General features: G+C 42.9%; 1 protein-coding gene and 1 long non-coding RNA gene across 7 annotated transcripts; both read right to left on the bottom strand.

Moving 5' to 3' along the window:
• Nucleotides 1-79,783: 79,783 nt before the first annotated feature.
• Nucleotides 79,784-280,906, bottom strand: BCL11A (BAF chromatin remodeling complex subunit BCL11A). 6 transcript variants are annotated; one of them, XM_048517951.1, is made up of 5 exons: nucleotides 272,606-273,090; nucleotides 265,561-265,890; nucleotides 98,137-99,864; nucleotides 84,769-84,869; nucleotides 79,784-82,472 (listed from the first exon to the last, which is right to left on the bottom strand). In XM_048517951.1, exons 1-4 carry the CDS (start codon nucleotides 272,658-272,660, stop codon nucleotides 84,796-84,798), a joined length of 2,187 nt encoding a protein of 728 aa, XP_048373908.1. In that variant the 5' UTR covers nucleotides 272,661-273,090; the 3' UTR covers nucleotides 79,784-82,472; nucleotides 84,769-84,795. The 6 variants fall into 6 exon arrangements, with proteins under 6 accessions (XP_048373908.1, XP_048373899.1, XP_048373874.1 ...); XM_048517942.1 differs by having other exon boundaries at nucleotides 79,784-84,869; XM_048517917.1 differs by lacking the exons at nucleotides 79,784-82,472; nucleotides 84,769-84,869 and adding an exon at nucleotides 280,815-280,906 and having other exon boundaries at nucleotides 93,332-99,864; nucleotides 272,606-272,896.
• On the bottom strand, nucleotides 171,724-193,524 carry LOC125445107. The gene is made up of 3 exons (XR_007246266.1): nucleotides 193,395-193,524; nucleotides 178,978-178,984; nucleotides 171,724-171,776 (listed from the first exon to the last, which is right to left on the bottom strand). It is a non-coding gene; the product is annotated as an uncharacterized LOC125445107 (long non-coding RNA).
• Nucleotides 280,907-288,358: the final 7,452 nt, after the last annotated feature.

Below are 288,358 nucleotides of genomic sequence, written 5' to 3'. Positions count from 1 at the left end.
AGCAGATAGCTCTGTCTCCAGGCCAAATTCTGTCTAACTAGTTGAAGAAAGTTAGGTATCTAGCTACCTGCACTACAAACAGCAGATCCTCAAGTCTTTTAGCAATCCCTTCCCCCTCCCTCTCAAAAAACTGCAAAACTGCACCTAACCTAATCTGGTTTGGTGTCTTTTAAAGAACTGGTAGCTTTCTATTGTAAAACCTAAAATTCCTTTTCAAGAATTAAGGAATTTGCTTCTGAAAAATGGAACTGCAATTGATTTGAGAGGCTCCTTTTCCCCTCCCTACTGTAACCCAGGCCAAAAACCCCTCCACAGAAAAACTAGTAATAATGTTTTAAATCAAATTCCACTGTGAGTAAACCAGTCCTGTACAGGCACTGAAGGCAATTGGGTATTTAGAGGGGACAGAGAGGTGCTGACACCCCAGGTGCCACTTGCATGTGTCACGTGGGAAGCACATTCACCATGCCATCACCTCCTCCAGCACCTCCACCCACCAACCTAAGCCTCTGCCAGGTGCCTTAGGCTGCAGCTGCCTGGACCTCTCGGTATTGTCACTGAAGGCCACACCTCAGCATCTTCAACCCTCCCTTCCCACCTGAGGGAGCACCTCCTCAGACCTTCCCACTTTCTCCTCACCATCTGTGAGGTGTGGCCAAAGCCACAGCAGGCAGCAAGGAGAAGGGGATGCAGTAATCCACCTGGAAGGCCTCCAGAAGCAGCAGAGTGACGGTGGCAGCAACAAGGACAAGGAGGGCAGTGGTGGCCAGGCCTTGGTCTCCTGGTGCCGACTGTGAAACTCCACACTGTGGCAGGGGAGAGGCAGCCCCAGAGAAGCCTAGCAGGCTTGGTGCCTCTCACACACTCAGTGGCCCTGGATGTGGTGAGAACACCTTGCTGGCCTGCCATTGGCCAGCCAAGCAGCAGCGCCCTGAAGGGAAAGAAAATCTGTGTGGCAGAAGTGGCCTCATGTGAGCTTTTACAGGCCAGCTGGATGCCTCTGTGCTTGCAGGAGGGGTAGACTGGGGTGCAATATCACTGTTTGCTTTTAGTGTAGATACGGCCCTGATTGAAGGTCTTCCCAGGTGGCAGCAACAGAAAGTGAAAAACGAGAAAAGTGCCAGAGCAGCAGCAGCAGCAAGCAGCAGCACTCCAGAAAATCTCGCTCTGAAGCAAGAGTCAAGCTGCAGGCCCCGTTTCGTCCTTTTTGCCTGCTCTCAAAGAACCATGAAGGACTGTGAGAGAATTGTCATGATTGGGCAGAAAGTTCCAGGGCTGCCCCTAACATCTCATTCTACTACCTGAGAGAATCTGCCTTCTTACCTCCTCTTGCCCAGGAAGCATTTAAAATGGAAGAAAAAAAAACATTGTAGTGCAGGTAGCTAGGTACCTAACTTCCTTCAACTTAAAATGCCATCCCCAAATATTCCAAAATAATTCAAGATCCAATTACCAGTATTCTTGGCAATCCAAATATCACCTTGGATACCTGAATATATAATTTAAAAACCAATGAGGTATTTTTGGATATATATTTGACCAGAAATATCCAAATGTACATCCCTAAACCTGAGTAAAAATAAATTCCTTCGCCTGGCAGTGAGCCACGGCACAGCAGATGTTAAAACCATCCATGATGACAAGGAAAAAACAAAATTCAAAACAAAAAAGCATTCTGAAAATCAAAAGAGATGGCACCAGGCAAGCAGTTACAGGGACAGAGTTCCACAGAAAAGAAGCTACAGCCGGATGGCCCTATGTCTAGCAGACTGATATTCTCAGGCCCTTGGAAGGCCGCAATCACAGGCTGAGCATATATCTTCTCAAATGTGCAATAAGGGTTGCATAAAACCACTCCTTCACAAAATGCTCAAATCCTAGCTGGATTGCTTGGTATTCCACACACTGGTTGTGAACAGGGAATCAATTTTTGACAGACTGTTTGGCTGTTTGCAAGTTGAGCGTTGAGTTACATTGTCCATATATAAATGTGTGCATTGTGCCAACAAGCCACTTTTGACTTATGGCATCTTATGAGTTAATGGCCTCCCAAACATGTTATCATAAACTGCTTTGAACAGGTCTTGCAAACTGAACGCCATGGCTTGCTTTATTGAGTCAATTCGTATCATATTTGGTCTTCCTCTTTTCCTTTGCCTTCAACTTTTCCTGACGTTATTGTCTTTTCCAGTCAGTCTTGCTTTTCCATATTAGTACAGTACAATACAGAGCAATCCGTAGTTTTCACACAATCCATACTATTTCACACATCCATAGTATTTCACATATGTTCTTACACTGCCATTTTTCATACTACCCAACACATATACATGCAATTTCATTATCTGGCCTGACCATCCATGATTTTGCAGGAGAATCAATTTTACCCTCAGTGCAAATGCAACTGTGGCTTACAAGGAAAGAAAACTGAAACACCATAGCCACTATGCAGCTGCCCAGATGTTCAGCAGCTGCACAGGGCAAACATTGTCAAGGCAAAGACCAAGGCTGAGCTCACAAGTGATCCAGATGTTTAACGTGGTAAGATCACCTGCTGAACTTGTTTGGCACAAAGTCATGGCATTGTTACCTCAAGAAGGAGAATAATTGGTTTTTATACTCTGCTTTTTGACTACCTTTAAGGGGTCTCAAAACAGTTTATAATCACTTTCCCTTTCCCTCCCCACAACTGGCACCTTGTGAGCAGTGGTGGGATTCAGCAGGTTCGCACCACTTCGGCAGAACCAGTTGTTAAAACGGTGCTTGTAAATAAACACTTGTTAAATTATTTAAATCCCACCACCGGAACCAGTTGTTAAATTATTTGAATCCCACCACTGCTTGTGAGGTAGGTGGGGCTGAGAGAGTCCTGGGAGATTAGCCCAAGGTCAACTAACAGGTTTCATGTGTAGGCCTGGAGAAACAAATCCAGTTCTCTAGATTAAATTCCACCACTCTTAACCACTACACCACTCTGGCTTCCAGCTGGGTGTATGTTAAGCAGCTGATAGACTAATGATAACATGGCATTTGACTGAAGGGTCAGCAGTTGAAACAATATGACTTTTGTAATCAGGTTTTATAACCAGGTTTACACGAAGCTTTATTTCTGAGAGTCTTTTGCTTAGACTCTCAAGATTGTGCCTTTTCTCATTTGCCATTTTCCCCCCTGACCACAATTCTTGGGTTATTTGAAATTTAAGACCTTCCAGCTGCTCTGCCTTCCTTTCCTGGAGTCTGGATCGCCACAGGGAAGAGAGGCCTGCTTCACCATTTCTGGTGGGAACAGCAGTCTCTTTCTTAACTTAAGGTGTACAAATAGAAGCTTACAAACACAGCATCCTAGCCTGAGGGCCCTGGGGAAATTGCTAATGTAGTATGAATCTTGCCAATAGTGTTATCATAGGTGATTGCAAAGAACCTTTAGCATGTACCAGGCAGCTCTAAATAAAAGTGAAGAAATGTTGCATATTCAACATTTTAACTCCTATCTTTGGTCTTCCATTTAGACTTATACTTTGGCACTCTCTGCTTTAGTATACAAGTTCAACAATGTTATTTAACCCTGACAGCCACCTCCTGGGAGCAATTAAACTCCTTAAGATCTTACCTACATTCCACAAGACGTCTTCTCATTAAACAGTTACTCAGATGTTCCCGAGGCCTAAAGCATTAAGATTTAAAGGAAACAATTGACTGGTGTATATTTTTCCTTCTTTCCGAAATCAGTTATTTGTTTTACATGGATAGAGCTACCACTCTAATTCTCTCTGATGTGAAAGGAGAAGAAAAAAATGAAGTGTATATTGCATTCCATAAATAAGTAGTACTAATGTAATAGTTCCAAAAACCAGGACATCCTTATGATGTTTGGAACTATAAAATTAATACTACTTATTTATGGAATACAATATGCAATCCACAGGATCTCGGCTCTTCTTTCTCGCACGGCTTGAAAGATTCCTAAGGTTATCTGGGTGGCCATTTTTGGAGATAGAGATCCCAATTCTATTTGAGATGTTCCACGTGCACACAGGAGGGTTTCAGAACTTTCTTTTGATGGAAGCTCTCTTTGCTGCCAGGAAAGCAGCCCTTGATGAGCACAGCTCATAAGGTACAAGAATTTCTCACCAGAAAAAGACAAAGGCAAGATGGCCCCCGCATCCCATTCACAAACATTTTGCACATGAGCCTGGACCTCTCTGGACCCCCAGTTGTACTTTTCATGTGATCTATCATAAATTGATTTTATGTTCTTGATTTGACATACACAGCTGTGGCTTTCATGCTGCAATGGGGCCCTTGGAAATATGGAATGAATGAAGATGCTGTCCCATGAACAATTGTCACTTCACAAAAGATTCCCCAGTGATGAGCTTCACCACCTCAGGTGTCCACCTACACCCAAGCATCAAAACCTGGTCTTATTTCCAGAAATGACATGCACAATTATTGAAATGGTTGAAATTTCAAAACGACCAGGAGAGTGGAGGCTGTGAGGGACTTGAGCAAACATTGAACATGGTCAAATTAGTAGCTTCTGAATAAATTGTAAAATCACTACAACCTTTGCTAGAGGGACGCCAGCCCTTAGTATTAGGAAAAAATAATGTTGCTAAGCAGGCTCTCTGCTTTACCCTCAAGCACCTTCTTTAATTGTCTTTGAGTAAGAGCAAATCTTCTTGCCTCTTAATATCATGTTTCATTAACTTAATCGTGATGTGATATCATGAAATAATATTTACTGCTCTCCAATAATTTATGTAAATAATTTCCCCTTTCACCCTAGCTCTTCAGGATGACAGGTGGCTCAATGTGGCTATATTTTGGGTAGTTGTCTTTTTTTACACACAATTTGGCGACCAACCTACAAGAACTCATCTTGTCCCACTAGTTTAAGTGGAATCAAAAAGCCAAATTAATTAGCTGGCATCATGATAGAGAAAGTGACATTAGAACTGAAACAAACACAGGGAAGAAAATTCTCATACAAGTTCTCCTAACACGAAATCGCACTTTCCAACTTCAAATTTGGTAGGGGTCTAGAGCAGGGGTAGGGAACCTGCGGCTCTCCAGATGTTCAGGAACTGCAATTCCCATCAGTCTCTGTCAGCATGGCCAATTGGCCATGCTGGTAGGGGCTGATGGGAATTGCAGTTCCTGAACATCTGGAGAGCCGCAGGTTCCCTACCCCTGGTCTAGAGTATAATGACGGGTAGTAGTACTGAATTTGGCAACATGATAACATCATTGCCTTCAATCACAATGTAGGACATGAACTATCTTCTTGGGTATAGCTGTACACCCCCACATGCTGAAAAATCTGTGTGGATCATAGCCCTGTAACATAGCCCTGTGTGGATCATAGCCCTGCAATGCTGTGTGGATCATAGCCCTGTAACAGAATATATATATTTGGATGCAGAAGATCAGTTCCAGGTATCTTCTCCAATTAAATGGTTTCAGATAACCGGCATCAGGGAACTAATTTCTCTGTGTAAGACTCTGGAGAGCTGCTGCCAGTCAGATTAGACAATGTTGACACAGTAGACAATACTGAGATACATGGAGCACTTGCCTGATTCAGTAGTAGCCATCTTTATAAGCACATGGGAATATGTTCCCCTGGGTGGGTGACAGTATTGTCCTGTCTTTTTCTGACCCATGCTGACAAATCCAGATGATTTTCAGCATTGGCAGTTCTGGCAGATTAACTAGTTATCTTTTGTTCCTCACTAGTGACCAAGGAGTCTGCTCCAAATGGTGGTGGTAAAAATTGACATCAAGTTACAGGTGACTTACAGCAACTCCCACAGGGTTTTCAAGCCAAGAGATAAACTGAGGTAGTTTACCATTGCCTGCTTCTATGTAGCAACCCTTGATGGGCTCCCATCCAAGTACCAACTAGGGATCACCCTGCTTACCTTCCAATCTGACAAGATCAAACTAGCCTGGGCCATCCCAGCCTGGGCCTACTCTAGATGGAAATATGTGATTTGGAGCAAGGCTTGGGTATCAGTAATTATAGCCCTTGTCATCTCCATTCATAGACGGCAGCCATTGCTCTATTTTACCACTTCTCTGGCCCCTGCATTGTATTCCTACTATCTATAAAATTGGGAGTCACTTTCAAAGTTGAGAAGATAAGACCTAAACTAAGGAATCAAAACAAAAGGATATCAGTTAGATTAGGTAAAAGAATGTTAGGTCTAGTTATCACTAAAGTGGTAAACCTGACTAATCTAAAGGGTTTGATTCAATCTAAAGGCTCACACAATTTAATTGTTTCCCCATTCCAAAATTCCTTCTGCATAAAAAAAACTGGTGTATCAAGGAGAAGACTAGATTAGAATCTTCCTCTTTGACATGCTAGTGCTCTATTACCAGATTATTGTTATTTTTTACACAGAAGGATTTAGAAGAGTTGGTTTTTATATCCTGCTTTTCTTTCCTTTAAAGAGTCTCGAAGCGACTTACAACTGCCTTTCCCTTCCCATAACAGGAACTTTGTGAGGTAGATGAGGCTGAGAGAGTTCAAAGAGAACTGTGACTTGCCTAAAGTCATCCAGCAGACTTTTTGAGGAAGAGCAAGGAAAACACACACAATGTATTGTCGAAGGCTTTCACGGCTGGATTCAACTGGTTCTGGTGGGTTTTCTGGGCTGTGTGTCCGTGGTCTGGTGGATTTTGTTCCTAACGTTTCGCCTGCATCTGTGGCTGGCATCTTCAGAGGTGCATCACAGAGAAAAGTCTGTTTCACACTGTGTCTAAGTGAGAATTTCCCAGACACAGCCCAGAAAACCCACCAGAACCAAAACACACACAGTTAACCAGGTAAGAGTCCACCACTCATATGGAGAAGTAGGGAATCAAACATGGTTCTTCACTGCTCTTAACCATTAGATGGCTGGTTAGTCATTATCTCCCATGAGCAGTCTGAACCAATCCACCCCAGTGAGTCCATACTCCAATATCTGGATTTGTTGTCTAGCCTGAACTGGAAACCCAAAGTGACACAATCACGTGTGTGTCAGTTGTTCTGCTCCTTTTTGAATGCTTTTTGAAAGAGTACTGTTACATAAGAGTTGTGGGAATTCTGTTTCCACTGTGGTGTTTTGCTTTGTCAGTCTGGAGACATCAACAAATAAAGTTCTAACCTGTGGTTCTTTTCTGAGTTGCTACATTGTGGCAAGGATTAATCCATCTAACAGGGCCTTGCATTGGCCAGTTCTGTTTTAATTTACACCCTCTTTCACAATCAGAATTCAAAGATGTCAGCTTTGTTTCTTACTTCTGAAGGATTTTTCCTTCACATTAAGATTGCTTGATGGACAGGGGAAAAAACTGAGGTTACATCATTTCCTAACTTTGCCTTCGGCAACTTTGGAATATCAAGTTTCTTCTGTATTGGGTAATCCATTAGTTCTTATGCAAAAAGGTCAGTCAGAAACATACCTGCCAAGATCTGGAAAGTCCAAAACAAAAGAATTCTCTTGAAGGCCCCATTGTTTTGCCCTGCATGCAAAGCTTTATGGTACTTCATACTCTGATTTAACTGTTTGTACAAACTCATACTGCTATTTACATTTTTATCATATATGTTTATTACTCTGTTCTTATGTCCCCGGGTCAAAGGTTTTGTGTAGTCTCATTCCGCACAGCACAAATAAAACATTTTCAAAGTGGAAAAAAAGGCATTTTGAGATGGAATTCTGCACAGTGTTTCCCCCAAAATGTTTTGAAAACATTTTATTTGTGCTCAAAAGAAGTTATTTTGAAAATGCTAAACTGGCAATGTTTTTTTTCTCAAAATGTTTTGAAAATGTTTCCTGCTTGCTATGTGGATTGTGGAAGGTAGGAAATGTTTTATTTTTTTCTGTCTGACTTAAAAGTTCTCAGTTTTGTTTTCTCCACTGCTCACATGGATCTGTAAATAAATCAGAATTTAGCCTATGTAGTTCTTACAGGTGCTAATGAATGTCCCAAAGAGGTTGTGTATTATCGGAGTCTCCACAGCTTCTAAAATAACTCACAGAAAACCAAAAAAGGGAAAAAAGGAAAAATAACACATTCCTGTAGTCAGCAGGCAAAACTGAGTTTATTCATGTACTTTAATCACTGAAATGGTGGCCAACCACAATGCTAGCTGAGGAAATATCCATGGGAAAGATTCAGCAAATGGCAGAAGTTACAGGGAATCACTGAAGTTGCCGAAAATGGTGGGAAAAATAACCGTTTTACCCTGAAACGTTTCATGTTTCCATGATATGTGGACAAAAAAGGCCAGTACGGTTCTTTTTTAAACATTTGCAAAATGCTTTAAATCATCTGTTAGGAAAAAGTCAATGTCTGTTTAGCAAAACTTCAAATTTGAGCAGCCCAGCCCTACCAGTTTAGCAGGCAGCTTGTTTCTTGCAAATTTTGCTTACAGAGCCTTCAACTCCCTGCTCTGCACCAGCTAGCAGACTGTGAAAGTAATCCTAAACTCAGAATCCTATTCAGTAATCCTAAACAGAGAATCCTACTCAGAATCCTATTCATGTCCTATCCAATGGGGCTTACTTAAAGGAAAATGTAAGACTGTGCTGTCTGTTATACAGATTTACAGAAGAGTTCCTTTGCAAGGTGTATGCTGTAAAGAAGCAAGCTCATAAAACAAACTTTCCTACTCAACAACATTGTTTAGGAAATGTCAGTGAATGCAAAACTGTTGAGAAGAAAGCTCAAAACAAGAGGGAGCTACAGTCTAAAATCTTTCCTAATTCCTAAACATTTGAGAATTGGAAGATGTCCAGCAGATACTTTCTCACCATGCTAACATTAGTTAAGAAAAGAGCTAGCTGGTTCTCATCTTCTATCCTCAGCACTTCGGTTGCTTTGGATTGTAACAATTTGAACCAGAAAAAGTAATCATTTCACATTGTACATAGCCGTCACATGTCCAAAACCAGAGCTGCATGTATGCTATGCAGAGAAGTTCCTGAAATTTCTCCCTGGATTGTGGAGATCCAAGTTACCTCTTAGTCATAAGTGGAGCATTATACTAGAAAACCTCATTTCTTACATTTCCTGATTTTGTAGAGAGCATTGCGCATAACTGACTTCTTGAGCATGTGTCTCGCACTCCTGTATATTAACAATGTGCGTGTATGCTTTCACAAAATGTGTCCCCCCCCCCCAAAAAAAAAACACCTTCACATAAATAATTGCTTCAGAATTCTATTGGTGCAGCATTGGCGTGTATTGTCAACAGCACAGCAAAAAAAAAAAAAAACCTTGATGATCATATCCCTTGTAGGGGAATGTTTGTTTTTGCAGTTTTCCCAATAATGTGTACACATGCTAGTCAAGTGGAAAATGATCGCAATGAATTGAGAGAACTGAAAACTGCAGCAAACAATTGCAGAATTTTGAAATCCGCCTAGTTAAACTGGAATCAAAGAGCAACAGAATGCCAGACAAATTAATTTTTTTGAAATTAAAAAAACCTGAGGCAAGAAAAAGCACTCATCCCCAATGTCATGATTCTGCTGAAGCTCAAGAAACCCATTTAAAGAATGATTAGAGCTATCAGAGCTATCATAATGATTAGAAGTTTGGATTGCTATCAAAGCTGCAAAGTATACAAATACAAGAAAGGAACTCTTGGCAGAAGGCAGAGGAGCCCTGCCTCATATGCTACTTATACCATTCTACAACACAGCACCTGCAGAAAAGTGGACCAGGCCTTATCTCTCCACCATAAAAGTTGGCTATGTGCTAGATAGCCAGAAGCTGCTTAGCAACATATTTATTACCCCCTCAAGCAAGGACTATGACGTCTCCTAGAGGAGACTCTTAGTCATAATGGCTCCCGGCACTGCTGGCACATTGGAGTTTGTTCACACCACTCCTTTCCCAGGGCTTTGCCTTCAGTCACAACCTTGAACTTGGTCCGTAATTACAGGCAAGCATCAGAAACCTAACTATAAAAAAAAGTTTTGTTCTTCAGTGTAGAGTGCTACCAAAGCACAAAATATACACCCATTAGCTGTTAAGGGTCAACACAAGTCCAAATAGCGCTGTGTCCCTTTGAAACATCCACAGAAAGCAGTGATAAAGAAAGGACAGAGGGCCCAATGGACCTTTTCGCTTATCTAATCTTAAGATGAGGGGGATTTCCTGTCATTTGCCCTATCTGTATCTCTTCTGCTCATGTTACTTTTTATAATATGTTGAAAGAAAGAAAGAAAGAAAGAAAGAAAGAAAGAAAGAAAGAAAGAAAGAAAGAAAGAAAGAAAGAAAGAAAGAAAGAAAGAAAGAAAGAAAGAAAGAAAGAAAGAAAGAAAGAAAGAAAGAAAGATTTGTTCTTCAGAGGCATAGAATGTGTACATTCAGGGGGTACGATTGATGCAGCAGGTCTACCCCTGGGTTATGCTTGGTCATTGAAATATGTGCATACAGTCTGTGTTATCTAAACATCTGCTTCAATGCCGTTCTCTCCACATGATTAACTCCACTTATGTCCCAATGAACAACTCTAACAGAGGCACAATAAGCCACCATGGTCCTCTTTTCCCCCACCCTGCACACACAAATTGATTCAGTCACATTCTCTCAGTCTAACCTACCATGCAGGGTTACTGTAAGGATAAAATGGAGAAGAGGAGAACAATGCAAGCCGCTTTGGATCCCCATGGGCAGGGTACAAAAGAATCAAATAAATACATAATATATCATATCCCTTGGAATGTTTGAGAAGGAAAACAGTCAGAAACACTTCTCACCCCACACCCTTTGTTCTTATATATGACTGCAGAGATATCCCAAGAAAGTTAAGCCACATCACTTGTCTGCTTAACTCCCTCCCCAGAGATTGTCCCCAGACTAACAAGAACCTCCCAAACTGAAGCTGGTAACCTCCATCCCTGTTTTAAGAAATACATATCTTTTGAAAGATCTTGTATTTTCTATAGTGTGGTTCAGGTAAATATTTTCTGGTTCCTATCACAGCCACTCCCATCTCTGCCACACAGTTATCTTCGACTTATTTATTTATGATATTTATATCCTGCCTCATATTAGTGTCTCTTGGCGGCTTACAAAGGTTAAAAAACAACAATAAAAACCATTCTAGTTTCCAGAACTGATATTTCATGGTTCATTTCTTATTAGACTGTGGTAAAAACTTTTGACATGTGAAAGTCTCATATAACCTACTATTCTCCCCTCCCCAATATATTGTTGTATTGCATTCTCAACCTGTTGTTGTTTTTATTGGTTATCACTGGCAAGATGAAAATCTAAAGGAAATGCCCGGACACCTCTCAGAACTGGCTGAGCTAAAAATTTTAGCAAATGAGGGCTTTAGTACATTGCAAAGCCTTTTCCCTCTCCCAGCACCAAGCCAAAGAATAATTCATGTATTAAAAACAGGTAAATACACACAAATGTGGTCATTCATGTAAGCAGCAGAGCTCAGACTATGGACTTCCTTGGTGTAGAATTTCAACTAACTGGTGAACAGTTAGATTTTGAAGCCAGAGCAGCCGTTCTTCAGCTGGAGGGGTCCTCTGAAGGGAATGCATTCCACTAGAGCCTTTTCTCCTGCTATCACCTGGTAGGTGTGCCAGCTCCACGGCTCCCAGAACAGTGAAGTCACACCTAATAAAACCCTCTCTCCTATTATTTCAAAATTGCAGATCAGCAATTCCCTGCTCTCAAAGTTTTTGTTGTGTGTGTGTTTTAATTTTCCTTTGCTACCTTAAACAACAATGATGTGAAAATGCAAAACTTGATGAGTCTCCCAGAAGCCTTAGGGCTTCTCTACCACCTACGCAGATAATTACCCCTAGATTGGGTGTTTGGGATCCAAGCCTTCCTGTGGCTAGTAGAGACTTGACAAAGACCAACTGGCAGCAGCCCGAACATCAAACAGAATAAACAAGGTGTGGCTCAAATAGCCTGTGTTCTGGTATCAGGAACTGTGGGAGAAACAAATGGAGTTTTATGGATCAGGTACTCATAAGAGATAACAATCTTGATTTGACATGTCTCATCCAGGTGAATTCCAAAGTGATGGTATGTAATAGCATTCTCCTGTTTCTCCATCCCCCACTCCTCCACCCACTCTGCTGATACAGCTGTCTAATATCTAAGACAATAATAGCTGAAATCAGGCCCGCATGACTTATCATCCACCACACTGACCACCAATCAGAAATGGCCACCTACCCAAGGGTTCAGTGAACATCCAGTTTTTGTAGTTTTCCTGAAGGGGCTGATTCACACATTACAAATTCACAAGTCTGCTCAGTAAATTATGGAATATGGTGGTTAGGTCTGGGATCCCCACCCTGTGTCACAAACAGGTTACAGTTGCCAGCAGCAAATGCTTCACAGAAGGAACATACATTTTTGAAATTAAGAAAAGGATAAATGCATATTATTGATAGATTTCTTTAAAGGCTTACAACCTTCATTATTTTTGCTTTATCAGTGTGGTGGAAGGAAGGTCTTTTCGTGTTTCTGAGAAAGAAATCTCACCGATGTCAATGAGAGAAGCACTAAACACAGGCCTAAATGCCTCTTGACTTTGGTTGTCAGGTAACTGGGATGCAGTCAACAGGTGAGGACCTGTCTGTGGGTCCTGTTTAGGGTTACCACAGCTGGGCTGGGAAAGTCCTAGAGATGTTCAAAGTGGAGCCTGGGAAGGGAGCTCACAGCATCATTTTGCAACAATTAGTGCTGGGGTGTTTTTTTTTTCAATGTCATGCCACCATCTATCTCGCCACTCTGCACCTCATGATTTAAATCAGATCTGGGCTTTGTAAAACTACGGACAAAAACTACTGACTGTCTCACTGTGCTTTGTTCAGACACAGGCTGCATTCACCCTAACTCTTGCAGGGTACCTGTCCAGTTTGGCCTAGCCAGCCTGCACTCTGGTATACCAATGGGAATGAGATTTAAACCTGGCCTGGGTGATCTTAGCCCTTAAAAATGAAGCCAGCTCCAACCTGCATAAGACATCCCTGCCCCTTCTTCTGAATAAAAATAAAATTCAGGGTTCTGGTTCTTGGTCACAATACGTATTAGAATGGGGCAGAACTTGAGAACCTTTTTATTATTACACAGAAAATATTTTATCTTTATTGTACAGCTGAATTATAAAATCTCATGTTTTGCTCACCACTGACACGTGCTCTTTTGCTTTTTTTCTTGCAGACTTGCTACATTTCAAAGGCAGCATGAAAACCACCTAGAAGAAATTTGGAGACAAACCAAAAATACACAATTGTACAACAATAATTTTAGATTTTTTAATAACCTGATTTCCCTTGACATAGTAACTCCTATTTGATAGTCTCCTGAATTTTTTTCAGCACCGTGTTTTAAGCCCTCAAAAACTAGCAGTGTTACTTTGATTTTCTTTGAAGAAGCCCATTGATCAGATAGAACAGGGGTCTGCAACCCGCAGCTCCAGAGTCACATGCGGCTCTTTCAGCCTTATACTGCGGCTCCACGTGGCCACATGTAAATATACGTGGCCTGGAGGTCGGAGGGTAGCGTGGGCATGGGCATGTCCCTCCAGCCCTTCAGGGCAGCACTGGAAGGAAAGGTGAGTGGAGCAGCGCTGGAAGGAAAGGTGAGTGGAGGGGCCAAACCGGAGGCGGCTCCATGCTTTTCATGTCCCCTCCACTCACTTCTCCTTCCAGCGCTGCTCTGGAGGGTTGGAGGGACACGCCTATACTGCCCTCTGACCCCTGGAGGTCAGAGGGTAGCGTGGGCATGTCCCTCCAGAGCAGCCGCCATCCCCTCTTTGCCATCTCCACAGCCGCCATCCCCCCTCTGGCCCACGGAGCAGGCGGCTGCCTGCTCCATCGGGCAGAGGGGTTTTCCCTGACTGGTGCCTCCACCTCCCAGCGCTAAAAGGAAAGGTGAGTGGAGGGGCCAAAACAGAGGCGGCTCTGTGCGGAGCCGCCTCTCCGGCTCAGTAGATCTTCAGGGCCATGGAAAATGGGTCCAAATGGCTCTTTGGGTGGTAAAGGTTGCCGACCCCTGAGATAGAAGATGCCTGTGCAATCCTAATACTTTCCTGGAAGTCAGTAAGCCCCATTGAATAAATCTGAGTAGACCTGGTAGACTGCTCTAGAAGTATATTTACATGAGTATCACCAAACAAAACAAAATCAGTGCCAATAGGAACAAAAATATTCTCTGAATTATTGATTAATTGTTAAGTACTTGTATCACATTTCTATTGATATTCCCTTCTTAAGTTTGATTCATGTAAAATGGGATATGACGAAATCTTTCACAGATTAGCAGTTTAGGGAAGCATTCACAATACTGTCTGGCATTTAGTTTATTTCTTTAACATATTTTAAAGCCCATCTTTCTTCTCAGCATAGCTGGAAACCAAGGCAGGAAACAGCATCTACAACTACAACAAAATAATAATCATATAACTATGCACCATTTAAAAATAACAAAATAAAAGTCACCGCAATTGCCCTCTCAGGGCAATTAATGCAAGCCCATGTGCCCAACGGCCAAGAAAGATTGCTTTGTCTGCCCTCAAACACCTTGTAAATGTTATAGCCCTTCACGGGTGTCAGAAAGACTGGAGCTTTCCTAACCTTTTCTAGAGTAAACTGGCAGAGATGGGACAACCCCATGCTTGGGTGGAAGCCAATTGGACCTTAGTCACAGACTGTTTGTTGCTGCTTTACAAAAATTTAGATGGCATGAGGTTCTGTTGAGAAGAAGACAGTTGGCCCGTGACTGCGTCCTTAGCAGTTCAACTATGCAGATCACATATCATGAAGAGCTTTTAAAGTAAGCACCAGCACCATGACCTAGACCAGAAAACAAGATGACAGGAAGTAAACAGATTTTCGGATGGGTGTAATATATAACCTCTTTGGGACATTCATTAGCTCCTGTAAAAATTACATGGGCTGAATTGTGGTCTATTCACAGATCTCCCAAATGTGCTCAAACCACCCACTATTCCCATCATCACCTTCCTCATACCTTCACCCTAAGGTACCCCAGAATTTGGGAAATTCCTGGAGATTTCAAGGGTGGAGTTGGAGAAGATGTGGTTTATGGCATGGAGGGTCCTGAGTGGGATATAACACCATGAACTCTACCTTTTAAAGCATTCATTTACTCCAGGGCAACTGATCTTTATATCCAGGAGACCAGTCATATTTCTTGGAAGATCTGCAGTTACCCCCTGGAGATGGGCAACCTTACTCCAACCTCACGCCATCTGATTTTTTTTTAAAGCAGCAAGAATGGTAGTAGAGGCAGGAGACCTTCCCAGCTGATACAAAAACAGTGAACAGAAGATGCTGTAGTAGGCATCAAGCCCCAGATCCAGGAGATCTCCTGGCATCTCCAAATTTCAGATCTCCAGCTCCCCTGGAGAAAATGGCTGCTGTGGATGATGGACTCTGTGTAGGGTTGCTAGACTCAAAGTGGTAGCTGGAGATCTCCTGGAATTACAACTGGCCTCCAGCTGCCAGAGATCAGTTTCTCTGGAGAAAATGAGTACTCTGGAAATTGGCCTCTATGGCATTATACCTGGCCAAACATCCCTGCCCAAACCCCACCCTCTCTAGGATCCACCCCCCAATTTTCCACAAATTTGCCAACTCAGAGCTGGCATCCCTAACTCTATGGCGGTATACTTTCCCCTTCCTAAACTCCACTTTCTCCAGGCTACACTCCCAAATCTCCAGGAATTGTGCAGCTTGCAGTTAGCAACTCTTAGCCTCCACATTAAAAAAAAGCCCCCTCCAAATGGTTAGTTCTGTACAGTCAAACACAGGCCTGGACAATCAGTCATACACAGAAAAGCAGCCGACAGCCCATTAGAGCTGCTGTCCACCTCCTGGTTTAGCTATCTGTTGGAGAATGCAACACTAGCAGGCCATGCAATACATTGCCAGTGCCTTCAGCTTGGGGGATCAACTGTTGTTAGGGTTGCCAGCACTAGACTAGCAAATACTTGGAGATGGGGGGAGGGGGGGCCTGGGGAGGGGGGGTTAGGGAGGGAATTCGATGGGTATAATGCCAGAGTCCACCTTCCGAAGTGGCCATTTTGTGTAGGTGAACAGATCCCTTTTCCATGGAGGTCAGCTGTAACTCGAGATCTCCACCCACTTCCTGGAGGTTGGCAGCCCTAACAGTTAATGCACAGCCACAACAGTTAACTGCCTTGCAGCTTACTTCCTCCAGCGTGCCAGATTTGCTTCACTGCTGCTCCCACCGTGCATTAAAATGCAGAAGGCCACAACGCTTTTTCAGATCTTTTCACTCCAGTCTTGCTATCACTTTACAGCCCACATAAATCAAGCCAGCCTCCTCCCGCCCCCACCACCATCAACATTTTTACAAAACTGCAGAGAAAAGTTAGGGATATCACGGGCCAAACAGCTTCGCATACCGGATAACAAATGCGTGCCTCTAATGTTGCCTCATTTTGTCAACGTTGCTTGACTTCTTAATGAGATCTTTAAGCTTCCGGGCTAACGAAATGTATTAACTGTCATCGTCGGTATTTATTTTTGCAATGAGAAACAATGATATTCTATTAGAGCCAGGACTGAGTAGCAGAGAGGTCAGAGCCGGTCTCTTAATTGAAAAAACACACCGGCTGGCTGGACACCCAATCCCTCCGCTCCGACAAATTCCACTGCAGGCCTTTTCAATGCATCACTGCCAAGGGCAGATCCTTCTGCTGCCTCATGGTTCAGCTGGGACTGTAAACACCCAAAAAGAGGGACACACACACCCAAGTTTGCTAATTTGAGGCTGCTATTTTTTAACTGGTAGATTAATCTGCCTCTAGATCTGTCACTTAAAACCAGTTGATTGATACGCACAGAACAGTTTAAAGTGAACCAGCATGGTGTAGTGGTTAAGAAAGGCGGACCAGGTTTGATTCCCTACATGCAGCCTTGGGCTAGTCACAGTTCTCTCAGAACTCTCAGCCCCGCCTACCACACTAGGAGTCTGTTGTGGGGAGAGGAAGGGAAAGGAGTTTGTAAGCCCCTTTGAGATTCCTTATGATTAAAAAAATGGGTATAAAAGTCAACTCTTCTTCTAATCAGCCAGACTTTGCAAGGTTGCAGCAGGATTGAAAATAGGTACTTGTCTGCTTGCTTTAGGTGACTTACCAGTACTCCTCAGGACCCAAAACAATTTTTACAACTACAAATTGCAAATATAGGCAAGTGAACATTTTAGGGGCTAGAAAACTTTATGGATTAATTTGCAAGGCTGAGCTAAAGACTGGTCACTGGTGTGTTACTGATGTCATTATCAACCTTGAGGTGGGTCTAAAATTCTCCCACAACTCAAGTGATCTTCAGACTACAACGATCAGTTCTCTTGCAGCGAAAGGGCAGCTTTGGAGGTAAGGTTGCCAACCTCCAGGTGAGCCTCAGAATTAGTGATCTTCACGCAAGTACGTTACCCTGGAGAAAGTGGCGTTATATCCTGGCTTTCTGGGCTCCTCCCCAAATCTCAACTTCTCAACCTGGGGCCTTTCCCCATTTACCTTAAGCCCCGCACTACTCTCCTCAAGTAGCACGGGTCCCGGGACACTCCCCACGACAGGGGCGGCGACAACGCAGCCACCCTGACGCTGCTGCTGTTGCGCCCCCTCAGCGCGCGGCATTCCAGGCCCACTTGTAAACGGCGCCTTTTGATGACCCCGCGCAGAGCAGCGCGCGGCATAGGGGGGATCGGGGTGAGTGGGGAAACGCCCCTGGATCTGGCAACCCTATTTGGAATGTAGGCTGTATGGAATACCATAGAACAGGGGTATTCAATGTGGTAACTGGGGGCTCTACTGCACTGGCTGATGCCTTTCCAGGCACCCACCAAATGTTTTAAAGGGAGAGGCATGTCCGGCTATTGCCCATCAGGGCTTCAGATTGACCAAGGGAGATGTGATTAACTGTGCAAAGTAAAATAACATTGATTCAGTGGTAGCTGTTTTTGTTCTCTCTCACTCCTCTTTTCCAGTGTATTTTTTAAATTGCCCCTCTTCTCTCCTGCACTTGGGGGCTCTTATCTATTTGTGGCTCCCCCTCAGCTAGTTACTTTGTTCTTGGCTCCACTTCCTGCAGGAGACTTTTTGTGGTTGGACTCACCACTTTGTGTCAGAATTCCATAGATGTCACAGGCTCAAAAAGACCCCTGTAGTGAGGAAATACATTTGCCCAATTCATGTAGGAGAGAATTGGAGCAAAGGACTGTTGAAACTATTTGGGCCTGAGGAGGTCCTTCATTTTTGAGGCTGATGGTGTGGCTCAAAGAACCAGGCCCCAGCCCAGCCACAGAAAGACCACAATTTAAAGTAAGTGAAAATGAGAGAGCTGCAGGCACCAAGGGCAGCAATAGAAAATGGTCCAGGAAAGTTTCAAAACTGGAATATCTGCAAAGCATCTCACTTTCCTATTTTAAGCTAGTTTGCAGCCGTGAGCCCATATGGTCCTCCTACCTGGGGCAGAGGCCCTCCAAGGAAACAATGGCTCACGTTATTTTGTAGCACATTTATGTATAAATCAGGAAAGATGGGGTGGAACTGGACAACTCAGGAGAGTGGACAGTTGGCTTGCCTTCAGGAAACGCCTGCTTGTATGCAACAGCTGCGGAGTGAGTAGTACAACACTCCACTTAGTGAATGACAACGGCTTTATTGGCAAGCCAATTCAATTAAAGGCAGTGCGACCCAACACAGTAGCAGGCAGCACACTCTGCATAAAGAATATGGAATCATGCCTACATTTCCTGAGTGCCCTCAGCCCTAGCTGTCCCTCTGCATGAGAGAGAAAGGAATGAATGAATTAGACTCGGATGATAGTAATTAATGGCTGGCTGTCAGAGAGTCGTTCTGGAAGGCCTGCGATTGCAGGGAGAGGGAAATGCCTTTATGTTTGTAAAATGAAACAGAACACTGGCCAGGCCAAGCAAGCCCAACCTGGCTCTCATAACACTAGGGAGTATAAAGAATCTCCTCGCCGCTCTTTGCATTGATCAGCGCTCGGCACTATATCGATACATGAAATAATTCATTCATTTTTCATTTTTACAGAAGGTACCCTGCAGGCCATAGAGATGAGAAACCTACTTTGAGTTTTGATGCTGTGTAATTAGAAACAAACAAACATAAAAACAAACCCTATCTTTTATTATTGGGCTGGAAGCAACTAAATATGCTTATGAAATATACATATAAGAAATGTGGTTTTTTCCTTTTGGTAGCAAAGATGAAACCTTCAAATTATGGAGAAGAATTGGAACTTGGCCTAACTTGAAACATAGTTTTTTGGAATGAGGAAGAATGTACAAAGAAGAAATATTTAGTTTAAATAGTTATTTAATATTTAGTTTAAAAGTTTAAATCATCCCCCCTCCCAGAATCACAGGAATCATAGTTTGTTGACAGAGTTTATGCATACAAGCCAACACACTACAAAATGTTCCAGAATTCTTTGAGAAAGTAACAGTGAAAAGTAGACATATTAAACATTGAAAGGGATGCTGTTTCAGGGTGGGGGAGAATCCACCCTAAAATAGCATCACTTTCAATGTTGTTTAAACTGGGGATCCCAGATTCTCCCTTTAAGGTGGATTTAAAAGGAGAATCTGGGCTCCTTTAAACACCATTGAAAATGATGCTGTTTGGGGGTGGATTCCAGCATCACTTGTTTAAAGTAGGAACCCCAGATTCTCCTTTTAAATCCACCTTAAACTAGGGACCCAAGTTTAAATAACATTGAAAGTGATGCTGATTCCCCCAATTGGGGGGACTGGATACAACACCATAAAATGTTTTCATAGTAGTAATAAAACATTTTGAAAGCATTTTGAAATTGTTTTCAAAAATATTTCTGCTGTGTGGCATGGCCCATAGTTGTGTTCAGATTTGTGAGTTGGGGCATGTTCTATAATGTGATGGTGACTTTGAAACGACCTGGTGGGGAAAAAAAGCATTGTTTGGTCATGGTGGGGGAGGGTGGCTGCCTATGGGGGGCATCAAACTCAGGTTTGCCCAGGGCTCCAGTTTGCCTAGTTATGCCACTGCATTCATCTCCTAGGTTGTCTTGCCCACTTAGGAAAATCCAGAAGTGAATGATCATTGCGAAGTCATGTTAGTGCAATATTCAACAATTTGTGTATCCACCATCAGACTAGCACCAGAGGCCAGGTGTTCGTCAGCTTAGCAGAAGTGGAAAGTATGAAGCTTTTTCCACCAACCTGCCAGAACCAACCACCACCCCATCTGTGGTCAGACGCTATCTCTGCATCAGAGGGAAAGGCAGATAATGAGGTCTCTTGAACTCACCTGCTTTCATGCATCGGTATTTCACATTTCTTTGGTTAGCCAATGTGAGCCTTTCTTTTGAAGAAGTAAGACAAGATATAAAGGCAGTAAATAAATGACTTTTTTTTTGGCAGTTGAATTTGTGCTCAGAATAATTCCACTGCTTGGCCAATGTCTGTCTTCACTTGCTGAGAATTCGAATCAGGGTTTCCACAGGTGTGTACCTACCCTGTAGAAATCACAGCCCTTCAAGGCACACATCAGACATCAACAGCCATTCCCTTCCAGCACCAGGTGAAAGTGTCTAAGCTCTTTTTAGTGAGTTGCCAAGGATGGTCTCAGCTTCTTTTTAATCAGATTTTGCTGCTGATGGCTTTCTTTTAAGGCGTTTGGGCACAGCTTTTCTTTTAAAACTTGGAAATGCTGTCATATTTGTGTGTGCTTCAGACCTTTTGAATACAGAAGTGGAAAATGAGTTTGATCCCTTACAGCAAAAATTATAGTGCCCCCCAGCAGGGTTGTTGTAAGAGTGACTGTGACAAAATGTACAAAGCACCTAACAAACTAGAATGCTGTGAGGATAAGGAGTAGCAGTAGTAGTATGGTACTGCTCCCCTTCCATCTGTGTAGAACATTCCCAAATGTGGGCTATGCACATAGCTGGCCTTTGAATGCCGGGGCCATGTTGTCCAACTGACTGAACTTAAGGCAGGCCACTCTTGACTGTTCATTCCTATATCTTGCCATTTCCCCTGAGGCCAGCTGTCTCCTTTAACGGGGGGGGGGGGGACAGAGAGGGGACAGTAGTAGGAGGTGGGGGAGGTTCAGTTGCCTGGAGGAGATAGTTCTGCAGCGTGACCATGTTCCCCCAATAAGGCTGCTGCTAGGAGGGGGGAGGTGGTTCATGCTGTAGTGTGCATGGCCTGTAGTGTTAGGAGGAGCAGAGGTGGTTCATTCTGTAGTGCGCATGGCCTGCTGCCCCAATTAGGCTGCTACTAGGAAGCGGTAAAAGGTAGACCCTGAGCCTCTGAGAGGAGTTGCAGCCCTTAGTAAGGTAGAAGATGCAGTGGTTAGTTAGGTGAGACTATTTCGTGAGCAAAGAGTAGGGGGAGCTAAAAATCCCTGAGGAGATGTTCAAAGATAGTAAGTTCTATGTAGTGGGAGACATAGGTTCCCAGGTAACCTTCCTTGGCTTTGCTAATCTCCCTCCTTCCCCTGACTGAGGCACTCTCTGTTCCTTCACCTGCAGAAACTTCCAGTTCCTTGTCTTCTCACAGGCCCCTTTCAAACAGTTGCTGTGCTGCGCCCCAAGGATATGCCATTGGGGTCACACGGAGGTGGAAAATCACTCCCCCACACACATACACACACCCTTCACCCTTCCTCCCTTGCCCCGCCCCAGCAGACCCGGCAGCCCGCATCAGTCTGCTGGTGCGGAAGGAGCAGAAACCACAAAGGCCCCCTTCCTACCCACCCCAGGGAGTCCTCTGCACATAAGAGCTTGTGCGTATGTGCAGGGAGAGAGAGAGAGAGTTTGTGCGTGTGTGCAGGGTGGCTGGGCAAGCACCCTGATCAGAAGCCCATAGAACTAGAGCTCTTGATCCAAATCAATTGAAATGTGGAAGCATTTTGTGGATAGACAAAACACTTTTATTGAATTAACCCCTGTGTGTGTGCAATAGCACATATTTCGTCCTAAAATATCAATTATAACTATAATCAATTATAGACCCTAACTCCTCCCTTGGGTCTATCTAAACCAAAGTACTTGCTTGTCTTGAGCAGATTTGAAGCTGCAGACTGTGTCTTCTCTTGGTTGCTTTCAAGAAAGTCCACTGTGTCTTGCTTCCTTTTAGTTCTTTCAGTCTTTGTCTGGTTCTAATTGCTGTTAACCTTAACTTGTGCTCTATAGATCACCATAGACTACTATGGACCACCATATATGTCACGAATATTACAGTCTCCAGCTACCCTTGGCACCTTGCTCTGACTGACTGGCTAGAGCTAAAACAGGGAATTGCTGGGTAAAGAAAGAAGACTGCCTCTTGGGAAATGTCTTAAAGGGACAGGAGCTAACTGAAATTCCCTCCCTTAGAAGACTTTACTAAACCCATGCTAACTATGGGGAAACTGAAGCTTAATGGGGAAATAACAAAAGCCTCTGTGGGGGCATGACATAGCCAATGATTCAGTTACAAGAGGTATCTGCAGCTTTGATCACTGAGAGGTAATGCATCTCCTGAATCTCTTGGAGAAAGCAAGGGTCAATTAGCCCATTTTACCATCCTTTGCCATCTCCTATATGTAGCAAAATCTAATACTAGGACAGCAAGTGAGGACAGAACAATCCCTGTCATTCTACATTTTGTAACAAAAACTATATCATTTTATTGACAAAAGGTCTATTTCATGCATATTTTTGGCTTGCTTTTCTCACTGTAACATTCTAAACCAGGGGTAGGGAACCTGCGGCTCTCCAGATGTTCAGGAACTACAATTCCCATCAGCCCCTACCAGCATGGCCAATTGGCCATGCTGACAGAGGCTGATGGGAATTGTAGTTCCTGAATATCTGGAGAGCCGCAGGTTCCCTACCCCTGTTCTAAACTGTGATGGTTTATCAGCCCTAGTCCTAATTCCACTGATTTGGAAGAGACTTACTTCCAGTTAAGTGAGCCACAGCCTATAATCAATATCTATAGAATTTTCAGTTTTCTAAGCTCTTTATGAGTTTTTGTGAAGGTCACCAGCAATTCCCATTTTCACTCTTTAAAAAGGATCCCTGGAAATTGTTTTCAATACCAGGTCTCAGTCCTGGATCATATGAAATAGTGACAGAGTGTTCATGTGCAGAGTCCTAAGTATATTTCTTGTAAATCACAGCAGAACTTAGATTATAGCTTTCACTATTTTTAAAAAGTTCATCGTGTTCATGCATTTCTTTTATTGATCAGTTATGTTCAGGCTGCCATATCCTTAAGGCAACAGTTTATAAAACACCAGCAAAGTGCCCCAGGCAAAAACTGGAGCAAATGTGCCACTGGGCAGTGAGCAGTGGGTTGGGCCATTCCTGCCTTGATCCAATGCATGAGCAAGAGGAAGGCTCTGGACATGTTGCCACCATCATCGGAGAAGCAGAGGCTGGCCTAGCCTGAACCTTTGCCTCATTCGGCCTGTGGCATCTGCAGAAACATAGACAAGTGGGATTTTGTTGGGGTGAAGGAGCCAATGCATCTCGTTGCTGCCCTTAATCTTTCACCACACTGTGCCTGTTAGTGTACTTTAGGGGTTGTCAACTTTTTGAACCTATAAGTACCTTTCATAGCTGCAGGAGGTGGAGCCAATCACAAAATGGCTGCCAAAGGAGGTGGAGTCACATACACAGAAAAAGTCTAAGGGGCGGGGAGAAGAGGGATAATTTTAAAATACACTGGGAAATAGAGAACAAGAAAATAAAGCCAGCAACTTATTTTAATCGGCTCAGCCAATCAGAACTCCAGTGGGCAATCTGGACAAGAGCCCCTCATTGCCTCATACATTTAAAAAAATGTGGTGAGCTCTAAGAAAGGTGTCAACAGGTGCCATGGCATCCATGGCACCATCTTGGGGACTCCTGGTATACAGCCCCTCTAGAGGACAGAAGAATGAGAAGCATGTTTACTGCATGGGTAATGCATTTCTGGGTAATTTCAGGGTAATGCTGTATGTGAACAAGATCTAAGGGTATGCCGCAGCCGCCATCCCCCCTCTGCCCCACGGAGCAGGTGGTTGCCTGCTCCACCGGGCAGAGGGGTTTCCCCTGCCCAGCACCTCTGTCTCCCGCAGTGCCTGGGACAAGCCGCCCCGGATGTCCCCATTGGTGCTATGCCTCTGGTTCAACCCTCATAAGAGCACCAGACCAGCCAGCCAGCAAAGAGGGAGAACTCCCTGGCCTACTGAGGCTGCCAAGAAAAGGCACCATGTAAGCCCCAACCTTTGCAATTCACCATCCTCTTCCAATAGCAAAGCTGATTCCTTGGGCGAGGGGTTTTTCCTTTCCCAAGATGTGGTGGAAGAGGAAATGCAGGTGACTGACTAATCACTCAGGTTCTTCAAACGGGAAGATTTTGAGTATCTGCTGAGCAAGTCCTGAAAATCAAAAGCATCTCAGGGGAATCAGAGCCCTCAGCAGACTCTGACCTCAGATCCACCCACATTGGAGACGCAGAATTTTCCCCTTAGATCTCCCCCACAGAAAAGTATTCCCATTTCCTAAGTTTTTCCAAACTCAGGTGAAGGCAGAATGGGCCAAACCCATGGCTAACAAACAGGTCCTGGGGGTCCTAAAAAAGATGTATTCTGCACCCTCATATACCAACCACCTCATGCAGATCCCCCTCATAGATGCCCCCATAGTGGCCCTACAATCCACAGGCCTCATCTCCGAGGATGGTGAGGGCTCTATTAAGCTTATACCACAGGGTGGATCAATTGCTCAGAAAGGCTCATGAGGCCATGTCCATGATCTTGGCTATCAAAGCATCCTCTACAGCTTCCATTGTGTCCAGGGCCACAATTGTATGGGCAAGAAAGCTAATAGAACTCCTCCCTGAGGACAAGAGATTTCATGAGGAGGCCTCTAGGATTCTCAAGGCGACCTCCTTATCTGCTGATGCCACACTGGATGCCATCTCCTTCTCAGCCAGGGCAATTCTGTTCTTCTGCTCAGGGGAGAACTGGGAAAATAAACTAGTAGAATATGCAACAATGGCAAAATTCAACGCATTTGTGAATAAGTGACTAATCAACAAACTTCAACATAAATGGAAATTATTTATATTAATCCAAAAAAGCATATTATTTATATTATTCCAAGAAAATAAAGAATAGTGGGGAAAATAAAGAATATGTGTAAAAATTATTATTAATTTTGATGATATATCAGATTGAAAAGACATTTAAAGGGAAACAAACAAATGTAATAATTTTATGAAAAATGATATGTTAATACAATGTTATATTATGTGAGAAAATTCTTAGAAAGTTATAATAGAAGACATTTATCAGTGTTTTTAACATACTTTGGATTTTTAGAATTTGTGTTAATGGTCATCAATAGTAATTGGTAATTGTTTTTGATTTCTATGTAATATACATAGAATTTGGTTTCGTCCCTTTAGTCTTTGAAACGAAATGTAACCACGTTTTGATTCCATGTCTCTTTTCTGTTTTGTTAATTTCTACTGAAACAAATTTTTAAAGGACACTTTTTTTCCCCAAGACATTTCATGCAAGTGACTTTTATAAGAGACCAGAAAATGTTGCCTGGGGTGTAACTGCCTAAATTGGAGCCCAGGGCAAGCACAATGGTTCACCGGACTCTAGTTGCACTTGGCCAAGTTGCCAAGCCCCTCCCCCCACCCCCCGCAAATGTGACCTTGCCTGAACTTCATGTAGAGTTTGGGAGCAGGGATATAGTTGATTGCTGAGCTAGCCAGTGTGGGCTTGCCCTGCCCCGAACTCCAGGTGGAGTTTGGAGCAGGATGGGTCTGTTCAATGATGTGCTTGGCTTGGCCAGTTCAACCTTTAAATTGCAGGCTTCGAGTCTGCAGTTTAAAGCTCAATCCAAGCCATTCTGAGGCCAGGATCAAACTGAGCAGCTGGGCTGACTCGCTCCAGCATTATACTGTTGGCTCCACCCCTCTAGGCTCGAAGCCTGCAATTTAAAGCTGAACCCAGCCAAGCCGAGCATAGCATTGAAAAGGCCTGCTCCACTTCAAACTCCCACACTCAACTGCTCCCCTGCTCCCGAACTTGACACGGAATTTGGGCAGGGTGCAGTTGGTAAGGCATGGCTTGGTAACAGGGCCCCCACATATGACCTGCCCAAGGGGTACCTGGGGTTCTGAACACACACACACACCATTGGTTACACTACTGGATGTTGCTGACAACTTCTCATCAGCCAAGAGAAACTCTCCACTTGTAAGAATGAACAACTGTTTCATAGTTGATTTTTAGCGTTATATGTCTTAACGTGTGCAGAGGAGAGACTGGGGATTTCTGCGTTTTGTCTTGCTTCCCACGCTGCCTAAAATCCCTTTGAAGGCAGTGCTGCTACACTGTCCTAAGTTGCTGCAAAACTGCCCCTCTCTGCATAGATTGTACTATCTATACTCTTATCCACCAAAATATGAGAGTAGAATTATATATTAATCTGCCATTTCCTGGACCTTCTTTGTTCTAGAATGTTAGGTTTGGGTCCTTGTGTCCCCAAGGCACTAGGACCCAGTGGAGCACTCTAGAACAAAGAAGGTCCAGGAAATAGCCGATGAATATACATTTCTACTCTCATATTTTGGTAGAAAAGAGCAATAGCTGAAACATTTCTCTTCAACCAAGATTTTAACTGAGCTGTCGCCATCATTTTAGCTGCTTGATGATCTGCTCCCAGTCTGAGTCCTGCTTAATCAGTATAATTGTAAATCACTGTTTTATGTGCTTTTATTCCATAACTTGCATTTTATTAGCTTGGCTTGTTTTTATTGACCATTTTATTTAATTATTTTATTGATATTGGTTTATTGAGGTATTTTATTTGTTATTTTCCTTCTTTTTTGTCATCTTGGTTCGTTTTGTTTTATAGTTTCAGATGAGAGTAATCTTTAGCAAGTTTGGGGAGGCAGCATCCTATTTCTTTAAATGAATGAATGAATGAATATATGGTCATTGTGTGGCCCCACAGTGTGGATCAAAAAATCCTTATAGTGCCGTGGTGGCGATCCTTTGGCACTCCAGGGGCTGGCAGGGGCTGATGGGAATTGTAGTCCATAACATCTGGAGTGCCAAAGGTTGGCCACCACTGTTATAGTGGAACCACTTAGGGCTAGGGGAGATATTCTCAACCTTTATTCAGTCACGGAGCACTTTTCAAGAGAGAAGTTCATCATGGAACACTAATGTTGTGAATTCTTTACTGTTTTTATCTAACTATTTTTCAAGTCGTTAGTCTTTTATCAATGGTGTAGTGCCAACAGGGAAGGGGGCCCCGACGCCCTGGGCACGCACCTGTGCAGGGGCGTGGCGGACTACTCCAGACAGGTGGCTCTCTCTCTCCCTCTCTCTCTTGACTGGCACCAGGAAGGATGTCAGTGGGCACCATGTCACTCACAGCACCAAAGGTGTGTTTTCAAAAGCCAAAGCAGCCACAGAAAGGGGGCATCTGGTACTTGAAAAGGCACAGAGGGAACAACAGCTTTACTGGCTCGCAGCACTGCAGCCCCACAGCCTTTTCATTTGCTTTAAAATGTCAGTGCCCAAAGATTGGCCCCATGGTCTTGTCTCTTTTGGCCCTCAGCCTCCATGCTGCACTGGTTCTTACTCTAGAATGCAGCCACCCAAGAGGACAGTAGTTTACATAGCAGAAGCTGCATGGGGTTCCCTGACTCCTTTCTGAAGACTTTAATTCAAGAGTGGTTAGCTGTGTTAGTCTGTTATAGCAAAATAAAACAGAGGCCCCATGACAGGTTAAAGACCTAACACTTATTCCTGCACAAGCTTTTGTGATTCTAAACTCACTCCACGAAAAGCATAGATGGCTCCAGGTTGAGCAAACCAAGAGATTAAGGAGCAGTACCTGAGGAGGTCAATGTTTAGGAAAGGGAGGGAGCTCAGAACAGTAGTGTTGACATTCTAAGGCTTCTTTCACTCCCAGAGTTTGCCTTCCGAAGGTGCCGTTTCCTCCAGAGAAACTGATCAGGGTATTGTTGAGACCTGTCGTAATTCCAGGATAACTCCAGTCTCTACATGGAGATTGGTAACCCTGATAGTAGTGTTCATCTATAGCAACATAACAGCTATGAATGTACACATTCTGTGCATCTGATGACATGAGCTCTGACCCACAAAATATTATGTTGGAGTAAATTATGTGCTATGGATGAATGCTCCAACACATCAGCTTTATTTTGTCTGGATGTTAGTGTTGTCCCCCATAACCAAGAATAGAGAAGTTAAGGTTTCAGTATGTTTCCAAGCAATGGTGGCATATAGCAGCATTCAATGGAACATTTCTGTGCCAAAGCGCTAATGTAACAGATATCTTCTCTCTCTCGCACCACACACACCCCTTTCTAAACACAAACCCCTTTGCTTCCACTCTTGAAGTACAGAGAAATCTAAAAGTAGCCTCCAGTGCCACAAAAGGAACTACATCAAGAAAAAATAAATAAAAGGGGAAACCCTGGAATGCATGAGGAAGCAAATGTAAGTCTAAGAAATTCTTTGGATCCTGGCCATGATTTGAAAATTGCTATTGCTGAATCCTGAGCAAACAGGCTGGTTTACACAAGCACTTTCACTTTCCTACTCAGTATTTGAGGCCTTCAGGAATGAGAGAAGAAACTCTAGCTTTGCATGCCACCATTAAACTAACTGCATTCATTGATCTTACTGGTAGACCACTCAAGAGTGTTCCACTTTAACTTCACAACAGCCCTGAGAGATCGTGATTTGCCAAGGCCATCTGGAAGTTTTGTGGATAACAGGGTTATGAACTCAGAGCTTCACACCACACAGTTGAGCTCAAAGCAAATATTGCACTGGGGATTTTAACTATAAGAGATTGACCACAGCCGACACAATCTCCCACACCTCCCCTCAACCATCATAGTGTTGCCAGCTCTGGCCCAGGGAAATTCCTGGAGATCTGTGTGGTGGGACCTGAGGAGGGTGAGATTTGAGAAGGTGAGGGACCTCAGCAGAGTATAGTGCCATAGAGTCCATCCTCCAAAGCCGCCATTTTTTCTCCAGGACAACTGATTTCTATCATCTGGAGATCTATTGTAATTCCAAGAGATCTCCAGACCCCACCTGGAAGTTGGCAGCAGTAATCCTCATGCATGATTCCCCCTTGCCCACACTGCTGTAACCATGGTTGAGCAATATATAAAACCTCGGTGCTAATCAGCACTAACACTAAGAAGTAAGGTTGCCAGCTCCGGAGATTTGGGTGTGGGAAGGATCCTAGAGAAGCCAGAGTTTGGGGAGGGACTTCAGCAGGATATAACGCCATAGAATCCAGTCTCCAAAGTAGCCATTTTTTTCTGGGGAAACTGATCTGTCACCCGGAAATCAACTGTAATAGTGGGAGGTCTCCAGATATCACCTGGAAGTTGACAACCCTACAATTAAGGGTTCTATCTTCTGCAGGATCTGAAATTACAGTTTGAAGATAGCAAAAGAGAATCTATTAGCATTAACCGTGATTAATGCAGATGTCAAGGTTACACTAACGGAGCCTAAAGCTAGAGGGGTTGTAAGCTGGTAAACACCCTGCCCCTCCCCACTCGCAAACAGATTAACAGTACAAATCCTATGTAGAGTTACTCCAGTCTAAACTCATTAAAATTTGGATCCAAATCAGGGCCCTGAACTACTGTAATTCATCTTAAAACAACTTAAAACAACATAGTGAACATAATGATTTTGGTGATCTCTCTAACAATTAAGTAGGTGGTCTTTGCAACAGACATATCCCTGACCCCTACTTTTGTCCCGGTTTCATGGTTGTTTTATAAAAGAAAAGATTAAAGGGCTCTAATTACTTTCTAATGTACTTTGCATTTGAGCACAGTAGCTGTTGAAAAGAATTGCCCTGTTTTCTCAGCTGTGTTTTTAGGTCAGGGCTAAGAATCCTATAAACCTGTTGGAAGTTGGGGGGAGAAGAAAAAAGGGGGGAGGGAAGCCATTGGGGGAAAAAACCCTTTCAGATAAACAGAACTTTTTACCTGAGGCTGAAGTTTGATTTAGTAGAGTCCAGAATAACAGGTCAGACACCTGAGTGTCCTTTTTCTTTGCAGGATTACAGGCACAAAAGCATTGAAGAATTGCCAGAGCAGTTTGGCCTCGAGGTTTATCCCACTGCTAATATATAATTGTGCTGGGAAAGTATGATGCTTTAGAGCTTGAGTACGGTTGGGTTTTTTAAAAAAACAGCTTATGTTTGTTTTAGATTTGTGATCTAAGGCCATGCATGTCTTAATTTGCCAGAAGAAAAAAATGTGGATGAGAAGAAAAAAATAACAAGGCAGGATCAACTGTAACTTGGAGGCCCTTGTTTAGGACAGGTCAACACAGGCTGTAGAATGTATCAGGTGGCAGAACCCAGAGTTGATCAAGAGGGCTGTGCCGCTTTGGAATGAAGAAAAGTAGCATATCAGGAAGAAAGTTTGTCTACTGAACACTTCCGTTGTTCTGCTAGCTGGGTGGCACAGAGTGGTCACAACAGCAGTCGCTCACTGCACACTTTTAAAGACACAATTATCTATTCCTTATTGCTACTGAAACGAAGTTGCAAAATCAGCAAAATAACTCCTCCCCCAGCACAGTTTTCACCCAAGAAAACTGCTTGGGGGAAGCAGGAGCCCTTCTTCCCCCTATGGTGCCATTCAAAGCCTATTTGGGCTTTCCTTTTATTTTTAGAAGCAGTTCTCTGCAGCACTGTGTGGCAGTGGGGAACCCGGGACAACCAGCATGAACAACTGTAACATGTAGTTTGACCCAGTGGTGGGATTTTAATGATTTAACTACCAGTTCCCCCGCTCATCACCCACTTGCCTGGCTGCTGCGTCCCCCCACTTTCAATGTTGGGATGGGGGGAGGCAAGAAGGCGGCAGTTGTGTGGGGGGCAGCTGCGTGGCCCGGGGGCCTTTCTCCGGCATTGGCCAGGGAGGCAGCTGCTGCCAGAGGCCCCCACATTGGGGCAGCCAGCCAGCAATTGGACCGCACGCCTCTGGGCTGGTGGCACAGCCTTCTGTGAAGGCCTGCTCACACCTGGCTGCTCCAGGGCTCTGAAAGCCCCCTCACTCCTCCTCCCTTGGGTGGTGGGATTCATTCAGCCGGTTTGCCAAACTACACAAAAAAATAGCTACCGATTCTACTGAACCGGTGTGAATCGGCTGAATCCCACCATTGGTTTGACCCCTTGGTAGCTAGAGGAGAGGATAGCAGACTTGCTAGTGTTCAAGAAGTGGGACCTCTCAGAACTGTATATCTAATTATTCCAAACCCTTGTGCTGAAAAGGAGAAACATTATGCAAAATAATAAATTATTTGGATGTGAATTAAATTTTGTAAAATGTATTCAGGTAACAGGACTAACATTTGAGGCAAAATCTTGCAATTTTCACTGTATTTAATGAAACAGCAATTGTTGAAATGATTCACTGCGGAAATTTGCAAAAATAAAACAACTTTAATAAAATAATTAGTGAATTTTACTTTCCATATTAGGCAGAAGGCTAGACTGAATTCTTCTCCATTATATGAGAGCCTTCCTTAAGCAGGGAGGTTTCTCTTCCATGAAAGATCATTATTCCAAATGTAAACCTCTTCACTACACTCAGGCTAAAATGATAGTCTTAGGAGAAATTTTACTAATTGGTTCTGTTGATGGACAATTCAGTCCTCATCAGCTAGAGCCCTGTTAAATTAATCCAAATGTCCACCTAGTCAAGAATTCTATGGCCAATCAAATGCTTCAAGAAACATCACAAGGGGACCAGGAAGACGTCAGCTTTCCCTTGTTGTTTATAATATCTTGTATTGAAAGATTTCCTACCTCTGAACAAGGGGCTTCCATTTAGCCTCCATCCTCCATGAGATCTAGAAAGCTGCATTTAAAAATTCTTCTTTTTGATTGTTCTCAAGCTGCATACGGATTCCTCTGTACTGACTAGCCAGAATGCTAATCTAGAGGGCATGTGGAGCAAGTGGTTGTAGGTCCTTCACTAGGAAGGTGATTTTATTAATGGGGCTCTAAACTAGCAAAATGTAATATATCCTTTACTCTCCTCTACCTCTGTCCAAGATTGATTGTAGCCAGGATACTGAGCTTCACAGCCAGCCAAATTGCATCTTATTTAGCAGAACTCTTAAAAACATGATTGTGAAAAGACAGTAGCAACGTTTGCATCTGGGACCGCAGTTGGGCCTCTAGTAAGAGTTAGGTTTCCATGTCTTCCTCAGGGTGATGACATGATATATTAGCTGTAAAGGAGACATGTAGATGAAGAGATAGGGAGCAAGTTGCCTCATTAGTTTATATACAGCGGAAAAAGAGGGAGGTGGTGGTGACGGGATTGAGAAAGCATTTGTTCACAGAGTTACAACTCTGCAGGGAAAGGAAGGTGGGTTCTGTTTATTCACTTTGGGCAGCTTTCTGAGGATCTTTCCAGATGACTGAGAATGCAGAACAGGAAAGGCAGTGTAGCTCACGCCTGACATGTAAGAGGTCTCCAGTTCAGTTCCTGGCGTTTCCATTCTAGGTAGCAGGTTCTAGAAAAGGCTACCTGACACACAGGAGAGCTCTTGCCAGTCAGAATAGATAGCATTGGGTTACAGGAATGAATGTTCCACCTCACGCAAGACAGATTCGTTGGTTCATTCTTGTGCTAGGCTAAACCACATAAAACACTACAGCATTCCATTTCCAAGAGTCACCAGCCAGATGCTCGGAAGCACGCTGTGAAGCTCTCCCCTTTAATTTGCCTCCAACATTTGGTATGCCAAGCTGTACTGCCATTGAACATGGAGGGCCCATTTTAACTGTTGATAGAGCTGTTCTGTGTTATTTCCCTTTTATTCTAAAGCCATAAAAGCCAGGAATTATCACTTGCTAGGGTCACTAGCTCCAGACTGGGAAAGAACTGGAGATTTTAGGTGGACCTTGAGGTGGGTGGGGCTTGGGGAGGGGAGCGACTTCAATAAAATATAATACCATACAGTCCATCTTCCAAAGCAGCCATTTGCTCCAGGTGAACCGATCTCTCACTTGGAGATCAGTTGTAATAGCGGGAGATCTCCAGCCACCCCCCAGAAATCAGAAGCCTTCTTGTTCACTTTTATGGCAGTGTATTTGGTCAATTAACTAACCATTGTCGAATAACAGAGAAGTATTTGAGTAAAATCACTTCTCTCCAATATTTTAATCAACAGGACTGGAAATGATGTGAGTTACAAAAATAAGTCACCTGTTAGTGAAACTGACTTTTCAAAATTTGTAATGAATTATTATAACTTTTAGCCATGTTGGGCAAGTATTGTGTAAAAGTGAATGACTCACAGAATAGTTCTTCTCTTTTGCTATTTCCCTGGCATGCCAAGGATAGCCTACTGTTTGTTTGTTTTTAAGCAAAAGAACTTAAAATTATAGTAACTACAAGTATTAAAAATGAAAACACTTAAAAAGCATTAATGCAAAGCAGGCACAAACCAATTCTTTATCTCACAGCAGACACACAAAATTGTCCTCTCTCACACTCACTCACTCAAAAATACAGAAATAGCCAGGAATATGCAGCATGACAACACAAATGAATGCCGAGTTCCATGTTCAGAGCTCCCAGCAGTTTTAAAAACTTATTTTCAGGAATGCAGGAATATGGGATTTAAGCAGTGGTGGGATTCAGCAGGTTTGCACCACTTCGGCAGAACCGGTTGTTAAAACAGTTATTGTAAACAACCAGTTGTTAAATTATTTGAATCCCACCACTGGATTTAAGCCCCACCCCCCACTCCCATGCACCATTTTTCCTGAAACAGGTGGATTCCTCATAGGCCAAATAAAACGGATGTTGGACGGTATATAACAGTTTGGGGAGGGGGACTTCGCACAGGTCCCATTCCCAAAACCAATCTGCCCTGTTTCATTCCCCTCAACCGGGGATTTTCGAAGATTGCTAAACCAGCGATCCTTTTGCACAATCCTGGGTTGGAGATGCTCCCACGACAACACAGCAGGCAGGGGATGCTTTATTTCCCTCCCTTCCACCCATTCACTTTAAGGTCTGTTCCTTCCACTTTGTCAGGAAGAATCTGCATGATTGCCATTCTGTGCAGGTCGTTCAGCAGGTCGTGGGAACATACAAAGACCCCCAAGCACATTTTCTCCCCGGGGCAGTGAGTATGACCGGTCTACAGTAACACGTTCATTATTACCTGGCTGTTGCAGGAAGGTCCCTTTTTCTTTCTTTTCTTCTGTGTATTGTGCATGTGTAGCTAGGCAGGTGCAGCAGATCGTATTGTGGGATGATCTACATGGCTGTGGGGGTTCATTTTTGTATGCCTGCGCAGCTACACATGTGTGGCAGGAATTTTTTTTAAGAAGCATCTCCATGCAAAGGCTTTGAAAGCAACCTGGATTGTTTCCGTGGGCTCCAGTCGCTGCCTGAATGGGTGAAGGGCACATATATGAATGGGAAAAAGGAAAATGGTTTCCTTTATATGCAGCCCATTATACATCTGCTGTACAGAATCCACCAGATAGTGGCTCTGTAGGACTCATTTCGAATCAGGAAAACAGCAGAGGAAAGTATTAACTACTCCTTCTTCCACATAGCAATCTGATCTGAATTAGGCCCCCAAGCAAATTAATCTTTAAAAAATGACTGGGAGTTTCAAACGTGTAACTCCTCATGTACATCTGAGTAGGCCCACAGGGACAAGCAATGAACAGTCATTCTTCCTTAGATCTATGCAACCAGTAGAAATGTTGCTATGCTGCTATAACTGCCACGCAGCACGGGGGCAAGCAAACCTTCATTCCTGCCATTACTAACTATTAATACAAGAATGAAATTTTAAAAGGAAAGCTACTACTTTACCCGGTTGCATGCACAGACTGCTTAGCAATAGTTTGAATCCACCACAAAGGCAGTGCATAGGATTGCCAGCTCTGGGTTGGGAAATTCCTGCAGATTTGAGGGTAGTGTCTGGGAGGGTGGGATTTGGAGGGGATGGACCTCAATGGGGTATAAGACCATAGAGTTCAACCTCAAAGCAGCCATTTTCTCCAGTAAAACTGATCTCCGTAGCCTGGTAGATGTCCAGGCCTTACCTGGAGGTTAGCAAATATATTACATGAGGTCTACGGAAGGATCCTGGATTTTCCAACTTCCTCCCCCTGCCAAGAAGTCATCTCTGAGCTCACCCCAGAGGGGAAGATCACTTGAAAAAAGATCTCCAGTCCACCTTGTACCCACCTAAACAGTGGTGGGATCCAAAAATTTTAGTAACAGGTTCCCATGGTGGTGGGATTCAAACTGTAACGTAGCGCTGATGGGGCTGGGCGGGGCACGACGGGGGCGTGGTCAGGCATTCTGGGGCGGGGCATTCCTGGGCGGGGCTGTGGCAAGGACACAGCCGCTGCCCTGGTCCTTGGGCGGGAAATGAATGCACGCTGGCGCAGGCTGCCACGCACGCCGGTGCACCTCCTGCTAGACTGCTTCAAGTTCTGCGCGCTACTGCTGAGAGGAGGGCGTAACTAAGGCAAAAATCACATGGCAAAATCACCCATTAGTAATCCCCTCTCGGCACACACAAAGAATTAGTAACCTACTCTCGGGAACCTGTGAGAACCTGCTGGACCCCACCTCTGCACCTAAACAGATATGTAGAGATGTCCACAGAGCCACGTAATGTAGTGGTTAAGAATGGTGGACTCAATATGGAGAACCGGGTTTGATTCCCCACTCCTCCACATGGGCGGTGGACTCTTATCTGGTGAACAAGGTTTGTTTCCCTGCTCCTACACATGAAGCTTGCTGTGTGACCTTGGGCTAGTCACAGTTCTCTTAGCCCCACCTACATCACAAGGTGTCTGTTGTGGGGAGAGGAAGGGAAGGAGTTTGCAAGTCCCTTTGAGACTCCTTATGGCTGAGAAAAGGGATTTGAAATCCAAAGTCTTCATTGTCTCCCAGCCCTGCTCTTAACCAATAGGACACATCTAGCAGATTGGCCTGGCTTTTGCTTAATGCCAAGGAAAAAGATAGGAGTGAGTAAGTGAGACTTCTTCAGCCACCTGCAGATTTTCTAAAATTGTAATCCATGCTACAGGACCTTAACTACTATCACTAAGGGCCTACTACAGTGGTGGCGAACCTATGGCACAGGTACCAGATGTGGCACTCAGAGCCGTCTTTATGGGCACACATGCCATTGCTCCAGTTTGGGCACTCTGCAGTGGCATAGTGTCAAGGGGAAAAGGGGTGCGCAACGCACTGGGCGCATGCCCCTGTGGGGGCGTGGCAAGGGCATTCCAGGGGGTGTGACGGGGGTGTTTCGGGGCATTCCAGGACAGGGCGGGGACAGACAGGGGTGTGGCAGGGGCACAGGGCGCACACATGCCCTGGACGCAGTTTTCCCTTGCTCCGCCCCTGGCACTCAGTCTCTAAAAGGTTCACCATCACTGGCCTACTACCTCTTGGTATTCCCCCCACCCCACCTCATAAGAGTCTCAGGGCACACCCCAGTTTTGCTTGTCCCTGACCTGTGTGAGGCTTGGGAAAGATGCTGTTGTGTAGACATATGCCTTCTCAGGACCACAGGCAAGCACAATTCAAAATCTACATGGATCTAATCCTTTTGCCCAGAGGATGAGGTGTCAGGCTTGCGCTGGATCACTTGCTTAACTATAGTCTGTAGGTATAGATAGACAATTTATTACCCTTGAATGAACGATAGCTGTTGGAGCTTTGCCATAAAGGGGACATGACAAAGGTATAGGAACAGAACTGTGAAACCCTAGAATGTTTATTCTAACCTATAACATTTTTAAAAAAAGTTTAAAGAATGATGATCAGGTGTTAATCTTGGCTGGAAGCAGGGAAGGCAGGGATGATGATGGGCAAATCCCAACTCTAGATCCCAAGTGACCCAATTAGGATGGGGAAGAAGTGCTAGTGTAACCCCCATGCTCAGAATGGGTTGAGCCAGTAAGGGGTGGAGACTCAAAGCAGCAAGAGGCTGCAGCAGACCTCATGTAGTTGGAGGAGACAAGGCTACCAGACTTGGACCTTGGTTGTATAAGCCCTTAACACCTTGTTAAGGTAAACTGCAATATTGTTGGGAACTACTGGGAAGGTAGTTGTTTATTTTTTTGCTATGTTGTAAATGTTGGAGTTTATTGTTTCAGGATTTCTTTTTGTGGTTGTAATGGGTGAGAGTTCTCCTGGAAACCTTCATCATGTTGAATCCTGTTCATCAAGCCCTTGGAGTCTTCAGGAGCCAACCCAGTTGCAAAGAAGAATTGGACTTGGCAATATCAGTAGACTGTAAATATAAGGACTTGAAAATGCAACCTGAACAGGACTTTGAAATGTGATGTAAATGTTGATGTTTGATGTTATATGTTAAGAAAGTAAACCATTTTGTTTTTAAAATTTGTTGTTGCAAACTCATTCCAAGTTCTGCCCCACAGAACCCACAAGCTGAGGTTACACTAGCTGTGGTAGAAGTGGCTGGGATCCCCCAGAGATGCAGCTGTGGACCCAAAGCCAGGAGGGGAAGGGGAGGGGCAAGTCTGTCTGCCTCTGCCCACCTCCCCTCCATGCTGAGGTGGATGCCACTGTTTTCTCCAGCAAAGGAGAAGGTGGATGGATCAAAGGATGATGAAGAAGGAAAGGAGGAGCATGTGTGTGTGTATGTGACAGGAGGAGCGCGCGCGCATGTGTGTGTGTGACGTGATATGCACGTGTGCATGTATCCCTATATTAATGGCACAGGAGTAGGAATAAAGTCTCTCTTCCCAGTGGGGTGTGGGGAAACCAAGAGGAGGGTCAGCAATTGGCTGCAGCCACCACCACCTCCTTGTAGGCCACCAGGGACAGCTTCTCCCCTTCCCTCCCCCACATCCTGCCCTACCTTGCAGTGAAATACCCTCCCCAGAGACATTTGTTTGATTCCAAGCTTACCATCATTTAGGCACAAGTTAAAATAATCCAACCAAGTATTCCATGGCTATCTTCTCCCATTTGTAGAACAGCTGCTGCTGTTTTAATTGGTGCCATTCTATAATTAACAGTTGATTTTACTGGAGTTAATTATATTGATTTGTTTTTGTGTGTTTGTTGTTTTGTTTTTGTTATTATGTGCCTTAAAAGTTTCTGAACAGGAAAATGGGGGAAGGAAGGAAGGAAGGAAGGAAGGAAGGAAGGAAGGAAGGAAGGAAGGAAGGAAGGAAGGAAGGAAGGAAGGAAGGAAGGAAGGAAGGAGGGAGGGAGGGAGGGTGGGTTTGGGTGGGTGTGTTGGCTCAGGCAGACCTTGGGGGTCGAGTTTCAGTGTTTAGAGCTAAACCAGGAAACAATCACACGAGTCAAGCACTGTGTGCAGAAATCCTGTACCTGTCTGTAGTCAAGAAACCAACATTCTGTTACGCCATCCTCAATCAGGGAGCAAACCAAGATTTCCAGTCTGAAATTTCCAGTCTGAAATTCAGGTTATCCAGAAGATGAGGCAAAGAGGTGTCAGCACAGCCACCAGGAATTCACACGGTTGCTTGCTGACCTAGCCTCCTTTGTAGTTGGCTGGGCAGACTTTAGCTTTCATCCTGTGAGGACTCAGTGCTTTCAAGCAAGCAGTGTTTGTGCAGAAATCGAGCACTGCACCTGCAATTCAGCCCCCCAGTCAGCGTTGCTTTCCAGGTGAGTCTGGTGAATCTAGGGCCTGGATTTCTTCAGTTGGTGCTTGGCTGGGAGTTGGGAACGACCTGCAAGGCCAGAGAACTTTTGTCGAAACATCAGCCAATAATGCACAGGTCTCTGCCTCATGGCAAGGATGAATGTACATTGAGGCAAGATTTCTTGTGCAGACATATTTCCTTCAGCCCCGCTTTCACTTTGCATTTTCTTCACACCAAGTGACACCACTTTAAGTGCAAGTTTAATTATCTTTGCCACCAGAGTGATAGTGATTTGCCAATGAGCACAGCTTTGCCCTGGACATCTTCCCTCTACCCACTGCCAGTCTACCCAGCTTCAACGCTCCTGTTTCCTCACATTCCTATGCATGCCTCTTCCCCCCGCCCCCCGCACTGCCAACTGTTGCTGCCTCCTTTCTTCTCATTCTGCCTTGATCGCTTCCCCCTCCCCCTCCCCCCCCCCACACACATACACACTAACTGTTTTCTGACCCAGATGGGTAGCATTTAGACACAGGAAGATTATTGTTAGTGCTGTCTGTTTGGACAGACAGAAAACTCAACAGTTTATGTTAAACAGAACACATCACCAACATTGCAGCCTGTAGGGAAAAGGGAGGATTAGGAGAGTGTGCCAAAAGGTATATTAATGGGCAAACAGTGGGCAAAGAATCTTTTCAGATTTATTACTTGAATATTTGTTCATTATTATAGTGCAATATTGATATATAAACAGAGAATCATTACAAAATTGCTGTATTTTATTACATTTGAAAACAGGATGTTTGGCTGCAAATGGCAGATTGGTCATTTTCCTTGCCCCCTCACATCCTGCAGCCACTGCAATCATCAGCAGGCTGGGAGGGGATGGCTGTGGGATGAATTATGAATATCAGGCTTCAGTGGGAATGTTAGATTGTGGTGGCGTCCCCTCAGTGTTGTGACTAAGGTTTCCCCTCCCTCCAAAAAAGCACCAACATTATTGCAAGGGGATTTCTCCTGCCACGGTCAGACAAACACTTGCATTGGAGTCTACCACCAGCCCCCATTGGTGAAAAGAGCACTCCCCCCTGAAACCACAATAGCAAAATTGCAATATAAATTGTAATATACAAAAATATTTAAATTATTATAGCTACTGAAATACTAAGATGAGGTGAGGGGAAGGGGGAAAGAGGTGATATCTGATCACATTCAACAGGAACAAACATGTGGCTGGGCTGTAAAGCATGGAACTGTCAATCCAAGGAACATGATGCTGTTCAGCCCTGCAACAAGAAACAAAACAAACCCCAGTGTAAAGTGTAATGCCTGCCCCGTGGCAGGCAGGGCAAGAAGCACAGGGAAACAGGGCAATCTGCCTTGAAGCAAAGACTGTGCAGTGAATGCACCTTCTGGTCACAGCAAGCTCCCTGGGCATAATGGGCCCTCCTCTTGTTCTTGGGACTCATTGTCAGGGACGGAGGGAGAAGGAACTGCGCCCAGGGCACAACCTGCCCGCCCACCCTGCCCATGCCCCAATCCGCCCATGCCCTCCCAATCTGCCCATGCCTCGCCCCTGGGGAAGGGGGTTCTGGGGGAAATTTTCCACCCCCTTGTGACACCAATGGCATGCACACAGGGCGCGGTGCCCCCCCCCCCCCGCCGCACCCCGTTGCAGCTTTGCCACTACTCATTGTGCTGCATTTCTGGGTCTCTGTTAGTTTTCTACCTAAACAGCTCTGCTTCAGAGGTTTCTCCACTGGTCAAAGACTGACTCACAAGAGAAGCAAGAATAAGAAATCACATAATGATTTTTTAAAAAAATAAAAAATATAGTAATAAATAAAAGTTTTCTACAATCAACCTCTGAATGAAAGCTGCAGGATTGTTCAACAAAACTTGCCAGGGCTGAAAATCCTTGTGCTAAGTAATACCTAACCATTGATATATTTATGGGAGGAACTGCTGAATGTGAGTTCAATACAAATAAGGCCGAATTAAGTAAATTCTTGATTCCCTTGGCCCACATAGCTACATAATCAACAACTGATTATATGCTGTAAAAAAAAACCTAAAATGTTACAGCTGATACTGTACATCACTTTGGACATTTTAAAAAAGCAGCAAGGATCTAATGCTCCACCCAAATGAAATAGCTTGCAGTATGGGGATTTCATGAAAATGCTTCATTTTCACCTACATTTATGTATATTAATTGAATCAAGAACTCATCTCCCATGTACCAGATGATGCCTTGTTTCGCTATTCCTTTTGCTAGCTACATTGGTTCCTTAAATGGAAGAAAATTGACTGACGAGAGGAATAAATTTATCATCCAAGATATTTACAAAATAGGATTAAACTGAATGTAAATCCAGTATTCTAGAGGGACATAGTATATGCACCAAATCAAGGTACCTCACTAAAAGTTGGGGGGGGGGGGCACATCTTTGATTATCATTTTACTAGCGTCCCAGTTGCCATGATATTTAAACAAATGATAGCCTTGCTGTAGAATAAGGTCTCTGGTTTCCATGGACAGTGAAGCACCACGGACTCATAAAGAGGAGATATCTCTTTTGCATACTTCACTTATTTCTCTGAATTAGCAATTAAGGTGGAATCTGTAACAGGAGATTCAACAGTCCCTCATTTCTCCAGAATGTTGTAAGCCAGCTGAGAATGGTCAGCATTGTACTTGATTCTGTAGCTACCTTGAGCCTGATCCCAGTCAGGTAAGAGTGGGATAGAAATCAAATAAATAAATATAAACAAATAGCAACTTACTTCCTAAGCAGGTCACACACTAAAGTTAAATAATCATATAGCTTCTCTAGGTGCCACTAAAGTAGCTGTTCTGATGCCATAGAGGGGCGGAACATCCAGGCAGGTTACTATTTAGGTCTGGCCTGAACTTCCTGTGACCTGCTAAACTGAGCATAGCTCAGTATTGTGGCCTGTAAGGCATATTGTATTGTGGCCTGTAAGGCATATCATATTAAACAAGTGTGGTGTAGTGGTTAGAGCATCATACCTGCAGACCCAGGTTTAAATCTCTGTTCAACAATAAAGCTAACTGGCTGTCATGTAATTCTTTTTTTTAGCTTAACCTACCTTATAGGATTGTTGCAAGAACCAAATCTGGGCAGACGGAGTTTTCCATGGTAGAAGACAACTGGGATAAATAGATTCCAAAATCTTTGACCCAGCTTTCAGTAAATTCAAAATGTACAACTATGGCAGTACACCGTGGGTCTTAAAACAAATGGGATGGTTGAAGATTCCCCTTCCCCACCCCAATAGAGACCTGTAAAGATATGATTTGGCTTTGCTGTTATGAACATTGCAAACTAGCTAGTTGGTAGTCTTTGCAATGATGGGGGTAGGAAGAATGGGTAAATTTTCTTCTTTGCCTAGAATAGATGGGGAAAAAACTGTTGCCAACTTATCCCCCCCCCCACACACACACACACACACACACACGCACGCACATCCAGTGATATAAAATCCCGACAGCTCCTATAGCAGTCTTGGTGCGCTAACTGACTTCAAGGTTCCGTGTGATGTGGCGCCCAGTGGACTGTGCTCAGCCGAAGAGATCTTAATTATTATGATTATACAGGAGTCCAATTCCAAACTTCCAGGAAATCTGGAGCAGTGCAGTTATGTACATCTTTAATTTAATTACTATTTATTATTTATCATCTCTTCTCCTAAGCCTTGGAGCTTGCTGTCTTTAAAGAATTAGCCCAGAACTGCTAAAATATGCAATGCAGAAGCTGGCCAGCTTAATCATCTCTTTCTGATGGTATTTTTAAAACAAAAAAACAATTATTACAGCCTCTGTCTCTGCCATGCCACCACCCATTTTAGCACTTCTTCTCCTGGGTTAACCTGACATATTAATCCTCCATGTAGGATGGAAGAGAGGCGTGCAAAGATAAAATCGGTGACTCTGCCAAAATTTTAAACCTAATCCCGTGGCTAGTATTTGAGGTCATCTAAGCAAGACATTTGCTCCTGCCCCATGACTGACTGGCCAAGAACCCTCTGAACCAGCCATTCTCTACTTTATATCAGATGTGCAAGGAGGTCAAGAAGTCAATTACAGTGAAATTGTGAACAGAGTTGCTCTGGTCTAAACCCAGTGATTAGAATAGGCTCAGACTTGTTAACTCTGAATGAAACAGACTATACGTGGGATCTGCCCACCTATAATCCGTTCTCACGGATGGGGGTGGGGGATGACCGAAAGTTACCTGTATCCAGACCAAGCATTTCAGATGGCTTTTGTCTTTCCAGTTCTGCCTCCAGATCAGGGAGCACAGTCCCCGCCCCTTTGGCCAGCGTGGCTGCAATAAGTAAAACCATGCATTTGATGTGTGCTCATTTCTGAACATCACCCTCGCTGGGGATTCAAAGAGAGCAGCCGCAGAGCAGAGGGAACAGAGCACTCATTCTAAATCACTCAGATGGTGAACAAGGGAAGGGGGAGAAAGCACTCTCTTACAGCACTGCTAAATGCAAACGACAGGATGGCTTGCCGATCAAACTTCACTTCAGTGATTGCATCGGCAGTGGAGGGATTGTTCCACATATAACATTGCATTGGGAGGGGCCGGCGGCTCACATATACACCATCCAAGAGTGAAGGAAGAGGGCAATTTCCACATCAGCTGCTCTTCAGGCTGGCCTGTTCAACACCTAGGGCTACCTTACACCAAGTCTCACCCATCAGTCCATTCTAGGCCAATATTTTCATCTCAGGTTGCCCATAGCATCCAAGATTTCAGAATGTACAGCAGTAAATATTATAGAACATTTATTCATCTTCTGCAGATTGAAAGGGAAACTTGATCCTGACAAAACAAAGATGCTACTGGTGGGGGGAAGATTTTTGACCCAGGAATTAGGATATCTCATGTTCTGGAATGGGGTTGTACGCCCCCTGTTTATGGGCAAATACACTATAATACTCTATATGTGGGGCTGCTCTTGAAGACTAACCAGAAGCTCCAAATGGGGATCCTCCACTGTTATTGGGCCTTCTCCCTGGTTGTGTTGTTAAGAGTGTTTAAATATTTTATAAACATTTATATTTTAAATGTTGTTTTAATGTCTTGTTTTAATGTTGAAATGTTTTATTGCTTCAGTGATTGCCTCCTTGGGACCCTGTTTGGTAAGAAAAGCAGTATAGACATTTTAAAAATAATAAATAAATGTGTGCACCACTGCTACTGGGTTTGAGCACAGGTAATTTGGTGTGGTTTGTGGCTAAGGCATGCTATGCAGGAGCGAGATGCCTTCACAGAAATATAGCTCCCATTGTTTCTTATTTAATAACCATACCAATTAAACAGTGATAAAACTGATTCAAATGTTTATAGTATCATCATTTGTCAAAATGCCCATATAGGGCTGAATCCAGTCAGCTTTTCCATTAGCAAAAAGGGAGGAGAGAGTCACTTTTGTGCCCCAAAAGGGTATACTGAGAATCATGGGACCAGCATGTACAAAAGCCATGTAGGATGAAGGCTATACTAAGGAAGGGAATCTAGAAAAGATGGGATGTCTCTGCCTCCAAAGATGGGATACATGCAGAGGTGGGATCCAACCAGTTCTCACCACTTCCCTATAAGTGGCTGCTAATTTTTTCTGAGTGCCAAGAAGGGGTTACTAAAGCAACCTCCCTGCCCAATAGGGACTGGAGGTGCGTGTGTGCGGCGGCGCCACTGTTTGAATCCCACCACCATCGGAACCTGTTATTAAAATTTCTGGATCCCACCACTGGATACATGTTAGGGTTTAGAACTGGGAGAGGTCAGCCACAGAGTGTAGACTTTGCTCTCCCTCTCGGGTATTCATGCAAAATGCTCAACAGGTAGTGCTGAGTGCCTTCTCTGTGCTATTTCTGCCACCAAGGTACCTCAGCACTCGCTCTAAGTCTGCACAGCAGGGGCTGTCAGTCAGTGTCCCATGTCATGTGCCTCTCCTTGTGAGTTGTGGGGCATCCTAGCAAGGGGGTTTATAGGACTGGGGGCTCAGGAGGGGGCTTGGCCAGCTCAGGGGTGGGCTGCTTGGGCCTCATGGGTGTGGACACTGCAGTGCGATAATGCTTGTTTGTTACTTGGGGGGTGCTCAATGGGCTCCTATGGGCTGCACTGGGTTTTTTATTGGCACAATTTTGTGTCTCTGTTAGGGGATTTACTTAGAGTGAAAGTGCTTAGGGAGGGAACTAACTCTGGCCACACCTTGTGATCCACCCATGATGATGCTGGTGCAGACAGCTGCACTAGAACACAAGAGCGATGAAGCACTGGTGACCTGTGCCAGCACAACTGTCCCTTACACCAACATATCTCATTGATAAGAGTAAGTCGGCTCCCTGGATTTTGCTTTAAGTGACGGATTTTCTCAGGTTCAGTCATTATCAGCAGTGAGACTGGCTAACCTTATAAATGATAAATTATTTATAATATTTATACCTGCCATGTGTTTGTGGGGGGAGGTATTTAAACTTTTAAAACACATCAACAAAAGCAAGAACGTATTGTTTGCCAAATCCATGAAAGCCTTTGGTTAAATTACAGGACTGTAATATTTAGGTTAAATACTGTGTTCAACTTGCTAGCTGAAAGAGCCATACTATAATTAACCAATCTGCCTGAGGCTGTTTTCCTTGGGCTATTTGAAAGCAACAGCGTGAACAGTTTAGCTGACAAGTATAACTCATTCGTGTTCCTGACTCATTCTTTCAACCAACTAGCTCTTTAACAAGAACTTTCAATATATTGGTGTAGTTTGCCCCATGCTGTTAGTCTCTTTCAACTGACTGTTTGTGACAAGGGTGAATGTAGAGGTATTTAAATGCCCCCCCCCCCCCCCCCCGCCACTCCACCAGTGTTGCATCTCAAAGAGTTGATTTGGGAGACAGACAGTCCAATCCAGAGGGCGCCATGTCCAGGGACCAAGAGGGCTTTCAAGCGGTACAGGTGTACAGCCAAAAAAACAACCCCACCCCAACCTCCTGAAAGCTCTCCACTGCCCCAAGCTGTGGCACTCATATCCGTCAAGGCCGCATGAAAGCTGACTGAATGCCTCCAGGATACCCCTATGTTCAGACATCCCAGAGTGCCCTGGCAGCCACCCACATGAGCCCACCTCACATCTGAGAAGTGATTCTCCTTTCCCTGGATTGGGCTGTGAGTTCCCATCCCATCTGGGCATCATTGAAGCTTCCTGTATTCTAAGGGGGACTAAGTTCAAAACAGGAAGGGGGAATACTTTTAGTCAGTGTCTTAGCAGTGTATAGAAGTAAGCTGGCTTTTCATGACTTTAAGCCATCCACTTTGTGCCCAATTATGTCATGGAATTTCCAGCAAGGCTTCAAATATTCAAAAAAAAAAAAGTGTGAAGTGATGGCTCTCGCTCTAAAGGGAATCCAGTGGTGAAAAATTCCAGAGAAGTTCAAACAAGTTGAAGTTGATTTGGCATGGAGAGCACTAGAGACATGAGGCTTCTTTTTAATATTTGCTTTATCATTTTTGGGTATCTGAAAGGAATCCCAGAAGGAGAGGAAGAAATGGGTTCTTCCTCCCACGCCCAAATGCCCAACCTTCCAGAATATCGTATGCTCTTAGCAATGTCAGTAGATCAACTGCTCTGAACGCTCTGTGCTTCCTAAATTTTATTTAGGAGCAGCAGTGGCGTAGTGGCTAAGAGTAGTGGCTAAGAGCAGGTGCACTCTGATCTGGAGGAACTGGGTTTGATTCCTTGCTCTGCCGCTTGAGTTGTGGAGGCTTATCTGGGGAATTCAGATTAGCCTGTACCATGCACTCCACCTGCACTCCAAGTGACGCCTTGGAGCTGATCCACGAAGTTTTTCAGAGCTCTCTCAGCCCCACCTACCTCACAGGGTGTTTGTTGTGAGGAGGGAAGGGCAAGGAGATTGTAAGCCCCTTTGAGACTCCTACAGGAGAGAAAGGGGGGATATAAATCCAAACTCTTCTTCTTCTTCTTCTTCTTCTTCTTCTTCTTCTTCTTCTTCTTCTTCTTTATTTACAATAGTTATAACCCATCTTTCTGCCCTCATACGGATCACCAAGGTAGCTAACAAATTAAAACATACTTTAAAAACTAATTTTAAAACAATTAAAACCACACACACAAATATAATTAAAACAATTAAAAACAGAATGAGAATACATACAAAGATATAAAAACAACCATTAGAACATGTTCCATCCTTATCAGGCTGTTCCAAGTTTTCCCTTTTGAGTAATTTACAAAGTCATTTTTTCTGTATACCTAAGGGTCCCCTAAGTATGCAGAAATCCTTACCTTGTCTGTAGATGGCCTGGAATTGTTATTTTCATGATTGGCACAAGCCAGGCAGTTTATTGTTAGATGTAGTGATGATTTATGGATACAAAAGCCAACCACACTGAAAGAAATACCCATTGATCCTCAGCCTGTAATTTTTTAAACCCTCTGCCAAGGCTGTACCTTCAATTCTGGTAACTGCCAACCCATTTTTGCCTTCATAAATCCAGACTCCAACTAATTCTCACTTAAGGACACAAACCTGCAAAGGCCTGCTTTTGTACCCTTCTCCTTCAGCTAATTTAGGAAACCATTTACAAGAAAACATACTAATCAGGTTTTTGATCAGTCAGCCACAGTGCTGAAGCTGACCATAATCTCAGTATTGAACGCACTTGGTACATTTTTATGTAGAAACAGTGTATACATTTTAGAAACTATACATTTTAAAAATGGGGGAGGAAGAAATATTGTTTACCGCATTCACCCCGGTCTGTTCCACAAGATCCAAGAAATCAAAGGGAAATTTAAAGCACTGTTAGGTATAGTGAAATACATTATGGAAATACATTAACTGGAACAGGACAAACTAAAAAAAAGGTGGGAACAATGCACTATGGAAATACATTGTGGAAATACATTAACTGAACAGGACAAACTAAAGAAAAGGTGGGAACAATACACTAAAGAACTATACGAAAGAGATGGAGGGAAGATAGTTTCCAAGAAGAACATTATGAAGAACCTACAATTTAAGAAAGTGACATGAAAGCTGCACTGGGGGCAACTCAAATCACCAGGAGCAGATGGAGTATCAATAGAACTATTTCAAGCCACAGAAATGGAGTCCATCATAATCGTGACAAGAATATGAAAAACAAAACAATGGCCCACAGACTGGAAACAATCAATTTACATTCCAATTCCCAAAAAAGGAGATGTCGAAGATTTCAGCAACTATCAGACCATTGCATTAATTTCTCACACGAGTAAAGCAATGCTCAAAATCTTCCAACAAAGACTGTTACCACATATGGAACAAGAAACGCCCTGACGTTCAAGCTGGATTCAGAAAAGGAAGAGGCACTAGAGATCACATTCAAATTTACATTGGTTACAAGAGCATAGGAGAAGAAACTCAGTTTGTGTTTCATGGGTTATAGCAAAATTTTTGACTGTGTGGATTATGAAATGCTATGGCAGCCTTTAAAGAAAATGGGTGTGCCACAGCATCTGATTGTTTTGATGTACAATCTGTACTCTGGAATAGAGGCTATTGTTAGGACAAAATATGGAGAAACAGAATGGTTTCCAATTGGCAAAGGTGTTAGACAAGAATGTATTTTGTCTTCCTATCTCTCCAATCTATGCAGAGAACATAAGGAAAGCTGGTTTGGATTTGCACCAACCATCAGTAGCCTGGGCAGGTTCCTTGTCACCTCTCTGATGATGGGGGCACAAGTAGCACATGCAACTCACATGGCATTTTTTCATCTGAGCCAGGAAACACAGTTGGCCCCCTATTTGTCTGAAACTGACCTAGTGATCCATGCAAGGATCACCTCCAGGTTAGACTATTGCAATTTACTCTACATATCGCTATCCTTGGGCTTGCTCCAGAAGTTCCAGCTGGTCCAGAATGCAGCAGCAAGGGTCCTCACAGTGGCCAGAACATATTCCACTGGTGCTTCACCAGCTGCACTGGCTCCAGGTGAAGTACCAGATCAGGTTCAATGTTTTGGTTATCAGTCTCTGACCCATAAAGCCCTAAATGGTCTGGGACCAGTGTATCTGCGGTACCATCTTTCATCTGGGACCAGTGTACCTGTGGTATCATGTCCCCAAAGATCACAACATTCTGTGAATGGAAATCTATTGAAGGTTCCTGGCCCTAAAGAGATCTGGCGAGCCTCAACCAGAACTAAGGCCTTTTCGGCTCTGGCTCCAATATGATAGAACGCTCTGACAAAAGAGATCTGGGACCTGCAGGAAGTAGCACAGATCCACAAGGCCTGCAAGACAGATTTGTTCCACCAGGGTATGGTTGCGGCAACTGCAGTTATTCCATCTAGCCCTTCCTTTCCTTTCTTTACACTGTTTGGTTCAGCTTACTTCTTTATTGATGTTTTGAGACTTTTGGGGGAATATTTGGGATTTTACTGGTTGTGTTGGGTTTTCCAGGCTGGTGGATCTTGTTCCTAACGTTTGTGATACACCTCTGAAGATGCCCACCACAGATGCAGGTGAAACGTTAGGAACAAGATCCACCAGACCTCGGCCACACAGCCCAGAAAACCCACCAGAACCAGTTGGATCCGGCCGTGAAAGCCTTCGACAATACATTTGGGATTTAAAATTATTTTTAGCTAGATGGGATTTTAATCTGTTAAACTGAAATAGATTTATAAATGTTGAGAGCCAACCCAAGGCTACAGGTGAGACAGCATACAAAACTAATAAAATAAATAAACAAAATAAATGAAGGTGGAGCGAAAATTGCAGGGAGGAACATTAGCAATTTGAGATATGCCGATGATACTTCATTACTGGCAGAAAATAGTGAAGGCTTCAGATGACTACTGCGGAAAGTTAAAGGAGAAAGTGCCAAAGCAGGACTACAGCTGAATATCAAGAAGACAGAATGGAGAATGACTCAGCTTTAGGTTGGACCATGAGGAAATTGAAATTGTTAAAAACTTTCCATTCCTTGCCTCCACCATCAATCAAAAGGGAGGTTGCAGCAAAGAAATCAGAAAGAGATTGAGACTAGGGAAGACAGCCATAAAGGAGCTAGAAAAGATTCTTAAGTGTAAGGATGTTTTACTGGCAACCGAGATCAACTTAATTCATGCTGTAGTATTCTCTGTTACCGTGTATGGATGTGAAAGTTGGACAATGAAGTAAACTGACAGGAAGAAAGTAGATTCCTTTGAAATGTCGTGTTTTCCGCACAAATCAATTAAAACATTTGCAGAACGTTTTTGATCCCCTCCTACTTTACAGCAATGTTAGTCCGCACACCTCAAAATATTTCACAGTCAGCATTTTTGTTTGTTTTTTGAAATTTATAGCTTGCTTGTTGAAGTGAGGCTGGAACGGTATATTGCCTCATTGCTTTGTTGATCAAATAGTAAAAAGTTTTTTAAAAAAATTTAGAGAGGAAATGAGATGTGAGGGACACTAAGAAATGGCAGCCCAAGCTCGAGGGGGAAGCTGTAAGCAAAAAGGAAATGAGAAGTTGAATGGCCCAGGGGCATTTGGATTGGGTTGGTTTGTAAACAACAAAAGAGGAAATGAGGCGAGGGGAACATTGAGCTGGGGCTTAGGAAATGGGCCAGCTTTTGGGTGGAAAATTTAAAACGTTTCAAGATCATCACTCTGCAAGGGAGGCCTGCTCAAAAATATTTCAGAGAAAGAAATCATTGTAAAAGTAATTTCAGAAATAATGCATTAAAAGGTAAACAAAATGTTTCCAGCACAAATGGGGGGGAATAGAGAGCAGAACTCTGCTGAGGAAATGATTTATTAATGTGCTAGAAGCGTTTTAAATTGCTTGTGTGGAAAAGGCCAGTGTTATGGATACCATGGATTGCCAAAAAAACCAAAACAAATAAGTGGGTTCTAGATCAAATCAAGCCTGAAGTATCCCTAGAAAATAAAATGACTAATCTGAGGCTTTCGTACTTTGGTCACAAAATGAAAAGACAAGAGTCACTGGAAAAGACAATAATGTTAGGAGAGGTGGAAAAGAGTAAGACCCAACGTGATGAATTGAATCCATAAAGAAAGCCATGACCCTCAGTTTGCAAGATCTGAGCAAGGCTGTCAATGAGAGGACATTCTTGAGGACATTGATCCATAGGGTCGCCATGAGTTGGAAGCAAGTTGACAGCACTTAGCACAGAAACACACATCAGCTGGAGAAACTACTGAATACCATGTAAGACTTGGGAGGCTTTGAGCTCTTTCTGATAAGAAGGGGCTGTGATGTTTGGAAGCCATGATGGCTAGAAATTAACTATTGGGGGATTGTGGAGAGAGAAGATGGCTAAGGAGACAGCAATAGAAACAGAACAGTTGTCTTGGTGTAAGAAAAGAAAAGAAACTAATTCCTCCTTGGAAATTTCTCTGGGTCTTTCTTCTCTTGAAGACAACAATGTTGCCTTTTACAGGGAGACCAGACAATCATACATTTATTTTATTTGTGGATTACAGTAACTCTAGGCAATTTTCCTTTTACTTGTACATTAAAGTCCTTTTATTCCCTTCAAGACGAAGGATTTAAACCAATTATTTGCAGATTACAATAATTTTGAGGTGTATAGTATAATGTAACTTTCAGTAAATTTTAATTTACAGGAAGCCCAATCCAGAGGGAGGGCAAATTCCCCTCTGGAGCCAGTACAGCCCTGTGCCAGCATGGATGCCCATCCTGCAGGTGGAAATGGCAAATGTGCCGGAGTGGGAGGTACTTAACCCAATGAGTGGGTGCCACAGAACTGTGTGGCACTCGACCCAAAATCCCCTATTCCTATCCAGGCAAGGCTGGAGCAAGGGGAAACTGCCCCTGGGGCAAGTATGCACCCTGAGCCCTGCCACGCTCTCACCCACCCCTGCCATGCCCCTAGAATGTCACGCCATGCCTGGCACCAGCACGCGCCCGGTGCATTGCGCACCCCCATCCCCTTGGTGCTACGCTTCTGTATCCAGGCACGCTGGCACATAATGCTGCACTGGTGTGGCCAGGGGCATTCCAGGGGAGGCCAGTGGGTGGAGCCTACCTTAGTTACCTTCCACTTCCTGCCCAGCCCCCACGTTCTGGCAGGACTGGATCAGAGATGTGCCATGTTTTTCGTGACGTATCTCCGTTATTCCCTATGGGGGATTCCCAGCCACAGGTAGGTTTTTTGCTTTTGGGGGTTTCCTATGCCACAAGGAAACCCTTTGGAGAGGGTGGGGCAGTTTCCACCTGCCATCCACATCTGGATTGGGCTGTTAGTACATTAGACTTCTTTACATATGTTTATTTAATAAGGTAATTCTATATGAAACGAGAGTTTCATGTATTTATGTATAATTTGAAGTGGGGAAATGAAAGAAGACTTACACAGATCAGACCAGAGGTTCATATCAAAACTATATGTCTGAACATGGTCACTTGCTGCCTTATCCTTATTATTATTGTAGCTATTATTATTATTATTTGCAACATCTGGGTCACAATGGCATGAATGTCGTACTATTTTTCATAACCAACAGGGTGTGATGATTACAGTTTTGGCAGATTTGGTTTCAAATCCTCCTCTGCCATGAAGCTCAAAGGGTTATCCTCAGATACTCACCATTTCTCACCCCAGCCTACCTCACAAGATTGTTGTGAGTACAAAACAGAGAAGTCCTTGTAAGAACTCAAAAACTTAAATAAATTCTGTTGCCAGCTGGTATCAGTTACTGACTCCAATGACTGACCCCTATTCATATCCACCTGAGGATTCACCTAAATGACAGTACAGTGTTAATTTAAACCCAGCTCTGGCCCATATAAATTCAAACAAGAGGCCCAGTTTTAATGGGTGAGGTTTCCTTTCCCCATTCTTTCCAGCACTGGAACCCAGCTGGCGGGGATGAGGGACGGTGTGGTCAGCTCCCCTCAGCCATGGGCCTTATTTGCTTTCCAAACAAATCAAGCTGACCACACTATGTGCAGTTTAATTCTGAGAACCAGTATTTTACATGTTTCAATGCACATCCTGATTAGCACAAGGCTGTGAACCAAGGTGAACATTTTGAGGGGTTAAACGCCAACTAGGAGGGGAAAGTTTAGCATTGAGGGCATCAGGTTCCCCAACTGCCAAAACCCAGACAGTCTCTTTCTCTTTCTTTTTTTAAAACACAGCACTGTTTGACAAAGGCGTCATGTGATATTAAACATGATCCCAAACCTGTGAACAGTGACCTTTACCCCTCCTTTCAAATCTGAAATGTAGATTTGGCTGGGATACAAACTCCTGTCTACAAGCCAGCGCTGAAAGTTTGCATACCAGTTTGAATCGAAAATGGTACAATGCTGGGGTCAGCGTAACACAAAACACGCTGGCCCCTAGACATAACACAGACTCTCTCTTTCTAAACACCATTATAAGCTGTTAGCCGGCCCCATCCCCCAGCAGACAGCTCGAATGTACACCAACTCGCATTTCAGCTCTTCAGGCGATTGTACAGTCCCCTTACTGACTCCATTCACAGTTTGGCTTTCTTGATACGTTGCAATGGCTAGGAGCATTCACAGTAGCAGGGAGTGAGAAAAATCTTGAGAAGGGAAGGTCGAAACATGTAGCATTACCCTGCTTGCTGTAATGCTGAGCTGCAAGGAAGAATAACTTCCTTCCCCATCTTGCAGCTGAAAAATCAAGCCAACCACAACAACCTTCCTGTTTCAGAGATAGACTTAGCATGTGGCCTTTTTGCATACCACATTGCTTTAAGTGTATATCTAAGAGTGCAAAAGTGTCAAAATGGGATTGGGAACAAGCCTAAGACCTGAGTGCACATGTCACAGAGTGGGACTGGCCACAGCTCCTTCTTGAGCACTCATAGGCGGAGTCCACAAGGCCAAAAACAGCACCCCTGGAACGGTAAAAACACCTTTGTAGGGGTATTGTTCACACGGCTGCCACCTCGGCATCAAGACAGAGCCATGCTTTCCCCACCCCATCACCAGGGTAGGAACACTGTTTCCTCGCCTTGCTCAATGAGTGAGGCTTTTGAGAAACAGCATTTTCCAGCTGGCACCATGCAAATGGCACCAGGTTAGATGCCCCGAAAAGCAATGCCCCCAATCCGCTGCTGTTTGCATGGCGCCAGCTGGGAAACGCTGTTTTCCAAAAGTCTTCAACCCCTGGAGAGAAGGTAGGTGTGCGGAAAGAAAATGGAGGTGCCTCCATGGGCCGCAGCCACTCTGGGACGGCTCGCACCTTAGCGTTCGAATGGCCCTGGAGCTCCACCGGTGGGAAGCCGCTGTAGTGTCAAACCCAGTTCTTCTGTCTCCAAATGTGTTGCAGCCCCATTGGGATGACGTAATAACGGGAAATGACTGTCACCCTGACCATATGACAATTGCTGGATGTTAAGATAAAACCATAGAGTTTCACTAGTTACCGCAACAAAACAATACCTTTTCTCGGGTCACGCCACAAGTTACGCTATAAAATTGCAGGCCAAATCTGTGCAGCAGCATTGAAACATGATTCATCCAACCAACTCAAAAAAAAGGAGGGGGGGAGATCACTTAATGGCAGCCATGAATCACTGTGAGGGCTGAATGGACATATATCAAGTTACGGGGGGATTGAAAACATTCTCCAAATGTTTTCAGTGATTTGTGCAGAAAGGGTCTGTGTTTGTTTGATTATTAAATTTATGCCCCACCCTTTCCCAATGAGTCAGGCTCAGGGCGATTTCCAACAGACACACAACACATAATCTATCTATATATATATATATATAAAGCTAACCGTCCATTTATTGGTGACGGTCTAATGCGGAAACGGCTGGACAGATGGCCCCCAAATTTTCATGCGACGTCCCTTCCCGTGGCAAGCAGGTAATGCGCCCTTTGCCGGGGTCCCAGGTCACACCTGATCCCCGTAAACTGCCCATTTCCCAAGACCTCCACTGGGCCAATGAGGGCCCACCGTTTCGGGGTGTGTGTGTGGCTTCCCCCCCTTTGCCGCAGTGTGCGCATTGACACCGAGAAACCCCCTGCTGCCGGACCCTGGGAGACCACGGAGGAGCGTCCCCAGCCAAGCCACGGGAAAAACCTGGTACGGCTCTCCCCTTCCTCCTCCGTCCCAAACCCACCCACCCCTAAAGCCACAGCGAAGCGTGGCCGGGCCAGCTAGTTAAATCTATAATTGCATTAAAATCCCAATAGTAAAACTAAGTTTAAAAAATGGAAATCAAACACAAAGGGCCCAATCATAAAGAAAGAACAAGATAAATCAATAGGGATATTATAGTCAGAAGTGAATCTAGGGGAGAGGGTTGCAAGTCCCAGGCGCCACTTACGTGCTTCACATTTGGCTAACTGCCCCTTCCCACCCACCCACTCACCCCCAGGCCAGAAAGTTTGTGATGAGGAAGAAGGCGGCACAGGCCAGACTGAAGAGGGAGCTGAGGCTGTGGCACAACAGCAGCAGCAGCCCAACAGCTTCAGGCATCGCCTTGAGGGCTCCCAGCTGATTCACCCACTCCAACATGGGGAGGGCAGGCAGGGGCACAGCCAGCTCTACCTCCTCCTGTCACTGCTGACTCCAGCGCCTGGGGCCAGCTGGAGCCCATCCTCCCCTGCCTGGCTGCTGGCTTAGGGTTGTCCAGTGAGCTTCCATGGCAGACTAGGGATTTGAACCTGGGTCTACCAGATCCTTAGTCCAACAGTCTAATCACTAAACCATGCTGGGCGGGGGGGAAATATTGGAGGAGTGCCATTGCTTCTGTGCCTTGCTTGCAGGATTCCTAGAAACATCGGGATGACCCCAGCTACAAACAGAATGTTGGAGTATATGAACCCCTTATCTGAACCAGCAGGACTCTTGTTACATTCTTCACATATACTCCCACCCCCCACATCTGAAAAGTAGCTCAGAGGTCAAAAGAATAGCCAAGCCACAGTGGTGTACCTGGATAAAACAGCTCTGGGCGCCGCCATCACCACCACCCCACTGCACTCAGCCCTCAGGTGAACTTCTCCCACGCCTCATGCCACACTCCCATGCCCTCCTCCACAGCCAACACCATCCCATTGAAAAGCAATAGAATAAAATCCCCCCCCCCCAAAAAAAGAAGTTGAGAAGTTCAGTGGTTCACATGGACCAGGGGCATGGGCATCAGGAGGAATTTGGTCAGGAGGTAGGGGTGAGGGGAGAGATGGAGGAGGCAAATAAAATGGTATTGTCAAAACCTTGAGCTTCTTGCGTGCTCCAGGTGAGATCTGGCCTGCAATCTCATTAACCTCAACAGAGCACGTGGTTTCTTGTGCTGGGCCCCTTCCTTCTGATGCCTCTTGTGTCTCAGCGGGAAGAACCAGGCATGTTGTGAGAGAATAAAAAGGGAACACCCTGTGGCAGCCTCTCAGGCACCATGAAAAAGGCTGTGCTTGACCTTGGCACCATGTTTGCCGAACTCTTCAAGCCCACCACTCCTTCCTCTTCTCTCCCTTTCTCGCTGGCTGGTGCCTCGCCACCCAAGTTGCTGGTGCTTCTTCGTTGCCCTCCTTTGCCTAGCTGCACCACTGCCTTGGCACCCACAGGGGGCTCAGCTCGGACAGTTGCTGGCACAGGCACTGAGGTGAAACCTGCTAGGTGCTGTGGGCCACAATTCTCCGTATTTGGTGCGCCTGCTTTGCCCAGAGCACTGGAGCTTGGGTGGGGAAATGGTTGCTCTTCTTCACCTTGTCCCAACATTGATGAGGAGGGCACACCCAACGCCAATTCCCAGGAGGAAATCTTGGCACCCAGGCAGGCAGTGTGAGTTCAGTGAGGGGAGGGGGCAAGCTGAGGACTGGGCATGGGGGGGAAGAGAGGAAAGGGGTGGGGTCAAAATGTGCCCTCCACATGGCAAATGGAGTCTCGGTTGTATGCCCCTCTGCCCTCCCAAGATGTACCATTACCCAGCCATTATTTATCTGGTTAGTTTATGTCCTTGGTCCTCTCCTTAGTGTAATACAAGTATTTCTATTCACATCCGCTTTGTTCTGCTGGTTTAGGTTATCAACTATAAACTCATTCTGATCATTTTCAAGATTTTTAGGAAGGTGAGTGAAAAATCAGAAAAGATCCATCACTGGTGTCTGAGTTAGTGCATCTCTTTACTAAGAATTAGCTGTTAGGGAGCCCTCTAAACCCTGGGCCATAAATACTCCTGGCCTAATTAACCTTTACCCTCATTTAGCTGCCTAGCTCGTCTACTAACCCTGTTATATGTTATATTTATGGTTCTTCCTAAAACAGATAAAAGGATTATTAGATTTAATTTCTTTTCTTCTTTTTTTTTAATCCTTCGGGGTATGTAGCCAATGTGGTATCATGAGGGAAAGGACAATGGCCTGAAAGCCTCAGTTATAAATGGCACTTAATGATGGAGCCTCCCAACTTTGGAAGCAGTATGCATAAAGTTACTGGAAGCGCCTTTCGGTAGCCAGTTGCTAACAGATTTTTGTGTGTTGTTTCAGGTTCAACTGTTTTGTTTCCCAACTGCTAACAGATATTTTCTTTTTTTACCTTTTCATACAAAGCTGTTTTTGTCATGTTTGTAAAATGGGACTGAGCGATTTTTAAAACAAAAAAACACGCTTTCTTCTGTTTTCAGGTCTTCCTTATTCTTCTGAATTGTTGTAATGTGGTACTTGAAATGCCTGAGGCGCTTCTAAAAGAGCCACCTCTTTCCTCCCACCCTTTTTTGCAGTGAGGTATAGTGGTTAAGAGAGGCAGACTTTAATCTGCAGAACTGTGTTTGATTCCCCACTCCTCAATGTGAAGCCTGCTGGATGACCTGGAGTCAGTCACAGTTCTCTCAGTTTAGAAGTAAAACAAACATGATGGAGGGAATGGCATCAGCGGCAATAGAACTTTATGGGGTTGAGGTGATGACCTGCTACCCCACTCTTCTCAAAGTGTCCCTTGATTTTGCGGTTGAGCAGTAATACAGTCAACCTTTCCGTGGCCTAAGTTCTTCTACAAGGTCATTAAAAAATAAAATAAGAATAGCCCATGTAGTCTAACCTTGGAAATCCACAAGCGGAGGAGAATGAGAGAAATAACTTCCCCCCCCCCCCCCCAATCTGCTGCTTAACTTTGGCACCTGTCGCATAGCCATTCCAAACTGGTTGTCATCCATTGTTGGCCCAATTCCAAGTAAAACAACATTGGGATTAGGGTTTCATACAGTGTATTTAAATTTATTTATGAACCATGTCTGAAGGGCTCTGGCCATTTCAAACCATGTGGCTTTCCTCTCTTTTTTGCAGTGTGTTCTTTTTTGTGTGTTTTTTAAACATTCCCACTTCAGCGCTATCGTACTAGACTAATATAGTGATTCAATGCTATACTGCCAGCATTCAGCAAACATATAACTGCTGGCAACATAGCCCTGAATGGTTCTAGCACTACAGTGCAAAACTCAGAATATTAAAACAAGAAGCTGAAGGAGAGTTGTTTTTTATACCCCACTGTTCTCTGCCTTAAGGAGGTTCAAAGCACCTTACAATCACAATTTCTTCGTCTTCTCACAATAGGCATCTAGGTGGGGCTGAGAAACTTCTGAGAGAACTGTGACTGACTCCAGATCATCCAGCAGGTCTTCATTGATTGTGTCCATCCACCGTTTTTTTAGTCTGCCACATGGGCAGCATCCACCAGGTTCAAGGTGCAGGGCTGTCTTTGCTACGGATGTTTCCTCACGGAGTATGACGTGGCCATACCACCTTAGCCGTGCCTGCCTCATGTACTGGTCAATTGGTGTTATTGTAAGTCTTTGCCGTATGTCATCATTCAGCACATGATCGAACAGCATCAGGTTTAGCATCCATCGAAGCATCCTCATTCCCATGACATGAAGGGCTTGTTCATCTTGTTGCTGGCCAGCATTCGGCTCCGTACAGTGCTGCTGGGCGAACAACTGTTTTGTAGATTTTAGTGTATGAAATGTTAAGTAGTTTGTGTATCATACATTTGGGAGTGTCTTTGCATAGTTACCCTAGAAACACAATATCCCAGGATTGACTGTATGTCAGCATCACAGCTGATAACAAGATGAGCACCCCAAGGTCAGAATAGGGAAAGCTGGCATGGGGAGAAAGGAAGTGCAAGAACACAGAAGCAGAAAATGGATCGGTTCCATAGTGTGGGGTCAGGTGGCAACTAGCCACTGACTGTGACGAAGTCTCCTTACTAGATTTGCCTCGTAGAGAAGCACTGACTCACCACTGAGGCCTGATGAAAACATCATGCTGGCAAGGTGAAAAGAACTCACCTGTGCAACTTTGCACTCACGCAGCATCTCATTTGCTATCTCTGCAAAGCAGCTGTGTGTGTTTAATATGCCTGTCTGCTTTGCACAGTTTAAAGGACTATTGAAATGAGACAGTGTTCAAGTGCAAACTCTCATGGGTAAGTGCTTTTGCCTCACCAGCATCACATTGAAATCAGGCCTGAGTGCGGGATCTTCTGGTAATTTTGCCTAGGGAAAGCCTTTGTGTAGCACAGGACAGACTGTTCATAACTCTTTCAGAAGATGTGCTGTTGGCTCAGTAGATCAAAAGCCAAGCTGCTAGGAGACATGGATCAAAAGACCAAGGGTACCTTAGACAATACAAGAAGTATAAGTTATCAGCAGTCCTTCTGCATGCTTGCAAATTGGGTATTTATTAGATTTTTATCCCACATATGATCTGTCTCCAAATTTTATCCTCATTACAACTGAATCACCCAGTGAGCAATATGAGTAAAAGAGAATTCCCATTTCTATTCCAACATCATAACCTTTAAACTGTACTGATATTTGGACCACTTCAATATCTTGCCAGAGTTTATTTATCTTTTCCTTTCTTCATTTCCCCATATTGCATTTCTCCCCACTAACTTCACTAAAAACAACCCTGTAGATCTGGACAGAAGTCTGTATTTTACACATTACTCTGTAAATTATCATGTACATTGACAGTGGTCTATAAATAATTTTAAAATTTCAACATTTGCTAAGGGAGACTAGAAGAATCTCTTTTTAAAAAAATATTTGGTTTCTACCTTTCCTCAAAGAGTTTAGGGTATCTTGTAAACCTGAGGTGTACTTGAGGCTGGAGAGAGTGACGGGCCAAAGTGACTTGTGAGCTTTGTTTAGGGAATGTATTTGCCCACTATCAGTGATCAAAACCCTGCCCATTCTCTCCTGTTCCCTGCCAGCACTCACTGAAGTAGTAGAGGAAAAGGGCATGGGATCAGTGTCACTTGTTTTCTTGACAAATGTATTTTCTTTTATGTACACTGAGAGCATATGCACCGAAGACAAATTCCTTGTGTGTCCAATCACACTTGGCCAATAAAGATTCTATTCTATTCTATTCTATTCTATTCTATTCTATTCTATTCTATTCTAGACATCGGGGAAATTCCTAGAGGGTCATTTGACATGTTGAGCACTGCCAATTTCAATACTCTGCACACACACATACACATATACACACACACACACACACACACACCCAAACCTTCCTTCAGTTACCTGACATGGCCACCTGTCAGGAGTGCTTTGATTGTGTGTTCCTGGACTGCAGGAGGTTGGACTTGATGGGCCTTGGGGTCTCTTCCAACTCTATGATTCTACCAGAGCAAGATTGGTTACACTAGTTCCATTGCTGAACAGGATCTAAGCTTATAATTATTTGTTATACCAGCAGTTCTCAACCAGTGATACTTCTACAAGTGGTGGGGTGCACAGTCAGTGCTGGTGGAACACAGGGTTTTTATAACAAATATAACTAAGTCTCTTTTCCTCAGTCCCCATGTTCTCCTGCAAGTGTGACATGCTGTTTTTTATCAACTATCCATCTGTGATTTTGTGGCATGCTAATAGAAACCTTGGACATTTGGTGTTTCTCCTGCACATTCTCTTGTCCACCAGGAAGTACACCCAACAATGCTACTGCAATTTTTTGTATCCTGAAAACTTACTACAAATGATAAATATAACAACAGAATGCCTATAATCAAATATCCTTCTTGGGAATGCAGGGACCCAGTTCTTTGGCAGAGTGACTGGTGGGGCATAAAATACAAAAGGCTGAGAACCACTATGCTATGCCACATAAATTGGTAGCATCTCCAAATAACATGTGTACACAAAATGTATATGACTTGCTTTTAAATACCATTATCATTTTGAGACTTCCGAGGTCTCTCCGACCCCTGACCTGGATAGCCCCAGGCTGGCTTGATCTCATCAGATCTCAGAAGCTAAGCAGTGTTGACTGGTTAGTATTTGGATAGACAACCTTCAGGGTCATGACATGGAGCCAGGCGACGGCAAACCGCTTCCAAACGTCTTTTGCCTTGAAAACCCTATGGGATCACCATAAGTCAGCTGTGACACTGAAGGCACACACAAAAAGGAGCCTCACACAAAGGTCACTTTTATCATCTTGGGCCATGGTGGCGAACCTTTGGCACTCCAGATGTTATGGACTACAATTCCCATCAGCCCTTGCCAGCATGGCCAATTGGCCATGCTGGCAGGGGCTGATGGGAATTGTAGTTCATAACATCTGGAGTGCCAAAGGTTCGCCACCACGGATCTAGGGACAGCTCCATTTGCCACAGTCCCAAGACCAGTAAAGGGCCCAACAGTGACAATATATCCAAGAAAGTCAAAGGCAGGATGAGAGAATTCACATTCCGTGCTCTATCTCTTCTGTTATACGGGAGCCTCCTGAGGATGCCTTGCCTAAAAAGCTGAAACTCTATCTGTCATGGCAACTACCACCATATTGCTAAGGATTTGTGTGCAGCAGTTTGCTGGTGATTCTTGGCCCAAAAGCTATCTGTCTGGCCTCACCCAGAGCTAGGGCTTTTTCTGCCCTGGCCCAAGCCTGGCAGAACACTCTTTCAGGTAAGACCCAAGCCGTGAGAGACTTGGTACAGTTTCTCAGGGTCTGTTCCACCAGGCTTTACAGTTGAGGCAGAAATTGTATTCAACAGTACATCTCTCTCTTGCCCTCTCTTTCCCCCTTTTCTCCTCCCCTTCCACACTTAATTTGTTGCCTGTTCCCTCTAATACCTGGTATGAATGTTGATCAGGGGTAACTAAAATTGGACCCTATTCAAGATTTTCATGACATCTGAAATGAATTGTCATTGTTGTATTGTTTTTTGTATACGGGTTGTTTATTATTTTAGTTAATGTTAGAAGCCACCCTGAGCCTGCAAGGGGAAGGACAGGCTAAAAGTCTAAATAAATGAATAAAATAGATAGTTTTCTCCATTCAACCATGAGCAGCTGTTTTAAAAAATCTGTGGTGAAAAAGGGGAAAAAATGCCTCATCTACATGGAGAGCTTACTTCTGAGGCAACAGCCACCATGTGAAATGACTTAAACTGACTTCCATGTAGTAGCCATAACATATTCATCGGTAAATAAAGAAATCAAAAACCTAGAAGTAGGGATGCGCATCAGGTTTGGGGTTTTATCCACGGATCATGCCTTCAATACAAAAAAATAAACTAGCTAATTCCCAGTCAGAAACAGATTATGTAGCACTGTGTCCCTTTGTCTTTAAAGATATCTTTTGTTTTACAAGCAAAAAAAGGAACTTTGAAAGGAACTTTGATTTTTTTTCTTCAATTTCTGAGGCAGCTAGCCATTTGAATACCCCTTTTGTCTTGAAGTATGTGAACCAAGGAGTAGCAGGATCCCCCTCCCCTGCTTTTTTAGAACAATTCTTGACCTTTCAACTCTAAAGCTGGCTGAAGAGTAGACCAAACACTTAATCTCTCTCCCCGCCTCTCTTTTATCTCGGCACTCTACACCTTGCATTCTTCCTTCTTCAGACTTTGGCCTTCAGTGTTTGGCAAACAGCAAGGTCAAAAGCAAAGGGATTAGATTGTCATTCCATAATAGTTTCTTTTTAAAAAATATCAGAACTGCTGTGGTCAGCTGTAACCTTCTCCTTACTGGCCTTTCCTTTTCTATCTTCTTTCTCCAGTTTATTCAAAGGGTTTCTGATTTAAATTCCACTATGGCTTTCAAGAGTATCATTCCATATTGTCTCACTTCTCCTCCACTGTGTAAAACAGGGACCAGTCCTCAAAAATACTGGTTTTGGTAACCTTAACCAACTTTGGTTAGTTTGCCAGTTATGTCTCTTCCAAGAGGCCTCAGTTATCTGTGTTTTGGTCACATTCAGGTTAGACTGCCACAACACACTTTACTGGCCAGAAACATCAGTTAGGGGCAGATGATGCTGGTAGGTTGTTGACTGCTACACAGATTTCAAAAGCTACACTGCCTGCCAGTCTATTTTAAAGCACAATTCAAAGGGCCAATACTATCACAAGCAGCTCAGTCCTGAGGTGGGGAGCCGCACTGTGGCACTGGGGACAGTGCAGCAATGGCATAGCTGAGCCACCCCAACTCCTGTAAACTGGGAACACTGGCCTGAGCTGCAGAAGCATAACAAATGGGGAAAGCACCCAGTGCACCAGTGCGTCCTCCGCCCAGTCCCGCCCTGCCCCAGAACACCCCCCTCCCACCTCGGAATGCCCCTGCCATGCCCCCGGAATGCCCTCATCACACCCCCACAGGGGCGTGTGCCCAATGCGTCACTCCCCCCCCCCGCCCCCCTGGAACTAAGTCTCTGCTGAGCTGAGTAATGTTCACCAGAGTGATGTTGTGCCAGCAAATGTGGGTATTCCTGTGCTGAAGGGGCTCGGGGAACTAATGCCAGCCCTGCCTCCAGGCATGCCCCTTTGGCATCTGCCTTTGCCTCAGGGGGGTGCCAGCGTGCCTGGGTGGTGTAGCTGCACTGGCCTCCAGGAGTTGCGTTGCTGCACCTTGCTCTTGTGCTGGTATAAGTAGCAGTTATGACATCACTGCAGTCACATTGCCTCCAGAGTTGCCCTTGTGGATTGCGCTCTTGGCTGGAGCTGGGTTATCTTAAAGACAGCCTCCTTCCATACGTACCTGCCTGAATGTTGAGATCTTCACTGGAGGTCCTGTTATATGTGCCCTCATTTTCAGAGGAAAGGTGGGTGATGATGTCCAGGGCCTTTACAGTGGAGGCGCCTCATACTTAGAGCTCCCTCACCTTGATACCTGGCATACTCTCTTGCAAGTTTTAGATACCACATGAAGGCATTCTTATCCTCTCAGACATTTGGCAATTAGCAAGGATTTTAGTCCTCTTCCTTTTTGCTGGGGAGGGGGGCTAATTATTAATTTTGTTTATCCTGTTTTCATTCTCCTTAAACTCCTTTAATGTTTTAGGGTTGATCTTTTTTGTTTTTATTGCTACATTTTAATTGAGGTTTTTTTTCAATTGCTGTGATGTATTGGTATCCATGATGGTTTTAACTATGTTGAAAACTGTGTCAGGAGCAGTACATCTTATGAGGCAGCATAGAACTTTTTAAAGAAACTAATCCAACAAGAACTACAGGAAGGTGCCAGTAGTGAGAAATGCTCTCCAGGTTCAATCCCTCACTTCACTGAGTGGCAGCTTCTCCTATGTTTAATAATCTGGAAAACCTTCCTGGGGAATACCAATTTTACCAACCCCTCACTTACAATAAGAATATCATGCAAATTTGCTTATTTTATTAGTACAAAATGTGAGGTTACTGGGCACCTAATATAAATTGATTGATTGATTTGCAGCATGCGTATGGTCCTACTAGTACTTGCCAGGGCTAAACTGCCAGATACATCTAGACATTTTAGGGTACACATCGATCCATGTCATACCTTTTTGGAGTGGGAGAGAGGTGCCCTTCCTATTTTGTACAAAATTGCCAACCTAAGAATGCTTGCGGACCAGTAAAGATGTACCCTCTGCATATACAGCATGCACACACATACACACACACACATTTAAGAAAACCCTACCCAGGCCGACTTCAGTGTTATTCCCACAAGAAAAATTAAACACTCCTAATGCTTTTTTGAAGTGAATTGCACCCCCCCCCTTCATTTGCATCTTATAATAAGGATGTTATCATTCTAGTTTATAGCTCAGCTCTTTAGTTGCTATCTCTTGGGGGCTGAGATTGCCCCTCCTGAGTTCAATATATGTCTGTGAACTAAATGTAATCTTTTGAAAGCACTTTCATATTAACATTACAACCAAGACGAGTTAAAGGTGTTTCACTTTTCTGAAGCGTGCAAGGGCATTCTGCTGTTCCACAGTCAACTTGGGAGATAGTGGACTCCGTTGCAGTTATTCCTCTTCAAGCACACTGTCTTTGTGGAGATGCCTATGAGCTGGGAAACCTTTCTCACCTCTTTATGCTGAGCCATAATCTCCAGTGTGCTCAACCCCTTACATTTAGATTAATTATAAAACATTGTCACTAGAATATTAAAATGATGTTTAATACACAAAAGGGAATAAAGCTATCCTGGAAAAAAAAACCGAACGCATAATTTTACCCCATGACCTATCTCACCAGTTGCATGCAATATTGGATTCAGTTTTGTTTTGTTTTATTTCTCTGATTGCCCGCTGAAGAGCTAGCATTTCGACCTTCATAACTATTCTTTCACTAGCACTTTCAAAATAGTACACTTCGACCATCATAAACCAAGGCCGCCTAAATCTGAAGTGTTCTTCTGCGATGTACATTGTCTCCATACCAGCAAAAGTGATAGATTCAAGAATGAAAAGAAAGCAATTCAGGAAGGTTATTCCTGCCTCCACCACTCTTTTCTCAGAATAGGATTGCCTTGGTTGGTAGGGTGGGAAAAACACCTTTGAATATGCCCCTTTGAAGTACTCCCACAACCAATGGGATCCATACATGGTGGTTATAATTTTTTTAAAAAAATAGACCTTCAGCAGCTTGGGCTGAGCAATTCAAATCACATTATCAGAGGTTAACAGATATTCTGGAAATTTCACATCCACATTCCATTCCCAAGAGCTTTTATATCAAATGTTAAAAATCATTTATCATGAACTGTTAATCTTTCCTCACCCAGATCTAATATTGCTTTGTCTGATATTGCTTTGTAAAGAGTTTATCATGATTGTTAACCAAGAGGATCAGTTTCTGTGGTAAACAACAGAATGTTCCAATACTAAAATTTCCTTATTGCAGTCGAGAAGGCTTACGTTTGCCACATTCAAGAGAGATCTAGTGGGTAGTTGCTGGCCTGCAAGATTTATGTTTAAATCCCATCCCACCTTTATTTCTGAACACTCTTAGGATTTGACAGTTTCTGGAATAACAGTGACCTACCTTTCATGAAGATGCTAAGAAGGTATGCATCCAGAAAACTGTTGCCAACCTCCAGGTGGGGCCTGGAGATCTCCCAAAATTACACTTGATCTCCAGGTTACAAAGATAAATTTCCTTGGATCAGTTTCCTTGGCAGCTTTGGAGGGTGGACTTTATAACATTATACCCCACTGAGATCCCTAATACTGTCCCATTAGCTCCTTGCTGACTGAGACTACTAGCTCCTTGCTGACTGAGACTACTGTTATAATTATCAGGATAAGACAGACTTCATGTACCAAGTTTCAGAATATCCAGTTTTTATACTCATTTAGTACACAAGATGTTCTGAACTATATATGTACCAAATACATATGGGGTAAAAGTATTTGAACAATTTTGATCTAGTCTCAGTGGATAATGGATGAGGCCCACGTTTTGACAGAGAGCCGGGGGGGGGGGGGTACTGCTAAAAATGACTGATTAAAATGCATAAATGTAAAGTATGATAGATGAGAAAACTTCAGTTTTCCACTAGTTTGTTCCTGGCTGCCAAATCTCAACCAAAAATGTTGGCAAATCCCAAGAGGGGCATTGGAAGCCTTGGAGAAGATTTAAGAATATCTAATCTATGTGGAACTTGGAAGTAGGGTTGTTGGGAAATTCAGAGCCCGGGAAGTGCAGAGTTTGGGAAGTGCAGGGAGCTCAGCAGAGGCGTGATGCTGTGGAACCTACTCTCCAAAGTTGGCCTCCAGAGGAACTGTCAAACAGTAGGCATGTTGCCTGGTAAACTGTTGGCTTCCTCAAAGCCTGGTAAACTGATGGCTATGTTCTGTACCAATCTGAATTTCTGAGTAGAGTTACCAAACCAGGCTGCAGGATTGGGGGCAGGAAAATTGTGGGGGGGTGGGATAAAAATCAGATGCCTTTGCCATCTTGCTACTATAGTTTGGTGATCAAACTCCAGGTCCCGTTCAGATGAAGGCAACTAGGTCTGTCACTATGGTGAGAGGCCATAGCAGCAGGAGAACATTTTCACACGGCAGCAGGAGAACTTTTTTTAAAACAAAGCAAAGTCAGCAGCCTCACCATATCACTTCCAGGAGATAGCCCTAGGGATCTGAGGAAATTCCTTCAGTCCTGGCAATTCGTACAGCTACCCTATGTCACTTCTGGGTTTTCCTCAGAAGTGACGTGGTGATGTGTCCCTGTCCCCAACCGCCCTGTGAGATGGCAGGCTCAGCTTGACAACCCTGACAGCAACTCTACTCAGACATTTGTAGTGGTACAGAACATGGCTAGTTTATGACAATGAGTACCTGTATGGTTCTTGGTTCAATTCAGGGCCCTAGTTTTAATGTTTAAGGTCTTCCAGGTCTGAAGCCCACTTACAAGAAAGATTCAGATGGGCCTATTCACTATCTTAGATCAGAATAGGATCATTCTGCCACATGAGAACTGTAGCAATAAGGCTGTGGGAACTCTAGTTTTATAAAATGCCCTCCATCAATCAGGGGGAAAAAAGAGCTTCATTATCTTCTGCCTTTCCGGAAAGGCTATAGGATAACATCTGGCAAATGAATTTGCTTACTCCTACATTTTGTTCTAATGTCTCATATTTTAAGAGGTATATTTGTTGCTTTTAATGTATTTTAATACATTTTTTATTTTATTGTGATGCATTTTATTATGATAGCCTTTCTCAAATCACTTTGAACTCCAACCTCCCATCTGTACAATTTTTGCATTATGTCTCTATAAACACCCGTGCTATCAGGATATAAGATAATTTTTATTGCAATGAAGGGTCATGATTCTAAAAGAATTATGAAATGCCAGACATGTAAACTGGTGCTAAAAAAATCATTTGCAGGAGGAAATGAATCTTCGGCATGACACTGGGAGGGAAGGGGTGTTAGCTTGGAAGAAAAAAGTCTCAACAGGTACAAGGGGATTAAGGATGGAATTTCTGATAGGGGAAAGGGTGTTTTTTTTTTAAATTGCACCTCAGCACCCCCTTTTTCAGACACAATTAGATCTCAGGAGTTTTAGACATGGAACTCCAGCAACACATATACTTAGGAATAAAGGTACAATATTTTGAGGAAGAATTTTTTTTAATTTTTTCCACATATCAACTTTGCAAGTGAAAACCCTTTTCAAAATCCGCATTTGGACTTTCAAAATAGGGATTTTGTTAATATGTACTACAGTATTTCATTAATTGTGTTTAGAGTTTGCATTTTGCTAATGACTTGCCATTGCCACACTTAATAGATACTTTTTTAGCAACTGTATGGGGATTCAAAATAATTTCATATTAGAAACTTTATAAATATTGGATAATGCTAGTTTGTTTAAACTTGCATCATGGTTCTCAAGCAAAATCTTGTCTAAATAACTGGTGTCAGAGGTCAGGGACTCAAGAGTTGCTAGGTTCTTAATCCTTTAAGGGGTTCAGCCACTGGGCCATCAGCATTACCTGTTCGGTTCACTACACACAAGGCCTATCAGGTTTATGGTGGTGGTGTATGCAGCCTCCACCTTTGTCAAGCCATGCATAAAGCAAAAGCATTATTCCGCCTCCCGTGCGCTGGCACTAAGGAGCATATTATTAACTCATACATCCCATACTTCTCACCAAGATATGCGTTTGGCACCCCAATTCTGAGAGGGTTAAACCAAAGTTGCCCTTTCCCAATTTGAAGCCAACTATTCTTGTGCATGCACCACTGAAGTAAATGGGAACAGCACTAGAGCACTAATTTAATTGTGCGCATAAGAACTTCCTTGTGTATTGTGCTCAATTTTGCAAGTATTTTCTTTTAAAATCTTTTAATTTTTTAAAAAGAATGAGTCATTATTCATTTGATTAAGTAGAGGCGTTAGGACGATATGGTGAGCTGAAATATGTGAAATTAAAAAATCTTAATTACAGTATAGTCAAGCAAGCTCTGTGTCACCTTGTTCTTTTCAAACGCCATGTTCTCTAAAATGCCCCTTCCTGCCTGGACGAGTACCCTCCTTCTTGATGCTACATAACACAAAGTCTTGATGGAACCAGGTATTATATGTGAAATCATCCTCTTCAGGAAAAGAAACATAAACCTTCAAAAAGGCACTTGAAGAACAAAGAAGGCAACTTGCTGAAGTTCATCATAACCAACCTTGATTAATGATCATTAGAACAAGAACAGCCTTGCTGGATCAGCCCAAGGTCCATTGTCACCAGCATTCAAGCATTCCACTAGCAGGCCGGCCAGATATTGCTAGATGCTCACAAGCAGAGCATGGGTGGAATCACTTTTGTCCTGTGGTTTATCTCCACCTTTTGATGGTGGTGGAAAGCATTGTCAAATCACAGCCAATTTGTGGTGACCTCAAAGGGTTTTCAAGGTCTCTGGGTAGCAGCCCTGGATTTTCTTCATGGTCTCCCATCCAAATACTGAGGTTGACCTTTCTTAGCTCCTTAGATCTGATTAGATGGAGCTTGTCTGGGCCATCCATCTTTGAACACTTTGATAGTCAAGGATATTTGCCCTCTTTTGTTAATGTTTGAGAACCCTTAATCTAGAGTTTATCTGACACTGATTCATTTACTGAACCACTAAGGGACAATTAACATGTTATGTTTTACTCATATTCTCTTTCAGGTTTCCACTCGTCTTTCAGTCAGCCACAAATCCCCCTTAATACAAGGTGCCCAGTTCAGATTGGAACTATGGAACACAGGGGGAAGTGGCTTTAGCCCACGTCCCAGCATCATTTTTATGACCTTAAATAACCGCTGGGTGCACTTATTTACCCCCTTGGAGGCTGCACATGCCTGTGCATACCCTGCAGAAGTACAATTGAGTTTCCCCAGCACCGCAAATATTGTTAAGTTTGGGGAAAGAACACTGGGGAGGTTGGGGAGTAAATCCCTTTCTCCCTATGCACTGCAGTTCATACTCAATCTGAGCGTCATACATGCAGGAATTGTGGGGAGCTTGCAACTCACATCTCTGGGAGGGAGAGAATTTGGATTTCATACGCAATCTTTTTGAAACATAGCATATGAATTGGCCCTAAAATGCTGGTTGGCTAGCAAGACTAACAGGAAAGATATACTTCTACAGAATATGGAGGTACCGTTTAGGTGTAATAGCTAATAGCTAGCTCTGTCCCTCATGAAAAATATGTATATTTCAGGAGGAAAAGGGCACAGTTGTGGGGAATGAGAGAGCACAGAAAATGACAACAGTAATTGACATTCCTGTGTCAAACATTCCAGAATGAAAACAGATACATATCCTTGCTCACTCTATGTATTCCTACTCCACCATTCAGTTCCATCCTTTAGAGGTGGGACTGAAGTGGGGGGTACGGATGAAATAGAAAAAGAAGATTTAGAAACCGCTAGGCCAGACTTGGGTTAAAGTATGGAAACTGCCAAAAGAGCCTTCTCTAGGGAAGTCTAATCCTTTCAGAAGACATCTTAAAGAAACCTGTTCTTAACTGGGTAGGACTTAACTCTACCCAGAAAGCTCTTGGGAGGTAATTCTTTGAAAACGAGGAAGCCATGCAAACAAACTTCCTTCCTAATCACCAAGACAATTAACTGTAAGTATCCTCATTAAAGAGGTGTTATGTACCCACCCAGACTAGCATTCCCTCCAAGTCTGATATCATCAAGAAGAAGAGTTTGGAAGAAGAGTTTGGATTTATATTCCCCCTTTCTCTCCTGCAGGAGACTCAAAGGGGCTTACAATCTCCTTGCCCTTCCGCCCTCACAACAAACACCCTGTGAGGTAGGTGTTAACTTCTTTACTCTCCTGTACTGCAATCCTACATCAAAGTACCTGGATTTGAACAATCAGGACAAGATTCATATTGCCCTGTGTGGGGCGGGGGGGGGGGGTGTTTGTTAGTTAAAATTACAGAATTAATTTGAAGTTATATTGGATCATGATCAGGGTTCAGTGGTGAACAGGAAAGTAGTTGGGTGTTGTATATTCACACAGATACATGCACCTGTATGGCTGGCAGCAAGATGGAGGACAAATGAACCAGTGTTTAGGAAATTACTCTCAACCCAAATTTTACCTTCCCCAACCAGAATGGCACAACCTCTTAGAGGGGGTTGGGCAGGACATTCCCCCAATTCTCTCTGGTTTAGGGTGGTGAAGAGAGAGGAATTAGGAATGAGTTCAGATCACCACGTGGCCAGAAAGCTCACTGGATGATCCTGGGCTAGCCACACTAACCTGTATTCTAGGGTTCTTGAGAGATAAAATGGAGACTTGTGCCTTAAACTCCTGAGAGGAAAGTTGATTTAAAAATTGACAGATAAATAATTTCTACCTTTTAACTGCTGTCAACAGTCAGAGAGCAAGGCTTATCAGACTGCTAAGGACAGTGGAGGATGCTCAAATTGACAGACTAATCACACCAAAAGAAGCTATTGAGCATGCAGAGACCCAAATGTTGTCTACATTCATTTTTGTTGCTTTTATGAAAATATACTTAATTATGAAGTTTGCTGTTAGAGGGAACAAGTTAACAGCCAGCCTGGGACCCCTGGATTGAAGGGAATAAATGACTGGGGAATTTGTACAACCTCACCCCCAGTGTAAGCTTTCATTTGTTCCCCTGCTCTTAACTGATTCTTACTATTCTGTGCTTCTGGGTGTAGGCTTTGTTTTCATTAAACCATTTGGTGGGGGGGGGGGTCATTCTTTTGCTTGTCATTAATTTATAAATCCATATTTGTCTGCATACACACGGAGCCTTCTTAGTCTGTGGAAATGCTGGCTCTTTTCTCCGAGTAGCCGTGTTTGCTTTCATTTTTGGCACAAGCCTTGAACTTTACTATTAGATATAGTAACAAGTTGGGCCCCCTGCAAGGATTTGCTGGAGAGAGAAGAGTCTGTAAATTCTCCTGTCCAAAATATTTCCCCCTCAAGGTTTTTTGAGCAGGCCAATTTACCAGTCTCTCTCCCCCCACCCCCCAGCTGCCCCCGACCTCCTGCTGTCTTTCTTTGACTTTCAATTGTGTAAGGTTGCCAGTGCTGGCTAGGGAAATTTGTGGAAATCTGAGGACAGTATAGGAGAGGGCACCATTTCAGGAGAGAAGGGAACTCAGCAGGGCTATGATGCCATAGAGCAGAGGTGTCCAAGTCTGGCCCTCCAGACATTCATGGGCTATGATTCCCATTAGCGCCTGCCAGCATAATTCTGGCACTCCTGCCATGGAGTCTGCCCTCTGAAGCTGCCATTTTCTCCAGGAGAACTGATCTGTGGCATCTGAAGACTAGTTGTAATTCCAGAGGAACTCCAGACCCCACCTAGAGGCTACAACCCAATAGAAACTACACTGAAGAAAACTCGCAGCAAATGCTGTTTCAAATGAAGTCTTGTTAGATGTCTAGGATATTTTGTAGCAGCCGGAGTTTTCAGAGCAGGCTGCAGTCCCTGACAGTTTCAAATCATTGCTGTTCAAACAAACTTTCAAACTTTTGTACATTTTGGAAGCACAAACATTTGGAATTTATGTTCCACTGGCCTTGAAGCTTGTTTGAGACCAGCGCACATCCGGGTTCTAATTAGCTTAGTGGATGTTCTGCACTGCACAGGATTTTTATCTGTGTCATTGGGGTCTATTTTTCAGATACCTTGCAGTACTTTTGTAATATTTGTAGTCTTGGACACACATTATACTTGTAACAAGACTTCATCGGAAAGTAGGCAGCAATTGCTGCGAGCCTTCTTCACTGTAATTTCTATTGGGTTGTACTGTGTGTGCTGAACCCCACATAATGCAAATGGTGGACTCACCTAGAGGCCGGCAACATTACTTTCTGTGCCTTCTGCTACATGATCTCATCAGGAAGTTATTTGGAAGCGGGAAAGTCTTGTGGATAATTTTCAAAATCGTACTGAGGGAGTCCCCTAAGTTTTGAATGGATGGCCTCATTCTGCAGCTTTCATAGGTGATCAGAGGTGACCAGTTTACATTTAGATATAGTGATGATACAGACATCTGCTATAGTATGCGACTTACCATATTTCGTTCCAGACACCTTGAATTATTTTTCTGTGTTTGCACAATATTGTCTGTATCACCTAACTTCGTCTGTCAAGGTCTTATGAAAAGGTGGACATCCCTTGAAGGTTAGACCACCTACCTTTTTTACCTTTCTGGAAACAAAACGTGCCCTCATATTAGAACAAATGTTGAAAGAAACCTACAGGCACAAGGATCTTCTTTCCCAGGGTGTGGTGCTGCTTACCATAGGGTGGCATTACTTTCAGTTATTCTATGTGATAGCAGTATCATCCGTCGAGATACCACACCATAGAGATCAGAGGAGATGTACACAGCATTACTACCAAACCTGTTTCTGTTGCAAATTGTTTGTATTATGGAGAAAACACCCAGTCTATGAGATGAATAGCTCACCTCACAGAGACAGCTGCTTTGTCAAGCTATTTTGTGAAGGTGCTTGCTGTGCCATGCACCTGACTGCCATCTGAAAAAGAAAGGTGATGTATCGTTGGGTTGTATGTGAATGGAAACTTAACACTATAAAGTCCCTTGCTGTTGTGTGTGTAAGGAGTTACACAGGAGTTGAGAGTTTCCCTTCCCATTTGGCTTAATTGGATGCTACTTTTAAGCATAGGGAATCTTTCAACAAGATAATGTCATGTCCTGCATTTTGTAATAGAGGCAAGGATTACAACTTCCTAGGCCTCTGGGTGAGGCTCGAATTGTAATGAAGGCCAACAACCAGCTAAAGATCTGGCAGCTGCAAAATCTACCATAATAATAATAATTTGGGTGCTGTGTGGTTTCCGGGCTGTATGACCGTGTTCTAGCAGCATTCTCTCCTGACGTTTCTCCTGCATCTGTGGCTGGCATCTTCAGAGGATCTCCTCTGAAGATGCCAGCCACAGATGCAGGCGAAACGTCAGGAGAGAATGCTGCTAGAACACGGCCATACAGCCCGGAAACCACACAGTACCCAAGTGATTCCGGCCATGAAAGCCTTCGACAATACAATAATAATAATAATAATGATGATGATGGTGATGGTGATGATGATGATGATGGCTTTCATTATCCTGATCATGCAATAAATGTGTGTGTGTGTTTCTATTTTATTTATTTTGAAGCTAACAAATATGAGTGTATAGTCACCTTTTTTTCCTTGATCCTCTTCATGCAAAACTTTCATTCAGACACCGGTGTGATACTGACCACAGATTATTTGAATAGGTATGTCTTCCTTGATATGTGGCTGGTGGGGAGACAGGGTAAATGAGCCCTGTTATGTGTTTGGCACCATGGTATACATGGAACCTGGCTTTTCTCAACTTTCATCACTATCATTCTCTTTAAAGGGCTATAGCAAGCAGAAATTCAGCAGGTGATGTTTTTAAAGCCTGTTCAGCAATGGGGGAGCTTCACCTGCTAAATTTCTGCATCTTAAACAGAGCAGCCCTACCCCCCACCCCCAACCCTCCAAACTGGCCAAGCTGATTAAAGCTTAATAGGTCCCAAAAGTTGTATTGACTCAATTTTTTATTGTTATTTCAGCAGTACTGCTTTATTTGTAATGACTTCCTAGTTTTTAGAGGATGCTCATGTTTTGCATTAACATCATAGTACGAAAACTGGGAGTAACTAATGTATCATGTTGCCAAAATGAGTATTTCTTTCTCTTCAGCAGTAATTTCTGCACAGAAAGCATTTACCTGGAAAACTGATTTAAATTGTAATTCAAATATAATAGACAGGAAAATTGATATTTTAAAGAAGCAAGGAGGCCCAGGGGATATATGAAGGTTCTAACGGCAGGAACATCTGGTTGGAAGTCCCTGGAGCCAGACTTCGGGTGTTGAGGAACCAGAGACTGGAAGGTGTGTGTCAGGATTCACCAAGGGGAGAGAGAAATGAAGAACCCCAGTAGAAAGCAGCATGTTGAGGGATAGGGGGTGAAGCTCTGGTAAGCATGGCAAAAAAGCAGCCCTGCCTTAGAAACCTCTGCCTTGGAAGCATTTGCTCTTACTTAAAATGTACTTTTAAACTGAAGTACAGGCCTGTTGCACTGAACATTGGATGCATTTATGCCTTTTAAACATTTTACTTTCCTGCTTATATCAGGGTATTGTTCCAAATCTGACGTGCTTTCAGGCATTATGATTCTGGTGCTCCTATCTCATCCATGAGGAGAACTTGCTATGCCATTTTGTGTGGAAAGGGCAACATGCGTATCTTATGGCTTTAGTATATGTAGAAGAATACCCTCAAGAATGTGTGTTTTAGCATATACTGTGGCTGGAAAACGTGTGCAGTGCCTTTTCCACACAAAATGGCAACTGCATCTATTGAGATGATGGCACATACCACACTTCCCTAATGTGTGATACAGGAGTACTGGAAACATAATGTCTGAAAAGGGCTCTTGTCTACATTATATCCTTTGTGTTATGTATGTTTTATGGGCACGACTGTGGTGTGGTGATGGGTGGTGGCAGTGGATTTTATGTGCCAGATGTGACTGTAAAATGTGGCTATTAGTGCTGAATAACAAGCTTTGTACAAAAGAGCACTCTGTTATAAATGTGTCTGCTGGTCAGGGACAGGGTTTACCTGAGAGCCTGAGTGTTGTATTTCTGCTTTTTTTTCTTTACTGGAGATGCTGCGACTGACCAGCTGTAGTCAAAATGAGACAAGCCTGCTTATTAAAATGTGTATACCCTGACTTCCCACCTAATCCTGGCCAAGGCACTTTGCAATCTCTAAATGGTATAAATGCTCAATGAAACCATCAATATAGCCCAAGAGTCTGCATTATCTCTTTAACCTGCTTTCAAGTTTGCTGCATAGCTTATCTGCTCAGTGCTTTTTTATTTCCTATGTTCTGCTCATAGTATCTTTGTTGTCGGGTGTTGACCCTGACCCAGCTTACCCAGTCTTGGCTCCCCTTCCTTGATTGACACATTCTTGCTTGGGCCCCACCTTTGTATGTATGTAAAGTCACAACCCTGTTTCCTATTTTGGACTATGAACTGTTGGGCAATATAGAGGCCTGCTGTCTTATCTAACAAGTAAAAACATTATTCATGATTTTTCAGTAAAGCACTGTTGTATGAGATAGAACATTTTAAAATGTTCTCTTTGGGGGTTTTTTGATGCAAAGATAGAACATGTTTTCTGGACATGAGTACTGAGTGATTGACCAGCTGTAAATATTTTGCTGGGTCATTTAAAAAAAAACTTCATTTGGAAAATAGGATGTTGCTTCAAACACATGGGGAATAAATGATATTGTCTTTCCCTACATAGCTACTGCTGTTGTTTTCCTTCAGTCATATAAACTGAAAAATATATTTTATTTCAGAGTGCAGCCAACTCAAAGGACAAGTATTTCCAAGTTTCTTACACTGTTTTGTGCAGCTTTAAATCAACTTCAACACAATTCACTTAATGCACAATGGTATTTTGTCAAGTTCTGACTCTCATGGGACTAGAAAATAGGTTCTTTGTGCTGGGAGGCTAAGGATAAGCAACGTGGCTCAAATTCTGCTGCTGTTGCCAGGATTTGATTGGCTTCCAGAGATGTCTTCAGCATGGGGACTATAACTCCCATTGGGTTGCTGTGCCTGCAGTGGGTTGGCTCCACTGGGAGAAGAAAAAATTGCAGCCTTGTGTTCTTACCAAAAGTTCTTATTGGAAGTGATAAAGTATAAAACTTTAGAGTGAATCCTAGATGTACCATTTACTATTTCCAGTAAAAACTTCTGGAATGTACGTGAATCTGCAATTTTTGAAACATTTTTCTCCCATGAAGTGATGCCCTCCCCAGCAATCCTGTTATATAACCATGCATGAAATTCCACCACTCGCACCATGTTTTACTGTACCGTTTGACTATTTTGAAAGCAACCTACCGAACAGGTTCAAGTTGTTCACGAATAGCAGAACTGCCTGATGAAGAATAATTTTTGTGATTGTGAGCAGAATGTGAGCTGAAGTGGTAGGTACTTGACCATTCCTACTCAAGAGTACTGGTATATTTCAGCTACCTCGTTATGTTGAGATTGTACTGGAAGGCTACTCACACAACAAATCCTACTGAGCTGGTATTCTGTGGACAATTACAATTCTGCTTGGGACTCTAGTGCAGATATTTTTGATTGTACATACTCATTGTGCACAAAAGAAGAGTCATGAGCAGAGAGATAGAATGGAGGTGAAGATTATCAGGATATGGAGGAAACGTCCTGCTGAACTGGTGATTACAAGGCTAGAATTGGTTTTGGATCAATGACATCCAGCCACATTGAGCTATGGGAAGTGGTCAGGTGTTAGGACACATGAGACTAATGTTTTATGTCCAACCATCTAGGAAGGGAGTGAAGGAGCTAAGGTCTAAAGAAGATAGACTAGTCAGGGCAATACAGAAAATTATGGCATAAGGGAGCAAAAAATATGGCTTTTGAATTCAAGGATGATAAAACAGAGGAAGGCACACAGCTTTTCCTCTAGGCCATGGCATTTGACTGCATCTCTTGCTTGCTGTTCTTGGAGAACAAGCTTAGTTGCTGAAGGAGGAGCTGAGATGAGGACAGAGATGCAGAGAAAGTGAGGAAGAGTTAATGCTGAAGGGAATGAGCTCTAAAAATCTAGTTCTTCTGCTCTTTCATACTGCTTATGAACTGTCTACTCTTTTCAGTTGTTCATTAAATTGATCCCACAAGACTCCTCCTCACCTTTCGATGAAACTATAATCTATTTTATAATGTAACTGTCCTACTCCGTGCATGTTTCCTCAGAAGTAAACCCCGCTGAGTCTAGTGAAGCATTCTCCCAAGCAGGTATGCATAAACACGCCCAAAAATTCCAGGACCTTTTTGGGAGGGGACGTGCTGTAGATGCTGCGACATCACTCCTGGATGATCAAGTGGAAGAGATGTCACAGCTCCATGGAGTGCTGTAGGAATTTCCCCAATCTGGTTGGTTGCTTTGTGAGCCAGGATGTTGGCTTTGATGGACCACTGGTCTGATTCAGCAAGGCTCTTCTTATGTTCTATGGTAAAGACCATAGAAACGGAAGGAATTTCTAAAGCATCCCAAGTGGCTGCTCTGTCTTTCTTCCCAAATTTTTCTCCCGCTTCTCACTTAATTGAGTGTGAGTAATTAAGAAAGGGATGGGAGTTCCCCTACTATGAGTGGTCATTTGGTAAGCTATCAGCTAGTTAAATAGTTGTGCTGCCCTCAGCCAGAGCTGGGCAAATTATGTTGTCTGCCAATCAAGGGGAAGCAAGCTAGACAGCAACACATATGAACAAAAATCAAACAGGCCTACAAGATTATGTTATCTTCAGCCTACTACCAGGTTAGCTGTTTCCCCAATGCAATGGTTTATCTTTTGCAGGACACTTTTGTTAGGTCTCCTTTGCAGATAGCCAAAGTTGGAGCTGTTTGCCCAAGGAGTGGACCCAGATGGCCATGAGGCATGCACTCCACCTTCTCAGTTTCACCCATATGGGAAAAACCTACACAACAGGCCTTACCTACATGAACTTGGATCTTTACTTCACCTTGCACTGTGCTTTCTTCCATAACAGGGATGATCCTTCACTGTGGAATGTCTTCCTTTTGGGACTAGGCATTTCAGCTCATGCAAGACCAGCATCTTTGAATGAGTAGGAAGTGCCTAGTGCCAGAGCTCACAGCATTCTGCAACAGAAAGAACACATAGGATCCAAGCCCTGGTTTGCCTAAATTACACACAGCTCATGGCCATCTGGGATAATTCCACTGCCCCGTGACTATCCGAAACGGGTGACTGCCTTGCTAGAGAGTTCGGATCATGCACGCACCCTCTCCCCCACCTCCCCCATGAAACTCTGACATAATGATTAGCTTCAAATGAAGCAGCTGCCACTTTAAGATCCCATTACTACGAGGCACATGTAAACCAGCCAACTAGGATTTCTGTTCCCATTCCAGCTCTGTAGTCCGAAATATTAATGCAAATCAAGGGGTTGCTGGCAGCAGCAGCAACAACAACTGCTATCCCATTAGAATAAGTGAATACTGAAGATCTAATAACGAGCTGGGAAGACATTTCAGTGCCTCAATAACAGGGCAAGACACACCAAATCAAAAGAAGTAAGATGAACAGTGCATTTGCCTGGAAACATGAGTGCCGAATAAATGGCATATTAAGCGGAATAATCTCTAAAAGCCAAAGAAGGAACCCATTTCAATTCACCTCTCCCTGAAGTTAATAGTTATCCTGCCACCTTCGAGAACAGAACTAAATATTCTCGCTGACAGGTTTCAAGTATTGCTATTGGCTATTTGGGTTTCCTTAGCAGGATATGATGGGAAGCTGGAATAAGAATGCACTGTAGCTTTGTGTGTGTGTTGGGCTTTTGAGATCCTGTTTGCAGACTCCGACAGGGATGTCAATCCCTTTAGATCATTTGAAATTAGTGTGATTTAACAAGCGGTCCTTTCTGTTTTATTAGCACCCTGTAAAAATTATATCACCGAGCCAATCGTTTGTGATGTCTTAATCAATGTAATTTTTAAGGTCAGGAGGAAAGGAAGGTGTCGCAAATGTGTTAACCTTAGCTATGTTTTACTGTCAGGAGACTCTGTTAAAGATTACGGTGTGTCAAGAGAGACATAATAGACCCAAACCAATGCAATCAGGCAAATGCATTTCTGCCATCTTGTTTATTTCAGATCCGTGTAGCCTGCAGGCGAGATTCAGGCAGACAAAAAGCATCTGACGTAAAACCAAGCTAGACATGACAATAAATGTGCAGTTGTTGCTCAGAAGAGAAAAGCATGCATCTGGCCCTCCCCTCTTCCTTCTCTGTAACATCTAGAAGATATTATGTCATTACAAGATTTCTCATTTCCTCAGCAGCAGCCAGTGACAGGGCCAGGAAAACACAAATCACTGTGATGTCATGCCACAATAGAGAGGGAGAGCAGGACGCAGGACTGCCATTTTCAGCAGCAGCCAAACAATTATTGTCACAACTAGTTTGGCCCCCAGTGTACCAGGTAATGAAAGTAGCCCCCTCTCAAGCAGATATTTGCATTGTGACAGACCCATTTGTGAAACTCAACATGTGTTGACCTTGAAAAAAATTTTTTTCATTTGTTGCACTATGTGGCCTTTATATTTACCAGTCTCAGAACTTAAGTTTTACCTCAGCCTGCTGCATGGAACCCACAGGGAATGGTGAGCTTATTATATCCTCAGCTTGTGGGGGCAAAGTTTGTTCTCCCAGGCTTTTAAGAGTGGTATATTGTTGTTTTCTCCATATTGTGATTTGAGTCCTATTTTTGTGCCATTCAGCTTTGGTATTAGTTCTTCTCCTTAAATGCTGATTTTAGAAAAAAAATTCCTTGCTGCTTTATTTTTATGTCACTTCTGCTGTGTTATGCTTTTAAATTGGAATTATGTGCTATTGGTGATTTCATTTTATTGTGTTAGCCACACTGTGAATGTTTTCTGATTGGGGGCTCACTGCTACTTTGATCCACATGAGTTCTATTACATAGAGCTGCTAGCTACAGCTTTGGAAATTCCTGGAATGTTTGTGGGTGGAGCCTCTGGAGGATGGGACTTGGGGTATAATGTCATATAATCCACCATCCAAAGCAGACATTTTCTTCAGAGGAATTGATCTCTGTTGCCTGGAGATCAGTTGTAATTCTGGGAGATCTCTAGTCCCCATCTGGTGGTTGGCAACCCTAATGGCATATGAATAGGGTTCTTCATCAGATTGAATGATGGAGAAATGAGCTCCTTACAATGAGTGGAACTATAGTATCCCATTCCTCAAGGAATACCCATACAGTCCATTTTCCCTCAAGAACGGTTTGTGTCAAATTTATAGCTTGGGAAGGTAATTGATTATGTTCTGCGCATATATATATATATATATATATGCCTGCATAAATTATGAAGAATCATTAACCTATACTACTTGTATCTCCATAGATCTATCATTTTCTCTCCTTGTTTCCCTTTGCACTTCTGCCTCTCATAAGAGACCTTCCCACACTATTCTTCACAGGATGTGTTTCCATGGCACTGTCATGTGGGAAGAAACCAAGGGGGACCAACAAACACACCCTCGTGTTAAAATTTGGCCCTCAGGACATAATTCATAAAGATGGGAACGGATTTTTCCAAAGGCAGATTAACCAGGCAGTGGAGAAGGGGAAGCTTGTCTTCACACAACTCATATCCAGGTAAGTTGCTTTGGAGGCAACTTTTGGCAACATTTTCTGCAGAGTGCGTATATCTGTGGCCATACCAGTGTCAAGTCCTGGGCTGACTAACCTCTTTGCTGTTTACCAACCAACTTTCACATCCTCACTACTACACTATACAGTACACCTGAATGGCATAGGAATTGATCCCCCTCCCCAATTGATTCTGTATAAGAAATGCAGATTCTGTGTCTTGCTGAATAGCCATGGGCAAACTGGTTTTTGTGCTGCTTCTTAGGTGTTGCCTGAATTCATTTGGGTTCATTGGGCAAACTATGATGGACAATACGTTTTTAACAATTCTTAAAAGGAACTTCCACTCCAGAGATAGAAAACCTCTGAATACCAGAATTAGGAGGCACCATCAGAAGACAGGTTTGGCCTCTACATCCTTTGGTAGGCCCTGAAATTAGTTGGCCACTGTTAGAAATGGGATACTGAACTAGATGGACCACTGGTCTGATCAGACAGGGCACCTCTTGTGATCTTCTCAACATACCCAACCACCTGGGTTCACTGTATTTCCTGGTGATCCCAGAAGTTCCAATTGTGCAATCACAGTTTGACACAAACATATCTTGTTTTGTAGTCATATCTTATTGTTCCAAACATAAAGTAAAGCATATCATGGCCCGCCCACCCTATTTTCCCTCCAAAATGTACATATTTAAGCAACAGAAATGCAGTACATCACAATCAGATTCACTCGGTTGTGTACACGATAAATGAGGCAGTTTGGATTTCCACATGAATTTCGACAGGAATAAATATCAATATGGTTGTTGTAACACAGAATCATGAACATAATTTCAGTAGTTCCAGGAAGTATGCTGTCCACAGCTGCAAATGTCTGGTAAATGCATGTATTTTGATTTGCAAGGGTTGATTTTTACAGTAATTAAAGTTGTGTTGGCTATGTAGTCCATTGCACAATGACAGAGCACCTGCTCTGAATGTGGTCCCAGCTTAATCCTTATTATGTCCAGTGAAAGGATCTCAGATAGCCTGGCTGGCCCAAGATCTTTCCTTGGAGACCCATTGCCATGTAGAATAGACAGTACAGGGCTACATGGACCAATGTTCTGACTCTGGTATAAAGCAGCTTCCTCTGTCCTAAAAATGAACAAACAAAATAATTTGAAAAGATCACAACTGAATCCTTGCTATCAGTGCTGTTGTTGATTTGCACAATGTCTCTGAGAAAGGGTATGAATGCTTCCAATGCGCACCTAACCCCCCCGCCCCCCACTTCAAGCACCATCAATCTTTGTGTTTGCAGTATACCTCAGCTGTGGAGAGAGTGCAGGATAGGCTATGCCAGATAGCAATGGCACTTGAATGTCTAGCCAAACTTGGTAATATAGGATGTTTTCTTACAGGCATGCTGGAGGACTAAAAGGGATGAGGCCAGTACAGAAGATGGTTGCTATTAACTAATCTTACAGAAAAATAGCAGTGGCTTGGAATGATACCTGCTTCCTCTGCTGTCTCGCCCTTTTCTTTGGAAAGGACCAAAGAATTAGGTAAGAACCAGGTTCCAAGAACACACACACTCACATCCCAATTCTCTCCCCTTGAATACCCCCATAAAAACTTTTATAAATATCTTTGTGGATATCACATTGTTGTCAAATAATAGTAATGTATTTAATACATTTTTTTGTTAGAACAGTAACAAAGCATAGAGAAAATTGTGCTACCTACAACTACTGTCTTCTCAGGGTGTCCAGTCTCGGGGGATTTTTACAGAGCTCCATGTTCTACCGCATGGCAAATGTAGTGGTAGCAGCTCTGACCTTAGGCACTTGCATTCTTTGCCACTGTTTATGCTTCCTGCCTCTTCTGTTATATGTCTGCAGTTACAGCACAAAGCCTGAAGACAAAACTAGACCATGTGGCTTGATTGGGGGGGGAAGATGGAAGATCTCTGAAGAGAGTGGTGCAGTAGGTTGTATAGCCTCCATCTTTTGACATACTGAGAGGCAAAATGCACTCATTCTAACCAATGGGTCTCCAACCTTTTGGAACATGTGGGCACCTTCACAATTCTGAAACAGAATAGTGGGCAAAGTCACAAAATGGCTGCCACAACTTATCTTCAGTTACACAGAGAAGATCTTTGTGCTGTGTTGGCAGCTGCTGTTGTTGTTTTTTAATCTGCAAATCTAATCTAATTTTCTGAGGCCAATTAGAAATTTTGCTGGGCAAAAGCCCCACCTGGCACTGCACATTTTCTAAAAACACTTGGTGGGCACCAAGGAGTTGGTGCTGCCATGGCACCCACAGGCACCATGTTGAGAATCCCTGCTCCAATAGTTAGATTCAACTGGTACCATGGACCCAATAACAGTTAGGCACTATGATGTAACTTTTGACCATGTTTGATCATGGTCAAATAACAGGCGGTTAATCTGACTGGTCAAAAGGAGCAACCCCACAATCCTATGGTCAATATCACAGCCAAGAAGAAAGGTGAACCTGTGTTTTTGAGTCCCCAAGGATTGACGCCATAGCTCCTAGATTGGCAGCTGCTTCCTATGCTGACTTCTAAGACTGAGCAGGGTTGGGCAGTGAACACGAAACATTTTAAAAGTCAATACATATCAAAATTCAAATGTACTGTCAGCTTGTACATGAGCATCTCAACATGGGTGAGGTCATTAGAAATGTGATCTCATTTTTTTTTCTCTTCTCGTAGTTTCTCTGGATGGAAAAGGGATGTGTGGAGACCTACTGGGAGCCATCTCAGCAGTAACACTGGACTGTACAGAATTCACCTTAGTTAAGAGGTTTATTCACCCCACACATCTCTCCCAGCTGAGTAGGAGTCCAAGGAATAACTTTATACCATTGAGTCAGATCATTGGTCCACCAAGTCCAATCTTCTCTGTTCTGGCCAGCTGCTATTCTTCAGTATCCCAGATAAAGATCTTTCCGTTTCGTTCAGTCAGCTTATAACATTGTATGAAACTTGGCAGTTTTTTTAAATTTCTTTCAGGTTTTTGTTATCACAAATTGTGCATGGGTAGATGGACATACAATATTTTCAGTGGGCCGGTCACTTTTCTGGGGGAATCATTTGCTGGTCCAGTCTATCAGTATGTTTTAAGGGAGGCTTTCCCAGTGCCATTTTGGAAATGGCCTTCAAGATTGTCAAATAATAATTTTTTAAAAAAACGTATCGACCATGGAAAGCCCTTGATGGATAACTGTTTTTAGATGATGTGGGTTTTGTATCATATTAAAAATATATATAAATAAAGAGTGCATCAGTCAGGCAGTGAGTGCGTGGGGGGGTGTGGGTAGGTCCAGTAGGATCCTGCCTTTGGCGTGGTGGCTCCTGAAGCTGTTCTGCGAGACAGCGTCACAAACTAACCCAACAGCAAAACCCCACTTGGATGTCACATACGTGGCGCACATCCCACTTCACATTCTCTCAGAATTTAAGCGGCCTTGAGCTTCCATCCGGAAATTGCCACACATCAGGAGTCCCCTGGGCGCTACGCCAACCTACAAAAGAGGATGGGGACAGAGGAAAAAATAGGTGTAATATGGACCGAAAGGCAAATTATTCCTGTTTACAATTATGCAACACACTGTGTGATGAAATACTCTACTTGAACATGTGTGTCTCTGTGTGTGTCATCCAAGAGAACCACCTCCCATTTTATCTAGGCAGAGAAATGATGTAGCCCCAATCTGGCTCTAGACATACACAATGAATTAAGTACATCAAGTGGTTGGAAAATGCACCTCCACAGGCATCCAGCCAGTTCAATGAGTAGGCATGGCTATTGTGATGGGGATGCAGTTGTGCATCTGCATTAGCTGTGCAAGTATGGATTTCTTTTGCTGGATCAGAGCATTTGAGTCCAGTTCAACATACAGCATAATCATTAAAATAAAACCATCTCAAAGTCTTTACAAGGTCTTAGCTTAGATGCAGTCCCAAAGAGTTCTTGTAGCATGGAATTTGGGTGAATCCCTTATGCCTTGCAAGACTCTTCAAGTTTGATAGTGGCTGTGGATGTAGGACTTGTTCTGTCCATACCCTTTTTTCTTGGGTATGCTGAAGAAGCTCTTCTCTTTCATAATGATGCAACAGTCCTATTCACAAACATGATCAAATTCAAGAAGAGCTATTACACCAACTGCAGCAGATCGTTGAGCAGGGCTTGGTTATTCAATGGAAGTGAAGAGTGATGTTTCCTGAGGGCAGAGCTAGAAGAAGAAATCAGCTGCATGGGAGTCTGACTGCATACTCCAACCCTACAAAACTTAGTATGAGCATGCCCTAAGTTACAAAGTTACATTGGTTTATAGTACAGGAATAACCTAAATCTATGAGATTTCTCCAGTCTGTTCTTAATATAGTTCTTGCTTAAGTATTATACCTGTATCAGTGATGTACCATTTCAGCTATAAGTGGGGGTTCCATACAAAAGTGTACTCTTCTCATAGAAAACTAGTATTCACAATAGGCTGGAATCCTTCCCCCAACATCTATTTGTGTGTGTGCAATGATTTTTTTGAGCCCCCATCTGCAATCTGAAGTGGTACAACTCAGACTTCTCTGTGAAAAGTACAGGTAGTTGTAAATGTTAATTCTTTATATTGCTTCCTCAAAACAGTCTACTCAAAACAGGATTTTGTTGGAATGGCTTGACCTTCTAAGGTTTATTGCCACCAGAAATTTTGAAGCCAGCATTTTTATTATCTGTCCTACTCCACACCCTTCCTGTCACTCTTATTTGGATGTCGCTCAGCTCTCATTGACTACCCTTTCCTCTCTCAGATATTTAAGCAATTCTCTGTATAAGCTCTTAAAAGGATGTCTTACTTCAACACAGAGTATGTTTTGAAAACAAAATAAAATAATAGCTTAATGCTAGGAACATTCTTTAATAGCAGAGGAATTTAAACTTTCTGGATGTTTCTTTTCCATCGATCCTTGCTACTGCTTCAACTCTGCAAACAACTTTAGCAGTTCATTTTACCACAAGTGACCTCTACCATAATCTTTCAAACACTAGTAACATTTCTTAACACCAAAAAAACTGAAACTTCCTAGATGTTTCTTTCTGGATTTCCACAGTAACATATTTAGTTTGCCACATACCATGATTGCCCATTTTATATTGGATGCACAAATGTGTGACATGAAAAGTATGGACTGAGGAAATGTAATGATTGACTCTTAAGGGTCGTTCAAAAGACGGAACTTTGTTGGCAGGTATCAAATAGGCTCTAAATACATTATTTTATTCTCTGCTTTACCTCATAGGTTCAGAGTAGCTTACAGTAATGTTACTTCACTCTAAAGGGCTCACAATCTCAGTGATGAGTATGGACGGCATGAGAAAATAAAGCAGGGTCACATAAAACAACCATAGTTTTTTTCCCCTCCTTAATGCTTTCTTGTCTCTCTTTTCCCATTTTCCCAAAACACAGTTCTCTTTATTGAAGCCAAGGCTGAAAGGGCAGCAACAGTGCCTTTACCCCCATGACGAAGCAAAGGCCTCGTCAACACCATCTTCCCTAACAGAGGAGCTACCAAAGTTATTCTCTTACATGCTTCAGCTGCCATCCATTTCCATGTGCAATCCAAGACACAAGAAATGGGGCTGATATCACAAGTTTAAACAGGTTAGTTAGAATCCTACCAAAGTCTATTCAGTGTGGCTTATCTCCAGGAAAGTGTTCTTAGGATTTCACTATGACTGGCTAAAGTGTATAATATGGTAGAAGTATACTCTGACAGCTGCTTTTGCTAGGAAGGAGGGGATTAACGGGCCCATTGGTTGTGTCAAGATTGTATTGTATTGTATTTAATAAAGATGGGTTCTGCCCAGTAGTAATGTGGTTGCCTAGATCACCATGTATTTACTCACAACCCTGTACATATTTTGACTGTTCCAATCAAAATGAGGGATATCATGAAAGTTCTGCCCTTGCAACTCTAAGCTTTTGCATGGAAGGCACTATCTTGCCCATTGCCTTAGATCAGGGGTAGGGAACCTGCGGCTCTCCAGATGTTCAGGAACTACAATTACCATCAGCCCCTACCAGCATGGCCAATTGGCCATGCTGACAGAGGCTGATGGGAATTGTAGTTCCTGAACATCTGGAGAGCCGCAGGTTCCCTACCCCTGCCTTAGATGCATGAGATGGGAACATGCACATATTCCACCTTGTTGGCCAGGTAAGCATTTGAACTGACCCTTTATTTCTAAGGCCAACTTTTGCATCCAGAGATGGTTTCATTTCAAAATCCTGAATTTTAAAATATGGTCACTGACTTTAACTCGTTCATAATCACACAACTGAATGGGGTTATACAGAAGAACCTTCAAAGTGATAAACCTCAAGAGGTTCAAAGCAATATGAGCACTACTGCTCAACAGAGCAACAGACTCAACAGAGCTTCTTAATGTGGTCAACGTGGTTCACTTTTAACATTTCAAAAAAGAGAATTACCTGGAATATTAACCCAGGGTCATCATGTTAAACCAAATGCACTATCCAGTAGATCACACATACTAGGCGATTGGTTACCTGAGCATTTCCAAGGAACAGTTTTAGAATATTCTTACTTTTTCAATGGATGATGTGGCATTGGCAGTCACAGTAGCTGTATAAATTGTATGTGGATTATAATGCCTCAGTGAAGGAAGCAGGAAGCGTTTCTAGGGATAAATCAAAACTTCGGAGACTTCAACGACCACTGAAGTCTTGATTTCTGTAACAGCCATGGAGACATCAGCGTGTAAAGAAATATTAGACATGGAGCCCAGTAAGAATTGGATATAAGTAGAGATTTAAATGTTTTCTACACCCATGTTATTTTCAGATATGGAGGGAGTGGTAACTCACTATAAGGTGATGGTTATCATTTAATTCAGCCCAAATGCAAAGAGAAAAAAGCAAAGCATGAAAGATTTAACAAGAAATGGCAGGATTACTTCATTATCTGGAAGGGGAGTACATGGAGAATATGTTAAAGAAGATTCCATGACTGTATGCCTCAAAGACGAGACAGTTTTAAGGAGATTTATTTTGACCATGCTTGGTTCAGAGAGTTTCTAGTCATCTGAGTTAAGCAGAGAAACTGATGAGAGATCTGTAACCGGTCTGAGGAGAAAAGAGAAAGTAGACCTAGAGCTGGAAATCTCTGAACAGAGAAGGACAGTATCAGATACTCAAGGAGGAATGAGTCAAGGACTATAGAAAGATTAACTGCTTCAGAGATATCAGCTAGGAATCTCGTAAAACCTTTGCTGGAGTAAAACAGAAATGGGGGAAAGCCACAATGGAAAGCAGTAAGAAGAGAGTTCATGAACCACAGACAGTATAGAGCCTTGCTGTGAGGATTGGCTTTCCACAGCAAAATTTCCCCTTATTGATTGATTGACTTAAAGGTATCTATAGAATTACTTTCATCAACACCATACTTGTCATGTAAATTGGGACCAACATATTGATACTATTCCTCAGTTGCATTTGCTAGCAATACCAGGAAAAATGTACGTCAGTGTGGTGATCCCTAATCAAACTGTGGTTTGTTTTATTCATTCATTCACCTTTTATTGGCATAAATGTTTGTTTTATTTTAAACAGTTTGGACTCATTGCTGTTATTAATCCCACATACGCCAAATACCCAAAAATGTCTAGAAAAGATATTGCATAGGAAGGTATGTGCAACTATGGTCAGTGCAACTTTCCTCAGATCCTCTCCAGACATTACATACTGCTGTCATTAGCCAACTCTGGAAGAGACTGTATTGCGCAGGCAGCTAGTGCTGCTGGCCTGTAACATCCAATCTGGCTTTCTCTTGTCCTCATAACTGTGTGAGTTGGCAACAGACAATCTACCCAAGGCTACCCAAAAATATTTGGGTTTTGCTGACCTGCTCAACAGGTTCTAGCTATCTTGACTCTTTAGGTACCAGATTACACTGACTCATTGACAAGGCTTGTGGGAGAAAAAGATAGCACAGACAGGATGAGAGGATCCAGCCATGCCATAATCTAGAGCAGGAGATTATGTTTTCCAACCTGTGACTTCTTGTATCACCCACTCTACAACAGTGAGATGTCCTATGTTCATCGTATGGGTGGTCATCAAGCCTTCCTCCATAAGCAGTCAGCAAGAAATTGGAATATAAAGATCAAATCAAACTGGAGACTAGAAAGGAGAATAAAGAAGATGAGATTAAAAGAAGATAGGAATTTATATGTTAGCAAACCAGAGAAGGACAACTGAGAACTAAGAAGCAATGGACTTGAAATCTACAGAAATCTTAGTCACAACAGGGTGTGGGAGATAGCAAGTGTGGCAAGCTAAATGACTCCCAGAGAGGCCCTGTTCCACTCCACTACAGAGCCTAATAAAAATTTCAGATTATGAGTTTTCAAGAGTCAAAGCTCATTTTATCAGATACTGGAATCCTGATCCAACATTTCTTTTTTAGAGGAACACTGCCTACTTCTGCTCAAAATCTTTCCACATGGCTCTAGAACTCCTGAGGTAACTCTTCATGTGCATATTTCTGTGGAGAAAAATATTACATTGGAAGACCAAAAAGAACCCAGATGATAAAATCAAGAACATGTTCAAAAAGGTGCAGTAAGGCCTCGGTATGAAGAGAAAAGAGGGTGACTGCAGCAGATACTAGTCATGTTTATAGTGCGGACTTATCCTGGTTTCATGGTCATGTCCTACTCCGGGGAACTGCAGTTGGGTTAGAGGGATCCCTGGTACATGATTTTCAGCATCTTCTCCAAACGACAAGTCCCAGCACCCTTTGGGGAAGCAATAAACTGATATGAAACCAATAAACATTTGTTGTGTAGGTAAATCTGATGGAACGTTTTGCCTCGAAGAAGTGATTCCTGTGATTCCCTCTGGTGAATGTATAAGAAAAGCTTTGACAAGAATGAGCCATCCATTGTCCTTTCTCATAGAAAACCCTCTTATGAAGAACATCCGCTTTGTGTTAGCCCATAGTAGATTTCTTTTGATAACTTCCATTTAAAGAGTATCCGGTAGGAAGACATGAAAAGACCCTTGCCAGATTTAATAGAGAGCCATTGCCAGTCAGAACACATAATACTGTGCTGGTGGTCTGGCCACATAAGACAGCTTCATACATATTTCTGGGAACAGAGCTGTAAGTCTTGGAACAAAATACAAAATGTAGGATGAGTGATCGATTTCAAAGGGCCACTTCGAATAAGAATTTATTATAGAACATGCATGCACCATTTATATTTCCTTTTAAACTATGTAATATCCTTATGTTCGTCTTAAAAACTAAAGCCAGCACCTCTCTAAATGTGGCCATATATCTTACAGAGTTCAAAAACAACTTGATAGACCAGCATTAAAAACTTTTAAATGACTGACAAAACCATTTTCCCTCCACCTAACCTCCTGTGGTAACTGAACTTTCCATCGGCTTCTTTTAAATGTATTCATTTTTAGAACTGCATTTTGAGTTTTGAACCTGATTTTATGATACTGTTTTGTTGCAAATCACGTGCAACACAATCCTATGCATATTTACTCCAGCGCAAGTCCAATGATTTTAGTAAATCTGCATAGGATTGCCCTTTGGAGGCTCTTTTTCCCCAGAAAACCAGGATATTCCTTTAAATATACATAAGTAAATTTGACCTTAAGAACTATGTAAAATAAAAGCAGAGTCTATTGAATAATTGAATGAAGCAAAGAGTGCTATGGTATGCATTGCAATATATTATATTTCTGCATAATCTAAACACTTTTGGATTGCATACATAGTGCTACTTGGCAGAAACTTTCCATGTAGAAGGTTCCCTGTTTATTCCATACTAACTCGAGTTTAAAACAATGTCCAATCGTAAGCTATGCTGGAGAGCCTTTCTCAGCTGGGGCAGATAATACTGGTCCAAGGGTCTGACTTGGTCTGAGGTAGTTTTGTACGGATAGTGCAGCACAGTTAGTGGCCTTTTGTAATTATGGTCTGTGACATAAAACATTACACAGCACTTGGCGAAGAGAACTATAGAAGAGAAAGAATGTAAAGGACTTTTGCATATTTCTGCCCGTCAACTAAGGTCTTCAACACAGGTCCTGCTTCGCCTTCCATTAGGATTCAAAGCAAGAAAGTATGCAACTAGACCTTTTCAGTCTTGATACCCCTCCTTTGGAATATCCTCCCAGTTATTTGTCTGGTTATTCCATTGGCGTCATTTATTTGTGATCTTGTAGTCTATGCTCTGTGACAGCCAGAAAGGTGTAGTGGTTAAGGTGTCAGACTAGGATCTGGGAAACTCAGGTTTGAATGCCCACTCTGCCATGGAAACATGCTGGGTGCCCTTGGGCCAGTCACATACTCTCAGCATCGACCCTGGCAAGTATTTGGATGGGAGACCACCAAAGAATACCATGGGTGTGACACAGAGGCAGACAACAGCAAACCACCTCTGAATATCTCTTGCCTTGAAAACCCTATGAGGATGCTACTCACCAGAAGTCAACTGTGACTTGACAGCAAAAAAAAAAAAAATCTAGGTTATGGTTAATTTCACATTAGTTCCCAGTCCCCTGCTCTCCTTTTCCCGCTCTGCAGTTCTGCTTGTGTTAAATCTTGCCACTATATTTTGTATGTTTGCAGGGCAGGCAGCCCAGTCCAGAAAGGGGAGGCAAAGAGCCTCCTGGAACCAGTGCAGGGCTGTGTTGGCACATTTACCCACCCTGCCAGCATAAGTGGCACCTAGGATGAGTTTGGATTCATACCCCCCTTTCTCTCCTGCAAGAAACTCAAAGGGACTTACAATCTCCTTTCCCTTCCCCCCTCACAACAAACACCCTGTGAGGTAGGTGAGGCTGAGAGAGCTCCGAAGAGCTGTGACTAACCCAAGGTCACCCAGCTGGCGTGTGTTGGAGTGTACAGGCTAATCTAGTTCCCCAGATAAGCCTCAACAGCTCAAGTGGCAGAGTGCAGAATCAAACCCAATTCTCCAGATTAGAGAGCACCTGCTCTTAACCACTACGCCACTGCTGCAGTCTCTGAAGTTAGTGGTTGGTTATAAGAAAGTTCAAATTCTCTAAGCCACAAAGTTCCCCTTATGCATTATGAAAAATGATAATGTTGACCTGCCTTATAGAAGTGGTGTATGGATTACTGGCATAACATCTCTGAAAAACTAGGTGAATTAAGCATTTTCATTACTGACCTTTAGAGCTCTGCACAAACTAGAGCTCCCTCTATACCAACAATCAGAATGTACACATAAAATGTATCAACAAGCTCCTGCCCAGCATGAGTTCTATAAGCATATCAAGGTTTTTATGGGGTTTTTGATCCCAGCCAATGTGTTATCAATTAGCCTATTTCCAATGCACAGAGAGAATGTCACTGGGCCTACAACACTGTATTCTATGTCCTCATCTTATAACTGTCATTTATTAGACGCCAACATTCTAATTTCTCTTTTCTAAGCTTTGGAGGGAACTCTACTGTGTCTCGGAAACAGCAAGAAACAGAAGGAAGGGCTGCGAGCTTCCTCATTAACTAGGGGCAGTGTCAAGTGGATAAGTCCAGTGCTGACCCAGTTATGCCAACTCAGGCTGGTGATCATGCCAAGCTGGATCCTACAACTTGCTTGTGCTTTGGTGCTCAGCCAGTGCACAATTGAGCTGAAGCTCTGTCTGGCTCCTAAAGGGGTTATTTGGTCCCCAGACCACAGCTGTTAAAACCAATCCAGGTCAAGCCCTAGTGTCCTGGACACGAGGGCGGGGGGACGGGGACACAGAGCATTTCCTTAGTTAAAATGGATGTATCTTCAGAAGGTATTTGTTCAAAACAAGGCAAGAAAAGATGTTATTGATACGACAATAATGTTATGACTTTAACCCCACCCCTCCCAAGGGAAGCAAGAAATACTCAGTTTCCGTTGCACTAGGAACAGCAAGAGACAATATCACAGAGGTATGTGTTTTTAATAAAGCAAATAGATGCTGCAACATGCAGTATTCGTAAAACTTGACAACATATACAGACCTCTCAGGAGGAAAAATATATATATATTTATATGTAATCAGAACCAGAGTCCAGATATTTAAAGACAATGTATACACAACGTTTTGATAAAACCTATCCATTGTACAGAATATATATATATATAAAAAGGAGAGCAGTTCCTGCTCCTGGTTTCTTTCCAACTGGATAAATGTGGTAAAGAGGTGTCCCCAACTGGTGCTGATCTTGGATGCAACAGTTGCACACCCCAAGATGAGCCTCCTTTCTCACACACGCGTCCCTGTCAGCAGTCTCTGCTTTCACTACATCATAATGTGGCAGTGCAGAAATCAGATCTTCCCAATTCACCTATCAGGCTGGGATTTAGTTTATTTTAAAGTGGGCAAAGGGGGGTGGGGTTGATGGGGGGTTGCCACACTGGGAGGGAGTTGCATATATTGTTTCGTTTCTGAGCTTGTCTGTGATTATACACAACAGTGCAAAATCGGGGAGAAGGGGAATGGAAGAACTGGGGAGAGTCCCTTTCACAGACAAAACAGGAGTGACCTGGATGTTGTAGCAAATGAGGTCAACCTTTAGACTTTAGCTAAATGCATTCTCAGTAGGAGAAAAATGGAGGGGAGGGGGGAAGAGAGAGAAAAATCCAGATGGAAAAGATATGTTCCCTTGGTTTAAGGGGGGGGGGGAATGAAACCTTTGCCGTTGATGTAAAACAAAAGACTCTCTTCCAGGGGGACAAAGCATTTTATTGCAATATAAATAGGGAGTTCCCTGGGTCTTTAGGCTACTAATGTGTAGAACTAAATGCCCCCACAAAGAAAACCCAGTGGTCTTCTCTTAAAGGCTGCTTCTCTTGCTGAGGGAAATTTACAGACTGTGTCAAATGAGGACACGCAAAGCTTATGGAGTGTACTTTAAGCATTTTTTTTATTTTTATTTTTTCAATTAAGGGACAAAATGGGTGAATGAACAGGGTAATGCAGACAACTGCCCATTAAAAAAAATAACCCCAAAAAACACAGACAGTGGTTTTCCCAATAGAATTTAATAAAGACTAGAAAAAAAAATTACAGTAAAGAGCCAGGTTGTCAATGACCTTTGGTCATCCAAATAATAAAAAAATAATAAAAAACCAAAGAAAAATAAAAGATCAAATCCAACGGCTCTGTTCTGAACAGAGCACGTAAGCAATAATAAATAGTGACTTCCATAGTAAAAGATAAAATTTCAAGTTACGACAAACAGCTTTCATTACAGGAATAGAAAAGGCCCAATAATAACAAAATATTTTGCATTGCCATATACAAAAAAAGGTATCAACTTCAGTGGGGCTCTCTCTCTCTCTCTCTCTCTCTTTTTTAATATGCTTTGCATATGAAATTCCTTTCCAATCTAAATATATAAAGCACCATTTAAACTTTTTTTTTTCTTTTTGGCAATGGAAAAAAAAATCCTGCAAAACTTGTTTAAAAATTTTTTTCCTTTCATTCTGTTTTTTTGTAATTTTTTTCTTTTTACTGCATATGAAGTTTAAGATGCTGGAATGTAAAAGGGGGGTAAGAGAAGAAGAATGGGGACCAAAGAGCACACTACAGAACAAACCAACATCATCACCTTGCATTACTGCATACAATATGGCAGCAGAAAACAAAGGAACCCCAAAAGAACCTTGATATGTACAACCCTCTGTGACGCTTGGTTAGTGAGACATTCAAACAGATTTTCTGCCCCTCCCCCCCAAAAAAACAGCCATTATATGGCCTCTTATCTGTACAATGTCACACTATTGTTGTAAATTTTCTTTTGAAACATACAAATAATTTGCACTATATTATCCTGCCAAATTAAAAAAATATACTGTGGCAGCCTGTTTTGTTTGTATGTGTGTCTGTGTGTGTGTTTTTTCCACTACCAAAAAAAGGTACATAGATACCTTTTTTGTAAGAGAAACAAGCAACAGTTAAAAATACAAGCTTCATTATAAATACTATATAGTGCCTACTCTAGGTGAACATTAAATTCAAATACCATTCTAGAAATTACAGAAAAGAGAGACCATAAATGTGTTTTTCTTCTTTTTTGTTTTTTTCTTCTTAGCATAGGAACCAACAGGAGTGTGCATTTTCCTATATTTTACTATATATTCTTAAACCTTTCCCCAAATGCATTTATTTTACAACCTGAAGAGCTGTGTGTATATCCAAGGCATAGGATTTCCACTACTGGTTTTCAATGAAGAACGAGTCTTGTACACCATCAAGACAATGAACCCTAAAATACAGTTTTTTTTCTCCCCTAAACATAATGAAGTGTTTTTTTAAAAAAAAAATCATAACATTTATATTTAAAAAAGTTTTGTACAAAAAAAACATCCTTGCACTGTAGGAGTGAGAGCAATCATTCATTATTTTTAATATAATCATAGGACCTGTTCCCATTCACAGCGCCGTAATAATGTTGCGTCCCAGTCATTAGTCAAGTAAACGGCAAGCTGGCAGAGTTTTTATTTTACTATGCTCATAAGTGAGATCATGCTCAATTTTTAATTTTTCTCGTTAATTTTGCAATTTTTCCCTTAAAAGTATAGACCTGTAAACTGGGAAAATTGTACAGTGCATTTAAATTGTCCTATCTGAGCAGTCTTAAAAGGTTTTTTATACTCAACCTGTGTACCTCTGATTAAAGGAAAAGATTCAGACACGCCAGGCAGAGTCAAGTGCTATGTGAACATCCAACAGGGGCAGATGCTAGCTTAGTTAGAAAAAAAGAACGAATCCTTTTTCCATGTCAACACAACTAACCACATAGCATATGACAAAAAAAGAAAAATCAAAAACAAAATGAAGTACATTTTTAGGGAGCACAGACATATATATACTGCTACTCTTTTAAAATTATCTTTTTTTTCAGAATGTCACACTTCAAGGCAAATCTAAATAGTTCATAGTTAATCATCACCATATCAATATTAGCTTATAACCTGTTCTTAGTTTTAAATGGCAAACAGTACCACTTTGTGCTAATAAATCACTATTTTTTTGCTATGTGTTATACTCAGTACAATATTATTGCCCATCTGTTTATACGTCTCTCTCTCTCTTTCTCTCTTTAGAGATCAATAGATAGAAATTCGGTACACAAGGTTTTAAGTTTCTAATTTGATTGTCAACTTGACAACCAAGTGGGTCTGGACTTAATTGTTTTGATTCCATTTCTTTCTCTTTTTTTCTTCTCTTTTTCCCTGTGCCAGAATCACTAAAAGATATTATTAAAATCTTTATAAGATGAATTTTGTTCCTAGTTCGTTTAATCACCTTTCAAGGCTTTTCTGCACTTTCACATTCTTTGTTATTGTTGTTTTAAAAAAATTCAAAGGGGGTTGGGGGGAGGTAAGGGGTGGTAGGAGTGACAAATCCTGTTTCCTGTTTGTATTTTTCCCCAACTCGCTCCTGGAATAGAATCTATTTGAATTAGGTGCCTTTTAAAAATTAAAAGGGGAGGGAGGGTCAAATGATGATTAACTAGGATTTATTGGGCTTTCTTAGATTTCTTCTTCTTCCATTTTTAGGTAGCCACTGTTGTGAGATATTCATTATAGAATTATCAGCTGGGTCCTAAGGACTCATTAACATTGCCCACTGCGGAAGTTGAGCTACGAGTTCAAAACAAGTAGAGATGCCAACAGCATGGCTTAAATAGATTCAAGGCACTCAGATTTCTGTTTTAAACCAAGTGATAGTACAAATTTACCTTTTTGCTTATGTCCTTAATTTTCAATTAAAGGCCTTTTCTCCTCCCCATCCCCCTCAAATGATACGTTAAATATTTTAAAGACAGAAATCTTGTTAACACTGGACATTTTCCATTCCACTGTTATTGGTCTGTCCATAGAGAGTTAATTCAAAGTACATTTTCCTCTATATGTTTCAAAGCAAGACTGTACATGATATGGGTTACAGAATGTATGTAGCTTGGTTGGTTTTATGTTTAAAAAAACCTGACGTTTAGTTTTTCTTACAATTTCTCTCTCTTTTTTCTTCTACGGATCTTTACTGGAAACAGCCAAGGAGCTGTTCTGAGATTATTATTTTCTTTGTGTGGATGGGTGGCTTTTGTTTGTTTTGTTCGTCATTGGATCAGGGGACAATTTTTTAAAAACAGCCATAACATACCATACATGCTGTCCAATTAAAAAAATTAATTAACATACACAACATGTAAATTATTGCACAAGAGAAAGGCTCAAAGTTTGCGTAGTATTGCCCCAATACAGATCATGCATTCAAATGGTGAAAACAGAAAAAAAAAAGGAAAAAGAAAGGAAAACAAAAACAAGTGTGCTGGTGACAAGCACTTTCTCAATATCCTCAGCTTCCATTATTTTACTCACAAGGGACTAAAAAAAAATCTCTACACGGGGGCCAGGAGAGGGTTGGGGGAAGGGAGGAGAAAGGGACACGTTAATATACCTCTATTCAGTTTTTATGTCATTATTCAAGACTCGATCACTGTGCCATTTTTTCATGTGTTTTTCCAGGGTACTGTACACGCTAAAAGGCATCTTACAAATTTCACATTTGTAAACGTCCTTCCCCACCTGACCATGCGTTTTCATGTGCCTGGTGAGTTTGCTACTCTGGGCGCAGGCGTAGTTACACAGCTCACATTTATAAGGCCTTTCCCCAGTGTGGCTTCTCCTGTGGACAGTGAGGTTACTACAGTTCTTGAAGACTTTTCCACAGTACTCACAAGTGTCGCTGCGTCTGCCCTCTTTTGAACTAGGCCTTCCAGGGCCTGGGCCACTAATATGCGGGGTGCTCCCTCCACTTCCTGTACCGCTGCGGCCTGATATCCCTCCATCCATCTCCCCGGGAGGCGTTGAGAAGCGTAAACTTCCGTTTTCTGAGGAGTGTTCTGAGGAGGAAGCAAAAGGCGATTGTCGGGAGTCTCCAAAGTTGAGGAATGGATCTTTTAGCTGCCTAGAGGCGGCGTACCCAGCTAGCCACTGGGAGTAAACATTTTCAGCATTAGGCATAGCTGTAGCAGGTAGGTCAAACTCCTTCTCAAGTTTGATTCGTTTGGAGAAAGGACTTAGGGAACTGGGGCTACCCAAGAGCAGCTTTTTTGACAAACATCCGGCGGCAGATTCACCCGGGGAACACCCCCGGCCATTAATAGCGCCGTCATCAAGGCGATCAGATTCACCAGCTACTGAGTCTTCATCGCAAGTGTCTCTGTGCACCTCAGATTCAGACAAGTGCCCTCGTTTATGTTTCTCTCCAAGGACCTGATGAAAGGCCTCACTGAAGTGTTGCATGGAACTCAGGACCATTCCTTGCATGACATCTGGCATAGAACGATTCTCCTCAACAGAGCGGGAATTGTTTTCATGGTGACGAGCTGCTTCTAGATTAATGCCAAAGCCATAGTCTGGTCTTTCATTTTCAGTCAAATCCTCCTCTTCTTCTTCCTCTTCTTCTTCTTCTTCCTCCTCCTCTTCTTCCTCATCTTCATCCCCATTTTCTGGAATCATATTTGAGTCATTCTCACTCTTAAACTTGGCCACTACGGATTTAAGGGCACTGCTAGCACTGCCCACAAGGTCGCTGGTTCCAGGCTCTGGGGAACTGGCTGTGGAGAGGCCATCATCTGACTTTACTGTCATGGGGGACGATTTGTGCATATGGGTTTTCATGTGGCGCTTTAATTTGCTTGCCTGAGTGCATGCATGGTCACAAAGGTTGCACTTGTAAGGTTTTTCTCCAGTGTGGCTCCTACGGTGGACAACTAAGTTGCTTTGAAACTTGAAGGTTTTCCCACAGAATTCACAGGACTTGGATTTGACAGGAGGCTGGGAAGGGGGAGGTGCAGACTGAAGAGGAGGAAGAGGTGGCGTTGCCAGAAATGGCGGCTTGCTGCCTGGCTGGAATGGTTGCAGTAACCTTTGCATAGGACTGGGCCGGTTCGGTGACAATGGAGGGCTAGAGGTGTTTCCAGCTAACTCTCTAAGCCGTCTGGAGAAATCCATAGCTGGGGGCTCCATGGCCATGGGGTTGAGTCGCAGCACCCTGTCGAAGGCACTGGGGTGATGGGTTGCAAGAGCCATTTCTTCGGCACCCAAGCGTTCTATGCGATGTGGATCCAAGTGATGCCTTGGAGGAGGACTAAACAAAGGCGGTGTGGGAGGAAAACGCCCTTCTCCAAGACCTGAAGCTTCTCTTGCTACTGATCCAGGTATTCTGAGTAAATTAAAAGGATTATTGTCTGCAATGTGAATCCCATGGAGTGGTGGCTGTGAAGGGCATTCTGCACCTAGTCCTGATGGGATACCAACCCGTGGTGTCAGGGGACTTCCGTGTTCACTTTCTAAGTAGATTCTTAATCCATGAGTGTTCTGTGCGTGTTGCAAGAGAAACCAGGCGCTGTTGAATGGCTGTTTACATGTTGTACATGTGTAGCTGCTGGGTTCATCTTTACCTGCAAAACAACATAATAGTCGCATCAATGTTTAATCTTCAAATATCTACCTTAATGATTGTCACTGGAGCTTAATTTCATTTCTTTCAAGTTATTATTTCCCACAGGGTTACAAAAAATAAGATGGACTTTAATGATAGTTTAATACAAACAGACGAACAGGCCAGTTTGAACAATATACTCAAGGCATTATGATCTTAAAAACATTTACCCTGTAGGTTATAAAACACTCAAAAATTCCAGGATAGCTTCTCTAATTAAAAAAAAAACTTTCAAGAAAACTGACTGACTCATGTAAATTCCCAACAATTTCAGTGCGACATTTTTAGATAAATAGGCAACTGTACAAATAGGCATTCAGAATAAGACTGAGACCCCAACTCTAGACTAATGTACTCAAGTGTACATTTAGATTGCAGTCTAAAGCCAAAAGCAGGCTCCTGAGAGTAGTTCTATTTCAGCTTACGGAACTGCTCCAAAACCAGTTTGAACAATATACTCAAGGCATTATGATCTTAAAAACATTTACCCTCTAGGCTATAAAAAACTCAAAAATTCCAGGATAGCCTCTCTAATTTAAAAAAAAATACTTTCAAGAAAACTGACTGACTCATGTAATTCCCAACAATTTCAGTGCGACATTTCCAGATAAGTAGGCAACTGTACAACCCAGTTTTATGCATGCTTGCTTGGAAGCAATTCCATGTGAGTTCAATGGGACTTGCTCCCAAGTTATTGTGCACAATGAAGCTTAGGAATAATTACTTGAAATTAAGTCCTAATGAAATCAATGGCACTTGCTTCTACTTATATGGAAGCTCTAGTTATGCCTCTCATCCCATATGATCAAGGCCTAAGCCAATTATTTATGTGCTAGGTTGTCCATAGCAGATATAGCTTTTTAAGTAAAAAGCTACATTAAAACGTCCCCCAGATTCGTTGATGCTGTTTTAAGGTGCCAGTTCGGAAAATGAAAACTATGATACAGTAACTATGAAACAGTACAAACATTTTTGTCCTCTAGGCTTAGGACTCACCAAAACAATTCCAAATAATTAGACAGGTAGAAAATGGAAAGTGCTATTTGCATATAGATTAGGAGCTTTGGGTTGATAAATGGATTTGGATACAAATGGATTTGGATAACTCAGATCCTACATTTGGCTTAGGAAGTTTCAACTGATATGAGAGATAAAGATCAAAAGAAACAGATGAAGTTCATCTAGCTGAATATCCAGAAAGCAACCATTTGGGCTAAATGGCTGGAGCCTTGCTTGTTACTTTGAATTGAAAAAAAATAGGACTGTAAACACCAATTCAGTAAGATGCTATGTATCTGTATTTGATAACAATTTATCTTAATGCAGAACAGATAACCAGTTCCTACATTTTAATACATTTTAATAAGAGGGTCTCATGTAGTGCACAGTCTTCTCCTAGGAAAAGTATGGGTTTAATTTACATATCTGCCAATATGCTGACCTCCTGCATGTTTGGTACAAACCTAGGTCTCAAAGAAGGGATTTAAGATGTTCATAAGATTGCTGCTGACAGCAGTTGGAGCCAAGCATTTCTTCCCAGTAGCACAGGATCACTTTAAAAATTATGGCATGGTATTACTGTGTTGTGAGGTTTTAGGCACCAACAGGCAGCAGCCAGTCACATAGAGAAGAATGTGATGATGTCATACACAACCCTGATGTCATTTCACAAACTGTTTGAGTTAGTCATTATAGGGAAGGAACAGTGGAAAAAATGTAGGGCTATTGCTTTTTGCAGCAAACATACATTAACTATTAGTATGAGCTGCTGCAACCAGTAAAGAAGCAAGCATTTTAGTTAAGCAGGACAGATCTCAACCAGTGTTCTCCTGGGTGATTGCTTGCTAGCTTGAATGTCAGTCTGCTTCTAAACATCAATCAAAAGTTGCCCATGATAAAATAGAATGGATAATTTCAACCATCCAGCTACCACAGGAAACTCCCTTCTTTTCTTTACACCTAGTTCGGCAAGCCGGACATTCACTACAATGTCTTGAATCCCTTGGTAGATCCCTGTTCCACACAAGTGCAGTAATTTCAAAAGCAGCTCCACACTTCACACAGAAGTCACATTTGTCACAAGGTTACACTGATACTGTCTGTGCAGATACACATCTTAAAACACCTGAATGCAAATATGTGGGAGTCATGTTGGTGTCATGGCCAACTAGTCTGTATAAAGTATTAAGCATGTGTGTTGGTCATTCAGGCTTCCTGTGCTTGCTGGAACAAACACTGGTTTATATGAAAACACATACCCTGCGTTAAATATGCAGCAGGTGGACTGACAAATGGTCCTATTCATAAGATACTTCCATTATATTAATGGACGGTCTAGAGCACATGTACTTTGCTAAAACAATGGTATGATGCACATTTTCATATACACACTGTCAATCCATGGGTCTATCTAGTTCAATAATGTCTACTTTGATGGGTAGTAATTCTCCAGGGCTTCAGGAAGAGAAAGATCTTTACCAGTGCCCTCCTCTTGAGACCCTTCAACTTGAGACTTCACCAGAGACTCTTCTGCATACAAGGTGTACACTCTACCACTGACCCATGCAGTGACTTTGCTTCACAAGGCAGGTTCATTTAAGGTGAAAATATTTCCTTGATTCATTTGGAATTTTTAAAGTTAATCCATGTGGTTCTGTTTTACTATAGTCTTCTCTACCCAGAACTGAAATTACAGAAAAAATGAGGAGAAATTAATATCCTTGCAGCTTGTCTTGACACAAAAGCTTATGCTGGAATACATTTTGTTAGCCTCTAAGGTGCCACTGGGTTCCTTCTTTGTTATCCTGACAGCTGATTTTGAAGTTAACTACTTAGCCATTTGAAAAACATAAAAGTCGCCTAGGTTTACTATTGAACAATACCCACCCTTACGCACGCACACACACACACACACACACACACACACACACACACACACACACACACTGTACTAGTCTTCTAACAACAAGTAAGACTTACAATGGTATTTGACTGCTCAATGTACTTTGAGGCTGACCTGTAATTTACTTTACAGTGCTGTTTATAATCTCACTCAATATAACCCACTTGTGGGCAAATCTTTTTACAAGATTAGACAGTAGATGCCAAAATTAGGTTTCCAAACATATGCCTAATGTACGTGCCGGTGGAAAGGAGGGAGGGGAAAATGAAGTGGATGGATTTTGAAAGAAAACGCTGAAGTCCCTATCAACTGATCTTCATTGTTCTTGTTTTCCTCCTCACTTCAAAGAAGAAGAAGAAAAGCTTTATAAGGGGATTTTCATTATACAATGTGTTGAATAAATGACTCTGGAAAATGACAGGCAGGCTGCCTTACAGTTATGTCTACTGTGACTCACACAGAGGGTTTTTTTCCACTCTGTAGCTTCAGGTTCCTCTATTATTATACATTTAGTTTGACAATCTGAATTGGGTGAGTAAGAGAGGGAGGGGGGGAGGGAGGCAGGGAGGGAGGGCAATTCAGCCATTTCTGGCAGGTGTTTAACATTTTGGTCGCTTTAAAAAAGCCTTTGGAATAATATTTAACATTTCAATCTTCTGCCACTGCCAGCATTTTAATGAACCACATTATGATGTTTAGCATAGGGTGTTGAAGACAGTAGCAGATAAATACGTATATCTTCCATAAAGAGGAATACTCAACTGGGATTTATACATTTCAGCAAGCTTATTTTGTGTACCTGGGGTGGGGGATCCAGGGAGAGAACACGGGGACATGAGAAGGTCCGGGGGAAATGGGCAGTTGAGGAACCCAGCGAGTTTTGTTTCATTTTGCTATCGCAAACTGAAAGCTCTTAACAACTCATAGCGAGTGATGCCATCAGCCTCCAGTCTGCTAACAATGAAATGCAGCTCCTGCTTTGCCCATTTGTGTATTAGGTCATTGGAAATAGTACTGTATCTTATATTATAAACATACAGTTTTTGTAATTGCATTTTAGCATTCCCATCAACTAGATATTCTGGATCAGAAGGGCAGCTGGTGTAATCATAATGTCAATGAGAAAGGCTGTTACGGGAGAGAGTAAAGATTACATGAGGGAGGGGGGAAAGCAGCTTTGAAACTGGTAATTATTACCAGTCCACTAATAGCAAATGATGCATTACAGTTTCACCGTATAATCTGTATTTCATTCAGCTTCTTGTCGGGGCAATAGATTGTATTACAGTATTCGTGAAGCCAAAATTCCTAACCTACAGTCATCAATAAATGTGTTATGTCCCATAATTTGGCAAATGACTTTCTTCATAACATCTTTAACTGTTGTAAAGGCTAGAATCGATTTCCCGCATAGCAAAAAAAAAATTTTTTAGCCTCCACCGATCTACTGAAGTATGAAATGTAATATTTTTCTTCATTTGCTCAGATAAAAAAACAAGCTTCCAATTTTGCCATTCTTGTTTGGTGACCAAGAGGAAGGGTGGGAGGGGGAGACAGAGAGAACACAAGCCAGCAAGATAGTTAAAATCTATGAATGATTTACCTCCCACTTTGAAGAAGCACAATTTAATTTGTCTACTAGTACTTGATTAATTATGAAAGCTATTGACTGACCATTTTACCTCTTAGAGAGCTCTTAACAGTCAATGCAGGATTACCAGTGTATTAAAGAATTAGAAAAAATGATCAACAAAAGAGGCTGAATTTTCCAAAAAGAATGTAAGGTCTTATGCCCAAACACACCAGGAAGTAACACCATTTTTCACATCAAAGGGCTCAGAAGGGTGCAATTCTGCTTGGGCTTGCACTATCTACCCGTTTCCATTAGGGAAGCCCTATAACCTTTGTCCTCCCTCATATATATGCACACTGACTCAAGAAAAATTACTTGTTTCCATAATCTCAGTGAAAAAGGATGATTAAATAGATACATAAAACTGAGCTCTACCAAAAGAGCCATAAGAATGACTGACCCAAAGCTCATTTGGCCTACATCTGAACTGAAGCAGGATCAGTCTCTTTTCATACCCGAATTCAGACAGGGGCTCTCTAACCAAGAAGATGCTTCTCCATGCCACCTCAGAATGGGGTGTTGCTCCCACATCCAAGTCAAGGGACTAGTCACACATAGGCGTGTCACATGTGCCTTCCATTCTTCTTCCATTTTCTCCTCAGCTGTCACTCGCTGCCTTTATTTTTGCTTGCATGGGCATCCAACCTAAAGAGGCCTACACAAAGGCTGTTCTGAGTGAGAAACTGGGGGAAGTGCATGGGTGGCTGCAAGGCAACTGGCAGTGCTCTCCTTCTCTTGCTTCTGAGTCATCCACAGATGAGTGAAACACCCCTGGTTAATAAATAGGTCCTGCACATTTAACCATAGGTGATTCCATGCAAGTATATGAAAAGTATGAAATTAGGTAATTATATGTTGGAAAAAAGCTTGAAAGAATGGAGGCAGTAGGAAAGCCAGAGAAGGATGCAGGAAGTTGATTAGACTTTAATGTCTTGTATTTTCCACGGAAAGATTAAAGTACAGATGTCTATTCATCCGCCACATGCTGGATCTTCTTTATCATAGAATGCTCCTTTGGGTCCCAGTGCCTACCTAATTCTGCTTCCCTTCCGCTCCATTCGCCTTTTGCCATCCCTCCTTTCCCTTTAAGAGGATGGGTGTGGGGCATCGCCTGGCACTGCCATGGTGTGGGCTGCCCCTGCCAACCAAGCCTCGAGGCCGCTGCCTCTTGCCTTATCAGCGAGGTGACCTGAAGATTCCTCCCTTCTTGTGGGTTCCTTCTCCCCCTGCCCACTGAGTCTTGCTGCCACCACTGCCTCCCACCTTGTTGGTGAGGCGGCCTGAAGTTCCCCCACCCTGTCCTGCTCTCCTCGCCCACTGAGCCATGTTTAAATGTACACAGAATAATGGTTTTGACAACAGCAGCACTTAAAAATGAATTATAATTTTCATTCATTCGGGGCTATTTTCTAATGCAGAAGAATACTATTCCCTCTTCTGCCACACTACAACTGACCACACTTTAATCTTTCAGTGGAAAAGAGTATACCTAGATGCTACTACTCATGACAGGCAATGTCCTCAGAGCACAGTCATGTGGAGAATGTCTCCTGGCACTCTTCCCCATCTAAGAATCAAAGGGACAGTCAAATATCAGCTTTGACTGACTCCCTGTATTAAATACAGGGATGGCCCAGGATGAAAGATACCTGTGCTTCCAATATGGCTGGCTGTGTGCTGGCTGTGTGCTGATTCAACTGGTTGTGGTGGGTTTTCTGGGCTGTGGCCGTGGTCTGGTAGATCTCCCAGACCATGGCCACATGTCCCGGAAAGCCTACCACAACCTATATTTCCAGTGTCCCCATAGGTGAGTGAACAGCTCTAGAACAGGGCTTACTCCCAGGAAAGTGTTCTGAGGTTTGCACTGCAAATATGCCTGGAAATGCATAGACTCTACTGTCCCTCCATAATGATTAGAAGAAACAGAAAAAATTAAATACACAAATAAATGCACTTGCTTTGCAGCATTTATAGACTAAATAATTATATTTCTTGGTGTGCACTTCTGAATTACCTTTTTTAAAACACAAAGGGTACACAACTGCCTATATCCAAGCCTCAGTTCATCATAGCCACTTGTGTCCCAGCACAGTTTCTTCCACCATATGAAAATAAGGTAGTGGATTACAGCTAAGAGATATCTGGAGCCAAGCCAGGCCAAGCATGGCTGAGGAGGCCCCTGTTTAGCAAAGCATACTAATCCAGCCAATCTGGAGCTCACTGGTGCCAAGACTAGAGGCAGGCTCCTGACGCTATCCAAGGATGGAACTTTTTCTCATCGGCTTCAAAACTGTTGACAGGGGAAAGTCTATGGCTTTTAAGGGGCTATTTTCAAATTTTGCAACAATTTGTTTCACGTTTCCAGAAAAAGGAGCACTTGGGGAATCCAAGATCACAAAACAGGGGGGACTTTGGGATATTTCTGTTTTAAAAACATATACAGAGATTCAGACACAAAGCAAAGAGCTGGCCTTGAAGGCTGGAGCTGTCACCTGGTTAAAGTAATAAAATTAATTAAGTTCTGAAAGGGACCCCCCCCCCCACACACACACACTCTCTCTTTGTTTTCAACTGATGTATATGTCAAAGCAGCCTTTATCTTGGAAGAGGAGAGCCACAGAACACACTTTGCATGCTTACAGTTCCAGGTTTAACCCTAGATATTAGACAACAGCTATGGGAAAGACCTCTCTCTGCTAGAAAGACCCTAGAAAGCCACTACCACTCAGAGCAGACAATAATGAGCTAAAATGTAGTATAGTACAAGGCAGTTTTATGTGTTCAAAATAGTGCTTGTCAACCAAGGTTTCTGTGAGTACTTGTATTTAAAATACTTTAATAATATTTTGGGGGAAAATGTGCTGCCTGATTAGCTAGAATGCAATTGCTGGAACACAGATATGAATTCATCTGATTATCAGTGGAAGTTGATGGGCAGTAGATTCAGGACAGACCGAAGGAAATACTTCTTTTCTCAACAAGTGATTAAAAGTGATATTTGCTGCTTAACAATGTAGTGGTAGCTACAGGCTCAGGCAGTTTTAAAAGGGGATTAGACAAAGGACAACTCCATCAGTGGCTACTCTCTGTGGTGACTGAAGGGAACAGTAAACCTCTGAATTCCAGTGCCAAGAGTCAATATTAGGGAAAGGCCTCTATGTCTTGTTGTTGGCCTTCCAGAGTACCTGGTAGGCCACGGAGATGCCAGACTAGAGGAGCCATCCAGAAGAGCTTTTATTATGTTCTCAATGTAGCTATGAAAAACACACAGAGCAAAGTTGTCGCTATCCACCTATTTATTTTACACAGATTCACATATGGCATTTTAATGCTTATTTATTTACTTTATTTATTGCCCACCATTCTTACTATCACTCAAGATGCTTCACACGCAGTATCTTGTTACTAGCCTTTCACCAGCCAAGTATGGTAAACCAATATGATTATCTTTCTATTCCAGAATAGAAGTTCAAGCTGTAAGAGAGACTGATTTGCTCGCTGTGTACACTAAGGGTCTAGCAGTCCCTGACATCAAAGGATCTTGAGACAGATGTGATGAAGACCATGGATCCCTCTGTCTATCTGTAAAGGTCAAAGTGAGCATATTTGCAGCCCAAATTCAAGCTGGGCCATAGCAGCATTAACTGAAACCACGTTGTCCACACAGTTTTTAGAATTTTAAAGGAGAAAAGATGCCTTTTTAGAGGGAGTGCCCCCCCCCCCCAATAAAATGCTAACAACTGTGCAGGGAGGCTGGTTTTCAATAAGCTAAACTGAGTTCCCTCTCCATTTCATGGCTCCAGTTTGAAATGGTGCTATGCACGTATGCCCGTTTCCCCCTTGACAGACAGACAGGGAACCCTGATCTTCATCATGTCAGTTTGTACCTTCAGGTATCAAGTACTGTAAGAGACCTTTCTCTGCCCAGGTCTCAGGAGACTGCTGCTGCCAGTCACAGTAGATAATACTGAGCTCAAGGGAACAGCTTGGCAGAAAGCAGCTCTTTATTGAGGCCTGGTATCTATGACCACCCAAGCTTCCACAGGGCAATGCTACATGTTTACCTTCACATCCACACAAGTTTGATTTACAAAAAAGAAAAAAAAGCCCAACAGCAGCAGTGTTCTGGAAATGTGGAATCTCTGCCTAATCTCATTTTCTACATTTGCTTGGTACAAACACAGGACTAACACAAACAGATCTCACCCTCTCCTCCTGGGGCAGCCACCCCATCTCCCTCTGACTTGGAGAGGGGCAGAGGTGGCCCATGGCAGTGGAAAACCCCAGAGAGAAGGGAGCCAGTACCAAACTCCTCCCCAACCCTATGGATTTACCATCAATTCTCCTATAAACACCCAGAAGAGCCAGCAACCCCAGAGGATCCCCTGCATTCAGAGATGACAGCTGTGATGTTCAGGATCCATGCCCTGAGGGTGTGAGGAAGACTGGCTAGGTTCTGCCCTGATCTCCCACCATGGACTATGTACGCACCCATGTTTTCTGGGACTTGTTTTTACTGTTTGTGATTGTATTTTAAACAATCTCTAAATAAAAGTCAATCTGTACAGCTAATACTTTCTGTGCCACAGGAATTTCCAAGCTCCTAACAGTCACTTGACAAATTCCAAGTGATGGGTGTGTTCATCAAAATCTGTGCTAGAGTTGTACTCCTGTCCTGATTTTCCATGCATTTTCCACTACATGCATGGATTCAGCCTGTGATGCATGTAGTGATCTATGCAAAAGCAGCTTTACAGCGTTCCACCACACTCTGGTGTGATCAGGAAAGTGAACCTTGGATGAATCTATGCACATGAAGGAGAGGGACTCTGTGGGTAAGTACATACTTTAGTCCCAGTGGCAGGGGCACCAGTGGGTAAAGGAACATCCAATTTATCCCGTTCATTGAATCTCTCCCATATGAGTGAATGATATGGGAACAACTTATTCAGATCCTTCACTGCCGGGCATGCAAAAACTCCATACAATACACAAATTCACTTTCTATAATATCCAGGCTACTGGAAAAGAGCTAGGGAGAGAGAGATTAAAAGATGTGAGCTTGTTTTTATGTTTATTTCAATTTCAATCAATTTAATTCAGATAATTTTATCTATGCACTCCAAACAGAACTAGTTCACTTCACTTTCTTGCAGTTTGGGGGTTCTATTACTTTTCAACATTGCACAAATGAGAAAATCTTGTGTTTGGACTTCCTGAGGAGTCCAAGTTTGAAAGCTAAAGTGTGGATTCAAGCAGAATAAAAAGAGAAATCATCAGCCCAGGATACCCGTGTGTGATTCACATCACATGACCAACCATCGAACCATTCTGTCAACACTGGATCAATGGGCGAGAGCCACCTGGGATCTTTCTCTGCCCTGCCAAAGAGCCAGAAGGAAGGAAGAGGGGGAGAAACACACTGTGTTTGCTCCTAGGAGCCAGGAAGGGAAACAGGAACATGGAGCACAGAGTGGGCCAGACAGAAGGGCCCCTGCTGTGCCACCCCCTTCCATGCCCTGCTGTGTATGAAGCCCCTGCCAATTCTCCAACTTTCAACAGCAAGACCAACAAGAGTTTTAGACACGTCCTCTCTCTCTTTCTCTGAAAACTTAAGACTTAAGGCAATTGTAGGCCACTCTGAGACTCTTTCGAGAAAAAGCGGGGTTTCTTTATTCTTCTAAATAAATACAATGTGGCAAACCACATTCCAATTAAGCAAAGTAGTTAAATGTAAGCTAACTTAAAATAAATAATTTTCAAACTGTATACAAGCAAACCATAAAATTGCTCAGAAGTCTTCCACGATTTACTCACTGAGAAGAGGGTGATGCTGCTCTGTAAGACAATGTGACCACCTGTATTTCCCTGCAATGGGGTGGGTGAGTGGCAGATATGACCCCCCCCCCGGGGGGGGGATTTAGGCCACACTCTCAGTTCATATGAGACAATGGTGAGGACCAACTGTATATAGCGTACAAATACTATACATCCTATGCTCCATCCCAAAATGTGTTTCACCGCAAGAGGTTTCTTTGGGGGCATATCAGTATGGAAGGCTGAAATTGTGATAACCTCAGATTTAGATCATTTTAGACCCAGTGAAGTGGATGAGTGGGAGATATGACTAAAGAACATGTGAGTCATAATTGAACAAAAACAATAACTGACAGGTGGGATGAATCAATATCTGCTGTTCAGATACCTTGTTTGACACTATGAAGTCTTTGACAGAGCATGTATTCAAGCATACAGTCAACAAATTATAAAGACAAATCACCTTATAACATAAGATCATCCTCACAAACATAAAAACAACGTTTATTAGCATGTGTCATTTCATTAGGCACTCATGATAAAATGCTTTACAATCCTTAATTCATTCACTTTTACCACAGCATTGGTAGGTCTAGTTACTATCAATTCTTGTTTTACAAGTCAGAAACTGAGGTAAACAAACTTGACTAAGACCATCTAAACTTAAAGCACAGTCTGGATTTTGTACTGAACTAGGTCACATCTTCTGAATATTCCATGCTTTCTTTTGAAAAGTGCTTAAACAAATCTTTAGGACACAGTTTTATCTATAACTCTGCTTTAGCAAAAGTTCTGAACACTGTTTTGTCTATAATTCAACTTTGCTCAACTTGTGATTAAGATAGTATACAAAATAAGTTACTGGCTATTTTTACTGGGATTACAGTCTACAGAAACGCAGCTATTTAATTCACATTACATGGCTGGTTTTACAGCAGGCTTGCACAATTTGTGACCATCAAGCTAGTCTTGTACAGTGGTCCATTAGAGACAAAAAGAGGACGTTGTGCCTGGCGATGGCAAAGGGACTACAAACTTGGTGGGCAACATTGGGACAGTCACCTGATGATACCCTGATAATTTGGTGCCGATACATCTCAAAATGCGTCCCCTGCAGGCACCCCCAGAAATTTGCCCAAGATTCTTTGTTCTGCAGTGACTTAGCTGTATTGCTGTCAATGTGGAATTTCTGGTGGAGGGCTGTGTGGTGCACATTTATCAAGGTACAGTCACAAAATGTTCAGGGTATCTTCAGGAGAGTCTCTGGATGACACCATCCAGGTTTGGGGAATTTTGCTTCAGGGGGTTTAATTCTATGGGACCCAAAAAGGGTAGGGCCCATCTCCCACTTCCACCTGAAGTAAAGTTCCCCAAACCTGGATGGTGTCATCCAGAGACTCTCCTGAAGATACCCTGAAAGTTTTGTGGGTTTACCATGAAAAATGTGCACTCCACAGCCCCCTCAGAAATTCCCTATTGACAGCAATGCAGCTAAGTCACTGCAGAACAAAGAATCTTGTGCAAATTTTAGTGCCTGCAGGGGGTGCATTTGTAGATGTATCGGTACCAATATTTCAGTGTATCATCAGGAGACTGTCCTGATGATACCCTCCAAGTTTGGTGCAGTTTGGTTCAGGGGGGCCAAAGTTATGGACCCTGAAAAGGGTAGCCCTCATCTCCTTAGTTCCCATTGGAAAGAATGGGGGATAGGGACACCACTTTTGGGGGTCCATAACTTTGGCCCCCCCTAAACCAAAATGCACCAAACTTGGAGGGTATCATCAGGACAGTCTCCTGATGATATCCTGAAAATTTGGTGCTGATATGTTTAAAAATGTCTCCCCTGCAGGCCAAAATGTGAAAAAACACCAAAAAATAAAAACGCAATTCGGCTGGTAATCCGAATCCCATGGATTCGGATCTGTTAGGATTCGGACAGCTCAGATTCGGCTCCTGCTCGTCCGAATCCGTCCGAATCCGTGCAGATTCGGTAAAAATTCGGATTTGGACTGTCCGAATCTCCAACCCTAGCTACAGCTTCTCATGTGCACTGTTCACAGGGAAATGGTGGGGTTTGAGGTGGAAGCAGTTAGTCATTCATACAACAAAAGTGCTAGTTTTTAAACTACTGTAAGATTCTTCATTGTTTTGTGGCATTACTGAAGCTGAGCAGGTGTAGCCCTGGCCAGCAATCTGGATAGTAAGTAGACCATCGCACAACCATAAAAACACACAATGTTATAGTATTTTTTTAAGCTTGAATTTCTGCTTTTAAAAAAGCTTACCGTTTTCATTTGCTAAGCTAAATACACTAAATGAATATTGTTAAGATGTAATGCTTTATTTAAAAAAAACTTGTCAAGGTGGCTTACAGATACCTCAAAAGAATGTCTGTTGCTCCCAGCAATGGAATCAGAAAACTAACGCTGAAGGAAGGCCAGCTGGGAAGAAACCACATCAGATAGATGCCATTGCTGTGGGGAAGGCAAAGGAGGGAAACTGTTCTAGAGCTAGGCATTTAAGCACTTAACTCTGCCAAGTCAGTAACAGAATAATATGCTGGCTGGTGTGCCAACAAGCTTTGGGAAAGCTTTCCTCATTTTGGAAAGTAAAGACAACGTCCAACATTTTTAGTATCTGTACACAATTGACATTTACAGAGAAAGTAATGATTAAGGATTTCCAGTGCTGTGATTTAAGACCTGTTCTTGCATTACCTAAGCTGTGTGCAAGTATGGCTCCCCCCACCCCATTGCTCTACTAATGCAAGAGTCTAGTTAGTGTTCACACGAAAAAAAAATCAGTGTAGCAACAGCCCACACCAACAATATCTTCCTTGGACATATACTGTTATCAAAAGCGACTGTGGAAGTCTCCCTCTCCTATTGTATGTTACTAAGTTGCAGAGGTTATATCACAGTGGCTTCCGGAAAGCTGCAGTAATGCAAGAGCCTCTTTACACATTTGGTGCAAATGTGCTTTTCACCCAGCATACACATGACAAAGGTTTTTGGCCAGCCAACTCATTGAATGTAAATAATCCTTCTGTTGTCTTCACACACAAAAAGAAGACACAAAAAATGTTTTAGGAGGATACTGAGGATATTTTGGATGATATCTTTTCTCAAAGAACTACAACTTCCAGAATTCACTGGGCTAGACTACCTTAGGATAAGCTAATAAGAATGGGCCCTCCATGCACACGTTCTCTCATCATACATATGTTGTGACGTGTATATGCACACTTTCCTCCTGCTTTTTGAGAGGGAATATTTGTGGGAATTGTCCTTATAGAAAATGTGAACCAGCCCTGGAGTTCAGAGCAGAGTTAATGGATTCCATTTTATGCTCAAAACACACCTGTGAGGTATGCTGGACTAAAATATAATATGCCCAAACTCATCCATTGAGCGGCATGACTGACAATGAACCCTAAGCAGACTTACTTCCAATTAAACCATAATTTCAACAGAGTGGAGAAGACTGCATAAAACTATTCTGAGTCCGAGAATTCCCCAATCAGTCTAATTACAGTACACCGACTCTCCTATGATCCACAGTGTTCTCTATTTCTCTTTCCTTCACAATCTAGTCACAGTTCAGGGAGACAGCATACACTTCACATGCAGAAGATCCCATGTTTATTCTTCTGTAGCGGATCTGGGAAAAGATCCATGCTTGAGATCTTTGATTGCTAGAGCAGATGGTTTTACATAAGAGAGCTTACAGTACAATTCTAAACAGAGTTATGCCCTTCTAAACCCAGGATTTAGGAGAGTGTAGCTCTGCCTAGGATAGCACTGTTTGTGTGTTTCACTCTTCACCCTCAATTATCCTAGCTACTATGAGTAAAAGTTCAAATCAATAAAATAAAAGAGGATGGCTAGGCTATTAGCCTAGGCCCAAACACAATATCCAAAATGTTAAACCACAACACTGCCTGAAATAATCCAAGTTTGGTCTTTATCCTGGGACCCATCTCACAGGTGCCTCATGGAAAATCAAATGATTTGCATCTGAATTCACTTGGTAATATACATTCTTAATCATACCTTGGGCTTGACCAGTATCTGGACTTATACCTGCCCTTTCATTGGGTGTAGGTCAAGCATAATTTCCAACCGGTCTTACTAAAAAGATTTCCTAAGCAGTTATATAAGCTCTGTGGGATAACCTCATATTTTGTTTTGAGTGGGAGTTGGGCTTCTAACAACTAAGGCGAGTCAAAGTTCATTTCTGTGCTTGAATTATCTTATCACTGACTTGCATTTTACTTTTGGAGCAAACTGAAGCAAAAGTACTCCCAGTCTTCCAGTAGCACCTATGTCATAAATCGGACTTTCAGAGACTGCCCAAATGATTTTGGTGCCTGGGAAAGAAAATTCCAAATGCTGCCACTTATAATTTTGGAAAAGGTGTAATTATTTGACCCCTTCACAAGCAGCTTCACCATGCCTGCATAGATTCAGTCTGGGCAGCTCCTCCCTGCCTTATGGCCACAGCCTCATTGAACTTTGTCTCTCTGATAAAATAATAAGGATTTTTTAGTACAAAATTGTTTATTATTAAATAATCATGTGCTTTTGTAAGCTCATCCACAGCTTGTGTGTATGTTTTGTTACAAGACTCGCTCACACGATTTAAACGCAGATGCCAGGGAATGCTTTCTTCTCTCCTTTGCCTTTCTCTCTTTACTAGGAAAAATATTTGAACAGCAGTTTGAAGCTAAACCAGGAAACTCTTTTTATTCAACTTAAATGTCAAATGAACGTTTGTCTTCAGACATTGCAGGATCTGAGGCATGGAAAATGAAAAAAAAGTGAGGGAATAATTAATTGTTACCACTTGTATTAGATTCTCTCTTGTCTCCATCTGGTCTATTTAAAAACAAAAAACAAGAGCGCAATCCAGCCAAAGCTATGCACTTGGGCAGTAATTCCAAGAACACTTCCCTATAAGTAAGCCCCATTAAGCAGAACAGAGCTTACTTCTGAGTAGAGCCGCTTAGGAACACTGTGTTAGAAATTCATGCATTTTTTTAGATCAGGAGGTTTAAACATATATTTCTCACTAAAACAGTAGACCTTCTAGGGGCTTAACCCTATCTGGAGTGTATCCAAAGCTTTGTTCACCTTCAAAAATTCATGGTACTTATATGAATAAAAACTCAAATTATATCTACACTCTTCCTCCCTGGGTTGCCAACATTCTTGGAGAAAAATATCCTGTTCCTTTAATAGAGAGTTAATGTGTACAAATGCACATAATCTGATAAATATCGTATTCAGCTTCTGTTAAAAGGGCAAGACTGTTTTGTCCAGGCCTGCTGGCAACCCTAGAACTTAATATTGCTTTCCTACACAAACTATACAACTATACTTAGGTTGTGGCTGTTAGTGGAATTGTGGGAATTTACAGAGTCAGCATGGGTAATGTAGTCTTTCTGCCAAGAATGGGACCAAGCAAGCAAGACATCTTATTTACATATTTCTTACATTAATGTGTCCACTGGGTGACCTTGGCCAGCCACGCTTTTCCACCCTAACCTATCTCAGAGGGTTGTTCTGAGGATAAAATGGAGGAAGAACATACATTCCACCCTGAACAACTTGTAGGAAGGGCAGAGCCACCCCACCCTCACCCCGCAATAAATAAAAATGGTAGCCTGTCGTTCCTTTAAAAACATCAGTGTATGGTTTTCAATATGATCTCTGCAGCCTCCTTAGCATTAATGATGAAGCAGCATGGCAGACTCCACAAAGGATTTATTATTTACCCGCATATTCCCTCTCTGTGCCCAAGTATCAGAAAAGGTTCTGCTCTGGGTGCCACACCCTTTCGAATAAGGTTGTCTTGCATGTTCCACAGAGCCTTTCATAGTGGCACCCAGTCTGCAAAATTAATTGCCCAGGACAGATTGATGAGCCAACTTACTATGGCTTTTTTTGTTTATGGTTTTTTAAATAAATGGTAAATATTTTTCTATTCTATACATCTTTGGAGAACTGGCTTTGGAGAACAGGATCTAGAAAATCATACTAATAGAACTATCTATTTTTTTAAAAGTCGATATCTTATTGTTTTCAAAAGAGGATGCTATCCATAAGAATTTTATTGCAAGTTGCCTTGATGTCCCATGCATATAGCCTGAGTGCCAAGAAATTCATCATTTGATAAATTATTCCAAGAACTCACTTTAGTTGGTAAGCACCTGATATATTTAGAAGGGAAATAAATAACTCTGGAAGAATAAATAAATAGAATAAAAAACAAGCCACAAATAACTGGATTTTAACGTCAACAGCAGAGAGGGCTTTATCACCTGCAAAGCCTCCTACCAGAGGAGGAACTATGTCATCTCAGTGTCCTGATCAACACTTAATACATCCTTTAAAAATGCATAGTAATTAGGGTTGTCATCCAATTAAAGGAATTTTAGTTAATTAATCACCTGCCTCTTAACTTGATTAACCAATGAAAATGTAATTAACACGTACATCATCAAACTCTCATTTTTTGAAGCCAAGAATGTTTTATTTAGGAAAATGTTAATGTTTAGCCTTGACAGACTAATCATAGTATACATTTTGGTTCATTTTAATGACAACTGATCTGGATTTAGGAGCCCTTTTGGGAAAAATGTGATCCAGCATGGTGTAGCAGCTACATTGTCAAACTAGGACCAAGGAAACCAGGTCGAAGACTCTGTTCTCCCATGGAAGCTGGATAGATGCCCCTGGGCCAGTCACTGGGGTAAATCCTACCCCTGTCTTCCCACTGTACTCAGCAAAGTTCAAAGCTTTGTTTAAATAGATCCTTAAATAGCTCCTTTTCCAATGGAAGAATCACAGAAGAGTAATCTAGTCCAACCTGCTGCTCTCAATGCAGGATCAGATAGAGAATCACTGATAAGTGTTCATTCAGCTTGAAGACTGCAAGAGAGGGGGAGCTTTCCACTCCCTAGGCAATCAAGGGCACTGCTGAATATTCGTACTGTGAAAAAAATTTTTCCTAATGTCCATCTGGTACTTTTCTGCCTGTATTTTATATCCATTATTGAAAGTTCAATCCTCTGCAAACAGGAAATGGGGCTCCTCAGGCAGCCCCATTCAAACTCAGGGATAGTGGGCCACGATGCTGATGGGGTGCTGCACCATCACTCTCGTAGCACCTTCCTGGCGGCGTGGGAAGGCTTAAAAGCCCAAAAGCCTCCTTGGGATGCAACAGGGTGAATGGCTGGGAGGGAGCTGACTAAAATCGGCTCTTCCCCAGCCATGCCCCCAGATCACCCCTACTACACCAGTGTTGGGGCACAGAGATACTGGAGCTGCATCTGGTGCCACCTCCCAGGGAGGGCCATGCCGGCCACACCGGCTATTTTGCCCCTTCACCAGGGCAAGAGCTGCAGAAAGGGCAAATCTTTTAATGCAGCTGCACACCGCTTCCACAGGGGAATTTGGGCCCAGTTTTGGATTGGGCCAAAAGTCACTTAAGTGGCCCTTACAATTCCTACTTCTGCTTTCAAAATCTTTTCAAAAATATATATCCGGAGGCTGAGTGCTCTTGCAGCAATATTGAGAAAATGAGCTTGGGGAATCTTAACAACAAACAGATTTATTGCAGTATGAGATTTCCTTTTGTTTCCAATCTTATCTTATGTCCTAATGCCATAATGCCATGCATTCTCTCCACCGAACCCTGTTCCGCCCTGCTACTGATGGGGAAACACACAGAGTTGTCATATCCTTTAAATGGGGTAAACTGTACTACATATCAGGAGGAGAGAGAACTCAACAAAGGGACACCTTTTATAGGTAGCCACTTCATATCTCCTAGATTAGAACAAGTAATTTCAGCTCCAGATGAATCTGTGTCTGACCTGAAATGCAAAGAAGGATCTGACCAACAGTCCAACTTCTGACCCACTAGTGCCTCAGTGATATATATTACTTAATGTACTATGTTTTGAAAGCCATGAAAAAACAATGCACAGTTAGAAGAAAGTTAGAGGAGTTAGAAGAAACTCTTCTGTTGGTGGACACTGTACTGACATATTTAGCATAACCTCAGGGGGACACTTGACTAGCTGCCCCCAGGATTTATGTGATTCTCACAGTCCTTTAATAAACATTTAACACTGAAATCCTGTACATTTCCTTTGAAGTAAATTCTACTAAATTCAGTGAGTCTTTTTGCTAAACAAACAGATACAGGATTGGGCTACATGTCTCTTTAAAGCAAAGGTGGGCAACCTACAAGTTGCAGTTTGCAATCTGGGCCTCCAAAGGTCTTGTGTCAGTGCACACACACCCTTTGTGTGGCAAACAATGTATGGATCAGTCACACCATCTGGGTTGTTTTTTTCTGTAAAACTGGGATCCTCTAGGTAAAGAACCTGGCCCTTACAATTCCTACTTCTGCTTTCAAAATCTTTTCAAAAATATATATCCGGAGGGTGAGTGCTCTTGCAGCAGTATTGAGAAAATGAGCTTGGGGAATCTTAACAACAAACAGATTTATTGCAGTATGAGATTTCCTTTTGTTTCCAATTGATTACTCTGAGCGGAATATGGGAATTGCCTTCACCAAATAGCACTGTGACCTTGGTAACACCAAATTATGAATGCAAGCTAGCTTTTAAACCAGCTTATTACAAGCCAATTCAACTGTCATAGCCTTGCTCAAGGAATGACAAATTTCTTATATCAGATCCAGGTAAGCAGCACAGATATATGTACCCAAATCTATATCTGGGAGTCGCTTCCCACGGCTCCCAGTCCTTGAGGTCATTGACTGGCCAGGAAAAAAACAAAGACTGAAGTGCAGCAGGCAAAATATATGGTTTTGCTGAGAGGAAAAGGCAAGATAGTATTCATAGTCTACCTTGCCAATCCACACACTTCATCCAGCCTGCTAGTGCTATACACCGTTCCTCCTTTCCATTCCTGAAGAGGGCTCTGGGGCTCGAGCCCTTGCAGTCTATGGTGGCTCACTAGGCTAGCCCCCAGTCCGATTGACTTCTGATTGAAACGTTTGATTTCTGGAAGTCTTGGTTGAGGAAAAGAGAATTATTGTAGTTAAACTGGTTATCCATTATAGAGCAGATGCTCCCTGATGCGAACGCACTGTTTATTCATTTACACACTAGCTCTCGTTTATAAGAAAATAGAGACCACTCTAATATCAATAAAAGCCCGAGGTAAGACTCAAATTGATTTCCGCATGTGTCAGTTCAGACACACTTCTAGGAGCTATGGAAAGTGATTGAGGGGGTGGAGGTGAGGGATATTTCTTTATATTATTTCTTGCTCCTTTTAAAAAAAAACTCTATTAACAAGAAAGAGCTCAGAGCTTGGCAAAACAGAGATGGATTGCGCTGTCCCTCAGAAGCACAGCACAGCTGCCAATCAACTGTCATTCTGTTATTGGACTGCGCATAGTTTGGCTAGCAAACCTCCCCTTCCCCCCATCTTCTGTCTCCAAGTTGGCAAGTTAATTTGTCAGTCTGGTAGTAATTTTTAAAGGCTTAGCGCCAGGGTGTGGTGTAAGGGAAGGAACGTTGAGAGCCGTTGCTTTTGCATTTGAACCAGAGAGGAAAGAGGCGGGCAGAAGAGGTTAGAATTCAGATCTGATGGCAAAAATGCAGCCCTGAAATGAACTTCTCCAAGAAACTCCTCAGGCAAATGAGAATCGATTCCACAGACATAAGCAGGAGACTGAAAGTGTTAATTAATCAAAAGAAAAACCAATGAATCAATGAATCCATCACTCACAAAGAATGGAAGCAAGATTTTTTTTAAAAAAAGAGAATGAAGAAAGAAAAATGGGAAACAACATACAAAGACTAAGAAACCGTCTCTGTTAATAAGAAATATAACAACAGCATATTAGGAACTGGTTTAGCCTTCCAGCGAGAATTAAGCTTTCTGTGCTAAGTACACAAACAAGGAACCCTAGGCAGTGTCAGCCAGATTTATAACTGCATCCTAAATATCTGAAATACCACCTGCATTTGTATGATCCAGCCTTGGTTCCGGGGAACCCATGTTGCCTGAAATATGATTGGCAGGGACTTACGGGAGGGCCTTTTTGGCTACCAAACCTTAAGTAGTACAACTATTTCCCCTATGAGTTTCAACTGGCATCAGGACCTCCAGTGTAACCTGAAGACATACACATTCCAGAATGCCTTTCAGTTAATTTGTTGCCTGGGTTTTATGCTAGGGTGTGTGTGTTTTAACAGAACCTTTGAGCTTTCACTGACTACTTTATTTGTATTGATCTATTGTTAGCCACCGTCCATTCTCTAAAAACAGCAGATAAATTAGTTATAACTACGCACATTTATTTATTTTTTTAAAAACTTGTTAATGGATTGCTCCAACTCTCTATAGAATTGTGGACTCCCTCTATATAGGGTGACCAACTTCCCGGTGGGTCCTGGAGTTCTCAAAGAATTACAACTGATCTCCAGACAATGGAGATCAGTTTCCCTGGAGGAAACGGCAGCTTCTGAGGTAAGCTCTAGCGTCTCATCACCACTGAACTCCCTCTCCAAGCAATGCCCCCATATTGCCAGGAAACCCAAGTTGGCAACCCAAAGTAGAGACAACACTCCTGAGATTAACTTGTGTGGCAATTCGGGGTGCTAATGAATTTTTCCCGTCCACATGTCTTAAGCCAGCATGGTGTAGTGGTTAAGAGCAGGTGGATTCTAATCTGGAGAACCGGGTTTGATTCCCCACTCTTCCACCTGCATGGCAGAGGCTTATCTGGTGAACCAGATGTGTTTCCGCACTCCTACATTCCTGCTGGGTGACCTTGGGCTAGTCACTATTCTTCAGAACTCTCTCAGCGCCACCTACCTCATAAGGTGTCTGTTGTGGGGAGAGGAAGGGAAAGGAGTTTGTAAGCCATCTTGAGTCTCCTTACAGGAGAGAAAGGTAGGATACAAATCCAAACTGTTCTTCTTCTTCTAAAATAGGCTTGGCACAAATTTTCTTTGCTCCAGGTGTGGAGAAAGAAGAACCATGTGACTCAAGGTATCCTTCTGCTAGATTTTAAAAGAAACTCAGGTTGCATGTATATGTGACACACAGCTGAATGGATGTTTCAGCGAATGGGGTTTCCCCCCCAGAAAATGCAAAGCATCCATAAAAACGTCATTTTTTGAGCAAAGGACTGGGCAAGTCATTTAACCCTTTCCCTTCTAGTTATTTTCTGCTCATAATCATCCTATTCAGACTGGGTTTTTTGCTATGGGTGATGTTGAGCAGGCAAAATTGTTAGAATGAAAAATATTAAGCAGCAACCCACCCCCACCACACCCACACCCACACCCACACCCACCCACAATCGGTCCATTCAAGATTGCAGCCACCCACAGCTGCCTTTAATTATAACAAAACACACACACCATAAATCAGGAAAAAAACACAAATTTAATCACGTATAGTTTGCACTTGTGATAGGGTTTGAGATTCACTGTTTTAAGTGAATGGGCATCTTGAATGATGAGTCACTAAAACTGTGAGAAATTCAGTCCCTCTAAGAAGCAGAAACCATAACAATACCCTAAAGTAGCTTTTGGGAGAAGCCCTGAAAGGTCTAGTCCCCCTAAATCTGACCCTTGGTCAATGACCTCACCAGGTAAGAAGTTTCACCTAAGCCTTGACCTGCTAGATCAAAGGTCCTTCAAAGCAGGTGCCTGACAATCAGGTAAACAATAACCTTGTTTCAACAGCCCATAATTATGTATTTACCTGCTGGCCGTTGGGGACAATTGAGTTAATCATTCACCTTATAAATGCAGCAGGTAATTACAGAGTGGTAGAGAAGTTCAGAACTACTGTCGCTGGTTCACAGGCACTATTTTTCAATTTGCCGGATGGTTTCCTATTTTTCTCCCACCTGTTCCCTTCCTCCCCCCCCCCTTTCCCACCTCGCCATTTCTCCTTTTCTTTGCTATTCAATATAAAAAGCTTCCCTATCTCTTCTATCTGTGGGACGGCTTAACATGAACAAAAGAAAGAGAAAAGGAAAGAAACAAAACTGAGATGAAATGGAAGGAAGGAAGGAAGGAAGGAAGGAAGGAAGGAAGGAAGGAAGGAAGGAAGGAAGGAAGGAAGGAAGGAAGGAAGGAAGGAAGGAAGGAAGGAAGGAAGGAAGGATCAGTCATAGGGGCCTGCCTGCCTGCCTGCCTGCCTGCCTGCCTGCCTGCCTGCCTGCCTGCCTGCCTGCCTGCCTGCCTGCCTGCCTGCCTGCCTGCCTGCCTGCCTGCCTGCCTGGAAAGGACAACAGACAAGAAAAGGAAGGACCCAGACTATCTTCCTGTGACCCATAGTGAAACTGAACAAGAACAGGTCACCATGGAGCACTAGTAACAATACAACAGAATTTAAGGAAAACAATTCATCCACATCAGTCTCTCATGGGGAAACATGAAAGATCTGAACATGGAAACAGCATATGTACCTTCCCCGTGGGAGATGTGAGGTACCCCATTCACAAGTTACAGTATAAGCATTAAAAGCAAAATGCCCACATGCCAGCATTTCCTCAGTCATAGTAGTCAAACTCCTTAGCCTTCTCCTCAAATCTTCTAAGCATACCTCCCGGAAACTGGCCTTGGTCTGCTTTGCCAGCCAACTTTTAAAATTTGCTTCTCAGTTTGACACCCAGCCCTCAAGTGAGTGGATGGGAGCCTTTCCTAATACTGGAGAATACCAGAAAAACACAATAGAAGCTCCATTAGGAACTATAATCTGCTTCCATCACTGACCTGCCTAGGACTGCATGTCACCTGTGAAAGCACCATTGTTATTAGGTACAGAATTAACTCATCCTATTTTCAGCTTTCACTTTACAAATATAACCCAAGTCAGTAGCCATCATAGTTTGCAAATACAGTTTTAAAACGATGTGAAGAATGCCTGATAAAATCTGAGATGTCACACTGATGACGTACATGTGTTACTGTGTACAACTGACTTATGGTGACTCCTCATGAGGTTTTCAAGGCAAGAGAGGAGATGGTTTGACATTACCTTCCTCTGAATAGCAACCCCAGTCTTCCTTGGTAGTCACCCATCCTTCTAATAACTGTGGCCAACCATGCATAGTTTCCCAGCTCTTAGAAGTTTGGGCTAAGATCAGCTATTCATGTATATGAAACACCTATGACCAATCAGTGCAGACAGAATATTCGTATCAGGCATAAAACTGTGTCATGGAGGACAGGTCACAAGTTCAGTAGAATACCATTGAACAATGGGTTCTAGAGTGAATGGGTTCTAGAATTAACTCATAAATAACTAATCAACCCAAAGACAAAACAAAAAGGCAATCAGCAAACGGAATTAGCTCTTGCTTTGGTCAAAAGGCTAGACAATTTGGAAAAGGCCATTCTGCCTCCAGGCCTCCATTCCCTTTCTAGTTTAACCCACAAAATCTGGACCAAATCATGCTACAAGCACAGAGCAGCAGCCAACAGTAGTATCCTTGCAGAATAGATCGCTCCAGATGTTTCAAGAAAGTCACCCAATACTTACTACTATAGCAGACAACCAAATGAATGAATGAACAAATACATCAGAGGACCCTTGTTTCTTAACCTTCAGTTTTGGTATTTAGAGGTATACCCTGAGCATGGAGGTTCAGTTTGGATATCATTGTCATTTTACCCCATACATACATTTGGCCTGCCTTATAGTGGCATCCTACAGACAAAACCATCTTGGCTGGAAACGCAGTGATTTGGCTCAGCTCTTATCTGTGACCAGTTGCTTTGCTACTGAGAAAGTGAACAGTTTACTGTGTTCCCAAATGAACTCACTACCCTTGAGCAGCTGCAGTTACATGACATGCTATCCACATCAAAGCTTACTGTTATTAAGCAACGATTGCCATTCGATTTCATGACTTCACTAAAACAAGCCCATCTCACTTTTTTCCTGTCTGCTGTTTCAACTCTTGTAAATTCTTGAGACAAAAAAGGTAAAGGCTTTTTTTAAAAAAAAAATCATTCTTGCACTTGTAGGAACTGTGGGACATTCATTCAATTGAGAGCTCCAGTGTGCAAGGATACAAAGATTTGCAAATGTAGTTGTCAAGCCGTGAATAGCAGCCATACATTTAATTCCCATGACTCACTACAAAGCAGATGACCCTGGATTTGGTCCTGAGTGGTGCTCAAAACCTGGCGTGTGTAAATGTTGCATCAAGTTGATTACCATTGCTTTTTGAATTCAGCACTGACATGAATGGAAGGTAACCCGAAAAGTCTGAAAGGTGACGTTTCACAAATCTGCAGATTTGTGAAAGCAAACTGAAAAGTAAAGATGATCAGGTCCTTTCAGGATGCTTAGAAATCAGTTATTAAACACTGTGATGAAAGCTTATATATACGATGTCTATCGGAAAGGGTACCACCAAATGTAAAAAGATGCTAATGAGGTTTATGAGCATAGTGGGAACATTACCTTCTTCATTATCAAAGAAGAGTTTGCATTTATACCCCACTCTTCTCAACTGTAAGGAATCTCAGAACGGCTTACAAGCTCCTTCCCTTCCTCTCCCCAAAACAGACATCATGTGAGGCAGGGGTAGGGAACCTGCGGCTCTCCAGATGTTCAGGAACTACAATTCCCATCAGCCTCTGTCAGCATGGCCAATTGGGAAAGTTCTGTACTGATGGGAATTGTAGTTCCTGAACATCTGGAGAGCCGCAGGTTCCCTACCCCTGATGTGAGGTAAGTGGGGCTGCAAGAGTTGAGAGAACTGTGACTGGCTCAAGGTCCCCCAGCAGGCTTTATCTGTAGGAGCAGGGGAAATCAACCCAGTTCACCAGACAAGAGTTTGCTACTCATGTGGAGGAGTGGGGAATCAAACCCGCTTCTCCAGATTAGCGTCTGCCACTCTTAACCACTACACCACACTGAAGCACAGGCTCTGGCAAAGTAAATCTAAACTGATAAAGGCATTTGAAAAGAAAATATAAGGAGCACATTCCTAAAAACATGAAGATGAACACTAAGAACTTCTTTAAACACAACAGAAGCAGAAAGCCAGTCGAAAAGGTGGCGAGGCACTTGGATGACAAAGGATTGCTAAAGAAAGACACAGACTGCAGAGAAACTGAATGAATTCTTTGCATTGGTTTTCAGAAGGGAAAATGTGGCCCAATTACCTATGCTTGAGCAGATGTTTTCAACAAGGAAATCAGAAGAACAGAACTGAGTAGAAGTGATGAGATGTGAAGTTCTAGCATTGTTGGGCAAATAAAAAACTAACAAGCCACTGGATCTGGATGTCATATACCGAAAGGTTCTGAACAAACTCAAATGAGAAATTGTTAATCTCCTCTCAAAAATATGTAGCTTGTCATGAAAATTGCTCTCCCTTCCAAAAGACTAGAAGGTAGCCCAGTTTCAAAAATGATTTAGAGAGGATCCAGCAAAGTACAGCACTTTTAGCCTAATGCTTGTTCTGAGTAAATGGGTTAAAAAAAACCCTATTATTATAGCAAAATTATTATGAAGAGTAACAAGCCCTTTTGAGGAAGATGCATGGCTTGTACACAGCATGGCTTGTACACAGAGATATCCTGGCACATCCACATTTTGGAGTTTTTTGACAGGGTTGCAATTAGGATTTGCTTTATTTACACAGAGATTGTTAATGGACAGCTTATGGACCAACCTGGCCTCCAAGATGACTTTGGTTCAGACCTGAGGGCCTGAGGAATGCAGTTCTGGACATTTTTGTTGATTGCTTAAAAGATAAAACATTTGCTCCTTCAGCAGCAACCTTGTTCTTTGGCTAGCCCAGGGGTAGGGAATCTGCGGCTCTCCAGATGTTCAGGAACTACAATTCCCATCAGCCTCTGTCAGCATGGCCAACTGGCCATGCTGGTAGGGGCTGATGGGAATTGTAGTTCCTGAACATCTGGAGAGCCGCAGGTTCCCTACCCCTGGGCTAGCCTCTACCACTATCCCTTCACCCCCGCCGTAGAGTGTTACCAGCTATCCAAGTGAACTGGCCTCTAACATGGATGCCGAGGAATATACCCCCCCCCCCCAATCCCTGGGACGCAGTAGTTTCTCCAGGTCATGTTTGCAGGAAAAAACACATTTCTCTGTTCATGTGTATGCACATGCACATGCAACTGTGCTTTCCCTGCAAATGTCAAGAGTATTGGCTAATCCACTTGCAGAATCATAGGGTCTCCAGAGTCACCATGGGGCAGTGGGTGAGGCAGGGTTCAAAGGCCTCTCTTGTACTAAAGATTCAACTGACAACCTCACCTGCAAAACAAAACACCACAGCATCTTAAGCAGAGTAGTTTAAAATACTGCGTAATTCCTTGATATGTGCTCCTGAGGAAAAAACCCACGTATGGTCTGAAATATGGGAGTAATTAAGGGGAAATTAAGAAATTAAGCTTCTTCTGTTGCTGCAGCCATCTGACCCCCCCCCCATCTCTCCCCCAAATAAAAAGCAAAGTGCCAATGTAAGATCTATTTCCTTACAACAGAAATGGATGCTCCCAGTTCTATTGCTGCTGAAGGGTTCCTGAATGAAAGATGGGTTAGAACAGGGGTCCCCAAACTACGGCCCGGGGGCCAAATGTGGCCCCCTGAAGGCATTTATCCGGCCCGCCAGGCATGGCGGCGATGGCTCCATTCATGTGCAGTGGGGGCTCAAGGGAGAGGAGGAACTGGCCCCAACGGCCGTTGATTGCAGTTACATGAGGCACCCCCAAATCTCCATGCATTTTCTGACCCAGAGTTGGAAACCTTACATGTGGTAACGCCTGTCTCCATTCCCTTCCCTCGCTACCCCATGTGTTGCTCTCTAGGCTTTCTTGTTCCTCAACACTCCCATTGGCATCAGGGGCCAGGCTGATGACAATCGCTACTGGCTGCTAGGGAGGAAAGAATCCAGGGAGATACCTGATCCTGGGTTAGATGGAATGTTTCATTGGGAAAGTTCTGCTTTTTTTTACAGGGGAAGGTATTCCACAGCCTCCCCAACAATATTTGGAGCCCACCCTGTACTTGACATACTTTGGTCACTGTTCTAAAAATAGACCATGACAGAAAGGCTGAAAGGTGAAATCAAACATTTTACAATCATTTGTGCATAGGAATTTGTTCATAGTTTTTTTAGTTCGGCCCAGTCTGAGGGACAGTGAACTGGCCCCGTTTAAAAAGTTTGGGGACCCCTGGGTTAGAACAACATTGCATTTAAACTGGATTCAGTTCATCTGATTATGCTGACTGTCTTGCTGGAATATATAATCATCTCTTTTGGATGACATTTTAAATATCCAACGAGACAAATAATTGTGCAGTAATTGATAGCTGAATCAAACTAGAACATTACAGATTGGCACCCAAACCCACGGAAACAAGGGCACATCTTTCACACACTTCAGGAAGAAGTCTTGAATCTGATAGGCCCCCCCCCCCCCCACCACCACCAAAAAATGGTTTACAGAGAAAACTACTGCAAGGGAATCTGTGCCTGGGGACATGATTGCTTTCTACCCCCTCTTCTCCTTTTTAGAGAAGAAAAATTAGGCAAAGTGATTTATGTCTTGCTTTGTGTAAATGATGATGGGGATAAGCAATTGCTTGTAATCAGTGTGGAAGAAAGCTTTAAAAGAGTTGCTTATCTGGGCTGCAGCCCTCAAAAAACATGAGAAGAAAAGTAATCTATTCAAATAGAAGAAAAACAAGTTCCCAACACTACCTCACTCTTTAGCATGTACAAGAACCAAAACCCAGGATGGAGTAGGACAGAAAAGGACTTGTCCGGACTCCAGTACTATAGCTCCAATAGAAGATCCATGCAAAATCCTATACTCTATGTTGAATCTACATACTCTATGTAGAATCAGGCTGTGCCAGGACCTGGTAAGTACCAAAATATTACTGTGATGTCCTCAATTCAATGCGTGCAGACTTTTATTTCTTGCTTTGCAAGTATGGATTATTGATATGGTTCTTATTAATCTGTCAGTCTGTGAAAACTAATAAAGATTATTTATTAAAAAATATTATTGTGATGTTTTCTCTGGCCCCCGAAACAAAACTTCCTGAGACAGAAACTTCATAGAAATCTGGGGGCAACAGGGAAGCGAGGAATTTCCTGGGCTGAATTGCTTCATTTATGTGGGGAAGACCACAAGGTTGGATCAATCTCATTATCCCAATCCAGAAAGCACTGCTCCAATACACATAGGGAGTTCCCCTGCACACTAGCAATCACTTCCTTTAATAAAGAAACCATCTCAATGTGCACCAAAAGAGGCATTAACAGAGCAGCCTTCATCTTCTTTGTCCCGAAACAAGTGCAGATTTCAGTTTGCACAGGATTGCTCTTGTACAAAGCTGAATTTCTGCATTTGCAAAACTCCCATTGTGTGAGTCACCTGGACAATGTGGGCATCCTCTAGGATGGGTGCCCTTGACAATGGAGCAGTGCTGGCAACAGGAACGACAATCTCATTACAGCAAACTCATGTGACCAATGGCTTTACACAAGAGCTGTGCAAAATGGAAGCTTAAACACAAGGAAATGGTTTTCCAGCAGCTACCAGACATCAGAGCTAAATTTAAATTAGGTCACAAGAAAAATATTTGTGGACATGGAAGTTGCACTGGGACAACGGAGTCCATTCTGCCTGGGCTGAGGCACCTGGGAAAATATCTTTCCTGTTACTGAAGATATTTTTAGCCTGCCTTTCTCCTTGAAAGGACTTGAGTCGGGTTCCAATGTTATTTTAAAAATACATCTCAGAGTAATCCAGATAATGCTTAACAATTAAAATCTGCAAATACAGTTTAAAAAGATAAAGGTCATTTCTAAAGATACCAGCCACGGATATGGGCAAAACGTTAGGAACTAAAACTTCCAGATTACAGCCACACAACCAAAAAAAACCCACAATGACAATATTGACAATACAAAAACAAGGTTGTTTCTTCAAACATTAAGCAATATTGATGACATTTTCATCTGCATACTAGACTACAGAATGTATGTATGCATGTATGCATGCATGCGTGTATTTAATATCTCGCCCTATTGCTGCAGGGCTCAGGGTGAATCACAACGTAAAATTGATCATTCAGAAATTAAAACCATTAAAAATATAAATATAATACAATTATTAAAACAATGAACACATTCAACGCCAGACTATTAATAGATGACAAAACAGATGGCAATTAAAATAATTAATAAATAATCCCCATCACCACCTCCCCCCGAAGGCCAAGTGAAACAGCCATGTCTTGCAGGCCCTTTCTATCTCCCACAGTAAATTCAACCACAAATTCCATTCCAAGTGCTAGCTGACTTTAAAAGAGCTATTGGCTGAGAAAGGGAATATCACAGAGGCCATTTCATTTTATTATTAATTTCCATCTTTTAAAATTTTTACCAACTGTAAAACAGAACCCCTCTCTGTTTCTCCATTTCAAGAAGTACATAATATGTTCCTTTGATCCATGCCTCTATTACTGTTATTCGCTGTTTTAAAGGTTTTAATAATTTATTAATAATTATGTTTTATGTTGGACAACGCCCAGAGCCCCTAGGGGATTGGGCGGTATAGAAGTTTAAACAATCAATCAATCAATCAATCAATCAATCAATCAATCAATCAATCAATCAATCAATCAATAGTAAGTTTGCAACCATACTTAGGGTTGTAGACACTGCATGACATAATTTAAATCCTCTGTGGTCTCTGTCCTTTACCAGCAGAAACAGCAGCTGAGATTTACCTTGCTGCCCGGGGATGGGGCAGGGAGAGAGGCAGGCTCAGTGCCAGCATCCAGTCCTGCGTGGGGCTGGGCTGCCCAGCTGCCAGGGCGAGCAAGTGATGTGCCTGTAGGAGGCAGGGCTGCGACTTTATATGGGCAGGGCGGGTTATCCCACACCTCTTCTTGTCCAAGCATTGATGGCTTCTCTTCTCAGGCCTGGGGGGTGGAGCAAGCCTGTGAACCCCTGGCAGCAAGTGGAGTTCATCCAGAGGCCAGTGCCCAAATGGCTCCCACTACGATGTTGTGTGGTTTCCAGGCTGTATGGCCATGTTCTAGTAGCATTTTCTCATGACGTGTGGTTTTCAGGCTGTATGCTACTAGAACATGGTCATACAGCCCTGAAACCACACAACATCCCAGTGATTCTGGCCATGAAAGCCTTCAGCTTCCTCCCCTCCTCAGGTGGCAAACAATGCTCTGTCTGACTTCTGGTTTCTTGACCAAGTACATTGAAGACTTTGAACGCATGTTCAATAATAATTTCTGTACTTAGTAAATATACTGAGCTCTGACTACCGAGTGCAAACTGAGTTCTACTGTCACAGAGAGCAGACAGAACCATAATACTTCACAATGTTAGCCTAGCCATAAAAAAGTCAACACATGTACATGGTGGACTAGTAGTGGACGAGTTCTCTCTCAAACCATTGTTTCCTTCTGTCCTACATACATCCTGAAGGTCCAAAAATAGGCCCAAAATAAATGAAGCTGTTGTACTTCCAAGTCAGTCCTCCAAGAGCTCCAGCTAGTGTGTTTAGAAGGCCTGGTATCACAAATCCTTTTGACTGGAGATGCCAAAGATTAAAACTAGGATTTTCTGCATGCAAATCATGTGTTCTCCCACTGAGCTATGACCCCTCGTTCACTGACAAATGAATTCTAAGCACACTGCAGTTGTATTATGTATGTTAATACATAAAACAAACATCCAAAGACAAAAGTGAACTGATCAGCTGCTCTGAAGCATGCTTACTTGGAAATAAATCTTGCTGGAAGACTTGCTTCCTACTTGGCTGGTAACCACCAAAGAGCCCTGCTGGACCCAACCAGTGGTTGATCTAGACCCGTGGTGGCGAACCTATGGCACTCCAGATGTTCATGGACTACAGTTCCCATCAGACCCAGCCAGCCAGAATGGCCAATTGGCTGATGGGAATTATAGTCCATGAACATGGAGTGCCATAGGTTTGCTACCACCGATCTAGTCCATCATCCTGTTTCACGTAATCAGCAACCCGTTGTTTTGGAGGGCCAACAAACAAGACATAGAGGTCAAAGCCCCCTAGCATTAATCTTGCCTCCTAGCACCAGTATTTTATTCCTGCTGATGTGGAGGGTCCCTTTAGTCATGATGGCAAGCAGTCATGGATATTTTATAGTTTGTTTAAAAACAGTGGCAATCGGTGGCATTTTCAAATAATTAGGTTTTTTAAAATCTTTGTGGAAGGCCCAAAGAATGGGAGCCTGGTGATGAGAAGGTCAAACAAGGTGAAGTTTGGTTGGGAACCTTCCTACTTGAGGAATGAATCAAATATCCTGTTCCCTAGAAGCACATGGATTTCAGGGGCAAATGCTGGTTTGCTTCCTTCTCTCTATGGCAACAATATGCTGTGTGCCAGTTTCACAATCCATATTTATTAGCGGTATGCTCTGCACGTTTGCTCCCAACAGTTACTTTTCATAGAAAAGGAAGAGAAGTGGCCATCACAGAAAAGGAAGAGAAGTGGCAAAGATGAAGGACTAAAATACACATATTACAAGCTTTTTCACATGCTCATCTCAGCCATCATAAAGCCATCCTCTGACTTTGTAAGGTTCTCAACCTTCCTAATGCTGTGACCCTTTAATACATTCCTCATGTTGTGGTGACCCCCAACCATAAAATTAGTATATATAAAATATAAAATCACTAATAGAGAATCACTGATCTAACACATCAGTCAGTGCCAACTGTTTTCTCTTGTCACACAATGATAATGACCTAACAAGAGGTAAGCTGCCATAGGCCCAAGTCCTAAACATTGCCATACTCATCTCAAAATGGTTTGTGAGAGTCCTTTCTTATGGAAGCTCAGCTGGCCAACCACCCTTCCATCCTCAACACTGTTCTGAAGAGAGCTTGCAAGAAAAGAAAATGTGTCCATTTCAGTGACACAGAAAACCATAGTTTGAACAAACTTTCAAACCATGTTTCTGGTTCCTGTTGACAAAAACCATGTATTACTGGGATGTCACAGAAACACACAAACCAATCATTAATGGGATGTTACACAAACTCTAGTTAAGCTTCATTAGCTACAGTTCGGGGTGAAATCTATACTCAGACTTTTTAGTGATGGTGAAATATGGTTTTTATTCTGCTTATTACTGTTATTGTTAGTTGACTGGATTTTTAGAGGGCATTTTTCCTTGTAATTTTTTAAAAAGCTGCTTGAAGGTGCCATTTTAGACAGTGCCATTCAAATCTAAACAGAGGCATTGGCAATCCTATGCAGAGTTACTCCAGTATTCAGCTCATTGAAATCAAGGGGCTCAAATAGACGAACTCTGAATAGGGCTGCACTAGCTGGCTGTCCCTGGAGGTGTTTATGAGGTTCTTCCAGACATTTTTCATCCAAGTAGATGTGTTTGTGGCTGGAAATGAGCCTCACTGAGTCTTGTACTATTGACTACTTAAGACATTTCATGTTATTGATGTAAATTGCAACTGCAACCAAAAAAAAAAAAAACATTTGCAGGTATGCTCACCAGGGAGCCAAAACTGGCAGAATCACCCCTGCTGATTATACACACAGCACCAATCTCGGGTTTGCCTATGTGGCCATAGGGCATACTTAGTGTTAAGATTAATCTGCCCCGTAACTCCAGCTAAACTGACCGTTGTCTTCCCTGCACACCCACTAATCTGGCAATTCTTCTATTTAAATTGCACTTGTTCATCATCCGTTGCCGCTCACTGCTTGCATATTAGCATAATGAAATGTGCAGTGATATTATTTATCTAGGGTTGGATCTAATTGCTACTGGAAACTAATTAAAATGGGGAAAGTGTGGGAAGCCTGAAAAGCATCTATTGCTCACGGGTAGCGGGAGCTGTTTTAGGGCTCACCCATGTCTTTTCTCCTTGGGCCCAGTTCTTGATTGCTCTGTATCCTGCAGTATATACAGAAGGCTCACCCCACCCTGGTAAAGGAAAAACCTTAAGAAAAAGCAAAGTATCAATTTCATGCACCTTAACTTATCGCTCCTGACCTAAAGAAATCATTTTGACTGAAATGTTTTAGGATGCTGCCCTATCAGGAATTTGGCATGATTGGCACACTGTATTATACCTCTTTGAGTGGACACTGGCTTCATGTTGAAGACCTGGGTGCCAATTTTATACAATTCTCTAATGTTTGATCTCAGTCATCTAAACATTTTATTTGTATTTTATAGTCCGGTAGCGAATACGTTGTATTATCACTTTTGACCACTGACGAAGGCCCGAGGGCCGAAACACGTCTGCTTTTAGGTCATAAAGTGTGATATAGGATTCCTTTGTGTTTTGTCATTGTGATTTTATGCACATAAGGCAGGGTATTATGACGTGATGATTTTTAATTTGTAATAAATGCATTTGTATTTTTGTTATACAGCAGTATCTTATCTAGTTGCCCTAGTCAATTTTTGACCTTTTGAAACAGAGTAATCCCAGGTCTTCTTTGGGACATGCATCATTCTAGCACCAGGAGTAAGTAACTGTAGACTCTCTGAGGACTGTTCCTTTTTCTCACTTCAGAGGCAGAGTGCAGACTCGGTTTACAAGCCAGATCAGGATAGGTGGAAAGAGGCTGGTTTATACATCCGCTGCTTGCCATTACAGCAACAGTCTGTGATGGATGGCCCTCAAAGGCCAGCTGCTGATGCTGAGGGGGACACTAGGGGCCTGTGTTGGGCCCTGTGTCAGGCGATAGTCAGAGTGGTGTAGTGGTTAAGAGCAGGTGGACTCTAATCTGGAGAACCGGGTTTGATTCCCCGCTCCTCCATGTGAGCAGCGGACTCTTATCTGGTAAATCAAAGTGGTTTCCTTATTCCTAAATTCCTGTGGTTTCCCCATTCCTAAATTCCCTCAGAACTCTCTCAGCCTCACCTACCACACAAGGTGTGGGGAGAGGAAGGGAAAGGAGTTTGTAAGCCTCTTTCAGACTCCTTAGGGTTAAGAAAAGCAGGGTATAAATCCAAACTCCTCTTCTTTCTCTTTCATGTAGCATTCTATCTATTTCTTGGCTTTGGAGACCAGAGGCAGAACCTCATCAAGGCAAAAGGGTGTGAGTACAGTATCTTAAGATGCACAAAGATGTCAGATTTGTGGCACAGTTTCCAAAAAGTCTGAATATCACTGCTTTTCAAACAGTCCTTTAGCACAGATTTATATTATCACCTCCATGTTACAAAAAGAGGGGAGGCTAAGAAACAAGTCAACTATTAAATCTTGGTTGGGTTGAACTGAGCTGTCTACACAAGACCATAGTCCACCCCCCCCCCCCACCCTGCAAAAGCAAGCCTCTCTAGTCATACTTACCTGTTTAAAAACTTGTGTTAAAAACCCCCTTGTTAGCTAGGAGTGAATCCATGCTTACCACAGATTAACTAAATGTAAGTTGCAGGGTAAAAGTTTGTGTGTAACATGAGATGGCTGGTGAAACTAACTTCCCTGCACTGGGCTCTTTTCCATAATATGCAGTATCATTTACCGTCTGAAAAGGGGAGCAGAAACTACATCTGTTAGTCCTGTGTCCACTTGTCATTTTGAGAGACTGCAAGATTCTTGTTCACATAGGATCTTTTTAAATAGATATAAATATATATAAAGTTTCAGTATGCATGGTTTTAATAATGATGAGTACTGAAACTGTTGATCTGACATGCCAGGGGACAGGGAGAGAAATGGACATGGGAACACTGGCTGAATTATTTTGAAGAAAAAGAAAGAAGCATTAAGTTGTTCTGTAAGTGGTTTTCAAACTGTCTTTTGAGAAATCTGGGGGTTTCTTGGAAGTTTACTGGGGTAACTGAATGAGAAGATCACTTGGATGGTCAAGCTTCCTTGACAGACAGCTTGCTACCTCACGCATCTGATCTTCCCCTGAAACTAACAGCTGCAGGAGATGACTGAGTTTGTTACTTAGTTCACATAAGGCAATAGTGAGGCCTAACAGGACTGGTCAGCATCCTGCATAAACTAAATGTGCCCCATAAACTACTTTGCAGAATCCTGTGCGATAAACATGGATTCCTAGTACACAAGTTAAAACAGTTATCAGATGGTTGAAAATTTTGACCCCCATCAGGTAAAAATAGGTGACATGGGAAGAGAGGAAGGGTACTTTCAATCAGCTGTTGATTCCATGACTGTGATGAGCTGGTGTCTGGGGAGAACTGAACCCCAGGTCAGTCTTCTGAGGAGTTATAAAATCTCTTAATCTATCACCATCTACCCATGCATTCCTGAAACCCTGATTGGCTCTCTGCCAAGCTGCCTGATTGGCTGGCAGCCCTTACATAAATATCAAGCTCCCCCCAAAAAACTTTTCAGTCTTAAATATTCTACTGGTGGGCTGCTGGCAGCTTCTCTCATCTTTCTGAGGGTAATTTTTATTAGAAATGTAATGCCATTTTTTTGTGCCAGTTTATTTACCATAACTTCTCCCAGAGCTGTAGTTCTGCTTGGACAGGTTCCTCACCATTCAAAGATGTCAACGCTTAGGATTTGCAGTTAACCCCATTCTTAAGAAGCAGTGCATTCCTGAAAGTCAGCAGGGGGGGGGGGGGGGATCTGAAGTAATGCCCAGTGCCTAAGCAATCATGATTTTCTAAATGTGACAGCTAGAAATGTAAATGAAACCTAGAATGCTATTCAACGTATGTGGGAAAGTTTAAACCTGTATGAAACCACTTGCTTCAGAGAAATCTAGCTGACTTTAATAGTATTACTCTGGAGTATATGATATAGGTCTAAAGCCTGCAGGACTTTTTTATGTATCTGATCATTTCCCTCTTGTCCCCCATGTAATAAATCACACAATAAATAATCAAACTGGAGCATTCTACCGGGTGTGTGTATGCTGGTGGCCCAAGCTTTCAAGAAGATAGATTTATCTGCATGTTTTTAAGGATATTATTCTTGCAACCCGATTCCTATCTTTGGTTATTGGGCCATATGGCAAGGGGTTTAAAAACAATTTACAAAATGCCCAAGAATATGTTAACCATAGTAGCCAGATGATGCTCTGAGGTATAAATTACATCTCCTAGCAAGGCCCTGCCTGACCCAGAAGGAATCCTCCAAAGGAGATTGCCAGGATGAAATAGCTGCAGTTACCCAGCGGCAAAGAACAATCCCAAAATTAACAGAGGAAAAAAATTACCTACTATACCATACAAATGTGGGCTTCACTTATTGTTTGACAGAGGTGTGAACATTGCTATGGTATTCTACACCACCTGGAAAACTGAAATTTGGAAAATACATAGAGCAAAAAAATGAGTTCTAAATAGGTCTGAAAGTAGAAAAATGTTTACTGGTCAAAACTCTGCAGAGGGTTCTATACAGTGTGATACTGTAAAAGGTGTACTTGAAACCTTAAGAATAAGACAGTTACATGAGAAGTGGCACTTAAAAGTGAAAAAAAGTCACCGGTGGCAAGTGAGAATAGTACAGCTGCAGTCAGACTGGAGGGGAAGCATGAGTTTCAAGTTCACATCCTTTAACCATTCTGCGATTAAGTGGGGAAGGGCTTTGAGGTCCACTGCTTACTTAGGGCTAAACCAGTGTAACCATCTCTCCCCACATGTACCCATGCACCAGATGTGGCCTTCCAGCTGCCACATTCTAGCACCCATTCCTCTTCCGTAGTGGAATAGGTAATGAGAGATGAAGGGGTCACTGGTTTTAGAAGATTTTAGGAAGCCCTGTAAGCACATTTTTGCAATGTTTACTTTAAAATAAGGGAAGGGGAGTGAAAGGGATTTTATTTAATTCTGTACTTTTTTAATGTTGGCACGTTTTATAAGCCACCTTGAGTTACCAGGGAAAGGCAACTTATACATTTTTGAGTGAATGAATGAACTGCAAAAGGTTCCAAGGTTCTGAGCAGAGGAAGGGGTGTTGATTAATCCTTTCCTCTTGGGCTGCCTGCCCACTCAAAACTCTCTCCCTAAGTTGCCCAGGAAAAATGGACTGGAGGGGAAAAGTTAACAGAGGCGTCACAGCCTTCTACAGCTGCTTTTGATTGAATAATAAAGCCAGGAAATTAGTATATACATCAGCTTAGTAGCAACAAGCCTGGCCCCACATGCTAAGAGCTGCAAATTTCAGGGCAGTAGCCAGGTACATCAACACAATGGAAGACTATCATCACAGACTGAAACATTTGTAGGGAAAGAAGAATTTGCTGTGGCAGCCCAAAACACAAAAGTCCGTTTAGTAGTATATGTACTGTTTTAAGACGCATTTATTAGATCAGTGGTATTCAACTGCGTACTAAGGAATCCTGAGGATCTTCAAAAACTTGACTTTTTGATGAGACCACTAAAGGAAAACAATCTTAGCTTGCCATCACTGCTGATCTTTCCCTGTAACACACATAAGCCAATATGTTCTTATGGAGTGTGTTCTAGATCAACCTACAACTTTGCACAGGGCAACAGGGATGTTGCTCCCATGTAACCGGCCACACCCAAGCCTGTTCCTAGAATCCTTCACAACACAGAACAAATGGAAGAGTTCCACACTGAAAGGGGTTTTTTCAACATCCAAAGCCAATCCACTGATAATTTAATTTCATTTTAGAGCTTTTTCTACAATCTAGGCCCTGAAGCTGGACACATATAAGCCTTCTAAATTATTCATATAATTGTGGCCACCTATTTGTTTTTTTATCACAGAGATCTGGAAGCAAAACCAATATAGCCAGTAGTCGAAATGGCACAGTTATCTCAGTATCAGCCTTGAAGATGGATCTCAGCAGTATACTTCAGGAACCAGGACAGAAAGGTGACTCAGCTGAACTGAACAGGGGATTCCTGGGAGCTGGAGAGGAGTAGAGCAGAAGGAAGGCAAGATATTACAACAGGAGGATGCATATGTGTGGGGGGGGGGGGAGAGACTGAGGCGGCAGCAGGCCCATAGTTCTCTAGCACCTGAGACAGAAACTCAGAATGGCTCCTTGCCACTCAGTAAATAGAACAATAAAAGAAATAACTGATAATTTGCTGCCCTTCCATCTGCTACCTCACATAGTAGACAGTGCTGCACAGAGAGGTACGCATAGGTTTTAGGGGCTTGGTCCAGCAGCTCACGTTTCTGTGACTGGCCTTGTTTGGATTTGAAGGACACATCTTAGCACAGAAAGAAGACAATCAGAATGAAAATAAACGCCTTTTCTGCATGTTACTGTTCATAAAGTGGCCTTTAAATTTATCAAAGATAAGCACTGTGTTGGAGGGAACACACACTTCAGTATGTTAACTGGCAGCACTTAGCTACCCGTGAGAGCCTTTGTATGAAAGCCTAATGCACAAATTAATAAAGTAATCTTCCTTGTTATTCAATGGGCCAGCTTCTGAAACTCTTACTAATAAAGAGTATGCTTAATGCAAAAGAAGCACCACTGAACTCAGTGTGACTACCCAAAGATCAAGCTGCTAGTCAATCCGAGGAAGGGACTTCAGAATCCAGCTCTTCTATTAATTAACAAGCTTTGGATAATGAGGGAGCTCCTCCTCCAAAGCGTATCACCCGTTAAATTTTGGGTGCTAATTTTTGACAGGCAGCCTCTCCTTCCTCACTATCTAAGACTTGCAAAACAACAGTCAGGGAATGAAAAATCAATTACCCACCAGCGTTCCTTCCCAAACTATTGAGAAATGAAACACCAATTGTGAAGTTCAAAGTGGAATGGATGAGGTGTAGAGACCATTTAGGACAACCTCAGACATTAGCCTAGAACAGGGGTAGGGAACCTGCGGCTCTCCAGATGTTCAGGAACTACAATTCCCATCAGCCCCTGCCAGCATGGCCAATTGGCCATGCTGACAGGGGCTGATGGGACTTGTAGTTCCTGAACATCTGGAGAGCCGCAGGTTCCCTACCCCTGGCCTAGAATAAAACACACTAATGAGGCTTAATTTGAGTCAAAGAATCTTAGCCCCAGAACTTGTTTGTAATACCCGCAGAAGAAGGCCCGGATAAATGGTTCACTATGATTCCACAGCCCTGACCTGGATGGACCGGTTATACTCCATTCAGCATAAAAAATGAAGTGCTGTCTCCATTCTCCAGTGGAAGTAAAAGGATCCTGTTTCTGCTGGGGAAAATAGTGCCAATTCTCTTTTAGCCTTAGAGAATTGTATTTAAGCACTGCTTTTGTCAAAACCATTGTTCCCTGCAGTATCAAATACAGAACTTAAAAAAAAATATAATTTATACTGCCCTGGACGGCTTCTAGCAAGACTGGCCTGTCTGTAAAGTTGTATCCGCCATTTTGTTTCCCACGGTAGGAACAGGAAACAAAATGGCAGGCACAACTTTACAAACAGGCAAGAAGGGGGTTAGGCAGGCGCAAGGAACCAGTTGAGTATTCCTCCACAGCAAAGGTCAAGAAAGATGTGGTTGTTTAATACACACATCTCCTTGAATCATTATGTTGAACAGAGTATGACCTCATCAGGTCTCAAACACTAAGAAGGGATGACCTTGGTTAGTATTTAGATGGGAGACCAGAAAAGAAATCCAGGGTTGCTATACACAGGAAGGCAATGGCAAACCAACTCCAAAGACCTCTTGCCTTGAAAACCCTATGAGGTCATCATTAGTCCACTGCAACTTGATGGCACTTTCCACCATGATTCAACAGCAATCTTCCTCAAGAAAAAACAGCCTTCATGTACCTTTGATTTTGAAGGACACTTTTAGAACTAGATGAAATACTGGACTGATTTGGTTGCCAACAGAATTTTAATTGCTATATAGCAACTTCAGGGATGGGTGTTTTTCAATTGTACCATCATTTTGCGATCTCAAATGGCTGTCCCACGCTGCTATTTGCCCCACTGAAGAAAATGTTCAGGTTCCTAGATAGCTTGGGGTGGGAGAGTTTGAAATGAGGGACACAGGGCAAGGGAAAGAGCTCACACCCCCACGCGACAGCCCCAAGTCTGAATCTAAACCCCACTCCAAGCTGTGGCTGCAGTTCAGCATTTAAAAAAGGATAGTCATCGATCTCCTCATATCTCATGTTTGAACCTGAGTGAGATATTTTAGTTGGGGCATCACACTTAGATACATAAACAGACTTTGTCTCTAAGGGGGAAAATCGACAGTGTACATGAATCTAAATAAAATGCTACTTTTGAGTACCAGTCAGATGCAGTTCCTCTCTTTTGCTATTTATTTTCTGTACTGTTGCTTCTTTACTTCCACGTTACTACCAGATCACAGTGATGTAATAACGAAAAGAGTATTCCTGAACAAGAGCAGACACTACAGAGGAATAACTAAGAAGCCTCACATCTTTTCAGATGACGATTACTGCTTAAGCTGGCACTTCCTTCTTATGAAATCAGACTCTCCAGAAGAACTGTTCAAATAAACACACATACCCCTCCCCATCAAGCCATCTAAAATAACCTGGCAAATTATCATACACACTAATTCATTAGCCACCACTTGCCTATGCATGCTAAGTAAGTCATTTGCAGCACATCAACCCTACAGAAGAAGGAAAAAAGGCGCAATTCTCATCCCTTTTACAAGAACATCCCTGCCTACTCACCTCAGGACAATACTTATTTGCTACAGAAGAGCAGACAAGTAGCTATTTACAAGTCTGAGCTAAAAGGAGGCCTTCTACCTGCCAGTAGATATGTGTAAGGGTTGCTAACCGGGTCCTTTTCACTTCCATCCATGGGTCTCAGTAAAGGGAGTATTACTGAAGCTAGAGATTGCTATAGGGAAGGAAGAGTCAGTTCTGGCAAGTTACATCTCTGCAGGTGTCTGTTAGGCCTTGTACCAAGTTTCACTTCCCATTTCTGGTCTCAGCATTTGAATTCACCATTCAAAGCTGGAAACATACATATTTCAGCAGCAAAAACAAGACTACCACCCCCCCACCTCCCCTTCAGTCAAATATTCTATTCACCATTCCATTCAGTCCAAGTTGATTTCTCAACAGGCTGCAGGTGTTACCTGGTCTTGCAAATCCCCAAAACCTACCAGGCTGCCTGCCCATATTTTCCAATATTAGCATCTGTAGTACATCAGTGGTCTAGAAAAATACACATACCTACCAATGGCAACCATGACAGTTGTTATTTACAAGACTGGAGGTACCATGCCAGTCAACTCTTCTCTTGGAGGAACATTATCATTGATCAGCCCCAGCACTCCAAATGTCCTTTGTTTTACTAATGTATCCCTTGAGCATAGGTACTGCTATCAGGAAAGTCAAAACATTTATCACCCTTAGAATGTAGAATCACAGAGCTGGAAGAGACCACGAGGGCCATCAAGACCAACCCCCTGCCATGCAGGAACACACAATCAAAGCACCCTTGACAGATGGCAATCCGGCCTCTGTTCAAAAACCTCCAAAGAAGGAGACTCCACTATACTCCGAGGAAGTGTATTCCATTGCCCAACAGCCTGAACTGTCAAGAAGTTCCTCCTAATGTTTAGATGGAATCTCTTTTTCTGTACCTTGAACCCATTACTCCTTGTTCTGGTCTCTGGTGCAGAAGAAAACAAGTTTGCTCTCTCTTCAACATGACACCCCTTCAAATATTTAAACATGGCTATGGTGTCACCTCTTAACCTTCTCTTTGCCAAACTAAACATACCCAGCTCCCTAAGTCTCATGGATTCCAGACATTTCACCATTTTGGTTGCCCTCCTCTGGACCCATTCCAGCTTCTCAATATCGTTCTTGAATTGTGGTGTCCAGAACTGAACACAGTATTCCAGGTGAGGTCTGACCAATGCAGAACAGAGAAATACTATTATGTCCTTCGATCTAGACACTATAGTCCTATCGATGCAGCCCAGATTTGCATTGGCTGCTGCATCACACTACTGACTCATGTTCAGTTTCTGATCTGCCAAGGCTCCTAGATTCCTTTCACATGTACTGTTGTCAAGCCAGGTGTCACCCATCCTACACACACATTCAGATTTCCCTGACTCCATTCAGATGCCATTTTAAAAAATTTTCCAGTCTGGTATAGACCTTATATCTTGGATATTGCCTCCTGAATCTTCTGCTACCAACAACCTTGTCTTCTTTTCAGCTTTTTTGTTTTTCAGAGCAACTGGTAAAGAGAGACAAGATTCCTGGAACCCTGGTGAAGAATACTATCCCTTCCCAGTGCACCCATTTAATACGTCTTGTACCTTTTTCAATTCTGCATATCAGAAGTGCTCTCTATGCAGTACTAGAACTTGCCATCCAATTTTACTGACAAAGTTGGCGGAATATCCACTGTCCTGCTTTGCACAGTATCCAATCATTTGCGAACTACTGGCTCAGTTTTGAAATTTCAAATATTATATTGATTTTAGCGTTCTAGGGGTATAACATGTTGCAACTGGCACATTTTAGATAATAATTAGGACTCTGGCAGGTGGCATATTAATTTTCTATATGTATGAATTCAAAATGATAAAGAAACAATACTTAACATTAAGCCCTTTAATAAAGTATACCACTCCATGATCTTCTGGAAATGTCCTTTTTTTGTTGTTTCTGCCTTCCTGCTTGTTCCTTCTTTCCCGCATACATTTTTTTCAGTTCTACCCCCAAAGTGAAGAAAATTATAGAGAATATTCCAAAATTATACTTCTCCTAACTTGATTCACCACAAACTTGGAAGCAGTATCCACGGAATCCTAGAAAAGTATGATGGACAGCAGTGTGTTTTGTGAGGAGTAGGAACAGCCTTCCTTATTCTTGAGAGCAAACAATTTTGTAACTGGTGTACATATTCTTGTGTCCTTCCTTCCATCCAGCCCCATTAATTTGCCTTCTAAAGAAAACAGAAAAGGTTTGCCAAACTAAATGCTATCAAAAACAATTACTAAAACTATAGGAATATTATCAATGGTTACTAGAAGTTTATTTTGGTAATGCTCTTACAGTAAACACATGACCAGTCCATCATGGATGTAAAATCTCTAATTAACTCACTGCTTGTTTTATATTTTAATGTATTTATTATGTTTTCATTCTGTGTTGCACCCTGAGCCCACTTGGAGAAGAGCATCTTATAAATTCAATTAATAATAATGACGACGATGAGATGCTTTAGTTTTAAATTATCTAGTTTTTGTTAAATGTCATTTTTTCCTGAAACAAAACACTATTAAGGGTCTTTATAACAAATCTTTTCACTCAGTTTCATGCAGGTTTACTCATAAGTACACTGATGATACTGCATTTGCACTTTTCAAGGATATACCAGACAGCAGCATTACTGCCACAACTGTCATCTCATTACTACAACTAAGAACACTTCTTCAGCTACTACCAGACATATGATACTAGCTCTTTAACCTCTGGGTAATATAAGTAACGGCCCGCTTGTCACAAGCCTGTTAAACCTGGTGAAATTAATTGTGACTCATTTGGAGAAACAACAGCTCAGAGAGCAACTTCGGAGAGCCATTAACTTCAACATAACTGTAATTATGTGGTTATGCATTCTTACTATTACTAGTGAGGCAAGCTGGGGTTTTGTAGGAATGAATGCCACAAGGCTATAACCTCCAGAACAACAAGGCTGTTCTTATGCAAACAGTTGCCTTCTTAATGTTCCTCAACAGGTGATATATGTTATAGGTATCAGGCACCATCCCCCGAAGGACACAGTCACAAATTCATACCAGATTAATAAAGACCAAATAACTATAACCATTGTCCCTCATTTAGTTCCCCAAATTCCCAAGGGCCTTTTTTGAGTTATCCACTTCCTATTTAAGGGAACATCAATGGCTTGAGGACAGAAAGGCAGGATTTGGATGGGAGTTCAGGACAGTATTTCTAACATAGGAGATGTTCGGACTAATTTGACAGGGCAGGATCTCTGACATGGAAGCATCATCCCTACAGTGGTGCCCATAGCATTCTGCCACCCACTAATGTGTTTCCAGGCGACCACGTCCTTCTTTCCCAATGCACAGAAGAAACCAGGTTTTTTTCACTTTGTGGGAAAAGGATATTCTTGCAGGTTCAACAATTGGACCCCTGTTGCAAAATCACCTAAAGTGGTTGTTCCACCTGGTCATTACGTAAACAGTATATACTTAAGAGATGGCATCTGAGTTTGCTTTCTTACCTGTGGCAGTCTCTTTTTGATTTTGTGGTATACTTAAGACATTGTAAGCAATTATTTTGAATTGTAAATTGCCTTGAATACAGTGGCAAAAAAGCAGGCCATAATGCAATAAATAAATAAACAAATAGCGTAGTTGATTGTTGTGGGCTTTCCGGTCTGTGTGGCCGTGGTCTGGTAGATCTTGTTCACGGCCACCCAGCCCAGAAAACCCACAACAACCAGTTGAACCTGGCCGTGAAAGCCTTTGACAATAAACAGTGTAGTGATTAATTGGTAGGATGGAAGCAGGGCATTCTTTGCATGCTTCAGAGAATTGAAAATGGGTTTTGAGGCCTAGGTCTAGAGACCTATGACTCAAAAGACCTGACTTTCAGTTTAAGGAACAATGAAGAAAGTCCCTTTTGCTTGCAATGGCAGAAATGTGTCTTCAAGGACCAAGTGGCTGCCACCTGAACCACTGAGGGCTCTATGTGATAAAAATCTGCACGGTAGAGAGAGTCTTCCATCTTGTGGGTTCTCATATCACAACGATAATATGCTACAAAAAGCTTCATCTGCACTTCTCTATTGTGTGACAGACCTATATGTTAGTGGTAACAGATAAAAGACAGCCTTTTGATGAAATAAAAGACTGCCTTTTGGTGGACAGTTTGCAAGGTCCAGCATGTCAAGAGGGCAGTGAAGTTACTTCTAGTCTCATACTAAACCAACACTTCAAAGTCCTTGAAAACCCTGCCTGCTCCAGTCATAATCTCAACATAAACCAGGCCTGCTGCTGCTGCCCCCAAACTTAAAAGAACAATTTACAACCCTTTCAATACATACAGATGCAAACTGAGTTATTATATACAATTTTCAGGATGATTAGGGAATTCTGTCCTGAAGTTTGATTGTAAGTCTCTGCCTCTTCTTTGATCAGACACATCTTCATTCTCTCTCTCTCTCTCTCTCTCTCACACACACACACACACACACACACACACACACACACACACACACACACACACACACACACACACACACACACACACACACACACACACACACACACACACACACACACACACATATACATACATTCAGGATGCCCAAGCTCTAGAGTGAAACACTGCTCAGTTCATTGTAAACCCAGTTAAAATCAAATGTATTGCAAAATAGCTTTTCAGAAATGCTCCCTAAATCAGCATTTACAGAGTATACTAGAACAGTTCAATCTAGTATCAAGCATCACAAAACGGCAGCCATGACTGAGTCATCTAGGACCACTACTGAGAACATTAAGACCAAGTGAAAATGTTGGACCGCTTCACAGCTTACTGTTGACATTCCATAAATTGACAATTCATGGAGCAACACTGATGCAAGCCATATATAAGAATAGAACAACTATAAAAGTGTGTGGTGCGCCAAGATTGTGAAAATTTCTCCCAAATTATTATCCCCCACACACACACACACAGACACACCCACTGAAAATTCATCTGTTTGATTCACCGTAAATTCAGGAGCTCATAAAAGTTTTGAAATACACATTTCACCTCAACAATTTGGGGTGCATGCATACATGTGGGTATGAAAAATACAGAAATACACATGCACTGGCAGAAATTACCATCAGGTTCACCTCCTAGACTCCTTCCTTATGTCCTTGGCAATCCAGTTAAGATTTGACAGCATTTAAGGATGACAGTGCTTGAGGTAATGGGACGGTGCCATAACAGGATTACAGGAAAATGTGAAAGAAAGGGCATATGGATGTAATGTCATTTCAGTAACAGCATCTGTGATAAGTTTGGCCTCCTTTTCTTATTTTTTGCTGACAAAGAAGTCACTATCACTTACGCCATTCTTTTAAAACTGCATTACAACCATAAAAGAGTTTACTTCTGCCACATGATAGAAAAAAATTTCAATTACATGTTATGAAGAAGCAAGAGGTCCAACTTTGTAGCATTTATTTAGAGATAGTGAAAGCCAGTGTATTATAGAGACTGCCGCAAACCAGAAAGTCCCTGTTCTCTTCCTACTTCTGCCAATTTGTTTACACTTGAAGTTGGATACTTCCTCCTGTTCTGCTAGTGAAAAAGAGATAACTTTTGATCACTGAAAAGGCTGAATCAAAAACCCAAGAGGACAAAGAGTATGCAGGATGGAGTCTGCAAAAAGGAGGGCAGTTAGCAGAGAAGCTAACACAGTGGTTCTCAACCCTCCTAATGCCACGACCCTTTAATATAGTTCCTCATGTTGTGGTGACCCCCAACCCTAACATTTATCCATTTTACAGATGGAGAACACCAATGCAGAGAGTCTTAGGCGACCCCGTGAAAGGGTCGTTTGACCCCCAAAGGGGTCCCAACCCACAGGTTGAGAACCACTGAGCTAACAGAATCCAACCCAGCTGGCTTTCCCTATTTATGGAAGTGTTTAAAACAGCCTAAACAATTCAGTGTATTAAACAGCAAAATGTTTATAATAGCCAAACTTCCCCTCCCCACATACTTTGAAATAGTCAGAGAAAAACATCAACAAAAGCTGCAGAGAGATAGAGACAGCTAGAATTCCCTAGGAAAGGAATTCCAAAGACATGGTATTGTTACTGAAAAGGCCCTGCCTGCTGATCCAAAAAATGGGATCCTCAGGAAGCCATTCAAAAATGGGATCTGCAGTGGTTTGAACATTTTAACACGCTCTGAATACTGGGTATTCAATTTTCAGTGTTTACATTAACGTTCACATTTTGGGGTTTGTTTTTCATTTTTACCCAGTTCCTCAGAAAACATTAGGTTGAGATTATACTATCCCCACCCCCACCCCCCACAATAGCAAAGCCCTGATCCAACCCTGATCCATACATCTGTTGAATTGGGAAGAGCATTCCCAGCCAATTACAACACTCCTCTCTGTTGTAATGCTCATCTAGCCATACAGAACTTGATGAATATGTCTCTTGATGAGGACTGACTAGGGATGTGCATCTGTAAATGGGTTCATTACTTAGACGCAACATATTTTATCATGTACAGCTAGATCTTGTTTAGGGTCATACTGTGTTCAACATAAAGAAACAATTTTGTACCCCAAATCAAATGGTTACATGGACAAGCCCCCTGATCTGAATACCAATTTGACCTTAGCCCCACCACAGGGCTTATATTCCTCCCCCCCTCCCAGAAAGACATGATAGGATCTCCTATAATGTATATAGCAAAGGGATGCAAAGTAGAGAGGTTTTCTCCTTTTTTTTCTCCTTTTGATCCCTTTTCATTCATATAGCATATGATTTGCTCATTCTACTTAATCTGCAGAGTTTACTCCAAGTTCAAAATGTGGCTTTTCTTGGCACAGAATATGGGTTTTCCCACTCACCCCAAAATAATAAAAAGCACACACAGAAAGGACAGCCCTGCCATAAGGAAGAGGGGAACAGAAACATGTGAATAAACATGGACTTCAAACACATTTTGACAAGCGCATGAAGATCCGTCGAGATTCTTCTGCCGCCACACTCCTCCAACATATTCCCTCTGCGCTTGTGTGCAACAAGCCTCCTTTATTTCACATCAGTATGCCTTGCCAGTAATATCACAGCTGCCCTTAGCCGCCACGCCAACAGCTTCCTCATTGTCTGCCTCGCAAAAAGTTTTGTTGTCAGCCAAGTGACCGACCGCAAACAAAAGCTTGTTTGACCAGCACTTGTTCCAAAACAAAGCCACGGCTAGAGAAGGAAATGCTGGAAAAGACGGCCGAATTGATATTCTGACAATTTTATAAATCCAAACAGAACAAAGAGCTTTTTTCCTCCTTTCAGGACTGACAAACCCACCAAACAAAGCTGTCTAGTCTTCCTATATATTGCTGGCTTTGTACTCATTCAAAAAACCAAAAGGAAAATAAAAATATTTTATCAAAACTACGAAAGCAGAAAGCATTGTGACATAATAACTCACTCAGAGCCTTGCCTGTGCTTGTGGACAGCAATTTGCTGTGAATCTGGAACATGTGGGTAACTATGAGCCCCATTAAAGGCAGGTTCAACCTGGGCTGATTCTGCACAGGCAACTGAAACAGGTTACATGAACCCATGTTGCCTGTGTCGCCGTTCCATCAGCAGGTGCAGGGGCCAGCCGGGATCCCTGGGATCCCAGCAGCAGGAGGCACAGCCAAGAATCCCCCCACCTGAGAATCCACCCCCAAGAACAACCCCCCCCCCCCCGCCACCTACCAGCACAACATGGTGGCCGTCTACTTGAGAATCCACTCTAATAGCAGCCGGAAAGGGGTGGGCATAGAATGTTTCCTGCTTGCCAAAGTTCACACAGGCAAGCAGGAAACGTTTGAAACCCAGGTTAAAGGAAACAAGTTGCTAATTTGGCGACTTTCATTTAACCCAGGTTCAGGCAAATATAACAAGTCAGAAGCATTTGGGGACCTCTTACCTGATCCTTTTTAACTGGAGATGCCATGAACTGAACCTGGGACTTTTTAAATGCCAAGCTTGCTGAGTGACCTTGGGCCAGTCACACACTTGGCCTAGCACAGCTCACAGGGTTGTTGTGAGGATAAACCATAGCACAGGAGAATGACATAAGCTGCTTTAGGTTCCCATTAGGGAGAAAGGCAGGGTATAAATAAAGTAAATAATAAATAAAGCAGACGCTCTATTACCGAGTCCCAGAAACGACAGGGGATCAAACTGGTTCTGAAGGAGGAGAAAGGAATTGATAAAACTTCACTTTCAAGTTACCATGACTTCATGTATTCTTCAACTTTAATGCAATCAATTGCCCAATGGCCATTTTATAATTTATAATAACTAGAATATATTTACCCCAACTTGCATTGAGTGGGAATGTAAAATAACTGTATCATATGGAGGGAAATGGTCTAAATTTTCTACCTGGTGCTAGTGTCTTTGCTGCTGTTCTGTTCTTTTCTCACCAAACAGACATGACTTTTCTTTGTAGCTGGTATTATGCTCAACGAAGCCTCTGCTTTTCAATATATGTGATATGCTTCAGGGTCTATTTGAGCCCCCACCTGAATAGCAAAGGTTTTTTTTCCCTGTCATGGTGTGCTCAAATGTTAGGTTAGCATACCAACAGTTCATGCAGCAAGATAAAAAAGGCATTGCCTCTGTTCGTTAAAGCAACATACAGTTGCAGCTATGAGATAGGCAACCGAGGAGGGGAAAAGATCCCACCCACCCCAAATGTCATAATTTGATAAAGCACCACATCTTTCAAACTGTTTACTTCACCAGTTCAGACTCCCCTCCCCTCCCCCGCCCCACACACACATTTTTGCATTTGCTAGCGAGGATAGAAGGAACTGATATAAGGAGGGGAGAAAGTCACTTGTCCTCCAGTTACACAGGAGAAATTCACATGTTCGGTTACTGATTAGACAAAACACCCTTCTTGAGACACACAGCCGTCACACCCTTGATAAGAAGTCTTGGAAAAGCACTGAGTCATACAGTCAAGGCTGGACATTCAATGGACAGCTTCTTCAGAGCTGTTCCCAAGCAGACTGAAGAGTTCATTGTGTCTGGCAATATGCCATCTGTAACTGTTGAGGAGAGCTTTCAATAATAGACTGTTAGTGTTTACCTGAAAAAAAAAGTCATGGAAAAGATGTACAACTGGTTGCCATGGGGGTTGTGTTTAGTACTTAAAAATATGGTACCAGAAAGACTAAAAAATGTATGTTGACCCAAGTTTTTGTAGGCAAGTTACCTCTCCATCAGTTGCATAATATAGACACTGAAAGTTGGATATGTATCCAAAATAGATCCATGGGTGGTGGGGATCAGATAAAATCTTGTGAATTTACTTTTTTCCCCCCTGTTGAACGAATATTTTCTCTGTGAAATCCATCCACTCCAGATTTCAAAAACTTGCCAAATTTTTGAGGGAGTTCCAAAGACTGGGCTCCAAATGAATTTCATTTGTGCCAGTAAAGACATTTTTCTTTGTCAGCTCAGTTAAAATGCTGCGATGATGGAAAAATCACAAGCTCTTTCAGCAGAATTAGTCAGAAATATGTCACCTTTGAAGTAACACAGAATTCTTCATTACATCAGACAACTTTTTTTCTCTCCTCAGAGCTGGCATCCTTGTCCTCAAAAAGAAATTGATTAAAAATAAAACAAAGGAAAGACAAGATAAAGAATATGAGAGCTGGGAGTGCCATTTAGAGAGGGAGCAGAGAATCACCAATTACCAATAGATTCAAATTCAGTAGTACCTTAGAGATCAACAAGGTTTTCAAATAGGAGCTATCAAGAGTCAAAGCTCCCTTCATCAGATCACATCTAATTAATCCATAGAGGCACCTGAATTTGTATCTCTGCTTAATATGGGATATAAGCAATAAATGCTCTTAAAACATTGTATTGTCAAAGGTTTTCATGGCCAGAATTAACTGGCTGTTGTCAGTTTTTCAGGCTATAAGGAATGGTCTAGTAGGTTTTTTTAGTTTTTTTATACTTGGGCAACATGGGGAGATGTGCTTTCCACGTTAAAAGGCCCCCAGACTGCTCAAAGCCTTAAAGGTTAAACCCAAAACCTTGAATGTGATCCAGAATTCTATTGGCACAGGTGAGAAGCCTCGCTTTGCATTCTGGAACAATTTTAACTTCCGGGTCAGTCTCATTGTAGAGCCTGGTCACCACATTGCTGTTGTAAACCAAGTTTAAGGAAAGGGAGATTTGCACAGAGAAGCAGGTAGCAGAAGGAAAGATGCTTAAGCTTCCTTCCAGTTTTCTTTTTTCTTTATTTGGTGTACTATCCTTGCATTTCTGCTTCCCTGCTTTTCTTGAAAAGAACCTACAAGTTGCAGGTAATTCATCCCTACACAGTTTCTGACTAACCACACCAAAGAACCAACAGCCCATCAGCTGTTTAAGCTAAATTACATGGCTTGGGGCCTGATTTTAGAAAGAAGAGGGAGAGGTCTCAAACTCCCAGAAGAGTGGCAATACATGACCAGTGCAGGGTGGTCACAAGCTGGACAGGCTTGTATGTTATAAATACAGCTCCCGGTTCAGGGAGTGAATCCCAGCTCCTGAAATGTATGTGGGTCACCTGATCCATCTATTTATGTGCATAAGTTATGTAAGCAGGAGAACATCATCCAGCTGTGAGTTTCACATTGTGGGTCATAGTGTGGCAATGCCCTGTTCATTGCTTTCCCCGCCCTCTCGTAAGGTTTTGGAATGGGCCCCAATATAATTTCATCATTGTTTATCAAGACATGAATGCGGAGGGGGGGGGGGGGAATACTTCATGAAGCCCTGAATTCACAACTGTGCCGCGCGATCCAGAAATGAATCCACCAACAGGATCGTCCCAACAATAATATTACAGATGTATTCCTTTTGTAAAACCTCAAAACGGCACACATGCACACACAAAGATGCTTTGCAAGGGCAGGACGAATATTAAAAACCTTTCTTGCATTCTGTGCCAGATGAAAATGTAAAATTCATTGTGAACATATTTTCTTATTAAACAAAAAGGGACCATAAAATACAATTCTAATTTATGAAAACGAGGAGCAGCCTGAGTGAGAATATTTAATTACAGCTCAAAAGTACACACATTTCCCAGCAACCATTCACTCACTGCATTAATAATAATTAATTAATTCACAAGCTAAGGCGGATTTCCGGCTCATGTTGATTAGGAAATTTGATTCTGTGTTTTTTTAATATTATTTTATATTGCTGACATCTTGCTAAATAATATTACTTAGCGACCTTCAGCAACTAGAAGTAAGTAGGTGGCTGTTCTTAAAAAAGGATCAGCTGGCAATTGATTGTAACTATAAGTGACTGTGAAAATATTTATACAATACAGAGAACTGCTTGCATGGTATTATTACTCCACACAAAACACTGTACTAGAAATACAGTACTTTTTCTCTTTAAAAAAATCATTTCTTCAGGGACAAATAGGCAGAACTGCTTATTTTATGATATTGAATTCATTAATATCGCACTGCTGGTACACATGGCACTTTACAGACATCTCTGCCTTGGCGAGCTTTCAATTAGAATTTCAGTAGCAGAGACAAAGACGGTGTTAAAAGAGGATTGCTAATTCATAGAGGATGGGTCTACCAATGGCTGTTAGCTATGATGACTAAATAGAACTTTCATGTTCAGAGTCAGTCTAATTCTGAATACCAATTACTTGAGAACAACAAGCAGGGGAGGCTTTAGTGTTCATGCTCCCCTTGTAGGCTTTCCAACAGAATGAAGTTTGTTACTGTAAGAAACAGGGTATTTGACTAGATGGACCAGTGATCTGATCCAGAGAGGTTTTACAGCCCCATCCAAATGTGTGGGGGTGGGGGGGGGATCCGCCTGTGGGAGTGGCACGCAGCTGCCCCAGTAGATTTGCCCTCTTCAGGGCACTTGTTTTGGCAGACAGGCAATTCTGCTGGTGTGCAGCCACAGTGGCCCTCCCTGCCACTGGGATGCAGAGCCAGCACCCCTGCTGGTGAAGGGGGAAGGCCTGAGACATGGCCAGGGGACGAGCCAACAGTAGTTAGCTTCTTCCCAGCCATTCACCCAATGGGAGATTCTTGGTGGCGGGGAGGCTTTTTTGCTTCGCTAGCCTCCTCAAGCTGCCAGGAAGCCTCTACACCAGCGGTCATAGCCAGCCACCTGGCCTCTTGGATGGGGCTGCCCTTTACACCTGTATACTTGGGCTTAAATTAAGAAGTAAACATTAAATATAATGTAGAGGTCCCGATGGAAAAATTGGAGGGTCTTTTTTTTTTCTCACGGATAGCCCTCCCGAAGTTTTTCCAGTGGAAATAGGGGAAATGTACGAGAGTGCTGACAAAAAATCCTGTGACATATTTTATCTTTAGGAATGAATAAATTTTTTAAAGACAAGGTTCTGCTTACTCAAAAGGTATAGCAGGAAGATTTTACAGAAGACAATCTACAGCATTATAGAACAATAATTCCTGTTTATATTGTAGTCAAACAATATTTCATTCATTGCTTGGATTAATTCTGTCCACAGTTAACATGCTATTGTGTGTCTGATGCTTATGAACTATTCAAGAATTCAAATGAAGGAAGAAAGATTGCTTAAATAAAATCAAGCAAAATAAAATCATGGAAAAGATATTCAAGTTAATTTTGATAAGAAACTATTATGATGTTGAGAAGGCTACACAAGATTGGGACGCTGCAATAGCAAGATGTAATAACAAAATGTTTCATAAAAGTAAATGTTCGTTAACTATGATTTATTTGATCAGAATATTTGGATGGTTTACAAATCAAGTAGTTTATAAATTACGTTTGTATCTTGATTACTGAAAAAGGATATGTACATGTAGAACACACCATTTCCAGGGGTGGTGCCAAGCTTTCACCCAGCCTTTAGAGCCAGGAACACTGTGCCCGGACCTCGGAATCACATTACCTCAAAGGGCAAAGCCTCGGAGTTATGCCACCTGAAAGGTCCTCCGCTAATGTGGAAGAGTGGGAAATCAAACCTGGTTCTCCAGATCAGAGTCCACTGCTCTTAACCACTACACCACACTGACTCCCTAAAGTAAAAAGAAAAATTATACAAAAGCTTCACTCTATGCAACATTCTTGACATATTTCATTTCATTTCATATTTCATTTCTCTTGCTACTTTCTCATGCACTGCTAGGATTTTGGACTCTGGGTTTACTGGATGACTGATTGACGAGGCCTGCACGTTATGAACCCAGATGTTGTGGTTCCAATGCACTTCAAATAGCTGGGAATGAACAGAAGCTGAAACTTTTTAACAATGAATTAAATTGTAATTTATCAGACACGGCTCAAAAAAGCCCAATTAATTAATTGATTAAGTGGTTAAAAGGCAAGTGATTAGAAATTCTTTGATCAGTTGACAGTACTAATTTTTTTTAACAAATGCTGAATTTGCAGAAGTGTGCTCATGAAACTTCCAACAAGTTTTACACTATGTGCTGGAAAAGGGGGGCACTGCAGTAGGGTAATAAAAGTGTCAGTTCCTTAGCAAAGAAAAATGACTGGCCTCTAGTATCCTTACTTTCCCAAGTCTCTAGCTCTCAAATACCATGTATACACGGTATCCACAGGCCAGTGAACACATGAATGTATATCACTTGGTTACTGTATTCTTGATGACTGGCTACTGAGTGGATGCAGGCCTTTTCCACACAAGCCATTTAAAATATTTCTAGGACTTTCAGAAATGGTTTCCTCCATGGTTTTCTGTACTTCATTTCCCCCCATTTGTTCTGGAAACATTTCATTTTCCTTTCAATCCATCATATCTGAAAACCCTTTTACAATTATTCTTTTGGCCAAAACATTTCCAAGCTGGCTTCCCTTGCAGTGCGGTATTCTTTAATTTTTTTAATTTCCTGCCGCAAAGCCAGCCCATTTCTGAAGCCCCTATGCTCTCACTCAACTTTTCCCTAGGATCCTAGCCCACCATTTTTTCATGTTCCTCAGCTCACGTCTTTCCCCCTCACCTCTTGGTTTTCATTATTTCATGTATATTATATATATTTTTGGCTGTTTTTCTCACTCCTCTGGCATTTTCTCTCACGTGTGGATAAATTTGCTTGCGAGTAAACCCACAATTACACAAAGCAATGATTCAACAGATTTTCTTCCTGCAGTTTCTCTTACGCGTGGGTAAATTTATTCATGAGTAAACCAAAAATTAGACTGAGCATGCTGAGCATTTCTCCCAGCTGTATGTGGATGTTTGGAAGTAACATTTGTTCCACTGGAAGTAACAGACAACTTATATGTTGCCCCATCAAGGCAAACAATAGTTTTGTGGGTCTGTTTGAGGTTGGGAATGTGGCATGGGGCTAACTCCAACACACACACACACACACACACACACACACACACACACACACACACACACACACACACACACACACACACACACACACACACACACACACACACACACACACAGTCTTGATCTAAATTCCCAGACCTGCCATTTATTAATAAAAATCCAGCTATAAATCTCCTAGCGTCTCATCAAGTTTTCAATGGGAACTAGAGCACTGTTCATAGTGTTTGATGGGTGGTTTTGGTAAGCTACAGTCATCCCAGGATGGATGTGCACGTGGCCAGTGTTATGTGACTGTCAAGGAGCCTGGGCCAAATAGATCTGGGAGAGTGCCTGCAGTCTCCCCAGGCTCCGAGTTTGGCAAATGAAACCTTGCTCCGGGCATCTTCTTTTCAAGAAGTTAAATCTGCTGAAGATCACAACAGTGGTAACTTTCAGAGACAGTGAACTGAACTGTAGAATGATCTCCCCAGAGGCACCTGCCACACCAAATCCCTACACAGACTGTAATGACAGGTCAAAACATTTTTATTTTCTCCAGCTTTCCAAACATGGCTGAATCTCAGACTGTAGTTTATGTAGCTCAGACTGTGCCAGTGTTTTGTTCCAAAGATGATTTTACACTTCTTTTGCTCCGGACTGATTAAGATATCAGGTTTGAAGTAAACTAGAGATTCTCGTTTGGCACCCTTGGTTTGCCCAATTTAGATGTCATAGCAAACCAGTTACCAATAACCATGAAATGAAGGAGGAAATTGAAGTCTATGAAAAAAGGAAGGCTGGGAAAAACATGCTCACCCACCCACCACAGAGACACAGACATGCACACACAAAACATAAGACTATGGCTATGATTCCTGAGCAAAACTTCAGTTTCTAAGATTTGGGACAGCATCTTGAATACTCAAGGAATAGGAAAAAAATACAGAATAACAAATTCAGCTGAAAAAAATTGGGGAAAAAAAGGTAGAGGGGCAAAATAATGCCAAGGGAAGCAGCAGACTTCTGTTCACACTAGTCATGACAAATGTTGTCAAGCTCGATCTGTTGGAGAAAACAAAGTAGATCTCAGAAGTAATGGATCCCGAGATACAGCATAAACTGCCCTGCCCCTCCTCCTTGTGTGAGAAGTTGGCAACAGACTGCATGACAAACTGTTTTATTTTATGTATAACACTTCTTAGAAACTTTTTCATCCATATGGCATTGAAAGTGACATATACTTGTTCTTAAAGCTAGAGTAGAGTAGTCATTAGAAGTAGAGATGCACAGCATCCAATCCCTACTCAGCCAAGAGCTCCCTACTCAGACAAATAAATTTAAGCTTCCTCAAAGGGTTGTTGTTATGATGAATGGGAGGAGGAAGTGATCCATGTTTGCAAAGCTGACCTCCTTGGAGGAAGAGCAGGGTAAAAAACGTAATAAATAATTAGGCTATCATACAAAACAACAAAAACATGGCACTTACAAAGACTCTGACAAATGCCTTTGCAAATTAAAAACTCACAAAAAGTATGTACTGAAGTGGCTAGCTAGTCTAAGCTTCTGAGGGAGGAAGTTCTTAGCAGACCTCCACATACAAGGATCTCTGCCTATAATTCAAAATTCTTCCACTTATTTTGATGCCCAAAAATTACCTAAAGGAATTATTCCAGACCTAAGGCAGAATCTGTAAGGTTTATAGACACCCCTGATCCTTTCCACAGCAGAAAGAGGACCATTTGCCCACTTAGGAGAGGGCATGATTGTGAAGACTGACCTATTATCGCCTCTCTAAGAAAATTGACCACATAATACATAATAAGAATACAACATGGTAGAAGGGCCTGCAACTTTGCCCTTAGTCCTTATAACATGTACAAGCAGCTAAACCAGTGGTTCTCAACCTGTGGGGGGGTCAAACGGCCCTTTCACAAGGGTCGCCTAAGACCATCAGAAAATTACAGTTATGAAGTAGCAGCAAAAATAATTTTATGGTTGGGGGTCACCACAACATGAGGAACTGTATTAAAGGGTCATGGCATTAGGAAGGTTGAGAACCACTGAGCTAAACAAAGGAGGATTCCGCACAGGCTGAAAACATCGGAGTGCAGTCAGCATAAACGGAAACGCAGCTGCCCCAGGGCATTTGCATGGTCGGGCGTCCCATGGACAGCTTGCAAATCGGCCGGGTTGTGGGGTTTTTTGTTGTTGTTGGGCATCCATTCCTGTGTCCCTACGCAGGAATGCACACATGAACCCCCACAGCCACACTGACATCCCGCAAGACTTGGATACGACCCTGTGCGCCTGCGTTGCTACGTTGCTACACAGAAGTGAGCCAGAAATAGAAGCAGAAGCGCCTTCTGCCCGGCCATTCATTCAGCGCCGGTTGAAGAACGGCGTTTTTTAAAAGACTCGCTCATTTAGCGAGTCACATATATGTTGGTTTAGGGAAAATAGGACGATGCAGTTTCGCTTCAACAGCAGCAACTGTGAGAAGTCCTCCCACAAAACGGTGTTTTTACCGTCCTCACACTGCTGATTTTGGTCCATGCGGAATCCACCAAAGGTAAGCATTCTTCTCAAACGTTACTGAAAACACCCCAGGTACGTTTAATGCCTCCAACTTCTATAATGTGCTTTTTCCATAAAGGAGAAAAGAAAGCAGTCAAAAGAAGCACGAACCAGGGTAGTTTCTAAATCAAATTTTATTTGAGTTGATGACAAAGTTGGTGCTAACATGAAATCCTCCCAGATTTCAGCATGGAGAGAGTGTTACAGGGCCGTGTTGTGTGCTACTTTAAAGTTGCTGGGTGCAGTGGGCAAATACTTTGAGAACTACTGATCTAGAAGACCAGCCCCTGGGAGGAAGGCATGGAAAGTTAGCACACACTTCACTTAATTCACACATTGTTCACAGACAACATCCCATAAGGCTCATGCAACAATAAAACTAGTCAAATTTAACGGACAGTTTGTTCACTCACCAGAACAGAGGAAAAATTTTTCATGCATTATACCACTTCCTTCATCTTGCAGGGGTGGATTACCACTTTCAATGCTATCCCATATTCCTTGTGCATTAAAAGGGGGGAAACAGCTTTTGCAATAAGAATTCCTACTTAATTTAACTTGCATTTCATTTCGGTAGGAAGCATCTTCACATTGAGGATTTCCAAAATAAAGATGATTGCCCCTGCAAACAGTTGGGCCAAGGGGCTAGGAATTAAAAAGGGTCTCAAACCGAGCAACTGAAGCTTCTTCCCTACCCTCCTGTGGTTCCCAGGGTCACAGTGTCGTGTTAATCCACAAGAATATAGCTGTGTATTCACAGATTCAAGACTGGGGGGGAGGGACTAAAATGTCTGTGACACAATCTGTTTAAATACATACAACTATACTGTTTTCATTTACCTGAATCTTCATATGTGAGATCAAGGGCAGTTTTGGTTAAATTCATTAGGAGATGAACTTGTGTTACAAAGACAGTAATGAGGCATCCAATCACAGAATATGTAGATTTGCACAAAAGTAGTGGACCCCCCCCACACACACACACACCCCAGAAAACAACAAGGGAAGGAGAGGGGGAGAACCAGTGGTGGGGTTCAAATAATTTAACAACCGGTTCTGATGGTGGGATTCAAATAATTTAACAACTGGTTGTTTACAAGCACCAACTGGTTCTACCGAAGTGGTGCGAGCCTGCTGAATCCCACAACTGGGGAGAACCCCTGACATTATTTCATTCTACGATTGTTGAAATTCCTATGGCTATTGGTTAAGCGCTCTGGTGGCTTCTTGATATTGAAATGAATATTTCGTTGAGAATGAATATTCTAACTTCTCCAAAGTTTAAAGAAATGCCAACGCACTAGGTCTCAGGATCAAATGCAGTTGTCTAATAGGAAGGGGTGCAAAGAAGGAAGGCAGCTGCTGTATCACAATGGTGGTCACTGGTTATACTGAAAGAAATATAGAATAAATCTGTGCTGTCCTACAGTCTGGGGTCAAGGGGTATTTATTTGTACTTTACTTGTACTGAAGCTGATGCCCTTGGCCACAGAATCTGTTCAGGAAAATTATCTGAAAACATGTAGATGTGGAGCTTAAAAAGATCCTTTTGCCCCTCTAGGATGCCTTCACTAAGGAAACAGTCGCAAACTCTGGGTTTAAATTAACTGAAACTGGGTATGCGGATACTGACACCAAAATGCCACTAAATATTCTGTTAAGCCCAGCCCTTAAAACCCATCCTTCAGAAGCACAATATGCTACCCACCTTCCTGAGGCACGCTGGGGCCATTCCATCTCACTGATGCATGAATCTAGCACTGGCAGGTGTGTGATACTCTTTGGTCCAACTAGCTGGAATCCTTCCCAAGAGAACTGGAATCCTTATAAGCATTTTGTATGAGGGCGATCACCTGGAAGTGACAGCTATAATTTAGGTTTATGCCCGAAACTTTCATTCCAAGTCTGTTTTATATTCTTTTATAAAAACAGCCCTCAATAGCCAAAATTCTAGATGGCTGATATTGGGCCAGGTGGAAATCTTTTAAAATGAAGGGGAGAGATGGAAGAGATTTTTTTAAAAAAAAATAAAGCATGTCAGAGAAAGGCAGGAGGTAAATCCTAACTCAGATTTAGCTAAGAGCAGATAAGCACTCAATCTTTTTAGCTATGTGATGATTTGGAGAAGATGCCTCATAATTGAGGCCCTACAACATTTTGCACTAAGATATGGATGTGTATTGCATAATGTTTCATTTACTTTCTTTTATAGGATTACAAAATTCAGACTGAATTCCAAATTCCTGCCTGCCACTGGAAATCCCCCTTTCTCCAGTCTCATTGCTGACACGTGCAAAAAAGGAGAGATCCCATACCCCATATGGCTTGGCTTGAAGCCTGGTGGAATGCTTACTACTTTTATGAGGCAAACTTCACATTTTGCATTTCAGGACAGAGGCATAAAACAGCTTTATTTCTAGCAATCAAGGCATCAAATTTCAGTTTTCTACTTGTTCTGGAAGTATTATAATTCTGATATAAATGAGTCAGCCATGTAGCAAAGCCCCAAGCATTTTTATATATCCAATATATGCCACCTTTCTACCCACCATATTAAAGAATGGCACATCAAGGCAATATCTCAAAGGCTTCAGGAAAGAAGCTGTCCCTTCCAACTTTTATTGACTGAAATGTCCTTCTAGAACAATTTTATCCCTTCCTTTTAAGTCCCTCCTCATAGAACCATAGAATTGGAAGGGGCCATACAGGCCATTTAGTCCAACCCCCTGCTCAATGTAAGTTCAGCCTAAAGCATCCCTTGTGTATCTGCTCCTCACATAACTGAAGAAGTTTTTGTTGTTATAGTGAGCCTTCCTGGGCAGCCTCAGCTCACACTGAGCTCTGGCCTCTCTGAGGACTGACCTACAGTGCCTTGCAACACTCAGACATCCTTCTTAAAAGGTAGGTCATTTCCTTCATTTCTTGAACATTTCCTTTTTCTTCCTTAGTTCATCATGGAGTTCTCTGTTCATGCACATTGGCTTCTTGGATCTCCTACGACGTTTCTATCTTCCTGGAATGATAGTAGCTTCAGCTTGCAAGAGTTCTTGTTTCAGGAGAGCTCACCCTTCACTTGCTTTTTTGCCTTCCAGCACTTTTGGAGATGGATTGACTCTCATTAAGCCTCTACGTTCATTAAACACTTCCCTATTAAATTCTAATATATATCTGTCTACAACCTCCTTGGCCCCCACAGCAAAAGAAATTCTAGGAGGATCCAATCACTTCCACCTAAGATCCCTACCTAAGGTCTCCCCAATGTCCCCACAATCTTCACTACCTTGCCTGTTGGATAATATTAAGTCAAGTATGGCTGAGTCCCTTGTAGCTCACTCCATCACCTCAAAAAGGAAGTTGTCAACGAGGTAGGTCAGGAAGTTGCATGACTGTGGACACTTAGCAGAGTTTCTCTCCCAGAACAAACCAGGGAAGTTGGAGTCACCCATAACTACAAGGTCATGTTGCTTGGATACACTGTCAAATTACTCACAGAGGGCAGCATCCACCTTCTCACCCTAGTCAAGCGGTCAGTACTGTTTGTCCCTCCTACACTTTACCTCACTCAGATACGGTAGGGAGCTTTCTCAGCGCTGGGTTAGTTTTCTACTTCCATTGAGTTTTGAATGCCAAGGAACATTCAAAGCTGGAACCTACCTTTTATGGTCAATGTAGCACATTCTGTTATCTCATTCTCCTGCATGTGTGAACCAAGGCTACTTATGTTTGGTCTCACTCATCCCTTGTTAACCTTGAGGCACCCTTGCCTCTCACCTCACTCTCTGGCCTCTCTCATTGTTGAAACTGATACTGCAAGCTCCTTGGTCCAGCAACTTAATGTTTTTACTGCTCTGAAAAGTGTTCTGTATTGGTACAGGGCTGCATAAATCAAACTACATTTCCAGTGTGGAGAACAGCAAGTATGTTGTCCTTTTGTTTAAGGGAATTCTACATCCACAGCATGATATTACCCCTACTGCCAATGAAGAATAACCTGCAGCAGATTAGCAAGGGTGTAATAAGGACTCCAAACTGGAGCACGAATGACACCAAGCCATTATTTTTCAGACCCGCTGAGAGAAGCTCCAGCGATTCAAAATGTGGCTTCACTATTTTTCAGCTGTTCCTCTGCAACAATGGCTGAAAGCTGGGCCGGTTCCAAGGGTTGACAAGACCCATATGTTTATATGCTGGTACTGGCACACAGCCTGAATAAACAGACTTCACACAGGAGAGAGCCACTATGAGATGTACCTTCAGGCCAGGAAGATACACTGTGGCTACCACCGCAACCTCAGGTTTCAACTAGTAGTCACACGGCGATTCCCTCAGCACATGCAGAGTGAGGGGAATGAGGGGATTGTGCAGTTCTGCGTAATTACCCTCGTCCTGACTTGACAACTGGATAAGCAGTTTCCTTGAACCTGCCGTTCTGACACTCATAAAAATAAACGAAACTCCCAGCAGAACTCCTGTGCCCACGGATCACATCACACATTTCATTGTTGGGTATACAACTCAGATACAATAAGCAGACATCTAAAAATGGAATGTTAGAGTCGAACTAGACATGGTATTTTTAGAGGTGTGTCCAGATTCCCTGCCTGCATGAAGTAGCAAGAACAGGGAAGAAGAAGAAGAAGAAGAGAAGAGTTTGGATTTATATCCCCCCCTTTCTCTCCTGTAGGAGACTCAAAGGGGCTTACAATCTCCTTGCCCTTCCCCCCTCACAACAAACACCCTGTGAGGTGGGTGGGGCTGAGAGAGCTCCGAAAAGTTGTGAGTAGCCCAAGGTCACCCAGCTGGCATGTGTGGGAGTTATCTCATTCTCCCCCATCCCCAGCATTTCAATGATGGCAGGAGGTGGGAGCCCCTCTTTTTCCCACAGTAGCATTCTGACCCACAACTGTGCTCTCCTTTCTTTTTAAACTGAGGCTCATTCCGCACATGCAGAATAATGCACTTTCAAACTGTTTTCAGTGCTCTTTGAAGCTGTGCAGAATGGCAAAATCCACTTGCAAACAGTGGTGAAAGTGGTTTGAAAACGCATTATTTTGCATGTGCGGAAGGGGCCTGACATTCTATGCAACTGCTGTGGGCAGACCGTCTGGCCAAACCCGACTTTTGTCTAGTCTGGCCCTGAGAGTGAAAGAAAAATGTTTCCATCAGACACTTGAAACCTCCTGAACATACAAGAAGGACTTTGTGAAGTATGTGAAATGGTTGCAAGTCTCCATTATTTTTTTCAATTATAGGCAATATAATTTTATAGCACATGTTAACCCTGGCAAAGTACTTGGAATGCCTTGATACTCTATATAATTGCTTGTTGTCGTTTTTAGAACCCACATGAACAATACATTTTTAAATCCGGAACTGTGCTGTAGGAGCAGGTTAAGAACACATTACGCTGTGATTGTTCTGATGAACTACGCTTAGGGTTCCCATTTTTCAAGTTATGATGGGCAACTGCCGGCAAATTACCTGGGCTGCCCACTGACCTTCACCTGGTCAGCAGGCAGAAGTAGGCCACGTAAAGGAAGGGGAGCAAGCCGCATGACTAACACAATGACCACTCCAAGTTCACCTTGAATTGCTGGCATTGCACTGCGGATGCTCTAGGAAAACCCCCCCCACTTAAAAAAAACCCCTCTATTGAAGCCATAGAGCTTTTGGAGGAGAGGGCTATAACATCCTGGCACAATGCTGGTGCTTCCAGATGAACCCAGAAGTGACATCATCACACTGGGTGCGTGAATCGTCAACCCCAGTCTCACCCCCCACAAAACTCTTGCCAATTGCCATTAGGAATCTGGCAACCTTAACCACACTCAAAGAAATAAACCAACCAGAATTTTTTAGAGGGATCAAACTGCCATGGGGACCCCAATTTGGACTGTGGTGGCAGCGCTCAGAAAGTGAGGCCTTACCCTTTTCTAACTGCATCACTTCCTCAACAAAAATCCCAACCATCACTGCACGTTGCCAGCTCCTGAAAAGCTTGTATGTGTGGAAGGTTTTTAAGCATTTCCTTGAGTAAGACCTACAGCACACATTAGATACATGATCCCTGCATGCAAAAGTCTCATGTGATAACCTGTCCTGTCATCTTTCAAATGAATGGGACCAAGAATTGCCACACTTATCCCAGTGCTTCCAGAAGGCAGCTGATGCAAGCAAATTAGGATGCCCAAAGATGTGCCAGTTCTTGTGAGGAAGGAAGGAAGGAAGGAAGGAAGGAAGGAAGGAAGGAAGGAAGGAAGGAAGGAAGGAAGGAAGGAAGGAAGGAAGGAAGGAAGGAAGGAAGGAAGGAAGGAAGGAAGGAAGGAAGGAAGGAAGGAAGGAAGGAAGGAAGGAAGGAAGGACTTTTTTCTCTTATCAGAAAAGGATCAATTGCTGGAATTCTTATGTTCTTGTACTGGAGACCTGAGGTATGTAACTTTCTCCATTGCCCAAGCCTTATCAGAAAATTGTTAACACTGCGGATTAGTTCTATGTCTAGGCAGGAAAGCCCAGCTGATTCACAACCTCTCTTCCAGACATACAAGAAGCCTGGGGGAGGGGGCAGGGAGAGAAAGTTCATACTATATTCAGAAAGAAGCTCACTATTCTTCTTCTTGTGAGTTTTGAATTCTTTTCTTCACCTCGAATTTGTTGTGAGTTTTGAATTCTTTTCTTCACCTGAAATTAGAAATACTTGGCCAACTCTCCAGCCAACAGTCACAAGAGGAAAATAATATTACCATCATAAGCTGATCGGGGCAAAGCCTTGCCTTCTTGCTCTGGCCCTGAAAATTACCACACACACTGATGGATATGTGAAAATAGTAAAATATGACATAAAACATCTCAGTGACTATGTTATGGTTGCATAATTTCTCAAGCAGAAATTCGACAAAGGCAGCTTTCTTCATCAAGACGTATTTCTGCTGGAAAAGCTGTACTTATAGTGCTATCTAAGCAATGATACCTCTCTAAACCTACTGACATGAATAGACTCAGAAAGGTAGTTCTCCACCCTGTTACTGTACCAGTATGGTATAGTGGTGAGAATGCTGGACTAAAACCAGTGAGCACTGACAACATGCTATGCAATTTACTGGATGACTGGATCAGCCATTCTTTTCTTTTAGGTGGCAGCCATGGCTGCGCTGCGCTGCGCTGCGCTGCGCTGCATGTGGCGCAGGAGGGAGGGACGGAGGGATGGAGGGTGCGGGGGAGGGATCAGTTATTCACTCTCAGACTAACCTACCTTGCAGGGTTGTTGAAAGGATAAAATACAGGACTGAAGAACCATACATGCTATCCCGAGACCCTTCAGAGGAAAGGTGGGTCAAAATGCATTAAATAAAATAGATAATGAATTTCTATGAGTATGCAATAGCAGTAAAACCAGGAATCAAGAAGAATGGCTTCATGTGTCTGTTTTTGAAAGAATCTCAGCCCATATTCCACCAAGTAAAGCCGGTATCTTTCCTGCTTGCTTTCGCAAAACCTCAAGGCCAAACAAGATTAGATGCCTAGGGATCAAGTGAATGATTCTCCCACAGCAGACCCCAGTTTAGATTATAATCATGGAACAAGAAAAAAATGGAGGGTATTATCTTTTTCCCCCATGCCATTCCCTGACTTCATATGCTCCCCACATTTGCTATCTGCCCCACAAGGGCTAGCTTTTTTAAAATCTTTCTTAAACCCCCCCCCCCCAAAAAAAACACAAGAACAAGGGGAAAAAACTCAAAATACAGAAACTACATAGAAGGGAAAGGGAAAAAAACTATAAAGAAGAGAAGAAAATATAATAACAGTGGTTACAGATCTATGCGCAAGTTGCTATAAAATATTTCCAGGTCTCTAAAAATAAGTCCATATGCAATCATCATCTATATGCCATATGTTCAAATATTGATAGAGACTAAAGTCCTCAATACACTGAGTTACCGAAGGTGGGCGTTTATCTTTCTAGTGTTGTAACATGTGTCTTTGGGCTGTAGTAAGCACATGGAGAGCACATTTTTATTGACCATGGGTTCTCTTCAAGCAGTGGGAGGATAGTTTAAAAATACATAAACATCCTCAAATATCAACAAACATTCTAATACAAAATTTATATGAGTAATACCATCTTCCCAGAAAATCACAGATCCAGAGGCTGCCTGACTTTATACCACCACCACCACCACCACCACCCCCGGTGTGGCAACCCTGGTCTGAATTCCGGCTGCAGGGGTACTTACCATTAACTGCTCAAGAGAGCCCCAAATTTTCCAGTGTCTTCTCTGCTTTGGCCCCAAAGCAAAGAAATTTCCCTTGTTCTCTTCCTGGAGGACCATTTTACTAACATCAATCTTACAGGCACAATTTTCACAGAAAGAGATGCTTCTGTAAAACTGCCCCATGCAGCCAGGGGGTGGGGGAGATCAGGGGAATATGATTTGAAATTATCCTGGCAACTTAAGAGGTGTTCACACAAGGGCAATTTCAGACCAGTACCCTGCTGTGAGAAGATGGAACACTGTGCAGTCTATACAGCTTCAGAAATAAATGCATTAGCAGAACCTTTCATTTGCTGTTGCTTTCCCAAAACCAAAACAAGGATATCTGGGATTGTGTCACTGACATAAACAGCAGTAGATCAAAAGAGGTAGTAGAGCCAGGTTGTCCTTTACTGGTCACTTAAGGAGGAATAAGGAGAAAGCAAAAAGCTTTTGAACAGAATTCTGGGCAAATTCTTGAACAGAACTGTGCCAAATGGCACGATTTTTCTCTTTTATTTCTGCATAGGGAGGGGCAAAGAGCTCTATGGTGTACTGAACCCAATACCTGTATTGCATACATATACTGTTTTAACATTTCATTACATATTACCTCTGCAATCCCTAAAGTCCTCAGGGCTGGAAGGAAGGAAGGAAGGAAGGAAGGAAGGAAGGAAGGAAGGAAGGAAGGAAGGAAGGAAGGAAGGAAGGAAGGAAGGAAGGAAGGAAGGAAGGAAGGAAGGAAGGAAGGAAGGAAGGAAGGAAGGAAGGAAGGAAGGAAGGAAGGAAGGAAGGAAGGAAGGAAGGAAGGAGAATCACAACAGCTCCACAGCTCTGTCATGCAACAACAGAAACAACCCAAAATAGTGTATTTTATTCACTAATGAAAACCAACAATTGTCAGCCTGGGAAATCATTTCAAGGACAAAGCCATGAAAACTGAGTGTCAGCTGGACAAACATTTCACCTACATTAACAAATGCAAAAGTTTTCTGTCCTTTCTGCCAACTCATAGCCTTTCCACCCCCTTATCTTTCCATCAGCACTGCACAGAGGTGGTTGTTTTTCAACCTCAGGCTGCGCCTTGCCTGTGCAAACAGCCTCCTAACCCAGGCAGTGGGTGTAGACTGGCACTTTTGTTGACCCTGAGATCAAGCAGTTACTCGCTGGCCCTGCTGCCACACAGAACTGGCTTTTATATTCTGAACTTAAGTCCTTTCCAACACTTCTGTTTCGCAACACACCAACAGAAGTGGAACAGAGCCCAAATATGGGGTCAAAGAACCCAACAGGCAGGCAAAACAAAATGGAAACAGGCACTAGGATCTCAGGCTGCAATCCTAAAAACACTTTCCTGGGACTAAACCCCAGTGATTAATTTCTGAATAGACCAGCTTTGGATTGCTCCCTGAATCAATCCAGTCAGAAATCCCGGCATGATTGTAATGACTTAGTGCACATATCAACCTGCTTTATTCCAAGTCAAATCACTGGTCCACCAATCTCACAATTTATTTATTTATTTATGATCTGCTGACAACAGCACCTTTCCAGGTTCTCAGGCAGAGATCTTTTCCGGTCTTGCTACAAGGACATCTTTGAACTAGGAGTGCCTGGGTTCTAAAGCTGCTGCCTGAAAGCTCAAAAATAAGGCTGCATCGTGGGCCTTCACAAAGATGGTATGCCGAGTGTGTCACGACCCTATAAGAATCAATCTTCTTCATGAGGTATTGTAAGTTTATTTTTTGCAGTTAACGTTGCATCTTTTCTTTTCCACAAGCATTTCAATTAATCCAAACTAAGAAACTATTCCTTGAAACAAGTCACAGACGGCCACTCTTAAGGTACTGAACCTGGAATCACTATATGTACAAAGCATGTGCTCGATCACTGTCCTCCATTTTGGTGGACTTCTTTCAGAATAACACAATTAAAGCTGTCAAGCACTAAGATTGGGACCAAGTCATTTTAGGGGGGGAAACCTTCACTATTTGGCCATCCAAGGAGCAAGTCTGCCTCAAGTTTTCATAGCTCTGTTTATCCAATTGCTTCTAAACAAAAGTACACATGGAAAGAAGAGTCCCAGTGACTGAAGTGGCTGCCACTTGCCAAAGCAGCTGCAGCCAGATGTGCCTTGACATTGCCTTTCAAGACCCCTCCTTGGTCCATTTTTCAGACCGAAAAAAACATCATGAACATGGCTCTCTCAGACTCGCCACAGTACTTTGTTAGTTTTGCAAGAGGGAACAGATCAATCCCTGTCCTGGCTTGATTTCCTTGCTCTCACTAGCAAAAACCAATGAGGTGTTGGACTGCCATGAAAGCAAGTGAGCTGTTCAGCATCGAAGTACTTCTAAGCCCATTCTAATCCCACTGTCTTCAATAGAAGGGTGTAACTCTGCTTAAGTTAGCCCTTTTGGTGCCCCTTCCCTTGGTTTATGTACAGCATCAAAAGAAAGGCCATAGGGAGACCTGGTTTCCAAGGGAGATGAAAATGTTATATAAGTATTCAGCTACTTAGGACACACAAAAATCCTGGCAAGAAACGGGTCCAAATGGCAAAGCTCCACATAACAGTGTGTAATGTTTTGTTTGCAATAGCTCAGATAAGTACAGTTGTATGGAGTTTCTTGATGCCAGAGCTGCACCGCCTTTGCATTCAGCTGGCATGAGTTGTGGACATCAAACAACCCTCCCCCCGATTTTCTGCCATAGTTTCCCTCAATCTTTTTCAGATCTGAATCAAAAGGTACCCTTCCACTCACACATTGAAAAACTGCACTCATGGGAGAGTCCTTCTGTGATCAGGAAGACACTTCTGGAACCAATCCAGACTTTCAATACACCTTACTAGCCATTCCATGTGTTTCACATCACGATTATACTCCCTCTGAAAATCCTCTTTATTATACACCCTCTGAAAATCAACTCCTACAGTCATTAAAAAAACTTAATAAACCATTAATTTAACATACCTGTAATTCAATCTTGTTCTCAGTAAAGATGAATGTGTAAGCTGACCATACAACCCTCCTCCACAAATTTTTGTTGATTTGAAATCAGATCTTACCATATCAGAGTGGCCATGCACAGAAGCTTCCTAACACTGGCTAGTAAATAGGTGCTCAGTTAGTTGCCTGTGGAAAAGTCATAATTCTTTCCAGGCAACCAGAAATGGAAGAGATAAAAGAGATAAAAGAAGAAATAAACTGAGGTGTTTTGTATTCATCATAGTTCACAACACAAAAGCTGGCTTGAGGTTTCAAAGGAACAGGTAAACCATGGTTTGGGGCTGTTTGAATGCTTTCATTATACCTCAGCTCAGTGGTCTGTATTGTAAACCCCAGTCTCCAGGGTTTATCAATTCAGATGTAAGTAGTAACAACCCATGATTTGCAACTCCACTTCACACCACAGTTTCAGAATCTGGTTTACCAACCAACAGCAAATCGTGTTTTGTCAATTAAGACATCAATTAAGAGAGTGGTGTGATACCTGGATTGTGTATGCATGACCACATGAAGCATACTTATTCTGAGTCAGACCACTGGTCTGTCAAAGTCAGAATTGTCAACTCAACTGGCAGCAGTTTTCCAGGGTCTCAGGTGACAAAATAACTTGAGAGCTTCTGCATGCAAAGCTTATGGTCCACCACTGATTCATGGCCTTCTGTCTCTTAGGTAAATCTGAAGAGGCAAGCCAGTTTTTTTTTTAAATGAGCTTGTAACCTCTATAAACTTAGTGGCAAATTACCTTCTCCGTCAGCTGAGAAAAGGAAGTGATGAAAAGGGGGAGAAAAAACACACATCTTGTTTAGAGGTCTTAGCTCCTTAAACTGGCCTTGTTTATCTTGTAGGACCAACGTTCCCTTTTATTAAAAATAAGATTGACCATATAATGTCAAAAACTTAATTACACTTTTGGGGACAACAATTTCCACCAATTCTTCCTTCCCACTGCAGATCTGATTTAGCCCCAATACTATTCCTAAGGATCTGCTGTCCCCAAAAAGCAAAATGGGGGGGGGCATGCGTGGGGGCTCAGTGAACTGCAGCTGAAGGGGTAAGTGGGGAAGTCCTGTTCTGCATAATCTGCAGGTAGCTGAACACACCCCAATAAACAACAGCAAGAAAATGAAATCCTAATTTAAACTCCTAAGATGCAAAGCGTCAAAGAAACACATCCCTAATTCTGACTTTGTGTGAACAGTTTTTGATCTGTTTCCACTTTGCTGTCAGCAGCTTCCAATAAAAATGAGAAAGCCCAAGATTTAACAGGAATGCTTACAAAAATATTATTTCATTATTGCCTTTGCAAAATAAAAAAGAACAAGAACACAACCCACCCTTGAAGTTGCAGCCTAGACATTCAATTAATCTAATTAAACTGCTACCTGACGGCATTATCTCGTTTAACTTGGGATCTGCAGCACTGAAAAGCATCTGCCTTTCTTTTAGCACACTGACTTGCATGCCACATGATAAACACGGCCATAAACACGCTGGCTCAACCGAGCTGTTTAAAAATAAATTAGCAAACTATAAAAATAAACAGTCACATACATATGTAGTCAATTATGAACTAACTCTAATTTTTGTGCTGAAATACTGTCTTTGACCTTAGTCATAAACAAGCACTATTAAAAAAACATAATATCGCAACAGACAGAAGGCCAGGGATTAAATGCTCAGCAAGCATAGCCGAATGCGAAATAAGGGATAAAAAGGAAGTGTATGTGTATTGGGAAGGGAGGGGGGTTAAAACTAGGAGGTGGAAAAATTGAACGGCTCTCTGTTTATTAGGTGCAGGAACCAACAACGATTTGAGGTTTTATGTTGATTAAAGCTACTTATGTCGGAACAAGGCATCGGGTCAATCCAACATTGTTGCTGTTGTGGGTTTTTGGAGTCTTGCTAAAGCAAAGGGGAAAGACAACTGTGTATATGATTAGCTGTTTCACTAATCTATATCAGAAAAACAAAAAGAAATCCAGTGTCAACCTTAAACATTAATACATTTCTCGAAGTGCAAGTTTTCCTGATCCTCAGATGGAGTTGCACTCGAATGTATAGAAGCTTGGGCTTCAATAAATCTGTGAGTCTTTCAGGACCCACCAGGCAACTCTTTTACAAGGAAATAATACAGTTAGTGCAGCTAGAGTTAACCTATTCTGATATTCTGAAACCCCAATGGTTTTCAAACTATTTGCCTAGAGGAAACTAACTTTGTATCAGCTTGCCAAGGAAGCCCAGCAATGCACAGCCCTGGCTGTCACCCATGATTTCACCAAGAAATCTCCACCTCTCCTCCAATCCCAGCTTCTGACATTTTTTGAGAGAGAGAGAGAGAGAGAGAGAGAGAGAGAGAGAGTGAGTGTGTGTGTGTGGGGTGTGTGTGTGGGTGTGAGGGGGTGTGTGTGTGGGGGGTGTGTGTGGGGTGTGTGGGGTGTGTGTGTGTGGGGTGTGTGTGTGTGTGTGTGTGTGTGTGTGTGTGTGTGTGTGTGTGTGTGTGTGTGTGTGTGTGTGTGTGAGAGAGAGAGAGAGAGAGAGAGAGAGAGAAGTGCCATCAAGTCACCGGAGAGCCAGAGTGGCATAGTGGTTAAGAGCAGGTGGACTCTCTAATCTAGAGAACTGGGTTTGATTTCCCACTTCTCCACATGAGCGGCACAGTCTGATCTGGTGAACTAGATTTGTTTCCCTAGTCCTACATTCCTGCTGGGTGACCTTCGGCTAGTCACAGTTCTTCAGAGCTCTCTCATCCCCACCTACCTCACAAGGTGTCTGTTGTAGGAAAAAGGAGAGAAAAGGGAATAAAAATCCAAAATTCTTCTTCCGACTCATGTCTCCTTGTTATGTGATCAAAGCATGATCGCCTCAGTTTAGTCATTCTAGCTTCTGCGGGCAGTTCACCCCTGATATGATCTAGAATTCACTGATTTGGGGGGTGGGGAGAGAGTGGTTGGCAGTACATGGTATCCATTACACTCTCTTTCAACACCACATTTGAACTGAATCTCCTTTCTTCCTGTCAGCTTTCTTCAAAGTCCAACTTTCATAGCCATACATAATATTAGGCAACTGTATGGCATGAATTAACTTAATCTTGGTTGCCAGTGACACATTCTTCAGACTCTTTTCTAGTTTCTTCATGGCTGCCCTTCCAAAATACATCTATGTTCATGGGACACTTTTTCCACCCCAAAATTAAACATTATAGACAGCTCAATCTAAACATGAGAGAAAGGCAAATGAGCCATGAATCTGATTGGCCAAAATATACATCTGTCATTTCAGTTACAGGAGGACTCTGTGCCTCTCCCCAACTGCATGTACCTTTACTCTATGTTTTGATCACACAAAGACACACAAGCCTGTACCCCTGGAAATAGAACATTCCAGCATCATTGACAAGTCCCATCTTTCATTAACCACTCGTATACAGGAAACAGCAATGTCATAGTTATGCAACCTAAAAAGCTCACTGCTCCAGAGTTTCTGCCTCTACTACAGCCCCTAAAGGAATAGGAGAAAAAGAAGACATTATATAAATAAAAAATGGGAAGGAACACATGTTCACATGCACACGCAGGCTCTTAGAAGGCAGAGAAAGCATAATCAGCATGAGAAGCTGGAAGAAAGGCTTCGGTACACAGCCCACTGCCTGAGGCCAACTCCTCTCCAGTGCTCAGACACGTAGGCCCAGCAGTGCAGTCAATAACTACACAGAATCTGACATATACACAAACAAGAAGGGGTGCCAGTCATTGCGAGACAAACATCGGCAACACACATTTATTTAAAGGGAATGCAACAGTATAATGTCCAACCAAATTGAGAGAGATCCTTCCATGGTTTCGCCAAAGGATCGGCATAACTTCATTTATTTTGCCAATAGGAGGGAGGATAAAAGGAAGGCTTGTTATTCTGCCAAAATAGATAGGGAGCAACTTTAAAAAGGGGTACTTTCTGAACTGCAATAAAACCAGTGTGTGGTCTCACTTCTACAGGGCACGTGGTAGCAATGACTTTTTAGTTTGACTAAATGTTATAAGCTGTGTTCTTTTTTGAACGCAAGTGTCCAAAATGAGGTGAGGTGAATCCTTGGGGGAATAGGTCAACATACCTCTAACTGATACATGAGGTGGATATTACCACTGCTGCCCTCTTTATGAATTTCACATGCTAAACACTGCTCTCGTGGATGACCCAGACCACAGAGGTAAGGAAGACCACTCCAAGAGTTCATAAGAAAGTAATGAGAATTATGTTCAAAGGTACACTGCCTCTGCCCATGCAGGCTCAACTCAACTACTATGAATAATACCTAGTGATAGATCTAGCTGTACAAATTCAATTTGTTTCCAAAGTCATACTTCAATAGCCCAATCCAGAGCTGTCAGGAGGGCAGGGTTTTTAAAAAAGGAGGCAAAAATCCCCTATGGCAGGGAATAGAGATATGCCACAAAAATCATGGTGTATGTCCACCAGCAGCTAAGCCGGTATAAGAAGGCCTCTGGAGGCCAGGCTCTGGAAGCCAACTAAGCTGAGTCCCACCCCTGTCCATGGCAGCGCAACATTTTATGCCAGCGGGTCAGGGCAATGGAGCCAGCTTCCGGATCGGGCACCGCAAAGCCACACAGAACCCAACCGCCCAGGCAAGTTGCTCCTCCACCAGCTCTTTTGCCCTTTGTGCTGGCGAAAGGGGCATTTCCAGAGGGGGATTCTCCCATCTGGATTGGGCTGCTCAGGATCTATCTTGCTGCCCACTGTATGCAGACAGAGTGCAACAGGAGATGAAGCTGTTGCTGGCTAGTCATGTATTCTTAGACTCTTGGGAGTAATTCTCAGCCAAACTTTTTTTTTCCTTGACTATCTCATCCCTTTTGGCCTCAATGGTGTTTTTTTTTCCCTTGAACTGTCTCAAGGCCATTCATGAATCTGAAAGGATTTTTTTGTAAACTATTTATGGAGTATTTTAGTAAGGGATTCAACAGGATTAAAGGAAACGGCTATCCACTCTCCAGCAACTAAAGAGCAAGGATTTATTTTCAGGCTGATGGCCCACAAATGCCAAAATCAATTTTCTGAAAAGTGGACTAAACAAGGGGCCACGAAGAAAGAACACATTAACCAGGGAAGGATGGAAACTCCTGTCCTTTAGACCCCAACCATATCATCCATCTAAGGTTTACCAGTGCGGTACTCTCACAAATGTATATCTCAAGCCCTAAAAATTGCCTCCTGGAATCAGGCCACAGTAGAAAGGCAGATACAGCACTTCCCTTTAAAAAACAGATTTGGGGAGATGCTACGAAAAACGAAGGAGCACCGCAGCAGCAAAGATCTTGTCAGTCGCCAGACATGCTCTCCCAAGTTCCATAAATACACACCTGCTTTTAAAAAAAATCAGCAGAGAAGTTCATGCGAGTATAAGAATTTGCCATATACTGAATCAGACCACTGGCTCATCTACTTGAACTGGCAGCAAGGACCCAAGACTTCAGGCAGAAGCCATTCCCAGTTTTGCAAGCCACGCTCCTTAAGAGGAGATGGTGGGGGCTGGGATTTGGGACCTCAACACATACAGCATGTACTGTACAACCATCTTTCCTGTTTGATCCTGAAGCAGTTGCTAGGAGTTTTTAAAAAGTGGGTGGTGGGAACTGAAATAATACACCCAGAGACAAGCCCTTCTCTCACACACATCCTCCTTCACTCTCCAGTTCGATAATTATGCTGAACATGTTCAAACAAAGAAGGTGCAATTTAAACCGTCTTGGGAATTAAGCTTTGTTCTGTGCTTTCTTAGAGTTCCCCCCACACACACACACACAAGTTGTTTGCTTCTCCCTTTCATAAAATATCCTCTTGACCTACCCAAGCAGTCCTGCTATCCAAATGTTATTTGCAATGGGCTGAGTCCTCTCGGCCTGCTTGTCATCTCCTTTCACCAAGACAAACCCTAACATGCAAGATTGGGTTTGTATGTTTTGCATGGTGGCTAACAAAGAGAAAAAGAAAACTGATGAGAGCACCAAATGTTTGCTGAAACATCAGGACTAGTCCCCATGGTAGCTTCCAATCCCCAGCAAGAGCCCATAACTCTCCAGTGGAGAACACGGTTTCTATGTCAAAGACCCTAACTCTGTTCCTTTGCACTTCCTGCTAAAAAAAAATCTAAATCAGTGGTCTAAATAAGGAAAAAGGTTTCATCAGGCAAAGCTGGATTCTGTGAGATGCACAGAGTTAACATATCTGCGCATGCTGGCTTGTTATATATACACTGTTTTATTTCTGCTGGTCATGGGAGATGAGGGAAGAAAGCCCCTCCTTGTCAGCTGGTCAGAATCCCACTCAAGCTATCGTCCTGCTTATGAGATTTCATGGTATATCTCCCCCCCAAATAAATATATAAATATAAATATATATATTTCTAAATTCCTATATGCAGCCTTCAAAAAAAGCAAGCTTTTTCCTACAACCAGAACCAACTTCTGTGTTTTGAGTGGCGAGAGCATGAAACCAAGGTAAGTGTACCACCTCAACATTACAGTAAACTTCCAGTTCTTGATTTGATCAATTATCACTCATCTTGACTTTGTTCCGTCGTTTCCATAGGTCTTGAGCATTACTGTTTTTGTTCAAAGTTATTTCCTTGCTCTAAACTGGGAGAAGGAGTTGATCATCATGTATTTTGACATTTCAATGTGTTTTTAGACGTTTCTGTCAGGGTTGGGAAAGGCAAATAGCTAACTCAATAAAGAAAATTGTTCATTTGATCTTTAGCCAGTGGCTTAAAGTCAGATGCCGATGCCAACGAAATCCATTAGAGGCCAGTTGTGTAGATAGGCTACATTGCAAATGATTAGGTGTGGAAATTCAAATGCTGATGTCAATCATCAAATGCTGATTCCAGGACTGATATTCAGATTTCAAAAGGGAAATCTGTCTCCAAATATTTAAATTTTAATGTTCCCCAGAGAAATCCAAGGCTGACTCTCACCATTAAACTTGCTCTAGCATATCTATTAGCAAAATGTCCACCAATGTGATAAGATGTATGTATGGTGTTACTTATAAGGAATGCTTAGAGGAGACATTGAATTTCCCGTATCTACATGCGATCTCAATCAGCAAATGCAGAGTCCTCTACTGCACTGTTCTTAAATCCATGAGTAGACTTGTACTCCCTGGCTCCCCTTGAATGCACAGTGACAGCAACAGAAGGAGTAATGCAATAGAACCGAACAACTCAAAAATTCAAAATTGGCACACTGACCTGGATTTGTATGTAGACATCATTTACAAAAAATTCAAAGCAACATTTGCTCAAAGTTATTTTTCATTATTATTGCACACATGTAAATCCACTTACACTAATGTTAACCTTATTCTAATATACTATAATAAGAAAATTAAAGTGCATAATATATATAAAGTGCCAGTGTCAATAAATCATATCAAAATACAATTTCATCATTTCGTGCAAGATATAATGACAAGGTCCATATGTGACTCTAAACTAATTAGTTCCAAAAAAATTTTTTTCTTAGTATGTCCATATTTTGTATGGTTTCAGAATGGAACTACACAATTATTCATTAGCTGTATTAGCAAACAGTCATTCACAAGTCCATATGAGACTACACTGTTCAATTCCAACAGAAATTTTATATCTCCATTGTTTTGTATGTTCCAAATTGAACTTCACAACAGAGCTGATATCTCCTGTGCCTTGAGTCCATTCATAGATGGTACATGGAAAAATGAGAATCTTGCATAGAATCGCACCACGCGTCTGAATGCGTTTTCGAAGATATCTTCCTCAGTATACCGATTCTCAATAGCTTGATTTCATCCTGGGGTAAACATTCTTCTACAGTGTCATCTTTCCCCTAGAGATCATTTTTTTGTAAATGATGTCTACATACAAATTCAGGTCAGTGTGCCAATTTTGAATTTTTGAGTTGTTTGGTTCTATTGCATTGTGCTTGGCACACTGTTTTCTATTTTGTGAGCAACAGAAGGAGGTCAAGGTGAGGTGAGTCAATGCAGAAAATTCCTCAGTTCTTCTACCTTCTGGTGCTGTTTGGGCTTCCTTCCCCTGGATCTCTTGATCAGCTGCCCATAGTTTGGACCTTGATGCGTGTGAGATCATCAGTTCCCCTTCCTCCTATCACATGACTATCACTTGCAGTTCAATGGGTCCTGAGTCTGGAAAGATTGAAAACCACTGCTCTGGAGTCGGCAAGAGGGGACAGATTTATAACACTCAAGTGATGAACTTTATTTTTTTTCCCAACAGAAATGAACAAGCTACAATTTACTTAGCGGGGTAAGAGAAAAAGGTTTGCTATCAATAACACTATCAGGGCAGGTGAGATAATATGACCCCTTGGCCCCACTGTACCCTATCCTCACCTGTCTGCATAACGCTATCTCTGGTTCTATTTCTTGATCACTTTTGACTATAATGGGGTTGAGAGAAAGGGAGGGCCAACTTCAGCAGAAACCATGTTCACAATAAGGTATGAAACAGGTATGGAACAGCTGGAATTCACTATTTCTTGCTTACTTTAGATCTCCAGGCAAATGAGAGAAAAGAGTCCACCACTCTCCAAACCCTTGAGGGGAGTGACCACATATCATGGCTGCCTAGTAAACAAAACCAAAAACCCATCAAGCACTAAAATGTAGCAGATAGGACTTTTTAAAGCAATATTTTATCACTACACCCATGTCTTATTTGTGTATCATTGTTAGAAACATGATAGCTACGGAGTCAAACACAGCTCATCTGCATGATAACATATGACTTTTCTACTCTTCTGGATTTGTTCTGAAAACTATGAATCCAACATCAAGCAATAGGCAGCAGCAAACCTATTCCACTTACTCACCCACCACTCCCCAGCCCTTTTAAAAAAAACCTTTCTGATTCTGGTTGTGGGTTTTCCGGGCTGTGTGGCTGTGGTCTGGTAGATCTTGTTCCTAATGTTTCGCCTGCATCTGTGGCTGGCATCTTCAGAGGTGCATCACAGAGAAAAGTCTGTTTCACACTGTGTCTAGTGAGAAGGGAAAGTTTAGCGGGGTATATTGTCCATGTCCCAGCCACAGATGCAGGCGAAACGTTAGGAACAAGATCTACCAGACCACGGCCACACAGCCCGGAAAACCCACCACAACCAGTTGAATCCGGCCGTGAAAGCCTTCGACAATACTTTATAATTCTGCTCCTCTAGTCAACATTGTCTGTTCAAGTTGGCTTTCATAGCCATGAGGTCTAAAAACAGGAACAGCACTCTTTATCATGCATCAGGCACATCACTTCTGGTGCCATCTTGGAAAGAATGGAGCCGGCACATTGCAGGAAGAAAATAAAAGACACAATTCCACCAGCTTGTCCCACAGTTCCTGAGCTTGTCCCACAGAAATGGACTGAAACTATGTTCGAGCCCCTGCTTGTTCAGCCAAACAGAATCGGTGTGGGAGAACATCTTGGTGGATTGTGCCCATGATGTTTTGGAGGCTCCTTTTGCACATCAGGATCTCTGCCCCCTTCTCCCTTTTTCCATTCAAGGTAACTACACCCCCCTCACCCAAATGTTTCACAAAGCTGTAGGAAGCTTTTAAGACTATGCTCTGTGTTAACTAGTGATAAGAAGAATGAAAAAAAAAACCCAGCCCCCAAACCAAGGCCATTTTCCACGGCACCCATCTGCTCCGTCTCCGATAAAATACCTAAAAGCTACTATTCACGCAGGCTTAAAGTGCTAATGGCTTGTTTGTTAACAAGCTTCATAATGCTAATATTTTTCTCTGATTCTAACAGTTCTCCTCTTCCCCGACTCCCTCCCTCTCCCTTTCTACTTAAAGGGAACTGTAATATGCATGGGAAACTGAAAGCTTGAAAAGAACTATACTCTACATAAAAGGTGGCATTAATGTTTGACAGCCCTCCTTACCTGTTGCACGGTCTCAGGACGAATTCCAGCAGGGTAGCCACATTAGTCTGCTGCAGCAAAAATAAAATGGCACCTTAAAAGACGAATAACATTCTTGGAATTTTAATTTATTTATTTTGCTTCGTTTATTCCTCACTTTTCTCTCCAGTGGGAACCTAAAGTAGGAGGAGAAGGAGAAGGAGGAGAGTTTGGATTTATATCCCACTTTTCTCAACCATAAGGAGTCTCCAACTGGCTTACAAACTCCTTCCCTTCCTCTTCCCACCTTGTCAGGTCAGTGGGGTGTTGAAAGTTCAGAGAGAACTGTGACTAACCTGTCACCCAACAGGTTTCATGCGGAAGAGCGGGAAAACAAATCCAGTTCACCACATAAAGAGTTGGCTGCTCAGGTGGAATAGTTGGGATTCAAACCTGGTTCATCGCTCTTAACCACTCACCACACTGTTCTCCTCTCCTCCTTTTATCCTCTCAACAACCCTGTGGGGTAGATTAGCCTCAAAGCGTGTGACTGGCCCAAGCTTCCATGGCAGAGGGATCATTCAAACCTGGATCTCCCAGATCCTAAAATACAGCCTAATCATGTGTGATGCTATGTATTATATAAAGAAACATCAAATCACAAAAATGACCCAAACTCACACAGGGAGAATAACTGTTGTTGGGCGTTGGATGTCATCCAAAGTCATGGCGTGTCACCTTTGAAAAGTATATCATAGATTCGCCATCGGTGTCCTAGTCAATATGCTATACTGTGCAATATGCAGAGGCGTAGCGCCCAGGGGGCTTCTTGCACTGGACGCACTGGTGCAGGGGCATGGCATGGCAGGGGTGTGGCAGGGGCACAAGGCACACACGTGTCCTGGGTGCACTTCCTCCTCGCTACGGCTCTGGCAATAAGAAAGATATTTTCCTGGAAGCAAACCTTACTGAGTAAACCTGAGTTTCTGTATAGACTTGATGAATATTGTTCTCCAAAAGTTGTTAGTCTTCAAGGTGCCCCAAAATCTTGTTTTGGTTTCAGGAATAGATTCAACCCAACCCCAGTCGAATTCTCTGCCTCCCAAAATGCAAGAGTGATAATAACAATACGCAAGATTCGTAGAGCATTAATGCAGCAATTCATAGGACAGTGAGCCAAGTTGGGATTATTTTCATGTATTTCCTGGTCTTACCCTAGATTACCTGATAAGTGCCTGGCCAAGACAAGACGCAGCTGGTGGTATTAGAAGATATGATATAACTGCATAGGGTTTCATGTGTCCAAATCGAAGTTGGCCACTGGATTTTAATGGCATAATAAATTCTGTATTTTGATGTTCAGATAAAAGACTTTGATTTGGAAGCCGTTATTATTAGTATTCCAGGCTGGATCTGAAACATGAGACGTCTTGGTTCTAAGGCCAGTATCTTAGTCCTGACGCTACAATAACGCTCCATGAATGTGTGCTGGTTTGTTTATTTATTCAGAAAATTGGCAGGCAGTCTCTCCAGCCCTGCTCAGACATGAAATGAAACAAAAACCAACAGTGAAAAATAAAATCGTACCAATTAATCAGTTGCATGAATGTCTGTAGGATTCAACAGTGTCAGTTCATTTGAATTTCTCACCCACCTTATTTCAAAGCCACACGACAGATTTCTCTTCTGCACAACGGCAAATGTCTCTTTCCCAAAGGCACACATCCTAAATTATACACCCATACCTATCATCCCTATCCTTGGGTCCCCAACTTCACTTCATGAGATAACCAATAACATTCTAAAAAAGTTTTTCAGAGCTAATGATGTGATGTCAAACAAGCAGGAGCTTAGTCCGCTCCTAGGCCATGATTTGCTCAGACTGAGGATTCAGGTCAACATCAACGAACTGATAGGACCATGTGTAGGTGTCAAACTTGCGCCCCTCCATATGTTATGGACTACAGCTCCCATCATCCCCTGCCAGCATCATGCTGGCAGGGGTGATGGGAACTGTAGTCCATAACATCTGGAGGGGCGCGAGTTTGACACCTATGGACCAGAGAGACACTTATGGCTCCCTTGTATAGCCTGATGAGTTTATAGTTGTAACACCACCTTCTGACCATCTAAAGAGGTGGCACTGCAGTGTCAGCAAAAATCAAGCCAGTTATTCCACGAAGAATAGAGAGAAAAGAACTTGGATCTTACTGCTAAAGTCCCAATTCAGAATCTCCAGCATCTTACAAACTGTGTCTTTCCTCCAACACTTTGTATTCAAAATGATTTGTGTCTATTGCCTCGAAAGATCATTTTTATCCCATAAATCTATTAAGCTCTTTCCCTCCCTACAGCATGCCCTACCCATTACCCACAATATGGAGCCCAAAGAGTTCATAACTAGGGTTTCCTTTATCTTACCCAGAATGTCCTCACTTGCAGCCGCAAGACTGGCACTACTAGGCTAGGCATTCCCCCAAGTCTGCCACATGGGCTCATGAGGCAGATCATGAGACAGAAATGATCAGATTAACAACATGATCCTAAACAGTTATGCCCTCCTAAACCCACTGATTTCAATAGACCTTGAAGGGTATATAACTCTGCTTAGGATTGCACAGTACAGAAGGAAAAAATGCTAACTCCATATGAATCCAGCATCTCATGTGGGTATGACTAACACAGGGCTGATGGACCACTAGGCTGAGAACAAATCTTCAGCCACGTATGAGTATGAATTCCACGGATCTTCTTGACCGGTCACAATATATTAACACTGAACCAAGAGTACCAGAGGCCTACTGAAAAAGTTTCTTCTAAAAATTACGTTGCATCTACCTTCTTGCATCCTAATGCCGTTCCCTCTCATGTGGCCTTCCCTCTTTAGCCTAGTAAAGCCCGTATTGTGGGCTACTAGAGAACTGTTACTGTATCATCAATGAAAGATCCTGTGTGCACCAAGCACCTGCTGAATCTCTGCATGATCCCTCTACCCAGGAATTGTCTACTTCCAATCAACAGGCACTCCCTGCTCAGCAACTTAAGATGCTTCCAGACAGACTCTTCAGTCCATTTTGAAGATCTGTGTGTGTTGCATGTCAGTCAATTAGGATCTTTATATTGTTGTGATTTCTGATGGTGGATTATTTTTTTCTTATTTCAGATATATCTTACAAGGGAAGTGTTGCGCCCCCCCCCTTTATTGAAGGTATTATTATTTTTCTTGTTTAAAAAAACACTTCATCAGGGTTTTGTTTGTTTGTTTGGGTTACATTTCTGAATTGCAGATGGCTGTCTGAACTGTTTGTGCTTTCTAATAAGCCCCTTTTTTCTTTTTCTGCCCTATTTCTCCAGACTACGCAGCACCGTCTGAGCCAATCTAAATGTGCTGAGCATACAGTTAAAAGAGACTGTCGGGAAGTTCCTTCTCGAAACAATCCCACCTCCCTTTTATGGCCAAAAACTGAGACAAAATGGGATGATGTCTGTGTGCCGAAGTGTCCTTACACAGAAACACATAGCAGGCACTCCTCTGAGAACCAAGCAATTCCTATTCCTTCATGGTCATAAAGATAAACCCTTTGGATGGGTAAAAGAGTGAAGTGCGCTTTCAACGTGCATTTAGGGGAAAAAGAGATGTGTCCCTCAGCTACCAAGTTTGCAAAATACTGCTTTATCCCATTTTTAAACGCATAAAGTAGGAACATCTCATTTGACGTAGGCACAAAAATAAAGAACAAACTAGAGACAGCAAAATCATGGGGCTTCACCACTGACCACATGCTCAAACAGTGAACTATGGAGAGAGGAACTACAGAGAAGGGGTACAACTCAGTGAAACTGCACATGGGTCACAGGCAGAAGGCCCCCAATTCAGCCTTTGATATCTTCCATTAAAAGTATCTCTGACAACTCTGCCGGAAAGACCCCAGTTGAGACCTTGGAGACCCAGTGCCCATGACAGTAGACAAGCTTAAATTCAAAAGACCCATCACATGATGAAGGAAGTTCTGAATTTTCATAGCCTTCTTACTTCAACAGACATTTCCCTGCCATCAATGAACCTACAGGGAATAGCAGAGACCTGGCGCAAGCAAAATAAGCTTTGCCCAACTGTATGAGTACCAGGGAGCTCCAAGCTGAGGCGGCTGCTACCTGGAATTCTAGGATCCACAAATCCCATAAGTCTGTCTTTTTGGCAGTGGTAAAGAAGCCTGCAATATATCTTAAGAGTCACTGAATGTCTTTTATGGCCTAGGTGAACGAGGACAGCATTGCACTTCATCAGCCTTTCAGTACAAAGAAGGAAAGTGGACAGGTGTTATTTCTCACACTACCATTTCAACTAGAAAGGAATTATATCCAATATCATTGTTTATATAATTCTACCTCATAGGGTCATTTTAGGCAGAATTAATATGGCTGATTCACAACAAGAAGTATCTTTCTTTGGCACAACCACTTTGGAACCACCCTTGCTTTATCCGAACTGTTCTTTTACGGCCACCTGGTTCATGCCATGCTTCATTCCCATTTTTATTGATCAGTCACTGACTTGGCCCTTCCCTTCCATCTCATCTATGTAAAACAGGTTATACGAATTCATCTGCATGTTCAGAACTATCATATGGCATAATCCTTCAAGCTAAGTACTGTTTCAGAAAGCCAAGTTAAGTGCCTCCCACCCATTCATGCTTGCAACATAAGCCTATTTATGCAGTAAAAGAACTAGCTTGGGTGAGAAAAGGCTGAGGAAAATTCTTCTCCTTGACAAGCTAAGTTTCCACAGGCAGAGATTTTTTTTGATACAGCAGAGTATTCATACATACATTTATTTATTCATTTATATTACATAAGTTCTGCCCATCTGTCAAAATACTCATGTAATTTCACCTACCCCTACCTTCTGCTCTGAAGTTGTCTAATCTCAGGAGGACTGTACCATATGGTATTCTCAAACACATAGTTTGGCACTAATCCAGACAGGAAGATGCCATTTCTGAGTTCCATTTAAAGCCTGCCTGGTCTTTGAGACAAGCCATTCACCGGGCTCATCTCAAAATCTGAGATTAAGGAGGTTGTGACAAAGACAGGACCTTTTCTGTGATGGCTCCACTATTGTGGAATAAAAGCTTCATGATATCGCTGCAAGTATTTCACTTAGGTCAAGTTGTGTTTTTTTTCTAAAGCTTTTACTGCTTGATTTATGCTGCTTTCTTTTTTAATGGAAAACAGCCCCTGCCCAGGCTGTTTTTATCTTTTTAAATGGCTTTACTGCGCTGTATTGCTTCTGCTATTTTTATATTTTTATTTCAATTCTTATTTTGGCGTATGCCACTTAATGCAATGTTAAGTGAAAAAACTGCCACACTTAGAAGACTAGTGGTGCCAAATGTATAATGAATATGGACATTTGTTCTTGTTGTTTTGGCTTTTACATTCTGGTTAAATGTGTATAGTCGTGCATGACGGAGGAATCCCAGAGCCTCCAAATACTTATATTTTAATTAAGTAAAAAACACTGAGAGTTACTGAAGGGATCAAGTGCACTCACCATTTTTTAAAAATAGCTCAATAAGCACAACCATGAAACTCCAAAAAATGATTCAGGAACTTTGAACAACAACAAAAACCCTTATCATTTCATTTTCTCTGTGACCCCCCCCCCCCCCCCGGGCCCATCCTGAATTACCAAAGTATTAAAAATGCCATTGATGCACCTAAGCTACAGGATAATCTTTTGAAGTGGTCACTTCCTCACCTCCTTAGGCCTCTGTGTACCAGCTGAGATAGGATGGATCCCAGATGTGAACACAAAAGGTGCATTTTCTCCAGGAACACAAGGCAAGGTGTAGGTGGTGTCTGCTGATAAGGGAGGATTTCCCTGCTCAAATTTCAAAAGACTCATACCAAGAAAGAGAAGAGAGGGAGGGGGATGAAATCCATTTAAACTCTTGAATACCCACTGCCTGAGACTGAAAAGCAAGGGGAGACTCAATCCCTTTCAAACTCTGACCTTTTAGAGGTTGGCAGTGACTGGGATAAAAGGTGTGGTGGAGACAGAATCAGTCTCGTGACATCCTGGAATTCTAATGCGGACAAGGCTGCGTATGTAAACTCTGCTTCAACCTGGCCTGCTGAAAAGCTGTAAAAGGAGGTAAGGCGATAGAAGTCACATATTGCATTTTATTTTTTAAAAATTATTATTCCCAATTTCTGAAAAAGGTTTGTGTCAGAAGGCCTTCGCACTGCCAAACCTCAGATCCAAATCTGTCTAAAAGCTACCAGCCCAAGTCAACTCCTCACTGAATCTTAGGAAGGAACTATACTACGATCATCAATATAAAATATAGCAGTCCAACTATAACAAGGGAGCATGTTACTCCATTACTTCAATTTTCAACCCCTCATGATGGCTCCCACCTTGCTTCTGGATCCAGCTCAAGGTGTTAACGCTTATCATTAGAGCCCTTCCCGACCACCCCTCTCAATATGACCCCACATGGCAGCCTCATTCAACACAAAAACATCTATTGACTATTTCACCCTCAGCAAAGGCTTAACTGGCTGCTGAGCATTCATGAGATTTTTCGGTGGTCATCCTTTCCCCTGACAAACCCCTTCTGCAGCCACTTCACAGTTCCCCCTTAAAGCAAGAGAAAAAAAAACAAGTTTTGTTTTTCTCTGGCTTGAAACAAAAGCCACCGAAACAATGTGAGTCATGCTCAATATGAGCACAGCATCATGTGAATGTTCCTCTTTAATTTGGGGGCTTCCTGCATTCCATGCACAGGGAAGCAGCCTGAGTATTACAAAGGCAGAGGAAATCACAGCACTACCACTTTTAGTAGTACCCCATTATTCTACTCCACATCTAGTTCTGTCCTTAGAGGCAATCATTTAAATATCCGCATTCTTGTGCTGGTGTATGCCGTCCAAAGACTTTTCACCAAGAAAAGCTTAATTTTGCGACCTGCGTAAAATATGCAAATTGATCAAATTTTCATAATTGCTCAGATTATGCATAATTTATTCTGCTGTTGCTTATCATGGGAAGGGCAAGGTCGTTGATGACCCCTCTCCCACCTATCCCAAAACAATGAAAACTGATAAGCACTGCCCGCACAAACATATTTTCACAAGCCCATAAGGACTAGATACTTCAGCTCAAACTACACATTATGTTCTGTATCTCATTGGGTCTGGGATACTCCAAGCAGTGTAATTTGCCACATTCTGAGCATGTGCTGCTTCAAAATGGGGCAAATAATGGTCACAGTGCTCAGGAAAACAATGCAAGAGAGAAAGCCCCCTCCCCACATGCTGCCACCCTGACCCAAACTGGGCCCCAGCAGACCTATTAAAAAAGAAGTTCCTCACTGCTGAAATGGGGATCTGCTGAAAACTGTAATGTGTAGTTTGGTCCTGGCATGTGTGTAAAGTGCTATCAAGTCCCAGCTGGCTTATGGCAATCTTGTAAGGTTTTCAAGGCAAGAGACTAACAGGGATGGTTTGCCATTGCCTTCCTGTGCATAGCGACTCTGGCAATCCTTGGAGGTCTCCCAACCAAATAGTTACCTAGGCTAACCCTGCTCAGCTTCTGAGATCTGATGAGATTGGGTTAGCCTGGGTCATCCCAGTTAGGGCAGTTTGGCCCTTACCTATCTAAAAATGAAAATGGAAAGTCTGAGGATGAATTTGGCACCCAAGACCACAATGCTGTATTCCTAGAGAAACACAACAGAGCTGCTTGGAATTCAGATGGTTTGCTGTTTGTCAGATTCAGCCTAGATGTCATGTCGGAAGATCCACAATGGTACTCCCAAAGGTTTTAGAAGCCCTGGTAAAAAAAAGGAGGGGAGTTAATTGAGATAATGGATTAGCAGAGGACATTTAATCCTTTCCCCTGTACATGTTTTACAACCACAATTTGGCCAAACGTTGAGAGCTGCTTTGTCCTGCAGGGGGGAATATACAAATACCCATAATTTTGAGCAGTCTGAAAGACAGCTCTGAAGGTCAAAGATTATTTATTTTATTAAATTTGTTACCCTGTTCTTCCCAGCCAAAGACTGGGCTCAGAGCAGCTTACACACATTATGACAATATATAACAATAAAGTACAAAATTCAAAATAAAAAATAACCACTAACAATCCCAATATTGAAACTGAATTGATCTCCTATTCAGTGATGGCAAATGACCCTTTAAAATGTCCAAGGGCTTCAACAATGCAATCTATTAGATTGCTGGGTCTTTTTGAACTTGTTAGAACTTTATAGCTTAAGGCATTACTTAAAGATAATGCAGGTTTAGACCATTCCACTTCAACCCCATTTCCTGCTGCATTTCATTCAAGAAAAAGCTGGTGAGTTTCTGGGACACATCAGAGGAAACGCCACTTCTGAGTCAAGGAAAGGACTTGTTAATGTTCCCACATGAGGATATGTTTGAGCAACTAGCTGAACTTGCACCTTCCCCAACTGCACCGTCAGTGTTTTGAGGGTATTTTCCCCCTCTCTCTCCAAATTCCTTCAAATGGACTGAAGAAAGGTACCATGCTGAGTACTGCCAGCTATTCTGAGCTTTTACAACTGGGGCAAACTTTGACATGCCGACTTTTGACTCTGCAAGTAGTGTTTAGAACTCTCCCTGCTTTGGTGAAATATTTATTATTAATAATATTAAAGATTTATTATTTGTTTCCAGCGGAGTCCAGAAAGCACACAAGGCACTTTCGACACATAAAAAGATGGCAAGGTCCCTTCTCCCAAAGGCAAGCTGACCGATGAAGGGGAAAGCGAACAGCATGAGACTCCCAAAATTCTCTCGCACAGGTGTGAGAAGAGGGGGTGCATGTCTGCGCGCTACTCGGAGGTTTGCCACTGGCCTAAATAAGCAGAAAGTTGGAAGCAAAGAAGAGACAAGAAGAGGGAATCAAATTATTATACAGGGGAAAAGGGACCTAGATACAAAGATCATGAGAAAACACCTCACCTCATTTTTAACCTCCAGCTCATTTCTACTCAAGGGCATGGAAAGAAGGCTGTAGGGAAGCGAGTGGCATGTTGCCAGCCCTTGGCAAGATCAAGGATTCTTAATACATCTCTCTTTAATGCAATGATAAAGGGCTAATTCCCACTTCATGATGGCAGGCATGTTTGCTATCTGCACACTGGGGTTTGCTATAATGAACACATGAATTGGGGAAAGTGGAGCAGTACCTCCACTGCCGATATGACAGAGGCTGTCTGTTTTCCAGGTAGCAAGTATGACCTTCTACGAAGCAAACTATAAGTCCTTTAGAAACCATAATCTTGTTCCCTATGAATCTAGTCAAATGAAGGCATGAAAGTGATGACCATTTCCTTTGTGGGTCCTCAGCATCCATTGCTCATAGGGAGACATCAGGATTAGAATGAGTTACTTGCCCGGTTGCCCGTGTTGAGTAAATACTGCATTCAGGCAACCTAGCAGAGAAGGTTCCACGTCACAGAAAATGCAGAAATAAATCCAATACCGTTAAGTATTTATGTAGCACTTGTGTATAAGGATTTTCATGTAGATTATCTCAAAAACCCTTCCAACAACCCTGTGAAGTAAGCAAGTGTTATCCCTCAATCTCAGACAGAGGGCTAACAATGAGGCGGCATCTGTTGGGTTTGTGGCAGAGGCAGGGTAAGGTTTCCATAAAAAGGCAACAAGTTTTGAATCATTTTGCTTATTGTGTTTTTGCTACCACCTCAGATGCTGGCTGGGATTTCTGTTTCAGTGACCCCAGTGTCAGGAGGCACTTCTGAATGAAGCACTGTCCAAAGTGAGCCCTTGTGGGTTTATGTTTACCATAATGTTTTTGATGGATAAGAATCCTTGGCATATGTCAGATGAGGAGGAGTTCCCAAAGGAAAATTGTAGCTTACTCTTAACAAATCACTTCTTGTTCGTAGTGTTCCAACTGGCTAATGTATTCTCCCACTTCATTCTGGCCATCCATCTCACAGGTCCATAATGGAGCTCCTAAATGCTGACACACTGGAAAGAGTCTAAAATCTCTAACCCCATACAAAGGCCTGTGGGGGGAAATGGCCAAGGGTGAGCACTGAGATCTTCACTTAACAAGAGCAAGCTCATCTGTCTTGTACAAAATGGGAGGAGGAAGGGAGGACAGTAGGAGTGGAAGAATGGATTTATTTTTACTTTGAAGAAATAGTATTAAAATTCAAGAGAAAGCATGCCTGAGTTCAGAAGATTCAGGAAATTTTAGCAGAACTAGGAATGATAAAAAGAATGAATTTCTTCATACTAACCACAAAATAAACAAGGATGGGCACTAGCTTAAAGGCGGCTTGCTGTGACTGCTAATCAGAGCCTCCATATAATAAGGCAGTATAGTCTGGAATATCAGGCAGCTGACTGGACACTGCTGATAACGAAAGACTGGGTTACCCTGAAAGGGCTTGGGACTAGTACCAGGTTGGCTTGAGATGCTGTGAGGATGGAAGAGAGAGCAGTGTACTCTGCCCTGAGTTCTTCGGAGGAATAGCTAGATAATGTAGCAGACAGACATTGGAAATATAAAAACCCATACAAAAATGAACACTCAGCCCTTCATACCTTACTGTCTTTAATAAAGTCCTACTGCCTAGGACCCTCTAGCTGGACAAGTGATGCAAGACTTTGGCTTACTTGCCTACTTATATTCTACCGGTTTGATTTAAGACAGAGAGCTCAAGAACAAGAGTTGGTGCTAACATCTGGAACGCAGCTGTATGTTTCACATCTGAACACCCAGCCTAAATTTTCTCTTTGCCATATAAATTTTCTTTTTGCCATGTACGTTTTGAAGAGAAGAGATGTACCATACACTGCAAAGCAATTAACTCCTTTGAGTGCTGAAATATCAGAGAAAGACCTGGTGTGCACATTGACAACACTATTCTTTGTTGCAAGTTCAAAAACCAACACTTTTTAAAGGACAGACCTCTCACATACGGTGATTACTTGTTGAAAGGAGAGTTCCAGGCAACCTATACCTATGAAGCACATCATCTCACTGTATGGCACACAATGCTAAGGAACTACTTGACATGCCTATACAGAAGCGAGCAACAGTCAGGACTTGCCCATCTCTCAGTCACAGTCCATCTTAATGACCCATTTCTGTACCAATTTAGGGTGGCCAACTATTGTTTCAAAAATACTTGGTACCAGGGGGAAGACTTGACAGGCAGAGCTAATGAACATGGTAGCTCCAAGGTGGAGCCAAGCCAGAATCTGGAGCTTATAATGAGAAGAACCTGAACAGGCAGCGTCAATGAACAACCCGCTGGCTCCAGGACATCCAGCCAATGAAAGAGCCAGAACAGGCAAAGTCAATAAACAACTTGGCAGGTTCAGGCAGAGTTGTGACAGAATCTGGTGCTCACTGGTCAGGTCCTATGGTAGAACTAAAGAACAACCTTGCTGGATTAAAGGGGAACACTGAGGGGATTTTGGAATGGATGAGAGCGAACAACCTGAAAAAGAATTCTGACAAAACAGAAGTGCTACTGGTTGGGGAAAAGTCTGACTTGTAAGATGGTCCACTTCAGTGACCTGCCCTCGTTCTGGATGGGTTGCATTCCCCTTAAATGAGCAGGTTTGTAGCTGGGGGTGCTCCTGGACCCATACAACCTGTTAGAGAAACAGCTGACTGATGCCAGGGGTGCCTTTCAGCAGCTTCCACTGGTGAGCCAACTGCAGCCCTTCCTGAACCAAAAAGATCTTGCCCCTGTGTTACATGCACTGGTAAGATCTAGGTTGCATTACTTCAATGTGCTGTACATGGGGCGGACCTTGAATTCTGTCTGGAAGCTATAACTGGTACAGAACAACCTTGCTGGATTAAAGGGGAACACTGAGGGGATTTTGGAATGGATGAGAGCGAACAACCTGAAAAAGAATTCTGACAAAACAGAAGTGCTACTGGTTGGGGGAAAGTCTGACCTGTAAGATGGTCCACTTCAGTGACCTGCCCTCGTTCTGGATGGGTTGCATTCCAGCTGTCCGGGCCCTGCGGGACCTACATGAGTTCCGCAGGGCCTGCAAGACTGAGTTATTCTGCCGGGCTTTTGGGGAGGCCGGCTGCTGATAGGTGCCCATTTAACAACTGAGATCCGCTGTTCCCCTCCTAGAGTTATGGGTGGAACGCCATCTGTTTTAAATGATTATGGTCTGTAGCGCTGCATTTTAACTGATATTAACTTTTAGTATTTTTATCTTATTTATCCACTTGTTTGTATTTATGTTGTAAACCGCCCTGAGCCCTCCGGGGGAGGGCGGTATAAAAGTGGAACAAACAAACAAACAAACAAACAAACAAACAAACAAACAAATAAACACTGCAGCTAGAGAGATGACTGGAGTGGATAATAAGGACCATAACATTCTAAATTTGTTCCATCTACAATGGTTTCCAGTTTGCTTCCAGTCTTGGTGGGTCCAAAGGAAGAGTCAGGAGAGACCTTGAAGCCTACTATGGAGGGTAAAGAACAGAGCCAGAACAGGTAGAACCAAGCAGCAACTCAGCAGGTTGAGGAGTATAGCTAAGCAAGACCTGGAATTTACAGGCTTTTCAGCCCACAATATAATGTACCTGATGGAACTTCATTTTACTCAAAATACTGATTGCTAGAAAGCTTGAGAGAGATTCCCATCATGTGGTGGCCACTCCCTTATTACTATTACCACTGGTAGCATACGGCAACAGTTGGTCCCTTGAATACAGATGTTATGTGCTTTGAAGACTCTTCTTTACATGTGACTCTTGCAAGTGCTTTACCTCCTAAAGTGCTCGACAAACGCCACCGTATCAGACAAGAAAGGATGGAGAGCTGAGAAGTTAAAACATGTTGGAACGCTTCCCTCTTTCAGTGCCAAAAATGTGTCCATCTCTGGCTAACCTGTAGGTAGGCAGCCATGGGTGTGGCACCTCTCCTACAAAGGAGATCTTGGCAGTCAGAGTACCTAGAAGAAGTCTCTCTTCACCTCTTTTTTTTGGCCTCCCATTTTATTCCTTCTCCCATCAGCTTTCAAGAGAGAAAAAAAAATCTCCATTGAAAAGATGTCCAAGAGACCAGTAGGATTTAAAACACAAAGAGGTGATGGGTGGCATCCCTTCTAACTTCACAAAATCAGCTAAGCTAATAGGTTACCCAGTGCCGAACTTCACACTGCTTCCCCCAGGGGATGACCCATTCTTTTAGTGGCTTAACACAACTTTGTTTAGGTGTGCAGCAGAGAATCAATTGTGAATGCCAACAGCAAAAAATAAAAAGAAAGAAAAGGTACACAAAAGCATAAAAGCATTTTTCCTTCTGAACTACAGTGCCATTTGCAACTCACTAGACTGCAGGGCGTGTTTCAAGAGCTCTCTGTGGCAAGGTTTTTGCAAAAGGTGTGTTCTGACATGTTCCCTGCTCAGCTTAGCTCAGGACTGCTTTTTGATACTGATAGTCAATCGCTTTGTTCAAAAGTCATTCAGGAAATGGCATCCTGCACTGTTAACGGAGCTAATCCTGGAAAGGTGAAGCAAAGATGAATCACTAATTAAGCTCCTCTAATGCTGAAAAGCCACAAGCCACGCCGCCTTAAGTTCTAATAAGAACAACAAAGGCTGAATTCACACGAGGAAAAAAATGGCAAGCAGCATTACAGAGATACGCCTTGCAGAATGTTCAGTGGGGAGTTGATCTCTTGAAATGTTTACACAGACCTGATCTATATCCCCCATTTCCTCTCTTCCCCCCGCCCAGGAGGCTCACATTTGATGGAGGCATCAGGCTACAATAAAACATAGTCTCAAACCACAACTTGTCTTATGGGAACACGGATTTGTTTCTCCACTCTCCCTCTTCCCTCCCCCCCCCCCCCCCACAGTCCTGCCTCCTCCCCTGTGGGTGACTCAAGAATGTTCTTTCATATTGCCTTCAAGCCACAGCTTGTCTGTGGTTTACTTTCATGCCTACAAACCAAATCAGGATTAAACTGTGGTTTGGAATCCTGGTTTACATGCAAAAAAACAAACCACAGTTTATCTTTCTGTCCAGTTTCAAGAAAACTGGGCATATGGAAATTTTCAGTTGCTGAGCTACACAAAAGACGAGTGCAGAGGGAGTACATGTGAACCTCAGGATTTCTGAGGCTCGCTGATTTGTCGTCATGTTGGGATACCCTACTTAACCTAATGCATGAGCCAGTGTGGTGTACTGATTAAGAGCTGTGGACTCTAATCTGGAGAACTGGGTTTGGAATGAGCAGCAGACTCTAATCTGGTGAACCAAATTTGTTCCCCCATCCTCCTACACATGGAGATTGTTGGGTGACCTAGTCACTGATCTCTCAGAACTCTCTCAACCCCACCTACCTCACAAGATGTCTGTTGTGGGGAGAGAAAGGGAAGGAGTTTGTAAGCCACTTTGAGACTCCTTACGGTTGAAAAAAGTGCAGTATAAATCCAAAATTTTCTTTTACATGCCTTAAATGTTTCTGATAAGGTCCTATTCAGGTGCATTCCCAACCTGAGGTGAGGTCAGCCATGATCATAAGCAGGGTCTTTTTAGTAGTGGTACACTGTTTTTCAGTGACACTCTGTCATGTGAAACTCACAGAAGTTTTTCTGATCATTATGAAACAAATTAAAAATCTTTCACTTTGTCAGGCTGGCTTTCTTGTTGATATTATATATATGCTGGAAATGGCGTTTTTAATGTAGAGATACTTCCATTATTTTCAACAGCTGTAAAAATGTAATTTTAAAAAAGAATTGTTATGGTTGTAAGCCCCCTTGTGGACCTGCTGGGTAAGATAGTTCGATATAAATAAAATACTAAATAAATTCTACGTTCAACAGAAGACATCGCCTATAATGTGGGCAGAGGAACCCTAGGAAGGGATGAAGGATGTCCTAAAATAAATTCTGTATTTCAAGAATAGCTAGCTTCCACAATCTTCCTAAATTATGCACATTAATCAAATGATGACAAAATGTATTTTGTCATCAGTGAGGTAAATCACTATATGAGGGGGCCCACCTGAAATTTTGCTCCAGACTTGACCCTCTCCCCTTTCTTTTGAGTTTTCACCAGTCATTTCATTGCCTCCACATATTTTCAAGCTTTGATTTCATAACCTCAAGGTCTAAAAAAACACAGGGTCAAACATTATGTTGAAGTTCCATGATTATATTTTGACCCTAAAAAGCAATCACCGGGGGGGGGGGGAGGGGGGGGAGCAATATGAATCAGGGTTACAGCACACTGAGGGTTACATTTCTTCCTACTTATTTTGCTTAATGCAAAAGTCTTCCCTATGCCTATTTTCAGTCTATGGTTCCCTATCTTTTTCCTACTAGGCCTCAGCATTGCTAGGGGAATGGGGAGAAAAGCTTGTTATCAATGTCTTAAACTATTCATCTGAAAGCCTCTTTTCCGTCACTCTACAATTATGTAGGCCACTGTAATCAATCTGACGGTCCCGATTCTTAATTCTCAATGAGAGAGGATCAACAGCATGTAAACAGAAGTGTAACTGTGACCAAAAAAAAATACTTCTGTTGTACCCAAAAATAATAATCACTTGACTGTCACCTGGGTTTTCACAGGAAAGCAGACAACAACCTGTTTCACTCCCTTTGTAAGGATTCCAAAGGTGGGAGATATATGCTCTCAGGTTTTGAGATACAAAGACTCCAAAGTAGCCAAGCAATGTCCTAGGTAAGAATCAGAAGGTAATTAAGCAACAAGAGATCCCTAAAATGAATGTTGTACTTTGGGAAAAATCAAGTGAACATTCAACTGCTAATCCACGGGCAAAAGAGCTGTGGTCAAAATGGATGCTTGCTGGATGACCTTGCCCCCCCCCCCTCTCTCTCTCGTGGTTTCCACACAGCCCAAATATAATGGGCTGAGGAAGCTATTTATCCCATTTTGGGGAAGAACTTTGCACAGGGTTCTTCCCCAAAATGGGTTCAGCCTGTTATATTTTCCTCAACCCGGGTTTTGCAAAAATTGCTAAACTAGTGATCTTTTTGGAGAACCCAAAGGAGTCATAGCAACCCAGATTGTTTGCAATTGCTTCTTGGAGGGGTGACATCTCCAGTGCCAAGGCAAACGGGGAAACCGGGTACATTAATAATATGCTATTCACATTATTAGTGTGCTGTGCATAAAATACCGCTCTCTCTTAAAACCTAATTTATCTCACAAGGTTGTTGATGCAAAGATAAAGTGGAGGGAAGAAAGATGTTGCAAGCTGTTTGGGTACTCTGTGGGCGGAAAAGCAGGGTATAAATGTCTAAATAAAGAACTGAGAGGGAGCAGGATTTCCAGGAATCAGATGGTAAAGCGTGAGTATAACTCAACTCCTTACCGTGCCCAACAATATGATGCAATAGGATTTATGGCAAATGTGCTTGATTGCATTAATTTGTGTAGGTCATAACATTTGTTGATGCAGAATCTGAAAGTGGATTCAGCACAGGGTAAACATAGACCACGGGACATCTTGCAAGAGATGATGATGAGAATTCCCACTGCTCTGATTAGCTACACCAGCTCCCCATGCATCTTATGACACCGGTTCAAGCTCACAAAAATATGTTATAATGCATATGTTAGCTTTTGGGGTAGCCCACGATTCTTTTTGTGACTTCACAGCAGAAGGAGACTGAGCATCGACCAGCCTATCCAGACTACTACTAATTACATCATAGACTGAACGTGCAACTTTATGGATCCAAAGGAGATACTTTACCAACCGAGTGACAGCCCTTTCATTAGTCTAGAGCCCTATTCCATGACACCTACAAATGACATTTAATCTCTGATTTACCTATACAAGTCCTGGATCTTAGTTGCTCTAACACATCTAGGCATCTCTTCTAACCTCTATGGCCTTTATTTCTGTGTGAGCCAAGTATAAGTGTGTACCTGAGAGTTGAAATCGAGAGTGTCCCACTTGGGGGTAGCCCTGTTTGAGTTTCACCTTGCTTTAAATGTGACAACAGCTTATGCATTTATTGACAGTCTTCTCAGTTGTTTTAACAATGTCTGCAGCTTAATTTTATTATCATAATGCTTTCCTGTGGATACTAGCATACCAGGTACTCTTCCCAGACTTACTGAACTCTTCTAAGTCCATTGAAGTCAATGAACTTCAAGGGGAGCATCTCTTCCTAGGGTGGCACCATTAGCCAGCTAATTTGGAGATGAGTTTTAGAAGAATGGTTAACTACTATTTAATTTTTTTCAGAATTTTATCTTGCAGCAAGGCAATCCTTGTATATACTGGCCTCAAAATCCTCACTCCACTTTAAAAAGTCTCATCCAAGTTAAAGTTTCTGACCTTTTTCAGCTCTATATTCCAGGACCCTGTAATTCAGCAAAAAGAAGTATTACAGTGTTTCTTATAGGAATGACCTAGAAAAGGATATTAAACAGATTGATTGCAACCTTAGCTATACAGGATGTTACTATGAATCTTTGTGCACAGTGCCGAATTGCATATACGACTTACTCAAATGGCAGAACTGTAGAAAACACACTGACACCTTTATAATTACGGTGCCAAAATTAATCCAATGCACTGGTACTGGGAAAATATTACACATTTCTATGTGAAACATCACATTTTCAGAAATGGCATAATAGGGTTGTTGTTTGCTATTGTATTTAAAAAATCAACCCTGCAGAAACTGTGAGCTTTCCAGAGGCAGGGATGTTCAGTGTCAAAAAGTAAATGCTACGCTCATTCCACACAGCATATTTATAATGAGCTGCAATTGTTATAAATGAACTCACTTTCCCTTTTTATTAATGGAAAACGAATCCATTTATAACAATTGCATCTCACTCTAAATCTGCTGTGTGGAATCCACTCTAGAGAGACACCATCAAACGTCAAGGACACCAGGACTTGAGTTTTTAAGAGCTGATGAGCTCTGAGAGGATCTAATCTGGCCCCTCTACCCTGAGGTAGGACACAACAGTCATGGTTATGAAAGTTAGGAGCCTGTTGATTCTTCTGGAAGACAGTTCAGATTTTGAGACACTTCCGCCAGTGCAAAGAATAATGCATTTCTCACCAGAGCATTGTGGCCTCCTTCTTGTACTATCATTATTACCATTACTTTGCCTAAGCATTAACACTGAAAGAGGTTCTATACTCATACTTTGAGAAACCTCAGATGGGACAAGTTCTTCTGAACCAGCCCTCACTCACCCACAGTAGGGTAGGATGCAGAAAGGCAGTGGGACAGGTCCCACTGCAGGGTCCTTTTGTTCACAGTGTGACTCTTCTAAGAAGCAAGATGCCAGCAATCCTGGAACATGGTGCCATTCAGCTAATACAACATCCATAATGTATATATAACAGTCTTGCCAACTGCTGGCAAGCTCTAGACCCTAACTGTTCCATTTCTAAGGAAGGTTTCTGAGAAAGTGTTCTTGGAACACTGCATCTTGATTAGGCAAGGCATCTCTGATCCTATCCCCACACCCAAGTCTGATTTGTTCTGCACATGAAGACACTATAGAGGCAAAAACGTTAGGACCAAAAACCACCAGACCATGGCTGCATAGCCTGGAAAACACATATCAGCCAGCTGATTCCAGCCATGAGACCATTCAACAGTACACTACTATGGACTGTCTGGGCTGCTGGAAGTGAAGGACTTTTACGCTGTTTCCTGCCTCAACCACAGAGGGGTTTTTACTAGTAAGCCAATGCTAGATAGGGACTTGGGATTGACACCTTTAATCTATCATGCTGGGACTATTCCTTTGATGTTAGACAGATACTCTCAGGGACTTCCTTCCTTCCGGCTCACTCTCCTTCTTGCTCTCTAACCTTCTACTACACCACGTGCGTAGAGAGGATGGATGCTGAGGGCATCCATCCCCATCCAGCTAGATTAGATTAGTGAACCTATCTATATACCTTTCTATCCAGAATGGAGTTCATTAATAAATACTCCTTTTATTGGATTAGAAACTACAAACGACTCCAAATTTTCTTTGTGCCAAAGCTCACATGCATGTTTGGGATGCTCTGCAGTGCTCCAGCCTCGTGCACTCTGCTTGTAATGCGAAGGTATAATCTCTCCGAGGAGATTATCCAACATGAGCAAGTGATCAGAGGTGTACAACCACTGTAACTAGTAAGTCAGTGAAACCTGTGGCTTGCCTAAGCGGAGTATAAATGCTAGGAAGTATGCCTTCTGACACTGCTTGGTCAGTGCCCTTCTGCCTTTGAGTTCTGTTTCAAATACTCAGACTCCACCCTGCTTCATATCAGAGGCCCTTTGCAACACCAAAAGAGGTGACACTTTGCATACTTCCTTTGCAAGCCAATCCACGCAGGGTTGATGTTGCCTCCAAAAAAGCCCTTTCAAGGCCTGCAACGCTTCTGGCTTCCTTGAAGTTGGAGCAATCTCTGCTGTGATGAACACAGAGCCCTCAAAGACTAATACCAGGAGAGGAGATCCTGTATATACGTGGGTCCCAGGGTGGCTATAGATACACACAGCTCTTTACAGGCCACGTGGCATTTATGCACATGGACTCTTCACTAGTCCATGCAGTAAAACAAGGAAAGGGGACTGAGGAATAATAAAGATGCTAACAGGTGGAGCAAGTCACAGTGGTATCTTCCTGCGCCTGAATATGGCCAAGACAAATGTGGATGCCCACACTCAACTTTACAATTTCTGACGAGTTAAAATAACACCATTTAAAAATTTAGCCACCGCTTCCAACAGCTCGTAGTTGACACACTCAAACAAAGCATCTCTGGGAAGTTCAAGGAATTCCTGCAAATATTTTGATAGGGCTAGAAACATTTCTCAAAGGGGGGAGCCTGAAGAAGAGAGGGTTTTGAGCAGCCCTTGCAGATTTTGCACTGCACCCAAAATCGGTTACTTTTTCATGAGCAGACTCAACAAGAAAACAGCCTAGATCCTCTGGCTAGTCCACAATACTGGCTTATCAGATGGGCCATGAACATCTGCTCAGCTTCTTTATCCCAAATCAGAACACAAGTCTATACAGATAAGCATCTCCTCAGACTAGCAGCTTTCCAAGGTCTTAAGCAAAGATTCTTTCCCAACATTTGTTACCAGAGAACAGTTAACCACAGGAGCCAGTGATTGAACTTTAGGCCTTCTATATGTGCAGCATGTATTCCACTGCTCAGCTACCGTTACTCCTGACAGTAGCCCCTCCACCGCTTCTAATGCCTGACTGTGTGTTAAGTTGCACCACCTCTCAACACCAACCCAGGACAGTGTGGGTGCGACATAAAACAGTGTGGAGACTGAAGTTAAGCTCTTGCAAAAGAACAATACGAAGAACACCCGAAGTCCAAAACAGGCAATTTGCTGCAACTCTTCATTCCCTCTCCCACCAGATAAAATACAAATTTGCCTTCCATGAATCACCCAAATTATGTGCGATCAGGTCTCCCCCCACCAAGCCCTATATGTGAAAGAGCGTTTGCCTGCCTTCAACGGGTGAAAGATTATCTGAGGAACTGCCTGACAAGTGACCGGTGAAAGGGCTTAGCTGTCCTGGCTATTGACAAAACAGTTGTCATTTTCTAGATCTGAAGAAACTTGTTGACAGATTGGCTGCTGTTCACAACCAGCAGGCATATCCTGCTTCAAGAAGCTAAAATAAAAGAAGCATTTACAGTGTAAACCCTTTGTATAAATTATTGTGTATAATGGAAAAGAAAAAAAAGAAACTGTTGCTCCTGCCAATAATAGATGCTGTTTGCTACCCGGTAAACGAACTGCTCTGGTAACTCCTAATGGCAAGAAGACGAAAACGTGTCATTTGTCAACCTGCAGAGGAAATCATATAAGAATTGCTAAAATATTAAAATAACCAATTATTTAAATAAAGATGAAAACATTGTTCATGGCACTCTCTCTCAGACCTGTATTATTTGAGGCCTGACAAACCAAACCCAGCCCACCAGTCCTTTCTTGTAAAGGTAACAAGGTAAAGTTAGTCCCCTGTACAAGCACCAGGTCATTACTGCCCCATGGGGTGATGTCACACCACTACATTTACTAGACAGACTATGTTTACAGGCAATTTACCATTGCCTTCCCCAGTCACCTACACTTTACCCCTAACAAGCTGGACACTCCTTCCTTGTAGCTTCCCCCAAATTCTTGACTGTCCTGCTTTTCTGAAGAACTAGGCAGGCAGCAACCAGCAGGTGGGTTGACATACATGGCTAGTGGGCAGTGTTCATTTTGGTTGACGGCCTTCGCCTAACCGAGCATACATGTGTTTTCAAATCAGAGGTGAAAAAAATAGGGCAAATAGCTGTTTCAGGGAAGAAGTCAAGAGGGATGGATGGAAGACTTCTCAGTTGTAGGCAAACTGTAGAGACTGTAAGTCACAAGACTGCAGAATATTTATGACTGCCGTCTTGCAGAGAAAACGGTTTTCCCGCTGCTGGTACGGTAAATGGAATTTTCCCATCTATCATTTTTAGTTATTTAAGCACCAACAATGTGGAGGAACTCAGAAACAGCAAATCAAGGAATAAGCTAGGAAGTCCATAGGCACAATCCCTTCCCATCCCATGCTACACAGATATAGACTTCCTGGTTTAGAATTAACTGCAATCTACCAAAGTCTCTGAATTGTACATTTTAACAAATTCTGTTTTGTTTCTTGTTTGCAAACCAGTATTCTAAACTATGGTTTAATCGTTTTACAACCACGGTTTGTAGGAAAGAAGCATGTCAAAGTACCAGATTAAACCTCATGCCAAACTGTGGTTAATTCTAAACTACGGAAACCTTCTGTCTCAATCTGGTGTATGAGGGAGATAGTATGAAAGCCCAGGGGATTAAAAGACTACTTTCCAGACTAATTTTGTCTGAATACAGTCTCTGTGTGGTGAACTGATTGGACAAACCAAATGATACCTGTGACATCAGTCTGGATTCCTACGACTCACCTTTATCCCTTTCACAGACAGGACAATGGGGAAACAATGGCCCTTTCTGCATGGGCGGTAAAGAGCGCCCCAGGGACGCTAAAAACAGTGCCCCTGGGGAGGGGTTTGCACAGCATCACAGTAGCACCGGCCTCGCAACCCCCGAGTGGCACGAAGACACTGCTTCTGAACCTCGCTCCCTGAGCGAGGTTTTTTTGGAAGCAGCATCTTCCAACTGGAAGGCACCATTTCCCCCGCACCGTCCCTGAACGCTTACCTCGTCTCCTGGCTTCCGACTCGTCACAGAGGCCAGGGGACATGCCCCCCTGGCCTGCGACTACAGAGCCGTCGCTCCAGGCTGCGGGGCCGTGTCCCCTGGCCTCTGCAACGAGCTGGAAGCCAGGAGACGAGGTAAGCGTTCAGCGACAGCGCAGCCTGTGCGAAGGCTGAGCTGCCGCCTGCCATCCTCCCGGGACTGTCCGTGCGAGGGGGAGGGGTGTGCGTCAGCATTGTTTATGCCGACGCATCCCCGCACCGTTGCGGTGCAAAAAAGGCGAATGTTTCAAAGCATGCCAAGACCCAATCTGTCTGAAGAGCAGAGATAGCGAGGGACATTATGAACAAAATATAAGTGGAGATTTGTAACTCCATAGCTTGCAGTTATAGACAGACTTGTGGTTGCCTGGACTGTGTTGCATATAACAGTCTAGAAGTTGGTCTGGGCAATAGGGAAGCTTGTGTAGATGTATTCTGCCTGCACTAGGAACTTCTCTCTCAAGTAAACGGCTACTTTCGAAAGAGTCACTTGTTCCTTTCAACCCTCCAGATACATCCAAGGAGGGGGGGACAAAGGAAGAAGTGGACAAATAAAAGATACTAGTCACAACATCCTGTACTCATCAGTGAAAATTTCCACAGCAGCTGCTGCTTCTTTTGTTTCCTTCCAGCAGAGCCCAACCAGCCTAAAATTTAATTTCATCTGCTGTAAGCCCAAGTGTCAAGCACTTAGGTGGCAGCTAAAAGCGCCACTCTCGGAGAACTGAATGATACTTGCTAATAATAGCCTGTGCATTAAAGAGACCAAAAGCGGACATTTTGTGTCACCAAAAAAGAGTAACTCACAAATGGGGACAGATAACCTTGTCCAGTCCCAGTTTCTCAAGCAGCAGACATCACATGCTGAGGAAAGCCCACCCGGGCTCTTTATGTGATTAACAGCGCTAATGCCCACCAGTGACCTCCCGCTTCAGGAGGCAACAAAGGGTCCGGCTTTTGTTCGCAGGGGAACAAAATGCCACGTTTTAAGGCCTGGCAATCACTGCACTCTTCCCTTTTCATCTTTGTCAAAGCTATGCTGGTAGGCCTTTCTTGCCAGGAAAGTAGCTTAACCTCTCACTGCACGGGCTTTTGCATCTTCTTCATTTTTCTTTTCAAAATGAATGATCTCGGGGACCAACTAAAAGGTAAATAACAGTGGTGAGAGGAACTGGTGTGATCTGAAAATACAGTTAATCTGCCAATGTAACCCAGTGGAACAATTATTCAAAGTACGCTGCAGGGGAGAGGCAGACAACTCACTGTTTGGATCTCAGCGTGGTCCCAACAGTCTTCCCACAGAGCTTCCAACAATTCCCCAAATCCAAGGACCACTTTCTCTTACCCAAATTGTGAGCAGCCATGTTGGTCTTAGAACAAATCCAAAAACAGCAGTAGCTACCAATTCTCATCATATTCGCACAACAGCTCCATGCAGTAGCAACTGGAATCAGAAAGAGCAACAGGGTCACGCAGTAAGCTTCAAGAAACAGTAAAGACTTGAATCCAGACTTTCCAATCTTGGTCCAATTCATTAACCAAACAGGCTTAGACCTTGAAATAACTTAGTCCAAAACTGCAAGCAAATCAGCAACTGAAGACCACATTACACCACATTACACCAACATTACACCAACTAGTACTTTGGGGAGGGTGGGGAAAAGGTTATTTGAACATTTTGAAAAAGCCTATCTGTTTTATTAGTCACACTTACCGAAAACTTCGGCTACTTTCTCCCACATGCAAGCTGAAAGAAAGAGTCCATCCAGTGGTGGGATTCAGCCGGTTCGCACCACTTTGGAAAGAACAGGTTGTTAAAATGGTGCTTGTAAACAACCAGTTGTTAAATTATTTGAATCCCACCACTGAGCCCATCCCAATAAAACAACAACTGTTGGGCAGATACTTCCTCCGATTTTGTACCTCAGCCAATCAGAGGCCCTTTCCGCACGGCCAGCTTGCGGGGGTGCAGCGGCATAGTTTACTGATCCGCTGAACGCCTCTCCTGCTGACGCGGCAACCGCTGGGCATAGCCGCTGGCTAACACTGCTTACCTCCCGTCTCCTTCCATTGCGTTGTGGAGGCCAGGGGACAACCCCGCCCTGGCCAGAGCGACGACCCTGGAGTCGGAGGCCAGGAGGCGTGTCTCCTGGCCTCTACAACGCAACATAAGGAAACCGGAGGTAAGCAGCGTTTGGGAGGGCCGGGGGAGAAACGCCAGCTTCCACCCAGTGCCGTTCACATGGCACCAAATGGAAGCCGGCGTTTGCAAAAAACCTTGCTACCCAAGTGAGGTTTAAAAACATCGTTTTGGCAGGAACCGAGCGCCGCTGCAGCGATTTGGCAGTGGCGCCTGTGCGAAGGGTCCCTGCCAAAACGATGTTTTACCGGCCCGACAGCGTCGCTTTTCGCCCGTGCAGGCAAATAACCCTCATGAAACAGGCATTATGGGGAACATTCTGCTAAAGCCTCCACTGTGGTTAACCCTGGGGGAGGCAGAGTTGAAAATGCCTCCATTTTGGGAAACAGATGTTGACGTGCCCTTTGATGAGCCCATAGATGCAGTCACCCAGTAGCACATCAGCTCTAGCTGAATACAAGGAGGCAGAACTGAGAGCAAAGAATTATTGGGGCTCATATGGGAAGATTCTGGGAACTCCTTTTAATTTGGGAGAAGGTTCACTGTATGTGCTCAGTAATAGATGCGATACTTTTGCCAAATGTTTTGATGATAATATATCGATTGTACAAAAGTACACCAGAATAAAGGGCTAATATACCACCTGGACTATTTATGGATCATTTTGACCCAGTTTCCACAATGGATGTGGACAAGATCCTGGGATCTCAGAAGGGCACTACTTGTACCCTGGATCCCTGCCTATCTTGGTTGCTGAAATCATGTAAGGACCACATAAAAAATCCCTTAATATATATTATAAATCAGTTACTAACTCAGTATACCTTCCCTCAGCCACTCAAAGGAGGCAGTTATCCATCTGCTACTTGAAAAACCATCTCTACAAAAAATGATGTGGCCAATTATCACCTGGTATCTAATCTACACTTTCTGGGCAAAGTGACTAAAAGAGTAGTAGCGGACCAACTCCAAGGCTTCTTGGATTACTCATCTACTCTCAACCCTTTTCAGTTTGGCTTTAAGCCAGGCTGCCAGACACAGGTGGCTTTGCTAGTTTCAGTTGATGACCTCCATCTGACTGTAGACAAAGGCCAAGCCACTCGTTGCTCTTATTGGATTTATCTGCAGCCTCTGATACAGGAGATCATGCCATCTTATTGAGACACTTGGAAACAGAAGTAGGTAGCAAGAGATGCACACTGAGCTGGTTCAAATAATTCCTTACCAGTTGTCATCAGTGTGGGGTTCCACAGGGGACAATTCTATCCCTTGTGCTTTTCGATCTCTACATAAAGCCCTTAGGACAAATCATCTATAGTTTGGGGCTTGGTTGTCATCAATATGCTGACATTACTCAGTTCTACATATCCTTATCCAAATTTCCTGGTGATGCAGTAGAAGTCCTGAATCTCTTACTGTCGCTGCGTCTAACTGGCTAAAAGTGAACAAACTGAAACGAAACCCTGAACAGACAGAGCTTCCGATGAACTTCAATTGACCCTTGTTCTTTCCAATGGTTCCAGACTTAACAAATCCTACTGCATTGGTTACTGAATGACCCATTTTGTTAATTGTACTGACTCACTATGTGTAATCCACCTTGAGTCCCTATGGGAACGGCAAACTATAAATAATATAAAGACATTCATATGTTATTGTTAATTTATATGTATATTATGCTACACGTGCTACAATATTTGAGAATTTTATTCTACAGATTTTATTTCGCCATGTGCCTCTTGACACCAACACATTTTCATATAGCGAATTATATCTTTGAATTGCAACTGTTCATTTAGATTCCCAAATTCATTATCAGCCTATATTGCATCTCCAAGTTGGTCTACACTTCCACAGAAGTTCTGAAATTGCTCATTAAGGGCTGCTGATATGGCCTACCTAAAGGCTAGCACTAAATTGTGAAATTAAAATAATAAGACTCTGATGCTTACTTGAATATTCTCTACTTTGTGAGGGATATTACCTAGGGTATTGTGGGGTGTTTTTTCCCTCTCTCCCTAGCCAGCAGTTCCCTTCTAAGGACTCGTAACTCAGTACTCCGATGAAGCTGGACAGAATTTGTCCTCCAAGCGTGTCTTGGATACACAGCTGACTGGATGTGTCAGTTATGTTCCAAATGGGTTTTTCACAGGTCAAGGTTCTGTTGGCAGCAAGAGCACACGCTATTTTTAGACAGGATAAGGTCACGGCGCTTTTAGAGACAGTAAGGTCTACAATAAAACCTATTGATCAGACTCTGGAACTAGTGCTCCAGAGAGACATGTAGATTGAAACAAAAATTGCCTGGCCATTTTCTCCACAGACTCAGCGGGTAAAAGCTTGTTGGTCTTAACAGAACACAAAAAAAGAAGCAACTGTGCAGAGAGTATTTCAGTCCATTTAACCAAATGTAAGAAGCAGAGAAAGAAAAGGCAAACTTCAGTGATGGTGGGGGAAGACAGACAGAGGGATTAAATAATGTTACCGGCTGAAAATGGGAGTACGGCCACTCAGAAGCAACAAGCACAGCTGTAATTTTGAAGACTCAGACGATGGACTCAAAGCATTACTCAAAACAACAAAATGGACCATGAGTTCATCAGCAGCATGAAAACTTTTCTTCTGCCTTTTCATGTCTATGTTATACAGCAAGAAACTAGAAGATAAGGAATACCAGTCAAAGTCCATCATACCCAGTGTCCTGCTTCCAAAAGAGGGCAAAAGATGTTATATAAGTGCCTCACCATGTTCAGCCCACCAACTCTTCGCACTGCGCGTCCCCAAAAGGACTGCCCATGTTACATAATAAGTTATGTTCCTTCACTGCCGGATTTTCCAGACAGTTCATGGAGCAATAGGCAAAAAAATCCGGACTTTCCCCTTAAAACTGCAATATCCCATCAATACAATCTCCTTTTACTCCAGCACTCAAAATGCAATGCACAGTCACTGAGGAAATCAGATTTTTGCCTCCCTCCCCTCCCTTGCATGCCACCCCTCCCTCCCCTCCCTCCGCTAGGGTGGGTGGGCCATGTTCAGATGCTGGGCCCCCTCCGCTCCTTTGCATGCCACCCTTCATTCCCTCCCCTCCTTCACTCCCCTTCTCTTGCATGCCACCGCTCACTCCCCTCCCCCTCCCTCCGCTAGGGTGGGTGGGCCATGTCCAGATGCCAGGGCCCCTTCCCTCCCCTCCCTTGCATGTCACCCCTCAGTCCCTCCCCTCTCTTGCATGCCTCCCCTCCCTCCCCTCCCCCTCTCTCCCTCCGCTAGGGTGGGTGGGCCATGTCCAGATCAATGCATTAATGGAGAGCTGCCATTTTTGCAAAAACAAAATCCTTTCAGTTGGATATTGTTTGCTGTATTGTACTCAAGTCTAGCAAGACCCTATATAGTACAATACTCTTTAAGACTGGTGACAAAAAATACTCAGAATTCCAACTACCTCCATTTCTTCCACCCAACAGCTCCCTGCCAACCTCCTCTGTATTGTGCATGCACACATACAACACATATGTACACATATAAAGATATTCGTCCCACATTCCAGATTTGGGACTACTGACTTTTGCCTCTTGCTTTTCCCTTACAGCAAGAATCACCAACATGCCAACATCTTTTCTAGAACCTGCCAAGTGTTTTTAGAAAGTGGGTGGAGCCAGATAGGGCTTTTGCCCAACAAGGCTTCTGAGCAGCTGTGCAGGTTGTTTAAAATGTGCACCAAAGCACAAGGATCTATACTGTGTTACTGAAGTTAACCTATGGCAATCATTTTGTGGCAATCATTTTGTCACTGCACCCATTATGCTGTGTCAGAATTCAAAATGTGACCACAGGCTCAAAAAGCTTGGGAACCCCTGCATTACAGAGTCTGCAGTACTAGGTTTCTCCTATTCCTTGGTATCCTGCAAAACTACACTGATCCTAACCATTTTTTCAGCGAATATTTCTTGCACTGGGATAACACAGAGGCTCACAGCCCCATCCAGGAGTTGAGTGCCCAGCTGCAGCACCATGGCTGCGGCAGGCTGTCACCCCAAAGAGGCTTCCGAGCAGTGTGGGGAAGTCAAAAAGGCTGCCTGCCGCCAAGAAGCCTCAATGTACTACACTGGACTTACGCCAGCCAAAGGCTGGCTTAAATGCAGACTGCAACCCGCCAGCATAACAGCAGCAAAGGCAGGAATGAGCCGACTAACAACAGCTCCTCTCCCAGCCCTGGCCCCAACCCTGCTACGCCGGGGATGGCGCTGGGACGTTGGCACAGTGTCCAGCACTGTGCTCCAGCAGTACAAGGGGGGGGGGGGCAATGGCCACACCCTGGCAGCCTCGCCCCTCTGCCAGAATAAGGGCTGGGGGGGGGGGGGATCTGCTAGCACAGCCAGTGCACCACTCCCAGAGTGGATTTGCCCCCCCTTTGGATGGGGTTGTAAAAGAATAAGCTGTAAAGCAGAAACATTCACTCAATAGATGGCCTTATGCAAACAAACATTCCTCAGTTCACCACTCTGCAATAAGGGGATAATACTATTGACCTATTTTATAGGGCTGTTGTCAGAATTAAGAGATAATCTATATGGGTAGAGAACAGAGGGAAAAGTGAGTTGCCATACCACAAGTCTTTGAGGGTTTCCTGCCATGTAAGTGAGCCTGGTCCAGTTTTCCTAGGTAGGGGATGCAAGGAAAGGGGAGGGAAAGCTTAAGATAGTGGGGCAGATAAAAGTAGGTTGGCTGCTGGGCAAGAAAGAGATAGGGTTGCCAACAGACTAGAAACTATCTGGAGATTTGTGAGCGGGGATCCTGGGAAGAGTGCTTTTTGAAGAGAGTAGAACCCTAAGAAAGGTATAATGCCACAGACTCCAACCTCCAAAACATCAATTTCCTCCCTGCGAGTTAGGGCTGCCAGCCTCCAAGTGGGGCTGGAGATCACTCAGATATACAACTGCTCTCCAGATGACAGAGATCAGTTCTCTCCAGAAAAAATGGCTTCTTTGGAAAGTGGAGTCTAAGGCATTATACCCTGCTGAGGTTGCTTCTCTCCCCAAATCTTGCCCTCCCAAGGTTATACTCTGAGGTCTTCCAAAATTTCTCAACCTGGAGCTGGCAATCCTAATTAGGGTTGTAGTTGAGAAATCTTTTGTGATTCTTTTGTGGAAGTTGTCAGCTCTAGAAGCTAGGAAGCAGGAAAAAGGGAGAAGCTGGGGGGCTTTTAGGAAAGGGAAAGAGGAAATAGTGAGGAAAGGGGAAATGAGATGCCTCCTGCAAGTCCTTGCTGGTTCCCACTAGCATAATATAACATGAAAGACTCTGAAAGTGCAAAGTATAAATACAAAGTACTATGTTTTAAACAGAAATCTGTCTCATAACTCCCACTGAAATTATGTTGTACAATGTCATCATGCCACACTATAGATAGATAACCTTTAATGGCATGAGTTACAGAGTTTAAAATAAAATACAGAGATTTAAAGGATAAAATACAGAGCAAAAATTAAGATTGTTTGTTTATGACCGCGCATTAAAATCTGGCCATCTGCTCTAGAGCAAGGATGAAATTATAGCTCTCTTTACATATACTTTGGTCTCTCTTCACTTATGGAACCATACCAGATCGTCACCGCCTTTCAAACTCTGACTTCATTAGGACTTGTAGAGTGGGCGGATTCCTCTTGCAAGCATAGCCACCACTGCTGTACCATTTGCAGTGACTTCACAGATGTCAGTTAGTAGGTCAAAGGAACAGACAGTCTGAAAGAGTAGAAGAAAATGGCCCCCATAATGAAGTTGTTTAGAGTTTTCATGTAGGAAAGTGGATCCATCCAAAAGATGCACAGCAGTTTGCAGGTTTAGCCACAAAGGCAAACCAGGCTGCAGTGTCAGAATTTCGGGAGTAATCTATTTTAGCGATGTAATGTCTTGAACCATTTCCGCATGGCCATAAAGCCCGGGGGGTGCGTTTTAAATCGCCAATTATATGACGCTGGATCGCAGCACCATGGGACTGTTCACACGAACGGTCCCGGTAGGGGCGGGGAAGACGGCACACCCTGCGCAGAGGCTATGCCATTGCCCGAACGCCTTACCGTCCCTCCGACCTTCAGGCGCGTCGCCCAGGCCAGGGGACACGCCTCCCTGCCCTGCGCAACAGCTCTGGAATTGCAGGGCAGGCAGGGCGAGTATCCCAACCTGAAGCGTATGGGCGATAAGCGTTGAAAAGTCCTTTGGCGTCTTCCGCAGCGCCGGTGCAGGACGCTGGGGAAGAAAATCCGCTGTTTCTACGCTACCGGAGTCATCGGAGGACGGTAAGGCGCTTGGAAAGGGGGGGACCATGCCGCTGCCGTTCAGGGAGCGAGGTTCGGAAACAGCAGCTTCGAGCCGCTCGGGGGTTGCGAGGGCGCCACTGCTGCGATGCAGCGGCAGCAGCCGTGCGAACCCCTCCCCATGGACGCTGTTTTTAGCGTCTCCGGGACGCTGTATTCTGCCCGTGCAGAAACAGCCTTGGAAAGGCAATTGCTGCTTTTGGCTTCAAGTGCTGCTTCAATGCAAGCTTATGGTGAATTACTACTGCTAAGCAATGTTACAGATATGGAGATATGTTCCATTTATATAACAGTAGTTACTCTACTGATGCAATAATAGGTTACTCTCTAAAGGAAAATAAAAATTAGATAATATTATGGTTAACACCTAATCATTTAATGTGCGATTGTTGCACATGCAACAAAGGGGGTAGCAGGTGCTTTATTTAAAAATCTGCCTCTTTCTAAAACTCAAGGAGAATTACAAAATTTAAAAACAATGCCATCAGGCAGCGTAAAACATCCAATAAGGAATGCAATAGAACTACAGTTACAAAATTAAAGAACACCACAAACAATAAACAGAGTAATATATGGCATACCATAGGCAACACAAAGAGAGGTAAACATTAATTTGGCTAGTATAGCAAAACGACTTGGCCCTCCATGGGACCCTCCCCTCAATCCTGCTAAAGTTTTCATAGAAACCTATGCCATCTCATACCAAGAAGAACAACAGCCCAGTCTAGCTCAGAACGGTCTACTGATATTTAGACAGCAACAGCAGCCAATCAACGCTACCCACAGCTGGCTTTTCCTGCAAGGTTACACAAGTCCTCCTCCAAGAACTCAGCTCTGGAAAAGTATATGCTTATAATGATGGCCACAAGGCTGCTTTCAAATTTGTCCTGCTGCTCTAATACCCGTGTCTGTGTAATTTATCTGGGTCAAGGAGAAGTTGGGTTTTCTTTTAAAAAAAAAACTCATCAAGGCAGACTTCTAGTTTCCTAAACTTCATCCACAGATCTCCAACTTTTAAGTGAATTACCTGATCACAAATCTTTCTGAATTATGAGAAGTCCTTCATTGTTTTGGAAGGGGATGTTTGGGGGGGGGGGGGCAGGGAGTGAGAAAGTGATGCATATCTTTATTTATCATCTGTTCTGCTATCCCAGCTTAGTTTACAAACCAAATACGCCACAGTAAACATAATCCATATATCACATGGTGTCACAAATGACCCCATTAGCTATTCAAGGCTGTCCCAGTAAGAATGGTCAACTGTACAGGGACAATGCAGTGACTAATATATTTACACAATAAAACCAGCAATAATAATAGTAATAATTATAACAATATTAATAGTAACATCACTAGAATAAAAAGTAACAGGGAAGAAAATGCGCACAAGAAAATCTCAATTTTGTCTAAATGGACCACACACTTGCCTTTTCAGGTTTCTCTAAAGACAAAAATTTGCTCAACTGATCATATTATAACATGACCCATATGTATTAAAGCACATAACATAGCTTTTGCCTGTATTTAACTGGTGGTGGCCAAACAAAGTACTTAACGGTTTTCCATAATAGGTATGATGGCATGCAAATCTGAAATGGAAGATGATGTGTATCCCGACTGAATGATATTGTCGTTATTGTATTCCACATCAAAATAACAAAGCAAAGAAAAACAGCCCCAGTCATTTAAAACATGCATCAAAAAACAGAGAAATATTTCTTATCAAGAAGATTTGATTTTCTAAGGCCAGAGCCCCTAGAGCAGGGGTAGGGAACCCATGCAGTGCTCGAGAGCCTTAAGATGCTCTTCTGGTTCCCTTTGCCCATTGTTGGCTCCCATCGTAGCCATGAGCCGCCAGCCCCATCCTTGCCTGCCCTGCAGGCAGCAGGGTGGGCGCACCAACTGCCCAAGGTCGGCTGGGCTGCGCCGCGGTCTTCCCCTCTTGCCTGCCCCATTGGAGCAGGGCGGGAGCTTTCCCGGCGGACCAGCAAGCAGCTGGAGCTCGCCGGCTTCATCCCTGTCCACCCTGCAGGCAGCAGGGCGGGCGCATATATGCGCTTCTCAGAATGAGCGGAGTAAAAGGTAAAAAAAACCCCTATACATATAGTGTTATCTTTATTTTAAATGTAAAAAATTATTTGCGGCTCCAAGTGTTTTCTTTTCCCGTGGAAAACGGGTCGAAATGGCTCTTTGAGTGTTAAAGGTTCCCTACCCCTGCCCTAGAGGATGGGGCGGTATAAAAGTTTAATAAATAAATAAATAAATAAATAAATTTTACTTTTAGAGGGAGCCTTTGCTCATCGAATGATTTCTTTCACAACTTCCTCCTCTCCCTTTACTATTTTATTTCCCCCATTTTTGGCGAGAACATCAAGAAAATTATAAACAGAGCCTCAGTCTTTACTATACTTCTTGCTTAACAAATTCTCTTTATTAAAGAACCATTTTAATGAGCTGCATATTTGCTGTGATAAGCTTTAATTAATAATTACACTGATAATGAAGAAGAAAAAGGGAGAGAGAAGACATACATGCATTAAAAGAAAGCAGAACATTTCATACATAATGTGTGCAGTGCAAACCCTATTAATCCTTGTGAGTGCAAAAATAATTCAAGACAGCTTTTTAAAAAATGTAACAGACAATCATATCTCTGGATAAATGGAATGCCCTACAAAGGCTGATCTCACTAAGAAACGCACAGTGAAAGTGGGATTCTCTATCAGTTGATATACATATTAGATGTTAGCAGATGCCTATGTATTTCTTTACCAGACCATGGCCACACAGCCCAGAAAACCCCCAACAACCAGTATTTCTTTACAGCTTAACAGCTGAGATAGGATAGAAAGGGATAGCTCAGGTTTAATAATGTCCTGGCATTATATAAATACATATTTCTACAACTCAGGCCTTGCCTCATGCTCTACCCTCCTACCATATAAGAGCTCCCAGATCAGAAAACCAGGTCTTTACAACAGTGTTCCAAAGGCTGTGGAATGAGCTGCCTCCTTCCCCGACCAGCATGCTCTCTCTTAGAAGGAATCCTAATCCAACATTCTAATGTTGATTGTCACTGTTCTGGCTGGATGAGTGTCACTGCTTTACTTATTTATTGGTTTTCAGCTATTGAGCCATTGTCCTGTTGAAACACCTTGGATAGGAACAGGAAACTGGGGGGGGGGGGGGGGTCACTGGTACAACCAGAATTTACATCATTGTGTCACTAGCAACTCTCTGGTATTTGGTCAAAACTCTATGGTTTCACCCAATTTTTCTCCCTCTGCTCAACTGAGCAGCAATGTGAAGGGCCAATTGAGAGTGGGACATCCCTGCTCCCAGAGGAAACTTGGCAACCCTAATTTAGGTGTGTAGCTTCGAAAAGGCAGGATATATATTATTGAAATAGATAGAAAGAATTCCTTCCCTTTCCATATGAGACTTTCCCCGTTCGACTTTCTGTTTATTTGCTTTCCATTTTTTTACAATTCTGTTTTGGAGGAAAAGTAGAAACCACAACTTGCTGGTTTAGGTATAATGGCAAACTATGGATTAGATCGAAACAGGAAAGAACAACCCCGAGAGTGCTTTTTACTGGTCAATAGCAATGGTAAAGTTAGAGAACTCAATCTGATATGAGTCAACTTCACATCAAAATGGTGAATGTAGCTTTTACTGTTTTCCTTTGCTTTGTCTTTCCAACCTTAAAGGTCTCCCAAAAATAATTATTTGCCCTATCAGTGAAAACTTGTAGGCAAGTATAGGTGATCTGTATGTTTCCAACACTGGGAGATCCAAGGGGGCGTATATAGTCCAGTAAAGTGTGGGTTTGGGGGGGGGGGGGTTATATCCAAACCACCTCCTTTCTTACAGCTGCTGTTTAACCAAAAGCACACAGCAAATCCAGTTATAGATCTTCTAGCAACTTCTCTATTTTGACCATCATTCTTCCATTTACATATATTTATATTTTAGATCCATATCCCCCCCCTCCACCAATACAGTGGAACTCAGGGTGAGTAACAAGTCAAATATACATTTAAAAACAAAGAAGAAGAAGAAGAAGAAGAAGAAGAAGGAGGAGGAGGAGGAGGAGGAGGAGGAGGAGGAGGAGGCTCCCTAAGTTTCCAGAAGAGCTGACTCCCGAGAATAACAGACTCTCCGCAAAGTAATCTATGGATTTATGAAAAGTTTCACTGAAAGCTTCTTTGTGTGACTGTCTAGCAAGAATATAGTTTGTGTAAAGTACCTAGCCTTTTTAAGTGCAGTTCAAGTCTTCAAATGGTTTCCTCATAGCAGACCATAGGGTAGGCCAGCAACACTCCCATATTGCCCATAACTGGCTGGAAGTATAGCAGTTTTTCTAAGGCCACCCAGAAAGTTTGTGACTAGGCGGGGTGGGGGAGTGGGGCTAGAGCTGGGAATGCCCTGATTCCTTGGCTTAGACTCAGCTGCTATACTTCATGCCAACTTCTAGTTGTATTTGAAGGGGTGTGGTAATCTTACCAGTGTGAATCTTTACCTGTGTGAATTTTTAATTAACAAGCCATTCACCTGCTTTATTTCTTTTATCATATCTAGCTTCTGCCAACTAGCCTAATTTTTACTGGGTTCACATTTAATGCCAGACCATGGGTTTTTATGGTGTGAACAGAGATTGGGCCCACATAGTACCTTTCTCCAACTTGCTGTGAGTTTTTGCTCGTTCGTTCCTTCATGTGATGTCTAGGCTGCCCTTTTCCTTCCAGGTTCAGGGCAGCTTGCAACAGGCAGTTCACAATAATCCAACAAACAGATTGCTGCCCTCAACCAAAGATCTGGCAGAACAGCTCTGTCTTACAGGCCCTGCAAAACTGTGTTAGGCCCTGCAGGGCCCGGGTTCCATTTGACAGAGTGTTCTGCCAGACCAGGGTTAGAGCTGAAAAAGCTGACCCTGGTTGAGGACAGATGAATGATTTTGGGGCCAGAGACCACTAACAAGTTGTTATTTGCAGAACGCAGTTTCCAGCAGATCACCCAATTTGACTCCCTAGTAAAAAAGGAATAGAAATGTAAAGGTGAACAGGCAGATCATAAACTGAGATGATGTCTCAGGCTTTAATAAAATTTGGGGGTGTTTGTAATTCACAGTCAATAGTTTTGTTTGGACTCCGTCCAGCTCTTGTCATTCACTATCTGCCGTAAACATGAAACCAGCCCCGCTCATCAGATAAATATAAACAAACAATTGCAATGTATTGTCGAAGGTTTTCACAGCCAGATTCAACTGGTTGTTGTGGGTTTTCCGGGCTCTGTGGCAGTGGTCTGGTAGACACAGTGTATAACAGACTTCTCTCTGTGATACACCACTGAAAATGCCAGTCACAGATGCAGGCGAAACGTTTGGAGCAAGATCTACCAGCCACGTAGCCTGGAAAACTCACAACAACCAAACAATTGCAAGTTTTCCAGTAAATGTGTCCCTTTTATTTTGTTTTCTGGTTACTCGGTGCTTATGAAAGGGTTGTCTCAATAAAGAATTGCTAGCAGTGAACTGAACCAACTGGACTCTGGGGAGTAGAAGAATCACCAACACCTTTTTGCTAAATCATAAGCCAATCTGTGATGGTCAAGGGATTTTAGAATCTGCTCCATACTTGCTATCATAGGCATTCTCAAGAGAGAGACTATGATGTCACTTGTAGGAGAAACCCAGAAATGAGATCATGCATCTCTAGGAATCATCTGAAACATGGGCCCCTTCCGCACAAGCAAAATAATGCGTTCTCAAACCACTTTCACAACTTAATGTATTGTCGAAGGCTTTCACGGCCGGAATCGTTGAGTGTTAGGGATTGGCCGTGTTCTAACAGCATTCTCCTTAGATTTCCTGTATTTGGTGGCTGGCATCTTCAGAAGATCCTCTGAAGATGCCAGCCACAGATGCAGGCAAAACGTCAGGAGAGAATGCTGCGGGAACAAGGCCATACAGCCCGGAAACCACACAGCACCCACTTTCACAACTGTTTGAAAGTGGATTTTGCCATTCTGCACAGCTTCAAAGAGCACTGAAAGCAGTCTGAAAGTGCATTATTCTGAATGTGCGGAATGAGCCATGGTTTTGCCATGGAGATTCCAGTGATTCCAAGAGAGGTGTTACATCACTTCTAGGTTTTCCTGGACCACTGGCCATTTTTTAAAAAAGATTTTTCCCACCACTACACTAAGAAGATGGAAAATGAGAATTAGAGGCAGGTTGCCCACAGGTGGACTGGCAACTCTAGTTGCAGTGACCTTCTTTTCACACATTTAAGCTCTTTTGAAATGGAAGTCAGGCCAGATTCATCTAACTTTTCTTACTTGATACCCATCATATTTTAAGCCCTTGTTTGCTATACGTATTCTGTGGCTCTTAAAAAAATATTACCACCAAATTCTACAACTCATAATATCAGAGTTCAGGAATTCTGTAAAATTAACTTTGTACATGCTTCCTTTGTTGTGCAAAACTATGCTTCCAAATAGATTAGTGTTTAGTGATGACAGCACTAAAACAGAAACAGCAAGAATCTCATAAAAAGAGATATTCCTTTATCATTGGGGTTTGGCCTAATCCTGTGGTGGCGAACCTTTGGCACTCCTGTGGCGAACCTTTGGCACTCCATGCTGGCAGGGGCTTATGGGAATTGTAGTCCATAACATCTGGAGTGCCAAAGGTTCGCCACCACTGAATCCTCTCTACTTTTACCACACATTTACTGTACCTCCCATGCTGATCCCTCTATACCAGACATGACCCACCAAGAAAACACAATGCGCCAATTATGTAATGCTGGCCCACTAGGCTGATTTTTATCTGTCCAGACCTGCAAAATGGGGAGTGGGGTGTTTACAAGCATAGCAGCCTATGAATATATGGCTATATGTATGATGTATTAATGTTTGTTCACTTATTAGGCTATGCTCTGACTTTTACCCAGTCACGTCAATCTAAAACTAAAATACAGAAAACGTCCAAATATATAAAAATGTACACAGCCACCTTATTCCTAAGAAAATGACTGGCCACCAAACAGAAAACACAAATACAATTTATTTTTACTATATCCCACCCTCCTTCCAAAGAATTCAGGGAAGAATACACGGAACTCAGGGTGACATGAATGGGTCTCTCCTCTTATATTTTTTTCCTTACAACACCTCACAACAAAGGAAAGACTTGAGATAAAATGAGAGGATACAAATCACCCAGTGAGGCTGAGCAAGAAGTTGGATCAGGCTCTTCATACTCAGAGTTCAACACCCTAACCCCACATATGCTCAGGGTTGATATAATCAGTTTGACTTCCATCTTGAAGGATTTATTTGTTTTGGTGGTGTTGTTTTCATTAGAACCCTCTTGGTCCACCAATATATTTTAACTTCAGAGCTTACTCGGGATCTCTTAACTGTTATGGTATAACTGATCTGTTTTAAATTATCCCAGCCTTCACTCTTTCCAAAGAAGAGCCTTGGTGAATCAGCTCCACTTCATCCAGCACTCCTTCCGAAGATCTCAGAGGCAAGCAACAAGCACACTGTGGGTGATTCACTAAAAACTGGTCAGTAATCCACCAGTGGAATGCTGCCTGCTCAGCTCTTATTGTCATTATATGCATCCAGACATCATAACAAGCTGTCTATTAAACACCTGTTAAACTTCAATAAACTCCAATTAAACTTGCACATGTCCTTCATTCCGATAACCTCCCTTCAATTCAGAGTTTCATTCAAAACTTCCTGGTTTGATTCTTTGACCATGAGGTTCAAGGGCAGGTGACCAGGTGAACCAATGTCTGTTTATTCGAAACAAAGTAGATATTAAACTTGATTTAATCCCAGTTTAGAATCCCAGTTTTTGTGGAGCAAACAAACTTCAGTTCACCAAAATGCCTAAGACATCATGGTGAACTAGAGGCTGATCAAAAGTGTTCAGGGTGGAAACAACAGGAACACACCGCATATGCAAACATAGCAGCAAAATATCATGACATATGAATCCAGGCAAAGACCAAAAAAGGGTTACAAATCCATCCAATTATGGTCCACAAGGCAGCATATATAAATACACTAACACATTTAAGTAACTCACAATATAGTGTAAAACATAACAAAATATGAATACTGTGGATATTTAAAGTTTTACATTTCCAAGTCAACATATTCCAAAAAAGAAAAATTTCCTCTATTTCTAAGAAAGCAATCAAGGATTGAACCTTAGGCCATTTCTGCATGGGCCAACATCACCGGTGTTTGGCCCGGGGGGGGGGGGGGGGGGGACTGCGCACAGCTGCCACCTCCAATTTGAGGCAGTGCCACTCTTCCCCCCACCCCACATTGGTGGTTTGTTGGACCTTTTACAAAACAGTGGCTTCCACCTGGTGCTGAGTGAAAGGCACCAGGTGGAAGGTGCCATTTTTCAGCCCTCAACTTTTGTTATGAAAACTTGCCCCCTCTTCCTGCGTTGCTCCATGGAGACGAGGGGACACACCTTCTGTCCACCGGCCCCTGGAGCGTTGCCAGGGTCACGGGGGCATGTCCCCTCGTTCTGACAGAGCGACACAGGAAGATGGGGCAAGTTTTTTAAACAAAAGCAATGCGTCTCGTATGGAGGCACCGCCATGGGGGCAGGGGAGCGACGGGCCACAAGGACACAACTGTGTGAACAGCCCCAGACCAGCACTGATGTCATGTACACTGGCGCTCCGGCGCTCCCGGGACCCATGCAGAAACAGCCTAAGACACAGAGTTCCATGGTTGTAGTGGCACAAGAGGAAAAAAGCTCTGTCTCTTGAAACCAGCAAGGTAACCTTCTACAAGATCACATGAAACAGAGCTTCTATCCAAGATCAAAAAACCCAAGGTGCTTCATGTGGAAGCAGCCTTTCTCGGGGTTTCAGCAGTTTGCACACGCACACACACACAAACTCAGATATGGTCTTTGTAGAGCCTACATGAGACAGGCGCTTTGTACCTGTGGTAGAAACCCTCATAATCTCTTTTCTCATATATGGGCTCAGCATTAAGATCTAGAGATCCACTAGGCCAGAAAAGTATCATTTCAAGATCAGAGGTGTGTCCAGCCAGCTTTTCCATTCAATCTTGCCCAGTTCCCTTCCTTTCTCCATCATACATGGCTTTTGTTCATGCAGGTCCCATGATCCTCAGCACAGTCTTCTTTGGTAGTCAAAACCCCTCCTTCCTTTTCCCACAGCAAACAAGCTTGTTAGGTGCAACCCATCCAATAGGTTCTCTCAGATTAATCAAATATGCTCAAACACACTTTATTGCTTCATGCTTAAATGCCGGCAAACATCTCATGAGAAAGTAAAGCGGTGTTTGGTTTGTTTGTTTAAAGCATGAAGTTCTTTCCCTTGCAACTATAAATATTTAATCATTTAATAGTCAGAAATTCTGTTTCAAGCCAGATTATACATTTTGGTCAGCAGCAGCCCATTGAAAGGCACTTGGTTTCCATTGCAGATTTGAAAAATTCATGTGATGCACTGCGGGCAGCATAACCAATTCTTGGTACTGCTGTTAAACTCAAAATATTTAGCAGGAGAAACTGGGGGCTGTTGCTGTTTGTTCAAACTATGATGCAGGAAAAAAAGTTCCTCCTTTGTTGTAAAAAAGACAAAGAGGTCTGCCGGGTTGTGCTTATTGACTGGGGGTGGGGCCATGGCTGAGTGGCAGAGCATCTGCCTGATTTGCAGAAGGTCTCAGGTTCAATCCCTGGCATTAGCAGATCAGGTAGTAGTTGATGAAGAAGAGAAGAAGAGTTCGGATTTATATCCCTTTCTCTCCTGCAGGAGACTCAAAGGGGCTTACAATCTCCTTGCCCTTCCCCCTTCACAACAAACACCCGGTGAGGCAGGTGGGGCTGAGAGAGCTCCGAGAAGCTGTGAATAGCCCAAGGTCACCCAGCTGGTGTGTGTGGGAGTGTACAGGCTAATCTGAATTCCCCAGATAAGCCTTCACAGCTCAGGCGGCAGAGCTGGGAATCAAACCCGGTTCCTCCAGATTAGATACATGAGCTCTTAACCTCCTACGCCACTGCTGCTCCTTCCTTAACCTCCTACGCCACTGATGTGACCTGACACCTTGAACAGTTGTTATCTGAGTAGATAATGTTGACCTTTATAGACCAGTGGTCTTGATTCGTTATAAGCCAGCATCTTGTGTGTCCATATGTGTACTTTAAGTATTTATTAGGGATGAGTGGATTCCCACTCCATTATTATTCCACAGACCTATCTAATCTTGGGCTCCATTCCAACTGAACTTTGGCAAGAAAGGAAATGTTGAGAAAGTTTGTAACTGACTTCATACAGTCCAGAATAATTGGCAGCTCAATCCAAACAGGGGGTTGCACTGCGGCTGGGGATCGTGGGGCAGAAGTATAGCCACGCTACTGCCAAAGAGGATTGCAGTGCCGTGGCAAGTAATCCAAAAATAAAACTCCCCCAAACATGCAATTTTGAATGCACAAAGTAATGCCAGCGTAAAGGAGTGCTTTTAGACCCAACGGGCTTAAGAAACCAATGCCCCCGGAATGCTCCCATCCACGACTGTGGAGCCCCCTGTAATGGAGGACTGGTGGCACGGGGCAAACTCACAAATTTGGCTGCCATGGAGCCGCATGGTATCCCGCTGCTAACGTTATCAATCCTGCATCAGTGTGTCCATGCCTTTTTGGGTGGTTCAAATGGCAATGACACCAGAACAGCGGTCGCACAGCTTCCAACGCAGCTTCACCCCCCACCCCAGATTGCACAGTTAATCAGTTAATCGCTTTGAGATTTATAAACAGACTAGTAGTAAAACCCCATTTTAGGAGGCCATAAAACAGGCTCTAGAAAGGGGGGGAGGGAAAGCGCTTGCAAAGTACCCTGCCCACCTTCTCCCATCTCCCCCACCGCTTCTCCCGGCCCCTGCAGAACTCACCATGCACTGCTGCAAACGGGAAAGGTTGCTCTTGGGTAAGGGGTTTGGGATGGGGGAGGGTACATGGGTGAATAGGGAGGGGTTGTGGAGGACTGAGCAGGAGAGCAGCTTACCACCTCTGTTCCAGGTTGGCTTTTGGGTAGGTGGAGGGTGCATGGTGGAATGGGGAGGGCTTCTGGGGGGCAGCCTGGTCTTCGGGGGGGGGGGATACGGTGAGCAAGGGAATGGGGAGGCTTCTGTCGGGCCCTGAAGGGGCTTGCCCAACCGGATAAGGGGAACACTGTTGCCAGGTTCAGATTTGGGAGAAGTTGGAGACAGCGGGGCAAGGGAATGGCAGGGTTTTCTGCCGGGCTTGACTTTTCGTGGTGGTGGGAGGGGGGAATCAGGAAGCTCGTGCCAAATTGCTGCTGCCCCAGAAGCCTGGCTTGGATTTTTTTTGTGTGGGGGGGAGTGGGCAATTCTTCAGTGGTGAAGGAGCAGCAGGTGCTGAGGTGCCACTGCCCTACCAACCTGACTTGGCTTTTGAGGTGGTTGGGGAGGGGAACCAGGAGGTTGTTGGTGGGCTTGGCAGACGCTGGCTTGCTTCTGGGTTGGAGGAAGGAAGGTGGGGGAGAGGATAGAATGTCGACCACCAATGAGCGTGCAGTACTCACTTTGTGTGCCGATTGGTTGAAGGTTCATCATTGTAAAAATCCATCCCTTAGTGAATTATACATTAGGATGGTTAAAATTTAAATTGCTTCACAAAAGAACATGTTAGTTTATTGCCTACGTAGCTTTACAATGTTTCTATGTAACTTTAAAAAAGAACCAGTATAATTAACTTAGGCAATGCTAAAAACCTAACTTGTGTTCCAGTATTTATTTATTGTTTTTGTGTTCAAAATGACACATCTACACTCAAAGAATTAAAAAGTCCCTCCAAAATTAACCATCTATTTGCTGGGGGGAATTAATTTTCTGGCACACAAAACATATTTTGAATAATTTGGGTTGTGGGGGGTGGGGTGGCCCAAACGTTTATGGTTGCCCTTCTGCAACCATAAAAAATGAACTTCAAAATTAATTTTTTCTGTGCTAATTTTTAAAAAGAAATTGAACTTTAAACAGTTATACTTTAAGGGGTTTTATTGTGTTTTTTTATTGAACAAAAGCACAACTGCAAGTTTTCTTTGCTAGCTCCAAATATGCAAAGTACAGTTATCAGACAACTAGCATTATGTCAGCCTTGGACCCTTGCTCTGATACTGCAAGATAATACTTTTTGTTCATATTACATTTTGAATTCTTGCAGTTTGCTAAATAGAGTGTTCTCTGCTGTAATTACAGTGAACTTTGTTACCTGTGTGAATACTCTTGATCACAGAGCCAATGGGATTTATAAAGCAGCGGTAGGTAGAAGGTAGATTGCAGCCCAGCGGTAAGACTGCAGGTACCTGCTGGCTGCTAGATTCTTGCTCTGAATACTGAACTAAGCAGACCTTAGTCTGATCCAGCCTTGTTCTTCCTTAAAATCTTGACTGAAAATATACATACTAAGGATCACTTAGAATAGATCAAGGACAAATTAAAAACTGTTCAGAGAACCTGGGCATGGACACTTCCTTTTTAAGTTTTAAACAGATTGGTAGAACTTGGGGAATCTAGTAAAAACAGGAAGTAGCCTATGCAAAATCAGTTAGCTCACCTGTCATTTACAGGACTAATGACTGTTCTCCTAAATCAGGGGTCTGCAACCTGCGGCTCTCCAGATGTTCATGGACTACAATTCCCATCAGCCCCTGCCAGTATGGCCAATCAACTGATGGATTGGCTGATGGGATTTGTAGTCCATGAACATCTGGAGAGCCGCAGGTTGCACACCTCTGTCCTAAATAAATACTGAAAAGATCAGACACTTAAATATGAAAAGGGATCCAATTGATAAATGCTGCCTTTTCTAGGTAGATTCTCAATTATTAGGTAGATCTGCCTTCACCATGCCCAGTTGAACCACTGCTTTGACTTCTACAGGCAAAGTGTTCATACAGTTTACTAACCTGTTGTGAACATTTTAGCTAACGGGAAAGGAAGGAAGGATGATGTCACTTGATTACCTTCTTCTCAGTAGGTCCCAAGCAGCATGGATTTTATTGTATAACTAGCGGGGCCTGGCCACGCGTTGCTGTGGCAATTGTCCTTCTCATCACAGTCTGCAACACACACAGATGTCCATGCAGGTCCAATGATCCGCAGCATAGCCTTTTGGGGTGGTCAAATGGAATCCCTCTTTCCCTTTTCAATGCACATCGTTATATGGTGCTGTCTTGTTTTTTTTAGTATAAGGTAACCCTTCCCATTCCACAACGGAACTGTCCAGAGTACAAATCCCGCTATCCATGAGGCTGGTTGACACGCACAGTCCTGGCTTGGGTAAGGCAGAACTGGGGCAAGGAGGCTATCCCAGTCAGGCAGCAGAGGAAGGGTGGTGAGGCCAGCTCCCTGGGTTCTTAAAGGGCCATGTGCAAAAGAAGCGGAGCCAGTAGTGTTGGTTCGCCCCCACCCCATGGATTTTCTTAGAAGAAAAAGGCAAACTCCAGCTCACTTTTAGTAAAAGAGAGCTGTGGCGAATATGGGTGGGGAAGTGGGTAAGTGGTGGCTGGATGTGAGGGAGGGCAGAGTGAGGTGTGTGAGGATGAGCTGGATGTGTATGAGAGTGTGTGTGTTGTGTAGTAGCAGTGGGTGAGGTACAGAGAGTGAAAGTTACCTGCTTGTGAGGGGGGGAACACCACTAGACGTCTTACACGGCAAAGTGTATATGTGTTTCCCTTCCACTCGTATTACCTAACAGTATTACCTATTTACTGATTTCAATGCTCATCTCTAGCCATCTGCACGAACATTCTAAGGGCATACCAACCCCTCAGGCCACAGACATGCTGCACAAACATTCTAAGGGTGACAGTTAAACACAGCCAGCTTCATGGCCTGGTGTGCCAGGAAAAAGACGTTTTACCTGGCTCAGGTATGGATTTTCGGCGATTTGAAGGTCCGATTACCTGCCCGCATCAGGGAGGGACGTCATGTGAAAATTTGCATGACTAACAAAGTCACTGTTAGCTTTTTATATATATAGATTACAAAATTTATACCTCTGCCTTTCTGCCCTCATCACATCAGACCATCAGGGCAGCTAACAGACTGAAAATATAAACAGTAAAAATACATCTTCAAAACCACTAAAACCAAATAAAAACAACATATCTTTAAAACAGTGAAAACCAAGGCAACAAATACATACACAAAACACAAAAACACCAATTAAAGCATAGGGAATAAACACACGGCATTTTGTCTGAGGGAGCTCCATCTCCCAGCAGTGCCTTTTTGGGGTTCACAGGAGGAAAAGGAAGAGAGGGAAAAATATGATTGTTGCCAATGGAACAGTAATAGGATACAACCCAGAGTTTAGAACAGAGATGGTGAAGTTCAGAATTCTTGGGGACACTGTAGTCTTCAGAGAGTAGTTGGGGTGTGGGGTTGGTCTTAATCCTCTCCTGGATGGTGCCACCACTGTCTTGTCTTGCTGGTGTCCAAGGCCTCAGGAACAGTCTTTCTAATTGACTGGGAGCCTGAGAAACTAACATACTTCCACAAAGATCCCCTCAAGAAGCAAACTGGTGGCAAACTACAGGTACAGATTAATGCTTCTTTTTCTCCCAAGGGTATTTGTTTAACCTCACCTTGATTAAAAATCTGCTAGGTCTACCAGGGCCAAATCACGTTGCTTATGGTCCATGGAATGTCACTTGGCTTTCCTTGGTTTAAATTTTCATCCTTCAGAAAGAATTGGTCAAGGAGCATTTTTTAAGGAGGAAAAATGTATGGGGCAATTAAATACATATTTATAATTAGAACTTAATAATTTGCATTGGGGACAAACGAGCGCTGATTCCAATCTGTAGTGTATTTAGATTCACTCAATGATATCATAATGTGATGTTTTATACTCCCCCTTCCTTGCAGATTAGGAAGCAATACAGTTGTCTTTGAAAGCTGCAACGATGTGTGTGTGAGAGAGAGAGTGCTAGAGAAGCTTGCAATGAAAATGTTTGACAACGCAAAAGCAACCATAAATTACATGACAACTGTGTAAAAGTCATGATGAAACAAATAAAGAGCTGACCTATAATGCATCTGATTCATTGTGGCATAGAGAACTCTCCGGCTCAGATGTCTGGGCGGCAAACTCCTTCTTTAGGAGCAGAACTACTTAGCAGACAGAACTGTAAATTATCACGAGTCAACAGCATTGATTTTTAGTCGACATTTCAATCAGTTTGAACTAGAAATACTACACCGCTCATCTGGCAGCCTCTTAAGTGAAGCTGCCTGCTCCTCTCTGGAGCCCTTTTCTTCACTTACAGCGATCTCCATTGTTTCCACAGCACAATATTTATTGTGGAATCTCCAGGCCCAGGTACTTGACCGTGAAGGTCACTGGCTTGTCTCATGGGACATTCCAAGTTAACTTCAATATGCCTGAAACTCACCCAGCTATAGAAACTAGCAAGTCTGAAGGCATGGTTAACTTGCCATGGGGCCGCTGCTCATAGGGTTGTCAGATTCCAAGTGAAGACATCTCAGAATTACAATATCTCCAGGCTACAGTTCCCCTGGAGAAAATCTAATTTGGAGGGCAGATTGTATCATAACAGGTCTTGCTGCTGTTCCCCTACTTCCCAGGATCTACCCCCAATTTCCTGGAATTTCCCAACCTTGGGTTGGCAAACCTATGTGTGATCAATGGAGCGGGTGGGATCAACATGGAGGGGGTGGGATCACTCTGTTCCTTCTTTAGCACACCTGCTAGAGAGGCTTCATGCAACAACAATATAAAGACACACGGAGCACTGATACACAGGATGCAGAGGAAACCTATTCAGGTCCCAATTCAAGCCATGTTTACTGTTTGTAAAAGCTAGTCTGATTAAAAACAAACCTGATTGGGTCAATTTTCTCTTTCAAGTCTTCTCTTCAAGCAAGTTGTGTACAGAAGGCAACCAGAGCAAACTGGGGTAACTCTATAAGCTATAATGACTTCACTCAGCTTCACCTAAAACCCTTGTCAAAACAAGTGAGAGAAAGAGGACAGGGTTCAGGTCTCAAGTTTATTCTGCTCATTGTCCAAACTTACAACTACCGTATATACTAGTGAATAAGTTGACCCGTGTATAAGTCGAGGCACTTAATTTTACCACCAAAAACTGGGAAAACTTACTGACTCGTGTATAAGTCTAGGGTGGTAACTCCACAGCAGGCGGGGGCAGGGAAGAGCCAGGGCGCCCGCTCCCTACCGGATCACTCCCCCCCCCCCGCCCCGCCTCCTGGATCCCCACAGCAGCCTCAGCCCTTGGCTGCTCTGGAATTTCCTTGCTTGCAAGCAAGGAAATGCCAGACAGAGCAAGCAAGGAAACCCAAAAAGCAGACGACTGCTCTGTCTGACATTTCCTTGCACACAAGCAAGGAAACTCCAAAGCAGGAGGGCAGGGAAGAGCCAGGGTGCCCACTCCCCACCGGATCACACCCCGCCCCTCCCGGATCCCCATAGCAGTCCCAGCCCTTGACTGCTCTGGCGTTTTGGCAGACAGAGTGTTTGCCTGCTTTTGGGGCAATGTCGTATAAGACAAGCCAATTGCCCATGCAAGAAGGGATGATGGGAATTGTAGTCCATGAGAATCTGGAGCGCCATAGGTTGGCCACTCCTGGCCTATAAGATTATCTAATAGGAAGACTGTGGTACCCACAAAACTAACTATGGAACAGCTTCAGAAAGTTTACTCTGTCTTATTCATTCTTTATTAATTTCATTCGATTTCTATACAGCCCCTCCCCTTTTGGGCTTTTTTACTTTCAGGATCAGTCTTTTATGGCAGGCCATTTCTATTCCATAAAGCAATTAACAAACACCCCCAACTTTCCAAAAACTTGCTCACTGCAAAGCATGGTTTGAAAATGGAGAACTGGCTTTAGGAATGCATGCTCCCCCCGCCCCCGCCCCCCCCGCCATTTTGACATGAATGTCACTCATCAGTCCTTTGCTTGCCTTAATTATGGTTTAGTACATCATGCATATACACAGACTCTAACCACATTTAAAGTTAAATGAGTGACCTCATAAACAGGATTTGAAAGCGCTCTTTAAATCCTAGTTTCAAATTATGGTTACAAAGGCAATATGGTTGGTCTTATTCATGATTTAGCGTTAATCATAATTAGCACAAGGATACAGAATATAGTAAAAATCATGGGTAAGACAAACAAGGTTTGGGAAAGGGGAGAGAATAAGCACAGAAAGGGGAAACATCCTGACATTAACATCTGTATCATTCTTAAGTCTATGAAACAGTCACACTTAATTCCTACAAAACCCCAGTTCCTATGAAAATAAACCACAATTTTCTTTAAAGCATTTCAGCCCTCAATACAGTTTTCTGTGGGGGAGTGGATACCTTCAAATGTAATTTGAACATGTCCCTCTTCTTGCAAAGTACAAATAACAAAGTTTTCCCACCTTACAAATGTGCTAATGAGGTTCTTGGCTCAAAATGGGACAACAGACATACACCCAGGAATTTTCACACAGCCAATTCAACGGTAGGACTGCACACTGAGCCACCCCAGGGCCAATGCTGAGCTGAGCATATTCACTGGCTAAAATGCCAGATACATGTCAAGACAGTGAACGGGTGCCTGGACAAGTGCAGATGAGTATTCCAGATTACTGGGGAGTGGCCACCCACAACCATCCATGGCCTCATTACCTTCTTTTATGACTGTTATGAGGGTAAAAACATTGATCGGGGCCTTGCAAACTGTACAGCTAGCTCCACATGAGAGTCATAGAAGAGAGCTTGGCAGAGACATCTGTCAGAGGAAATAGCATGTATAGAAGCCAGCATGGCACACATAAATGTAGTACACTATCTAATTCCTTGATCGAGTGCAGTGGTAGCTTGCACAGTTTTCGGGCAAGTTTACAGATACAAGAAAACAAGCACCTGGCTGAACTTTTCAAATTGCTTCTGCTAGGTAGGCCATGAGTCAGAAGGATGCAAAATATGTGTGGCTATGATTATATTTGGTACATCACTGACAAAGAAATCGAACAGCTATTGTGGGGCAAGAACAATCTGATCTTGTTGTTTTTAAAGGGACAGGTTTCCAGCCCTCACAGAACACTTGATGAATCAAGAGTTGAAAAATTCACTGGGATTGTTAACTAGAAAATTATAAAGGTTGAAGGAGGCTTAGGAAGTCACAATATTTTGCTACTTTTATTCCACCTCAACATTCTCTTATACATCCCACCTCCTATCAAATCCTTGTTACAAGTACACACACAGTGGCCCTTAATGTCATATCCTGCCTTCATTTGTATTCAGTAATTTTAAATAGCAATGTCCAACTACCCTAAACCAAACTGTACAGTTAGACAAGGTACATAAACTAGCTCAAGCTAAGCAAATATAGAAATGTTTTTTCTTCCTGATCTGAGTCAAGTCTGTGATACAGGTTAAAGATACAAGTGATCTACCAAAGGGAAAGGAGATGGAAGCCCTACTTCTTTGGGAATTGTGCTGCTAAGGCTACGTCAAACGTATGTAAGAAACGAAACTCAGGGCAGGGAAGTCCACTGTGCACAACACTGATAACAGCCCTAGATAGAGCTGAACGCCTAGACTGAATTTCCAACCCTGTAGGTAATAATTTTCAGCAAATAAGATCATACCAGGCACGATGAACTCTCGGTGATGTTTAGCTCAAAATCTCTTCTAGCTCTTTCTCTCAGCAATGGCTGAGTACAATGTAACCACAGTATTTGGTTGCATGGTAGGTGGATTATGCAGCAAGATCTAACATTCAAATATGGAATACCACTCTCTCACAGCCTTGTTTTTTTCTATGAATCAAACCTTACCCCAAATTTGTACTACATATTTGTCAGCACTGTCACAGACCAATACAATTTATTCGCAGGCAGAATCTGACCTACGGTCAGTCTCTGATTACATCTCAGGATTGTGCCTTTGACATGCAAAAGTTACATGGCTGAATTCAACATGCAATTATCATGGTCTACCTGCAAAGCTTTCCTGACATCAAATGAAGACTTACTTTAAGCAGTCTGTGCTTTAGTTTCACTTAGCTCAGATAAACAAGGCCCTGAAAATCTAATTAGCAGTGGGCCATTCCTCCTCCTTTAAAGAAGCAGACAGCTAAACTCTGCTGTGTTGCTATGTGCTCCTGTCCTATGTAACAGGCCAACTAAACAACAAACACTCCTGATGGCAGAGAGGTTTTGTGTACATTAACAGTTCATCAGTTTTGATGCCAAACTTTATGTGACTACAAACAGCCATTTGCTACAAGGTGGCTGCCTGTAAACAGATTACTGGTGCAATTTGCAACCATTTGAGACACTAGTTGTGATACCTGGACACCAATCAGGAAATAGTTACTACCGTACAATTATAGATTGGTATATCTCCTCAGAATGCTGGCAGTGGCTTGTGGACATTACCTTAGTAACCCGGGCAATAACTGTAAGGTAAGTCAGTATTTTTATCCCCATGTTACAAACAGGAGCTGCGGCTGAGAAGTATGCTCACATTCCTCTGTTATGTACCATGTGCATTGGCCACCTTATGAGTTAATAGAAGGGGTGGAGATAAACCCAGGATTTTCAAACTTGCTGTTCAAGCTCTTAGTTGCTATGCCCCTCCAACTATATAGAGGCATGGAAGGCTTTACAAAAAGTCATTGTCCATGCCACAGTAACTTTGCAAGCAATCATCCAATGACACAAAGACAGATCATGTAGAATCTGAAATCAGAACCAGAAAGGTGTTAAATAACAGTCATGCTTGTCTGAGAAAGGATATCACCGGACCTCATGAAGAAGGCGGGGGGGGGGGGCTTCTCAGCACTATACTGTCTACCTCCGGTTCATGCTGACATCAAACACTGTACTAATTTCCCTGTGTCAAATATCAAAAGTTACGTCTTCAGCAGCAAGTTCCAACTGCAGTTTAGCAAATAACTTTCACTCTTGCTAACACACAACACACCCGCACGCCACCCATATGTTCACCCACAGACACACACTCATATTAATTTGCCTCTTGGAAGAAAAAAAAAACTTTGAAACTCTTTTTGTCTTGGGCCCTCAGGTTATTGGCAGGAATACAATTTATTTTCTTAACAGCCAGCCAAGAAAGATGATAGAAGCTGTCTGCCTGGCCAAAAGACTGGTCTCAACTAGTTGAGGGGGAAAGAGGGAGGAACTGAGCTTTCTCCATCTCTTCGCCCTCCCCCTCTCCTTTTCTCTTTAGCAAAAAGACCGAGCGGCATTTGATGTACAGTCAGTAAGTATTACAAAAATATATATTGAAAAGGCTCAGCTGCTCTTGGGTTGTGACATGCTCGCTTCACGTTCTGGACGTCAGCCAAGTTCATCTCTTAATAGGCAACCACAATCACGGCCTATAGCCGCGTCCACTTCCCCAACCCTCTCTCGCAAACTCCCCATCTTGTGCTGGCCCTTTTCCCTGACCCTCTCAGTCCTAAACAACTAGACATCGATTATGTCTGTACTTTTCCCTTTCCATTCAAGATAAACATAACGCTTCAAGTCCAGGGCACACCCTGGGACCCTTCACAAAGCCATCTATCATCCTGTCTGCCAAACCAGTCTGGCCACACTAAGGCACAATAGAATAATGATCTCAATGTACAATTTTCCCTTTGTGTGTTTGCCCTGCTACTACTAACCTCTTTGCCTCTATCACTTTCACAGGAGCAGTCACTATTGACCACAAAAATCATTCTCTTTTAGAGGGGAGGGAGGGGATTTCATTAGTCTACTGATAATATTTAATCCCATCCTTTCTCAAAAGATCAAGGTGGGTTAAAAGCACTTAAAAACCATATATGTGAAATTTTGCCAGATAAGATGCCTTGCCAGGTAGATCTCGCTCTGCCAGTTTGCAGATCGGAGAAGGAGGCATATGCCTAGATTTTACGAGGAATACAATTTTCAGGCATTTAACTGGTAGAACACCATTTAACTAAGCTGTTTAAATCCCTTCATATCTATTTTTCTACCTATATATTGGAGTGGTATTGAATGCTTAATTAATTGTTTAAAATTTCTATCCCTCTGCATCTCCAGGATTTGGGGCAGGTCAACTTAAAATCTTATAAAAATCAAGACTAGGTTTGAATGTCCAAAAGTAAAGTAAACCCCCTGTCAGATTTTTTTGATGGTGAGAGAGAGGCAATAAATGTATATAAGGAAGGTAAAAATAATAGGTAGTGTGGAATAGGGACAGCCAAAATATGAATAGTTTAAACTACTGTAAAATTTAATGTTAATGAAACAGAAAATATGAATGTTCTGCTTTTTAATCATCCCATTATCTTTGCATTCATCAGAGGATCTAGGTACGCAAGAGTTCTTGTACATTTCTTCACCAAGGACCCCCCCCACACACACACACACACCCATAACGATTCTAAACAGGGAAAGTGTAGCGAAGCAGACTTATAAACAGCTAAAATTCAACCAATGTAATTTAAAATATTCTGTGTAATGAACTGATTGATTCATTTGCTATTGGGTTTTTAAAGCTGTCTGCTGATCCATTGAAGCTTTGCTCTATAAAAAGGTCTTTGAGGTTCATGGTACAGTTGTTAAAACCATTTATGGGCACTGCCTCATTCAGCCAGTATTTTTTAAGATGACTTTCCCACAGAATAAACAGTCAATACAATGTTAATCAATGAAATGGACATTTGTCTTAAAAGGTACCTGTGAAATGCTTATACAGAAACATTAATTCATGTGCCGGGGATTACTGCCAAGAAGTTCAGCAGACAGAGTCTAACTTTGTATTTTTATTATTATCATGTTTTTGTTAAGAATCAGTGTAACAGTGCATTGTATTTAATGATCGGAATCCACTAGCTGTTGTGGCTTTTTCGGGCTGTGTGGCCGTGGTCTGTGGCTGACATCTTCAAAGGCTTGCCACAATACGATGTGGAGAGAAACACATTTTAGTATGAGGTGTCTCTGAAAATGCCAGCCATAGATGTGGGTGAAACATTAGGAACAAAAATAACCAGACCATGGCCCCGCAGCCCAGAAAACTCAAAATAGTCAGTCAGCATAACTTTTTTTTTAATACCCAAAGGTCTTCTGTGATGGACAGGAGGCTGTCCTGCCCCTGAAGGGAAACTCAGCCATTTGGATGAGTCTATAGGAATGATGTTCTAGGACTCAATCACCCCCAAGAAGGGGCATGAGATACTGGAGAGAACACAGGAGAAAAGTGAGCGCTGGGTTCTGCATCAGGGAGAGAGAAGGGACAGCTCAGGTCTGGCTGGGGAAAAAGTGCAGACAGAGTGATGAGTAGCTCTGCCTGGTAGTGTGGAACAGTGGTTGAGTTCTATCTCTGGGAGAGAAGGGAATGCGCAATTGTTGGTCTGTCTCTGGGGTGAGCAGACCTTTTACAGTTTAGTCTGACTCTGGGGAAAGGGCAAACTGGTGTGAGCAAAATCCTGTGTGTGTGAGCAAGTATCCAACCTTGTGGCTAGTCAATAAAAGTCTCCTTGTGCCTGAAAACACTGCAGAAAAGTCAGACTATTCTCTGAAGTCATAACCAGTTTAATTTTTTGTGACTCAGCCAGGTTTCTACTTTGTCTATCTGGAAATCTGTGCTGCTGGTTTGTTCCTTTAAAACCAATCTGTTGATAAATAAATCTTCTTAAGTTGTTTATACATTAATCCAGACTTAGTGATGTCAATAATTTCCTTGTGCACCACAAAACTTACCTCATAGCAGCAAACCCAAAGTCTATACAATCATTACCCATAGAACACCAAGAAACAACCCTAGATTCCAAAAATCTTAGGAGGCTGTGTGCATCACCTCAGTAGGGGAAAAAGGGCTTTTCACATCCTCCTTCTCCCCATCAAAATATTGTTCACCAACCTGCCCTGAACTCCGGGCATTACATAACAAATCTTATAGATCACAGTATACAGAAGCAGGATGCAAACCAGAGCAAACCAGTTTGTTTTAATAGGAATGAGTCCAGAGCAACCTTGGCCTCACACATATTCTCCTTCTCCTTTTTCCCGTTGTCTGTGACAATCTAATGAAACTTTTGCAATCTTTGCAAACCATGCTATCAGAGCTCAAAATCCAGTTTTGCAAGGAAAGAGAGTAACTACCCCTAGTTTGGGATTTGTACATAATGACAAACTCTGCTTGCCACAAAAGCATAAGTCTTTAGATTGCCATGCACAAGCCTAAGGACCGTCCCAGGTTTGTTCATTCAATGACAAACCATGGTTTGTTGTTATGAACAACTTATGCTATTGTCTTCTGCTAATTCTTTACAAGGAATATTTTACTAAGCACAATTCTATGTCACAGTTGAAGGTATGCAATTCGATATTGCTGACATAATAAAATGCCTGATATTTCTAGAACTGGATTGTGAACATCAAATAGTAGAAAGAGCCCCCCACTCCAATTCCAATATTTTCACTCTTAATAAAATCAGAATTGGGGATAGCCCTGCTGGCTACCACACTTCTGCTCTTTTTATACTGGAGCTTGTTTTTAATATGTTGATATCCAACCCAGGGCTCCAATATTTTAAAAACGAAACGAATAATTACAGATGAGGATATTTTTGTAGGAATTGACTGTTTAGCCATCATATGGCTTGCCATGCAAAAATGCCAAAGTACATGATACACAGTTGTTGCTGATTTTATTAGTAAGTGCCTGTGTTATGTCCCTTAGTCAGGCACAAGGCTGTTAATTAACCCTTGCTCCACTTCTATGCCCAAACTGTACCCTTGCTCCACTTCGAAGAACTAAACCCAAAACAGCAAAACCCAATGGAAGTATGATACTGGTCCCTTACATCCTATTCCAAAAGATTTCCACAGCAGCTGGAGCTCCAAATAAGCTTCTCATATCCATCTCATATAGCCTGCAAATGTAAATAATAGATTTCAGCAGCAAACTCATGCTAATACATTCCTGGGAACACTAGCATATATTTCACCTTGTTTAATTAGAACCAGAATCCACTATATCTTCCAGTTCAAAGGTAAGGTAAAAAGAGTAGTTTGCATGCGGTACATGAGAAAGTTCCATTATGTATTTAAGATAAAACGTTTCAAATCGTTTGTTGACATGTCACAAGTGTTTTTATTGTTCCATTTGGGAAGGCATCAGTTGAAAATAATTTACAAAAGTTCTCAGGTTTTTCTCCCCTTCCACTTAATTGAATGAGTCACAGGCAGGTTCTGTCAGAAGATTTATAGTTCAGGATTGAAGAAAAAAATTAGTGGTAGCTAATGATCCCCACATTTTTAAGTAAGCCCCAGCTGCACGGTTACTTCCTATCCTTTCCAGACTCTTTCTACCCAACACATGAATTCTCTTTCAGAATTTGCATCCTCTGAAATGTTTATTAACCAACATTGCCTGGGTAAGGGGAGGGGATTCGGTAGAGGTCCCCCCTCCCCGCACTTTGCTGGATCCTTTGTTTCACCAGGACAGCTGCATGCCATCTCCACCCTCTTCCCAGCCATCCCCTCCTAAAGAAATAATTAAATCCAATTAGGACCGGAAAATAATTTACATTTTAGTTGAAAGTAACAAGGAGGAGGGGGTGGGGGGGAATTATCAGACAAAAAAAACACACCAGGGCTTTAAATTTTCATTTAAACCACCTTGTTCTGCATTTTGAGCTACAGAAGATTTATTTTATATTCAGAAAGTCCATTTCTTAATGTTAGGTTTGGGTGCATGTTAAGTAATTTTATGTTTAATAATAATAATAATCCATGTAATAAAAAGTGAGGCTATTAGAATTCACTCTTCCATTAATCATTCCCTGAACAAGAGAAATCTGGCCTGCTATTACATATGCTACAGTTTGGTTCTGTTCCCTCCATTACAGTTAATTTAAATAGGCTCTACTGCAACCGATTAGGAAGTAAGAGAACCTTGGTATGTGAATGGCAAAAAAATTCCTTGGCATAGGCATATGTTTGCTGATCGAATTTCAGATCATGTGTCTTTCATTATTGTGGCTTCGCCTCAAAACTGTTTGCCGCGGTTTTGCTGGCTGGCCTCAGATACTCCCCCACCCCTGCAGAGAGCTTTGAAATCAGAAATATTTGGAGAGAGGGGAAAAAGAAAAACGTCAGGGTGTTTTTTAAAAAAATATCATCCCTTTGCTTCAAATTATAGTAGTGGCCTTATCCTAAAACTTGCTGACGGATCCAATTTTAAAAAACTGTTTTGGATGGGGCCTACCAATAGGTGTACGTCTGCCATAATAGTGCATTGTGCTACCACAGCCAAAGCATTGAACTGCCAAAAACAGTTAAGACAGAGGCACAAAAGGGATAAGAAAGAAAGAAAGAAAGAAAGAAAGAAAGAAAGAAAGAAAGAAAGAAAGAAAGAAAGAAAGAAAGAAAGAAAGAAAGAAAGAAAGAAAGAAAGAAAGAAAGAAAGAAAGAAAGAAAGAAATTTCAAAGGCTTTTTGTATATATCACATTTCAATCATTTCTGTACTGCTTCAAATTCACCAGACTTTAAATCTGTATACAGTTTACCCAAAAACAGAACAAAATCTGCTTACGAATGCCAGTACGTCTCACTGGAGTGTCATAACATTTTTAGTGCAGTAAGGTGTGGCCAAGCTACTATTTGTTTGTTTGAAGATAACTTGAAGAAATGTAAGCCTCTGAGATGCTTTGAAAGATTTCATAGCATTTTCATCCTTCAGCCCCAGAAAAGTGTGTATGGCAACATTCAAAAAGCAGTAGTTACAACGGGTAAGATCTTCTCCTATCCGCCTGTGTTTGGGGAAAATCTCTGTACAATCACAAGTCTGGGTGAAAACTAACATTTTCTTAAGAGAAATGTGCAGATTCTGGAGGACTCTTTGTCCTGCTCCAGTACACAGGTGGAATGCTTACTCCTTTCTTGTTCCCAAATTTCATATTCGGCAGTTTACCCATTAGATTCATCGCCATATCTTCCAAAGCAACTACATGAAGAAAACAATCGCCCATATGGAATCAATTATACATACACTTGGATGCTGACCAAAGGCTAGGAAGTTAGCAAGGGCAAAATCATTCGACACACACATACATACAAAAGCCCCTGAAACTCACAGATGGACCCCACCAGTTCATCTTACTGCCTAAAAAAGTTCATGCACTTAATAATTTATTTGTGTTCTGGATACTGTTACCCAGCTGAATATTAACAACTTTCAACTGAAGTGTGCTTTTAGCATGGTGTGGCCGGAAGTCACAAAAGGGCAGCGCCACGTCCCCTCAGAGACTGAAATGGTAACTTTTGTTCCTTGCAAAACAGCCCCTTCTCTTCATGATTTATTTTCTTTCATTACCTATTCTGTTTAATCAAGGTATCGCTTCTCTGTGTTCTGATTTGGCTAGTTAAAACCAGCAACAACTTTATAATAAGCCAAAAAAAAAATAGTCTGGAGAATTCATCCTGAAAGATGGATGTTTAATGGACATAGACGGTTATAACTCTGGTTTGGATGGCACTGTTAGTAGAGTAAACAGAAAAGGTACTGTTCAGTGAGCACAAGCCTAGCTTCAAAACACTGAAGGATGTTCTCAACATAATATTATCAATCAGTGTTATTGGCATGACGGGTCCAATTGCAGAAACCCTGAGAAAGTCAGTTATCTGGCTGCCCTTGGCTTCCGACTGTCCCTAACAGGCTGAATAAAGCTTTATTGGGGAAGGAGTTTCTTCAGGAAGACATATGTTGAAGCAAGTATTTCACTGTTTGTCACATACTCCGTTCCTGGGTTTAAATTCTGTCGTGACACAGCAATCCACTTTCTTGAGCTTGACAATGACTCACAGTGCAATCCAAAGGAGAGTTACTCCAGCATAAGCCCATTCATTTCAATGGGCGTCAACGGGAGTAGCTCTCCTTAAGATTGCACTGTGAATCTTTAAGTCCTTAATCCTGAAAAGACAGACTTGGAAAGGAAAGGAAGGTGAAACTTCTAAAGCCAGAATGAACTGCATTTTCAATGGCCAAGGGCAGACTATAACAATTTTTGAAACTTAATTTTCAAGCACACAGGTAAATTTCACTCCAAGGAACAAGTAGCAGATACCTTGGACCATTAGGAAAAGCGGGTCAGGGGGTTTCAAAATATGCACTGCAGCCCTGGTTTGAGCTGCAATCCCCATGTATTTCGAAATTATATTTTTAATAAATCACTGGCAGCTTCAAACAAAGAACTCCCAATGCATGTCTGATAAGGCCCTGCATAGGAAGCTTTGATTTGTTGCCATACCGTTTGGAAACGGGAGCATTCCATAGCCTAGTTTCTGAACTTCCTTCAGGCATTTCCAACAGGTTTCCCAGCATTTCTCCGCAGCCATGGGAGTTAGATGAAATATCAAGAGATAGAGTCTTACAGCACTCAATTCTGTACACGACAGACTGAAAGCTCACAGCCCTAAGCATACCTGCTGGGACATAATGGCTAAATGAGTCGCTAAACAGGAAGTCACTGATTCAAGTCTCACTTCTGTCATGAATTCAGCAGTGGCCGCAAGCACGCTACTTTCTCTTTCGCCTTCATCCACCCATCTGCAATATGAGGATAATAATATTGACCCGTCTTGCAGGGTTGTCGTTAAGAATGGTGAGGTAATGCACATCAAGGGCTTTGAATGGTTATAGTGTGCTAAACAAATGGTATTATTTTGAGAGGAGCAGGTGTGGACTAGCACTTAACCATGACAAATAATGGCTCCCAAGGTACTTTCAGCAGGAGTGAAGCCTTTAAACCTGATCAAAACCCACACACACATACAAACACTCCCACATGCCTGAAAATTCAGATTTTTAAAAAATCACTGGAAAAATCATATGCACAATACAGTTATCCCTTACACATCGTTGGTGTTACAGTGTGACACCCGCCACAATCTGGAAATCTGTGTAAAAAAATTTGGCCCTCCATTCACACCAGAGAAGAAGTCTGAATTTTTTCTTGTTCTTTTCTTTTAACTTTTAAAAATAAATTGTGTATATTTATTGTGTGTGTGTGTGTGTATATAGTGTGTGTGTATATATATATATAAATATAAAATATGTTGACATTATATAATAATATTCATATATTTTATGCATTTTTGAGATTCTAAACTTTTTTTGTGTCGTCTGCTGGCTTCACGTGTTGTTTGCAGCTTCTGCAAAACCTCCCCGAAATTCCCATTTAATTTATAATGCTGACCTGCGATATATCAAAACCACAATGAAGAAAGTTGTGATGTGGAAGGGATAACTGCACATGCATTCCCAAACGCTTGCTTGTTGAACCAGCATGTGACATTCTTGGAAGCGTGTATATAATATTGGCCACTTAGCAGAATAAACATGTCATTAATTTATATAATATTCTCACAATACTAGAACCAGGGGGCATTCATTGAAAATGCTGGGGGGAAGAATTAGGACTAATAAAAGGAAACACTTCTTCACGCAACATGTGATTGGTGTTTGGAATATGCTGCCACAGGAGGTGGTGATGGCCACTAACCTGGATAGCTTTAAAAGGGGCTTGGACAGATTTATGGAGGAGAAGTCGATCTATGGCTACCAATCTTGATCCTCTTTGATCTCAGATTGCAAATGCCTTAGCAGACCAGGTGCTCAGAAGCAGCAGCAGCCACAGAAGGCCATTGCTTTCAAATCCTGCAGGTGAGCTCCCAAAGGCACCTGGTGGGCCACTGCGAGTAGCAGAGTGCTGGACTAGATGGACTGTGATCTGATCCAGCAGGCTAGTTCTTATGTTCTTATGTTCTTATATTCACTGCTAAGTACTATACTGTTTAGTATGGTATGGTGGTTGGGCTAGAATTCGATATTAATACTAGGTACTAGCACTAGATTTGAAGCACATGGATGTTTTCTGGGTGACCTTGGACTAGTCACACCCTCTCAGTCTAACTTACCTCAAAGGGTTGTTGAGAACGTAAATGAAGGGAGAATGTTGTAAGCCACTTTGGGTCCCTACTGGGGGGGAAGGAAGTAGGATATAAATAAAGTAAATAAATAAACAGACATTTTAAAGTATATAAATGCAAAAACGGATCACATTTTTATCCCACTCTTCGTCCAAAAACTCAGAGCAACCACACATGGGTCTCCCCTCGTGCAGTTTAAACTCACAACAACTTTGTGGGGTAGGCTATGTTGAGTGACAGTGGCTTGGCCCAATATTACCCAATGAGCTTTGTGGCAGCATGGAGACATGAAGCTAGATCTCCTGAATCCTAGACCTACACCATAACCACTCCAACATTCTGGGAGAACAACAATGTGAAGTTGTGAATATGACAAACAGATGCTCAGAAACACTTGGGAATAATACATGGTGGCCCCCAGGAGGCACAGCACAAAGACCATAAGAGCACAACAGAAGCCCAGCTGAATAAGACCAAAGGAATATCTCGTTTAGCATTTCATCTTCAACAGAAGACAACCAGATGCTTGTTGCCGGTCCCTCTCCCAGGACTGCTATGTGCTATACCCCTTGCAGCCTCCATTCCCTTCTTTTCTTTCCACCAGCACCACCCCACCCCTCATCTTCCTAAAAACAACATTATAAATTCTTTCAACACCTGAATCTTAGAAACAGAATAAACTAGGCAAAAAAAGTATGCAATTACATGCAAATATACTTAATTTCCATAATTTCGTCTCAGCATCTAATTTGGGTTTCCTTGATGTAGAATTTGTAATCTTTTTTTGTTGTTGTTCTGTTTCTAAACTCAGACCCTGTTGCACATGCCATATGACAAAATCAGTGAATGACTGGGGCAGAAGAAAGTAAAAAAAACGATCTGGTGAAAAAAAGAGGGACAGATCCTCTTATGATTAAGCAAAAGGAAAATCTAGAGGCCAGCTCTTCAGACACAATTGCTTTTTCTAATTTAGGGTGGCTTCAGGCACATTCAAGCCACACTGCTCAAATGTATTTTGTAATGTATTATTTACCTCTAAAGAAAGGTTGTGTCAACTGGGAAGCCAGTGTCCATTCAGTGTAAATCTTCTAAGTGTGTTACTAACCACAAAAAAGTGGGTGCCCTAACACCTTGCACATATTAGTTATTTGCAACTGATCACTAGTCTAAACAACGAGGAAGAAGAAACTGATGACAGTACAAATAGGGAGAGAAAAGAAAGAAATAGTTTGAGGGAAAGAAAGAAAGAAAGAAAGAAAGAAAGAAAGAAAGAAAGAAAGAAAGAAAGAAAGAAAGAAAGAAAGAAAGAAAGAAAGAAAGAAAGAAAGAAAGAAAGAAAGAAAGAAAGAAAGAGAGAGAGAGAGAAAGAAAGAGAGAGAGAGAGAGAGAAAGAGAGAGAGAAAGAAAGAAAGAAAGAAAGAAAGAAAGAAAGAAAGAAAGAAAGAGAGAAAGAGAGAGAGAGAGAGAGAAAGAGAGAAAGAAAGACTGTAAAATAAAAAATGTATTTCTTTTGCAATTAATCTGCACTGTTTTAAATGCAGCAGACTTTAAATCTATGTGCCATCTACTCAAAAAGAACATCATACTTACCTCTTACCAGGTTGCTTGAAGCCAGTTCCTGCACACCACAAGCAACCAAATGGAGTTGCTTATTCACAAGCCTGCTGTTACCAATTGGTAATCCCCAGTGTTGCTACCCCTCTGCAACCTCTTAAAAATCCAGAAGAGAAACTGTAACATTGGTTTAACCCAGGAAGCGTTGCCAAGCTAGGATTGCTGTTTTGCTGCTATAAAACTCAATCCATTCACATGCACACACAAATCATGAATAAATCAAGAAATTATAAAAAGTCAAGCAGAAGTTGGTTATAGTTCCAATGAAATATGAGCAAAGGCATACTTCCTTGTTGCCCCTGAACATGTCATGGGGTCACCTCTTCTTAAAACCCACATTTTCTTCAGATATTTGGCCTTAATTATGACTCCTAGCTACCATTTTGGTATCAGCCTTTGCGAGCTAGAACCCACTTTATCAGATGTATGAAAACTGATGTACAGTGAAACCTTGGTGTTTGCTGGTAATCCATCCGGTGACGGCCGGCAAACACCGAAAACAGCGTACTCCAAGGCACACCGTTTGCACATGCACAACGCCATTTGCATATGTGCAACGCCATTTGCGTAGCCTCGGAAGCTGATGGAAACCGAGGCTTCCAACGACTTCCAAGTGAGGAAGACAGCGCCCGGCAATCAGCAATCTCTGAAATCTGCGATTACCGAAGGCGTCGATTTCCAAGGTACCACTGAATTTCCGAGGTACCATTCATAAACTGAATTTACTGTAATAATTAAAAAATACCAAACAGACATTTCCCAACATATATGCCATTCTAAAGTTATTTAATTGACACAGTCTCATTGCATATACCCAGCCACATGCCTTTGTCCTTCTGTTAGAACTGAATCAAGTTCTTATACAGTGAGGCCTTTTTATGCCTAATAAAGGTTTACTGTACTGTACTGTACTGTACAGTGAGGCCTTCTGAGCCACCATCCTAAGCATGGACCAAAGATGTTGTTTACAAATGCAAATGCTTCTCTAACGGAAGCATCTCATTCACAGAACACATCAATCAGACAAATTGGCCCTCACACTAATGGAACTGTGTTCAGAGGCATAGCACCAACAGGACAGGGTGGGGTGCGACACCCTGGGGCAAAACCGTAGCGGAGGTGTGGCCAGGCCGTGGGGGGGGGGCATGGCGGGGGACACTGCGGCAGGGGTGCAGGGCACGTGCGCCCCAGGCAGAGTTTCCCCTGGCTTTGCCTCTGACTGTGTTACCTTCTAAATCAGTGGTCTTCAATCCTTACTGACTCAGGACCTATCTTTAATGCACACATGGCAACATGGGACTCAATGTGTTGCAAGCAAGGGACAGGAAGTAACAAGATACCCATCATGTCACATCACAGTCACATGACAGGAAAAAGAACAGCCTGTGCCTGTGGCTCAAAAGGATCCTCCCATCACTGAAAGACTTCATCTCATGTTCTTGCTGCTCCTCTCAGCATGCAGACCTAGAGAGGCAAGGAGTATGGTACCCTTGTTCGCTGCACATGGACACGTACAGCAGAGTCTTCTGAAAGCAACAGAAAAAAGTAGCTCTATAGGTATTTGCAACCCAGCAGACAGGATCTGTAACCCAGATGAGGGTTGAAGACTAATATTCTTATAACGTCTAAATGGACTCTGCTTAGCTGCCTCCAAAGGTGTAGCAAGGGGGGAAGCACCCGGTGCACTGGTGCGTCCTCTGCCCCCATCACGCCCCTGGAACGCCCTCGCCACACACCCCACAGGGGTGCGCAGCCAGTGCGTTGCACACACACCATCCCCTTGGAGCTACGCCTGTGGGTGCCTCAATCAAGATTAGCCAATTCAAAGCATTTCTTGCATGCAAAGTTGTCTTGGGCTACTGGACATGTATAACTTTTCTGCTGCAGTAAGAACAGCCAAATTCTACTGCTGTTACTTACTCAGTTTCAGCCGTCTCTTTGCAGGAGCAAAATCTCCAATGTGACCATGGAGTTCTCTAGCCCTGTTATACTTCATCGGGTGGGTGAAGCATATGCAAATGTGTTTGTAGAGCTGGCCCTCTAGTGAAGCAAAGGGGAAGCCTGCACACACAATGCTTTGTGTATGCATCACAGCCTACTGGTTTAGGATAATCAACTTTTTCTTATTTTCATCTGATTGAAACACAGTTTTTCAACTACACTGATTCATTTCTGACAGCACTGCAGTATACTGCAGAGGATTCTGGGGCATACTGTAGGGTGCATGCTCAATTCATGCAGAGTACTGGACATACATTACCATGATTTCACGTAAAATAGGAATGTACATTAGAAAGAACTTCTCTTATGCAGATATACATTTTAAAGTTTGTCAATAGTGGACAAGTTGTCTTCCCAAGAAGCTGATCTGTCATTATTGACCGCACTGAGAAACCTTGGTATGTTTCAGACAAAGCCAAGGCCCTTTGGAATGTAGCTTGAACATAACTGTTTCAATAGTATTTGTGCCAGGGAAAACTTAATATGAGGGGAAATGAGAGGTAGACACCACCTCCCCATTTTCTAAAATGAAAAGTAAATTTTCTGATATAACACAGTCCTCTTGCCCATTACAGCTGGACGCTGCATTTTTAGTCAGAGAAAGAGAAGGTGGGAATGAAATCACGCTCGCATTTCCCAGGTTTTATTTTTTTTAATAAGTGAAGCGTACAACATCTCCACACAGTCTCATTAGCCAAATGTTTCAGTGAATCATCTGAAAAAGACAGAGATTGCACTCTTATTATTATCAGACCTCTTGGAAAAAAATACTGGTACATTATGTCCTGGTATGCCTGTTTTACCGGTGTGGGGGGGAAGGCCGTTATAACTATAGAGCAAGATATGGCTAAAATCTGTTAGAAGAAATGTCTCCCCAAATGGGAGCAATTTAATTCTACACTTCCACAAACTGTACTTAACATTAAAAGAGAATGGATAAAACATATTTAATTACTCCAGGTTACACTTCTAATTCCTCAATTCACTAAAGGAAACTTGGCAAGAAAGGAAGCATCATTTTGTTGCTTTCGACTAGAGCATCCGAGGGAGAAGAGCTACTGAGGCAGCTAATACACAAAACATGATCAAAAGTGATTAACAACAGCTTCATATGCAAATTGCATTAATGAAGGAGTGCAAAGTCATCATGTAAATTAAATATGTCAAATCTCTTGGTGAACTTTCAATCTTGAGGAAGGGAGGAGGGAAGCAAACACTGCTTTAATTTTTTTTTCTACATCATCAATTTTCTGAGATTGAGAAAAAAAATCTAAGCATGTTGGCGCTATAAACAATTTTCACCTTTTCCCCCCCTCTTCTCTCTCCCTCTCCTTCAGCAGTCTGACAGTTTGGCCTGATGTGTGCAGACTGCACATGTTAATAGGCCAATCAAAAATGCAAAACAATTCGCAATTACTGCAAGGACCTAATGGTCATTAGAATTTACAACTAGGTAATGAACTAAAGTCTGCCCACACCATGCATATTCATAAAGCAATTTAGCCTTTGAAGATTAAAGAAGTGCTTAAAATTCAAATGAGCTTTAGCAAATTATCAGGAAGATTCATCCAAAAAGCAAAAAAGGGTTTTTCTTCCTATGATTTCCCTTTTTTAAAAAAAAATGCAAAATTGTTCTATCTTTCAGACTGCAATTCAACTTCAACAGAGGCCTCCAAGTCAAGCTAAAGGCACTGAAGACAAACAGAGGCCGAAAACAATGCGGAGGACTTTGTTCAGAAACCTAAGCCCTTCAGAGCCAAACATATCTCTAAACATAGTAATTTATCAAAAGCAACACAGACTCGCTTATGGGCGATATTGTGAGCTGCTCTCTGAGAACAGATTAACAAGATTTCTGCCACCCTCCAAAAAGAAAAAAAAATAACTGCTGTTCTCCCCTCTGGCCACATCTACCATGTAAACATCAAATGTATTATAAAAACATTATTCTCAAAGTGCACTGGTATTAATTTTAAAGAGGAAAAAAAAGTTTGTTCCCTGAAAAGAAAGAAGAGAGGATGAGGGGAAAGAAAACGATGGCCCGTATTCAAGAGTGTGATATTCATTTCTCTTTTTTGTGAGATTTGCGAAGTCAAACTCCTTCCATTTTTAGAAAATCCATTCAAATGAGACACAAGGATGTCATCAGCAGACACTCAGGAAATGTAGCTCAGTTATATGCTGTGGGATTCAAGAGTCTAAAGAAGGAACAAATCCTGCCATTATCTAACGGCAGACCCTAGTGGATATTCCCTGGTGTAAATCCTACTCAACACAGTATTCACTGGAGTAAACACTGTTATCCTGGGTGAGTCTGTGCTCTGCCACTCTGAGTTTATGGAAGAGACATGTGGATTTAAGATTGCTTCCAAGCACCACATTTGCCTTATTGTAGCTGCTACTGTGGACACTAATACATTTACCACTGTTTCATTCTCATTTTCTTCACAGTAGATTGGAGGCAGGTATAGTCTAAGGAAAGTGGCGTCTTGCTAGATCCTGCTGCAGATTAGAAATGGACCGTGAGGACACATCTGTAGTAGACACTGCCAGTTTAGGAATTCAATGTATGAAGCTGCCGTAACCAAGTTTGACCACTGGCACATCTAGCTCAGTTGTGTCTACTCTGGCAGGCAGCAGTTCTTCGGGGTTCAATGACCTGGATCACTGGAAGCACTCTGATTGTTTTTTAAAAATCCCAATTTACAACAGAGCCATGGGGCAGGCAGGGTGGGGAGCAAGATTTTCCCAAACTAAAATGGCACTGGCATGCTTGTACTAATTTCTTTATTTAATTAGACACTATAGTCTGCTTTCTCTCCAGTGAAGACCCACAACACAATCAATTTTACCTTCACAACAGTCCTGTAAGGTAGGTTAGGGAGACAGAGAGTGACTGGCCCAAAATCACCCAGCTAGCTTCCATGACAGAACAGAGGTCTGACTCCGTATCTCTCTACAGCACACTGGCCCTCAATGTCTCCTGTTTGGTAAATATATCAGCAGAGCCATAGCGAGGGGGAACTGCGCCCGGAGCATGTGTGCGCCCTGTGCCCCCGCCCTGGCCCCGCATGCGCCCGGTGCAAGATGTCTGCCCTGCCCCCTGGGCATTTTGCCACTGTATATCAGTATCTGTATGTTTCCCCCCAATGAGGCAAGTCAAAGTTCTCTAGTACTCTCTAAGATCAAGAAAACAGTACTGGGGGAAAGGCTTTTTTAAAAAAACACCCATCCTTTCATCGTCCCAATCCAAATCAAGCCCCCACAGATGTACTTTAAAACACACAGACACATGCAGATATGGGACTCGATTTTAGAAGCCCCAGTGAAATGTGTAGTTCAGCCTTCTAGAAGAGAAAGCTCCCAACTGATACTACCTGTGATCCTTAAACTGGAGATGCTAAAGTGTGAATGAAAATACTTGTACATGCCAAGAATGTGCTTTACCTCCAATGCCTTCCCCGTCTTTAAAAGCCTGTTGCCCAATTTGATTGAAATAAACACTGATTTTTTTAAAAAAAATACTTCTATGTGGTAGGTGAGAGGTCCCCCAAATGCTGCCCATGGGTCCCATGGGATCCACCAATTCCTTTCCTGGCACCCACCAAGCGTTTTTAGAAAGCAATCAGGGTTTGGCGGGGAGTTCACTCAGCAGGGCTTCTGATTGGCCACTGGAGATCTGAATGGCTGTGCAGATATTTTAAATGTTGCTTCAATAACTGCTATCAACACAGCACAAGGATCTTCCCTGTGTTACAGGTACGGGTATTCAGAAAATAATAATTTTTGAACAATATGTCCACTTTAAAAGATCCTGTTAAACAGCTGAAATACTGAAAAGTTACTATTATACTTACTCATGCTTTAACCTGACTCCCAGACATATTGTGATTGGCTCCACCTCCTGCAGCAGCCATTGTGTAGTTGTGTATACCACACCATATCAGAATTCCAAAGGTGCCCACAAGCTCAAAAAGGCTGGGGCTTCCTGTGGCAGGAACTCTATGCTGCAGTGTAAAGCCTATGATTAGTTTCTAACACTTCCCCTTACAACCAACACTGGCCACATGAAAGCTCAACATTAGTAGGAGGAAAACACAGCCCATCTAATCCATGTTGGAAGGCAGTACCTGATATTTTGGCTGTGGTGTGGAACCTCTACCAGGTAGAAGCAGTTTCCAGCAGCAAATGACTCATACCTGTGTCCAAATCTTTTCAGCTCCTGCATGTAACACCAGCTATTTTTATGCCAACAAATGTCTGAAGGAAAGGAATCAGGATATTACTCAAGCAATTGCTTACTTTGTCAACTGATAAACATTTTTAGTTTATTAAGCACCTGCCTTTTAATTGATAAATCAATTAATCAAACTGAACTAAGTCTGCAAATTACCAAACCTTCCCTGGTTCACTAATTTTTGAGGTAAGTGAAGCAAGTACAGCATAAGCCATAATTTAATTCGATAGTTCATTGTCAAAAGGAAAGAACATTTTCATGGTTTTTAGCTAAATGTTGCAGTACTGCATCAGAATCAGAACAAACTGAGCCCTTCTCTCTGCTCCACTTAAATTGCCTAACTGATTAATCGGCTAAAGGCTTACTCGATTAATCTACCACTCAAACTAATTAAAACTGCAGCCTTAACATGTATCTGCATATTTAAATGTATGCTGATACACCTATCATTTGAAATATTGTAGGCAAAGAAGGTACAAGTGTAACAGAAGCGTATTTCTCATTTCCCCCCAAATATTTACAGTCTCTGATACAGATATATGCAGGACATTTTTTCTTACACATTTGGTCTGATGCATGGAATATGGCTCACAGAAATGCCCTCACTGAGAAAGAGGCATCTTAATACCTGCCACAATAAGAGCAGGCAACAGCAAGAGGAATGACACAAGATGGTTTATGGCTATTGTGCCACCAGGTCAACATGACACTCTGGCTCATGAAATTGTGAAAACAGATTTAGCGTTTGGGCTATCTTAAGAGTCACGGTTTCTAATAGAAGGGAAAGTTTTTTGCGTTCAAGGTGCGTTCTTACAGTAGACCCATGGATTAATTATGGAGTTCCTGCTTCATGGCATTTTGAAATATAGCCCCATATAGCTGATCTTTACGTTCACCTTTGAGAACAAACAAATCCAGCCCTGTGAACTTCCTGGATTGTCTTTTCTCCTGACATCTCCTTTGCTAGCTCATCACATCTTAACATTTATTAGAAAGACGAGGATTCAGGACTGCGTGAAAGGCGCCATCAACAGGCATCTATATCAGCTACAGGTTTCCAGTTTTGACCAATTCCTTTTGACACTAACATTACTTTACATGAGTCGGGCTGTAGGAGGGTGGATATGGAATGTGACAGAGTAAATCGAAATTGGATTACAAACAAAAGTTTAGACACTAGCGGGCAGATGCTCTGCGAATGACTCTTGAAGGAAAAAATTCACAAGCTGTTTTCACGTCACATCCCTTCTTCGAGCATTTCTCTTCCTATCTCAAATATGCTTTTGCCACTGGGTTATGGGATCTCCAAGCTAAAACAAAACAAATTAAACTATTCACAAAGGGGATAACCTGAATAAGTTACGCAACATTTTACTTATTTTTCATGGTTAATTCTACCATTTTCACTGCTGCATTTCAATTGTGTTAGTATAAGGGATTGTCAGGAAGTTGTGCTGGACAAAGAATCCCCACCCCTGACTTAAAAAAAAATCTATCTGGCTTTAAACATTTATGCAGCTATTGGCCAAGTACCTTCAATGCTTATCCCTGCATTTATAGGCACTAGAGGAAGGAAGGAAGGAAGGAAGGAAGGAAGGAAGGAAGGAAGGAAGGAAGGAAGGAAGGAAGGAAGGAAGGAAGGAAGGAAGGAAGGAAGGAAGGAAGGAAGGAAGGAAGGAAGGAAGGAAGGAAGGAAGGAAGGAAGGAAGGAAGGAAGGAAGGAAGGAAGGAAGGAAGGAAGGAAGGAAGGAAGGAAGGAAGGAAGGAAGGAAGGAAGGAAATCTTGCATCACATACTGCCCTTCCAGAGAATCAAACCATGAACACAGGTTTGGCACCGTACAGCATGTATCAATTAAAAACATCCATTACTCAAGGGCACTCAGTTATGATGTTAGATGTACAGGTTAAAAGCATAAAATGGCCCCTCCTTTCCTATTGTGAACTTGTAAAAATCACACTTCACCTCTGAATATTCCTAAAAATAAAGTAATTAACTTCTTGCCAACAACCAGCAAGTCATCCTTGATGAAACAGTTCAAACGGGAAGGACCACGTCACGATTCCCCACTCCTGGCCATCATGAGAAATACAAAAGGCAGTCACCAATCAAATTATTTTCATTTTTTTTATCTCCATTGTACAAACAAGTATGTGCCTATGCTGACTTGTTAAGCAATCCACTTATATGTAGAATAAAAAAAATTTTCTGGTGCCTGCCACCAGTCACACAAGCTCCAAGATCAGAAGAAATACATCCTCTTTGAAGCTCCTCAAATGTTGCAGTTTAAAAAAACAGAAGTTGTTTTCAAACATCCAAGAGTATTTTTATCGGAATTTAATGTTTTCCTTATTGACCACCTCCTTCCCCCCCCCCCCCAAAAAAAACCTAACGGTACAAAAAGCTTATCAGTAAATAAACGGCTTACAGTTTATTATAAAACAGTGAGTCTTCAGAAGATAATGCCTTCCTATGATGCAAAAAAGCACTCTTATCTAATCACAGGGTAGAGGACAAAGAGCTGGTTTATTGAGCCACCCTATAACGACAAGTTGTAGGTACCATTTAAGGCACCAATAAACACACAATCTGAGTGCTGGTGCTTCGGAAAGGTATCTGCTTGCTATTGTTATTCATGGGATCTCTTGATTCTACGTCACTGTCACTGTTTTACTACAATTCCCCCTCAAAAACCACCTTCCCCACCTAGAGGTTAAGTCCAATAGCACTTCAAAAACCAACAAGATTTTTCAGGTATAAGCTTTCAAGAGTCACAGCTTCCTTCATCAGATCTTTTACCCAAAGAATCTTGCTGGACTCTACAGAACTACTGGACACGAATCTAGCTATTCTACTGCAGACCAATAATGGTTACCCTCTGAAACCAACTTCAATTTGAGCGGGAAAAAGCAGGTGTCTGCAGAGAGCACCCATCTTACATGTGATGTTATCTCTCTATTACACAGGGGATGGGACACATTCATTCCTCCACAGCTTGAAGACTCACTGGCCCAGTAAGTATAAATCAAGCCTGAGACAAGTTTTATTAACTTAATCATATACAAAAATAAACAACACAAATTAACAGTGATGCAACACCTGCATGAATCTTTTCTCTTTTTTTCAACATTAATTTTATTGAAGTTCTTTTTCAGTATAAAATTAAACTACAAGGAAGAACAAACAGAAGATAGATCTGAGGTAAGAGAAAGGGGAATAGTAAATAGCCTACAGAACATTTGTGATTATCATTTACAACTGTAAGCATTCTACCTGCACACACTGATGTTAACTTAAGGAGTATGGCACAATAAACATGGACAGTTATCTAGTGATGCCAAATGGCAGACTTTTTGTACGCAGCTACAAACTTCCATTTCCCTTCCCAAAATACTTACAAAAAAGCCACTATTTGTGCAAAAGCTGTAAGGGTTCTGCCATTCCTTAGCTACGCATATTTGGAAGGTCAATTTCTCCACTGTGGCTTCCTCCCCAATACTTAGGTGCAAGTTAGGCACTTTCAGAAAAGTCGTATTTTTCCAATTGCAAACTAATAACACCCCAAATATAACAACCTCCAAGAAGACATAAATTCGCATACCTCTCTCTCTACATCAGCAGACTTCATTCTTGCATAGTCTGCTTTAAAAAAAATTAGTATCCCTGTGGCCCACCAATGCATTAAATTTATAAGGCAAAACTGCACATTGTGGATCTCTTTAACTATTAAGGGATCCAGGGGATGCACTCTTGCTTAACAGTATCATAAATGCTGTGCAGGGCAGAGTAAGTCCAGCTTTTATTTTGCAAGAACCCCAGGAACTACCAGGTGCTTCACCAGAAGTAAGCTAGGGGTACACTAACAGTGATCTAAAACATGGTTCAATAAGAACATAAGAACATAAGAACAAGCCAGCTGGATCAGACCAGAGTCCATCTAGTCCAAATATAATTTGCAAGGCAATGCTGGAGGCTGGGATGGGCCATTATTCTGCATAGTATGACCATGAAAAGTCAATGCATCACTTTACTTGGCCACTAATTTACTTAGGACTATAAGCCAAGCAAAACCATATTTGTGTGACTTTTAACATATTAAAAGTATATACATTTGCATCTGGAAAGATTAAATAAAGATGCTGCCGTGAGGATCTTCCAGAGGAAGGGGGGAATTTTTGGTAAAGTATGGCATAACATCGCATTTAAAACTGCTAACCTCCAATGGAAAACAAAGTTATCCTATTGTCTTTTTAAATCAGATTTGTGTACTAATCCTTATTAACATGAGAGCCAAAAGTGGCTTCAAAAATGAACAAATTCAAGAGCCATCAGTATTACTTTTAAAATTTCTCCTTTAGAGGATGTTTTGATTTAACTTCAGTGCTATTCATTTCAGTTTCCCACAATTCTTATTGCCAGAAGAAAACAGGCAAAATACGAAAGTACTGGCTAATCCTGGGTACAAAATAAAAGAGAGTGAAAAAAGCAATATTTACAGATTTATTTTTTTCATCAAACTACGTCTGGAAAGGAGCCAGTTCATTTGTGCAGGTCAGTAAGCTGCAGGCCCTTGAAAAGTCCAGACTTTTTCTTAGCTGTACCAATTAACGAGCGGGAATTTTAAACTGTGATTAAAACTCTGATTGATTAATCACATCGATTCATCAATTAAAGACTGCAGCCCTAATTATGTTTCACCTTGCTAATTAAACCAAACTGAAGCTTCCAACTCAAAATTAAAGCTCCAGAAATTAGGTTTCTTTTTGCTCCCAGAAAGCCCAGAGAATATTTTGGGCTTTGATTTTTGGCTCGTTTGTTTAGAAATAATTTTGATGGGGTGTTGGAAGGTTGATTTGACTGTGTTTTTGAATTGTGGTTTTTTGGGGGGTATTCAAACTTCAAGATCAAATGGTAGGTGTAATTGTCAGTGTCGTTAGTGCTTACTGTTTACGACTTATTGTTTATGACTGACCAGCTCTCCCCCGGTATCCTTCGTTCGTCATCTTCCACGTTGAACTATTCCAGAGTGAATTCAAAGAGTGGTGTAGCTTCACAACAAAAATAACATGCTGACAGTGACTATGGGCAGTGACTTTGTTATCCGGACTGAAAAACACAAGGTATGATACACACAGTCATGGGGAAAAAACATAAACTCTTGATCCAAACTTAGTTGATAGGGACTCATTCAATATAGAAAGCCATTATTTATTTAGCAGCAACATGTACTAGTAAAGCTTCCAGTATGATTGCATCAGCTTATCTAGTTCTGTTCTCTAGGGGAAGAAAAAACACCTGGGTGTACAGTCTGTAAACTTCAGATTCAACCTCTCACTGGTACCTCAGTTGTTTCTGGCAACTGGAAATGTATATAGTAGGAGGTGGGATCAACTTTTGTTCCTTTTAGTATAGTTTGTTACATTTATTCCAATTGGTTCTGACAGCTGTTGATAGTATTTATTATTCATGAATTATTTTAGGGGAGACACTTTACAACATACTCCTCTTCTAGTTAACAATATACATTCATTCCAATTTAAGTTGTAAACCTGTAAAAAAAGTAACCCTTCCGGAATCCTAATTGTGAATTTAAGGATTATGTTGTTTACACTGCCTATATTTTCTTTTGTTTCAACATGATGTAGACATCTTTATTTATTTATTAAATTAATATGTGGCACTTCTTGGAAAGGAAAGATTTCAACAAGTCTTTCCTTTCCAACGAAGGCAAAAGGAAAGACTTCAACAAGTAAAGGGAAGGTATTTCTAATAATGCCATCTCTGCATTATCTCCGCCAATCTATATACCTTTTGTTAAAGGGTTAACAAAAGGAGAGAACAGAAAGCAAACAGGCCCGCAAATTACATAAAATTAGGAGGGAAATTTTTTTAAAAAGAAGTGTTTTTGTTTTACTTTTGATTGCAGAGAGTGAACCCTGTGAAAAATCTGGCATATTGAACATTTTTCCACTGCTGTCATTCTCTCTAGACTACCTAAGTCTTCTACAATTCCCTAGACTGCCTCCATATTAAGCCTGCTGTGTACAGCTTTATTACAGTGCAGTGGCAAAGGGACATTAATATTCCTTGGGTTGCATCTGACAGGATATTTACATGCGCCCATCTGAGCTCATACCCGAGAGCCACTCCGAGGTGCAGTAACGGCGCTCCAATTGTAAAGGCAAATGAAGAACACAAATTCCCTGCAGGGATCGGGACTAACCTCCCCATCATACACACACAAACACACAAACAGGCACTGCCATCTCAAACCTTGTCCTCACCAATCCAACACCACCTCAGAATGAGGAATGTGCCGAGGGACTGGCACCAGGTTACTAGCTCCACCAAAGGCAGCACGACACACCTCCCTGAAATAAGTTCTTAAAATGCAGCAGGAGCAGAGCAAAAGGCCACTTCGCAAATTACGGCACACCTCATCAAGAACACATCTGCATACTAAAATGGCTGGAAACTGCCAGGAAGATGTCCCTAACACAGCAAACATTCATCAGCATTGACAAGGATAAGAGAAATGGGGTTCAATGTATTGTCAAAGGCTTTCACGGCCGGATTCAACTGGTTCTGGTGGGTTTTCTGGGCTGTGTGGCCGTGGTCTGGTGGATTTTGTTCCTAACGTTTCGCCTGCATCTGTGGCTGGCATCTTTCAGAGGCGTATCACAGAGAAAAGTCTGTTTCACACTATGAAACAGACTTTTCTCTGTGATACACCTCTGAAGATGCCAGCCACAGATGCAGGCAAAACGTTAGGAACAAAATCCACCAGACCACGGCCACACAGCCCAGAAAACCCACCAGAACCAGAAATGGGGTTGATTGGCCAGAGATTGGTGCTTTCTATACAAGATGTGTCTTTTATTCCACTTAACATTTGAAACTAAGGTTCAGCAGCCCATATTCCTGACCAATGTGACACACATCCCACCACATCTTGTACCATACTTTTGCACCAGATGTGTGGTAAAATCCTCCTTATCCTTTGTCAGGACATCAATAATTAAGCTATCCCAGGATAGCTGGATCGCATATATGGGCTTCCTGTGAACTCCCAAGCCAAACAGGATACCTCTGCCTTTAACTTCGCAGCAAGATGAGAAATGACTTATGGTCAATGAGATACCCTTAACCCCCTTCCCCCCCCCTCTCTCTCTCTCACACACACACATACACACACACACACATACACACACACAAAGAGTGACAGTGAAGGAAAATTTCAAATTTCAGTGGAGGAGAAGATCAAAGATTTCAGGGGGGAGATGATTTACCTCAACATTCTAAGGCCTGTCTTAGATCCATTCAAGATTAAATTTCACATTTGCACGGGCACACACACGCACAGAGAAGCAGTGTATTTTATGAGCTCTTGTGGTTACTTTTAATAGCTCATAATGACTATTGTGATGTTTACAGCACCCATCAAAGAGTCAATTTTTTTTCCAAAGGGATTTGTGCCTTTGGCATGCAAACCTCATGAATACAATCTATACACTGTCATTAATGACTGTCCCTCTGTGCATTTAGCCCCAGTAAGTTAGTCAGATACTACGATCCTCATCAGTAATATGTGGTCTGAAACACAAGGGAGGAAAAATCTGGGGGTGAGGTAGGGGAGCTATCTATTCTCTGAGGAAGAAACTGCACCCAACTTCTTCACGCCACAGGGACAGACCATCAATTGGCCAGGCAATCTCACGCTGCGGCCAGAATTCTCTGGTCAACTCCTAGAAGGGGTGGGATACAGTTTTTTGAGGAGGGAGAGTAAAAGAAGACATGCTAGCAGACAAAGGGGAAAAGGCAAAGGGGAAATTACACAGATCCTGAGAGGAAACAATCAGCAGCAAGATCAGTCCTAAAGGAGAATGGAGGTAGAAATATCCTCTGTCCAGGGGAGCTAAGTTTCCAAGGCAGACAGCAACCTGAACAGGAATACCATAGCTGTGCACTCCTTAAAATCATTGTAAAACTTCTATATTTATTTTTCCTTTACATACTTATTTTTGATACACACAACCTAGATCATCTTCACCAGTTACAAAAGGGTAGATTTTCAGTACTTACACAACCCTTCAATGCTTTACAGTGCGTATTTATGTGTAAACACTCGTACTAGATACATATGATGTGGGTTCCATCAATAAATCTAGGTTGGAACAAAATCCAGATTTCACAACCTAGCAAATTTTAATGTTCCAACTTGTATAGCTTATGCAGATAAGAAAATTTGCATATGTTCTTTTTGCAGTCAGAAGGAACTATAATGGGTATTAAATCCTGATCCATCAGAAAAAAGCCTCAGCCTTTTTTAGCCCCCAATTCTGGTATTTTAGCAATTGCTTCAACATTTCCAAGAGCTGTTTTTTAAACCTTAAAAACTTTTTGAAATGAAAGTTAGGATATGTGCCCAATACCATTTTTTTAACTTCTTGCTGAAATAAGTGGGCTACTCACTGTAATTACAGTGTAATTATGCCATGGTAATTAATCTGTTATAAGAGAATGTGCAATCTTATAAAAAGCCAATTGTTTCTCAAGCTGTAATTTGGCAAACACCTAAACTGAAGGTTGACTAACAGTACAATTCTTAGGTACAACCTTCTAAGCTCATTGACTTTAATGGGTGGACTTAAAGGGTCTAACTCTACTCAGGACTGCATTCTTAAACATGGATCACCTTGTTCACTGGCTGTACAATAAAGTCCAGAAGATTTAGGAGTTCATCAGAAAAGAAATGATCACAACAAGAGGTGTTTTGAAAAGATCAATAACATTTGTCACATCAAAACTAACAAATCCACATTCACTAATATTATTTTTAAAAGATATTTCAAACCTTACTAATTTTATTGTCTAATGTAGTAGCGTAATGGGGGAATATGTAACATGCATATTACATACAATACAAATAAAGATTTATCATGCAGTCAAATTGAGACATTAATTACACATTCCTAAAAATATCCCTCAGAATAGATATCTAGGTATCTAACTATTTTCAAGTCTATTTGTTTTAAGGAACCACCAATATAAAGAATAGGGGTTTGAAAACATGCGATTCATACAGGTACACTCAACAGGGAGATGGGACTGGCACTTTATGGTAGCAAACCTAGATTTGTCGGTGATTTAGTAAAATTCTGCAACCCAATGAAGTAAAATATCGCAACTATGAACCAAGAATCAGAGCAGTGTTGCTGAAAAAATGGTATGACTTCTAAATAAGAAAAATATTAAGGCAATACCTTATGCTCCTTTTATTTTTTAGTAGCAAGATGCCCTTCTTTTGGTCAGGCTGATACTCAGGGTTTAGGGGAATGATTTTATTTTATTGTATAAAACTATACACAACTGGATGAGGTCTAGAAGTTAATTTTGTCTAAAAGACTCCATATATTCTAAGTGACAAATGCATGCATATTTCACGTTCACTGTCTGAAATCATCATGTCATTTTTGTTTTCTCATTTTTTGGTTGAAAGGAACACAAAGAATTTGGATTCTCAGTTCTGAAGAGCTTAAAAGTATTTTCAATATTTTACACAGTTGCAGGGAAAAATCTCTACAAAAGAATGCTTCCTTCCTCCTGAACTTAAAACATCTTGTTTGTTCCTTGTCACTCTATTCACCCCTCAACTTCCCCTCCCCGAACATCTCTGCTGAGCCCCATAAATCAATCATTTTATTGTCTACGTCCAGCCATAGATGGCTTGTCATTTATTAAATTATTTCTCAGCTTGCAATACGTTTATGCTCATGCCTTGCCATCCAATCAACCAAAAACGTTTTGCATCCAGCTCTATTTCAGCTCATGGGGTGTGCCTCAATTAAATGCCACACGCTCAAAGGCGAGACGAAGAATGCTAAACGGTAATCCTAATCCCTTATGATAAAAAAAATATAGCTAGCAGGAGACAAGAAATTGGGTTAATTCAAGGGGCTTTGGCCCATGTGGAGGCTGTACTGGAATATTCATGCCTAATCAGAAGGAAACTTTCTAGCATACTGGTGTTTTTTAGGGGGAGGTTGGAGACACCTATTTGTTTTTCCACTTACAGTTCATTTTTACGCTAACCATTTCAATCAGCAGGGGAAAAGGGAAACTAACGTTATTCCCTCTCACCCAATACAAACGATGAGCATACCAGTCACAAGGACTTTTCTTCCAAACCACAACTTGCAAAAGAAATGTGGGAAAACGTGTTCTTGCACCAATCACACACAGCCCACTCCCCGCTCCCCTGCTGTGTGCACAACATCAGAAGAACTTTGGGATCCTTGTAATGTAGTAATGGTATTTCTCTTTGCTCGTCAAAAGTAAATTTTGAAGCCAAGCAGGCCTCTTGGTTTAATTAAGCTTTCCAAGGTCTTCTGACAACAGCCCAGCAATAGAGAGAGAGGCGCTTCTGTAGTTCAGTCGTGCAACCATTGCGACAGTTCTAGCTACAATTTGTCTTGGAAAGAGTTGCTCTGACATTGTGTTTTGACCAAAAAGAAAAAGAAAAAAGCCAGCCTGGCAGTTCACAACCTTTTAGGTCTTATATACAAATACAGTCGCTATAAAGGATCCAGGAAGCCATCGTAAGAATTAGCCTTCAGGAAATCTCTGCCAAATGTTCCAGTTTGCATCCATTGTACCCAGCCAGTGATCTCCTGTGATCCTCTAAATCATAGGTGTCAAACTCGCAGCCCTCCAGATATTATGGACTACAGTTCCCATCACCCCCCGCCAGCATCATGCTGGCAGGGATGATGGGAACTGTAGTCATAACATCTGGAGGGCCACGAGTTTAACACCTGTGTGCTAAATCAAGGGAAATCAGTTAAAGACTTGGTGCCAAAACCTCAAAGGTTGGTTTCTGCTTGCCCATCCAAACAAAATTTTAAAATTTAGAATTTTCAGTCCTGCAGAGTTGTTAAAAGACAGCAAAAATCTACAATTTGTACACAACAAAATTACAACAACAGTTTGGTTGGCATTGCCACTGGCCCATTTATTAAGACAGGCACAGAAGTAAAGAAATCTTTTTCTCTCTATTTTAATTCATAAAAGGCTCACATCACATTGGATTAATTCCCAACATATTGTGACATAAAAAGAGTGTGGCTAGTTTTGTATGAAGAATGCTGTTAACAGGAGGCATATGTAATGATTTGAAGGTACACACCTCCTCCCTGAGCAGCTCATACAAGATGCATGCACGTTTGCAACCACACACACACACACACACACACACACACACACACCCCAACACATTCCAATAAGTAAAATCAAACAGCAGAACTGAAATTCTTCCCCATTCACATGACAACTACACTCTAAAATCTAATAGAGGTGGACTAATTGATATACACATCTATATTCTTGGCTATGTATTTTACCATCCATCTACTTACTCATATATCTCTGTTTTGCTTTATGTTAATTTAATAAACATAATTAATTGATCATCAATACTGCAGGAACTGGCATCAGGATGATCCCGTTAATTCTGAAAACCATCTTTCAGGATGGCAAAGCCAACATGTCTGCCACACCCCTCCTCTGGCATCATTAAATGGTTGGCACCTCATTGTCAGCATCTGAACACTGGCAAAAGATCCCTTTTTTAATAAATCCAAACCAACAAATTCTATTATTTTTCCATTAGATTGTTGCTGTTACAAACAACCAACATCACTAAAAATTTTATGTCAGTCCAGAGCCTGTGGACAAGTCCATATGTTTAGATGTTAATGAAAGCACATACCGAGGGGGGGGGGGGGAAGCGAGACAGAAAGAGAGAATCTATCATTTGTACAATGTAGACGGTCGAAATATCACATCAATGACAATCCTGACTGTCCTCTATCTAGAACAGGAGCCAAACACCAAAGAGTTAAAGATGCATCATCTCACTGTATATCGAGAGTGACTCAGACGCTTGTTTCTCGCATTTCAAAGCAGTGAACCCTAAGCATTATGTATCTGAGGAAAATGGCCTTTTATTGTAATACACAAGCTTACTGACTAGAAAATGGATCAGTGAGTATCCATACTTAATATGAAACAGGGCAATAAATGCCTCACTGCAGAATTCTTAACTGGATCCAATCTTAGGCTGCTGCTATGTATGTATTTTGTTTAGATGCTTATAATGAAAGTTCATCTCTTCCTCAGGAGCATTCCAAAATATTGGATTCCCCTTGCCCACCCTTCTGAATGGCACAGCAATTCTGTTCTATTCTCTTTCACAACAGTTAGACAAAGTTTTTCAAAAAAAAACCTGCCCCCCCAAAAAAAGAAACTGTCTGGTCACTTTTCTTGAGCACCTCTTCAAACCCAGCAACACGCCCACTTACCCCAGCTTCACCCATCATACAGAACACTAAAGAGTGTATATTATTAGGAAGCAATGATTATTAATTCAGGTATTCTGGAACATAAGCTCAGTTGCATCATAGAATTCTTGGATTTAAACCCCCAGGTCGTGTGTGTGTGTGGGGAGGGGGGTAAAAGAAAAAGAAAAGTATCAAGCAACTTAATTATTAGGACATGAGAGTGTGATCTGCTGGATCACATCACCTGTTCATGAACCAGAAACATTGTTTTTATTGGGGGGGTGGGGGAGAGAAATCTTGTATTCTTCACTTCTACCCCCCATCTCTTTATCTCTGGAGGAAATTACAAAATACAATCATCTCTGTACCTAAACTATGCGTATGTATTAGGGATAAATGCCACAATCTAGAGACTCTATGTATACCTGTGTTCTAATGCATGTACATACAAGCTAATCCATTCATTTTTATAAAGAGAACAAGGGCCAACACTTAAAAGGATGAGGACACAGATCAACCTTTTCCATTGAGATAAGCAGAAAAGGCATTGCGAGCATGAGAGAGCATGCCTGGCTCCTGCACCTGGAGCAGAGCAAACGGATCAGGGAAAAGGTTTGTAAATCGAACTGCAAAGGCAAACACGGTGTAGCTGGGTGTTCGATGAATCGTCCTGCCAGGGTTTGCAGCCTGCCAGAGATACACAGTCAATGTGAGGCCTTGGGCAAAATGCCATCTCAGCCTTTCATCTATAAAATGAAAAATTTTAGCTAGCTACCTCACCAGGTTTGTCAGAGGACACAAACGTGATGTAAATTACTTCGCACAAACCAGCGTAACAGAGCAGCAATAACTTAATTTACAGCAGATAGGTTACCAGCAACTAAGAATCTTGAAATCTCTATACAATTTCTCCCTACCAATTGAAAGGAAGCCCAAGTACACGCTGCTGAATTTGCATCTCTTCTTTCTTTGTGTTTCCCTTTCACTGTCAAAATCTAGAGTGCGAGAACCTCAGGGCAGGTATCCGTCTTTATCATATTAATACCAAGTTGGATCCAGCCTTCCCACTAAGTGAGGGATCTTCCATTAGATGAAGAATGCTTCTGCTGTCGAAGGAACCCTTTTTCAGTGGACTATTCATCACTTAGCAGAAGGGAACAATTGACTCCAGTCCTTTAGGAACAACGCAAAGTAGAGTGTTTTGTTTGCTTTGCTTTTTGCCATCAAATCACAGCTGACTTCTGGCAACCACATTTTCAAGGCAAGAGACATTGAGAGGTAAACTGCCATTTTCTATCTCAAAACTAGATGCTACAAACACATTATACCATTTTTACTGACTGACTTTAATCAATCCGTCCGTTTAATCAGTTCATCAATTGATCAGTTAATAACAAATACATTTGCACACTGTCAAAAGTGCTACAGATTTGTTGGGGTGCAAAGTTAAGACACATAGATCATTTCCCTTTGAACAAATGGTCACTCACACTTGGGACAACCAATCTTTAACATTCTCCTTTGATCCTAATTACTGTGACACGCCAAAAACAGACCAGTCTCAAAAAATAAACAGGTGTACTCTTAATTATGATCCCACAGAATAATGATCTAAATGTTAGTTGATTCACCTTAAAGTAAAACGCACTAACGAGAAAGGCCCTTCTGCCACCTCACGGCTTTCTCAGGCCTGATTTAAACATGACCTGGTCTCTCAACCCTGTCAATCCATAGATGGCTCAAATCCATTTTCCCAATGGCAGAAGAATTCACACAGTGTATTGCCCCACACACAAACACACATACGTCAAGTTAGTGGAAACACTTGTGTCTGCATTACCCCTTCTTTTTGCTTTCTGGTAACCAAGAGTCATTAGTCTTATTCCTCCCACACCTGTGTCCATCAGGAATCAACTACCCTGAAGAAGACAGGTCAGGAGGAAGAGACAGTGAAATCCTTCCCAACAACTTCTGGGAACAAGTGTATTGCTGCTTGTGTTACCTTTTTGAGTTTAAAAAATGACAAGATCTATACCTACAATTTGATGAAGAGAATATAGGGATAGAGGGGTATTTGTCTCACCATCCAGACCACCCTTTCAATGTATTATTGTGAGTGAAGTAAATACTCTGATCAGCATCAGAACTGAGGGGAACAGTGTACCCGGGAGGGGGGGGGTTCTTATTCCAAATTAACAAATGAGGTACAAGTCTTTTTGAAATAGAACATCCAGAATCAACCGCTTTGTAGCAAAATCCAGACTGTTGCATGTCGTGTTTATTTTGAAATATCAGAAATTACCTCAATGAGCTCTTTTGGAAGAACAAGGAAATTATGGCTGAAAGCATCAGTTAACCTTAGGTCCGGTTGAGAGAAGGTCGCCTTAAGAACTGGGAAATCTGAACACTGGTCCCTTTTCTGCTCAGAACTCCCTATATCACCTCGAGTAAGTTTTTATTCCACCAGATTCAGTTTCCCATCTCTAAAATGAGATCCCCAATCACTGATGGCTGTTTATGAAAGGATGAATTTTTAAAAATAGCAAAGCATTTTGCTTGTGAGTAGCACTAATGCCAACCCCTTGTTTCCGGCAGCATGATAATCCTGCATGCTTCACACTTGTGAGCAGTTAGCTTACTTGCAGGCTGGCTTGTTTCAGCAACACAAATGGGATGGAGTTCAGGAAGATAGCGACAATACACAGAACAAAAGCTTTACTTTTTCTTGCAAATGCTTGTTGCATTTTGGACCAAAAACCTATTGGCTGAGCGGTCTTTGTTGCTCCCCAACTCACTTAATTCTTGCTTGACAGACACTGCGTTTTGTCTTTTAAACAGAGACGTTCGATATGTAAATACCGTGTTACATCACCGAAGGGTTACTCCATATTTGGTGATTTAGCATGCCTGCAGTATGCAGAAGAGCAGAAATCCCTTCCGGCCGGCGCCTGCTTCACTAATCATACTCCTTCCCTCTCAGAACATGGACAGCACGTGACATAATGGTCACCGCTGTATATTTATGTTGCAGTCGTTTAGCCTACATACTATAGATGAGATGAGAGACTGAAGTTCTCATTCTTTTAAATGTAGCCCGATGCTTTTTTAATACACCTAAAGAGCTACCTTATTTCTCTGAATAGTCAAGAGAATCAAGAGAATCAGAAGTTTGAACAAATGGGAGCATTGCTTACTTAGAGTAACTAGGGCATAGAATTATGCTGAGAATAATGGTATTTGAAAAGTATACACAGGGATCTGGATATAGTCAGACAAGCAGTTACATTATATATATATTACAGATTTATGGAAAATTCAACCAAAAGTTCAATGGGGAGAGTCTGCAATTTACAGAGTTATATGTATGAAGGTGCTACTAAACAGATAGAAGTAGAACCACAATCGTTAAACGTTGACAATAAATAAATGTGAAATACAGAACAAGAGGAGAATTACCTCTTACTAAACCATCTAATTTTCCAAATAGTGGATGGGAGCTTTTTAGTTTTACAGAACTCTTTTTCAGGCACAAATATAAAAAGCAAAAACTTAAATTTAAGGAGAAAGGTCAGTGTTGTATCCTGGTTCTGCATCATCTTTTCTATTTTGATATTTTGCTTCTAACACGTATGTTTAGAATCCTTAAAATCTGAAAGCTCATATTCAGCTGAGCCAGCAAAAGATACCTGCTCGCTTATTCTGTATGTTCTGATTTCTCCAAAGAACCAACAGTATATGGAGATTTGAATATGTACGGGGGTCAGAAATGCTACTAAAGACATGCACAAGATCTCTCTACTGAGAAAATAATGGGTGTGGTAGTTTATCCATTTTGTGTGTGTCTGAGTAACACATTACACACACACACACACACACACACACACACACACGGTCTTAGCACTAAAACTTCCTCCAAATTCAAAACTCTTTGGAACAGCAAATGGAGCAAATTAAAATTTGGACTTGAATGCTGCTTCTGAGCCCGGCATTCATTTGCAAGTATATCCCTTCTTTGTGTTCTAATGGCTAATACATTTCTAAGCATCCCTTTCACTGAGATTGAAAATTGCATTTTCGGCACTGAAATTTGCACACTGTCTTGTATGTCTCACTCCCTGCGAAATCCCTTCACCCAGCAAAATCCACTGACATGCTGACAGGCCTGAATTCAAGCCCAAATGTCAAAAGCCTGCACTTGCAAATTAAAAGAAAAAGAATAAAGAAAACTTATCAAATGTTATAGTACAATTTAATGCTTCAATCCCATTCCACTTATACTATACTAAGGCATGCTCTCTCTCTCTCTCACTATTTCTCTCTTACACACACACACACACCCAGTGATATACAAGCAAAGTGGATTTTAATTACTGCATAGGAGTTAGAAAGGAGAAAGTCTGTTAGTCCTACAGCTGCTATAAAAAGTCACAGACCATATTCTGCTCCAGATCTACCAGCATCAAAAAGGTTATACTGGTTTAAAAGGCTTGTGAATCGCTCTCTTATTTCAGTGTGTGAGTTGTGTGTGTGTGTCTGTGTGTGAGAGAGGCACACACTTATATAGGCAAGACAACATGTGACTTATATGCGATGCTCCTCTTAATGCTGTTACATCCCTGAGGCTGTTCAAACAATAGCCCAAGTGATACTTTATGCAAACTGCTCTGGCCTTCCCGCTTGCTTTTATCATATGTGTATGTCGACTGGGAGGCGGCATATTTTTCAAGCACTACTGAAGGCCAAGAAATGCCGTTCCCGTTTTGCCATCTGGATCCTAACAACTAAAACAGGCCTTATTAGCCAAACAGACCTATCCGCGTTTATATTAACTTCAAACATCTTTTCACCTCGATTTAAACACGGCAGCACGCTGCAGCATTTTCCCAGTAATTAAAAGAGGGGGTGTGATTAACTGCAGGGAATGGCACCCGTTACATTTTTATTTTATTTTTCCTTAAATTATGCATTTGGATTGTTCGCCTGCCCGAAAAGCCAACCCGCCTTGGACGTTTGTATGGGTGACATGTGGCAGTGTAAAGCCACAGAAGAAAATCAAGATACATCTGTCAAAACCACATCAGAGACAAGAGACAGCACAGGGGGGAAGCATTTATCATTTGGCTGAAGAGGCAGGATTGCGGAAAGCAGCCTCCTCCCCTGTCAAACCAACCTTTTGAAATCTCCAGCATGCCCTTAAACTTTTCGAAGAAGCAGGCCTGTGCGCTTCAGCAACTGCCCTCTCTACTCTGGCCTGGGCAGTGGAAAATGGCATCTGAAAGTCAAGGTCAGCCGTGTCACTTCGCCAAGGGGCTGCCTTTAATTACAACCCACGCAGTGACAGCCAATATGGATCGGAGGCTGGGTGATGTTAACCCTTCCTTCCCCGCCCCCCCCCCCCTTCCTCGAGTTTGCAAGAAATAACAATTAAAAAGAAAAACAGAAAGCCTATGCAAGCCAGCTCTAGGAGGCTGCTAAGACTCAAATTTTGGAGAGAATGCCGTTGAGGCCGCAGAATTGTGTACACAGACCATTTTGTAAGATGGGTGTCTGTATGTTTGGGGGTGGAATCCATGCTGCTGAGCTTCTTGTCTGCTTTGAGAAGCTGGTGCTAATGAAGCTCAGGACTGAGAAACAGTCCTAGACAAAAACCTTGTTTTCTGGTGCTACAGAGTGAAGGGGAATTCAGTGGACCCTGAAGCCCAAAAAAACCACAAGCGGCTCTGAACTGGACTGAGTGCAATGCTCCATTCCACACTTCATAAAGAAATCATGTTTGCTGTGGCTCCACAGGTCCCTAAATACATAATGGACCTGTATCAGGAAGGGGCATCTGATCAGGTCTTCCAGTACATGTTTTACAGCATGGGCAGAGCATTTTACATACTTACTGCAAGAAAGCACTAGTGAAATGCCAGAAGGGCATGGTGCTAAAACATAAATCTGTGTTAATGTTGTTGTGTGGGCTTATCAATATTTCCATGGCATAGCTGATGAGAGCATAGACAGAAAACAGGTTGAAGGGAAACCTGCTCCACACAGACTTCTCCCTTGGGTAATTTGGGTGTATTCTGATGGGACTACCCCAGTGTTACATCATCATTGTTATTATTATTACTTAAATTTCTAGACCGTTCTCCCCCATCTTGGTGGACCCAGAGAGGTTTACAACAGTTCCTCCAGCACTACTCAAAAGGAAGTGTATGGAATTACTAAGGCTGGAAAATTAAAACAAAAATGAAAGAGAACAAAGCCGCTCATTGACAAGCCAAAGCTAGAAACTTACTCAGTGGTATGGCATGGGTCTCTCGAATCTATAGTCACAAGATGATATACATGTATACACAATATAAACAGATATGCTTTATATGGATTAGCAGAACAAAATTCTAGGTCTTCTGCGAACTACAGGCGTCAAATAGGCAAGCAACAAACTTGCAGTTGCTCCCCCCTTACGCGCCCCCCCCCCCATTGCTTTGATTTACCTGCTATATGTTCCTGTTTAGGGCAAATTCCTCTAGATGACGTTGACAAACAATCGTCATCCTCAGGCGTGACCTGGATGCCAACCTCCACGGGATTGGATGCTTTTCTCAGCTCGCTCGGCGAGGGCGAAGGGGGCTTATCCACAGCCTTCTCTAGGCAAAGCGTGCCATTGCATTGTTTCCGTTTGTGCTCGATAAAAATAAGGATGTCCCCCAATGGGAAGTTCATCTGACACTGGCCACATGTAAGAAGGTCATGGTCCCCTTCTGGAGCTCCCAACGTACCATGATCTGGTTCATCATCGGTGAGAATGGCTTCTAGAGGTTCGGCTGCAGTTGGAGGGGACAAAAAGAATAACTTTAATACCTCAGAGAAGAGAAGGAAAGAAGAACGGGGGGTAAGGGGGCTACCCTGTATAAAACAGAGCAATTTTTAAAAAAAAATCAAGGATGTTTGGCAACCACAGTTTCTCACTTTTACCTCAACACATTGCCAGATAATCTGATATCCCTTGTCTTCTAAGTCTAAGAGAAGCCACACAGGAACCAAAAAGACTTCATTCATATCAGGGATTTTTCTTAAAACAAAGGGGTGACTCCAGAAGAAGCGCACCCAAAATGCCCTCAATTATTTAAAGTTCTCGCATGCTTTCTTTTTTAAGAAGACAAACAAGATTAAGCCAACCTAGTCTCAAACACGAGCCAGCAAGAAAGTCCTTTCCAGCATGTTGTCATTTCAACAGGAAAAGGAATTTATCAGCCATACTGAGTGGGATGTATTTGAACAGAAAGCATCCCCAACATGAATAACTAAAAAAAAGGGGGGGCCTCTTCAGAGTCTCTATCTGTGTTAGGAGGGTCCAAGCAAATCTGCTCTTTTACATGAACAAATGAATGCACTAAAAACACTGGAGGGGAATTAAGTTGTTATTAATACTCTCCAAAGGTCTTCAGAAGTAAGAAGAAAGCTATTTTTACAAATCTCTCTTTCTATGCGTATGTTGGGGGGGGGGGGTTCCCATATGTTTGGGCACCATGTGTTTTTAAGGTTGCAGATATGAACCTGTGTGTGTGTGTGTGTGTACACATGGCTACAAAAATACACACACACATAATCACAAAGCAAAATAGCTTGCTTGCACTGGCCTGTCAACTGGCAAATAGCACCAAAACAGCTCTGCTTTTCCTTTCAGGGCACATTCGCATGTTCTGTGTTGTACACATGTAACTATAGACAGAATCTCAATTGCAGAAAAAGGCTGTGCCCTCTAAAACAGCCAATCAAACCGAAAAGGAAGATAACCCAGGGTAATTCAAGCAAATCCCCACATTCCATTGTAGTAGTTGTTTTTTTAAAAAACTCTAATGTTCAACCGTGCCATGCAGGAAAACACATACATAGATATCCAAGTCATTGGCAATTGCTAGCTTCAATTTAAGGAAATATGATACTACCGAAGACTTTTAAAAAATAATCCAATTAGTTGAGATGGGCTTCCCCCCTCCCCCAAGGAAAGGAATGCCCTATCATTCAAAAACATGTTAGTACTAGTGATCTTCCTAAGGTTGAAAATCTATTTAAAGCCAACAGAAACAGAGGATTCATAAAAAGAGGGGGTAAGTCTTTTATTTGGATTTGAAGTACCTTTCCTAATGTTACCAGAGTTGATTAATTTCCTGCAGGAGCTCCAGAAAAGACCATTAAGAAGCCCGTTTCTGCTCACCCTATGGCCAGTGGATAGTTTAACAAGAGGGACCTGTACTAGGGGACTTCCCACCCTTTGCTTAAATTATCGAGGCAAAAAGGGGACCATGAGCTTTCCTGATTCCACAGAGAGATAAGAAAAATCCAGGCTGGCTTGTGTTTCCCTACAGCTCCCACCCAGACCTCTCACCCACAAACAAGCATGAAATGGCATTCTTGCAAAATAGCAAATGCAGGCAGTTACAGGAAGTGTGGCAGGACCCAACACCTCAACAGTTAATCAGGCTGACCTTCTTTAGCATACGGCCAATTTCACATTTAATGAACTTAAAGCCACAGAGAATCAAAAAATAGATTTTAATTTGACTGCACCATATTGGAAAAGGTTTTGATAAGGTGCAAAAAAATACATTACAGCAAACTTAAGTTAAATTTATTTTAAGTTAGGAAGGCAGGCTACTGGGGGGGGGGGGGGGAGGGATATAGAAGGGTATTGAGAGTAGCTCCCAAAAGTGCAGAATAAAATCATACTCAAGTCAGTCTGCACCTCTCGTACCTGGCCTCCAAACAGAACGTGGATATAATTTCTGGCTTTTAAAATTACTCCTGATCGAAGGTCACATCAATTACAAAAATTTGGGAGTTATGTTTTTTTTCTTTATGCTGAAAAGTCATTAGCACATGGAGCAACTAGTCTAAGCTCACTGACCACTGACAGCAACACATATGTTAGATTTTCCATATGTACAAAAAATGAGAGCAAGTATGAGAGGACACTACAATTTTTTCCCCTTTCTGGAAGAATGAATATCAGGTTGCATTTCGACAAAGTTGCAATGCAAGGACAGGTAATCCCAATTGCTCTGTCTGTTTGTCTGCCTGTCTGTCTATCTCTCTCAGAATATTTTATCTTGGATTATTTTCTGCATGCAAACTTTGGAGTACACTCCAAGCAATGAGATGTCAAAACAATTTAATATTTCTCAGTAACAGGAACCTTTGCCTATCTGGTTAGTTTTCATATTTCTTAGGCCTAATGTGTTGGTGAAATGAGTAATACGATTTAGCACAGCAGACGGTACCCTTTTCTGGCAGTTAAAAGTCATGCTAAACAATAGCCACCAACACACACACTCACACACACAAGAAAAATTTCTGAAAATCTTAAAACCAGGATAGGTCCTCAGCAAGATCAGCATCTCAAAAGCTTTGATTACCCTTCTGCATTTCAGCCAATTAATTTTATATGAGGCAAAGTTGTTGAAAAATAACAAGATATTAAAATGTATAGATCTAAACCCACCCCCAACCTCCACCTCTTTTTTCACCTTCCTTAACATAAATTATTGTTAATTAAAAAGAATGAGAAAGCAACATTAAAAATACAGAATTAAACTCTTTCCAAAAGCTTTGGTTTAGTAAGGTAAAGAATCACAGGCAACATTTTTTCTGCTGTTATTTTAAGCCAGGTGCATCATAGGGAGGTCTGATTCATATTTGTTCCTTGTTTGCATGCTACATTTTTCTAATTCAATGGCCTTAGCCACCCAGATATTTCTGCACTTGATTTTGCAGCTTAGAATGTCCTGTGACAAGGGAGCTACAAGCAAACTGGGTAGCTGTAGGTTTTCTTTATAAAGGTTAAACTAAAAAAAACAGCACAGGGGGAAGAGAAGCAGGTAAATTCAAAACACAAAGCCTCTACACTCCTCCGTGCTATGGATTTCACCCTCTTTTCAAAGGCTAGAAGATGAAGACAGACAGAAGTAAAGAAGAAAGGGCAGGGAGGACTTTACAGATTAGAATATATATATTTCATATCTGAAACATTGATTTTGCAAGCATGTCAAGCTTTGCCTGCAAACCATAAAAAGCATCTAAACTAAGCAAAAATCTCTTTCAAAATCAGAAAATAAGGAAAGACTCAACAGCAACTGAATTGCAAGTTTACCTCCAAATGTATCCTAGGATTAGTTTAACAGTTTGAAGTCACACGTGAAAGCTAAGCGTGGGAGTCGGATTGTTTTTTTAAAAAAAAAACACAGAAAAGGAGAAGGCACATGCAGCGTTTAGGTGAATGGAAACGAACTTGGGAAGAAACACAATAGGGAGGGATAAAACCCTTGGAAAAGGAATCTTCTTGAGCAAACACGTGCAAACCAACCCAGGGTGTTTCCTTGCCTGTCGGATCAGACCGGCCACTCTCCTTTCAATCTACCTTTTAAAAAACTATTGGTTTTCAAAAACAACTATCTTATTTCAAATAGGGCAGGAGAAGAAAGAGGGGTGGTGAAAGATTCCCACCAAGCCATCTAAACAAAAGCGGATGTTTTTCAAGTCAAGCCAAAGAAATAAGAAGTCACTGGAAGGAAATTCAGCCCCTCGGCTCTTTGCAGTCACAAGCTTTGCCTTTTGTAGCGCAACTCCTTAGCAACCCCATGGTGGTTGACTGTGTATATATTTAAATGTATATGTATGCAGACCAGAGAAGATTTCAGGTGATATATCAGCCCTTTTTTATTGTTTGACTCATTTCTGCACTAAATAACTGATGTATATTTTCCTCTGAGAAGGAGCAAAATCAAATGCCAAGTTGCTAGTGCTCCAAACCAATCCAGAAGTCTTTTTGCTGCTTTTTTCCAATGGGGGGGGGGGGGACATTGGGACAGAGCAACACAACGACTGGAAAACTGAAACGTGGGTTGAGCGAAGGTGTCTTTTGCAAGCACAGGATGCTTTTGCTTCTTTCCACCACCATCAACACAACAAGATAAAATTAAGAACAAAGGGGGGGGGCAGAATTACTTGAACGGGGAGGGGGAGAAGTCCACATGCTCACAAACACCACCCCCACCCCTTGAACGAAAAATGTAGAGAATTAAAGCATTATAGGGAAACTGATCAGGCGCACGTTGGTGGCGCTTTTTTGATCTGACTCTGCCTCCTAGCGGCCAAAATTGGCATTTTTAAGGAGGGAGAAACCGTGCGAACCTAACTCTCAGATAGGTTCCCACCCACCCCTTTTCTTCCAAGGTTCCGAGGGGGGTGGGAGGGGGGCGATTAACAACTTGTGTAGTATTTGTATTGCTTCACCTAACAAATATGTCCACTTAAATATTTAAAAAGATGGCACGGATATGTACTGTATAATAGTGTAAGCGTCTGGGTGTTTTAATTTCCAGATCACCAAGAATATGGGGAGGGAGGAGGGGGGGGGGGCACCAGCATATTTAGCAGTACTATTAAAAGGGAGGTTAACGTCTTCAAAACAGCCACTACACTCTCTTCTCCCCGTCCCCCAATGCAAAGATTGCACGTTTGTGATAAAAGTCAAACTGGGTTATCAGTTTGGCCGAAGAGAGAGAGGCAGAATAGTTTTTGCAACGTGTTTGGAAAGCGATAGGGCATTCAGAAGTGTGACAGTTATGTTGCAATCGATAACACAACTCTTTACATTTACCAAAAAAAAAGTCCTAAGAAATGGCCGGAAAGGGGAGGGTGAAAGATAACATACAGAGAAGGCTGCTTAAAAAAAAAAACTTTACATACTAGTGGGGGAGGGTTAAAACATGCTGTTGGGGGGGATTTCAATTAAATATCTCTGTTGCAAAACCGGTATTTACATTGCAATGCAGGCAGGGGTCAAAGAGGGGGGGTTAGTGCAAATGCAAACTTTTTTGCAAAAGCCAGGAGGGGGAAGACCTTTTCCAAACCAGTGGGGGAAGGTGTTACAAAACATCTAAAATAAAAGCCTGCAATTTCTCCCCCATTTGCAAACACCACATTGGTAGAAATTTCACTCCCCCCCCCCCCCCAACCAAGTCCAGATGATACTTCCCTTTTGTGTTGCAACCAAGCAGGCGCTCAAAGCTTTTGTGCACGGCTTGGCTTGGGGGCAGAGCGAAAGGGGAGAACCTAGCCTAGGCACTGAAAAAGAAATTTTCATTTTTAAAAAAAGCGTTTTTCCTTGGATTGCAATGGATGCGGGGGGGGGGGGCTGGGGAAAGGAGTCTTTTTAAATTTTTTAAATCATTTCCTAACTGATCAGACACCGGCAGCTCGATCGACTTCTTTTCCTCTCCGTCTCTGCCTTGCATGTCTGTAAACGTTGCAGTTTTCACGCTCTTTCCCAACGCGTTTGTTCTCCTCGCCTGTTTGCTGGCAGCGAGTCCGCAGCACACGCGGCGCTTGTAAACATTCAGACACGAGATTTTTCCCAATCAAAATCCACTTCCACTTTTTTTTCCCCCCTTTTTTGAAAATCTTCCAAAAAATAGTACGAGAGGAGGCAGAGAGAGGAGGGGAATCCCTCTCTCTCTCTCTCCTTTCTCGACGCGCCAACCACGCTCCGGATCGCGCTCGTTTTCTTCTCTCGCCTTTCGCTCCCTACAATGCAAGAGTCTAAGTTTCTGCAAACCAAGAGTTTGGGGGCCGAGGAGGAGGGAAGAGAAAAGGAGGGGGGAGAGGAGATACCGCCGGCGAGAGCAGCCACTTGATTGGGGGGAAGGCGAGCTAATTGTGGCGGTGCAAGCGGAGAAAAGCAGCCCGAGAGCTCCGGCCAAACACAGACGCCGCGTCTGCCCCTCGGCTGCCCTTTCACCGTGCGGCGGCGGCGGCGGCGGGGGGGGGGGGGGGAGAGAAAGGAGCGGGACACGCACAGAGGAGCGGGGGTGGGCGATCTCCCACCAGCACCACCCCGATCTTGCCAGCGGAGACAAAAGAAGCCGCGGAAAAGGTCCCCCTTTCGCAGTTTTAGGGGAAAAATAATTCAGGGGGATCACACGAAGGCTGGGAAGGCAGACTGGGGAAGGGCTGCATCCGACAGGGAGCACCGAGGTCTCCCGATCTAGATTTCTTTCCTCGCCTCGTGGAAAACGCGCACACACATAAAGCCCCCCCCTCCCCCCCTATCCCTGGTTTCCTTCTTGCAAGATCTCCCCTCGCCTGCTTCTTTTTAAGTTGCAATTCATTTGCAGGCTGCAAGCGCACCCGCACCCAGCGAAGCACGCTCTCGCGCTCTCTCTTCCGGCACAATATCTATAGAAGAATCAATGGGGGGAGGGGGGGATTAAATGCAACTTTGAGCGAGCGGACCGAATGCCGAAAGAGACGGCTTGAAAAGTAAGCGAGGTGCTAGCATGGGGGGTGGGGTGGAGAGAGAGAGACTGACTTTTAAGGTGAGTTGCTGCTTTTCGTTTCCAAAACTCCACTCCAAAAAAAAAAACTGAAAACGCATGCACACACAAAAAGAGGTTTCAAATGAGCCGTGCAAAAAAAATATATATGCAAAAATACCTGGATTGCAAAGGAGGGGGGGATCAGGCAGGCAGGTCTACTTACGTGAAAATTCCCGTTTGCTTAAGTGCTGGGGTTTCCCTTGCTTGCGGCGCGACATGGTGGCGGCGGCGGCGGCTGGTCGGGCGGGCGCGCGGCGAGCTCTCTTGCACGGATCACATCGGGAAGCGCCGGGTTGGAAAGGAAGGAGCCTCCCGAGCCAATATCTTCATCAATGTCTTTTGACATCCAAAATAAATTAGAAATAATACAAAGATGGCGCGGGGAAGATGAATTGTGGGAGAGCAGTCATGGCTTGGCTTTTTTTTTTCTTCCCTTTTTCCTTTTTTCCCCTTTCTGTGCAAGAGAGGGAGAGAGGGAGAGAGGGGGGAAAAAAGAAGAGAGAGAGGGGGAAAGGAGAGAGAGGGAGAGAAAGAGAGAGAGAGATGAAAAAAATGGCAAAAGCCCCCCTGAGCTACAAGTTCAAGTGCGGACGTGACGTCCCTACGAACTTGAACGTCAAGCGACTGGCTGGACACAGGCATACAAAACAGGGGCAGGGCGAAACTGGAGAAAGGGGGTGGAGGGAAGGAGTGCGCCACGCCAATGGACAGTCATCAGGGGCCGGACATGAGCTCGCGCAGGGTGGGGGGGGGAGCCCGGCGCGGGGCAAGCCAATGGCCAGGGATGGGGGAGAGCGAGGGGGGAGAGAGAGGGGGTTACCCTCCGAGGCATCAGGCACATCATGCTGCTCCGGAGGGAGGCGGAGTGCGCAAAGGCGCGCAGCAGCCCAGCCGAGAGTGACCGCGGACCGAAAGCAGAAAAGGCAGCACGCCGGGGGGGAAGAGGGAGAGAGTTGTCTGTGCGCGCCTTTTAATTATTATTATTATTAAAAGGCGGGGGGGGGGGTTTAAAAGCAAGGCGCGATTGTGCAGAAGAAATCGGGGGGAAGGGGGAATATAGGACACCCAAGGGGGATTTGCCTGGCTATTGACACCCAACGCGGTGGCAAAGGAGATTTGCTGCACCCGGGCTACCTGGCTGCACCCGGGCTACCTCGCTCGCTCGCCACTTAGTGAGCGATTGAAAGCAGCGCGCACGCACAGACAGGCACACACACACAAACACACACGCAGGCAGTCATGCACGCTGCCTGCCCCAATGAATGAATGAACGGGAAGGCTGAGGATCGCCTCCTCCGCTGGATCAGACCGTGGAGTCCAGCTGTTTGTCGACGGCCAGAGGCCCGCGGGTAGGGAGGAGACGCGCCGTGTGGCGCGCCTCGCCCGCAGCCGTGCAGAGGTACACTGCCTCGAATCAGGGAGGCTCCATGTGGCGCGTCACGGCTCATCTCCGCGGACAGACCTGGGGATATATCTACTCTCTTCCTCTTTAAAAAGCACTTCAGCGAGTTCTCCCAGGGAATGAAGGCGGGATAAACTGCCCCACCAGGATACCTGGAAATGTTATCCCTTCTGGGTGCTGGGTTCGAATCCCCGCACACCAAGTTTAACCGTAGGCGGGAAGCAGAGGTGAACGCGTGTCCCATTCCTGGTAGCGTCTTGCAAAAGAGAGGCTGAACTGGGCTCCGGAGGTCGGATGGGATCGGACCAGGAGCAAAATGAAGTATGTAGAACAGAAAAAGGTGTGAGCAAAAGCTGACCTAGTACAAACGACAGAGATTTCCCGTCTGGGGAAAATCCAGTGAAACCGATCAGGTTACTCAAGAGTAAGTATTTTGAGGATCCTGACACTGGACATTTCAAAAAGAGGAAGAAGCCCACAGCCCTCCACCCTTTTGCAATGAATTTTATAAAATGTATAAGGAAGAGAAAATGGGTTTGAATTGGTTGGGTTTCTTAAAAAAAACACAGGATGTTAAAAAAAAGAGTTAGAAAGTCGATACGAAAAAAAGAGGAAGGAACCTGAGAGATTCTCCACCTAAAGTGCTCGGTGGAAGGGGGAGGGGAGCACCTAAAGTTATGAAAGATGAACATTTTGAAATTTAAGAAGGAAACCAGACGAAGGAGACAGCGGGGAGAGTTTTGCAGTCAAACATTCAGACTAAAGAATCGCGAGGGCAAAGTTGCAGAGAGAGCAGGCAGACAGCCCCCCCCCTCCAATAATATAGCCCCTTCTTTAAAATAAAGGAGCTTACAAGCACCGAAAGGCATAAAGCCAGGAGATCTCAAAAAGTTTTCCCTCACTGGAAAATCGAGCGAGGAAAGGAACTGGAAAACGAGGTGAGGAGGAAAGAAAAAGTTGAGCAGCACGTGGCGTTTGGGAACAGATGCCGGCGACTGTGTGGTGGTTCTATCTATAAGAATGTGACATTCTTCTTGCAGGTCGGGAAAAGAACAGCGCCGAGCGAGTGCCTTGCTAAGGATGGCTGAGGAGCAGAAAAACTGGGGCGGGGGGAGAGGCTGAAGCAAGGCAGGAGGGCTTGGTCTCTCCCCCCCCCCCTTCCTATTTTTTTTCCACCACAGCACGGCGGTGCACGGGCCAAGAGACACAAAGGCAGGTCAAGCGCTTCCCCCAGCAGCAGCTCTTTCAGAGGGGAGGGCCTGCTTACTCCATGGGAGTTACTCCCCAATAACGGGGTGTCCGGGGCTGCAGCTTTTTTCCGGCTTCACCCCTACACTGAAACTGGATGGGAGTTTAAAAAATGAGTGTCAGCTTGCTTGGGAGTTTACACCCAAGTGGAACAGAGAGGGGCTTGTTTCTGGGTAAAGGGGCCGGTGTCTCTGGATCTCACCTGCTTTGCACAGGGGCACCCGAAACTGGGAAGGTCTACTCGGATGCAAGACCCGTTCAACTGAAGGGGGCCTTATTTTCAGTTGTGAATAGTGGTAGGGTAAACCTTTGTTGTACATTCGCATAAGTCAAGTATTCTCTCCTGCCTGGGCTTTCCCACCAGCTCACAAATCTTCATTGGAGGCTCTCCCCCTTAAATTCACACAATCGCTCACACATGCCTGCAAGCTCTTAGGTGCTCAAACGCACTGACTCTGTTCCACATGGAGTCCTTCCTATGCATCCCAACAGCTCCGTTACACACAGGTATCTGGGGAAGAAAGCTTCAATTCTGGACAGGTGGCTCTCCAGAGAATCTTTTCGGTGTCTAAGGTGCTACTCAACTCCTTGCTCTTCTGCTGCAGACCCACCCAGCTACCTACACCCACCTAAACATGTACCCATGCGCACTCTCTCTCTCAGGCACACACACAAGCAGGCAGACAGGCTTCCTTGCATCCTCACACCAAACTCACACCTGCCACTCCCACTCATGCACTCCTTGTACATACACATCAGCTAACTCCGAGGCTGCATCTTGCGAGTAAGCCTCCCTGACTTTTCCCCACCGCTTTCGGAGCACAGGATCGGCTGGTGACAGGCTGGGAGGCAGGCCAAAGCGCCCTCCCCCCCCCCCCCGCCCTTCCAAGCCCATCCAAATTCTGCCTCCTGTCTCACCTAGGCTGAGAGCCAGACCTAAAGCGTTCAGAAGCTCCAGCCTATCGATTTCCCACTGAACAACCTTCCCAAGTAATTTAGTCGGGTCTGACAGCAGGAGAGTCCTTCTCTCGGAGGAGCCCTTCCTGCAGTGGCTCCCTTCTTTGGCAAAGTCACTTTCCCCTCCCGCGACGTGGCTGCCGCCTCTGGGTGCCCTGCTCCACACACCCACTCGCAAACCCTCGTGCCTCCCGGGACCAGACCCGGTCGGGTGAAGAAGATGCACGGGAGAGGTCAGCTGCATCCTCGAAAGTAGTTTCTCTCCACCGGTGCAGCCAGAGAGAGAGGACAGCGCGCCCCGAGAAACTGACCGAAGTGTTTCCAAGGCATGGACCGATCTCCGGGAAAGGAGCGGAGAGCCTTGCAGAGACTGTAAGCAAAGGGCTTCTCACTCGGAGGGATTGCCAATAATCATCTTGGCCTGGAGGGAGGACGGGGGAGGGGGGGCTGAAACACTCTCCGTGGCTGCTGCCCCCCCCCCTTGTTTGCAAAGGAATGGGGCGGCCGGGGGGGGGGGTGAAGTTGGCCGTGCAAGTTGTACATTGCAGCGGCGGTTCTAATGCTTGCTTCAGCAAGTCTATGCCTGTTTATTCAGAAGTGAGTCCCGCTCCGCTTGAGACAAGCTTGCACGGCGAGGGCAGCCTGCCTCCTCTGCATGTGCCGCTGTTTGGGCGCTTCTGTCCCCTCGGAACTCGGTGCGGGACAGACTGATTGGCAGGCAAGCATGCACCGGATGCGCCCATAACCTAAGCTCGCCTGCACCAGCAACCAAGCGGCGTGGGGCTGGGGGGAGTCTCTTCCCCCACTTTCCAGTGGAAGCAGATGGGCCGGCTGGTCAGTTTCACCGGAGCGCAGCTCTGGCGCGCTCTCTGCAGCGGCATGGCAAGGGCTCCCCCTAGGATCCAGAAGCCGGATTCTTTCCTGGTCTCAGCTCATGGGGAGGGGAGGGGAGGGGAGGGGGGATCCAGAGCCCCAAAGCCGCTCTGCACCCTGGCCTCAAGATTCTCCTGCGTTGGCTTCCTTGGCATTTCAAGGGCAAGGCTGGCACCAGGCAACCAGGCCAGGACCCCACCCCCCACCCCATCTCGCCCTCACCAGTTCGCGCTCCCCGAGCCCAGTGGCGCAGCTGGTGAAAAATGAGGCCCCACTCGGGGTTTACCTTCTGGAGGGCGAGTGGGCGCGCGGGTTGCAGATAGATACATTGATAGACGGGTGGACAGATAAGATGACAGGGACAAAGGGAAGACGCCGGCAAGCACGACGGAAGGGAGCGAGATAGGATGAAAAGATGCTCGGCATAGATACAGGACCTAAGCCAGAGATGAGCCGCGTGACCAAATGGGCAGAGAGGGTCCAGAGGTGGGGATCTAAGATGGGGAGGACGGGTGGTCATCGCAGAAAAGGTGCTGAGCGTCTGGAAGAGAGGAGGGGGACGGGGAATCGTTTGGAACCGAGAAGGGAGGGGGACAGGACACGATCCTAGAGCGCTTACTTCAAAGACAGATGGTGGAATCTACCTCCTTGAATAAACCGCCCCCTTCTGATCACGTTTGCCGAGGAGAAGGGGACATGATGCGGGGCAGCAGAGGCGGAAAGCCCCGCCGTGCCTTTTGGGAAGGCAACCCACGGGCTGCAGCGAGCGCTGCCTTCCTAGGGAACGTGACATTTCAGCCTCTGCTGTTCCACAGGTCCTCTTTCTCCCTTTCGGACCGACCAGGAGAGGAGGAAATCGGTTTAGGGTTGCAAGCAGAGCTGGCCAGAATTCCCAAGAGGAACAGAAATGCCACACAAATCCATTTCATAAGAACGTCACTCACTCACATACCAAAGGCTGGAAGAAGCGCAATAACAAGAAAGCAGATCCTGTTTTTTCAGGTATAGATGGGATCTCGCAATAGGATCTCGCAGTTGCCAACACGTAGACACATACAAATGCACATCTCTGCACTCTTTCTATCGGAGGGTGGTTCTTGGGTGCAGTTGGAAACTTGCTGGCAAAGAGACCCCACAAGCTCGATCCTGAGTGCTCTGCGGGACTTGCGCACAGGTAAGCAGCGACAGGCGCAACATGCCCTCCTTCCTGCCCCTCCCCGAAACAGTCCAAAGGATCGGCCAGTCCACTGCAACAGAAAGAGGGGGAGAGACCGAGATGTGCTCAAGGCGATCCTGAATCTTGTCAGTCTGCGTCCATTTCACTCTCTTGTGTGTTTAAATGCCTAGAATAAAGGCAGCCTAAACCAAGCCGTGTGTCTTATGTCTCTGCCTTTTCAGCTTAAGGGGGAAGGATGGAGAGAGACTCGGAGGGGAAGGAAAGAATTCCTTGGCACGCAAAAGTCACTCGGCAACAGTTTGCGAAGAAGTGGCAAACTGGTTTCATCCGGCAGCTCTCCACGAAGGGGCCAAGGAGTGGCGATTTGGGCGCGGGGTGCTTTCAACAGGGGCAGGGGGAGAGGAGAGGAGATAGTTTCTGGTTTGAGGCAAGATGTCTCGGACAGTCCCAGGACAGCAAGGTTTGTTGAAGGAAGGGGAAACGCGCAAGCGCAGGAGAACTTCCTGGCAAACTGGCACCTTCAGAAGAAGCCACACAGGTAGCCAAGCCCTCCGTGGCCAACGGGGTGCGTCAGGCGAGGGAGCAGCTGAGCATTCAAAATAGCGGTGCGCACCAACAGGGAGGGAGAATGTAGTGGAAGGGAACACACCCAACTAGAAATAAATCCTCTGTGGAAGTTACTTCTGGGTAAAGGGGCACAGGATCGGATGCCCAGTGTGCCAACAGCTTCGGTGGATCCGTCTGTGCACCCCAGCTGGGAACCAGCTTTCTATTTTACAATGCCGAATATTTATATAGCTGACCTTGGTTTATCTGCACAGGTAGGTGAATGTGTGGCGTTGTCTACAGAAAGGGGTGTATGAGCTGGAAGCCCGTGTGGGCAGGCGCCCCTGAACAGCCACTTTGAATGTTATAGCTGGGAAATGCATAACTGGGTACATGTTTTCAGGGCATCTGTAACAGGCAAGAGGGGATTCAGGATTGTGTGAAGGTGAAAAACGCCTGAGGCACAGAGAGGGTGGGTCTGAACAGCCTCGCATTCCAGAGCCCTACACATTCTTGTCCAGGGCGTATGCAACAGGGAGGCAGGTATGCAAGCTGGATATGTCTGCTATATATGTTGCATGGGATATTCTGAACAAGCACTTCTGCATGCGACTCAGGGGGTCTCACACCTTCATCCCACGTACGTTTACTCAGAAGTAAATCACACTAAAGCCAGTGGGTAGGCGTGCCTAGGTTAGCAGCTGCCTTGGGCTTTTTTGGCATGCTCTATAGAAAAGCAATGCATGTAGAAAAACACTGCTAAGTGCAGAGTGGCTGCACAGGTCTCTTTCACGCCTGGGATTTCAGCCACTCTCTTCCCCATGTCTTGTGAATGAGCATTTATTGCCAGGTTGGGTTTGCTTTAAAAAGCTGGCCCTCACCTGGAAGAAAGGGCAGGTTGCTTTGAGGGAAGGGTGCTGGTGGTCAGGAAATCTGAGGAGACTGAAGGCACCCAGTTGCAAACAGATCGGCCTTCTTACTGACAGGCATTTTTCCTAGATCATAATCTTAAATACTCATATGTGTTCCACTACAGCAAGATTTGAGTGTAGGGACACCTGGTTCATTCTGAAAAGAAATCCCAGCAGTCATGGCTTTCCCTGAAGGCGACTGTTCTCGTGTGGCCTGGACAGTCCCTCCTGTGTTGCCGGGTCTCTGTTGCCTCTTGTCCCACCTTGGTGTGGATTCAGGCAGCCTGCAGAAAGCGAGGGAGGGAGGGGGGGAATGACTGTACACAGGTATGCGTTTGTATAGATCCCTAAAGTGTATAGATCTCTATACACTTTATAAAAAGTAAAAGGTAAGCAAGTTCAAGGGAGGGAAAATCCCGCTCTGGCATCGAGTGCCTCTGTTAGACTCCAGGGTTATTAGGCAGGATAGTTTTTAACATAGCCAGGTGTTCTCTGCTCCATGAAGTTGTCCAACAGACAGAGAGAGCTTGGGTGCCTGCTTAGCTGGGAACGGTCTGCTCCGAATAGCAGACCAGAGGAAGCTCTCTCCCAACGCCAGCTCCTGCAGATCTTTTACCTGGAGAATCTGGACTGAACCCGGGACTTCCTGCATGCAAAGCGCGCGCGGTGCCATTGAGCCGCACAGTCCTTTCCCGCGCCTGCTGAAACAGCCAACACGGCTGGGTTAAGTGGCCAGCGGTTCAGAAGCAGATCCAGACCGGGCTCAAACGCTCACCGCAATTGCGGTAGGAGCAGAGGAGACGCAGGTCCACACCAAAGTGTAGCAGATCTTATCCGTGCAAAATTTATGGGTTTGAAAATTCACCTCTATGAATAATCAAGCTGCAAAAACTCTGCGTAGGATTCCACTGCGCTTGTTGTGGATTCCCCCCACAATCTTAAGACGCTGAACATTCTGCATTTGTTTTGCTCAGCACCCACACAGCCCTTTCAAAACCACAATTTCCCAGTTACTTTCCCGCCCCGCCCCAACAGGATGGAATATTAATGTATGGATTGATTACATTTACATCCTGCTTTTCTTCCTTGGAAGTCAAAATAGCTCACACAGCCAGTGATCAGACCTTACGTGCCCTTTATCCTGAAAAAACCCCAAACCATTTTGTTGCAGTGTAGGTGTGTCCCAAAGACCAAGTCAAATGTATGTGGCGTGGTCTCCTCCTCCTTTGCTATACGCAGAATCATAACACTAACCTACCTTAAAGGGTTGTTGTGAACATGGGTACCGTCTGGAACGGTCTCGTAAGGCTGAAATTGCCAAAAAGGAACGCCCACTGAATTGAAGGAAGGTTGCGTCCGAGACTCAGAATAAAAGACCTCTAGGACCCACCTGTCCGACTAAGTGAATATGAGATATCCATCTCCATTTAACGTGTTGGCGGTTTAAGCTAAAATGCCAGAAGCACTCCTTAAGTTTGCAGCACTGCCGGGTGTTTCGGGCGAACCAAACGCCAACAGATCCGCTCCCGGCCTTTGCAGGGAAGAAATTCCGCTCCACGTGCTCGGTCTGCAACTGCTTGTTTTGGCCCTCGGTCTTGGCTAACACAACGTGCGCGCACACACACACCCTCGCTCCCTCCCTCCCTGCTTTGAATAGAAGGACTTTTTCAGCTTAGCTGGAGGATGCCGCTTCTCATCACGCTGAACCAGAAATGACTGCGAGATAACGTGGGACGCTGAAGAACCTCCGCCACGAAATTATTGCGATCACGAGCGGAATTCCTTAGCCAGCCCGATCTGGGCACGTAGAGGCGGCAGCTCCCTGCCTGCACGCGCACCCCGTTTGCTGGCTTCATTTGGAAAGAAACGTAAGTCCCCACTGGTTTGCAAGAGGCAGGCGCTCAGGAGGAATCACCCTTCCCGGCCCTTACTCCCAAGTAGGTGTACGCGAGAGGACAGCCTTGCCACATGCCCGGGCCTAGGGCAGAGGCGCTGCTTGGAATTCAGCGGGATTTACTTTCGAGGAAACACGCATAGGCCCAGGCGGCCATAGGTCGTGCCTCACAGGGGCATAGGTCATGCCTTACAGCCTGCAATTAAAAGTGCTGCCATTAAAAGTCTACCAACCTGCCACTGTAGACTTTTAATTGCAGCACGATTCTCTTCTTCGCGGATTTCTCCGTCCACACGAGATCGGAACGCTCTCCCGGATTTGAAGCGCAAAAAAAAAGGGGTTGCCTCTCTTAGCCGGCTGTGTTTTTAGGTGTTGGGGAAGGAGCCACAAAGGAACGGGAGAGCGTCAGTCCTGGAAGATTTCATAACCCTTTCGGTATGAAGTGTTGGGTCCCTGGCCTCCAGACCAGCACCGGGGTGGGGGTGGGGGGGGGGTGCAGAAAGAAAGTGCTTTTATTTCATGGCGTAAAGTACTTTTAGCTCGGGGACTCGGGACGTGAAAGTGGCCGACAAGCAGCCCGGGAAGTCAGGGCTCCACACAACCTTCTTCTGGCTCAGGTTAAGAGAAATGAGTAGATGCACTCTCCATTGCAGGAGAGAAGGGGTTACAGGAGATCCGGGAGGAGGCACGTCCCAGTTGTATGCCCCCCTCCCCCCTTCTACAAGTAGGCTCAGCAGGTCTCCTCTTTTCAGATAAACCACTTTGAAAATTGAAGTTGGTTACACACCCTCAAAGCTGCCTGGGAATTGTAGTTTTAGAGCAGGGGTGTCAAACTCGTGGCCCTCCAGATGTTCATGAACTACAATTCCCATCAGTCCCTCCCAACGTGAGCATTGGCTATACTGGCAAGGGCTGATGGGAATTGTAGTTCATTAACATCTGGATGGCCGCGAGTTTGACACCTGTGTTTTAGAGGATGTTGAGGTGTTTCCTTTAGAGCCTGACCTCAGCATGTTTTTCATCCTTCCACAGATTCCTTGCCACAATATTATTTATTTACTTATTTGATGTCTCACCTTTCCACCTGATGGGGACCAGAAGTGGCTTATATCATTGTTCTATCCTCCATGTTATCCTCACAACAGCCCTGTGAGGTAGGTGAGGCTGAAAGTGTGTGATTAGCCCCAAGCACCCTGCAGGCTTCCACAGCACAGAGGGGACTTGGACCTGAGTCTCCCAGATCCTAGCCCAGTGATAGCGAACCTTTTCGAAACCGAGTGCCCAAATTGAACCCAAAACTCACTTACTTATCACAAAGTGCCAACACGGCAATTTAACATGAATACAGAGGTTTTAGTTTAGAAAAAATGGTTGGCTCCGAGGCATGCGTTACTCAGGAGTAAGTTTGGTGGTAGTCGATGGATTTGCTTTGAAGCAAACGGGTGAATCACAACCCTAGAAGGGTTTACTCAGAAGCAAGCCCCATTGCCAGCAACCGAGCTTACTCCCAGGTAAAGGATTGTGCTTTAGTTCTTCGCATGAAAATCAGTGGGGTTTAACAGCGCTTAACAGGGTTACCTACACTGCTTCCCCAAAACTAGGTCTTAGGTATAATGTTAATAATCTAGCTCAGTGGCCTGTCAGCCTAGATGTGTGTGTGTGGGGGGGCATTTCCCCCCCACATGACAAACTGTTTGCACGTGCCCACAGAGAGGGGTCTGAGTGCCACCTCTGGCACCCGTGCCATAGGTTCGCCACCACTGTCCTAGCCCCACGCTAGGAATACTATACTACTCTGGCTATTAACAGGCCTAGATTCAGACATCCTCTCAGGTAGCTTGTCATTGACCAATAGGCAGTCTATCGGGTGTGCATCATCACTCTAATGAAATGAAACTTAAATATATGGAACAGAATTGAACACATATTCTTTCCCATCCTCCTCCCTTCCCTATGGCCTCACCTGGGCTGAATACTAGATTTGTGAATGCCTGTAGGCAGAGAATCTCTTTTTGTTATTATTCAGTTATGCACATTAATGGTGCTATTTCAACCAGAAAGGAAATAAATATTTTACAGTTCCCTGCTTGGAGGTTACCAAAATATATTCCTATGACAGCATCACACGTGTGTTGACTCACACAGGGATGTATATAGCCTGGTGACACAACTTAATATGGCAACTTGGATGTGTGAAGGAGTCAACCCAGGTCCAAAGCAAGACTGATCTGTGGTCACTTCATTTATCAAATACCATCTTTTTAAACTGACCCTTTGTCTGCATATTCAACTTAGCCTCATCATGGTTCAACTGACTTGTATACCTACCTCTCTTTCAATGGTGAAGAGGAGCGTGGATTTATACCCCACTTTTCTCAACCATGAAGAGTCTTGAAGTAGCTTACAAATTTCTTTCCTTCCTCTCCCCACAACAGGCACAATGTAAAGCAAATGGGGCGGGGAGAGTTCTGAGAGAATCGTGACTGACCCAAGGTCACCCAGCAGGCTTCATGTGAAGGAGTGGAGAATCAAATTCTCTCTTGACAACTAATGATGCACAATACTATTTAAAATTCATCAGGACAGCTCGCTTAGACTCTTAGGAATCTGTCTTCTGCCACAGGCATGGCCTCATAATTCCTCTGGGATGTCCAGTGTGGTGCCTTGGAAAATCATGATTCAATCAACCTGTGACATGCAATTAAAGGCTTACCAGCTTTACACACAACGGCGTTCTACTACGTGGATGTGGCTTTCAGTGGCTAAGTAGAGCTATAACAGATGAAGTTTAGGAGCACCTAAGAAAGCTGCAATTCAGCTCTGAGGTTTGCCATACATTAATTACTCAGCCATTTGCCATCAGTCTCAAACGGGGTTGGCTCTCCAGGTGAGCCACCCAAATAACTGTTTGGGTGACACATTGAAGACAGGACCAGCACACTGCAGGAGTTCAGCTGGCTCTTGGCCATTAGCAGCACAAGAGGTAGCTGGCAGTGGCATCCCTTCTGGCCCTCCGCCACTGATGAGGTCTAAGCCAAGCCCCTCCCTCTACAGCACTGTGACATTTCCCTAATCCTCAGCAGTTCTCCAAACCAGTGTGTAGGAGAGTCATGTTCCCAGTGGTATCAAGATGTTTTCTGAAAGCCTAAAGCAATGATCCCCAACACAGCAGCCATATGCACCGTGGTGCCCACCATTGTGGTTCTTGGCACCCAGTTTCTCTCTTCCCCCCCCCCCCCCCCCCCCCAAAAAAAAAAAAAAACATTTCCCAAAGCAAGGAGCCAAACCTGGCATTGTTCAGTTTCTTGGAAGTGGAGGTAGTTCATCTTTGGGCCAAACTATACATTATATCTAATATGTTGTGTCAGAGTTCGCAAGCAGTCAGCCATCCATCAAACTGAGGGAAACTAATTTCTCAAGTGCTTGGGGCTGATCAGTACACATGCAACCCCTGCCCAGAGTTTCTGGCCATTTTGAGTGAAAAAAAGTGGTGCAGGGGTAAGGCTGAATTCCCATACTACTGTTCTGAATCAGGCCCCCACACACTTGGGAAATTAATTCCCATCAGAATGACATGTGAATTTTTGAAAGTCAGCCCAGCCCAGCCACCCACTCCCACAACACATCAAATATGGTAGTGTAAAGGTGGCTCTTAGGTGCGCACTTCAAAACATAAAGCATGGTTAAACTTACCAAGAGCATTCTACTTACTGTTTTTATCTATTTTATTTTCCTGTATGTTAGTAGGTTCTTTATTTACATCAGTTATGCCCCAACTTTCTTCTCAATGGAGACTCAAAGCAGTTTCTATAATTTGCCTCTCCTCCATTTTGTTTTCCCTCCAGCCAACTGAGAAGTCAGAAAAGAAGGAACAGATTTCAAGTATGACAAAACCATTAAACAGGGAGAGGGTTGCTAAGCTTTCTGGACAGTTTCAGAAGATCCCCTTTCAGTGGTCTTCTATTTGACATTTGAGGTGAATTTACGTGTGAAGAGAGGGAACTCAAGTTCTGTTAGGTGTACCTTTGTTTACTGCCTGCTATTGTCTGGGCAGTTGTCATACGGCTGCCTTCACATCCATGATTTAAAACAATGGTAAAAAGTGCACACTTTCCTGATCCTTCTAGTAATCAAACAGGGGAATCCTAAAAACTTGTTCATGGAGTACTAATCCAACTTAATACACATGGGTAGGATTTTTGTGCTTAGGAAAGCACTGAAAATGTCTATATTTGAATTTGAGCTTTTTGTCTGTTGTGTCTTAGCAACTTGATAATTGTATAAATTGTGCCTAAATAAAGTAACTAATAATAACTAAGTGTACATATGTTCCTGGCTGATATTAACAACCTGCTACTTTGTCAGTTGTTGAATCTGAGGAAAAAACCTGATGAATACTTTTTATGCAGCCCTCCTTCCAAGGAGCTCAAGGTGCAGTGTCTGGTTCAGCCATACTCACTTGAATCCTCATCAGAACTTTGTAAGGTAGATTAGACTGAGAGACAGTGACTTACTCAGCTGGCTTCATGGCAAAGTAGGTTTTTGAACCCTGGCCTTCCAGATGCTAGTCCAACAGCCTAACCTCTACAGTCTACACAATAAAGGTGTGAATTTCAATTATGTAGCTCACAACTTTCTTAGATTGTAGCTGCCAGTCACTCCCATTCCTAATCACAGCCAGGGCCATATATGCCAAGAGGGAATTTCCACCTTCCTCCAGGAGGAAAAAATTGTTTTATTTTCTTTGTAGTGCTGAAAGCAGTTGTAAGGGGAACCTTGTGTCTCAAGTTTAGAGTGAGAGGCATAATGCCACCATGTTTGCTAGCTTTCTCAGATAGTCAAAGGTGTCTTCTTAGATAGTCATGTGCACACTTATGAGATTTTTATCTGGAAGGATTTGAATATTTCTGATGTGTGCATGAAAGTTGTCCAGGTTTCTTAGACCAAACTACATATTACAAGGTACATGACTCAACTAAGTGAATTGCAGCTGAGAGTTCCCAGTGGTAACTTTATTTAAAGGTATCACAGTGCCCCAATTCAGATGGGGACTACAGTTCACAGGGAGGTGGGGCTTCTTTTCCCAATGCTGTTTTCCCAAATTGCAGTGGTGTCATCTGAATCAGGCCCCTGCTATGATCTTAAATGGACGCTGCACCAGGAACTTACAGCTGCAATACAGTTGTGACTTGCGCACATTTTAACATGTGGTTTGGCCTTTAGATTGAGGAAATATTGGCTGCCAAACTAAGAATGAAAACAGTGGGAACAGACAATCTCAGAGTCACCAAATTTCATGAGTCAACCAATTCATTAATTTTTATCTGTAATGCATTCCCAAACCATGTCAGAGATGATACTTGAAAAGCACAAAGAGCTGCAAAATATTTTTCTCTACATATACAAATAGAGTATAAACATCTGACACAAGCAAGTGTGATCAAGAATCGGAATCCAAGATGGGGTGAGGCAGATGAAAGAGTGGCATTTTGCAGAAAGGGTACAGGCCCGATTGTTGGAGATCAGGGGTGCCTGCAATAGGGGGCAGATCCACCACACACCCTGGGTTCAAGTGGCTTCTCCAGCAGTTCTAAAATAGTAAAAAAAATGCAGTCTGGTTCTTGGTGTCTGCTACAGCGGCCCTCCTATTCATATACACTCGTTTCTACTTGAAGGTCTTCACTGCTACTTCGTTTTCCACTGAATTTATGCAACGTCAGTCCCTTCAGCCGACCTCTGGTTCCCTGAGCTGCAAAAGTGCCTGCACCAGTACAATGTTGGGATGGGGGAAATCTCTGTCTTTTGTTGTTGTAGCAAAAATTTGTCATTTGCAAACCACCACCTTATGACTGAGGAAACAACACATTGTAACCTGTAGCGAGAGGTCCACAATGCGATCTGGATGAATGTGCCTGTGATGCTCATACTTTCAAACCCTTGATTGTCACATTCCCACATGACCTATTTAGGCATGCAGTTTAAAAGATTATAAGTGTACCCCTGGAAATGTAATCTGTGAAAGATAGCAGTTGCCAGATGGCTTGCTTAGTTGTATAGGCCTACGATACAGCAACACTTTTATATGCCATAAAATAAAAGTCGTTTTGTACATCAAATGAAAGCTATCTCAGAGTAAAAAATATTGCCGCTTTTATTACCTCAATATCAAGTTCAAGCACAGTTAAGGTTAGAATGTTGACCTCGGCTACCCTCATGGAGATTTAGAATTCTCTTTAAATTGTCCCTGCTACAATTGTTCATTGATGTGGGGGAAAATATAGCGCAATTACTTTTGAAGTGTAGAAAAAGCTTACATTTCAGGAAGACAAATAAGAACTATGTATTTACCTCACACTTTTAACAGCGGTTTTTATAACATTTTCACTCCTTTGGCTTACCCAAAGAATTCTGGAACTTGTAGTTGGGTGGAAGAGCTGAGCTTTCCATCAGAGATCCACAAATGCAACCCCACCCCCTGAACCACTGTTTAATATGGTTCCCTGTGAGACAGATATGCTCAAATGTTGCATTTGAGATACTTGCACTTAATACTGAAAATTAATTGTAGTAGTCCCAACAACTGCTTTTATACTGACATAATTAGCTAAATTGATTTACTTTTTCTAAGAATGCTGCTTTTTAACGATTTCCAACTGATAAGGAAAAAGGTAAACTGGCTAGATCTTGTGCTCTGAACAGCAGTTCCATGAGTCAAAATTTACAACCTAATGTGACAGTGGCAGAGTGTTTAGACAGTTGGACTGGCATCTGGGAGACTCTACTCTGCTATGGAAGTTTGCTGGTCCTTTGGTCCTGTCACACACCCTCAGCTAAACCTACCTCACAAAGTTATTGTAAGAACAAATGGAGAAAGAATATTATAAGCCATTTTGGGTCCCTATTGGGGA

The sequence above is a fragment of the Sphaerodactylus townsendi genome, linkage group LG01 (assembly GCF_021028975.2).
Source record: "Sphaerodactylus townsendi isolate TG3544 linkage group LG01, MPM_Stown_v2.3, whole genome shotgun sequence".
In the NCBI taxonomy this organism is placed as follows: domain Eukaryota; kingdom Metazoa; phylum Chordata; class Lepidosauria; order Squamata; family Sphaerodactylidae; genus Sphaerodactylus; species Sphaerodactylus townsendi.
The sequence above is the reverse complement of the archived record's forward strand: the minus strand, read 5'-3'. Positions and strand labels throughout refer to the sequence as shown.

Bases quoted from the DNA above. Each gene is read 5' to 3' on its own strand.
- BCL11A (XM_048517917.1), bottom strand. From the start codon at position 272,660: ATGTCGCGCCGCAAGCAAGGGAAACCCCAGCACTTAAGCAAACGGGAA. The intron at 265,891-272,605 runs GTAAGTAGACCT...CTCCAACTGCAG, and splicing joins AAGCAAACGGGAATTTTCAC to CCGAACCTCTAGAAGCCATT. The intron at 99,865-265,560 runs GTAAATCAAAGC...GTTGTTTTGCAG, and splicing joins TAAACAGGAACATATAGCAG to GTAAAGATGAACCCAGCAGC.